We start from the raw sequence: 280,695 nt of genomic DNA, 5'->3' as shown, positions 1-280,695 counted from the left end.
CTGCCAAGGACATGGGGGAGGTGGCACTCGACCCCCAGCGAGGGCTCTGCTCAGGCAGAGACGAAGCAGCAGCCCCAGCCCGAGGATGCTCTGCAGGCTTCTCTTCCTGAAGGCTAACAGGGAAGAAGACACCTCAGCCCCAGAGGAGCTGGCGTCCTCTGGAGAGCGGCAGGACAACTGCTCTTTCCAGTGGTCCAGGGCAAAGACGTGCCCTCATGCTTCGCCTTTGCCATAAAGTGCCAGCTGCTCCACTGGGCTGTGAAGCAGAGGGGAGAAGCCCAAGGTGGAGCCGAAGCAGAACTTGAAAGCAATGCCTTCCTTCCCCTCTCCAGGGCCACGCTGCCGGAATAAATGACTTTTTCTGCCACCCACTGTCTGAGCAGCCTGCACTGCCTGGGGCTGACGTGGCCGAGCCCAGGGGCTACCAAGCCGCCGATGCTCTGGCTCCAGCAGCACAGGCCCCTCCATGTCCCCAGCAGGATGGGCAGCTCTGCCTCCTGCCCGTGCCGCTTGTCCCCACCTGCCCTGCAGCCACTGCTGCCCAGCGCGTCACGAGAGCAGCAGTAAGAGGGCACACTGCAAAACCAAGCCCTCTGTTGAGCCATCAACAAAGCCCAACAAACAAAGCCCAAGCCTTTGACCAGTCTCCAAAGGGGAGACCACCTGCGGGCAGCCAGCAGCCCCTCCACGATGCCCCGGGCATGCACGGCAACAGTCTTTGGCCACCTATGGCCGGGGCGGTGAGCCTGTGGCGGCACAGAGGCCGGCCGAACGGCGCTCCCGCTGCCCGCCGGGCTGCCCGCTCCCGGCTGTCCCGCACACCGGCCCCTCAGAGCCCACGCCACCGCCTTCCCGACCCCGCTGCCCCTGCGGCCCCACCGCCCCTCAGCACCGCGGGCCGGCCCCGCGCCTCCGCACAGAGCGGCAGAATCAGACTGGCCAGGGCTGGCAGGGACCTCTGGAGGCCATCCAGCCCAAGGCCCTGCGAAAGCAGCTCCCCCAGGAGCCGGCCGCTCAGGGTCACGGCCAGGCGGGGTTTGAGAGCCTCCAGAGACTGCCCAGCTCCGGGGCAGCCCACCCCAGGCCGTGACACCCCCACAGCAAAGCCCATCTCCTCCTGCTCGGAAGGGAAGGAGCTCCCTGTGTGGCCGTTTGTGCCCGTTGCCCCTTGTCCCGTTGATAAGATCCCGTCGGGCCGAGGCCCAGGTGCGGTGCCCAGAGCCCAGGCAGCGCCCTGAGGGAAGGTGCCGGAGGCAGTGACAGGCACGGGGGCTGGTGGCCCTTCCCCTGGCCGCCTGGCCTCAGCCACTCCTGCAGCTGGGGCGAGAGAAGGCTCCAGGAGCCCAGGGACTGGGGCTCCCAACTAGGCACACGTAGAAGCCTCTGGGACTCTTTGTCCAACAGCCCTGCTGGCAGCTCCGGCGCTGGATCCAGGAGTGGTGATCTCCCTCTCTCTCTAGCTGTCTTGCCCGATGGCGCGCCCCTGCCGCCTCAGCTTTTTCTCCTAAAGTAATACAAGGCCTACCCCAGCTTCTCCTAAAGCCACATAGCTTGGTTGGATATAATTGTGAAAGGGTCAATGTTTACTGGGTGTTTGTTCCATTAAAGTTGATGTTTAGGTACGGACCTTGGGTGTTACCTCAGCGCAACCCACACCAAGGGCATTTGCGAGTCTGAGTCGCTCTCTCCCTCCTCATAGCTGGGATGTGACAGATCCCCCCTGAGTCTTCTCTCCTGCAGGCTGAACAGGCCCAGCCCCCTCAGCCTGTCCTCCTAAGGGAGATGCTCCAGTCCCCTCACCATCTTTGTAGCCCTCTGCTGGCCCCTCTCCAGTACTTCCTTGTCTCTCTTGAACTGGCGAGTACCTTCTGGAGCCCTCACCCATGGCATTCCTCCAAGGAGGTCCTTGAAGAAGCCAGCGTTAGCTCTCCTGAAGGCCAGGGCGGCAATCCTACTTGTCGGCTCGCTTCCTCAGCACAGGACCCTGAACTCCGCCATCTCATGGTCATTGCGGCCAAGGCTGCCTTCAACTTTCACATCCCCAACCAGCCCTCTGCTTGCAAAGACAGGCTCTAAGAGCACACCTTGCCTCGTTGGCTCCTCCACCACCTGCGTCAAAAAGTTGCCGTCGGTGCTCTGCAGGAACCTCCTGGACTGTGTCAGCCTAGCTGGGTTGTCTTTCCAGCAGGTATCAGGGAGGCTGAAGTCCCCCGTGAGAACCAGGGCCTGGCATCGTGAGGCTGCCTGCCATTGTCTGTAGAAGGCCTCACTGGCTTCCCCTCCCTCATCAGGTGGCCCGTAGCAAACACCTACAACGGCATCCCGCGTGTTGGCGGGCCCCTTCATCTTTACCCGTAACCTCTTGACTCGTCCTGCACCCACCCCAAGGGAGAGCTCGAGACCTTCCCGTTGCTCCCTCACACAAAGAGCAACTCCACCACCTCTCCCTGCTGGCCTCTTTTCTAAAAAGTACACAGCCACCCACGACAGCATCCCAGCCGTGGAGGCTATCCCGCCATGTCTCCGTAACCGCAATGAGATCATGGCCCTGCGACCGCACACAGATCTTTCATTCTTCCTGGTGATTCCCTGTGCCGCGTGTGTGGGTGTATGGGCACTGCAGAGAGGCGATCGAGCACACAGGTTTCCCGGGAGGGGTGCAAGAGGATCCACCGCCGCCATGCACAGCCTGGAGGCGGTTGGCCTTCTGGGACTCATCTCGGGAGGCAGCTAAGGAACACACATCGCTGCTCTGCTTGGCCTGGCCTAGGCCCCAGGCGCAGGTGATGGCACCCTCTGCGGTGGCACAGTGGCCAGCTGAAGGGCACTCATGCTGTCCCTCTGGGTCTCCCCAGGTCCCCAGAAAAGGGACTGATGGCACAAAGTGACTTTCTGCCACAAGAGCAGGAATTAGCTCTTCAGAGTGTCCCCAGGCAGGTGCGTCTGCCTGTGGCCGCACTGGCAGCTGCGGCCCGCGCCCACCCTGCCATTCAGCCCCTGTCCCCTGCAGGGCCCAGGACGGGTTCCTGGGACCCCCAGGGGCCGTGGGCCTGGACCCGGGGTCATGCCCCACAGGCGGCTGGCGCTGGCCGAGGGTCCCCGCGGGGCTGGGTGGAGCTGGTTGGGGGGGCCTTCCCCTGCCCCGCTCCTGCACCCGGCCGCGCCGCGGGCCCGGTGGCTCCGCCAGCTGGGCGGTGTCTCCAGGGGGGACGCAGGGGGTCGGGGGTGCGGATCCCCGGCAAGGGGTGGCCGGGGAGCCCCCGCCCCACACCCCCGCAGGGTCCCAGCGCGGGCACTGGCTGGAATGACGGCCGGGGGTCGCAGGCGCCCCACTGACGCGGCGGGGGCGGTGCCCGCGCGGGCCGGCGCCGGCGCACAGTGACTGACGCCGCCGCCGGAGTGACAGCGCGGGCCGCCACTAGGAAGCGGGGCGAGACAGGAGCACGGTTCCGGGGAACGGTCGTCAGGGCGGCAGCGGGAGGCGGGACTCGTCTGCCTGTAGCCAATAGGGGCGGGGGGGCGTGGCCCGGCCGCCGGCTGCAGGAAGGGCGGGCAGCACGTGGGGTGGCAGCATGGCGGCGGCGGCGGCGGGCGGCCGGAGGGACAAGGCTCCGCGTGGGGCGGCGGGGCGGCGGCGGCTGCGGACGGTGGTGAGAGCCGGGCCGGGCGTGGAGGGAGGGGCGGGCTGCCCCGGTCGGGCGTCTTCGCGGAGGTGTCCCCGTCTCCGGTCCCGTCCCCGTCTCCGGTCCCGGTCCCCGTCTCGGTCCCGTACCCGGTCCCGCCCCGTCGATCACCCCGGTTTATCCCGCAGGCGCCGGCCGCCGAGAGGAAGCCGCGGGTACCGGCCCGGCGGCCCGGCGACGAGGAGGTGTCCAGCGACTCTGAGCCAGAGAGGTAAGCGGTGCGCCAAGGGGGTGCCGGTCCCGGTGCCGGTGGCGGCGCTCACGCGTGTCCCCACAGTCCGTCGGTGCCGCGGCGGCGCAGGGAGGTGGCGGAGGAGGAGGTGGAGGAGACGCCGCAGGAGAAGAAGCTGCGTCTGGCCAAGCTGTACCTGGAGCAGCTCCGTCAGTACGGTGAGTCCCACCCGGCCCCCGGCGGAGCAGCCCCGGGCGCTGAGCCTGTCCTTCACGCTCCGTGTCTGCCACAGAGGAGGAGCGGGCGGCAGAGGAGGAGGAGGAGGAGGAGGCGGCGCAGCCGGCAGATCTCATCGGCGACCGGCTGAAGGAGGACGTGGTGAGTGGGGGGACGGGCACGGCCCCTCGGTCCCGGTGTCGGCGGGCTCTGCCCCCCCACCGCGGGGCTGGGGCCGCCTCCACTGAGCCTCCCATTTCTCCCCCAGCTTGAGCAGAGGGGCCGGCTGCAGCGCCTGCTCGCCAAGGACGTAAGTGCCCGGTGCCGGGGGGTTGCTGGGCTCTAGGCACCAGTGCCGGCAGATGCTTCAACACAGGCAAAGTTGCAGTGCCAGCTGCGGGTCTTCTCCTGCCCTGGGTGCCGGTTGCTGACACCTGGAGAAGGGAGGGCACTGTGCTTGGGTATGCCTGTGCCTGGGGAAGGGGCCAGGGCAGCCCAGCTCACATCCTGCTCTCCCTGCAGGTGCAGCCTCCAGATCCAGCCAGCATCCGTGTGCTGCGGGGGCACCAGCCTGCCTGGTCATCTCTCCAGATGACAGGTTCATCTTTTCTGCTTCCAAGGATGGCTCCCTCATCAAATGCAAGTGTTCCCTTGGGGCTGTGACTGGCTGTTCCCTGAGCCTGAACCCTCTGGGGACTCTGCAGCAGCAGAATTGGAGATGCCCACGGAACTGGCTTGGCCCTTGGCCTCTCCAGGGATGCGCCCATGCATTGTTTTGGGATCTGTGGGAGGCTTGTTGGCACTTTCTGGAGTGATGGGAGGCTCCCAGTGGGTAACGGTCATGCCTTTCCTGCAGGGGAGGTCGAGAGTGGGAAAAGGCTGTGTGTGGTGCCCGGGGGGAAGAAGGGCACCGAGGAGCAGCACATGGGGCATGCATCCCACGTCCTCTGCATGGCCATCTCGTCGGATGGCAAGTACCTGGTATGGGGAGGGGACTGGCGCTGCTGCATGAGACAGAGAGGTGGTTGTGAGGAGTGCCTCTCCTCCCAGGGTCCTGCGGGGCAGCGTCTCATGCCCAGATATATCTTGCTGGATTAAGGCAGCCCCTACGCCCATTGGAATCAAGAATGGGTCCCTAGGATACCCCAGAGCACACGGGGTGGGAGTGGGGGCTGGGGTGGGCTGTGAGTCTCCTGAGGGGCAGGCTTTGGGCATCCTCTGCTGTCTGCCAGGCCACGGGAGACCGGAACAAGCTCATCATGATCTGGGATGCAGCCACCTGCAAGTGCCTGCACATCTACACTGGGCACCATGATGCCATCTCGGTGAGTCAGAGGCATTAGTTGCGACGCCTGCAAGGCCAGGCAGCTGCGTCCTCTTCAGTGACCCTCATTGTGGTGCCCATGTCTGTCCATTTCTCTGCAGGGTTTGTCCTTCCGGAAGGGCACCCACCAGCTTTACAGCGCCTCCCACGACCGCTGCGTCAAGGTCTGGGATGTGGCAGAGAATGCATACGTGGAGACACTGTAAGACCTGGGGGGGATCCCACTGACCCTGCCACCATGGGATGCGCTGGTGGCTCCGGGGGAGGCAAGGCAGCAGAAGGCCATGCTTGCAGCAGCTCTTTGCCATCTCCTCCTGCAGCTTCGGGCACCAGGATGTCATCACAGGGCTGGACAGCCTGAGCCGGGAGTGCTGTGTGACGGCAGGGGGACGGGACGGCACTGTGCGGCTCTGGAAGATCCCCGAGGAGTCGCAGCTCGTGTTTTATGGGCACCAGTAGGTCCAGGGTGGGAGAGGGGGCTGCAGGCAGGTGCATCCAGCTGGGGCAGTGGCGTGCATGTGCCAAGCCTCACCAGGGAGCCTGCCAGCACCCTGGGGATTACTGATGCTCCAGTGACCTTTTGTCTCCTAAGTAGAACCCCGAAGCACACTCGTAACTGAAGGCAGTTCCTCCTTCTCTTCACAGGGGCTCCATTGACTGTATCCAGCTCATCAATGAGGAGCACATGGTGTCCGGCGCCGATGACGGGTGAGCACAGGCTCAGGGTGATGCCCAGGGTGGCAGGTGGTGTCCCCTCAGCCCCCTCACCCCTTCCCTCCCTGGCAGCTCTGTAGCCCTCTGGGGCATGACGAAGAAGAAGCCACTGGCACTGGCCCAGCAGGCACACAGCATGCAGGATGCCCAGGGCTTGCAGCAGCCTTACTGGATCTCAGCAGCCCTGGTGGCTGCCCTGCGCAACAGTGACCTCCTGGCTACAGGTGTGTGGCAGCCACTTCGGAGCAGGGGGTTTGGGAGTGCAGGGGGCTGTATCCGGCTCCATTTCCTGGTTTGGGGTGCATGGCAGTCTCCTCTCTCTGCCCCAGGCTCCCACAGCGACAGTGTGAAGCTCTGGAAGTGTGGTGAAGGATTTCGGAAGCTGGAGCCCCTCTTGGACATCCCCTTGGTATGGATAGGGAAGTTGGGGATGCTGGAGCTGGGCTGGTGAGGGGTGTCTTGGCAGGGATTCCCCTCTCTGGGTCGCAGGAAGCGGCTACGGGAGCCCCTCACCCTGCCCCGTTCCCTCCAGGTGGGTTTTGTCAACAGCCTGAAGTTCTCGGCAGCTGGTGACTTCCTGGTGGCCGGCCAGACTCCCCTCGCCCGGGTTCCAGCCAAGGGATGATGGAACAGTGCCCTGCACTATGGCAACAGTGACCAGGGTAACCCGAGTGACCCCACCAGTGCCAGTCTGTGTGGCTGCGGCTGAGCGCACGGGAGGGCGTCTGTCGTCCCTGTGTGCCCACCAGCCTTGGAGCAAGGGGAGCCGCGCAGGCCTTGTCCCGAGCCCCAGGTGGAAGAGAGAAGAGCCTCGGCGTGCCTGACGGTGTGGGGGCTGAGCCCCAGCTCAGCCTGGCCACAAGCGGGTGCAGCCCCAGGAGCGAGGTGACAGAGGGGTCCCTACGACAAGTGGCATGCCCCCAGTCTAGATGAACCCCAGCCCCATAGAGGGAGAAGGAGGAAGAGGGAGTCAGTCCCAACCCCCTGGGGCAAGGAGCGGTCAGTGGGGCCCTGGGGCATCAGGAAGGGTCACAGTGGGGCACTTTGTGACGTGCCGTGTCACCCAGTGCTGCCCCCACAGTGTCTGGGAGGAAGGTGCTGGGGCAGGCTGGTGGCAAGGAGCCCCCTGAACAGAGCTACTTCTGCCCCACCGCCCCTGGCAGGGCAGCCCCGGGTGGTGCAGGCTTCCCTTCACCCCTTTCCTCTCTCCCTGCCGCAGGATGTCGAGGATACCCGCCAGCCACCCCAGGCAGTCCTGGCAGGAGAAGGACAGAGCTGCCCCAGCTCCCAGCTCGCGGCTGAAGCCCAACAATTGTAAGTTCCCGCTGCTGCATGCGTGTGAGTGTGAGGGCATCGTGGGCAGGGGGCTGCCCACGCTGCTCACCCTGCCCTGCCCTGCCCCAGACTCGCAGCCCCCGGCCAGGCTGGCAGCCAGGCTCCCATGGGGCAGCAGCCAAAGACCCGGCCCTGCCACAGCATCCCTGCGGCAGGGACCCTCCCTGCCCCTGGTACCAGTGCATCCTTCACCCAGGCACACCGGGCCCCCTCCTGGTGCTGCCCTCCAGCATCGCACCCTCACCCCTGGGGCGCGCAGGGGACACCAGTGTCCCAGCCTTGAGCTGGGGCTGGGGACATCCCCAGGAGCTGGGCGGAGGGCTCACGCTTTCCCCACGGCCTGACCCCAGCCCTGCCTGCTCTGTGCCCGCCAGATTCCTGCCACTCGGACTTGGCTGCGCCCATGGAGGAAGAGAATACCCTGGACATCATCCGAGGCTTCCTCAGGATCAGACCAAAGGTATGCGTGGCCACTTCTACGAGGCTGTGCCCCTACCTCCCGGCCAGTCTTTCTGCCCACATGCCCTGCTCACAAGGTGCCGGGGACTATGCCCCCTCCCAGCTATCTCTCCCCACTGACACTGTTATCCAAAAAGTGTGCGCCTTCGCCCGTTGGGCAAGAGCCAGCCGACGCACAGAGGCCAGGCATTTCTTTATTACAGATTCGCGCAAAGCTTGGGCTTAGGTGATGATGCTCTACGAAGCAAGCGCAAAGCTCAGAAGAACAAGATTAACATTTATGCAGTCTAGTTATACATACGTATTTTCCAAACTCTACCTAAAAGATGCTATTGGTAATTAGTACGCGCGGTAGCTTTCCGTTGGTCTATATATCTCTCGCTTTGATTTCAAGTTACAGTGTGTTTTTCATTTACTGCATGTCTGAGGGAGGGGTGAGGGTGAGTCCTTTAGTCCTGAATGGAGTCGGTGGTTGCGTGTGTGTCCCCCCCCCCCGCTGCCTTTACCTTGCCCCTAGTTAGAGTCTCGTTCCGCTGGCTTCTTGCCTTTGTTGCAAGTAACGGGCTGTTGGCACCTCCTGGGGTGAGGTGTTCCCCTTATCAGGCTTGGAGTTCTCCTTCAAGGGCACTTGTCATTAGGACAAAGTTACAGGCGTATGGCGACCCTAACTTCCCGAGCAGAAGTGAATCACTTCATGTTGACTACAATGTGATAATGGGGATCGAATGCATAGCTAGACATCAGCGCTGTCTGTCCCTCTGTCCCCTCCTCGGCTGGCAGCAAGCAGACCAGAAGCTGAAGTTTCTGGCCTCCATCTGCACCGTCTGCGACACCGCCAGCATGGACTCCAGCGTGTGGGACGAGCTTCACGACTTTCAGTGCGAGGTGGTGGACACCATCCAGGTGAGGGGACAAGCAGTCAGGCCTCAAGAGGCAGGCCCAGGGGCAGTGGGCAGTGGCACAGCCCTGGGGGCAGGAGAGGGCTTGGCCGGGTAGGGGGGTGCGAAGGAGCGCTGCTCCAGGTTTCTCTCCTTGGAGATGTTCTAAAGCCACTGGCGTGGCCCGACTGGAGCTGGGGGTTGGACCCAATGATGTTTGCAGGTCCCTTGGCCAGCCTGTGGCTCCGTGATGGGCACAGAACTTGCCACCACGGGGCCTGGGACCACTGAGTGCTGGGTTGGGAGGGGGTGCCAGGATGGGGGCAGCCGGGGCTCTGCCGGCCCCGCAGGCTCTTGCTGGGTGAAGGAGACTGCCCCATCCTGACGTGACTCACCCTGCTGTGCTCCCCAGGTGCTGCTGCAACAGGAGCCCACTGACGACCTGGGCACCACGGTGCGGCAGCAAGCCATGTTGGCCATCACCTCCATGAGGTACCTGCCCCGGCCCCCAGCTTGGCCTCCTCGGTGCCAGGTGGCCCCGACAGCACTCGTCCCATATGGGGGGCATCCCCAGTGCTGGGTCTGAGAGGGAGGGGCAGGGGGCGGTACAGGGTTTTCCCCCTCAACTTGAGTGTCAGTAGCGTGGGGCTTGACATGACCCCTGCGGCGTGGGAGCCGAGCCAGGTCTCCAGCCCCAGAGTCTGCCTCTCCCTGGCTGGGCCCCAAGAGCACCCCTTTGTCCCTGCAGCAGAGTGGGACTGCTTCTGGAGGAGAAGACAAGCAGCCTCCTCCAAGCCTGCTTCTGCAGCATCTTCTACCAGCACCCACAGGAGGACACCCAGGACCCCGAGGCTTCCCTCTACTCCAAGGTATGCCACAGGGTGAACCACGGGGAGATCCCCTGCCCCAGGGTCCCTTCCTGGGCACCGCAGGGCCATGGCCGTCCCTCCCTGGCTTCCAGGGCTGCCCCCAAGACTCTGTCTCCCTCGCAGACCATGGCCGTGATGGACAGCATGCTGCAGGCGCTGGTATGCAGTGCTGGCACGCTTGGCATCCTGGAGCTGCAGAACGTCTTGCAGGTCTGGCCTTGGCACAGGGTCCCTATGGGCAGTGACCCCCGGCTCCAGCGGTGACCCACCCAGCGCCTGGTGCAAGGAATGGGGCAGGCAATGCCCCTCCTTCCCCGCCATGCCCCTCCCACTAGCCCCTTGCCTCCTGGCTGCTGCCAGAGCCCCTTCTCCTGCCACAGCTCACCCCACCTCTGCAGCCGTGCTTGCTGCCCATCCTGCCCAACACTCCCGCCCAGACAGACCTGCCTGTCTGGCTTGGCAAGGGGAGCCCAGCCCTGGGGCTTTCCCCCTCCAGCTTTACCACGGCACATATCCCAGAGCCCCCACCACCCTTCCCCAGGGAGCTGGTCACCACAGAGCCTTGGGGTCCCTGGGTGGGGGGTGGAGGGACGTTGTTTGAGGGGGAAGGAGTGGAAGGCAGCAGAGGCAGCAGCAGGAGTGGGATGCGGCGACCTGCCTGGCCGCAGCAGGTTGCTGCGAGAGGCAAGAAGGACACATGCCCCATCCCAGGCATTGCCCCGGAGCAAGCCTGCCTCTGCCGTGCTGCGCCATGCCACCTCCCTGGCACACCAGCAGCTTTTCTCCTCCCAGGTCCTGCTGCCCTTCACCAAGTCCCAGAGGGAAGCAGTGCAGGAGAGGGCCATGGCGCGGATTGCCACGCTGATCCACTTCACCACCACCTGCTCCATGCCACAGGTACTGAGCTCCTGGTCTGGGCAGTCCCACTGCCCTGTCCCTGCAGCCCGGAGCCCTGGCACCTCCTGGGGAAGTTGGGCACCCAGTCAGCAGGAGGCTGGGAGCAGGAGTCTTTGCCCTGTCCCTGCCCTGTCCACGCTCTCTCCCAGGGCCTGGCAGGGCTGCCGCAGGCACAGGCAGGAACTTGGCTTCCCTGCTCCGGCCTGGTGCCCGGCTGCTCTGGGAGCAGCTGGGGCTCACCTTGTGACCGGCCTCACCTTGTGCCTGCACTGCCTCTCTTCCCCCAGGTCTGCTCCTGCTTTGCACAAACTATAGTCCTCAGACACCAGTGCTCCAAGAGTCATCAGTTTGCCATACTGGGGCTGCTGGTGGGGCACCTCATTCTCTGCTGCACCTGCAAGCATGAGAGGACCCGCCACGAGGCTGCAGTCGCTCTCCATCACCTGCACACCTTCATCCTGCAGCAGAGAAGTAAGAGAGGCCGTGTCGGGCTTGGTCCCCCCCAGCATGGGCAGCCAGTGGCCACCCTCCTTGGCCAGAGAAAGCCGCATACAACCTGCCTGCCTGCCTGCAGTCTGAAGAGCCATTTCCTCTCAGCCCTGCTCACAATAGCCCTGGACCCTCCCTGCGTATCTGCTCCACAGACCTGTCAGGGCGTCCCAGTCCTTTGCCAGTGCCTTTTCTGCCCAGCACTCAGACTGCACCTCCAGCTCTGCACCCTCTCTCTCAGCACCCCGGGTTTTCTCCTCCCCAGGCAGGCAGCGCTGGCCGCATGACAGAGGGCAGCTGGAGCACCAGGAGGTCTGGCAAGCGAGGCAGCCCCAGCAGCTTTTGCAAACCAGCAGTGCCAGAGAAATCTTCTTGGTAAGAAGGGCCTTCAGCTCCTGGCTGGCGGGATCAGCATGAGCGAAGGGACACCTGATGCATGGCGATAGCGGGGGCTTGTGCCGATCCTGAGCAGGGGCGAGGCAAAGGCCTCCAGTGAGCTCTGGTTCCCCATGGCACCCTGACCCCCACCGTCCATCTGCCCAGTGCAGCCTGGCTCTGCGTCCCACTCCCTGCACAGCCAAGATGCTCTGGGGGATGCTCTAGGTGACAAATCTCCCTTCCTCTCCTTCATGCCGCAGAAGTTCACAAAATACCTCCGTCCCTCTGACCGGGCAGACATCATCCTCCTAGCCATCAAGAACATGAGAGACCCAGGCACCTACAGCATCCGTGTGGCTGCCCACATGGTGGATGTCCTTGTGCTGGGCCCTGCCTTCCAGCCGGGGCAGGTGAGTCGCCCAGGGGTGGCACAGCTGATGCTCCAGCCCCCCGGGGCACCGTTCCTCCCCCGGCTCTGCACCTGGCCAGCGCTGACACCATCTCCAGCTGGCATACCACAACGGGAACAGAAGCAGCTCCCAGTGGGAGCTGGGGAAACAGCCGCGCTCACCCGACTGACATCCCTACTCCCTCCTGTGTCTCCTCTCCAGGTCTTGAAGATCGTGCACGCCATCTACACAAACCTGCCCTCCATCAGGACGCTGGTAGCCGTCAACAGCCTGGACAGGGCCCTGCGCGTGCTGGCAGACAAACACCCCAGCGAGGTGGTGGCCGGCCTGCTGCAGTGCTCCCCAACATGCACCTAGTAAGGGGCTCACCAGACTTTAGGGCTGCTCTCACACTGGCAGAGGGGCCCCAAGACCCTCCCAAGGGACTTCAGGCCGGCCTTACTCCTGGGTGTCCCCACTGACAGAGCCCTGGTTCTCCACAGTGTCGCCATGACCATGTGGACGGTGATGCTCTTTGAGCCCCAGGCTGCGAAGAAGGTGCTGCAGGAGCTCATCAACGTGATGATGAACCAGTCGCTGCACAAGACCTCCGCCTCTACCAAGGACAACCCGCGCATCCTCTCCCTGGCTGTGAGTTGCTGGATGAGGCCTCACTGACCTCCGGGGCTGCTCTCAGCTCTCTGGGGCCACCCCTTCCCTTCCATGCCCGCCCCAAGCCTTGGCCTCCCCAGGGGTCAGGGAGATATCCGTGTCTGGTGTCTTCTGCAGGCAGCCAGGACCATAAGCAAGATCCTCCTGCAGTCCAGCTGCCCACGGGACGCGGAAGCCATTTTCCCCCGGCTTTTCCTGGCACTGCTTTTCCAAGTGTCATTCACCACAGAGCTGGCGCCAAAGGAGGTGCAAATCTTCTGGAAGGGCCACCAACAGGGTCTGATTGCTCCTATCAGGTGCGCCATCCCTGTCCGCTCGTCCCTGCCAGCCACCTGGAGCCAAGCCAGGGGTCCCGGTGGGAGCTGAGCATTTCTCCTCGTGCAGGTCTGTGGTGCGGGCCATGACGGTGCTGCTCTGCAGGATGGGCCTTGAGAGCCACATGCTGGCCATCGAGGCGCAGGGTGGCTGGGACATGCTGCTCAGTGCCCAGACCCACCTCATGGGAGTGCGCATCGTGGCCAGGTGAGAGCCCCTTCTCCACACTCCTGGGGGACTGTGCACCCCACCCCACCCCCTCCCTTGGGGCTGATGGCAGGGGGTCCCCACTGCTTGCAGAAAGTGCTGCAGTCCAGTGATGACCACACTGGTGCGAACCCCAGAGATGTGCCCGCCTGGCTCAGGCCTGACAGTGCTTCCTTCCCCCTTCCAGGGAGATGATGAAGACCCCAAGATCCCTGCGCTCCACCATCTTCCGCCATCTGGCAGAGCTCCTCTATGTGGAGAACCCCTCCTGGGAGATGGTCGCCATGGTCTTCTTTGTTGAGGTGAGCCTGATGGCACTGCTCCAAGCTCCCTCCGATGCTCAGTTCTCCCATGCCCGCTGCTGCAGCGGCAGCTGGGGCAGCAGGTGGGCTCTGGCTGGTACCACGGAGGAGCAAGGCGAGCAACCAGTGTGGTGTGGGGCACGGGGGCTCTCCGCAGTCCCTGCTGCCTCCATTCAGGCTTGGCCTTGCCCTGCCTGAGCTGACGGCTGGAGCCAGCGCTGCACCTCTCCAGCTCCCGTTGCGTGTGTTTCAGATGGTGGGCTGCATTGGCCTCAGTGAAGAGCTGGACTGTGCCCTGGCAATCTTCCCCACGTATCTGCAGAGCCAGTGCCTGGGGATGCCCACCCTGGTGCTCAGGGCCATCCTCAGGCTCACCGAGAGGCCTGACACAGTGAGTAGGGGGCAGCTGGGGCAGCCAGGACAACAGCCCATGGCAGAGCTGTGGGTGGTAGGTAACGCGGCGGCTTGGGCTTTTCTGGGCATGGGGAGCTGAGCCAGCTGCAGCCAGCTCTCCCGCGTCCCTGGCCCACTGCCCCATGGCAAGGGGAGAGGCAGCAGTGCCGAGGGGAACAGCACGTCCCAGCAGGGATGATGGCAGCAGAGCCACGTGCCCGAGTGTGGGGTCTGCAGAGCGTGGCCATGGGGTGATGAGCCCCGGGATGAAACGCAGGGCCTGCTGGCAGCTTGCGCAGCTTTCCAAGCAGCGCTGGTCACCCACCAGGCTGCTCAGGGGGTCTGCTGCAAAAGGGGGCAGCCGAGGGTCTGGCAAGGAGCCAGAGCTTTCTGTCCTCCCCCTGCACACCCTGCTCTTCCCATGGCCGTGCCAGGGAGCCCTGTCTGCCAGGCGCTTGCCCTCCTAACCCATGCTGCCTGCTGAGAAGCCAGCGGGGAGGCCAGTGCTCACGGGGAGGGTTTTCAGCCCTGCGGTCACTTGCCGCTTTACAAAAATGAGGTGGCGTGTCTCACACAGGTATGGAAAACCCTTGCCCTGCTGCCGTACGTCATGGAGCGGCTGCAGGCTGATGACAGCGACGGCAGCGCCGTGGCCCTCTCCGTGCTTGACAACATGCTCCAGCTTCCGGCGGGGAAGTTGCCCAGCCTCATTGCCCCGGCGCTGGCTGACAAGCTCCAGCCACTCTTTGACAATGTAAGGCTGGCGGAGAGCCCCATGCTCCCCTCATTCAGCACCTCGCTCGCGTCTCCCACCGCAGCCCCCATGCTCTGCAGGAGGATGCTTTGCCCTGCAGCCCCCAGGCACTGTCGCTGCCCTCGGTGACTCCATGCTGCACCCCATACCCCCAGCGTGGACTCACCCTGGCTCGGCCTCCTTGCCGCAGGGCGGACGGGGGTGGCAGGACAGCAGCCGGTGTGCTGAGCAACACCAATGTGCACCCTGCCCTGGCAGCATCCCCCAGTCCTCCACAGGGTCTCCCTCTCCGGCCCCCAGCCCCTCTGCACAGACATTCTGCATGCCACGGCTCATGCACTCCCTTATGGAGCAGGGCTGCCTGCAGCCATCTGGGGGAAGTTCACCTCCACGTCAGCCCCTCGCTTGCCATGGGCTTGCGCTTGGGGCTGAGGTCCTCCTCCTCTCCTTCCCCAGCATTTGGACACTGTGCGGGAGCAATCCATCCACCTCTTCCAAAGCTTGATGTGGCTCGTGGTGGGCGCTGAAAAGAAGAAGATGAAGAAGAAGGTGTGGAGCAGCCTGCTGCCACTGCTATTGCACCTGCACGATCAGAACAGAAGTGTGGCCAAGGTGGGATTCTTAGCCTGACCGGTCCTTTGGGCCCGGCAATGCTGACACTGGACCCTTCAAATGTGTGCCACTGGGAGGTCTAGCTTGCTGAGTCCCTAGGGCCAGGCAGAGCCCCCCTCCCTGCCCACTGCTGCCCTTCTCCTGCTGCTGCCCAGGTGGACGGGGAGGTGGGTCCCTTTCCCACCCAGCTCCCTCTGCACAGCCCCTGGCATGGGTCCTGCAGCCCCAGAGACTGAGCTACAGCTCCACAACAGCCTGGGGCCCCCAGGGCCAAAGCACTGAAGCCCTGACGGCCTTCCAGTCAGAGAGGGTGATTGTCCTTCTCTTCCCCGGGGTGCTGAACATGGTGACAGCACCAATTCCCAGCTGGAGCGACTTCCTGGCATGGGGTAGAAGAGGTTCTGAGCCCCGCCAAGAGGGAGGACACAGGGTCCTGCGCCCTCGATGGTGGTGGTGGCATCTCTGTTGCTCACCAGGCCTCCCAGGAAGCCCTCCGCAGTGCTGGCCTGTTCCTGAAGTGGAGGCAGCTGGTGCACATGGCTGAGACCGGGCAGGCATGGAGGATCAGCGAGTGCCTGGTAAGCAGAGCCCCAACACCCCTGGGATCTTCCCCGGGCAAGCCCTGCCCTGTGCCCTGCGGGGGGTGGGGGTGGAAGGCTGTGCCCCCTTGGCTGCACACACCCTCCTGGAGCAGGCTCTGCTCCGCATTGCCTTTGCCCCTGGGGTCCCCAAGGGGACCCTGCCACTAGGATGGCACCCCTGCATCCCTGGGAGCCTGATGCTCCCTCTGAACCCCGGTGCCACACAGTGGGGAGCTGGGGATGTCCTGCTGGGGGGAAGGGGGATGGCCCTGGGTGGAGGGATGGCCAAATGCGGGGGCAGCTCTGCGCCGACCCTGCACCCTTCTCCTCTCTCCAGCTGGCCAAGAAGGGGAGCAGGGCCATGGCCTACCTGCGCCGGAGCCTGCATTACCTGCACAGCTCGCAGGAGCCCCTGCGATGGGAGGCTGTCAGGTTCATCGGTGAGCCATGACTCCCAGGGTCCCTGTGTCCCAGCACAGGACCTATGGGGCACCCCTTCACCCCCTCCTGCCCCTGCCTGCACAGGTGGGGCTGGCAGGAGGCTCATCCATCCCCTCCCTGATGCTGCACTCCGGGGTCAGCCCTCCCGGGGGGACCGTGCAGCCAGGTGGGCTGGCTGCAAGGGTCTCTGAGCGGCAGCAGCATCCTTGACACACTGTGTTGCTCCAGGGCTCGTTGGGCGGTGCGTGCGTGAGCAGTGGTACCTGGAGTACATCCGACATGGTGAGCGAGGGCAGTGGGGAGGAGGAAGGAGCTAGCACGGAGCTCCCCCCCGCAACCTGGGCAAGGGGGGATCTGCTCCCAGCGTGCCTAGGGGGGACGGGGTGTTTCTGCAGGGGGCTATTCCTGAGAAGCAGCTTCCAGCCGAGCCACCTGTCCCCTGGCTGCCTCCTGGCCCTGGCAATCACAGGGTGCAGTGTGCCCTGCCTGGAGGGGACACAGGGCTGTCACCTCACCTCTGCTGCTTTGTCCCCACAGTCCTTAAAGGCGCAATGAAAGACACCAGCCCCCTGGTCTCCTCCCTGGCAACTCAGACACTCCACATCCTTTGATGACGAAGGCTGTAAGGGGTGGTTTAACCTATGACTGCTGCGTTTATGGCTGCCAAGGACACGGGGGAGGTGGCACTCGACCCCCAGCGAGGGCTCTGCTCAGGCAGAGACGAAGCAGCAGCCCCAGCCCGAGGATGCTCTGCAGGCTTCTCTTCCTGAAGGCTAACAGGGAAGAAGACACCTCAGCCCCAGAGGAGCTGGCGTCCTCTGGAGAGCAGCAGGACAACTGCTCTTTCCAGTGGTCCAGGGCAAAGACGTGCCCTCATGCTTTGCCTTTGCCATAAAGTGCCAGCTGCTCCACTGGGCTGTGAAGCAGAGGGGAGAAGCCCAAGGTGGAGCCGAAGCAGAACTTGAAAGCAATGCCTTCCTTCCCCTCTCCAGGGCCACGCTGCCAGAATAAATGACTTTTTCTTCCACCCACTGTCTGAGCAGCCTGCACTGCCTGGGGCTGACGTGGCCGAGCCCAGGGGCTACCAAGCCGCCGATGCTCTGGCTCCAGCAGCACAGGCCCCTCCATGTCCCCAGCAGGATGGGCAGCTCTGCCTCCTGCCCGTGCCGCTTGTCCCCACCTGCCCTGCAGCCACTGCTGCCCAGCACGTCACGAGAGCAGCAGTAAGAGGGCACACTGCAAAACCAAGCCCTCTGTTGAGCCATCAACAAAGCCCAACAAACAAAGCCCAAGCCTTTGACCAGTCTCCAAAGGGGAGACCACCTGCGGGCAGCCAGCCGCCCCTCCACGATGCCCCGGGCATGCACGGCAACAGTCTTTGGCCACCTATGGCCGGGGCGGTGAGCCTGTGGCGGCACAGAGGCCGGCCGAAGGGCGCTCCCACTGCCCGCCGGGCTGCCCGCTCCCGGCTGTCCCGCACACCGGCCCCTCAGAGCCCACGCCACCGCCTTCCCGACCCCGCTGCCCCTGCGGCCCCACTGCCCCTCAGCACCGCGGGCCGGCCCCGCGCCTCCGCACAGAGCGGCAGAATCAGACTGGTCCAGGCTGGCAGGGACCTCTGGAGGCCATCCAGCCCAAGGCCCTGCGAAAGCAGCTCCCCCAGGAGCCGGCCGCTCAGGGTCACGGCCAGGCGGGGTTTGAGAGCCTCCAGAGACTGCCCAGCCCCGGGGCAGCCCACCCCAGGCCGTGACACCCCCACAGCAAAGCCCATCTCCTCCTGCTCGGAAGGGAAGGAGCTCCCTGTGTGGCCGTTTGTGCCCGTTGCCCCTTGTCCCGTTGATAAGATCCCGTCGGGCCGAGGCCCAGGTGCGGTGCCCAGAGCCCAGGCAGCGCCCTGAGGGAAGGTGCCGGAGGCAGTGACAGGCACGGGGGCTGGTGGCCCTTCCCCTGGCTGCCTGGCTGTAGCTTATTGATGGACAGACTCCAAGAGCAGATCAAAGACACCTTGAAGACACTCGAAGACACTTAATAAAATCAAGCAAACCTTTTATATCTTTACAGCGGGTTGACGTATCAGCGTATAACTGTGCTTTAGTAATTTTCCACTCTTAGCTCTTTTTTCTATTGCAAGCACAGCAACTTAGCAACTCCCTTTATCCACACGGCCACAAGCTTTGCAGCCTACTCCGTATTTTAAAGTTTCTCTCCTTGGTTCCATGGCTTCCTTCCAACAAGCATAACCGTGTCTCTCTCCCGAGGCTGGTTTTTGCTCACTGACACCGTCGAGCGAGCTTGAGAAATACCCACATCTCCGTCTTCTTTATATATAAAAAAGGCTTGCTTCAATGCTCTATCTATTAGAGTTTGCACACATTTTAACATACATGGAATACAGATCAGAATACATATCAAAATGAATAAGCATCTTATGCCTATTTGTAATAAACTTTTTATCCATGCAGTTAAACCTAATCTACTAAAAATATTTCCAAAAATGTTAAAAGCATCACTTTGTTGTAGTTTCTGTACTCCTTGCAAATTTTCTATACTTTCGTGAATAGATTCAGAATGATCAGACAGATCAAAGTCCATCAAAATCCTGACAATCATGACCTTGCGCTAACAAAAAATCTATTGCAGCTCTATTCTGTAGCGTAGCATGTCTTATTGCATCAATGTCTAACAATAGTCCACCCAGGGCTAATGAAGATGCATTAGTTTGTTTTGCAAGCCAACAGCCAAGCTTATTCAAGCTGGTTAGTGCTTGCACTGTTCCTACTCCTGGAGCAAATATAGATGCTGCTATAATATCACCAGGGCTCCAAAATTCCATATTACCTTTACAATCCGTTTTAAAGGCATGTGTAGCGCGTTTGTGGCAGTGTAACTTACGAGTCATAATCATGGATGTATTGGGTGTTAACAAAGTTAACCTTCCAATGCTCCATGGTCCTCCTTTCACATGGGAGGGAATGCCAGGCCATGCGCGATCTTCACAGATTAGAAATAATCCTGTGGACAGTTTAAGTGGACAATTGCTAGACTTTGATACTTTAGGAGAAGTATAATTACACCAAGTGCTAGCATTTCTATATGCAGGTATGGAAGCATTTAACAATTGAATTGTTTTTATATTAACTTTGCCTGTGTAGTTAAAGTATACACAATAATCCATTTTTACAGATCCTAGTAAGTCCAGTTCCTGTGGTCGATCCCACCATATGTTAAATATGGAACCCAACCATCCCAATTATTAACCACATCACCAAATCCCTGAATTATGATCCGTTTATCTGAGGGGACGGGCCAATCATCAACAGGTTGTCCAGCCAGACAGGTTGTAAAAGGGTTTTCCAAAGAAGCAGTTGACAGACATAGTGTGTCCTGTCCAGTGCAACTGGCCAAGGTTACCCAGATGTTGGGTTTGGGTTGAGGTGGGATCCATATTGATGCAGCTGACGTCATGGCACAGGTGATGGCAATGACTGAGATAATGATGGCTTGATCCATTGAGCTGGTACCCATCTTGGGCCAGAACCTGTGGAAACCTAAGCATACCCTCTACCCCAAGTTATTAATGGAAAAGGACCTTCCCATTGATTTGTCTGCAAATTTTTTACTATAACTTGTGCTTTCTCATTAGATTTTGAAGCATTGTGTAAGCCAAAATGGTGGTGTATAGGAGGTCCATCCTCCATCCAACGATTTAAAAAATTCAAAACATAACAAGCTTTAGTTATACGCTCTTGTGGGGTTAACCTTAGACTCCCCCTTTTATTTTTTTTTGCAACATAGTTTTAAGAGTGCTACGTGTGCATTCGATAATGGATTGGCCTGTGGGAGAATGTGGAATGCCTGTAATATGCTGAATTGTTGAAAAGATGTCTGTCTTATGCGCTATATAGCCTGGGCCATTATCTGTTTTTATAGGTTTCCGAACAGGGTGGCGAAGGCCATAATAAAATGTCTGCAAACATCTTTTGCTTTTTCACCTGAGCGTACTGATGCATAAATACAAGATGAAAAAGTGTCAATAGAGACATGTACATATTTGTACTTGCCAAACTGGGCTGTATGAGTAACGTCTGTCTGCCACATTTCAAGTGACGAAACACCTTGAGGATTAGTTTAGATCGACAGTGCAGGCAAAACTTGTTGACAATCGGGACACGACTGTATAATTTGCCTTGCTTGGTCCAGAGTCAGTTGAAACGTGCGTTGCAGTGCTTTTGCATTTTGATGATAAAACTCATGAGATAAATGGGCCTGTGCAAAACTGTCAGGTAAGACCTGCATGATACCTGCAAGCCTGTCTGCTTGTGTGTTCCCCTCACTTATGGGACTGGGTAAGGAGGTATGTGAGCGTATGTGTTGTATAAAATATGGATGTGCCCATCGATCTGGGAGCCGCTTGAGCTCCCAGAGAAGAGCAAATAAGGCTTCGTGTGAGATTTCCTTCAAAAAGGAGCGTTCTAGCCTAGAAACAAGGCCTGCCATGTGGGCAGAATCTGATAACATTTATTGGGGTAGTCCATAATTTGAAAACACGGACTACTGCAGCGAGTTCTACTATGTGAGGCAATCCTGTGACAATACGTATGTTGCTTTTCCAGTTTCCTTCACCATCTCTCCAAACTATCGCTGCTCGGCCTGTTTTGCCAGATCCATCAGTGAATACTGCAGGGGTATCAACTATTGGCGTGATAGCTAATTGTGAAGCAGGTAAAAGAGAAAAAGTGCAGGGATTGTATAATTTTGTGTCCTGGGAAATGAATACTTATCTGTCCTGTAAAATCTGCTAGAGCACACTGAAAAACAAAAGAATGGTGAGTTTAAAACGTTAGCTGTTTTGTATCAAGAGGCAAATAGATAATATTAGGTTCAACACCGTCTAAAGTTAATAAATGCTTTCTTCCTTTCTGAATTACCATAGGTATCACTTCAATAGCTGTGGTAACTGTTTTTCCAAAATCATGTGTTAAAAATATCCATTCCAGAATAATCAAAGAAATCTTGCGGAACCCACTGTGCTAAGAGACCATAGGGTTGAAAAGTTGAATCAAAAATGAAAAGGCTAATAGGATAGTCCATTTTTCGCCTGTGAGTGACTTGACCTGCTAATTTTACAACCGCTTTTATCAAGAGCAGTTTTTGCAGAAGGGGTAAATGTTCAAGGGGATGTCAAGTCTGGATCTCCTTCCAATAGTTTAAGGATATCCCTAAGATATCCTAAGATCCCTTCAGTAGATATCCCTAAGAGAGGATGAACCCAGTTTATGGTTCCTAACAGTTTTTGTAAATCATTCAGAGTCCTTATTTCTGTTTGCAAGGTGATATGTTGAGGTTGAATGTTTTGTTCTGATATTTTCCAACCTAAATACCAAGGTGCTGTTTCTTGTATTTTTTCTTCTGCAATTTTGAGTCCCCTGTCAAGACTGCTTGGACCACTTGCCATCTCACTTCTTGGGCTGTCTGTTTTGATTCTGCAGCTATCAAGATGTCATCCCTATACTGGTGCTGCCGCTTGTACTGGCGCACAGATTGCTGCAGCTCGGCGGGGGTGGGGGCAGCATTCGGAGGGGTAATTTGTTGTCTTAGTGCAACCCCTCATGGGGCTCTGCTTGGGGTTTCCTGGTAAGGTCAAAGACTGGCCGTCCCGGTCAAATTTGGATTGACATTGATTGGCATAATGGCGCCCTTTACAACAGCGTGGACACATTCCAGATGGACCCCCTTTATTACTTACTTTTGCTTTTGGACAGTTCTTTCGTAGATGGCCGTACTGACCAACGAAAAGCATTGCTCTGGCTTAACTGACAGTGCTGCAAATGCTTCTGCAATCAGAGACAAATCATGCTGTCTAGACCCAATATTCATACAAGCATTCAACATATCACCAATCCTAGGATTCTTTAAAGGTCGTAATACTTTCTGACAGTGAGGGTTGGCATTTTCAATAGCAAGTTGTTTAAAAATATATTCACATGCTTTCTCATTATCAATCTGCTTTTCCAAAGCCTCATTAAGTCTGTCCAAAAATTTCATAAATGGTTCATTTGCTTCTTGTTTAATTCTGACAAAAGGCTCCCTCTCTTTACCTGCTTCAGGAACAGTTTTCAAAGCATGGAGTGCCAGTTGTTTTACTTGCTGCAAACCTGCCTGGCAAATCCTAGCTTGCGCAGTGTTGGTGCTATGATCAGCTTGCCCTAATAATACATCTACATTAACCGCTCACAACGGATCATGCGCCCCCAACACTGAGTTCTCAGTAGCTTGGACGCCTGCAAGCTGCCTCATTTTTGACTCCCACATAGTGTATTGCATGTCCGTCATTATCAAGTGAAACAACGTTGTAAAACCATTAAGGGTAAACACATGAGTATCAGAGAGACACTCATTTAATAGAGTTCTATAAGGAGCCCCTAGTCCATGGTCCGTAACTGTTCTCCTGATATCTTTAATTAGAGCATACGAGAGAGCTTCCCGTTGTGGATCTTGATCTGGCACGTACACCAAAGGGAAAGCGCGCAGCACATCTGTATCCCACGCTCGCCTTGCTTCCCCTTTTACAGCTGCCCATTTATCGTGAGGGTCTGGAGGGTACAAATCAGGCTCTTTTTCCAGATCAGTAAGCTCTGGGTCAAAAGGATTATCTGTGTCATCATTGAGAGTATCAGGCGGCAGAGCCACAAGAGCAGTAGCGTCAGGTTTAGATTTTGGTCTTATGGCAAGGTCTGCTAAAGAGGGTGGAAGTGAAGGAGCCAAAGAAGCTGTTTCTGCTTCATATGATTGTGAGCAAACATGACCTTTTAAAGTCTAAAAAATAATTCACCAAGGGCTCAACAAAGTTGCTGCTACCTTATCATTTTTTGTAGCACAGTCCCATAGATGGACGCCTATTTTATCCCAAATCTCAGGAGTATAAATGTTAATGGTATTAACAGATGTGTTGGCTTTTGATGCCATAGAAGGATGCGTTTTAATTCTTCCTTATCTATTTTCTTCCCATACTTCTTAAGAATGCTAGTAAAAGCTTGTAAAACAGTTCTCTGTTCCTTTGTTAAAGCAGTCCTGCAGCTGGGGCGAGAGAAGTCTCCAGGAGCCCAGGGACTGGGGCTCCCAACTAGGCACACGTAGAAGCCTCTGGGACTCTTTGTCCAACAGCCCTGCTGGCAGCTCCGGCGCTGGATCCAGGAGTGGTGATCTCCCTCCCTCTCTAGCTGTCTTGCCCGATGGCGCGCCCCTGCCGCCTCAGCTTTTTCTCCTAAAGTAATACAAGGCCTACCCCAGCTTCTCCTAAAGCCACATAGCTTGGTTGGATATAATTGTGAAAGGGTCAATGTTTACTGGGTGTTTGTTCCATTAAAGTTGATGTTTAGGTACGGACCTTGGGTGTTACCTCAGCGCAACCCACACCAAGGGCATTTGCGAGTCTGAGTCGCTCTCTCCCTCCTCATAGCTGGGATGTGACAGATCCCCCCTGAGTCTTCTCTCCTGCAGGCTGAACAGGCCCAGCCCCCTCAGCCTGTCCTCCTAAGGGAGATGCTCCAGTCCCCTCACCATCTTTGTAGCCCTCTGCTGGCCCCTCTCCAGTACTTCCTTGTCTCTCTTGAACTGGGGAGTACCTTCTGGAGCCCTCACCCATGGCATTCCTCCAAGGAGGTCCTTGAAGAAGCCAGCGTTAGCTCTCCTGAAGGCCAGGGCGGCAATCCTACTTGTCGGCTCGCTTCCTCAGCACAGGACCCTGAACTCCGCCATCTCATGGTCATTGCGGCCAAGGCTGCCTTCAACTTTCACATCCCCAACCAGCCCTCTGCTTGCAAAGACAGGCTGTAAGAGCACACCTTGCCTCGTTGGCTCCTCCACCACCTGCGTCAAAAAGTTACCGTCGGTGCTCTGCAGGAACCTCCTGGACTGTGTGAGCCTAGCTGGGTTGTCTTTCCAGCAGGTATCAGGGAGGCTGAAGTCCCCCGTGAGAACCAGGGCCTGGCATCGTGAGGCTGCCTGCCATTGTCTGTAGAAGGCCTCACTGGCTTCCCCTCCCTCATCAGGTGGCCCGTAGCAAACACCTACAACGGCATCCCGCGTGTTGGCGGGCCCCTTCATCTTTACCCGTAACCTCTTGACTCGTCCTGCACCCACCCCAAGGGAGAGCTCGAGACCTTCCCGTTGCTCCCTCACACAAAGAGCAACTCCACCACCTCTCCCTGCTGGCCTCTTTTCTAAAAAGTACACAGCCACCCACGACAGCATCCCAGCCGTGGAGGCTATCCCGCCATGTCTCCGTAACCGCAATGAGATCATGGCCCTGCGACCGCACACAGATCTTTCATTCTTCCTGGTGATTCCCTGTGCCGCGTGTGTGGGTGTATGGGCACTGCAGAGAGGCGATCGAGCACACAGGTTTCCCGGGAGGGGTGCAAGAGGATCCACCGCCGCCATGCACAGCCTGGAGGCGGTTGGCCTTCTGGGACTCATCTCGGGAGGCAGCTAAGGAACACATATCGCTGCTCTGCTTGGCCTGGCCTAGGCCCCAGGCGCAGGTGATGGCACGAGCATTGCCGCACTGCAGCCCTCCCCCTGCATCCTTCGCTTTAAAGCTCGCCTCGCCAGGTTGGCCCAGCAGGCCTGGGCTGGGCCCAGTGGGGCTGGGGTGAGGAGCAGGGGGACTCCCCCCGCCCCCGCCCGGCTTCCAGCCAAGGGATGATGGAACAGTGCCCTGCACCATGGCAACAGTGACCAGGGTAACCCGAGTGACCCCACCAGTGCCAGTCTGTGCGGCTGCGGCTGAGCGCACGGGAGGGCGTCTGTCGTCCCTGTGTGCCCACCAGCCTTGGAGCAAGGGGAGCCGCGCAGGCCTTGTCCCGAGCCCCAGGTGGAAGAGAGAAGAGCCTCAGCGTGCCTGACGGTGTGGGGGCTGAGCCCCAGCTCAGCCTGGCCACAAGCGGGTGCAGCCCCAGGAGCGAGGTGACAGAGGGGTCCCTACGACAAGTGGCATGCCCCCAGTCTAGATGAACCCCAGCCCCATAGAGGGAGAAGGAGGAAGAGGGAGTCAGTCCCAACCCCCTGGGGCAAGGAGCGGTCAGTGGGGCCCTGGGGCATCAGGAAGGGTCACAGTGGGGCACTTTGTGACGTGACGTGTCACCCAGTGCTGCCCCCACAGTGTCTGGGAGGAAGGTGCTGGGGCAGGCTGGTGGCAAGGAGCCCCCTGAACAGAGCTACTTCTGCCCCACCGCCCCTGGCAGGGCAGCCCCGGGTGGTGCAGGCTTCCCTTCACCCCTTTCCTCTCTCCCTGCCGCAGGATGTCGAGGATACCCGCCAGCCACCCCAGGCAGTCCTGGCAGGAGAAGGACAGAGCTGCCCCAGCTCCCAGCTCGCGGCTGAAGCCCAACAATTGTAAGTTCCCGCTGCTGCATGCGTGTGAGTGTGAGGGCATCGTGGGAAGGGGGCTGCCCACGCTGCTCACCCTGCCCTGCCCTGCCCCAGACTCGCAGCCCCCGGCCAGGCTGGCAGCCAGGCTCCCATGGGGCAGCAGCCAAAGACCCGGCCCTGCCACAGCATCCCTGCGGCAGGGACCCTCCCTGCCCCTGGTACCAGTGCATCCTTCACCCAGGCACACCGGGCCCCCCTCCTGGTGCTGCCCTCCACCATCGCACCCTCACCCCTGGGGCGCGCAGGGGACACCAGTGTCCCAGCCTTGAGCTGGGGCTGGGGACACCCCCAGGAGCTGGGCGGAGGGCTCACGCTTTCCCCACGGCCTGACCCCAGCCCTGCCTGCTCTGTGCCCGCCAGATTCCTGCCACTCTGACTTGGCTGCGCCCATGGAGGAAGAGAATACCCTGGACATCATCCGAGGCTTCCTCAGGATCAGACCAAAGGTATGCGTGGCCACTTCTACGAGGCTGTGCCCCTACCTCCCGGCCAGTCTTTCTGCCCACATGCCCTGCTCACAAGGTGCCAGGGGCTATGCCCCCTCCCAGCTATCTCTCCCCACTGACACTGTTATCCAAATAGTGTGCGCCTTCGCCCGTTGGGCAAGAGCCAGGCGACGCACAGAGTCCAGGCATTTCTTTATTACAGATTCGCGCAAAGCTGGGGCTTAGGTGATGATGCTCTATGAAGCAAGCCCAAAGCTCAGAAGAACAAGATTAACATTTATGCAGTCTAGTTATACATACGTATTTTCCAAACTCTGCCTAAAAGATTCTATTGGTAATTAGTACGCGCGGTAGCTTTCCGTTGGTCTATATATCTCTCGCTTTGATTTCAAGTTACAGTGTGTTTTTCATTTACTGCATGTCTGAGGGAGGGGTGAGGGTGAGTCCTTTAGTCCTGAATGGAGTGGGTGGTTGCGATCCTCCCCCGCTGCCTTTACCTTGCCCCTAGTTAGAGTCTCGTTCCGCTGGCTTCTTGCCTTTGTTGCAAGTAACGGGCTGTTGGCACCTCCTGGGGTGAGGTGTTCCCCTTATCAGGCTTGGAGTTCTCCTTCAAGGGCACTTGTCATTAGGACAAAGTTACAGGCGTATGGCGACCCTAACTTCCCGAGCAGAAGTGAATCACTTCATGTTGACTACAATGTGATAATGGGGATCGAATGCATAGCTAGACATCAGCGCTGTCTGTCCCTCTGTCCCCTCCTCGGCTGGCAGCAAGCAGACCAGAAGCTGAAGTTTCTGGCCTCCATCTGCACCGTCTGCGGCACCGCCAGCATGGACTCCAGCGTGTGGGACGAGCTTAACGACTTTCAGTGCGAGGTGGTGGACATCATCCAGGTGAGGGGACAAGCAGTCAGGCCTCAAGAGGCAGGCCCAGGGGCAGTGGGCAGTGGCACAGCCCTGGGGGCAGGAGAGGGCTTGGCCGGGTAGGGGGGTGCGAAGGAGCGCTGCTCCAGGTTTCTCTCCTTGGAGATGTTCTAAAGCCACTGGCGTGGCCCGACTGGGGCTGGGGGTTGGACCCAATGATGTTTGCAGGTCCCTTGGCCAGCCTGTGGCTCCGTGATGGGCACAGAACTTGCCACCACGGGGCCTGGGACCACTGAGTGCTGGGTTGGGAGGGGGTGCCAGGATGGGGGCAGCCGGGGCTCTGCCAGCCCCGCAGGCTCTTGCTGGGTGAAGGAGACTGCCCCATCCTGACGTGACTCACCCTGCTGTGCTCCCCAGGTGCTGCTGCAACAGGAGCCCACTGACGACCTGGGCACCACGGTGTGGCAGCAAGCCATGTTGGCCATCACCTCCATGAGGTACCTGCCCCGGCCCCCAGCTTGGCCTCCTCGGTGCCAGGTGGCCCCGACAGCACTCGTCCCATATGGGGGGCATCCCCAGTGCTGGGTCTGAGAGGGAGGGGCAGGGGGCGGTACAGGGTTTTCCCCCTCAACTTGAGTGTCAGTAGCGTGGGGCTTGACATGACCCCTGCGGCGTGGGAGCCGAGCCAGGTCTCCAGCCCCAGAGTCTGCCTCTCCCTGGCTGGGCCCCAAGAGCACCCCTTTGTCCCTGCAGCAGAGTGGGACTGCTTCTGGAGGAGAAGACAAGCAGCCTCCTCCAAGCCTGCTTCTGCAGCATCTTCTACCAGCACCCACAGGAGGACACCCAGGACCCCGAGGCTTCCCTCTACTCCAAGGTATGCCACAGGGTGAACCACGGGGAGATCCCCTGCCCCAGGGTCCCTTCCTGGGCACCGCAGGGCCATGGCCGTCCCTCCCTGGCTTCCAGGGCTGCCCCCAAGACTCTGTCTCCCTCGCAGACCATGGCCGTGATGGACAGCATGCTGCAGGCGCTGGTATGCAGTGCTGGCACGCTTGGCATCCTGGAGCTGCAGAACATCTTGCAGGTCTGGCCTTGGCACAGGGTCCCTATGGGCAGTGACCCCCGGCTCCAGCGGTGACCCACCCAGCGCCTGGTGCAAGGAATGGGGCAGGCAATGTCCCTCCTTCCCCGCCATGCCCCTCCCACTAGCCCCTTGCCTCCTGGCTGCTGCCAGAGCCCCTTCTCCTGCCACAGCTCACCCCACCTCTGCAGCCGTGCTTGCTGCCCATCCTGCCCAACACTCCCGCCCAGACAGACCTGCCTGTCTGGCTTGGCAAGGGGAGCCCAGCCCTGGGGCTTTCCCCCTCCAGCTTTACCACGGCACATATCCCAGAGCCCCCACCACCCTTCCCCAGGGAGCTGGTCACCACAGAGCCTTGGGGTCCCTGGGTGGGGGGTGGAGGGACGTTGTTTGAGGGGGAAGGAGTGGAAGGCAGCAGAGGCAGCAGCAGGAGCAGGATGCGGCGACCTGCCTGGCCGCAGCAGGTTGCTGTGAGAGGCAAGAAGGACACATGCCCCATCCCAGGCATTGCCCCGGAGCAAGCCTGCCTCTGCCGTGCTGCGCCATGCCACCTCCCTGGCACACCAGCAGCTTTTCTCCTCCCAGGTCCTGCTGCCCTTCACCAAGTCCCAGAGGGAAGCAGTGCAGGAGAGGGCCATGGCGCGGATTGCCACGCTGATCGAATTCACCACCACCTGCTCCATGCCACAGGTACCGAGCTCCTGGTCTGGGCAGTCCCACTGCCCTGTCCCTGCAGCCCGGAGCCCTGGCACCTCCTGGGGAAGTTGGGCACCCAGTCAGCAGGAGGCTGGGAGCAGGAGTCTTTGCCCTGTCCCTGCCCTGTCCACGCTCTCTCCCAGGGCAGGGCCGGGCAGGGCTGCCGCAGGCACAGGCAGGAACTTGGCTTCCCTGCTCCGGCCTGGTGCCCGGCTGCTCTGGGAGCAGCTGGGGCTTACCTTGTGACCGGCCTCACCTTGTGCCTGCACTGCCTCTCTTCCCCCAGGTCTGCTCCTGCTTTGCACAAACTATAGTCCTCAGACACCAGTGCTCCAAGAGTCATCAGTTTGCCATACTGGGGCTGCTGGTGGGGCACCTCATTCTCTGCTGCACCTGCAAGCATGAGAGGACCCGCCACGAGGCTGCAGTCGCTCTCCATCACCTGCACACCTTCATCCTGCAGCAGAGAAGTAAGAGAGGCTGTGTCGGGCTTGGTCCCCCCCAGCATGGGCAGCCAGTGGCCACCCTCCTTGGCCAGAGAAAGCCGCATACAACCTGCCTGCCTGCCTGCAGTCTGAAGAGCCATTTCCTCTCAGCCCTGCTCACAATAGCCCTGGACCCTCCCTGCGTATCTGCTCCACAGACCTGTCAGGGCGTCCCAGTCCTTTGCCAGTGCCTTTTCTGCCCAGCACTCAGACTGCACCTCCAGCTCTGCACCCTCTCTCTCAGCACCCTGGTTTTTCTCCTCCCCAGGCAGGCAGCGCTGGCCGCATGACAGAGGGCAGCTGGAGCACCAGGAGGTCTGGCAAGCGAGGCAGCCCCAGCAGCTTTTGCAAACCAGCAGTACCAGAGAAATCTTCTTGGTAAGAAGGGCCTTCAGCTCCTGGCTGGCGGGATCAGCATGAGCGAAGGGACACCCGATGCATGGCGATAGCGGGGGCTTGCGCCGATCCTGAGCAGGGGCGAGGCAAAGGCCTCCAGTGAGCTCTGGTTCCCCATGGCACCCTGACCCCCACCGTCCATCTGCCCAGTGCAGCCTGGCTCTGCGTCCCACTCCCTGCACAGCCAAGATGCTCTGGGGGATGCTCTAGGTGACAAATCTCCCTTCCTCTCCTTCATGCCGCAGAAGTTCACGAAATACCTCCGTCCCTCTGACCGGGCAGACATCATCCTCCTAGCCATCAAGAACATGAGAGACCCAAGCACCTACAGCATCCGCGTGGCTGCCCACATGGTGGATGTCCTTGTGCTGGGCCCTGCCTTCCAGCCGGGGCAGGTGAGTCGCCCAGGGGTGGCACAGCTGATGCTCCAGCCCCTGGGGCACCGTTCCTCCCCCGGCTCTGCACCTGGCCAGCGCTGACACCATCTCCAGCTGGCATACCACAACGGGAACAGAAGCAGCTCCCAGTGGGAGCTGGGGAAACAGCCGCGCTCACCCGACTGACATCCCCACTCCCTCCTGTGTCTCCTCTCCAGGTCTTGAAGATCGTGCGCGCCATCTACACAAACCTGCCCTCCATCAGGACGCTGGTAGCCGTCAACAGCCTGGACAGGGCCCTGCGCGTGCTGGCAGACAAACACCCCAGCGAGGTGGTGGCCGGCCTGCTGCAGTGCTCCCCAACATGCACCTAGTACGGGGCTCACCAGACTTTAGGGCTGCTCTCACACTGGCAGAGGGGCCCCAATACCCTCCCAAGGGACTTCAGGCCGGCCTTACTCCTGGGTATCCCCACTGACAGAGCCCTGGTTCTCCACAGTGTCGCCATGACCATGTGGACGGTGATGCTCTTTGAGCCCCAGGCTGCGAAGAAGGTGCTGCAGGAGCTCATCAACGTGATGATGAACCAGTCGCTGCACAAGACCTCCGCCTCTACCAAGGACAACCCGCGCATCCTCTCCCTGGCTGTGAGTTGCTGGATGAGGCCTCACTGACCTCCGGGGCTGCTCTCAGCTCTCTGGGGCCACCCCTTCCCTTCCATGCCCGCCCCAAGCCTTGGCCTCCCCAGGGGTCAGGGAGATGTCCGTGTCTGGTGTCTTCTGCAGGCAGCCAGGACCATAAGCAAGATCCTCCTGCAGTCCAGCTGCCCACGGGACGCGGAAGCCATTTTCCCCCGGCTTTTCCTGGCACTGCTTTTCCAAGTGTCATTCACCACAGAGCTGACGCCAGAGGAGGTGCTAAGCTTCTGGAAGGGCCACCAACAGGGTCTGATTGCTCCTATCAGGTGCGCCATCCCTGTCCGCTCGTCCCTGCCAGCCACCTGGAGCCAAGCCAGGGGTCCCGGTGGGAGCTGAGCATTTCTCCTCGTGCAGGTCTGTGGTGCGGGCCATGACGGTGCTGCTCTGCAGGATGGGCCTTGAGAGCCACATGCTGGCCATCGAGGCGCAGGGTGGCTGGGACATGCTGCTCAGTGCCCAGACCCACCTCATGGGAGTGCGCATCGTGGCCAGGTGAGAGCCCCTTCTCCACACTCCTGGGGGACTGTGCACCCCACCCCACCCCCTCCCTTGGGGCTGATGGCAGGGGGTCCCCACTGCTTGCAGAAAGTGCTGCAGTCCAGTGATGACCACACTGGTGCGAACCCCAGAGATGTGCCCGCCTGGCTCAGGCCTGACAGTGCTTCCTTCCCCCTTCCAGGGAGATGATGAAGACCCCAAGATCCCTGCGCTCCACCATCTTCCGCCATCTGGCAGAGCTCCTCTATGTGGAGAACCCCTCCTGGGAGATGGTCGCCATGGTCTTCTTTGTTGAGGTGAGCCTGATGGCACTGCTCCAAGCTCCCTCCGATGCTCAGTTCTCCCATGCCCGCTGCTGCAGCGGCAGCTGGGGCAGCAGGTGGGCTCTGGCTGGTACCACGGAGGAGCAAGGCGAGCAACCAGTGTGGTGTGGGGCACGGGGGCTCTCCGCAGTCCCTGCTGCCTCCATTCAGGCTTGGCCTTGCCCTGCCTGAGCTGACGGCTGGAGCCAGCGCTGCACCTCTCCAGCTCCCGTTGCGTGTGTTTCAGATGGTGGGCTGCATTGGCCTCAGTGAAGAGCTGGACTGTGCCCTGGCAATCTTCCCCACGTATCTGCAGAGCCAGTGCCTGGGGATGCCCACCCTGGTGCTCAGGGCCATCCTCAGGCTCACCGAGAGGCCTGACACAGTGAGTAGGGGGCAGCTGGGGCAGCCAGGACAACAGCCCATGGCAGAGCTGTGGGTGGTAGGTAACGTGGCGGCTTGGGCTTTTCTGGGCATGGGGAGCTGAGCCAGCTGCAGCCAGCTCTCCCGCGTCCCTGGCCCACTGCCCCATGGCAAGGGGAGAGGCAGCAGTGCCGAGGGGAACAGCACGTCCCAGCAGGGATGATGGCAGCAGAGCCACCAGCCCGAGTGTGGGGTCTGCAGAGCGTGGCCGTGGGGTGATGAGCCCCGGGATGAAACGCAGGGCCTGCTGGCGGCTCGCGCAGCTTTCCAAGCAGCGCTGGTCACCCACCAGGCTGCTCAGGGGGTCTGCTGCAAAAGGGGGCAGCCGAGGGTCTGGCAAGGAGCCAGAGCTGTCTGTCCTCCCCCTGCACACCCTGCTCTTCCCATGGCCGTGCCAGGGAGCCCTGTCTGCCAGGCGCTTGCCCTCCTAACCCATGCTGCCTGCTGAGAAGCCAGCAGGGAGGCCAGTGCTCACGGGGAGGGTTTTCAGCCCTGCGGTCACTTGCTGCTTCACAAAAATGAGGTGGCGTGTCTCACACAGGCAAGGAAAACCCTTGCCCTGCTGCCGTACGTCATGGAGCGGCTGCAGGCTGATGACAGCGACGGCAGCGCCGTGGCCCTCTCCGTGCTTGACAACATGCTCCAGCTTCCGGCGGGGAAGAAGCCCAGCCTCATTGCCCCGGCGCTGGCTGACAAGCTCCAGCCACTCTTTGACAATGTAAGGCTGGCGGAGAGCCCCATGCTCCCCTCATTCAGCACCTCGCTCGCGTCTCCCACCGCAGCCCCCATGCTCTGCAGGAGGATGCTTTGCCCTGCAGCCCCCAGGCACTGTCGCTGCCCTCGGTGACTCCGTGCTGCACCCCAAACCCCCAGCGTGGACTCACCCTGGCTCGGCCTCCTTGCCGCAGGGCGGACGGGGGTGGCAGGACAGCAGCCAGTGTGCTGAGCAACACCAATGTGCACCCTGCCCTGGCAGCATCCCGCAGTCCTCCACAGGGTCTCCCTCTCCGGCCCCCAGCCCCTCTGCACAGACATTCTGCATGCCACGGCTCATGCACTCCCTTATGGAGCAGGGCTGCCTGCAGCCATCTGGGGGAAGTTCACCTCCACGTCAGCCCCTCGCTTGCCATGGGCTTGCACTTGGGGCTGAGGTCCTCCTCCCCTCCTTCCCCAGCATTTGGACACTGTGCGGGAGCAATCCATCCACCTCTTCCAAAGCGTGATGTGGCTCGTGGTGGGCGCTGAAAAGAAGAAGATGAAGAAGAAGGTGTGGAGCAGCCTGCTGCCACTGCTCTTGCACCTGCACGATCAGAACAAAAGTGTGGCCAAGGTGGGATTCTTAGCCTGACCGGTCCTTTGGGCCCGGCAATGCTGACACTGGACCCTTCAAATGTGTGCCACTGGGAGGTCTAGCTTGCTGAGTCCCTAGGGCCAGGCAGAGCCCCCCTCCCTGCCCACTGCTGCCCTTCTCCTGCTGCTGCCCAGGTGGACGGGGAGGTGGGTCCCTTTCCCACCCAGCTCCCTCCGCACAGCCCCTGGCATGGGTCCTGCAGCCCCAGAGACTGAGCTACAGCTCCACAACAGCCTGGGGCCCCCAGGGCCAAAGCACTGAAGCCCTGACGGCCTTCCAGTCAGAGAGGGTGATTGTCCTTCTCTTCCCCGGGGTGCTGAACATGGTGACAGCACCAATTCCCAGCTGGAGCGTCTTCCTGGCATGGGGTAGAAGAGGTTCTGAGCCCCGCCAAGAGGGAGGACACAGGGTCCTGCGCCCTCGATGGTGGTGCTGGCATCTCTGTTGCTCACCAGGCCTCCCAGGAAGCCCTCTGCAGTGCTGGCCTGTTCCTGAAGTGGAGGCAGCTGGTGCACATGGCTGAGACCGGGCAGGCATGGAGGATCAGCGAGTGCCTGGTAAGCAGAGCCCCAACAATCCTGGGATCTTCCCCGGGCCAGCCCTGCCCTGTGCCCTGCGGGGGGGGTGGAGGGCTGTGCCCCCTTGGCTGCACACACCCTCCTGGAGCAGGCTCTGCTCCGCATTGCCTTTGCCCCTGGGGTCCCCAAGGGGACCCTGCCACTAGGATGGCACCCCTGCATCCCTGGGAGCCTGATGCTCCCTCTGAACCCCGGTGCCACACAGTGGGGAGCTGGGGATGTCCTGCTGGGGGGAAGGGGGATGGCCCTGGGTGGAGGGATGGCCAAACGCGGGGGCAGCTCTGCGCCGACCCTGCACCCTTCTCCTCTCTCCAGCTGGCCAAGAAGAGGAGCAGGGCCATGGCCTACCTGCACCAGAGCCTGCATTACCTGCACAGCTCGCAGGAGCCCCTGCGATGGGAGGCTGTCAGGTTCATCGGTGAGCCATGACTCCCAGGGTCCCTGTGTCCCAGCACAGGACGTATGGGGCACCCCTTCACCCCCTCCTGCCCCTGCCTGCACAGGTGGGGCTGGCAGGAGGCTCATCCATCCCCTCCCTGATGCTGCACTCCGGGGTCAGCCCTCCCGGGGGGACCGTGCAGCCAGGTGGGCTGGCTGCAAGGGTCTCTGAGCGGCAGCAGCATCCTTGACACACTGTGTTGCTCCAGGGCTCGTTGGGCGGTGCGTGCGTGAGCAGTGGTACCTGGAGTACATCCGACATGGTGAGCGAGGGCAGTGGGGAGGAGGAAGGAGCTAGCACGGAGCTCCCCCCCGCAACCTGGGCAAGGGGGGATCTGCTCCCAGCGTGCCTAGGGGGGACGGGGTGTTTCTGCAGGGGGCTATTCCTGAGAAGCAGCTTCCAGCCGAGCCACCTGTCCCCTGGCTGCCTCCTGGCCCTGGCAATCACAGGGTGCAGTGTGCCCTGCCTGGAGGGGACACAGGGCTGTCACCTCACCTCTGCTGCTTTGTCCCCACAGTCCTTAAAGGCGCAATGAAAGACACCAGCCCCCTGGTCTCCTCCCTGGCAACTCAGACACTCCACATCCTTTGATGACGAAGGCTGTAAGGGGTGGTTTAACCTGTGATTACTGCGTTTATGGCTGCCAAGGACATGGGGGAGGTGGCACTCGACCCCCAGCGAGGGCTCTACTCAGGCAGAGACGAAGCAGCAGCCCCAGCCCGAGGATGCTCTGCAGGCTTCTCTTCCTGAAGGCTAACAGGGAAGAAGACACCTCAGCCCCAGAGGAGCTGGCGTCCTCTGGAGAGCGGCAGGACAACTGCTCTTTCCAGTGGTCCAGGGCAAAGACGTGCCCTCATGCTTCGCCTTTGCCATAAAGTGCCAGCTGCTCCACTGGGCTGTGAAGCAGAGGGGAGAAGCCCAAGGTGGAGCCGAAGCAGAACTTGAAAGCAATGCCTTCCTTCCCCTCTCCAGGGCCACGCTGCCGGAATAAATGACTTTTTCTGCCACCCACTGTCTGAGCAGCCTGCACTGCCTGGGGCTGACGTGGCCGAGCCCAGGGGCTACCAAGCCGCCGATGCTCTGGCTCCAGCAGCACAGGCCCCTCCATGTCCCCAGCAGGATGGGCAGCTCTGCCTCCTGCCCGTGCCGCTTGTCACCACCTGCCCTGCAGCCACTGCTGCCCAGCGCGTCACGAGAGCAGCAGTAAGAGGGCACACTGCAAAACCAAGCCCTCTGTTGAGCCATTAACAAAGCCCAACAAAGCCCAAGCCTTTGACCAGTCTCCAAAGGGGAGACCACCTGCGGGCAGCCAGCAGCCCCTCCACGATGCCCCGGGCATGCACGGCAACAGTCTTTGGCCACCTATGGCCGGGGCGGTGAGCCTGTGGCGGCACAGAGGCCGGCCGAAGGGCGCTCCCGCTGCCCGCCGGGCTGCCCGCTCCCGGCTGTCCCGCACACCGGCCCCTCAGAGCCCACGCCACCGCCTTCCCGACCCCGCTGCCCCTGCGGCCCCACCGCCCCTCAGCACCGCGGGCCGGCCCCGCGCCTCCGCACAGAGCGGCAGAATCAGACTGGTCCGGGCTGGCAGGGACCTCTGGAGGCCATCCAGCCCAAGGCCCTGCGAAAGCAGCTCCCCCAGGAGCCGGCCGCTCAGGGTCACGGCCAGGCGGGGTTTGAGAGCCTCCAGAGACTGCCCAGCCCCGGGGCAGCCCACCCCAGGCCGTGACACCCCCACAGCAAAGCCCATCTCCTCCTGCTCGGAAGGGAAGGAGCTCCCTGTGTGGCCGTTTGTGCCCGTTGCCCCTTGTCCCGTTGATAAGATCCCGTCGGGCCGAGGCCCAGGTGCGGTGCCCAGAGCCCAGGCAGCGCCCTGAGGGAAGGTGCCGGAGGCAGTGACAGGCACGGGGGCTGGTGGCCCTTCCCCTGGCTGCCTGGCTGTAGCTTATTGATGGACAGACTCCAAGAGCAGATCAAAGACACCTTGAAGACACTCGAAGACACTTAATAAAATCAAGCAAACCTTTTATATCTTTACAGCGGGTTGACGTATCAGCGTATAACTGTGCTTTAGTAATTTTCCACTCTTAGCTCTTTTTTCTATTGCAAGCACAGCAACTTAGCAACTCCCTTTATCCACACGGCCACAAGCTTTGCAGCCTACTCCGTATTTTAAAGTTTCTCTCCTTGGTTCCATGGCTTCCTTCCAACAAGCATAACCGTGTCTCTCTCCCAAGGCTGGTTTTTGCTCACTGACACCGTCGAGCGAGTTTGAGAAATACCCACATCTCCGTCTTCTTTATATATAAAAAAGGCTTGCTTCAATGCTCTATCTATTAGAGTTTGCACACATTTTAACATACATGGAATACAGATCAGAATACATATCAAAATGAATAAGCATCTTATGCCTATTTGTAATAAACTTTTTATCCATGCAGTTAAACCTAATCTACTAAAAATATTTCCAAAAATGTTAAAAGCATCACTTTGTTGTAGTTTCTGTACTCCTTGCAAATTTTCTATACTTTCGTGAATAGATTCAGAATGATCAGACAGATCAAAGTCCATCAAAATCCTGACAATCATGACCTTGCGCTAACAAAAAATCTATTGCAGCTCTATTCTGTAGCGTAGCATGTCTTATTGCATCAATGTCTAACAATAGTCCACCCAGGGCTAATGAAGTTGCATTAGTTTGTTTTGCAAGCCAACAGCCAAGCTTATTCAAGCTGGTTAGTGCTTGTGCTGTTCCTACTCCTGGAGCAAATATAGATGCTGCTATAATATCACCAGGGCTCCAAAATTCCATATTACCTTTACAATCCGTTTTAAAGGCATGTGTAGCGCGTTTGTGGCAGTGTAACTTATGAGTCATAATCATGGATGTATTGGGTGTTAACAAAGTTAACCTTCCAATGCTCCATGGTCCTCCTTTCACATGGGAGGGAATGCCAGGCCATGCGCGATCTTCACAGATTAGAAATAATCCTGTGGACAGTTTAAGTGGACAATTGCTAGACTTTGATACTTTAGGAGAAGTATAATTACACCAAGTGCTAGCATTTCTATATGCAGGTATGGAAGCATTTAACAATTGAATTGTTTTTATATTAACTTTGCCTGTGTAGTTAAAGTATACACAATAATCCATTTTTACAGATCCTAGTAAGTCCAGTTCCTGTGGTCGATCCCACCATATGTTAAATATGGAACCCAACCATCCCAATTATTAACCACATCACCAAATCCCTGAATTATGATCCGTTTATCTGAGGGGACGGGCCAATCATCAACAGGTTGTCCAGCCAGACAGGTTGTAAAAGGGTTTTCCAAAGAAGCAGTTGACAGACATAGTGTGTCCTGTCCAGTGCAACTGGCCAAGGTTACCCAGATGTTGGGTTTGGGTTGAGGTGGGATCCATATTGATGCAGCTGACGTCATGGCACAGGTGATGGCAATGACTGAGATAATGATGGCTTGATCCATTGAGCTGGTACCCATCTTGGGCCAGAACCTGTGGAAACCTAAGCATACCCTCTACCCCAAGTTATTAATGGAAAAGGACCTTCCCATTGATTTGTCTGCAAATTTTTTACTATAACTTGTGCTTTCTCATTAGATTTTGAAGCATTGTGTAAGCCAAAATGGTGGTGTATAGGAGGTCCATCCTCCATCCAACGATTTAAAAAATTCAAAACATAACAAGCTTTAGTTATACGCTCTTGTGGGGTTAACCTTAGACTCCCCCTTTTATTTTTTTTTGCAACATAGTTTTAAGAGTGCTACGTGTGCATTCGATAATGGATTGGCCTGTGGGAGAATGTGGAATGCCTGTAATATGCTGAATTGTTGAAAAGATGTCTGTCTTATGCGCTATATAGCCTGGGCCATTATCTGTTTTTATAGGTTTCCGAACAGGGTGGCGAAGGCCATAATAAAATGTCTGCAAACATCTTTTGCTTTTTCACCTGAGCGTACTGATGCATAAATACAAGATGAAAAAGTGTCAATAGAGACATGTACATATTTGTACTTGCCAAACTGGGCTGTATGAGTAACGTCTGTCTGCCACATTTCAAGTGACGAAACACCTTGAGGATTAGTTTAGATCGACAGTGCAGGCAAAACTTGTTGACAATCGGGACACGACTGTATAATTTGCCTTGCTTGGTCCAGAGTCAGTTGAAACGTGCGTTGCAGTGCTTTTGCATTTTGATGATAAAACTCATGAGATAAATGGGCCTGTGCAAAACTGTCAGGTAAGACCTGCATGATACCTGCAAGCCTGTCTGCTTGTGTGTTCCCCTCACTTATGGGACCGGGTAAGGAGGTATGTGAGCGTATGTGGTGTATAAAATATGGATGTGCCCATCGATCTGGGAGCCGCTTGAGCTCCCAGAGAAGAGCAAATAAGGCTTCGTGTGAGATTTCCTTCAAAAAGGAGCGTTCTAGCCTAGAAACAAGGCCTGCCATGTGGGCAGAATCTGATAACATTTATTGGGGTAGTCCATAATTTGAAAACACGGACTACTGCAGCGAGTTCTACTATGTGAGGCAATCCTGTGACAATACGTATGTTGCTTTTCCAGTTTCCTTCACCATCTCTCCAAACTATCGCTGCTCGGCCTGTTTTGCCAGATCCATCAGTGAATACTGCAGGGGTATCAACTATTGGCGTGATAGCTAATTGTGAAGCAGGTAAAAGAGAAAAAGTGCAGGGATTGTATAATTTTGTGTCCTGGGAAATGAATACTTATCTGTCCCGTAAAATCTGCTAGAGCACACTGAAAAACAAAAGAATGGTGAGTTAAAAAAGTTAGCTGTTTTGTATCAAGAGGCAAATAGATAATATTAGGTTCAACACCGTCTAAAGTTAATAAATGCTTTCTTCCTTTCTGAATTACCATAGGTATCACTTCAATAGCTGTGGTAACTGTTTTTCCAAAATTATGTGTTAAAAATATCCATTCCAGAATAATCAAAGAAATCTTGCGGAACCCACTGTGCTAAGAGACCATAGGGTTGAAAAGTTGAATCAAAAATGAAAAGGCTAATAGGATAGTCCATTTTTCGCCTGTGAGTGACTTGACCGCGGGCCGGCCCCGCGCCTCCGCACAGAGCGGCAGAATCAGACTGGCCAGGGCTGGCAGGGACCTCTGGAGGCCATCCAGCCCAAGGCCCTGCAAAAGCAGCTCCCCCAGGAGCCGGCCGCTCAGGGTCACGGCCAGGCGGGGTTTGAGAGCCTCCAGAGACTGCCCAGCCCCGGGGCAGCCCACCCCAGGCCGTGACACCCCCACAGCAAAGCCCATCTCCTCCTGCTCGGAATGGAAGGAGCTCCCTGTGTTACCGAAATCTCGGAATGAAGAACTTATCGACACCAATGTGATGTAGATAAGCAGACACTTCTTTATTGACGGCCGGGTGCGTGAGCGAGTCCTCTCACGATCAACGCACACCAAGTCTCAAAATTAGACGCCATATATAGAACTTATTCATACATATTCATTAAGTATTCATGCATAGCCATGATATTTCCCGTAAAGCGTTAACATATTCTCCTCCTATATCCGATTCTGCGCAGTAGAGCTTAGAAAGGTCTAGAAATGGCTCTGGGGTACGATTTGGGTAGGTGGTATATGAGTCGGTGGTCATGATCACCCCCTGCCGGAATTACCTTTTACTAAAGTTCACGGTTTCTTGGCAGGTAAGCACAAGCTGTTCCAGTCGACTCTCCCCCAGTTTCCATTCATCTCATATTCTGACACTTCAATACACCTTCTACCTACAGAAGACTGGTCAAATACAAAGAAACCTTTCAAACCCTGAAGTTATTACCAAAGTTTTAACAGTGGTTGTAGCCCATTCTTCTAGCCCTGGTACGGGATGTACAGAGGATCTCATAGCAGCTTTTGCTGTGCAACTATAAGTTTCATTAAAATAGATTTCTTATCCTTCTATCTTTCTATTCTATAAAATAATTTTATAAAATCAAATAATCAATCAAATAAAGTCAATCAATCTTAACTTATTAGCAAATCTATAACATTTCCCCCCTTTGAAAGTGTTGAAAATCATTTTTCAGTACTTTCACATTATTTACATATCATTTGTTTCAACATATTTTGGTGGTGGACTATGTCTTGATGGAATAGTTGGTACTTCTCTCATACGATTGACTGAAATTCTGTTGGTAAACTGTTTCTTCAAACTTGCATATACTAGCACGATCATCAGAATTACAATTAGTAACAGAAACAAAGTTTTGATTATGGATTGTATCCATGAGCTCAAATTCCATCCCAGTTTGTTAAAAATTTTCCCCAACCAGTCTTCTGACATATCTTCTTGAATTGATTCTGTTTCTTTTTCAATTTTATCTAATAAATCCAAATCATGCTCCACATCTTGTGTGACATTTGAAATGTGGATACAACAGTGGTCCAGCTTATCCTTGAGATATCCACATACTCTGTGTTCTTTAAGTAGGAGCATATCTAATGCCATTCTATTTTGTAAAGTCATTCTGGAGGTCGCCTGTAATTGTATATTCAATTCCTTAAACCCCTTTTTGGTAACGTTTGCTAATTTTTCCACTTGACCAGTTAACTGATAGAGCCATGCTCTGTTTCTATATGAAGCTATAGGATTTAAAAGTGATTCAAGTGCCCAGCCAATTTTCACTCCTGTAGATGGTTCATTCCAAATATCATCATTTATCTCAGATCTCTTTATTCGTTTCAATTCTAAATTCTCTAAAGATCCTCTAAAGGGTGATTTCTTGCAAACTGGACACAATGTTGGCATGCCTAAAGTAATTTCTTTCACCTTACCTTCTAATGGTAAATGTGATGTCCAGGTTCCATCACTTAATGCCCAAACCAAATGTCCTGGACTTCGAATAGTAGTTTTTCTGCAACTAAACAAAGTTCCTTTTCTAACTGTAAAAGTGCCGGTTAAATTGAAAATATTCTTAAGACCTCGACAGAAACAACCCTATTTCAAAGCAGCGGCCAACGGAGGAATTCTTTGGATTACTAAGTCTGCATTACTGCAATCATACACTTTTTCACATTTCCACCATGGCACTATTTTATTTTCCTTCTCCCGATGAAGTTGACCTATCATTGACCCAGGGTAATACTGAAAAAACTTTTCCATCCCAGGTCAAACACCAAGAAGTTCTTGCCATATACTGAAAATGGGAAAATATGGACATAGACCGTATAGAGTCCCATTGTTCTACTAAGTGGGCACCTTGGCCCGTTTTGTTACACTTCCATTTCATGACACTTCTGCTCACATTGGTTTCAAGTTGTTCATCATAAGAACACCATCCTAACTGGGGATTTGGACCCCCAGGAAAGAGAACTCAAGCTATGGCACTAGGTCGGGATCCTGTTATAAAATCATAATTCAATAGTTTTTTACAATCTGTTTCTTTCCCTGGCGACTTCCACTGTTTTCTGATAACCTTTACTTGTTCATACCATTGAGTTACTGGCCTTTGTTCACAATAGGTGGTCTCATTTTTACATTCCAGATTGGTCAGATTCATGGTTAACATTCCCCATGGAATAGATTCACCTACTGCCCTCGGTATTGGCAAACAGGCAGTGATCTGCGTGACATTTTGTAAATTGGCAAATTCTTTAGTCAATCCTACCATCAAATTTTCCTCAGCCATTTGTTTGGGAATTTCAATCACTTGTTCTGTTTCTACTTGTCTTTTGTTCCTGTCCACCAAGCCAGCCCATGATGCCACCAACACTACCGACCAAAATAAAATCCAATATAAAAATTAGACATGTTTCAGTGTCAATTTTCAAGTCTCTGGGTCACGACTGACAATCTTCCATGGAGTAGGTGCTTTCTTCACTCGAGTATAGTGTATCCAAGCATCTGATTCTGCTATCTTGATAGCTGTAAAAGTGGTTAACAGTATCTGGAAAGGTCCTCTCCAGCGCTCCTGCAAAGGTTCGGAGGTCCAGGTCTTCACATAGACATAGTCTCCTGGTTGGAAATCATGCACTGAATTTTCCAGGGGTAAAGGTCTATTCCAAATTACTGCACTCCAAATCGCAGCCAAAGTTTTCCTTAGAAAAAGCAAATAGTTATGGGCATCTTGTTTTCCTTTTACATGTATGTTTAGATTTGGCTCTAGAGACTCATATGGTTTTCCATATAATAATTCATAAAGACTGACCGAGGTTCCACTCTTTGGCTGTACCCTGACTCATAATAATGCAAATGAAAGTGCCTGAGGCCACTTTAGACTGGTTTCTTGACAAATTTTACTTATTTGTCGTTTCAAAGTTTGCTTCCTCCTCTCCACTTTTCCACTAGATTGTGGTCTCCAAGACGCATGCAAATCCCAATTACTACCCAATACTTTGCTAACACTTTGGACTACTTCAGCAACAAAGGGTGGACCTCTGTCAGAGGAAATTCCAATAGGAACTCCAAATCTCGGAATTATTTCTTGTAACAACCACTTCACAACCTCTTTTTGCTTGTGTGCTGCGACAGGGAAGGGCTTCTGGCCATCCTGTAAAAGTATCAACCCTTACCAGGATGTACCGGTACCCATTTTGTCTAGGTAACTCTGAAAAATCTACTTGCCAATAATCTCCAGGTTCTGTACCAGATTTCAGTCTACCCATTTGAACCTTTTTCTTAATCACTGGATTATTTTTCAAACATACTTCACACTTTGCAGTTACCATTTTAGCTATTCCCAACATCTTAACTGATCTTACCTGCTTTCGTAAAGGTGTTACTAAGGTTTCTGCCCCCCAGTGACATTCTTGATGCCTCGTTTGAATTATCTCTCTCATCACAAGAGGTGGAATTACTACCTGTCCATTAGGAGTTATCCACCACCCAGCTAAGTTTTTCTTAGCGTTTAATAACTGACCCAATTTGTCATCTTCCTCTGAATCTCTGTTTTTCCCTAGGAAGGGTTACTGTTTGAGAAGGAATTCTTGCCATTTGCAATGCTTGTTTCTTTGCTACCTTTTTTTTTCTTTTTTTTTTCTGTTTTATCAGCTAAATTATTCCCAGCTATTATTTTTGTATTCCCAATGTGATGTGCCTTACAGTGCATGATTGCTACTTGATCTGGCTTTTGAACTGCTTGCAATAATTGTATAATTTCCTTTTGATGCTTAATGTTTGATCCTTGAGAGGACAATAGCCCTCTTTCTTTCCACAAAGCCCCATGGACATGCACTACCCCAAAGGCATATTTTGAATCTGTCCAGATATTTACTTTCTTGTCTTTACTTAATTCTAGGGCTTGAATCAAGACAATACGTTCCGCTTTCTGGGCTGATGTAGTACTCGCCAATGCTCCTGCTTCTATAACTGTAGTCTCTGTTGTTACCGCATATCCAGCGTATCGGACTCCTTGTCCCATAAAGCTGCTTCCATCAGCATACAATTCCCAGTCTGATCGCTCCAATGGTACATCCTTCAAGTCTTCGCGACTGGAGTAAACATACTCGAGGGTAGCCAAGCAGTCATGTTCCAGTTGTCCTTCTTCCTGTATGGAACTTAAAAACACTGCAGGATTTACCAGGTTAGTTGTCTTTAAAATCACATCATCTTGTTCAGTCAGTACTACCTGGTACTTCATCATTTGGCTCGGAGACAGCCAGTGTCCCCCCTTTTGTTCTAAAACAGTTATCACCATGTGTGGGACATAGACTGTTATTGTTCTTCCCAAAGTCAATTTCCGAGCTTCTTGCATGAGCATCACTGTTGCTGTCACTGCTCGAAGGCAGTTTGGCCACCCTTTACTCACTGTGTCCAGTTGTTTAGAGAAATATCCGACTGGCCATTTCCAGCTTCCTATCTTCTGGGTTAACACTCCCAGTGCAAGGTGCTGCCTTTCGTGAACAAACAACTGAAAATCTTTGGTTAAATCCAAAAGTCCCAAAGCAGGTGCAGACATTAAGGCACGTTTTAACTCTACAAAAGCCTTTGCTGTGGTGGGCCCCATACAAAGGGAGAATTCTTTTGGGCCTCATGCAGCGGTTTAGCTATTAGCCCATAGTTCATAATCCAAAGATGACACCACCCAGTCATTCCCAAAAATGCTCTGAGTTCAGGAATATTTCTCGGCTCAGGTATACCACAAATAGCTTCTTTGCGATCTTTTCCTAATTGTCGCTGTCCTTTTGAAATCTCAAAGCCCAGATATATCACAGTCTGGTAGGCTGTTTGGGCTTTCTTCCTGGATACCTTGTACCCATTTAGTCCCAGGAAATTAAAGAGGTCAATAGTCACCTGTATACAAGTAAATCTTTCTTCTGTAGCAATCAGTATGTCACCCACATATGGTAAGAGTAAATGCCCAGGTCTTGATTTATCCTGTTTCCAGATTTCAAGTTCCTTTGCTAACTGATTTCCAAAAATAGTTGGACTGTTTTTAAATCCTTGGGGTAATCTAGTCCGTGTCAGCTGCATCCTTCGCCCGGTTTGAGGATTTTCCCATTCAAAAGCAAACAGTTTTCTACTTTCCTTTTCCAAAGGTATACAGTAGAAAGCATCTTTTAAATCAAGCACTGTAAACCACTGATAAGTCTCCCTTAATGCTGTTAACAGTGTATAAGGGTTTGCTACTACAGGATAAATATCCTGAACTATTTAGTTTACTGCTCTCAAGTCTTGCACCAGCCTATATTCACCCGAGGGTTTCTGACTGGTAAAATAGGAGTATTATACTCAGATTCACATTCTTCCAAAATTTTATACTCCAAAAATGTATCAATCAATTTCTTCAATTCCTGTCTCACTTCTGATTTGATTGGATCTTGTTTAATTCTCACTGTTCCTGCGCCTTCCTTCCAATCTATTTTAACAGGTTCTGCTAGTTTCGATTTACCAGGAATATTTGTTTCCCATACAGTAGGGATCGCTGCCAAATCCACCTCCGGTGGAATTTCTTGTTCCTTTACTTTTTCTTGTATCATCAGGATTTCTCCCGGTTTTGACTCAGGTATTTTCAAGAAAAGTTCTCCTTCGTCAAAAACACTTTGTGCATTTAATTTGGATAACAAGTCTCTTCCTAAGAAGGGTATCGGACATTCTGGCACATACAAAAATTCATGTGTAATTATCTTATTTCCAAATTTCAAATCCAGGGGTTGCAGGAATGGCCTGGTTTTGTTCCAATTTTTCCTTTACAGGTATTTAATAAAAAAAAATGTCGCTCCTGTATCCACTCCCAATCTCACAATTTGAACAGCATTTTTTTCCCCACTTTCTTATTATCAGAAGTTATAGCCATTACCAAATTATCTCTAATAGTTAGCTTACATTCATCCTGCCAATCCTTTCTTTGTCTTAAGTACAAGAACAAATCCACATTTGGCATTTGATTCCATTTCCCTTCTCTTTTACAATACAGCATTAACTGCAGAATAGCGTTATAATTCAGTGTCCCATTCATGGGCCACTTTTCCTGATCATCCAATATGTACAAAGGCCACCAATTATTACAATACTCAAATTATTACAATACTCAATCATCTGGCTCTTTTGCAGATCATCATGTAAATTTCCCCAATGTGCCAATAAACATCCCAACAAAGAATTTTTCGGGATTTTGTCATTTACAGCAAGATTACCCATGCTTTTACTTTTAAACAAGCGAGTTAACTTAGATGCCCTGGTATAATCACTCACAGTACAATACACAATTATTCAACTCTGTCACTCTGATCCGCGGATCCACTCTCCACACTCGCTTTTGTGCTCAATTGCACGTCTCACCCTTACAGCCACACTCACACTTTCCCACAGTTACTTTAAACAAAGACATAAAACACAATATTATACACTTCTTAATTTTCACCCCAATACACAAACACAAGAAAACATTCCGTATCAAAAAAAAAACCCACAAAACCCTTCTAACTTCTTGTTAGAGGCACTACTTTAGAGAACACTATAGCATATAGGTTCTCTTGTTTCCACTTTTGTCCAACCCTGCAATAGCTTTCGCTTATGTCTTACGGGCAGACTCCTAGTCCTACCCTGCGCAGCTTTCACCGCGTCTGACAGGCAGACTTACTCAGTGGGACTCAAACCCACCGGTGGGACTCTAACCCACTCCTTACCATACACTTATTATAGTGGGACTCCTACCCACTTCCTCTAGTGCACTTACTTTACTGGGACGCTAACCCACTAACTACAATTAGAAAAAGAAGTGTCTTACCAAAAATCCAGGGAACCTCGCAAAGAGCCTTATGGATCGGGGATCAATGGGTATCCCTGAGAAATCCTCGGTGCCGGCTGGAACCGATCAGGTCCCCGACTACTCCGGTCTCCTTCAGCGAGGTCCCATCTGGGTCGCCAAAACTGTTACCGAAATCTCGGAATGAAGAACTTATCGACACCAATGTGATGTAGATAAGCAGACACTTCTTTATTGACGGCCGGGTGCGTGAGCGAGTCCTCTCACGATCAACGCACACCAAGTCTCAAAATTAGACACCATATATAGAACTTATTCATACATATTCATTAAGTATTCATGCATAACCATGATATTTCCCGCAAAGCATTAACATATTCTCCTCCTATATCCGATTCTGCGCAGTAGAGCTTAGAAAGGTCTAGAAATGGCTCTGGGGTACGATTTGGGTAGGTGGTATATGAGTCGGTGGTCGTGATCTCCCCCTGCCGGAATTACCTTTTACTAAAGTTCACGGTTTCTTGGCAGGTAAGCACAAGCTGTTCCAGTCGACTCTCCTCGGTTTCCATTCATCTCATATTCTGACACTTCAATACACCTTCTACCTACAGAAGACTGGTCAAATACAAAGAAACCTTTCAAACCCTGAAGTTATTACCAAAGTTTTAACAGTGGTTGTAGCCCATTCTTCTAGCCCTGGTACGGGATGTACAGAGGATCTCATAGCAGCTTTTGCTGTGCAACTTTAAGTTTCATTAAAATAGATTTCTTATCCCTCTATCTTTCTATTCTATAAAATAATTTTATAAAATCAAATAATCAATCAAATAAAGTCAATCAATCTTCACTTATTAGCAAATCTATAACACCTGTGTGGCCGTTTGTGCCCGTTGCCCCTTGTCCCATTGATAAGATCCCGTCGGGCCGAGGCCCAGGTGCGGTGCCCAGAGCCCAGGCAGCGCCCTGAGGGAAGGTGCCGGAGGCAGTGACAGGCACGGGGGCTGGTGGCCCTTCCCCTGGCCGCCTGGCCTCAGCCACTCCTGCAGCTGGGGCGAGAGAAGGCTCCAGGAGCCCAGGGACTGGGGCTCCCAACTAGGCACACGTAGAAGCCTCTGGGACTCTTTGTCCAACAGCCCTGCTGGCAGCTCCGGCGCTGGATCCAGGAGTGGTGATCTCCCTCCCTCTCTAGCTGTCTTGCCCGATGGCGCGCCCCTGCCGCCTCAGCTTTTTCTCCTAAAGTAATACAAGGCCTACCCCAGCTTCTCCTAAAGCCACATAGCTTGGTTGGATATAATTGTGAAAGGGTCAATGTTTACTGGGTGTTTGTTCAATTAAAGTTGATGTTTAGGTACGGACCTTGGGTGTTACCTCAGCGCAACCCACACCAAGGGCATTTGCGAGTCTGAGTCGCTCTCTCCCTCCTCATAGCTGGGATGTGACAGATCCCCCCTGAGTCTTCTCTCCTGCAGGCTGAACAGGCCCAGCCCCCTCAGCCTGTCCTCCTAAGGGAGATGCTCCAGTCCCCTCACCATCTTTGTAGCCCTCTGCTGGCCCCTCTCCAGTACTTCCTTGTCTCTCTTGAACTGGCGAGTACCTTCTGGAGCCCTCACCCATGGCATTCCTCCAAGGAGGTCCTTGAAGAAGCCAGCGTTAGCTCTCCTGAAGGCCAGGGCGGCAATCCTACTTGTCGGCTCGCTTCCTCAGCACAGGACCCTGAACTCCGCCATCTCATGGTCATTGCGGCCAAGGCTGCCTTCAACTTTCACATCCCCAACCAGCCCTCTGCTTGCAAAGACAGGCTCTAAGAGCACACCTTGCCTCGTTGGCTCCTCCACCACCTGCGTCAAAAAGTTACCGTCGGTGCTCTGCAGGAACCTCCTGGACTGTGTCAGCCTAGCTGGGTTGTCTTTCCAGCAGGTATCAGGGAGGCTGAAGTCCCCCGTGAGAACCAGGGCCTGGCATCGTGAGGCTGCCTGCCATTGTCTGTAGAAGGCCTCACTGGCTTCCCCTCCCTCATCAGGTGGCCCGTAGCAAACACCTACAACGGCATCCCGCGTGTTGGCGGGCCCCTTCATCTTTACCCGTAACCTCTTGACTCGTCCTGCACCCACCCCAAGGGAGAGCTCGAGACCTTCCCGTTGCTCCCTCACACAAAGAGCAACTCCACCACCTCTCCCTGCTGGCCTCTTTTCTAAAAAGTACACAGCCACCCACGACAGCATCCCAGCCGTGGAGGCTATCCCGCCATGTCTCCGTAACCGCAATGAGATCATGGCCCTGCGACCGCACACAGATCTTTCATTCTTCCTGGTGATTCCCTGTGCCGCGTGTGTGGGTGTATGGGCACTGCAGAGAGGCGATCGAGCACACAGGTTTCCCGGGAGGGGTGCAAGAGGATCCACCGCCGCCATGCACAGCCTGGAGGCGGTTGGCCTTCTGGGACTCATCTCAGGAGGCAGCTAAGGAACACACATCGCTGCTCTGCTTGGCCTGGCCTAGGCCCCAGGCGCAGGTGATGGCACGAGCATTGCCGCACTGCAGCCCTCCCCCTGCATCCTTCGCTTTAAAGCTCGCCTCGCCAGGTTGGCCCAGCAGGCCTGGGCTGGGCCCAGTGGGGCTGGGGTGAGGAGCAGGGGGACTCCCCCCGCCCCCGCCCGGCTTCCAGCCAAGGGATGATGGAACAGTGCCCTGCACCATGGCAACAGTGACCAGGGTAACTCGAGTGACCCCACCAGTGCCAGTCTGTGCGGCTGCGGCTGAGCGCACGGGAGGGCGTCTGTCGTCCCTGTGTGCCCACCAGCCTTGGAGCAAGGGGAGCCGCGCAGGCCTTGTCCCGAGCCCCAGGTGGAAGAGAGAAGAGCCTCGGCGTGCCTGACGGTGTGGGGGCTGAGCCCCAGCTCAGCCTGGCCACAAGCGGGTGCAGCCCCAGGAGCGAGGTGACAGAGGGGTCCCTACGACAAGTGGCATGCCCCCAGTCTAGATGAACCCCAGCCCCATAGAGGGAGAAGGAGGAAGAGGGAGTCAGTCCCAACCCCCTGGGGCAAGGAGCGGTCAGTGGGGCCCTGGGGCATCAGGAAGGGTCACAGTGGGGCACTTTGTGACGTGACGTGTCACCCAGTGCTGCCCCCACAGTGTCTGGGAGGAAGGTGCTGGGGCAGGCTGGTGGCAAGGAGCCCCCTGAACAGAGCTACTTCTGCCCCACCGCCCCTGGCAGGGCAGCCCCGGGTGGTGCAGGCTTCCCTTCACCCCTTTCCTCTCTCCCTGCCGCAGGATGTCGAGGATACCCGCCAGCCACCCCAGGTAGTCCTGGAAGGAGAAGGACAGAGCTGCCCCAGCTCCCAGCTCGTGGCTGAAGCCCAACAATCTGTGCAAGTTCCCGCTGCTGCATGCGCGTGAGTGTGAGGGCATCGTGGGCAGGGGGCTGCCCACGCTGCTCACCCTGCCCTGCCCTGCCCCAGACTCGCAGCCCCCCGGCCAGGCTGGCAGCCAGGCTCCCATGGGGCAGCAGCCAAAGACCCGGCCCTGCCACAGCATCCCTGGGGCAGGGACCCTCCCTGCCCCTGGTACCAGTGCATCCTTCACCCAGGCACACCGGGCCCCCCCTCCTGGTGCTGCCCTCCACCATCGCACCCTCACCCCTGGGGCGCGCAGGGGACACCAGTGTCCCAGCCTTGAGCCTGGGCTGGGGACATCCCCAGGAGCTGGGCGGAGGGCTCGCGCTTTCCCCACGGCCTGACCCCAGCCCTGCCTGCTCTGTGCCCGCCAGATTCCTGCCACTCGGACTTGGCTGCGCCCATGGAGGAAGAGAATACCCTGGACATCATCCGAGGCTTCCTCAGGATCAGACCAAAGGTATGCGTGGCCACTTCTACGAGGCTGTGCCCCTACCTCCCGGCCAGTCTTTCTGCCCACATGCCCTGCTCACAAGGTGCCAGGGGCTATGCCCCCTCCCAGCTATCTCTCCCCACTGACACTGTTATCCAAAAAGTGTGTGCCTTCGCCCGTTGGGCAAGAGCCAACCAACGCACAGAGTCCAGGCATTTCTTTATTACAGATTCGCGCAAAGCTTGGGCTTAGGTGATGATGCTCTACGAAGCAAGCCCAAAGCTCAGAAGAACAAGATTAACATTTATGCAGTCTAGTTATACATACGTATTTTCCAAACTCTGCCTAAAAGATGCTATTGGTAATTAGTACGCGCGGTAGCTTTCCGTTGGTCTATATATCTCTCGCTTTGATTTCAAGTTACAGTGTGTTTTTCATTTACTGCATGTCTGAGGGAGGGGTGAGGGTGAGTCCTTTAGTCCTGAATGGAGTCGGTGGTTGCGTGTCCCCCCCCCCCCCGCTGCCTTTACCTTGCCCCTAGTTACAGTCTCGTTCCGCTGGCTTCTTGCCTTTGTTGCAAGTAACGGGCTGTTGGTACCTCCTGGGGTGAGGTGTTCCCCTTATCAGGCTTGGAGTTCTCCTTCAAGGGCACTTGTCATTAGGACAAAGTTACAGACGTATGGCGACCCTAACTTCCCGAGCAGAAGTGAATCACTTCATGTTGACTACAATGTGATAATGGGGATCGAATGCATAGCTAGACATCAGCGCTGTCTGTCCCTCTGTCCCCTCCTCGGCTGGCAGCAAGCAGACCAGAAGCTGAAGTTTCTGGCCTCCATCTGCACCGTCTGCGACACCGCCAGCATGGACTCCAGCATGTGGGACGAGCTTCACGACTTTCAGTGCGAGGTGGTGGACATCATCCAGGTGAGGGGACAAGCAGTCAGGCCTCAAGAGGCAGGCCCAGGGGCAGTGGGCAGTGGCACAGGGGCAGGAGAGGGCTTGGCCGGGTAGGGGGGTGCGAAGGAGCGCTGCTCCAGGGTTCTCTCCTTGGAGATGTTCTAAAGCCACTGGCGTGGCCCGACTGGAGCTGGGGGTTGGACCCAATGATGTTTGCAGGTCCCTTGGCCAGCCTGTGGCTCCGTGATGGGCACAGAACTTGCCACCACGGGGCCTGGGACCACTGAGTGCTGGGTTGGGAGGGGGGTGCCAGGATGGGGGCAGCCGGGGCTCTGCCAGCCCCGCAGGCTCTTGCTGGGTGAAGGAGACTGCCCCATCCTGACGTGACTCACCCTGCTGTGCTCCCCAGGTGCTGCTGCAACAGGAGCCCACTGACGACCTGGGCACCACGGTGCGGCAGCAAGCCATGTTGGCCATCACCTCCATGAGGTACCTGCCCCGGCCCCCAGCTTGGCCTCCTCGGTGCCAGGTGGCCCCGACAGCACTCGTCCCATATGGGGGGCATCCCCAGTGCTGGGTCTGAGAGGGAGGGGCAGGGGGCGGTACAGGGTTTTCCCCCTCAACTTGAGTGTCAGTAGCGTGGGGCTTGACATGACCCCTGCGGCGTGGGAGCCGAGCCAGGTCTCCAGCCCCAGAGTCTGCCTCTCCCTGGCTGGGCCCCAAGAGCACCCCTTTGTCCCTGCAGCAGAGTGGGACTGCTTCTGGAGGAGAAGACAAGCAGCCTCCTCCAAGCCTGCTTCTGCAGCATCTTCTACCAGCACCCACAGGAGGACACCCAGGACCCCGAGGCTTCCCTCTACTCCAAGGTATGCCACAGGGAGAACCACGGGGAGATCCCCTGCCCCAGGGTCCCTTCCTGGGCACCGCAGGGCCATGGCCGTCCCTCCCTGGCTTCCAGGGCTGCCCCCAAGACTCTGTCTCCCTCGCAGACCATGGCCGTGATGGACAGCATGCTGCAGGCGCTGGTATGCAGTGCTGGCACGCTTGGCATCCTGGAGCTGCAGAACATCTTGCAGGTCTGGCCTTGGCACAGGGTCCCTATGGGCAGTGACCCCCGGCTCCAGCGGTGACCCACCCAGCGCCTGGTGCAAGGAATGGGGCAGGCAATGCCCCTCCTTCCCCGCCATGCCCCTCCCACTAGCCCCTTGCCTCCTGGCTGCTGCCAGAGCCCCTTCTCCTGCCACAGCTCACCCCACCTCTGCAGCCGTGCTTGCTGCCCATCCTGCCCAACACTCCCGCCCAGACAGACCTGCCTGTCTGGCTTGGCAAGGGGAGCCCAGCCCTGGGGCTTTCCCCCTCCAGCTTTACCACGGCACATATCCCAGAGCCCCCACCACCCTTCCCCAGGGAGCTGGTCACCACAGAGCCTTGGGGTCCCTGGGTGGGGGGTGGAGGGACGTTGTTTGAGGGGGAAGGAGTGGAAGGCAGCAGAGGCAGCAGCAGGAGCGGGATGCGGCGACCTGCCTGGCCGCAGCAGGTTGCTGTGAGAGGCAAGAAGGACACATGCCCCATCCCAGGCATTGCCCCGGAGCAAGCCTGCCTCTGCCGTGCTGCGCCATGCCACCTCCCTGGCACACCAGCAGCTTTTCTCCTCCCAGGTCCTGCTGCCCTTCACCAGGTCCCAGAGGGAAGCAGTGCAGGAGAGGGCCGTGGCGCGGATTGCCACGCTGATCAAATTCACCACCACCTGCTCCATGCCACAGGTACCGAGCTCCTGGTCTGGGCAGTCCCACTGCCCTGTCCCTGCAGCCCGGAGCCCTGGCACCTCCTGGGGAAGTTGGGCACCCAGTCAGCAGGAGGCTGGGAGCAGGAGTCTTTGCCCTGTCCCTGCCCTGTCCACGCTCTCTCCCAGGGCAGGGCCGGGCAGGGCTGCCGCAGGCACAGGCAGGAACTTGGCTTCCCTGCTCCGGCCTGGTGCCCGGCTGCTCTGGGAGCAGCTGGGGCTCACCTTGTGACCGGCCTCACCTTGTGCCTGCACTGCCTCTCTTCCCCCAGGTCTGCTCCTGCTTTGCACAAACTATAGTCCTCAGACACCAGTGCTCCAAGAGTCATCAGTTTGCCATACTGGGGCTGCTGGTGGGGCACCTCATTCTCTGCTGCACCTGCAAGCATGAGAGGACCCGCCACGAGGCTGCAGTCGCTCTCCATCACCTGCACACCTTCATCCTGCAGCAGAGAAGTAAGAGAGGCCGTGTCGGGCTTGGTCCCCCCCAGCATGGGCAGCCAGTGGCCACCCTCCTTGGCCAGAGAAAGCCGCATACAACCTGCCTGCCTGCCTGCCTGCAGTCTGAAGAGCCATTTCCTCTCAGCCCTGCTCACAATAGCCCTGGACCCTCCCTGCGTATCTGCTCCACAGACCTGTCAGGGCGTCCCAGTCCTTTGCCAGTGCCTTTTCTGCCCAGCACTCAGACTGCACCTCCAGCTCTGCACCCTCTCTCTCAGCACCCTGGTTTTTCTCCTCCCCAGGCAGGCAGCGCTGGCCGCGTGACAGAGGGCAGCTGGAGCACCAGGAGGTCTGGCAAGCGAGGCAGCCCCAGCAGCTTTTGCAAACCAGCAGTACCAGAGAAATCTTCTTGGTAAGAAGGGCCTTCAGCTCCTGGCTGGCGGGATCAGCATGAGCGAAGGGACACCTGATGCATGGCGATAGCGGGGGCTTGCGCCGATCCTGAGCAGGGGCGAGGCAAAGGCCTCCAGTGAGCTCTGGTTCCCCATGGCACCCTGACCCCCACCGTCCATCTGCCCAGTGCAGCCTGGCTCTGCGTCCCACTCCCTGCACAGCCAAGATGCTCTGGGGGATGCTCTAGGTGACAAATCTCCCTTCCTCTCCTTCATGCCGCAGAAGTTCACGAAATACCTCCGTCCCTCTGACCGGGCAGACATCATCCTCCTAGCCATCAAGAACATGAGAGACCCAAGCACCTACAGCATCCGCGTGGCTGCCCACATGGTGGATGTCCTTGTGCTGGGCCCTGCCTTCCAGCCGGGGCAGGTGAGTCGCCCAGGGGTGGCACAGCTGATGCTCCAGCCCCTGGGGCACCGTTCCTCCCCCGGCTCTGCACCTGGCCAGCGCTGACACCATCTCCAGTTGGCATACCACAATGGGAACAGAAGCAGCTCCCAGTGGGAGCTGGGGAAACAGCCGCGCTCACCCGACTGACATCCCCACTCCCTCCTGTGTCTCCTCTCCAGGTCTTGAAGATCGTGCGCGCCATCTACACAAACCTGCCCTCCATCAGGACGCTGGTAGCCATCAACAGCCTGGACAGGGCCCTGCGCGTGCTGGCAGACAAACACCCCAGCGAGGTGGTGGCCGGCCTGCTGCAGTGCTCCCCAACATGCACCTAGTACGGGGCTCACCAGACTTTAGGGCTGCTCTCACACTGGCAGAGGGGCCCCAATACCCTCCCAAGGGACTTCAGGCCGGCCTTACTCCTGGGTGTCCCCACTGACAGAGCCCTGGTTCTCCACAGTGTCGCCATGACCATGTGGACGGTGATGCTCTTTGAGCCCCAGGCTGCGAAGAAGGTGCTGCAGGAGCTCATCAACGTGATGATGAACCAGTCGCTGCACAAGACCTCCGCCTCTACCAAGGACAACCCGCGCATCCTCTCCCTGGCTGTGAGTTGCTGGATGAGGCCTCACTGACCTCCGGGGCTGCTCTCAGCTCTCTGGGGCCACCCCTTCCCTTCCATGCCCGCCCCAAGCCTTGGCCTCCCCAGGGGTCAGGGAGATGTCCGTGTCTGGTGTCTTCTGCAGGCAGCCAGGACCATAAGCAAGATCCTCCTGCAGTCCAGCTGCCCACGGGACGCGGAAGCCATTTTCCCCCGGCTTTTCCTGGCACTGCTTTTCCAAGTGTCATTCACCACAGAGCTGGCGCCAAAGGAGGTGCAAATCTTCTGGAAGGGCCACCAACAGGGTCTGATTGCTCCTATCAGGTGCGCCATCCCTGTCCGCTCGTCCCTGCCAGCCACCTGGAGCCAAGCCAGGGGTCCCGGTGGGAGCTGAGCATTTCTCCTCGTGCAGGTCTGTGGTGCGGGCCATGACGGTGCTGCTCTGCAGGATGGGCCTTGAGAGCCACATGCTGGCCATCGAGGCGCAGGGTGGCTGGGACATGCTGCTCAGTGCCCAGACCCACCTCATGGGAGTGCGCATCGTGGCCAGGTGAGAGCCCCTTCTCCACACTCCTGGGGGACTGTGCACCCCACCCCACCCCCTCCCTTGGGGCTGATGGCAGGGGGTCCCCACTGCTTGCAGAAAGTGCTGCAGTCCAGTGATGACCACACTGGTGCGAACCCCAGAGATGTGCCCGCCTGGCTCAGGCCTGACAGTGCTTCCTTCCCCCTTCCAGGGAGATGATGAAGACCCCAAGATCCCTGCGCTCCACCATCTTCCGCCATCTGGCAGAGCTCCTCTATGTGGAGAACCCCTCCTGGGAGATGGTCGCCATGGTCTTCTTTGTTGAGGTGAGCCTGATGGCACTGCTCCAAGCTCCCTCCGATGCTCAGTTCTCCCATGCCCGCTGCTGCAGCGGCAGCTGGGGCAGCAGGTGGGCTCTGGCTGGTACCACGGAGGAGCAAGGCGAGCAACCAGTGTGGTGTGGGGCACGGGGGCTCTCCGCAGTCCCTGCTGCCTCCATTCAGGCTTGGCCTTGCCCTGCCTGAGCTGACGGCTGGAGCCAGCGCTGCACCTCTCCAGCTCCCGTTGCGTGTGTTTCAGATGGTGGGCTGCATTGGCCTCAGTGAAGAGCTGGACTGTGCCCTGGCAATCTTCCCCACGTATCTGCAGAGCCAGTGCCTGGGGATGCCCACCCTGGTGCTCAGGGCCATCCTCAGGCTCACCGAGAGGCCTGACACAGTGAGTAGGGGGCAGCTGGGGCAGCCAGGACAACAGCCCATGGCAGAGCTGTGGGTGGTAGGTAACGCGGCGGCTTGGGCTTTTCTGGGCATGGGGAGCTGAGCCAGCTGCAGCCAGCTCTCCCGCGTCCCTGGCCCACTGCCCCATGGCAAGGGGAGAGGCAGCAGTGCCGAGGGGAACAGCACGTCCCAGCAGGGATGATGGCAGCAGAGCCACCAGCCCGAGTGTGGGGTCTGCAGAGCGTGGCCGTGGGGTGATGAGCCCCGGGATGAAACGCAGGGCCTGCTGGCAGCTCGCGCAGCTTTCCAAGCAGCGCTGGTCACCCACCAGGCTGCTCAGGGGGTCTGCTGCAAAAGGGGGCAGCCGAGGGTCTGGCAAGGAGCCAGAGCTGTCTGTCCTCCCCCTGCACACCCTGCTCTTCCCATGGCCGTGCCAGGGAGCCCTGTCTGCCAGGCGCTTGCCCTCCTAACCCATGCTGCCTGCTGAGAAGCCAGCGGGGAGGCCAGTGCTCACGGGGAGGGTTTTCAGCCCTGCGGTCACTTGCCGCTTTACAAAAATGAGGTGGCGTGTCTCACACAGGTATGGAAAACCCTTGCCCTGCTGCCGTACGTCATGGAGCGGCTGCAGGCTGATGACAGCGACGGCAGCGCCGTGGCCCTCTCCGTGCTTGACAACATGCTCCAGCTTCCGGCGGGGAAGTTGCCCAGCCTCATTGCCCCGGCGCTGGCTGACAAGCTCCAGCCACTCTTTGACAATGTAAGGCTGGCGGAGAGCCCCATGCTCCCCTCATTGAGCGCCTCGCTCGCGTCTCCCACCGCAGCCCCCATGCTCTGCAGGAGGATGCTTTGCCCTGCAGCCCCCAGGCACTGTCGCTGCCCTCGGTGACTCCGTGCTGCACCCCAAACCCCCAGCGTGGACTCACCCTGGCTCGGCCTCCTTGCCGCAGGGCGGACGGGGGTGGCAGGACAGCAGCCGGTGTGCTGAGCAACACCAATGTGCACCCTGCCCTGGCAGCATCCCGCAGTCCTCCACAGGGTCTCCCTCTCCGGCCCCCAGCCCCTCTGCACAGACATTCTGCATGCCACGGCTCATGCACTCCCTTATGGAGCAGGGCTGCCTGCAGCCATCTGGGGGAAGTTCACCTCCACGTCAGCCCCTCGCCTGCCATGGGCTTGCGCTTGGGGCTGAGGTCCTCCTCCCCTCCTTCCCCAGCATTTGGACACTGTGCGGGAGCAATCCATCCACCTCTTCCAAAGCATGATGAGGCTCGTGGTGGGCGCTGAAAAGAAGAAGATGAAGAAGAAGGTGTGGAGCAGCCTGCTGCCACTGCTCTTGCACCTGCACGATCAGAACAAAAGTGTGGCCAAGGTGGGATTCTTAGCCTGACCGGTCCTTTGGGCCCGGCAATGCTGACACTGGACCCTTCAAATGTGTGCCACTGGGAGGTCTAGCTTGCTGAGTCCCTAGGGCCAGGCAGAGCCCCCCTCCCTGCCCACTGCTGCCCTTCTCCTGCTGCTGCCCAGGTGGACGGGGAGGTGGGTCCCTTTCCCACCCAGCTCCCTCCGCACAGCCCCTGGCATGGGTCCTGCAGCCCCAGAGACTGAGCTACAGCTCCACAACAGCCTGGGGCCCCCAGGGCCAAAGCACTGAAGCCCTGACGGCCTTCCAGTCAGAGAGGGTGATTGTCCTTCTCTTCCCCGGGGTGCTGAACATGGTGACAGCACCAATTCCCAGCTGGAGCGTCTTGCTGGCATGGGGTAGAAGAGGTTCTGAGCCCCGCCAAGAGGGAGGACACAGGGTCCTGCGCCCTCGATGGTGGTGCTGGCATCTCTGTTGCTCACCAGGCCTCCCAGGAAGCCCTCCGCAGTGCTGGCCTGTTCCTGAAGTGGAGGCAGCTGGTGCACATGGCTGCGACCGGGCAGGCATGGAGGATCAGCGAGTGCCTGGTAAGCAGAGCCCCAACACCCCTGGGATCTTCCCCGGGCAAGCCCTGCCCTGTGCCCTGCGGGGGGGATGGAGGGCTGTGCCCCCTTGGCTGCACACACCCTCCTGGAGCAGGCTCTGCTCCGCATTGCCTTTGCCCCTGGGGTCCCCAAGGGGACCCTGCCACTAGGATGGCACCCCTGCATCCCTGGGAGCCTGATGCTCCCTCTGAACCCCGGTGCCACACAGTGGGGAGCTGGGGATGTCCTGCTGGGGGGAAGGGGGATGGCCCTGGGTGGAGGGATGGCCAAACGCGGGGGCAGCTCTGCGCTGACCCTGCACCCTTCTCCTCTCTCCAGCTGGCCAAGAAGAGGAGCAGGGCCATGGCCTACCTGCACCAGAGCCTGCATTACCTGCACAGCTCGCAGGAGCCCCTGCGATGGGAGGCTGTCAGGTTCATCGGTGAGCCATGACTCCCAGGGTCCCTGTGTCCCAGCACAGGACGTATGGGGCACCCCTTCACCCCCTCCTGCCCCTGCCTGCACAGGTGGGGCTGGCAGGAGGCTCATCCATCCCCTCCCTGATGCTGCACTCCGGGGTCAGCCCTCCTGGGGGGACCGTGCAGCCAGGTGGGCTGGCTGCAAGGGTCTCTGAGCGGCAGCAGCATCCTTGACACACTGTGTTGCTCCAGGGCTCGTTGGGCGGTGCGTGCGTGAGCAGTGGTACCTGGAGTACATCCGACATGGTGAGCAAGGGCAGTGGGGAGGAGGAAGGAGCTAGCACGGAGCTCCCCCCCGCAACCTGGGCAAGGGGGGATCTGCTCCCAGCGTGCCTAGGGGGGATGGGGTGTTTCTGCAGGGGGCTATTCCTGAGAAGCAGCTTCCAGCCGAGCCACCTGTCCCCTGGCTGCCTCCTGGCCCTGGCAATCACAGGGTGCAGTGTGCCCTGCCTGGAGGGGACACAGGGCTGTCACCTCACCTCTGCTGCTTTGTCCCCACAGTCCTTAAAGGCGCAATGAAAGACACCAGCCCCCTGGTCTCCTCCCTGGCAACTCAGACATTCCTCATCCTTGGACGACGAAGGCTGTAAGGGGTGGTTTAACCTATGATTACTGCGCTTATGGCTGCCAAGGACATGGGGGAGGTGGCACTCGACCCCCAGCGAGGGCTCTGCTCAGGCAGAGACGAAGCAGCAGCCCCAGCCCGAGGATGCTCTGCAGGCTTCTCTTCCTGAAGGCTAACAGGGAAGAAGACACCTCAGCCCCAGAGGAGCTGGCGTCCTCTGGAGAGCGGCAGGACAACTGCTCTTTCCAGTGGTCCAGGGCAAAGACGTGCCCTCATGCTTCGCCTTTGCCATAAAGTGCCAGCTGCTCCACTGGGCTGTGAAGCAGAGGGGAGAAGCCCAAGGTGGAGCCGAAGCAGAACTTGAAAGCAATGCCTTCCTTCCCCTCTCCAGGGCCACGCTGCCGGAATAAATGACTTTTTCTGCCACCCACTGTCTGAGCAGCCTGCACTGCCTGGGGCTGACGTGGCCGAGCCCAGGGGTTACCAAGCCGCCGATGCTCTGGCTCCAGCAGCACAGGCCCCTCCATGTCCCCAGCAGGATGGGCAGCTCTGCCTCCTGCCCGTGCCGCTTGTCCCCACCTGCCCTGCAGCCACTGCTGCCCAGCACGTCACGAGAGCAGCAGTAAGAGGGCACACTGCAAAACCAAGCCCTCTGTTGAGCCATCAACAAAGCCCAACAAACAAAGCCCAAGCCTTTGACCAGTCTCCAAAGGGGAGACCACCTGCGGGCAGCCAGCAGCCCCTCCACGATGCCCCGGGCATGCACGGCAACAGTCTTTGGCCACCTATGGCCGGGGCGGTGAGCCTGTGGCGGCACAGAGGCCGGCCGAAGGGCGCTCCCACTGCCCGCCGGGCTGCCCGCTCCCAGCTGTCCCGCACACCGGCCCCTCAGAGCCCACGCCACCGCCTTCCCGACCCCGCTGCCCCTGCGGCCCCACCGCCCCTCAGCACCGCGGGTCGGCCCCGCGCCTCCGCACAGAGCGGCAGAATCAGACTGGTCCGGGCTGGCAGGGACCTCTGGAGGCCATCCAGCCCAAGGCCCTGCAAAAGCAGCTCCCCCAGGAGCCGGCCGCTCAGGGTCACGGCCAGGCGGGGTTTGAGAGCCTCCAGAGACTGCCCAGCCCCGGGGCAGCCCACCCCAGGCCGTGACACCCCCACAGCAAAGCCCATCTCCTCCTGCTCGGAAGGGAAGGAGCTCCCTGTGTGGCCGTTTGTGCCCGTTGCCCCTTGTCCCGTTGATAAGATCCCGTCGGGCCGAGGCCCAGGTGCGGTGCCCAGAGCCCAGGCAGCGCCCTGAGGGAAGGTGCCGGAGGCAGTGACAGGCACGGGGGCTGGTGGCCCTTCCCCTGGCTGCCTGGCTGTAGCTTATTGATGGACAGACTCCAAGAGCAGATCAAAGACACCTTGAAGACACTCGAAGACACTTAATAAAATCAAGCAAACCTTTTATATCTTTATAGCGGGTTGACGTATCAGCGTATAACTGTGCTTTAGTAATTTTCCACTCTTAGCTCTTTTTTCTATTGCAAGCACAGCAACTTAGCAACTCCCTTTATCCACACGGCCACAAGCTTTGCAGCCTACTCCGTATTTTAAAGTTTCTCTCCTTGGTTCCATGGCTTCCTTCCAACAAGCATAACCGTGTCTCTCTCCCAAGGCTGGTTTTTGCTCACTGACACCGTCGAGCGAGTTTGAGAAATACCCACATCTCCGTCTTCTTTATATATAAAAAAGGCTTGCTTCAATGCTCTATCTATTAGAGTTTGCACACATTTTAACATACATGGAATACAGATCAGAATACATATCAAAATGAATAAGCATCTTATGCCTATTTGTAATAAACTTTTTATCCATGCAGTTAAACCTAATCTACTAAAAATATTTCCAAAAATGTTAAAAGCATCACTTTGTTGTAGTTTCTGTACTCCTTGCAAATTTTCTATACTTTCGTGAATAGATTCAGAATGATCAGACAGATCAAAGTCCATCAAAATCCTGACAATCATGACCTTGCGCTAACAAAAAATCTATTGCAGCTCTATTCTGTAGCGTAGCATGTCTTATTGCATCAATGTCTAACAATAGTCCACCCAGGGCTAATGAAGATGCATTAGTTTGTTTTGCAAGCCAACAGCCAAGCTTATTCAAGCTGGTTAGTGCTTGCGCTGTTCCTACTCCTGGAGCAAATATAGATGCTGCTATAATATCACCAGGGCTCCAAAATTCCATATTACCTTTACAATCCGTTTTAAAGGCATGTGTAGCGCGTTTGTGGCAGTGTAACTTACGAGTCATAATCATGGATGTATTGGGTGTTAACAAAGTTAACCTTCCAATGCTCCATGGTCCTCCTTTCACATGGGAGGGAATGCCAGGCCATGCGCGATCTTCACAGATTAGAAATAATCCTGTGGACAGTTTAAGTGGACAATTGCTAGACTTTGATACTTTAGGAGAAGTATAATTACACCAAGTGCTAGCATTTCTATATGCAGGTATGGAAGCATTTAACAATTGAATTGTTTTTATATTAACTTTGCCTGTGTAGTTAAAGTATACACAATAATCCATTTTTACAGATCCTAGTAAGTCCAGTTCCTGTGGTCGATCCCACCATATGTTAAATATGGAACCCAACCATCCCAATTATTAACCACATCACCAAATCCCTGAATTATGATCCGTTTATCTGAGGGGATGGGCCAATCATCAACAGGTTGTCCAGCCAGACAGGTTGTAAAAGGGTTTTCCAAAGAAGCAGTTGACAGACATAGTGTGTCCTGTCCAGTGCAACTGGCCAAGGTTACCCAGATGTTGGGTTTGGGTTGAGGTGGGATCCATATTGATGCAGCTGACGTCATGGCACAGGTGATGGCAATGACTGAGATAATGATGGCTTGATCCATTGAGCTGGTACCCATCTTGGGCCAGAACCTGTGGAAACCTAAGCATACCCTCTACCCCAAGTTATTAATGGAAAAGGACCTTCCCATTGATTTGTCTGCAAATTTTTTACTATAACTTGTGCTTTCTCATTAGATTTTGAAGCATTGTGTAAGCCAAAATGGTGGTGTATAGGAGGTCCATCCTCCATCCAACGATTTAAAAAATTCAAAACATAACAAGCTTTAGTTATACGCTCTTGTGGGGTTAACCTTAGACTCCCCCTTTTATTTTTTTTTGCAACATAGTTTTAAGAGTGCTACGTGTGCATTCGATAATGGATTGGCCTGTGGGAGAATGTGGAATGCCTGTAATATGCTGAATTGTTGAAAAGATGTCTGTCTTATGCGCTATATAGCCTGGGCCATTATCTGTTTTTATAGGTTTCCGAACAGGGTGGCGAAGGCCATAATAAAATGTCTGCAAACATCTTTTGCTTTTTCACCTGAGCGTACTGATGCATAAATACAAGATGAAAAAGTGTCAATAGAGACATGTACATATTTGTACTTGCCAAACTGGGCTGTATGAGTAACGTCTGTCTGCCACATTTCAAGTGACGAAACACCTTGAGGATTAGTTTAGATCGACAGTGCAGGCAAAACTTGTTGACAATCGGGACACGACTGTATAATTTGCCTTGCTTGGTCCAGAGTCAGTTGAAACGTGCGTTGCAGTGCTTTTGCATTTTGATGATAAAACTCATGAGATAAATGGGCCTGTGCAAAACTGTCAGGTAAGACCTGCATGATACCTGCAAGCCTGTCTGCTTGTGTGTTCCCCTCACTTATGGGACCGGGTAAGGAGGTATGTGAGCGTATGTGGTGTATAAAATATGGATGTGCCCATCGATCTGGGAGCCGCTTGAGCTCCCAGAGAAGAGCAAATAAGGCTTCGTGTGAGATTTCCTTCAAAAAGGAGCGTTCTAGCCTAGAAACAAGGCCTGCCATGTGGGCAGAATCTGATAACATTTATTGGGGTAGTCCATAATTTGAAAACACGGACTACTGCAGCGAGTTCTACTATGTGAGGCAATCCTGTGACAATACGTATGTTGCTTTTCCAGTTTCCTTCACCATCTCTCCAAACTATCGCTGCTCGGCCTGTTTTGCCAGATCCATCAGTGAATACTGCAGGGGTATCAACTATTGGCGTGATAGCTAATTGTGAAGCAGGTAAAAGAGAAAAAGTGCAGGGATTGTATAATTTTGTGTCCTGGGAAATGAATACTTATCTGTCCTGTAAAATCTGCTAGAGCACACTGAAAAACAAAAGAATGGTGAGTTTAAAACGTTAGCTGTTTTGTATCAAGAGGCAAATAGATAATATTAGGTTCAACACCGTCTAAAGTTAATAAATGCTTTCTTCCTTTCTGAATTACCATAGGTATCACTTCAATAGCTGTGGTAACTGTTTTTCCAAAATCATGTGTTAAAAATATCCATTCCAGAATAATCAAAGAAATCTTGCGGAACCCACTGTGCTAAGAGACCATAGGGTTGAAAAGTTGAATCAAAAATGAAAAGGCTAATAGGATAGTCCATTTTTCGCCTGTGAGTGACTTGACCTGCTAATTTTACAACCGCTTTTATCAAGAGCAGTTTTTGCAGAAGGGGTAAATGTTCAAGGGGATGTCAAGTCTGGATCTCCTTCCAATAGTTTAAGGATATCCCTAAGATATCCTAAGATCCCTTCAGTAGATATCCCTAAGAGAGGATGAACCCAGTTTATGGTTCCTAACAGTTTTTGTAAATCATTCAGAGTCCTTATTTCTGTTTGCAAGGTGATATGTTGAGGTTGAATGTTTTGTTCTGATATTTTCCAACCTAAATACCAAGGTGCTGTTTCTTGTATTTTTTCTTCTGCAATTTTGAGTCCCCTGTCAAGACTGCTTGGACCACTTGCCATCTCACTTCTTGGGCTGTCTGTTTTGATTCTGCAGCTATCAAGATGTCATCCCTATACTGGTGCTGCCGCTTGTACTGGCGCACAGATTGCTGCAGCTCGGCGGGGGTGGGGGCAGCATTCGGAGGGGTAATTTGTTGTCTTAGTGCAACCCCTCATGGGGCTCTGCTTGGGGTTTCCTGGTAAGGTCAAAGACTGGCCGTCCCGGTCAAATTTGGATTGACATTGATTGGCATAATGGCGCCCTTTACAACAGCGTGGACACATTCCAGATGGACCCCCTTTATTACTTACTTTTGCTTTTGGACAGTTCTTTCGTAGATGGCCGTACTGACCAACGAAAAGCATTGCTCTGGCTTAACTGACAGTGCTGCAAATGCTTCTGCAATCAGAGACAAATCATGCTGTCTAGACCCAATATTCATACAAGCATTCAACATATCACCAATCCTAGGATTCTTTAAAGGTCGTAATACTTTCTGACAGTGAGGGTTGGCATTTTCAATAGCAAGTTGTTTAAAAATATATTCACATGCTTTCTCATTATCAATCTGCTTTTCCAAAGCCTCATTAAGTCTGTCCAAAAATTTCATAAATGGTTCATTTGCTTCTTGTTTAATTCTGACAAAAGGCTCCCTCTCTTTACCTGCTTCAGGAACAGTTTTCAAAGCATGGAGTGCCAGTTGTTTTACTTGCTGCAAACCTGCCTGGCAAATCCTAGCTTGCGCAGTGTTGGTGCTATGATCAGCTTGCCCTAATAATACATCTACATTAACCGCTCACAACGGATCATGCGCCCCCAACACTGAGTTCTCAGTAGCTTGGACGCCTGCAAGCTGCCTCATTTTTGACTCCCACATAGTGTATTGCATGTCCGTCATTATCAAGTGAAACAACGTTGTAAAACCATTAAGGGTAAACACATGAGTATCAGAGAGACACTCATTTAATAGAGTTCTATAAGGAGCCCCTAGTCCATGGTCCGTAACTGTTCTCCTGATATCTTTAATTAGAGCATACGAGAGAGCTTCCCGTTGTGGATCTTGATCTGGCACGTACACCAAAGGGAAAGCGCGCAGCACATCTGTATCCCACGCTCGCCTTGCTTCCCCTTTTACAGCTGCCCATTTATCGTGAGGGTCTGGAGGGTACAAATCAGGCTCTTTTTCCAGATCAGTAAGCTCTGGGTCAAAAGGATTATCTGTGTCATCATTGAGAGTATCAGGCGGCAGAGCCACAAGAGCAGTAGCGTCAGGTTTAGATTTTGGTCTTATGGCAAGGTCTGCTAAAGAGGGTGGAAGTGAAGGAGCCAAAGAAGCTGTTTCTGCTTCATATGATTGTGAGCAAACATGACCTTTTAAAGTCTAAAAAATAATTCACCAAGGGCTCAACAAAGTTGCTGCTACCTTATCATTTTTTGTAGCACAGTCCCATAGATGGACGCCTATTTTATCCCAAATCTCAGGAGTATAAATGTTAATGGTATTAACAGATGTGTTGGCTTTTGATGCCATAGAAGGATGCGTTTTAATTCTTCCTTATCTATTTTCTTCCCATACTTCTTAAGAATGCTAGTAAAAGCTTGTAAAACAGTTCTCTGTTCCTTTGTTAAAGCAGTCCTGCAGCTGGGGCGAGAGAAGTCTCCAGGAGCCCAGGGACTGGGGCTCCCAACTAGGCACACGTAGAAGCCTCTGGGACTCTTTGTCCAACAGCCCTGCTGGCAGCTCCGGCGCTGGATCCAGGAGTGGTGATCTCCCTCCCTCTCTAGCTGTCTTGCCCGATGGCGCGCCCCTGCCGCCTCAGCTTTTTCTCCTAAAGTAATACAAGGCCTACCCCAGCTTCTCCTAAAGCCACATAGCTTGGTTGGATATAATTGTGAAAGGGTCAATGTTTACTGGGTGTTTGTTCCATTAAAGTTGATGTTTAGGTACGGACCTTGGGTGTTACCTCAGCGCAACCCACACCAAGGGCATTTGCGAGTCTGAGTCGCTCTCTCCCTCCTCATAGCTGGGATGTGACAGATCCCCCCTGAGTCTTCTCTCCTGCAGGCTGAACAGGCCCAGCCCCCTCAGCCTGTCCTCCTAAGGGAGATGCTCCAGTCCCCTCACCATCTTTGTAGCCCTCTGCTGGCCCCTCTCCAGTACTTCCTTGTCTCTCTTGAACTGGGGAGTACCTTCTGGAGCCCTCACCCATGGCATTCCTCCAAGGAGGTCCTTGAAGAAGCCAGCGTTAGCTCTCCTGAAGGCCAGGGCGGCAATCCTACTTGTCGGCTCGCTTCCTCAGCACAGGACCCTGAACTCCGCCATCTCATGGTCATTGCGGCCAAGGCTGCCTTCAACTTTCACATCCCCAACCAGCCCTCTGCTTGCAAAGACAGGCTGTAAGAGCACACCTTGCCTCGTTGGCTCCTCCACCACCTGCGTCAAAAAGTTACCGTCGGTGCTCTGCAGGAACCTCCTGGACTGTGTGAGCCTAGCTGGGTTGTCTTTCCAGCAGGTATCAGGGAGGCTGAAGTCCCCCGTGAGAACCAGGGCCTGGCATCGTGAGGCTGCCTGCCATTGTCTGTAGAAGGCCTCACTGGCTTCCCCTCCCTCATCAGGTGGCCCGTAGCAAACACCTACAACGGCATCCCGCGTGTTGGCGGGCCCCTTCATCTTTACCCGTAACCTCTTGACTCGTCCTGCACCCACCCCAAGGGAGAGCTCGAGACCTTCCCGTTGCTCCCTCACACAAAGAGCAACTCCACCACCTCTCCCTGCTGGCCTCTTTTCTAAAAAGTACACAGCCACCCACGACAGCATCCCAGCCGTGGAGGCTATCCCGCCATGTCTCCGTAACCGCAATGAGATCATGGCCCTGCGACCGCACACAGATCTTTCATTCTTCCTGGTGATTCCCTGTGCCGCGTGTGTGGGTGTATGGGCACTGCAGAGAGGCGATCGAGCACACAGGTTTCCCGGGAGGGGTGCAAGAGGATCCACCGCCGCCATGCACAGCCTGGAGGCGGTTGGCCTTCTGGGACTCATCTCGGGAGGCAGCTAAGGAACACATATCGCTGCTCTGCTTGGCCTGGCCTAGGCCCCAGGCGCAGGTGATGGCACGAGCATTGCCGCACTGCAGCCCTCCCCCTGCATCCTTCGCTTTAAAGCTCGCCTCGCCAGGTTGGCCCAGCAGGCCTGGGCTGGGCCCAGTGGGGCTGGGGTGAGGAGCAGGGGGACTCCCCCCGCCCCCGCCCGGCTTCCAGCCAAGGGATGATGGAACAGTGCCCTGCACCATGGCAACAGTGACCAGGGTAACCCGAGTGACCCCACCAGTGCCAGTCTGTGCGGCTGCGGCTGAGCGCACGGGAGGGCGTCTGTCGTCCCTGTGTGCCCACCAGCCTTGGAGCAAGGGGAGCCGCGCAGGCCTTGTCCCGAGCCCCAGGTGGAAGAGAGAAGAGCCTCGGCGTGCCTGACGGTGTGGGGGCTGAGCCCCAGCTCAGCCTGGCCACAAGCGGGAGCAGCCCCAGGAGCGAGGTGACAGAGGGGTCCCTACAACAAGTGGCATGCCCCCAGTCTAGATGAACCCCAGCCCCATAGAGGGAGAAGGAGGAAGAGGGAGTCAGTCCCAACCCCCTGGGGCAAGGAGCGGTCAGTGGGGCCCTGGGGCATCAGGAAGGGTCACAGTGGGGCACTTTGTGACGTGCCGTGTCACCCAGTGCTGCCCCCACAGTGTCTGGGAGGAAGGTGCTGGGGCAGGCTGGTGGCAAGGAGCCCCCTGAACAGAGCTACTTCTGCCCCACCGCCCCTGGCAGGGCAGCCCCGGGTGGTGCAGGCTTCCCTTCACCCCTTTCCTCTCTCCCTGCCGCAGGATGTCGAGGATACCCGCCAGCCATCCCAGGTAGTCCTGGCAGGAGAAGGACAGAGCTGCCCCAGCTCCCAGATCGCGGCTGAAGCCCAACAATCTGTGTAAGTTCCCGCTGCTGCATGCGTGTGAGTGTGAGGGCATTGTGGGCAGGGGGCTGCCCACGCTGCTCACCCTGCCCTGCCCTGCCCCAGACTCGCAGCCCCCGGCCAGGCTGGCAGCCAGGCTCCCATGGGGCAGCAGCCAAAGACCCGGCCCTGCCACAGCATCCCTGCGGCAGGGACCCTCCCTGCCCCTGGTACCAGTGCATCCTTCACCCAGGCACACCGGGGCCCCCTCCTGGTGCTGCCCTCCAGCATCGCACCCTCACCCCTGGGGCGCGCAGGGGACACCAGTGTCCCAGCCTTGAGCTGGGGCTGGGGACATCCCCAGGAGCTGGGCAGAGGGCTCGCGCTTTCCCCACGGCCTGACCCCAGCCCTGCCTGCTCTGTGCCCGCCAGATTCCTGCCACTCTGACTTGGCTGCGCCCATGGAGGAAGAGAATACCCTGGACATCATCCGAGGCTTCCTCAGGATCAGACCAAAGGTATGCGTGGCCACTTCTACGAGGCTGTGCCCCTACCTCCCGGCCAGTCTTTCTGCCCACATGCCCTGCTCACAAGGTGCCAGGGGCTATGCCCCCTCCCAGCTATCTCTCCCCACTGACACTGTTATCCAAAAAGTGTGCGCCTTCGCCCGTTGGGCAAGAGCCAACCAACGCACAGAGTCCAGGCATTTCTTTATTACAGATTCGCGCAAAGCTGGGGCTTAGGTAATGATGCTCTACGAAGCAAGCCCAAAGCTCAGAAGAACAAGATTAACATTTATGCAGTCTAGTTATACATACGTATTTTCCAAACTCTGCCTAAAAGATGCTATTGGTAATTAGTACGCGCGGTAGCTTTCCGTTGGTCTATATATCTCTCGCTTTGATTTCAAGTTACAGTGTGTTTTTCATTTACTGCATGTCTGAGGGAGGGGTGAGGGTGAGTCCTTTAGTCCTGAATGGAGTCGGTGGTTGCGTGTCCCCCCCCCCCCCCCCCCCGGCTGCCTTTACCTTGCCCCTAGTTACAGTCTCGTTCCGCTGGCTTCTTGCCTTTGTTGCAAGTAACGGGCTGTTGGCACCTCCTGGGGTGAGGTGTTCCCCTTATCAGGCTTGGAGTTCTCCTTCAAGGGCACTTGTCATTAGGACAAAGTTACAGGCGTATGGCGACCCTAACTTCCCGAGCAGAAGTGAATCACTTCATGTTGACTACAATGTGATAATGGGGATCAAATGCATAGCTAGACATCAGCGCTGTCTGTCCCTCTGTCCCCTCCTCGGCTGGCAGCAAGCAGACCAGAAGCTGAAGTTTCTGGCCTCCATCTGCACCGTCTGCGACACCGCCAGCATGGACTCCAGCGTGTGGGACGAGCTTAACGACTTTCAGTGCGAGGTGGTGGACACCATCCAGGTGAGGGGACAAGCAGTCAGGCCTCAAGAGGCAGGCCCAGGGGCAGTGGGCAGTGGCACAGGGGCAGGAGAGGGCTTGGCCGGGTAGGGGGGTGCGAAGGAGCGCTGCTCCAGGTTTCTCTCCTTGGAGATGTTCTAAAGCCACTGGCGTGGCCCGACTGGAGCTGGGGGTTGGACCCAATGATGTTTGCAGGTCCCTTGGCCAGCCTGTGGCTCCGTGATGGGCACAGAACTTGCCACCACGGGGCCTGGGACCACTGAGTGCTGGGTTGGGAGGGGGTGCCAGGATGGGGGCAGCCGGGGCTCTGCCAGCCCCGCAGGCTCTTGCTGGGTGAAGGAGACTGCCCCATCCTGACGTGACTCACCCTGCTGTGCTCCCCAGGTGCTGCTGCAACAGGAGCCCACTGACGACCTGGGCACCACGGTGTGGCAGCAAGCCATGTTGGCCATCACCTCCATGAGGTACCTGCCCCGGCCCCCAGCTTGGCCTCCTCGGTGCCAGGTGGCCCCGACAGCACTCGTCCCATATGGGGGGCATCCCCAGTGCTGGGTCTGAGAGGGAGGGGCAGGGGGCGGTACAGGGTTTTCCCCCTCAACTTGAGTGTCAGTAGCGTGGGGCTTGACATGACCCCTGCGGCGTGGGAGCCGAGCCAGGTCTCCAGCCCCAGAGTCTGCCTCTCCCTGGCTGGGCCCCAAGAGCACCCCTTTGTCCCTGCAGCAGAGTGGGACTGCTTCTGGAGGAGAAGACAAGCAGCCTCCTCCAAGCCTGCTTCTGCAGCATCTTCTACCAGCACCCACAGGAGGACACCCAGGACCCCGAGGCTTCCCTCTACTCCAAGGTATGCCACAGGGTGAACCACGGGGAGATCCCCTGCCCCAGGGTCCCTTCCTGGGCACCGCAGGGCCATGGCCGTCCCTCCCTGGCTTCCAGGGCTGCCCCCAAGACTCTGTCTCCCTCGCAGACCATGGCCGTGATGGACAGCATGCTGCAGGCGCTGGTATGCAGTGCTGGCACGCTTGGCATCCTGGAGCTGCAGAACATCTTGCAGGTCTGGCCTTGGCACAGGGTCCCTATGGGCAGTGACCCCCGGCTCCAGCGGTGACCCACCCAGCGCCTGGTGCAAGGAATGGGGCAGGCAATGTCCCTCCTTCCCCGCCATGCCCCTCCCACTAGCCCCTTGCCTCCTGGCTGCTGCCAGAGCCCCTTCTCCTGCCACAGCTCACCCCACCTCTGCAGCCGTGCTTGCTGCCCATCCTGCCCAACACTCCCGCCCAGACAGACCTGCCTGTCTGGCTTGGCAAGGGGAGCCCAGCCCTGGGGCTTTCCCCCTCCAGCTTTACCACGGCACATATCCCAGAGCCCCCACCACCCTTCCCCAGGGAGCTGGTCACCACAGAGCCTTGGGGTCCCTGGGTGGGGGGTGGAGGGACGTTGTTTGAGGGGGAAGGAGTGGAAGGCAGCAGAGGCAGCAGCAGGAGCAGGATGCGGCGACCTGCCTGGCCGCAGCAGGTTGCTGTGAGAGGCAAGAAGGACACATGCCCCATCCCAGGCATTGCCCCGGAGCAAGCCTGCCTCTGCCGTGCTGCGCCATGCCACCTCCCTGGCACACCAGCAGCTTTTCTCCTCCCAGGTCCTGCTGCCCTTCACCAAGTCCCAGAGGGAAGCAGTGCAGGAGAGGGCCATGGCGCGGATTGCCACGCTGATCGAATTCACCACCACCTGCTCCATGCCACAGGTACCGAGCTCCTGGTCTGGGCAGTCCCACTGCCCTGTCCCTGCAGCCCGGAGCCCTGGCACCTCCTGGGGAAGTTGGGCACCCAGTCAGCAGGAGGCTGGGAGCAGGAGTCTTTGCCCTGTCCCTGCCCTGTCCACGCTCTCTCCCAGGGCAGGGCCGGGCAGGGCTGCCGCAGGCACAGGCAGGAACTTGGCTTCCCTGCTCCGGCCTGGTGCCCGGCTGCTCTGGGAGCAGCTGGGGCTTACCTTGTGACCGGCCTCACCTTGTGCCTGCACTGCCTCTCTTCCCCCAGGTCTGCTCCTGCTTTGCACAAACTATAGTCCTCAGACACCAGTGCTCCAAGAGTCATCAGTTTGCCATACTGGGGCTGCTGGTGGGGCACCTCATTCTCTGCTGCACCTGCAAGCATGAGAGGACCCGCCACGAGGCTGCAGTCGCTCTCCATCACCTGCACACCTTCATCCTGCAGCAGAGAAGTAAGAGAGGCTGTGTCGGGCTTGGTCCCCCCCAGCATGGGCAGCCAGTGGCCACCCTCCTTGGCCAGAGAAAGCCGCATACAACCTGCCTGCCTGCCTGCAGTCTGAAGAGCCATTTCCTCTCAGCCCTGCTCACAATAGCCCTGGACCCTCCCTGCGTATCTGCTCCACAGACCTGTCAGGGCGTCCCAGTCCTTTGCCAGTGCCTTTTCTGCCCAGCACTCAGACTGCACCTCCAGCTCTGCACCCTCTCTCTCAGCACCCCGGGTTTTCTCCTCCCCAGGCAGGCAGCGCTGGCCGCATGACAGAGGGCAGCTGGAGCACCAGGAGGTCTGGCAAGCGAGGCAGCCCCAGCAGCTTTTGCAAACCAGCAGTGCCAGAGAAATCTTCTTGGTAAGAAGGGCCTTCAGCTCCTGGCTGGCGGGATCAGCATGAGCGAAGGGACACCCGATGCATGGCGATAGCGGGGGCTTGCGCCGATCCTGAGCAGGGGCGAGGCAAAGGCCTCCAGTGAGCTCTGGTTCCCCATGGCACCCTGACCCCCACCGTCCATCTGCCCAGTGCAGCCTGGCTCTGCGTCCCACTCCCTGCACAGCCAAGATGCTCTGGGGGATGCTCTAGGTGACAAATCTCCCTTCCTCTCCTTCATGCCGCAGAAGTTCACGAAATACCTCCGTCCCTCTGACCGGGCAGACATCATCCTCCTAGCCATCAAGAACATGAGAGACCCAAGCACCTACAGCATCCGCGTGGCTGCCCACATAGTGGGCATCCTTGTGGTGGGCCCTGCCTTCCAGCCGGGGCAGGTGAGTCGCCCAGGGGTGGCACAGCTGATGCTCCAGCCCCTGGGGCACCGTTCCTCCCCCGGCTCTGCACCTGGCCAGCGCTGACACCATCTCCAGCTGGCATACCACAACGGGAACAGAAGCAGCTCCCAGTGGGAGCTGGGGAAACAGCCGCGCTCACCCGACTGACATCCCCACTCCCTCCTGTGTCTCCTCTCCAGGTCTTGAAGATCGTGCGCGCCATCTACACAAACCTGCCCTCCATCAGGATGCTGGTAGCCGTCAACAGCCTGGACAGGGCCCTGCGCGTGCTGGCAGACAAACACCCCAGCGAGGTGGTGGCCGGCCTGCTGCAGTGCTCCCCAACATGCACCTAGTACGGGGCTCACCAGACTTTAGGGCTGCTCTCACACTGGCAGAGGGGCCCCAATACCCTCCCAAGGGACTTCAGGCCGGCCTTACTCCTGGGTGTCCCCACTGACAGAGCCCTGGTTCTCCACAGTGTCGCCGTGACCATGTGGACGGTGATGCTCTCTGAGCCCCAGGCTGCGAAGAAGGTGCTGCAGGAGCTCATCAACGTGATGATGAACCAGTCGCTGCACAAGACCTCCGCCTCTACCAAGGACAACCCGCGCATCCTCTCCCTGGCTGTGAGTTGCTGGATGAGGCCTCACTGACCTCCGGGGCTGCTCTCAGCTCTCTGGGGCCACCCCTTCCCTTCCATGCCCGCCCCAAGCCTTGGCCTCCCCAGGGGTCAGGGAGATGTCCGTGTCTGGTGTCTTCTGCAGGCAGCCAGGACCATAAGCAAGATCCTCCTGCAGTCCAGCTGCCCACGGGACGTGGAAGCCATTTTCCCCCGGCTTTTCCTGGCACTGCTTTTCCAAGTGTCATTCACCACAGAGCTGGCGCCAAAGGAGGTGCAAATCTTCTGGAAGGGCCACCAACAGGGTCTGATTGCTCCTATCAGGTGCGCCATCCCTGTCCGCTCGTCCCTGCCAGCCACCTGGAGCCAAGCCAGGGGTCCCGGTGGGAGCTGAGCATTTCTCCTCGTGCAGGTCTGTGGTGCGGGCCATGACGGTGCTGCTCTGCAGGATGGGCCTTGAGAGCCACATGCTGGCCATCGAGGCGCAGGGTGGCTGGGACATGCTGCTCAGTGCCCAGACCCACCTCATGGGAGTGCGCATCGTGGCCAGGTGAGAGCCCCTTCTCCACACTCCTGGGGGACTGTGCACCCCACCCCACCCCCTCCCTTGGGGCTGATGGCAGGGGGTCCCCACTGCTTGCAGAAAGTGCTGCAGTCCAGTGATGACCACACTGGTGCGAACCCCAGAGATGTGCCCGCCTGGCTCAGGCCTGACAGTGCTTCCTTCCCCCTTCCAGGGAGATGATGAAGACCCCAAGATCCCTGCGCTCCACCATCTTCCGCCATCTGGCAGAGCTCCTCTGTTTTGCAAACCCCACCTGGGAGATGGTCGCCATGGTCTTCTTTGTTGAGGTGAGCCTGATGGCACTGCTCCAAGCTCCCTCCGATGCTCAGTTCTCCCATGCCCGCTGCTGCAGCGGCAGCTGGGGCAGCAGGTGGGCTCTGGCTGGTACCACGGAGGAGCAAGGCGAGCAACCAGTGTGGTGTGGGGCACGGGGGCTCTCCGCAGTCCCTGCTGCCTCCATTCAGGCTTGGCCTTGCCCTGCCTGAGCTGACGGCTGGAGCCAGCGCTGCACCTCTCCAGCTCCCGTTGCGTGTGTTTCAGATGGTGGGCTGCATTGGCCTCAGTGAAGAGCTGGACTGTGCCCTGGCAATCTTCCCCACGTATCTGCAGAGCCAGTGCCTGGGGATGCCCACCCTGGTGCTCAGGGCCATCCTCAGGCTCACCGAGAGGCCTGACGCAGTGAGTAGGGGGCAGCTGGGGCAGCCAGGACAACAGCCCATGGCAGAGCTGTGGGTGGTAGGTAACGCGGCGGCTTGGGCTTTTCTGGGCATGGGGAGCTGAGCCAGCTGCAGCCAGCTCTCCCGCGTCCCTGGCCCACTGCCCCATGGCAAGGGGAGAGGCAGCAGTGCCGAGGGGAACAGCACATCCCAGCAGGGATGATGGCAGCAGAGCCACGTGCCCGAGTGTGGGGTCTGCAGAGCGTGGCCGTGGGGTGATGAGCCCCGGGATGAAATGCAGGGCCTGCTGGCGGCTCGCGCAGCTTTCCAAGCAGCGCTGGTCACCCACCAGGCTGCTCAGGGGGTCTGCTGCAAAAGGGGGCAGCCGAGGGTCTGGCAAGGAGCCAGAGCTGTCTGTCCTCCCCCTGCGCACCCTGCTCTTCCCATGGCCGTGCCAGGGAGCCCTGTCTGCCAGGCGCTTGCCCTCCTAACCCATGCTGCCTGCTGAGAAGCCAGCGGGGAGGTCAGTGCTCACGGGGAGGGTTTTCAGCCCTGCGGTCACTTGCTGCTTCACAAAAATGAGGTGGCGTGTCTCACACAGGTATGGAAAACCCTTGCCCTGCTGCCGTACGTCATGGAGCGGCTGCAGGCTGATGACAGCGACGGCAGCGCCGTGGCCCTCTCCGTGCTTGACAACATGCTCCAGCTTCCGGCGGGAAAGTTGCCCAGCCTCATTGCCCCGGCGCTGGCTGACAAGCTCCAGCCACTCTTTGACAATGTAAGGCTGGCGGAGAGCCCCATGCTCCCCTCATTCAGCGCCTCGCTCGCGTCTCCCACCGCAGCCCCCATGCTCTGCAGGAGGATGCTTTGCCCTGCAGCCCCCAGGCACTGTCGCTGCCCTCGGTGACTCCGTGCTGCACCCCAAACCCCCAGCGTGGACTCACCCTGGCTCGGCCTCCTTGCCGCAGGGCGGACGGGGGTGGCAGGACAGCAGCCGGTGTGCTGAGCAACACCAATGTGCACCCTGCCCTGGCAGCATCCCCCAGTCCTCCACAGGGTCTCCCTCTCCGGCCCCCAGCCCCTCTGCACAGACATTCTGCATGCCACGGCTCATGCACTCCCTTATGGAGCAGGGCTGCCTGCAGCCATCTGGGGGAAGTTCACCTCCACGTCAGCCCCTCGCTTGCCATGGGCTTGCGCTTGGGGCTGAGGTCCTCCTCCCCTCCTTCCCCAGCATTTGGACACTGTGCGGGAGCAATCCATCCACCTCTTCCAAAGCGTGATGAGGCTCGTGGTGGGCGCTGAAAAGAAGAAGATGAAGAAGAAGGTGTGGAGCAGCCTGCTGCCACTGCTCTTGCACCTGCACGATCAGAACAAAAGTGTGGCCAAGGTGGGATTCTTAGCCTGACCGGTCCTTTGGGCCCGGCAATGCTGACACTGGACCCTTCAAATGTGTGCCACTGGGAGGTCTAGCTTGCTGAGTCCCTAGGGCCAGGCAGAGCCCCCCTCCCTGCCCACTGCTGCCCTTCTCCTGCTGCTGCCCAGGTGGACGGGGAGGTGGGTCCCTTTCCCACCCAGCTCCCTCCGCACAGCCCCTGGCATGGGTCCTGCAGCCCCAGAGACTGAGCTACAGCTCCACAACAGCCTGGGGCCCCCAGGGCCAAAGCACTGAAGCCCTGACGGCCTTCCAGTCAGAGAGGGTGATTGTCCTTCTCTTCCCCGGGGTGCTGAACATGGTGACAGCACCAATTCCCAGCTGGAGCGTCTTGCTGGCATGGGGTAGAAGAGGTTCTGAGCCCCGCCAAGAGGGAGGACACAGGGTCCTGCGCGCTCGATGGTGGTGGTGGCATCTCTGTTGCTCACCAGGCCTCCCAGGAAGCCCTCCGCAGTGCTGGCCTGTTCCTGAAGTGGAGGCAGCTGGTGCACATGGCTGCGACTGGGCAGGCATGGAGGATCAGCGAGTGCCTGGTAAGCAGAGCCCCAACACCCCAGGGATCTTCCCCGGGCCAGCCCTGCCCTGTGCCCTGCGGGGGGGGTGGAGGGCTGTGCCCCCTTGGCTGCACACACCCTCCTGGAGCAGGCTCTGCTCCGCATTGCCTTTGCCCCTGGGGTCCCCAAGGGGACCCTGCCACTAGGATGGCACCCCTGCATCCCCGGGAGCCTGATGCTCCCTCTGAACCCCGGTGCCACACAGTGGGGAGCTGGGGATGTCCTGCTGGGGGGAAGGGGGATGGCCCTGGGTGGAGGGATGGCCAAACGCGGGGGCAGCTCTGCGCTGACCCTGCACCCTTCTCCTCTCTCCAGCTGGCCAAGAAGAGGAGCAGGGCCATGGCCTACCTGCACCAGAGCCTGCATTACCTGCACAGCTCGCAGGAGCCCCTGCGATGGGAGGCTGTCAGGTTCATCGGTGAGCCATGACTCCCAGGGTCCCTGTGTCCCAGCACAGGACGTATGGGGCACCCCTTCACCCCCTCCTGCCCCTGCCTGCACAGGTGGGGCTGGCAGGAGGCTCATCCATCCCCTCCCTGATGCTGCACTCCGGGGTCAGCCCTCCCGGGGGGACCGTGCAGCCAGGTGGGCTGGCTGCAAGGGTCTCTGAGCGGCAGCAGCATCCTTGACACACTGTGTTGCTCCAGGGCTCGTTGGGCGGTGCGTGCGTGAGCAGTGGTACCTGGAGTACATCCGACATGGTGAGCGAGGGCAGTGGGGAGGAGGAAGGAGCTAGCACGGAGCTCCCCCCCGCAACCTGGGCAAGGGGGGATCTGCTCCCAGCGTGCCTAGGGGGGATGGGGTGTTTCTGCAGGGGGCTATTCCTGAGAAGCAGCTTCCAGCCGAGCCACCTGTCCCCTGGCTGCCTCCTGGCCCTGGCAATCACAGGGTGCAGTGTGCCCTGCCTGGAGGGGACACAGGGCTGTCACCTCACCTCTGCTGCTTTGTCCCCACAGTCCTTAAAGGCGCAATGAAAGACACCAGCCCCCTGGTCTCCTCCCTGGCAACTCAGACATTCCTCATCCTTGGACGACGAAGGCTGTAAGGGGTGGTTTAACCTGTGATTACTGCGCTTATGGCTGCCAAGGACATGGGGGAGGTGGCACTCGACCCCCAGCGAGGGCTCTGCTCAGGCAGAGACGAAGCAGCAGCCCCAGCCCGAGGATGCTCTGCAGGCTTCTCTTCCTGAAGGCTAACAGGGAAGAAGACACCTCAGCCCCAGAGGAGCTGGCGTCCTCTGGAGAGCGGCAGGACAACTGCTCTTTCCAGTGGTCCAGGGCAAAGACGTGCCCTCATGCTTCGCCTTTGCCATAAAGTGCCAGCTGCTCCACTGGGCTGTGAAGCAGAGGGGAGAAGCCCAAGGTGGAGCCGAAGCAGAACTTGAAAGCAATGCCTTCCTTCCCCTCTCCAGGGCCACGCTGCCGGAATAAATGACTTTTTCTGCCACCCACTGTCTGAGCAGCCTGCACTGCCTGGGGCTGACGTGGCCGAGCCCAGGGGCTACCAAGCCGCCGATGCTCTGGCTCCAGCAGCACAGGCCCCTCCATGTCCCCAGCAGGATGGGCAGCTCTGCCTCCTGCCCGTGCCGCTTGTCACCACCTGCCCTGCAGCCACTGCTGCCCAGCACGTCACGAGAGCAGCAGTAAGCGGGCACACTGCAAAACCAAGCCCTCTGTTGAGCCATCAACAAAGCCCAACAAACAAAGCCCAAGCCTTTGACCAGTCTCCAAAGGGGAGATCACCTGCGGGCAGCCAGCAGCCCCTCCACGATGCCCCGGGCATGCACGGCAACAGTCTTTGGCCACCTATGGCCGGGGCGGTGAGCCTGTGGCGGCACAGAGGCCGGCCGAAGGGCGCTCCCGCTGCCCGCCGGGCTGCCCGCTCCCGGCTGTCCCGCACACCGGCCCCTCAGAGCCCACGCCACCGCCTTCCCGACCCCGCTGCCCCTGCGGCCCCACCGCCCCTCAGCACCGCGGGTCGGCCCCGCGCCTCCGCACAGAGCGGCAGAATCAGACTGGTCCGGGCTGGCAGGGACCTCTGGAGGCCATCCAGCCCAAGGCCCTGCGAAAGCAGCTCCCCCAGGAGCCGGCCGCTCAGGGTCACGGCCAGGCGGGGTTTGAGAGCCTCCAGAGACTGCCCAGCCCCGGGGCAGCCCACCCCAGGCCGTGACACCCCCGCAGCAAAGCCCATCTCCTCCTGCTCGGAAGGGAAGGAGCTCCCTGTGTGGCCGTTTGTGCCCGTTGCCCCTTGTCCCGTTGATAAGATCCCGTCGGGCCGAGGCCCAGGTGCGGTGCCCAGAGCCCAGGCAGCGCCCTGAGGGAAGGTGCCGGAGGCAGTGACAGGCACGGGGGCTGGTGGCCCTTCCCCTGGCCGCCTGGCCTCAGCCACTCCTGCAGCTGGGGCGAGAGAAGGCTCCAGGAGCCCAGGGACTGGGGCTCCCAACTAGGCACACGTAGAAGCCTCTGGGACTCTTTGTCCAACAGCCCTGCTGGCAGCTCCGGCGCTGGATCCAGGAGTGGTGATCTCCCTCTCTCTCTAGCTGTCTTGCCCGATGGCGCGCCCCTGCCGCCTCAGCTTTTTCTCCTAAAGTAATACAAGGCCTACCCCAGCTTCTCCTAAAGCCACATAGCTTGGTTGGATATAATTGTGAAAGGGTCAATGTTTACTGGGTGTTTGTTCCATTAAAGTTGATGTTTAGGTACGGACCTTGGGTGTTACCTCAGCGCAACCCACACCAAGGGCATTTGCGAGTCTGAGTCGCTCTCTCCCTCCTCATAGCTGGGATGTGACAGATCCCCCCTGAGTCTTCTCTCCTGCAGGCTGAACAGGCCCAGCCCCCTCAGCCTGTCCTCCTAAGGGAGATGCTCCAGTCCCCTCACCATCTTTGTAGCCCTCTGCTGGCCCCTCTCCAGTACTTCCTTGTCTCTCTTGAACTGGCGAGTACCTTCTGGAGCCCTCACCCATGGCATTCCTCCAAGGAGGTCCTTGAAGAAGCCAGCGTTAGCTCTCCTGAAGGCCAGGGCGGCAATCCTACTTGTCGGCTCGCTTCCTCAGCACAGGACCCTGAACTCCGCCATCTCATGGTCATTGCGGCCAAGGCTGCCTTCAACTTTCACATCCCCAACCAGCCCTCTGCTTGCAAAGACAGGCTGTAAGAGCACACCTTGCCTCGTTGGCTCCTCCACCACCTGCGTCAAAAAGTTACCGTCGGTGCTCTGCAGGAACCTCCTGGACTGTGTGAGCCTAGCTGGGTTGTCTTTCCAGCAGGTATCAGGGAGGCTGAAGTCCCCCGTGAGAACCAGGGCCTGGCATCGTGAGGCTGCCTGCCATTGTCTGTAGAAGGCCTCACTGGCTTCCCCTCCCTCATCAGGTGGCCCGTAGCAAACACCTACAACGGCATCCCGCGTGTTGGCGGGCCCCTTCATCTTTACCCGTAACCTCTTGACTCGTCCTGCACCCACCCCAAGGGAGAGCTCGAGACCTTCCCGTTGCTCCCTCACACAAAGAGCAACTCCACCACCTCTCCCTGCTGGCCTCTTTTCTAAAAAGTACACAGCCACCCACGACAGCATCCCAGCCGTGGAGGCTATCCCGCCATGTCTCCGTAACCGCAATGAGATCATGGCCCTGCGACCGCACACAGATCTTTCATTCTTCCTGGTGATTCCCTGTGCCGCGTGTGTGGGTGTATGGGCACTGCAGAGAGGCGATCGAGCACACAGGTTTCCCGGGAGGGGTGCAAGAGGATCCACCGCCGCCATGCACAGCCTGGAGGCGGTTGGCCTTCTGGGACTCATCTCGGGAGGCAGCTAAGGAACACACATCGCTGCTCTGCTTGGCCTGGCCTAGGCCCCAGGCGCAGGTGATGGCACCCTCTGCGGTGGCACAGTGGCCAGCTGAAGGGCACTCATGCTGTCCCTCTGGGTCTCCCCAGGTCCCCAGAAAAGGGACTGATGGCACAAAGTGACTTTCTGCCACAAGAGCAGGAATTAGCTCTTCAGAGTGTCCCCAGGCAGGTGCGTCTGCCTGTGGCCGCACTGGCAGCTGCGGCCCGCGCCCACCCTGCCATTCAGCCCCTGTCCCCTGCAGGGCCCAGGACGGGTTCCTGGGACCCCCAGGGGCCGTGGGCCTGGACCCGGGGTCATGCCCCACAGGCGGCTGGCGCTGGCCGAGGGTCCCCGCGGGGCTGGGTGGAGCTGGTTGGGGGGGCCTTCCCCTGCCCCGCTCCTGCACCCGGCCGCGCCGCGGGCCCGGTGGCTCCGCCAGCTGGGCGGTGTCTCCAGGGGGGACGCAGGGGGTCGGGGGTGCGGATCCCCGGCAAGGGGTGGCCGGGGAGCCCCCGCCCCACACCCCCGCAGGGTCCCAGCGCGGGCACTGGCTGGAATGACGGCCGGGGGTCGCAGGCGCCCCACTGACGCGGCGGGGGCGGTGCCCGCGCGGGCCGGCGCCGGCGCACAGTGACTGACGCCGCCGCCGGAGTGACAGCGCGGGCCGCCACTAGGAAGCGGGGCGAGACAGGAGCACGGTTCCGGGGAACGGTCGTCAGGGCGGCAGCGGGAGGCGGGACTCGTCTGCCTGTAGCCAATAGGGGCGGGGGGGCGTGGCCCGGCCGCCGGCTGCAGGAAGGGCGGGCAGCACGTGGGGTGGCAGCATGGCGGCGGCGGCGGCGGGCGGCCGGAGGGGCAAGGCTCCGCGTGGGGCGGCGGGGCGGCGGCGGCTGCGGACGGTGGTGAGAGCCGGGCCGGGCGTGGAGGGAGGGGCGGGCTGCCCCGGTCGGGCGTCTTCGCGGAGGTGTCCCCGTCTCCGGTCCCGTCCCCGTCTCCGGTCCCGGTCCCCGTCTCGGTCCCGTACCCGGTCCCGCCCCGTCGATCACCCCGGTTTATCCCGCAGGCGCCGGCCGCCGAGAGGAAGCCGCGGGTACCGGCCCGGCGGCCCGGCGACGAGGAGGTGTCCAGCGACTCTGAGCCAGAGAGGTAAGCGGTGCGCCAAGGGGGTGCCGGTCCCGGTGCCGGTGGCGGCGCTCACGCGTGTCCCCACAGTCCGTCGGTGCCGCGGCGGCGCAGGGAGGTGGCGGAGGAGGAGGTGGAGGAGACGCCGCAGGAGAAGAAGCTGCGTCTGGCCAAGCTGTACCTGGAGCAGCTCCGTCAGTACGGTGAGTCCCACCCGGCCCCCGGCGGAGCAGCCCCGGGCGCTGAGCCTGTCCTTCACGCTCCGTGTCTGCCGCAGAGGAGGAGCGGGCGGCAGAGGAGGAGGAGGAGGAGGAGGCGGCGCAGCCGGCAGATCTCATCGGCGACCGGCTGAAGGAGGACGTGGTGAGTGGGGGGACGGGCACGGCCCCTCGGTCCCGGTGTCGGCGGGCTCTGCCCCCCCACCGCGGGGCTGGGGCCGCCTCCACTGAGCCTCCCATTTCTCCCCCAGCTTGAGCAGAGGGGCCGGCTGCAGCGCCTGCTCGCCAAGGACGTAAGTGCCCGGTGCCGGGGGGTTGCTGGGCTCTAGGCACCAGTGCCGGCAGATGCTTCAACACAGGCAAAGTTGCAGTGCCAGCTGCGGGTCTTCTCCTGCCCTGGGTGCCGGTTGCTGACACCTGGAGAAGGGAGGGCACTGTGCTTGGGTATGCCTGTGCCTGGGGAAGGGGCCAGGGCAGCCCAGCTCACATCCTGCTCTCCCTGCAGGTGCAGCCTCCAGATCCAGCCAGCATCCGTGTGCTGCGGGGGCACCAGCTGCCCGTCACCTGCCTGGTCATCTCTCCAGATGACAGGTTCATCTTTTCTGCTTCCAAGGATGGCTCCCTCATCAAATGCAAGTGTTCCCTTGGGGCTGTGACTGGCTGTTCCCTGAGCCTGAACCCTCTGGGGACTCTGCAGCAGCAGAATTGGAGATGCCCACGGAACTGGCTTGGCCCTTGGCCTCTCCAGGGATGCGCCCATGCATTGTTTTGGGATCTGTGGGAGGCTTGTTGGCACTTTCTGGAGTGATGGGAGGCTCCCAGTGGGTAACGGTCATGCCTTTCCTGCAGGGGAGGTCGAGAGTGGGAAAAGGCTGTGTGTGGTGCCCGGGGGGAAGAAGGGCACCGAGGAGCAGCACATGGGGCATGCATCCCACGTCCTCTGCATGGCCATCTCGTCGGATGGCAAGTACCTGGTATGGGGAGGGGACTGGCGCTGCTGCATGAGACAGAGAGGTGGTTGTGAGGAGTGCCTCTCCTCCCAGGGTCCTGCGGGGCAGCGTCTCATGCCCAGATATATCTTGCTGGATTAAGGCAGCCCCTACGCCCATTGGAATCAAGAATGGGTCCCTAGGATACCCCAGAGCACACGGGGTGGGAGTGGGGGCTGGGGTGGGCTGTGAGTCTCCTGAGGGGCAGGCTTTGGGCATCCTCTGCTGTCTGCCAGGCCACGGGAGACCGGAACAAGCTCATCATGATCTGGGATGCAGCCACCTGCAAGCGCCTGCACATCTACACTGGGCACCATGATGCCATCTCGGTGAGTCAGAGGCATTAGTTGCGACGCCTGCAAGGCCAGGCAGCTGCGTCCTCCTCAGTGACCCTCATTGTGGTGCCCATGTCTGTCCATTTCTCTGCAGGGTTTGTCCTTCCGGAAGGGCACCCACCAGCTTTACAGCGCCTCCCACGACCGCTGCGTCAAGGTCTGGGATGTGGCAGAGAATGCATACGTGGAGACACTGTAAGACCTGGGGGGGATCCCACTGACCCTGCCACCATGGGATGCGCTCCGGGGGAGGCAAGGCAGCAGAAGGCCATGCTTGCAGCAGCTCTTTGCCATCTCCTCCTGCAGCTTCGGGCACCAGGATGTCATCACAGGGCTGGACAGCCTGAGCCGGGAGTGCTGTGTGACGGCGGGGGGACGGGACGGCACTGTGCGGCTCTGGAAGATCCCCGAGGAGTCGCAGCTCGTGTTTTATGGGCACCAGTAGGTCCAGGGTGGGAGAGGGGGCTGCAGGCAGGTGCATCCAGCTGGGGCAGTGGCGTGCATGTGCCAAGCCTCACCAGGGAGCCTGCCAGCACCCTGGGGATTATTGATGCTCCAGTGACCTTTTGTCTCCTAAGTAGAACCCCGAAGCACACTCGTAACTGAAGGCAGTTCCTCCTTCTCTTCACAGGGGCTCCATTGACTGTATCCAGCTCATCAATGAGGAGCACATGGTGTCCGGCGCCGATGACGGGTGAGCACAGGCTCAGGGTGATGCCCAGGGTGGCAGGTGGTGTCCCCTCAGCCCCCTCACCCCTTCCCTCCCTGGCAGCTCTGTAGCCCTCTGGGGCATGACGAAGAAGAAGCCACTGGCACTGGCCCAGCAGGCACACGGCATGCAGGACGCCCAGGGCTTGCAGCAGCCTTACTGGATCTCAGCGGTGGCTGCCCTGCGCAACAGTGACCTCCTGGCTACAGGTGTGTGGCAGCCACTTCGGAGCAGGGGGTTTGGGAGTGCAGGGGGCTGTATCCGGCTCCATTTCCTGGTTTGGGGTGCATGGCAGTCTCCTCTCTCTGCCCCAGGCTCCCACAGCGACAGTGTGAAGCTCTGGAAGTGTGGTGAGGGATTTCGGAAGCTGGAGCCCCTCTTGGACATCCCCTTGGTATGGATAGGGAAGTTGGGGATGCTGGAGCTGGGCTGGTGAGGGGTGTCTTGGCAGGGATTCCCCTCTCTGGGTCGCAGGAAGTGGCTACGGGAGCCCCTCACCCTGCCCCGTTCCCTCCAGGTGGGTTTTGTCAACAGCCTGAAGTTCTCGGCAGCTGGTGACTTCCTGGTGGCCGGCCTCGGGCAGGAGCATCGGTACTGTACCCCCTCCCTGGTGCTGGCCAGGGGCACAGCCCCCTTCTTCCAGTGCTTGGCAGAGGGTGACCCCCATCTCTCTCATCTACAGGCTCGGCCGGTGGTGGAGAATCAAAGAAGCCAAAAACAGCATCTGCATCATCCCCCTGAAGCAGGGGGCTGCAGCCCCGCAGGCCCCACCAGCTCATGGCCCCCTGGCCTCGGAGGCAGGTCATTAAACTGTCCCTGAAGCTGTGCCCCTCGTCCTCCATGCAGCCACCCTCCTGGGGCCAGTAGGACGTGGGCAGGGGATGTTGCATGGCCCCCTGACCCTGCTGGCCTCTGCCCTCTGCGAGGGTCTGTCCCCTTCCCTCAGGTTTGGCTAGACCTGAGCTCTGGAAGAGTCAATTTTTTAAATTTTTTTTTTTTAAAAAAAACCACTTTATTTACATAAATTACAAAAAAAAATAATCACACTTGCTCACAGAAAAAAATCTACTCTTAAAAACTTGGTTGGGCTCAAATACCTGGATCCTGTTACTCGCCCCCTGCCCCTGCTGCACCCCCGGGCTCTGCAGGGCCAGGAGGGCAGTGAGCATTTGCCCCTGCCCTGTCTCCCACAAAGGGGCAAGGAGTGCTGAGCTCAGCCAGGGGAGGGACGGAGGGGCTTGGGTCCAGCCCGGCAGTGCTCAGCAGCTTTCCTGGGGCTGAAAACAAGGAAGAGATGAAACTGCAAAACGCCAGGGGAGAGGGTGCCACAGGGCATGGGTGGGGGGGGGGGGGGTCGTGCAGGGCTGGGGGGCAATGGGAAAGGCCCTGCACCAGGAAAGTGGGGTGGGCACTGGGGTGAGGGCAGCCTGTGCCAGCACGGTGGGAGCAGGAGGTGCAGCACAGCTCGCTGCAAGCAAAGCGTGAGTTGCAGATTGACTTGGCGAGAGGACAGTGGGTTGTGCACCAGGGACAAAGTGGGGGTCTTGCACTGTACAGTGCAGGGAATGGGGGACGTGGGATGTGCACTGCAGCTCAGTGCCAGTGACGGCGGCGGGGACGTTCAGCATGGTTTAGTGCAGGGGATGTGTGGGGTGCACTTAGAGGGACATGGACCATGACTCAGTGCAAGGGAAGGATGGCAGTGACACGTACCATGACCCAACGTATGGGATGCGTAGCTTGCGCTGGGGCAGAGTATGAGCCTCTTGGCTGCCTCTGGCACCCGAGCAGTCCATGCCATGGGCACTGCAATCCCCAGGGAGGGAGCTGGGATGCAGTGTGGCCATGGGCTGGAGCGGCAGCACCTTGGCCTGACCCACCCCTCCATCCTTCACAAGGATGATGTCGTGGAGTCCACCACCTCGCGGCCGTTGCACACCGTGGGCACATACTGTGAGGCTGAGCCTGGCCGGGAAGGCAGCAGTCAGGAGTAGGTTCTGGTCCAGCAGCAGCATCCCCCACCCAGAGCATCCCACTGTGATGGGCAATGAGTGCTCAGGGAGCTGCATCCCCCAGGGCTGGGGTGGAGCGTGTCCAGGGTGGCCACATGCCCCACAGAGTGATTGCAGGTGCCCAGGGTGACCACATCCCCCAGGGCAGGGGTGGCCGTGTTCCCCCAGGGCCATGACAGGCACCTGGAGCAGCTGAATCCCCCAGGGTTAGGGTGGAGAGTGCCCAGAGCAGCCATGTCCCCCTGGGGCTGGGGTGGAGAGCACTGGGGTTGGCTGCGTCCCCTGGGGGCAATGACAGGCCCCTGGGAGCAGCACCCCCCTGGCAGGCCATGCTGCAGCCTTGGGGCTTGTGGCCATGGGACATGAAGGATTGGGACCGAGATGAGCCATAGGGGACACAGCATCCTTGATCTCCCCCATTTCCAGCTATGCCCTACCCTGTACCCCCCTTTCCTTCAGGGGGCTGTACTGGGTTGCTCCCACCCAGCCCCCCACACACCAGGAAGGGGGTGCTGCCCCCAGCCTCACCGTGGGACTGGCTGGAGCCAGCAGCTGCCATGCTGAACCGTGCGGTGCCCACGCGGTGGCTGGCCACGTTCTTCTGCGGCTGGAAGAGTATGATGTGGAGCTTGGGGGTGAAGAGGCAGCCAAGGACCACAGTGCCGCTGAGGCTCACCGAGATGCACATTGTGGTGGTCTGGACCTGGAGACAGGGGTGGGCATCAGGCACTCCTGCCACCAGCCCTCTGCCTTCACTGTGGCACCAGCCAGCCCCACTAGGCAGAGATTGCTGCCTGCACCCCACAAGCACATCCCACCCACCCTAGCTCCCTCTGTCAGGGTGGACCCACTGGAGACCCAAGGGTGGAGCGTGGGCAACGTGGGTACACCCCAAGCAACACCCCCAGCCTTGCCAACTTGCTGCTTTGGGGCAGTGCCCAGTCCAGAGCCCCCCACCCCTGTGCCCATTCCCAGAGGATGCTGGTCCTCTCTGGAAGCCCCCAAGAACTCGTGCCCCCACCAAGTCCTCTAGGCCCAGCAAGAATGTGTCTGGGCACCCTTGCCAGGTTCAGGGGGGTTGAGGTATTGCAGGGTGCACCCCATGCTCCCCAGTCCCTGGCACTGCTTGGCTCCCCAGGGACCATGCTGGCCCTGGGGGTTGGCATTCATGGCCTGGTTGTGGCGGGTCAAGGTTGGAAGGGTCAAGGGCTGTCTCATGCCTTCACGTTCCGAGGCTGAAGGATGACAATCACTCCTCTGTGGTTGGGTCAGGGGGTCTCTGAAGGTGTCAGGGCTGTTTCCCGTCCTCACCCTAGCAAACAATCTGTCAAAGGGGGAGGGTCTTCTCACCAGGACTCATTTCCCCCTCAGCCACAGCCCTTCAGCCACCCTGCACCTTGTCCCAAATGCCCCAATGTGGAGGTGACCATCACCAGGTCCATTGGCCATGACCCTTTCCCAGGCCCATGCATTTCCTAGCCCCAAACCCTGCAGGGCCCAAATTTCCAGGACCAGCCCCCCCTTCCAAAATTCAGGCTCTTACACGGTAGTCACTGGAGGTCACATAGAAGATGGGCAGGAAGGCCAGCCAGATGATGCAGGTTGTGTACATGGTGAACCCGATGAACTTGGCCTCGTTGAAGTTTTCGGGGCATTTCCTTGTCTTGAAGGCATAGACCGTGCAGAGGACAATCAAGAGGACATTGTAGGTGAGTGAAATGAGCATGTTGGAGTCACGGTTGTTGCATTTGAGGGTGACGATGTACCTCTTGTCAGGCTCAGTCTCCTTGCCTGTGCCGGGGGTCTCCACTAGCAGCCAGATGATGACAATGATCAGCTGGCAAGAGATGAGGGCCATGCAGATGACCACCTGTGATGTGGGGCTTATAAACCGGGGGCGCTGGACCCCCTCTTTCACCCCGCTGAAGATCCTGGCGATGCGATTTGTCTTAGTCAAGAGGGCCGAATAGCAGACGGCGAAGGACGTGCCCAGCCCCAGGCGCCGAAGCGTGCACACCTCCGTGGAGGGCTTTGCGATGAAGATGAAGGTCATGCTGTAGCACATGAGGACTCCAGTCAGGAGAATGTAGCAGAGCTCCCGGCCAGAGGCCTTCACAATAGGAGTGTCATTATTCTTCATGAAGACTCCGAAAACGAAGAGGGTGGAGATAAAACCCAGGCAAGATATAGTGACAGGACCAATGGCCCAGACGTCTTTCCAGCGGATGTATTCCTGGGGCAGCTCATAGCAGCCATTCAGAGTCTCGTTGGGCCAGTAACCAAGACCACAGTCCATGCAGGTGAACTCATCCAGTAAGTACTCGTAGGGCTGGCAGGGAATGCAGATCCAACAGCATATGTCTCCGGGCTGCATGCTCTTTATCTCATTCTTCTTGCAGGGGTCGCTGCACTGGGACACAGGGATGGAGGTCTCAGCCCATGGAATGAGGCTGGTGTTGAGGATGAGCCCCTCAGCCCAGTAGCCCACCTTCTGATACCGATACCGCCCGTCCATGTGGTGATAATTGAAGATGTTGTAGCGCCCGATGCCATCGCCATAGCGGTCAAATCGAACAACGCTCTTGGTGTCTGCTGGCCTGAATGGAGCTGGAGGGAGAAGGGGAGATGGTCACTGCCATGGGGCAGAAGCACGCTTGCTCTGGGTGTGGAGGCGGAGCTCCTTCAAAAGGTCACATCCCACCATGGCCAACAGGGAAATGTCCAACCTGTTCCTTGCCTTCACTCTCACACTAGCTGCCTACACACACATTAAGAGTAGGAAAGCAAAGGTGGAGAACTACCTCCCCACGCGCCTAAGAGCTCGGCAGCCCCAGCCAGCTCTGCAGGGGCAAATCTGGGGGTTTTGCAGCCTCCATGGCTCCCAGTAACACCTGTGGAGCCAGGCTCCACCCAAGTCTCAGAGGACACGCTTCTAATTCACCCCAAACTACACAGGTCCCCTAATTAAGGGCATCCCTCCAGTTTAATCCCTGAAATGTGAATAAATCATGATGCTCGCAAGTGAGGTCTCCAAGGACCCATGTTCTTGGAAGGTCCTTGGGGGCTGGTCCCACCCAGCTGTAGCAGAATGGAGGTGGTCACCAGCTTCTCCACACTGGGGACAGAAGGCCTGGGTTGCCTCCCAAGGGTGATGGTGGGCTGTTAGCATCTTGGGACAACCGCAGCCTAAAGCACAGGGGTCCCCAGGTGCAGGCAGACCAGAGGAACTGGAAGGTGTTGGGTCAAATTTGGATGTCCTGCCTGTTTTCTGCCCCTCCACCCATCCTTTTCCAGTTAGGCAGCCAAACCCCATCTCCATCTCTGGACTCACCATCAAAATTAACATTGAGCATAAAGTCCTTGTAGAACCTCTTGCCATTGACAGGCTTCATGGCGTCGCAGAGCTTGGTGGCATTGGGGCACAGTGCCTGGTGCATGTTGTGGAGAGAGTGAGCCATGGCATAGACGGCATTGACCACAAACGTGATCTTGGACTCCGGCTCAAACTTGCCTGTCTTGAGGGAGTACCAGCTACAGTCCTGCGTATGGAAGCTGCACTTGAACTTCTGCTCCCAAAATTCCCGAAACCAGGGATTTCGGCTGTTATTGTAGGGGTTGAGGTTACGGAAGTAGGCAGCAAACTCCTTAATGGGGTAGGCTGCCAGCTCGATGGTGATGGCTCCCTCTGCCACTGCTTCGCTCCCAGCCACCACGCTCTCCAGGGCTCCCCAGCCATCACTGGCCACCCACGTGAAGGACACATTGGCTCTCTGGGCAGCTGCAAGTAGCTCCCGGGCATCCTCGCTTCGAGTGAACAGCACAACCACTCTGGCATTGGGCTTCTGCAGCAGAGCCCGGACCACCCCATCATAGGTCTTCTTGTTCATGGAGCGCCCCACCTTCTCCGAGGTCGCGATGCAGATGTTACGCATGCGGGCTTCTTGCTCAAAGGCCTCGATCCCTGTCTCCCCGTAGTCACCCTCCGAGGCCACGGTGGAGACATAGGTCCAGTTGAAAAAGCGGAGGATCTCTGCCATGGCTTTGGCTTGGTAGAAGTCTGGTGGGACGGTGCGAGCAAAGTAGTCATAGCGGGACTTGTCGCTAAGCTTGGCACTGGTGGAGGCATAGCTGATCTGTGGGATCTGGAAGAGCCGCAGCAGGTTGGCCACCTGCATGGAAGAGGAGTGGTGAGCACCTGGAAACGTGGCACAGCGAGGGACGTTCACACCAGAGGACCCCTGCCCAACACCCAGTGTTGCATGGTGCTCTCAAGCATGACCATGGGGCAGATAAGCAATCCCCCCCACCTGGAGGGTCCTGGTTGGCAGACGGATGGGTGGATGGATGGATGGCACGTTCACCAGGTTGTCTGAGCCCTCAGACATGCTCGTTTCTTTGGGGTTTTTAGTATTTCATGTACTGCCCTCTGAAATTCAGGGATAAATGGATTCGTGGCAAAAGCAGAAACTCCCCTGCAGGTGACCTGTGGGAGATGCCCATGGCAAGGAGAAAGCTGGGGCACCTGCCAGGCCCACAGCACAGGGGGAAAGGGCACTGGGGGCTGGGAGCTGGGGCAGAGCCCCCCACCCATCCCAGTGGGGCTGCAGAGCTGGGCCTGGGGACCAGCGCCTGTGCATCTCACACTGGGAGCCCCAGCAGGACTGGCACCTTCCAGCCGCTCAGCAGAAGCCCTCGTTAGCTTCAAAGGGGAAAAAAGCCCTGCTAATGAGGCTGTTAAAAACCCAGGCTCTTGGAGCAGCAAGCGGGGGGTTGGGGCTCGGGTATGCCAGCGGGGACGGTGAGGCTGCCCAGATCTTGCTGCATCCCCAGGCGAGAGACATAGCTTAATTAACGTGGACAAACGATCTCGATGACAATGTCCCCTAACGGCAAGAAGGCTCCTCCTGAGCGCAGCAATGCTGCTGCCTGGCCTCACTGCACGGCAGGAGCTGCAGCCCGCTGTGCCGCCCCAGCGCTGCTCATGCTGCCCGAGGTCAGGGTGGTGCCGCCGGCTGTGGGGACACATCAGGTCCTCCAGCGAGAGAAAGGACAAGCACCTGCCTGGGCTAGACTGGGGTGCTGCCTCCATCACCTGGCCCTGGCTTTCTCTGTCCCATGGCTGGGGGTATGTGGGGACCCTGGGGACCAGCAGACATGGCTTGACATGCCCTGGGGACTCATTAAATCTTAGCAAGTGCGTGGTCAGCTGCCTGCATCCTCAGGGGATGCTCTTCCCCCTGCTGATGCTGGCTGCTGGGTCCACAGAGCCACAGTTTTGGGGTCTGAGCTGCACCCCACAGAGGGTAACAGCTGGGTCCGTGGCTCGGGGGTCACTGGGGATACGGGAGTGGTGGCTTCCTGCACCCCGCCCCTGGCCCAGGCAGGCAGCCCCATAGCTGAAGCCCTCAGAGGCCAATGCCCTGGCTGCCCACCCATCCCATGAGGGACAGGACCCACAGGGCTGGAGGTGAGCTGAACCCTGCTCCCACCCCACAGCAGCCCCTGGGGACAGGCACCCACTGAGTGCCAGGGCACTGCAGCAGCCGCTCCCCCCAGCACTATGCCGGCCGGGGGGGCCAGGACAGCCATGGCACGGCCATGGACATCCAGGGCTGCTGGTGGGGACAGATGGAGGTGACCACCTGCAGCACCTGCTGCATCCACTCCTGGTGGCATTGCACTGTCACCCACTGGCAGCAGGAGCGGTGCCTGCAGGTGCTGGCAGCATATGTCAGGTGGGAGGGGGCCAGTGCCCTTTTCTGGGCCCATGCCATGACATGGCAGGCCAGGGACTGGGACTGGCGCTACTGGGAGACAGCTCACACCATCACACTCGCACTGGTGGCAGTGAGGGATGCAGCAGCATGGTGGCACCGAGGACAGTATGGATCTGAGCATTGAGGCTGTCCTGGGCTGAGGAGATGTGCTTGCTGCCATGACCCTAGGAGGGGAATAAGCCCCCCGTCCCCACGTGGGATGGATCCACTGACTTGGCTCCCATGGCTTATGGCAGGTGTGGGGGCTCCCCGCAGCCCCTGATGGGAGCCCAGCCACCATCAGGGCTGCAGCCTCCCCATGGTAGCGGAGAGATGGCTCTCTCAGGTGCCAGGACAGCATTCCAACCCCGCTGCAGAAAGTAGCACAGCATCACTGCAAGGGATGTGAGAGCTTCCCTGTGTGCACTGGCAGCAGCATCACTGAGCTGCTACTGGGGCTTTACCTCCCTCCCCACTGTTTCTGCTAATCCAAAGCCCCTTTTGTTTAGTGAGGGTACCTGGATGGAAACGTCGCTGTAGGAGCCCCCGATGACACCAGTGATGGCGGTGGGCACATCATCGTGGACAGCGTAGGAACCGTCAGGGCAGATGTGCTCAGAGCCATCCACCCTGGTGAGGGAGGCGCGGACAAAGTCGAGGGACTGCTCGAGGGCGTAGGTGTCCTTGGAGCAGGTGTCGAGGATGTGGGCACCCAGCCGCACCCCTGGCAGGATGCTCCCATCCTTGTTGATCTCGTCCAGGGCGAAGAGCATGGCCTCCAGGCGCTGGATGCCCCGGTGCTCGTTGATCTTGCCGCAGTCTTCACTCCCCACTCCTTTCTCATGGACAGGGAAAAGGCCCCCAATCACCAGGTCCCCATCCATGCTGATCTCCTTCTTGCCAGCCACGCCATGCCCGGCGGCCAGACAGGTAGCCAGGCGCATCAGCCACAGCCAGGCGGCCAAGGGGACAGCCATGGGGTGTGGTGGCGCCAGCTGGGGGACCTGCACCACCCCGAGTCACCCACTGCCACTCGTCAAGGCGAGGGCAGGCAGTCCCCAGGCATTGGGGGCGGGGGGATGGCGCAGCGTGGTGTCAGTGTAAGGGGGGTCGTGCCACCCTGGCAGAGCCCTTGGCACCTGCAAAAGCAAAAAGAAAAGCTGCTGGGTGGGTCTGTGAGCTACAAGGAGAGACAGTGAGTGTCCACAGGGGCAGTGCCAGTGCTGCACAGGAGAGCAAGGGCATGAGCCTGCCAGTGCCCCCTACCCCAGCACCCCCCCACCCGGGATGCCCTTAGGAAGGAGCCCTCCACACAAGGGCAGGCTGAGGGGATGCAACAGCTCCCACAGTGACCCAGGACCCCCACAAGTGGCACAGACCCCAGGGGAACAGGGACTGGTACCCCCACAGCACCTCCCAGGATGCACCAGCATGGGCAGGGTGGGCACAGAGCTGGCTCCTGTGGCAGCACCGGGCAGAGCAGCCTGCCCAGGAGCAGTTTGTCGGCCCCTAAAACATCGAGGGGGGGGGAGAAGGAGCCAGGGAGGTGACCCGGGGCAGGGATGTCCCCTGGGGCAGGGACCCCAGGCTGGGCAGGCAAAGCCACCACTGGCTCTGAGCCGAGACCCCAACCCATGCAGCAGCATCGGGGGCACTTACAGCTCCCAGCCTCCAGCCAAGAGCGCTGCCAGAAGCAGCGGGCTGTGAGCCCACTGTGCCTGCAGCACCCGGCCACCACTGTATTTTAATCCCCATCCCACACCCCCGGAGCCCACCCGCCCTGCCACTGCCCCCAGTGCTGCCCATGGCACCGGGGCCTGGAGCAGGGACACAACACTGGCTTCATCCTCCTGCAGTGATGCACGGGGTGGCTCCGGCAGCCGCGGTGCTTTAGAGTCTGTTCTCTCACCACCGCCCCTTCCTTCCCCATATACTAAATTCAGAGATTTCAGTAAAAGTAAGAGCCAGGTTTGCTGACTCCCTCTGCAGAAAGCACGGAGGCGCGGGGGAATCAAAGGCTTTTGCAGCAGGCAGGCCTTTTTTTGGCAGGAGATGCAGTCCCCTCAGAGATCAGTTGCCTTTTCCCAAACCACAGGAGAGATTTGTTTCCCATTTAAGCCGACTGCTGAAATCCCGCAGGGCGGGTGTTTTGGTGTCTGTGGGAGAAAGAGACCCCCTGACAGCCCAGAAACCTCAGGCTGCTCCAGCATGGGAAGCTGCCGGTGCTGCAGCAGGTCCCGGGGCTCACCCGCAGCCTCATAGGGTGCTTATAGGGGCACATGGGGTGGGAGAGTGATACTGGAGAGTGCTGCCCCCCCTGCAGCCCACCCCCCCCCAGCTGAAAGCAAGGCTGATCTCCCCAGGCAGGAGCAGGGCACCCCCAATGCCCCCACGGTGCTCCTGGACAGGTGATGTCTGTGGCCAGAGGAGTCCCCTGGCAAGCAGCCAGTGATGCCCAGGGGGATGCGGGCAGCAGTGTGGCACAGGGCGCACTCGCGTGGGGTGGTGAGATGTATGTGGACCTCCCCCATGCCCCAAAGTGCCTGTCCCCAGGTGCTGCCTGCCTGTGACAACCCCCCAGCCACCTCAGGGCATCTCCTACCTGGCTCCCCAATTTGAAGGAGTTTGAGGAAGAGGCTGAAGAAGGGTCCCTGCCTTATTTCAGGCACTCAATGCTTTAGAGGGACCCAGGTTTTCCTCAAGCAAGAAAGAGGACGCAGGCATATGGATTATTGATGGAGCCCATCGGTGACAGGCTGAGCCCAGCACAAGGGTCTGGCAGCACTGGGAGCCCTGCTCCTTGAGGTCCAGCTCTCCCAGGGCAGCTGGCAGGACCCGCCAGACAAAAGGCACCTTCAGGCAAAGCTCTCCTGAAAGGACAAACCATCACCCGCCCTGCAGTGAGCCCTGGGGGATGCTGTGAGCAGGGCTGCGGCCATTCCCACAGCTGCTCTGCTGGGTTGGCATGGTGCCGGGGGGAGAACAGCCCTGCAGGAACATCTGGAGAACATCTGGGGATGTGAAACACCTGGCAGAGCAGAGTCAAGTCCAGCCCGATGGCCACAGTGTGGTGGGAAGGCTCCTGCTGGCTGTTGGCAACATCCCTTCCTGAAAGCATCAGCGAGTAGGACTGGTGGGAAGGTGCCATTGCTCCTGTGAGCCCCCAGCACTTCCCACCCAGCCCCAGGACAACTGCACCCTCTGACACCAGCACCCTTAGGGGTGGCATGAAGCCTGTGGGAGAGCAGCGCTGCTGGGAGGGCACAGGGCGAGCCTGGCTCGCTCGAGCCACCATCGCCACCTCCCCCGGGGGTCCCTGGAGGTCCCACTGCCACTGAGCTCTGCCGGGACCCCCACACCTCCATTCTGCCCCATGGCCTGCGAGCCCCAGTGCCCTGTGGGGTCAAAGCGCCTTCCCTGGGGTGCTTGCCCAGTGCCCCCAGCCACTGTGGCCATTGGGCTGCTCTTGCCCAGCCCGGTGGGAGCGTGGGGGGGCCGGGGGGTCAAAGGGGAGAGGAGCTGGCGCAGCCTGGCCCGTGCGCCCCAGCAGTGAGGGGAGGGGGAGGCTGCCTGCCCCACCGCAGCCCCTGGGGGGCTGAGCTCACGGGCTCGGCTCATCCACCCCAGATCCCGTCCTGTCCCGTCCCGACCCGGGGTCCGGCTGCCCCAGCGGCTCCCCCCGCCCGAAGCCACTGCTCTCCTCGGCCGGGGGGCGGCGGCAGGGGCGAGGGGGGGCTGTCCCCGCCGTGGCGGGCGGTCACCCCCGCCTCGCGGCCCCGCGGACGGCGGGCAGCCCCTGCCCGGGGCCGGGGGCAGCGGCGGCGGGGTCTCGCAGGGTGCCCAGTGCGGGGGTCGGCGCTGCCGGGGTGCCGGGGGGATGGGGACCCCCCCCGAGCCGTTCTCCCGGAGCCCCGCGGCCCCGCGTTTCGTGCCGGGGGTAGCCGGTGGGACCGGCCCCGGTGCCCCCCCGCCCCGCCCGCACCCCCGGCCCAGCTGCTGCCGCTGCCGGTGCCCGGGCTCGGCTCCCCTTCCCGCAGCCCCGGCACCGGCTCCGCGCACCGGCCGCCGAGCCCCGCCGTGCCGCGGCCCCGACGGCTGCGGGGACCGCCGGTGGCCGTGCCACTCCGCCGCGGGGCAGCGGGGCTCTGGGGACGCCGGGGCACGCGGGCGGCAGCGCCGGGCGGGACCGCAGCCCTTACCTGGGCCCGGCGGCTGTGCCGGGAGCCGGTGCCGGTGCCGGTGCAGCCGCTGCCTCGGAGCTGCGGCTGCCGCCGCCTCCCGCCGCCGCCTCTGACACTCCGCCAGCCCCAGTCGAGCGGAGCCGCTCCGCCCCCAGCCCGGCCCGGCCCGGCCCGATCCCCGCCCCGGCACGGCCACGGCACGGCACGGCACGGCACGGCGGGCAGCGGCACCCCCGGGGCCGACCCGCCCGCCCCCCGCCGCGCCGGGTCGGGGCTGGCAGGGCACGGGCAAAGCCGGGGGGGCACGGCCGGGTCCGGGCAGGGCACCACCAAATCCAGGGAAGACACGGCCTGATCCAAGCGGGACACCACCAGATCCAGGCAGGACGCGGGCAGGACGCGGGCAGATCCAGGCAAGGCACGGTCAGACCGAGCCGGGGCACAGGCAGGACACAGCCAGGTCCAGGTAGGGGATGGCCAGATCCAGGCTGGGCAGAGGCAGGACCTGCTCAGCACCCTGGAGACCTGACAGGGCACAGCTCAGTGCCTGCTCCCCCAGCCCCACAGCCCCCAGCTCCATCCCAGTCCAAAAAGAGGGGTCCCAGCCCCAGCTCCACAGCCCCAACCTAGTGCCCCTGGGGCTGTTCCCCCCGTGCCCAGCACAGCCCCCCCACCCACCTGCCCCCTGCTCCCCAAGCCCTTGGAGCGGCCCAGGGGCCCAGCATCACCCCCTCTCTGTCCCCTTGCACTCCACACAGCCCCCGGCCCTCACCATCAGCCCAAGCACCAAGCTGGGGGAAAGCTCTGGACCATCCGAAGACCAGACAGTGGCTGGATTTAGCCTCCCACATCTCCACCACTTGCCCAAATCCTTTCTGGAGCCATTTGGCTGCCAAGGATCCTGCCATGCTCATCCCCATCACGCTGGCAGCTCAGCTGTCCTGGAGACCTCCATGACTCAGGGACAAGAACGGGACAGGGAATGACATAGGACCCACAGGGATGGGCAGGGGCCAGGGGTGTCTCTGGGATACCACCCTGAGTAACCACCTCACCGACGCGTGCCTCAGTTTCCCCGCTGCCAGCTGCTGTGCTTTCAGGCTGTGGGTTAGGGCAGTGCGGCAAGAGTCAGACCCTCTCTGACCCGCTCTGTGTGTCTCCCCCCACCCAGCACTCCTGATTTGGTGGAGGGATAACCCGGGACTTCCATGGCAAGGTCCACCCTGGGGTCCCATGACACCAGGACCTCAGACCCCAGCAGCCTATCTCCTTTCAAGACTGTTACCACACACAGAGCAGGGCACTGGGGAGAGGGGGGTGCTTGGGCTAGGGCACCTTGCCACTGCTGGCCAGGGCAGGGACAGTGAGCCGGAGAGGGCTGGAGACACGCTGTGCCGAAGGATGCTGGCAACACCACGGTCCCACTTCCTCCTCTGGCAGACAGGACCTGGCACAAAACTTGCACGCGCCCCGGCACCGGCTGCATCCTCCTGGCTTCTGCTTTGGTGCTATTGGCAGCAGCAGGACGATGGCAAAGCCTCCCCAGCCCCCATCTTTGGTGGGGTTAGGGGACAAGCAGCATTAGGATCCACTGCCTGGCTCCACCCCCACTGGAGCCTCAGCCAGGCATAAATATTTCAGGGGGCTTGGCAGTTTTGTAATAACCAGCAACAAAGATAAACACCAGGAAGAGCAATATTTTTCCATGTGGGCTGGAGGAGTTTAATATTTTATCACTCAGAGCACAAAATATTTATGAACAATCTCATGTCAATCACTGGCTGAGGACTAATCATGACCTTTCCTAGCCATGGAGGACATGTCCCCACCACAGAGGAACAGCCAGGCCTCCCCTGCCACTTGCACCTCCACCCCAAGCTCCAGTTCTGGGTCACCACGTCTGACTGCTGGGGAACAAGCCCTTGGCTGCTGGGGGCACCAGGGCATCGCAGGGGTTGAGAGCTGACAGCTGGGTGAGGTGCTCAGGCACCTGGCATTGCCCCAGGGCACCGTGGCGGTGATGTCCAGGCTGTCCCCTCATCCCCAGCTGCAGGATAAGGAACTGGGACCAGCACGGAGAGCCCTCCCTGCCTGCACCCCACAGCTGCAGGACCAGGCAGACGGGATGCCGGGGAGGCACTGTGCAGGCAGGCTGGTCCCCCCGACACAGGAGGAGCACAGCAGTACCAGGCCCACCAGTAGCCCAGGGACCTGGCTTTACTGGTTTTACTTCATGCAGGTTCCCAAGATGCCGGACGCCACCTCCCTCCAGCCCAGCCCAGCCCAGCCCAGCCCGGTGGCTGGGACCCTTCCCTGTGCCCTCGCAGCTGGCAGGAGCCAGGGACCGTCCCCATGGCCCTGCTGGGTTGCTCGGGCAGTGAGCAAGCATGAGCAGCGGGGATGCAGAGCCACTGAGCTCGGTCAGGGGGCACGGAGGGCACCCAGCAGCAGCCTCCACCCACAGCCCGTACCCCACCATGGGGCAGGACAGCACGATCGGCCCAGAGGCAGTCAGCAATGCCACCAGCCACCAGTGAGGAAAAGCATCCACTTTATTACAGACCCCAAAAGCACCTGTGGCAGTGCCAGGAGGACCAGGTTTACACGGGATCTTTCCATTTTTCAACAAGGGGAAGAGAAGAAGGGAACAAATCCAACACGGCTCTTTGGTGCTAGAAAACACGTGGTGGTGCGGTGGAGAGAAGCTGTGGGTCAGAGGGGCACTGGCAGAGCCGAGGGGGGACACCTCTGCTATCCACCACCACCCACCCCCCCGTTCCACGACGCCTGCGAGGAATTTGCGACGCATCTAGAGACACACAAACGTCAACTGCATTTCGCTGCTCCCCCCAGCCTGCACCTACCCCACACCGCTGAGCGCTGCAGGAGACCCTCCTGCCTCCCAGCATGCCCGAAATGGTCAAACACCCTTTCTGCAGAGAGGGAGAGTGGGTCCCGGGGGCATCAGCAACTCGTATCTCTTGGCTGGAGAGGAAGGAGGTGGGAAAGGCAGCTGGTTCCCAGTAACTCAAGCCCTGGGAGGAGGTGAGGCAGCCAGGTCTCTGCTTCACTCTTCTCCTCTCTCAGCAGCAATGGGCTCCTTGGTCCACTTGTCTGTGACCTCCGGGTTGGCCGCGTAGCCCATGTCATGCAGCAGGCCTGGGGCTCCCTCCCCATCCCCAGTGACCTCCAGGTCCAGCTCCTCGAAGGAGGAGCCGCTGGCTCCCGACTCACTGTAGCTGTGCTCGCTGCGGTTGTCTGCCTCCTCCCGGCCACGGCTGGCTGGGAAGGGCAGCAGAATGGAGGTGGCCACCGAGGTGTCTCTGCTGTCGGTTGTGGCCTCCATGCTGATGGAGCTCGTCTCACTCATGGTGTCGGCCCCTGAGATGGAGAGAGAAGGAGAGGGAGTGAATGCTGTGGGAAGGAAGGCAATGGGGATGAGGTCCCAAACCTCAGAGATGTCAGGCCACAGCGGAGACCAGCTCCTACCTCTTGTCACCTCCTGTGCCTTTGAGAAGTGACTCGGCCAAGACAAGCATGAGCTGGACTGAAGTAGCTCCCTGAAATCAGCGCACTCTAAGCTATCACAGCCAACCCCTGGCTTTCTAGCCATGCCCTTTCCTCCTGGCTGTGCCCCGGCCCCACGGCACTCTCTGTGCACACACCAAGGACATGGCAAGCTCTTCCTTAGGGAGAATGCCTAGCCTGGGAGCTGGGGGACAAACCTGCCCACAGCATGGCACCAGGAATGAGGCAAGGAGTGGGAGGCCGTGCTGCAAGGATGATGGGGAGCTGCAGCATTGCCTGAGCACCCAAGGGGACAGCGGCACACAGGCAGGTCCTTGGATGCGCTGCCGTCAGAAGCAGGTGTACATCCACCCTCATGCCAGGGCATCCTAACGCTGCCTTCAGCACCCCCGGCAACCTGCTCCCGCTCCCCGCATGGCTCCCCTGCAGCCAGCAGCAGCGCAAAGGCAAAGGAGGGCAGCGGCAGACGGGACTCGGGGTGCCAGAGGATGGTGGGAGCCTTCCCAGCTCATTCATCACTTCTCCAAGTGAGCTGGCTGCCAGCCCACATCCTCTCTCACAGCCAAGCCCCACCAGGGGCTGCCCCTTCCTGCCCAGGCAGACCCCTCGGCCCACCGCCCCCTCCCTGGATCCCTGCCTCATTAGCTCGGTCGACAACACAATTAAGAGTCAACAACGAGCTGAACGTGTCAGATTGAGACCAGCAGCTCGGTGCTGTTGCCGGAGCAACCAGCCAGGAGACTAAAACCCTCCCGTAAAACATTAATCATTATTAATTATGACATCACAGATCCACAAGGTTAATTATGACATCACAGATCCACATCACCAATTATGACATCGCAGATCCACATTGTTAATTACAACCCCAGCGGCCAACACTGAGCACGCTTCTCCATCACAGCCCTCCCCACTCCAGCCCCTTCCCACCTGCCTCGCACAGTGGGAAGCGCGTGCCAGCTTGGCCAACTCCCAGCACCTCCGCTCCCCTGCAGGCTCCATCCATGCCGGGCTGGATGCCCCTGCCAAGGATCATGCCCTGCACCAGGAGGGAGACCAAGAGGAGCCCTGCTTGGCAGCACCACGGGTGGAGGACCACAGCTCGCCCCCAGCGGGGCTGGGAAGCGGCAGAGAGAATGGTGGTGACCACAGAGGGGCTCCCAGGCAGGCGAGGAGAGCCCTCTCCTCCATGCTGGCTCCTGCTGGTGCAGCTCCATGCCCAGCGCGCAGCACAGGGCTGCCCCGGGCTCCTGCAGACATCTCCAGCCTATCTGGGCTCCTGCAGCCCAGGGTGCCCGGGGCTGGGCTGCTCACCCTGCTCCTGCTGCATGGCAGCCACTGAGCTCCTGGAGGAGATCTGCCAGGGAAGGAACTTTCCTTCCCAACACACTTAAAATCCCTTTTTTTTGTTGTTTTTCTTCCTGGCCTGGGCAGCTGCCAGCAGAACTGCTTGTAAATGGCAGTCCTCTGCCTTTGAGTGGCACCATCCCACGGTCCTGCCGGCTGAGTGACGGCTGTTCAATGAGGACCGAGCAGCAGCAGCAGGATGAGGAGCAGCCGGGAAAGACCCACAGATACAGCATACTCACCGCTTCATCCCACCTGGATAGTGCATTGGCTTCATCCTGCCCAGCAGGCGCCTGGGGAGGAGCCTGAGCCTCCACCCTCCTGCCTCAGCCATAGCATGTAAACCCTTTGGCTGGCACTAGCCAAGCCCTGGGCCACCACCCAAGCAATGCCTGGTGACCCACCCATGAAAAGGAGAAAAGAACCATCGCCTGCTGACACGCATTGCCTTTGCCGTAGCATCAGAGAGCACCTCGACATGGAAACTACATTTACTCTAAGTTAAAAAGGATGTTCTGCACACTGCCAGCAAGGCACTTGCTGAAGGGGACAGCAGCCACTGAGCGGGTGGCAGAAAAATGGGAGATACTGTCCTACCTGGGAGGACCTTGGCAGGGCAGTGGGTCAGCAGGGAGCCTCTGGGAAGATGGAGAACTGCGGGGGATGGAAGGGAGTGCACGGCCCCCAACCCCTGAAACCAGCTAAGGGTTTGCAAGGTCTCTAGTAAACATCTAAAAAAAAAAATAAAAATTCAATTTGGCCAAATTGTTAGCCTGAGGTGACATGACACGTTCCCACCATGGCTTCACGACAGCTCATATCATTCATGGTCACTCATGTCCCTCTGAAACCAAGACAAGAGTGGTGCTGACCCCCAACCCATGCCCTGCCCTGCAGCACCCCTCCTGTGTCACCCCAGGAGCCATCACATAACCCCACGCCACAAAGCAAAGTGGCTCCTGAGGAGAGGAGCAGCAGCAGCTCAGGAAGGGAAGACAGGGATGAAGTTGACCTACACGCTGTTCTGAGCTGCCACAGTGGGAAAGCACCGCTGTCTCACCCCTGCAGCCACCCCCACCCCACCCCCTTGCTCCAAGGGCCACAATAGAGGCCCGTTTCCTTTCGGTCAGGCACTTTTTCACTGCTCTGTCACTTCTGATCGTGTTTGAGCAGCCACAGCTGGCAAATGTGCCCATTTCAGCAGCCTCACTCTCCTCCGCACAGGACAAGGCTGGCTCTGGTGTGGCCACCCAGCCAGACCAGGAAGGGACGAAGGTGGCTGCTGCTGGGGACAGTGCGGGGCCAGCTCTGGCAGGGTATGTGGCTGGAACCCCCAGCTGTCCCAGTACAGCCTGGAGAGGCCAGGCAGGGAGTGTGGCAGGAGTCCAAGAGGGTAACCAAAGCCTCATCGGAAGGTGCCCTGTGGGAGAGCAGGGGTTCAGCTCTCACCTTGTGGGCACAGAGGTTTCCAGCAGCCCTCACACCCACCTCTCCATCCTGCCCCAGGCACCTTGCTTGGTCCCCCAGCAAGCCGCTACCCATCCCCTGCATCCCACTTCCCTGCACCAGGAGCCAGCCCGGCACCTGGATCCAGCACGGCTTTTCTTCTGGCATGCAGCGAGGTGCCAGCCATCCTGTGGAGCCCCACCTCCCCCTCTGCTCCCCCAAGGATTGTGTAGCCATCCCACCGCACCTTCACTCAGCAGGAACACGGAACCCAGGAAGTTTTAATGGGAAAAAGAGGCACAGCTTGGGATGAAGCCCCACCAGGGTGTCGAGGTGCCCCCCAAAGGCCAGGGCCACCTAGGAAGAAGGGAAGCCAAGCAGCCAACACCAAGAGAGCAGCCGGGGATGGGTGCGACGGGAACCACTCGCCCCACACTGCTAATGAGCCTGGTGGGGAGCCAGCCCCCCCAGGGCAGCTCAGCCCTGTGCCACCCTGGGTGCTGGCACTCAGGCAGACCAGCAGGAAGGCATAGAGGATTCTCGGGATGTACAGACATGGCTCTTCAGAGGATGGAAACAAGTGGGGATGTGGCAGAGCACATCAGGGAAAGTGCACTGTGGCACTGGGGCTCAGCAGGGGATGCCATCAGTCGCACCCAGACGCTGCTGGACAGACTCAGCTCCAGGAAAATGAACACCTGAGACTCCAGGCAGGGCCACGTGCTTAGAAACCATCTGTGTTCATGCCAGTAAGCCCATGTCAAGAGGCTGCTTTTGTTTGCTTTCACCTTCCATGCGCCACAGCAGGGTCATGCTGGAGAGCACGCCGCTGAGCGCAAGCCGGGAGCAAGGGCCTGCTGAGCACCGTGCTGATGCCAAAGCCCCGGAAAATAATTAAGTACAAAACAACTAATCGTGATTGACATTGGCCCCCTGGAGACCTGTCAGCTGCCTTCCAAAAATGTTTCCCGTCTTTCTGATGACCCTGATGATGGCGAAGAAAGGACAGAATTGGTGCGGAGGCAGCTGCAGCCCCCGGCCCCTTCCTTGCGTGCCAAGTGTGTCCGTCCTCAGCAGAGCTGCCAGTACCCTGCTCTGTGCAGAGCAGCAGCAGCAAGTAGAGACCCTGGACCATGTCCTGCAGCCTTTGTGGCCGCTGGCTTCGTTTTGAGCTGCAGGCACCCAGCACCTTGCAGGGTGAGCTCAGGAGTAAGGACAGCAGATGACAGCCTAAATGGAGAGATGCACTCCAAGGTCAGGAGGCTCAAGAAAACAAATCCAGTCTTTTCTTACACATGCAAGTTGCTTGGCACTGCCTGGCACCAGCCACAACAACAGGCAAGGAGAAACGGCAGTGCCTTCCGCTGGGAACTCCTGAAGTCTTTAATTTGAGGAAAGCGTAATACAGCTGCTGGCAGGGAGTTTTGTGAGCTGTGACTGAAATGTTCTGCATCCACACAGAGCATTACTAAATATGATGCTCGCTCTGAAATCGCACGCTCAGTGCTGTTATTTCAGTATTTTGTGACGAGGGGGAAGAGCGGGCTTCATCTGCTGCCACATCAGGACTGACAGCCCAAGGCTGCCATGCGTACAACATCCTCAGCTGCCTCAGGGAGAGGAAATGTGGCTCAGCACCTCCCCAGTCCCCTGCTCACCTGGTGAGGCAGCAGCTCAGGCACAGCCAGAGGAGCCGAGCGCCACTGGCAAGGACCACCACCTTCCCAGGAGCATCCCAGCACTACCTGAGCCTCCATCGAGGCAGGACCACTTGAAGCACTGGCAGAGCTGAGGTGGATCAAGAAACAACCCAAGAGGAGACTGCGCTTAAAAGCAAACGGGGACATTGTTGTGCCCACCCTCCAGCCAGCAGAGGAAAGCCTGAAAGTTGTCACAGAGACCCTGGGATCTGCTGGGTCATGAAGACCTTTTGGCCATCATGCTTGTTGAAGGGCCTGTGGCTAAGCTGAACTTGGTCTTTGAGTGGCTCCCCCAGGAATAAAGGAGTAAAAAAGATGGGAAAAGAGACTGGGGCTTTCTCATCCTCCAACTCAGAGGTGGTTGCACAGATCCCACGACAGAAAACACTTGGGAAGGGAGGACCAGTCTGAATCGATTAAGGTGTCTCTTTCAAGGCACCTCCAGTGAGCAGCTGGGCAGAGGCGAGATCTGCCAGCTGCCCCCACCCCAGTGGGATCTCCTCTCACACCAGCTCAGAAAAGCCACGCAGGACTTCAGCAAATGAGACCAGCTGCCCCCTCCCACCTTGCCTCCTGACTTTGACCCCACTGCTGAACGAGGGGCAGCCTGATGGCCACCCGGTGGCTGGGGCAGCACCACTGCCAACAAACAGCCCCCGAGTCCCTGGTGTCAGCAGGCCATCGGTGGTGTGACCAGGATGCTCACTGGGCACTGTTTTCCTCTGCAGAAGCCCAGGACCTCGTCACGCGGTACCACTCTCCCCAGCTGACACAGCAGGTGTGCCAGCCCAAGACACTGCAACATCACAGGGACACAGGAGATCACAGGGACCTCCAAGACCCTCAGGCAGGAGCAGCACAAGGAACCTGAAGGCTCGCCACATTCTTGGTCCTCTCTGACAGCTGAAGCAAGAGTGCGACACCCCAGCAGACCTGGTTCTGCTCCTGTGCCCAGCAGTGACAGCGATCACAGCGCAACATCCAAACTCAACTCTCCAGTCTCCAAGGCAAGGCCAACCTCTTACAGCTATTATTATTTTAAGATGTGTTGTGCAGACTCAGCAGATGACACCACATCAGATTGTGCCAACAAAAGCTCATCTGTGTGACTGGGTGGGGAAGGATGGTGGAGGAGCTGGCCCAGAGCTGCTGCCAGGGAGCCAGGCCTGGGGTCTCCCACAAGAGAAAGTCTGAGTGCTGTTTAAAACTGGGAAGCCCTTCTTCCAGCAGGGCAGGGGACTTCCCCAGCTGGCAGTGGCATCGCAGGAAGACGCTGAGACAGCCGGGGCACAGGGCAGCGGCTGCACTGAGCATCCCCTGGCTGTGCTATGGGACTGTGCACCCCCTGAGCGGTGCAGAAAGGAGCACACACAGCTGCTGAAGCCACTGACCTGAAGCAGCTTTCACTCACAGGGGTCCTGCTGTCCCTTTCTGAAACCAAGCAGCAACCACAGGAAGGTGCCAGAGCAAGAGGGCTGTGGGGTGCCTCTGGCCACCCTGGGCCAGTGCCCAAAGCAGCCACCCCACCACAAGGCAGACAAAAAGGCAAAAAGCTGAGTGAGCACTGTGAAGACACGGGACCTCAAAGCACTGGGAAACTGCCCCAATTAGACTCTTCATTGCAGCGCTAAATGGACAGAGCTCCCAGAAAGCAATTCCCAGGCTTGTTTTTACGCCACACACGATTAAGAATTAAAGCAACCCAAACCTGAAGACGTGTTAAAACAAATGACCAAGAACCCCAGGAGGTGAGGAGAGCCGTCATGGTTTTTTCATGCCCGTTACACAAGCATGGGCAACCCACAGGGCAGGAGAAGGCAGCTGCCCCGGCCAGCAGCTGCCTCGGGCACACCATCCAGTGCCCGGGAATGCTTGGCTAGCCGGCTCCCACATCTCACAGACATGTGAGCACGTGGGCCGGTGACAGCAACTAGCATTTTGGGTTACTATAGCACTGCTGTTCTGCGCCTACAGCCATTGTGGTCCTTTCCTGTATGAATACATCCAGGCTCCAACAGATCTTGCTGAGCAGATGCTATTGGGCAACTCCACCACCAGCTACTGCAACCTGGTATTTAAGCTCTTTGCAATCCCAATATGTAACAGATGAAGATGAGATCAAGAAAGATGTATATGACAAGGAGAAAAACAAGCCCAGATGCAACCAAAAGCTGTGAGATTCAGCTCTGCTTTGACAACAGTGGACCAGTGACTCAGTGGCAGCTTGGCCCTTGCCCCGATGACACAGAGGTGTCCTGGTTCTCCCCAAGATGCAGCGTGACACCCCAGGGACAAGATTCTATCTTAGCCTGACATGAGAGGAAGAGGTGTGCTGATACTCAGTGGCTGAGCACCAGGTGGGCGCAGGTCAGCCCCCCTCTGCCTGCCCGGGTGGCAGCACTGGGGACACCAGGACCCCCACCTTTGGGAGGGCTGATGACAATCAAAGATGGAGCCCATGTGCAAGCCACGGATACCTGTGATGTCTGTCTGGGCATCCTCAGCCTCAGCTGCAGCAGCCCTGCTCTTCCTCTCCAATTCTTTCATTTCAGGCACGTAGAAGTCCCCTTGGCGGGCGAGAGGACACACAAAGTAGATGCGATCCTCCTTGTAGATCTCGATCCGGGGATGGGCACACAGCTTCCTTTCCTGAAAAGCAGTAGACGACCACAGGTCAGGGATATATGGCCTATAAGCCCCTGCCTCCCGCCCTGGCAGCGCACCCCGCCTCCACCCATGGACCTGCCAGCCTGACAGCATCACAGACCGACCCACTTTGCCCACAGACACAGTGGAGCGGGGGGTCCCATCCCGAAACCACCGTGCTGCTTCCCCTGTCACAACAGCCCCCACATGCCAGGGCTGGCGGTTGCGGCCTCGGGGATCACAGCTGGCGGGGCTCAAGGAGAAGGTCCCGAAGTCCCAGGGAGGCTCAGCTACCCCAGCTCAGCCTTAGTTTTGGTGAGCTCATTTTGGGCTGGAGCAAGGGGTTGCAGGGAGCCCAGCAGCTGCTTTGAACACACTTGCCAAGTCGCCAGTCCCTCCTGGCAGCATGGCCCCACAAGCAGGCGTAGCACTTCTCTGCTAATTAATATAATCCAGAGCTGACAGCTCAAGCAGCTCCTTTCAGAATGGCAAGGGCAGGGGGAGTGGGAGATGAATCCCTGGCATTTCAGGCAACTCCTCCTCCTCCTCTTCCTCGCCTCACCTCCCCCCAGCAGCACACTTCAGGACCTCAGCCCTCAGCTGCCATGGGCCCATGATGGGGGTATGTCCCCCCCAAGCTGCATGGTCCACGCCAAGCCAGGGCTGCAGGGATCCTCGGGGTGTCAGGGGCCAGGCCGAGGAGCAGCTGGACCCCTCTTGCCACCCCCTCCTCGCCTGCCCACCAGCTGCTTGCTGGCAGAGGGGGCGGCTGATTACAATCTGGGTGAGAAGGGAGAGCGTCTCTTTAGCAGATTTTCTTTTTCTTTCTTTCCCCTTTTCAAATCACTGTCAGCTTTTATTTAATTCCACAACCACCCCAGTTATCCTCCTCCTCCTCCTTGCCCTGACTATTCTCCTCTTCCTCCCTGACCCACTGATCCTCCTTTTCCTCCCTGCCTCAACTATCCTCATCCTCCTCCCTGCCACATTGCTCTTGGCATGGCTTGCCTGGACATCCTCTGACAGGGTCCGTATTCCTCCAGGGCTCTCCAAAGCCAGGGCTGGCCCCTCTCCAAGGACAAGCTCTATGGACACATCAATTCTGACCTTACAAAATTCATTCCTGACCCCCTTCACCCCTGAGGATGGACCAAGCTGATTTCATATCATTTATTTCCCAGCGAAATGCCAGCACTGGGCAGAATCCACAACCGACAGGAGATAACACTGACCCTCTCCCTGGCGCTGGCAGCAAGGCCACCTGGAGAGCCACCTCCGTGCTGTCAGGATGCTGCGCAAGCAAGACAGAGAGAAAACCTCACGTAAGCTGTTTCCAGGTCTGTTTTCCTGGGGAAGCCTGCAGGAGCTGGTTCTGAGAGCCTCAATTTACCCAGTGGCACCACAGTGGCAGAAACACAAACCCCAGCTTTACCTGTCCCATCCCAACACCTTCAAGCCTGAATTTTGGCAGAGTCCCTCCTCCAGCTGAGAAGGAGCCACATTCATGAGCCCAGTGTCACATGGACATGCAGGGACGCAGGCGGGCTTCTAAGGCGCTTGGAGCCCGGAGTTCCCACTCACAGGCAGGTGAAACACTAACACACGCAGATCAAAACCGTATTAAATAAAAACAAGCCAGGCTGTTTTTAGCTGCAGAGCAGAGGCGGCTCATATCACTCCTGCTTTTTCAGCAACAGCACAGACAAGAACCCTCCCCACTGCTCTGCCCCTTGCTCTACCAACCACAAGCCTATCAGCCAATCTTCAGCTTGGTTTGTTATTTTAGGTTACTGCAACACATACCAGAGACGGGTATCTCCAAAATTCACAGGTTTTTTGGATGCATCCAGCTGGCCCTCCACCACTTAATGCAGATGGGGACAACTCAGAGGATCTTAAATCAAAGAGACCTTCACTAAATTTATACAAGGCATCTAAACAGTCTTAAAACATCAGGGCTCTGATCCGGTCTCCAAGACCTTCCAAGCTGACTTCCCAAAACTGACTCTGGGATTCATAAAGAGTGGATCGGAGATGTACCCTCTCCCTACAATTTATCTAGGTTGCTACAACTCCCCTTCCAGCTACACAGACATCATAGTGACTCCCCCAAAGTACAAACAACACCCCCTGCACGCACACAAAAAGGGTGAATTATGGCTTTTTAAGGAATAAACCCACACATTTGTATGAAGAACAAGGTCCAGGACTGTCTCATGAGCCACATGCTGCTTCAGACTCAAGGATCATCCTATAAGAGAGAGGAGGATGTTGCACCCTGCCAGGGTGGGAGGCAGTTTTGTCTCCCTGAAGCCAGGAGCACCCAGGTGCCCTGCAGTCAAAGCCCATGGCTGTGGACCAGGTTGGTGGGTCAGTGCTGAAGTGGCTGGACACTCACTGCCAACACCTGCCTCGCTATGGACAGCTACAAGGATGCTTAATACTTCCTTCCAATTCTTCCAGGGTTTTCCCCAAAAGCCAATGGAGGGAAACAGAGCCTGGTGGTCCTAATTTATGCCTGTACAAATCAAGGTGGGAGCTAGGCCTCTGCTTCTGTGCTTCTTCCTGGAGCAACCCAGCTCCTGGCAGGGCTGCTGCAGAGCTCAGCACCAGCAGCCAGGCTCAGGAGAGGACAACATCCCCAAGAAGGTGCAGGGAGGTGGCAGCTGGAAATTCTGTCCTATCCAGGCTGGGACCAAAGGGATGAGGCTGCATAGAGACTTGAGGAAAGGGCAGAGGCAATGAGGTGGGAAGCCACAACAACAGAAATGGATGAGGGGATCATCCAAAAAAAATGGATAAGGGGATCATCCAAAGGGATGCAAAGGAGATCGCCCTCGTAATCATCCCAAAGAAGATCAGGAGCCTGGCAGATGCCAGGCAAGCACAAGCAGAGGTGCAGCAAAGTGCAACCAAGAGGTGGGTTTCAGCACAGGACAGAGTGGCTTAGGATTATCACAGCAAAGAGGAAGGTTGTAACGCTGCTGCAAGGGAAAGAACCCGGAGAGATTGGAGAGCAGAGTCCAAATGCAAAGGCATAAGCAGAGAGCAGATTAGCAAAAGCTCAACAACATGGCAAAACAACAGAGACACTCAACAGGCAATAATACACTCTGCAGCTGAGGAGGAAGCCCCTTGCTAACTGCAGCTAAGCCAACAGATGGAGCAGCAAGGCGGACGTGGAGCTTGCAAGGCAGAGCCCTCCAGTCAAATCAAATGCAGTCTCACATGGGCGGAGGAGCTCAGCAAGAGGTGAACAGTGGGACGCTGACAGTGTCAGGGCCAGGCTTCTGGCTAGGACAGCAGGACCCAGTAACTAGGGCAGGGAAAGGGATTCATCCCTTCACAAGGTCATGCTGTGCCACCTCCCTTCTCAGCCTCTGCCAGGAGCTCGCCCTTCCTACAACCAGCAAAGATGGAGGCAGTAGCACAGCGTGCAAGGCTCTACTGGGCACCTGAAGTATGGGATCCATACAGCCAAGCTGCATATACACAGCAAAGACCGATGCATCCAGAGCCTTCCAGTTCAGTCCCGACATGCAAGGCAGCTCTGGCATGCTCCTCCTATGTCAAGACCCACTGCTTCCCATGAAGCCAACTCATCTGAGGGCCATGGTGGGGTGTTGCTCACCATCCTCCTGGGAACAAAGTTTTTTGTAGGGGAAGACTCTTGCACTCCTTTTTCCCAGGTGAAATAGCACCTCACCCAATCTTTACCCCTGGGCTGCTTCCAAATGACCCACCACCCTCTGACTCCCTGTAGGACCTTCTCCAGGTTGGCCTTGTCCCTCTAGGAATGGAGCATCCCCCAGCCTCATGCATCAGAAAAGACAGACAAGGATTATGCACCAAACCACATTCCAACCAGAGCATCAACACCACCCTCACTGCCATCAGCTTCCCCTCACCCATGCTGCTGGTGACTGGGCCGCTCCAGTTAGTGCCAGTAGGTCAGCTAGCACCTGGCAGAGCGCAGGGGACCCCCAGGGGACCCACCAGCCCTGTCCCTGCATGCCAGCACCTCCTGCCTGCTCAGGCAACACAAGTCCCTCCCCCCATGTCTTGCTTCCATCCAGAGGCATCCATCTTCTCCTCCTGGTGAAGCGATCGGACGCTTCGGTCCCAGGGATTTTAAAGAAACAACAAACAAAACCAAATGGAGCCAAAGGGCCCTAAAATCAGTTGCTAAAATTAAGAGCTGAAACTGAGCCACCAGCTAGGACTGAAGGGAGCGCACTGTGTGCCACATCCTCCTCACTTCCACACACGCTCCACACTCAGTGTGTCATCCCCGCTTATCTTAGACACCATGGGCACTAGGTAGTGCAGAAAGGCTTTGCAATTCAGTTTGCACAGCACCCAGCACCCTTTGGCACTCTCCCAGTTCAGTCAGGGGGGACAGATTCCTTGCTGGGCCATGCCACTGTCCCAGACCCAGACTGGGAATATCCCTTGTTTCTGTTTCTCCTTGCCCAGACAGCAGCTTGAAGTTAAACACCACTTCAGTTCCAAGTCTAAGCTGACGAGAGCAAAAAAAACCCCAAAAGCACCCCTTCCTCCCTGGGCTTCAAACTTGACTTCAATGTACCGTTGCAGCCCAGAAAGCCAAGCATCTTCTGGACTGCACTACAAGCAGCGTGGCCACCAGGTTGTAGGAGGGGACACTGCACCTCTGCTCTGCTCTTGTGAGACCCCATCTGGAGCATTGCCTCCAGCTCTGGGGTCCCCAGCACAAGACAGTCATGGACCTGTCAGAGCGGGTCCAGAAAAGGCCATGGAAGCAGTGTAAGGGCTGGAACACCTCTGCTATGGAGAAAGGGTGAGAGATGGGGCTGTTCAGCCTGGAGAAGAAAAGGATCCAGGGAGACCTTATCACAGCCTCAATGTATAAAGGGGGCTTGTAAGAAAGATGGAGAAAGACTTTTTACCAGGGCCTGTAGTGACAGGACAAGGGACAATGGTTTTAAATTGAAAGCAGGCAGGTTTAGGTCAGGCATAAGGAAGAAACACCTTGTGATGAGGGTGGTGAGACACTGGCACAGGGTGCTCAGAGCAGCTGTGGATGCCCCATCCCCGGTCAGTCTGGATGGGGCTGGGAGTGACCTGGTCTAGGGGAAGGTGTCAGACTGTACGACCTTTGAAGCTCCCTTCCAACCCAAACCCTTCCATGATTCTGGTCCTCCCTACCAAGCTGCAGTCTGACCACAAGAGACGGGGATGAAGCCTGGGTGCCTGGGGCTGCCTGCTGAGGGGCAGGCGTCAGGCAGGGGACTGGGGAGGAACCATTGGCCCAAGAGATGGTTTGGGCAGAAGGGAGGACAAGTTGCTGGAGGAAGAGGCAGCCAGACATACTTCACATCAGTAATACCTCAAGCATCAAGGAAACCCCAACATCTCGGCTTGCAGCTCCAGCAGGGTGCACATGGAGCCGGCAGGTCCTGCCTCCCAGCATGGCCAGCACCCAGAGCCAGCTCCAGCACACGGCACAGCTGCGAACACCAGGCTGCTGGGCTGCGAACCAGCTGCTGCTTCCCAGCCTGGAGAAACTCACATTTCAGAGGTGGTGAGACTGCTCCCACACACGTGCACTTTACTTTCAAATCCTCCGGGCTGCGAGGTGTTTCAGAAACAGAAGGTGATATTACTGCAATCAAGAAAAGGCCGTTTCCATCAGCCAGCAGGAAAAAAAAGAGCGGCATCAGCAGCGCTACAGTGGTGGAAAACAAAGTCTCACCAAAGGATGGCAAATCCTCCAGCTAGCAAAATACAGTACCTGGCAATCAGCACCTGCCGTGCCCACCAGCACCCCTCCCTGCCCTCCACACCAGCACGCTTCCCCCCACTTCCCACAGCAAGCCCCAGTCCTGCCCACCACCGGGATATGGCCCTGCCGGTACAGGCAGCGCACGGCTTCGGGACGGGTGGGTGAAAACCAGCCCCCGAGATCCTCTCCGCAGCAGCAAGAGGGAGAGCATTTGGACTGTGGGAGCTGCAAAACGCCAGGCTCGATAACTGGGAGAGTTTTTCATTTTCACCTTGCTGAAGGCAGCCCGCCATGCAATTTACACCTTGCCTGCCTGCCTGCGCTTCCCAGGGCCGAATCACCCGGCTGCTCCCACCTCAGCGGAGCCGCGGGAGCTGCAAAGCGGCAGCTGTCAGGCACAGCCAAACTGAGAGGCGGGGGAACGAGCCTGGGTGGGTTGATGGGTACGGGAAGTCCCAGCACCCTGAGGGGGGCTGATGGGGACCAGGCACAGGCTCCTAGGTCACTGCAGGAGGCTGCTGCAAGTCACAAACGTGATTCTCCTCTCTGGGATGGAGATTCCCTCCCATCCCTCAGCAAAAGGGAGTAAGCTCCAGCCCTGCCTTGCTGCAAGTACAGGCACACTCCGGACCTCCTCCCCTTCCAGCACCCATTTGAGCTGCAAGAGAAATCCTGCAGCACATCCAGGCGCATCCCCCATCCTCAGAGATGAGCCGAGCAGCAAGTCCCAGTGAGATTTACTTTCAGAAAGCAGCCACTGGCAGCCAGAACCCCCAGTGTGGGGGAATAACAAGCCCTGGACACGGCTGCCAGCCTGGAGACACTCAGGTATGTTAATCCATGTGTTTCCAGGGACTTACTTTACTGCCCCAGCTACAGGAACGTCACCTGCAAAATAAGGAGCAGATGGTGCAAACACACAATTCACGGGGCTTGGGTCCCCCCTGGTGTCACGGTTATTTGGTAGTAATTAGTCCTTGAGCAAAGAGTTTCAGAAGTGAAGCAAACTTTTGCATTAAAAAAAATTAATCTTCCTGAAAACTCAGTGCTTTCCAAGTTCCCAGGTTCTGCCTTGCTCCCGTACTCGCCATGGGTAAGAGAAGCCAGCTGGGGACACTGTTCTCACCAGCTTCCTAGAACTCCACTATATGTTATCACATCTTCCTCCTACCTGACCCCAACTGCACCCCTTCCTCTGCTCCTCCTTCCCCAACACCGCCCCACACAAGCTCTCTGAAGCAGACTTTGGCTTTAGCCACTCTGAAAGCTCAAACCCTGGATTTCCATTATAAGACAAGAAATCCACATAAATCCACATAATCTCTCCTCCCCTGAGGAACCAGTCACGGGTTCTTACTCCTGTCCCTAGGAACTCCATCACTATGGGAATATGTGGGTCAACAGCCACACACAAAAGGAGGAAGACGAGACTGCGGGAGAGGAGGACCACAGCTGGAGAGGGCTGCCTCTGCTTCAGAGTGTGGGTCTCTGGGGACCAACGCTTTCCTTCCAGCCCTCAGAGGATGCTTCTTCAGCATTAATCACAAAGCTGAAGAGGTTGATGCAATGATCTCTGCCATCACGGATGACTGGAGTGATGCTAAATTGCTTTGCCTGCTCTGTTGCCTCGGCAAGGCTGCCAGGAGCAGCAGCTGTGGCAATTTCTCTGCCTCTTGTTAAGGTAGGGCCTTTCTTCTCCTGCCCATCCCGCCTTGGCCAGGCGGCCCACCACACTGCAGCCTCCCACCCTGCTTGGGGCATCGTGCAGGTAAAAAGAGCCTTTTTGAAACACGGATATTTTTTAGGCTGCTCACAGGGAGAGTAAGCTCTAACCTATGGTACAACCCCCCTGCCCTGAGATACCCAACAACAGGTTGTTCCTTGTGGTGAGAGATCATCTTCCATGGCAAACTCATAGCTGAGAGACTGGAGGGCTCCTCATCCAGGTGGACATTCCCAACACACCTTGATGACTTTTATCTCCTGGGCCACCACTCGCTTCTGTACTTGCCCTTCTGCAACAGGGATGTCCAGTGGAGGCTTGTCATTCCCGGCCTTCCCACACATGTCCTCACCTGTAATAGGTCCCGTGATGAAAACCTTGCACAGCAAAACCAAAGCAACAGAGACGGAGCAGGAGTGCCTGGTGCCCACAGCACATGGGAGCTCTCGGTCTCCTAAGAACACACCACCACCACCAAGTCTGAGTCCTTTCCTCTTGTTCCTTGGCTCCCCAAGCCATCTTCCTGGGATCACAGGCACCTCCAGCTGCTCTTCCACAGCTTGTTTTACCAGGACAAACTCAGGACATGTGTCACAGTAATGCCCCCAGGAAGAAAGTGGCGCAGTGGAATAAATGCCCCCCCATCACTTCCTACCTCCTTGAACAACCTTGTCTTTCTGCAACGCCCCCGGCTCCCAGGCTTCATGGAATGTATTTCATGATGAGCTAAGCTCAGCCTCACACCATCCCTTCACAGCTGAAAGCTGAAAAGGGAAGCTGAAGAACCTAACCTTGCTGAACTTGCACAGATAAAGCCACCAGCAGCCTGAAGCAAAATCCGGATGCAACCACCTGATTCCCCAGCAAAATAGTCCTTCCCTCCCCACTAACAGGGACTTAATGTCAGGCTCATCGGCCTCACATAGAAGGCAAGGAAGGCCACCAAAGTGGAAGATCGAGTGGGTTTCAGCCTGGTTCACTGATGAGGAATGGGTAAGATGATCACAACATCCATCAGCGTATCACCAGTACAGCACATTGGCAAATCTGATGGCAGAAAGTCAGTTTGCAGGACACTATGATCTTCCAAGCTATCAGCTAAGTGCAATCAACAGTGGAGAAATACTGTCTGACCTGCTCAGGGAGGCCCAGGCTTGCCTCCAGTGACAGAGATCCCTCTCGGGCTCTCCACTGCAGGACACTCACCCATGGGCCACAGCTCCCTGTTGGTTCACTGCTCCTCCTGTTCCTGCTTCTCCTTCCCTTGCACTGGGGAAAGACATCCCCATGTTTTAAAAGCCAGTCGGAGTCCAGGACAAGCGCCTTTCTGATTTTTTAGAAGTGAACAAGAAACATTTCCCTGCAGGCTTCAAGGAAAGCCACCTTCAAACCTCCACGTCCAAGAGCTTGCACCTCTACCCCATAAAGCTGGCAATCCTGCGAGGCAAAGGGCAAAGAGCCAGCAATGCTGGCGAGCCCCAGTGTGATGACAGCTCCCACCAGTGAGCTCAGCTAACGAAGCCCCCAGAGCCTCCAGCCACCACACGCTGCCAGCGGTAACGATTCGCCTGAGGAAATCCCCAGTGCAAACAAACAGCGCTGGCGGGCAGAAAGCAAAAGGCAAAAAGCCGGCAGGCTGCCTGCAATGCAGGAGGAGGTAGAAACGCAGGCAGAGGCAAGGAGGGGGTAAGGGAGGCAAACAAGCGGCACCAGGCATATTCATCAGGGCCCTTAGGACAGCTCCCGACATCCTCGAGCCAGGACACGACGTTTTGGCAGCTGCATGTGCTGACCGACCTCTCCAGCTGCCCTGCTCAGAGTGGGCATGGGGAGGCCAGGTGGGTCTGGGTCCCTGCCTTTTCTCTGCAACTCTCACCTCCTCCTCGGCCCACCCCAGACCCTGGTGCAGGGTCCCAGGAGACTCATTACCTCAGTCTAGAGAGGAAAGCGCCTGCTGAGCACACTGCCGCAGTGTGCTGGGGTGTGCGGGGAGGCAATGGCTGGAAGTGCCAGCAGGGATGCAAGCTGAGCACCTCCAAAGCCAGGTTCTTCTGCTGGTAACAGAGGCAGCAGGAAAAGGGAGCAGCTGCTTTCAGTGACCTTTGCAGTCTGGCAACTGCTCCTCCACCAGCACAGGATTGTGAGTTTGACCACGCAGATCAATCACAAGATAAAATTGAAGCAAGTTAGGCGAGGACAGAGCCCAGCCTGCCTCTGCCCTTCCACGAGCCTGCAGCTTTCCAGGTCCTATACACTACCAGAAGTGCTGCATGAGCCAGGAACGCTCCAGATATGCGCCATGCCACTCAGCTTTCCAGGTCTTTCCCTGCCAGGGAGCCACCTCTCTGTCTTCACCACTGCTCTGCTCCCCTGGGTACCCCAAATCACAAACAGCCCTGCATAATGTTATCAACAGCAGCATATCAGCCAACACTGCAGCCACCAGAGCTGCCCCAGTGCCCCCTGAGACCCAGAGGACACTCTGCTTCTTCCCAGCACCGTGGTGTTCCTCCCTCAAGCTCTGGGTATGTGGAGGATGGGGAGGATTTCAGGGAAGCACCTCTGCACCTCCAACCCCACCTGCCCTTCCCAGGCAGCTGCAGCTCATCACGGGCAGGGAGCAGACTGCTCTGCACCGCTGCAGCCCTGTCCCAGGAAGGCTGTTAGGCCTCGGTTAGCAAGAGAAGAGGGGCTGGGATGCTGGTCCTGTGCCCCATGGCACAGCATAAAGCCCGAGCTGAGCCGATGCTACGGGTGCCATAGTAGCTCCTGCCAGGAGACACAGGTTTGCAGGGGAACTGGTGGGAGAGGCAGGCAAGGGCCTCTCGGGAAGGCAGGAACTGAGCAAGGGAGGGACAAGTGAACACGGCACCTAGAGATGCATGTGAGAGGAGGAGGATGCAAGAACAGGAGCCGATGGCTGTGCTCCTCCACTGTGAGCCCACTGCATCAGGCAGCTCCTGCAGCCATAGCAGCAGCTTCTGCTTTGCTCATCCCCTGAACTGCTCAGCAGAGAAGTACCAGAGCAAGTCGTTCTCTGACACTGACCTCTCGATAAGCTTTTGCCAACTCATGGTCTGGTTGCTGTACCGCTGGGCAGACGTTACCCCAAGCTGTGAATCCGCACAGCGTGAAAAGAAAAGCAGCTGGCCACAGCAGATGATAGATATCTACCTTTCTGCATGTCAAGGAGCTGCCATCAGCTCCCGGCAGAAATAAAACTCAGAGGAGCATCTGAGATTACTGGCCATCCAGTAGCAGTGAGAAGACACCAGTGTACACAGTGGGAACGAGGCCACAGTTTCCCTCCCTCCAGCCTTCCTGGGCTGCCTTACAACCCCACGGAGCGGGAACAGAGCCTGTCAGCAAAAGCATGAAGCTGGCAGGCAGCTGCGGACAGGCCCACTCTGTGAACAGCCACAGTGCATCCTCTCTGTCCCCACTGAGCCAGGACAACCCTTCAGGTTTCATCTGAAAGGCAACAGCCCTGAGCCGTGCTGGGACAGGGACTCCCAGACTGACTGCTCTCCCTGCTGCCTTAAAGGTCTGTCCTTGACCTTCAAACAGCACTCCTGCCTCAGAATCCACCCTGCAGAGCTGCAAAGGTAAGGGAAACGGACACTGTAACAGCTTTAAATACACCAGGAGATATTCTGGTTGGTAGTATGTGGAAGGGGGGAACAGCAGCAAAAGTTTCCAGGGGTCCTGCAACACAAACATGAGCGCATGCACAAGCTACCACTGTGAGAAGCAGCCAGAGTCACGGATGCAGAGCCGTTACTAACCTGCTCTCCCTGCTGCACTTAGTTCCCTCACCCCCCTTCATCCCTGCAGGGTTGTTATAATTCCTCATATTAGCAGAAGATGAACAGGTAAAGCAATCCATCTGTGGAGTGAACACCCAGCAGTCATCGGACAAGCAGCCAAAAAAAAAACCCAAAAAAACACCCCAATTATTCCATAGTGCCAGAAACTCCCAGGCATCCTTCCACTCCCTCAGACACTTTGAAATGTAAAGCTGCACCACTCTATCATTTAATTTAGAGCTCAGCCTCAGACAGACAGAGCCTCGCTGAGCTTTAGGAGGAACGCAGCCATGCAAAATGCAGATGTGCAAAATCCAGATGTCAGTGGTCTGGAAGACAAGCACACTCCAAGCCCCACCAGTGACTCCATTTCGTGGCCCCAGCCTCTCCGTTTTGCCATCCCAGTGCCAGAGGTGGCTGGCTGCGAGTCCTTCCCCTCTCAGCGCTGGCTCAGGACTCCTGGCTCTCAGAGCAGCTAGCAGCCAGCACTCCTCACACGCTGCCTTGGTGCAAGCTGGAGTAGAGCTCAGGCTCTCTGCTGCAGCTGAGCTGCTTTCACAATCCTGAAAGCCTCTGAAAGCATTCCACAGTTCCCTCTCTGCACACAGGCTATGGGATCCATATTTTGAACCTCCCTACTAGGTAAGCTTTAGAGAAAGTGGACATGGTGGCCACAGGAATTTGATCCTGTCCCAAAAGCTGCACCTAGGCTCTGCTCCAAGTCAGCACAGAAACCTCTTCCTAGTTTCTCTCTGCTACCCAGGAGGAGAGGTGACTCTCCATCATCACCTCCCCTCTTAGGCAGGTTTGTTCCTCTCCTCTGTGCTGGAAGCACATCCTTTTTTGCATTACAGCCCCAGCCCTCCTACCAGCCCTGGCAGGGCAGAGGCACCCTATCTACGGGAGAAAAGATCTCAAACGCACGCAGCAGAAATGCATCAGCTCAAGGCAAGCATAAGCCTCCACCTCCTCACACTCACCAGGACATCAAAGATGCCAGGAAAGACAAATGTCGGGTGGACTGGGGACAAGGAAAGGGGATGCTGCCTCAGCACACCCACTGGTCCACCAGGCCCCGACCCACTCCTGATGGTAACAGGCACCTTCGGTCACTTACCAATGCCAGGCACTGCACCAGATCCTGGCAGAAGTCAGCTCAAGGGTGGCAGAGGACAAGTACCGACTCACCCTTGAGCCAGTCCCCAGGGAGCCGCTGCCTCCTCTGCCTGCTGTGGTCTGACAGCAGGGCAACGAACGCTTTTTCTTGCTCCTATGTGACTGGACAAAGAGGAGAGGTGCCAGATGAATACCCACTCAGCCCGCTGGCCACAAAGGTGAAGAGGCTCACCACAGCTTGCTGCTAGCCCAGGATGGAGCTGGAGGAAGCGGCGCAGGAAGCCTGGACATCCCTGCCAGGCTGCAAACCTCCATCAGCTGCCTTGGGGCAGTTTTAACCCGGAGTCATCCCTGCCAGCTCCAGGCACAGCTGCTGGAGTTACAAACTACCAATATTTCTATTGAAGGCTCCAATTTTCTCCCATTTGGCTGAAGCAGAGAGGCTCAAATAAGCTGCCACATGCTGGAAAAGGAATGAGACAAAAGGAACCCTGGAGCTGAGGGCTCCCAGATACTCTCAAAAGCCTGCAAGCCAAGAGTTAAGCACAGTTTGACCTTCCTCTTTCAAGGAGCTCACAGACCAGGCTGCAAGCTGCTCCGGAGCCCTGCCATGGCAGAGGCAGCTGGAGACCACAAAGATGAACTTGGTCCTTGCAAATCTGGAGGAGTTCAAAAGGGCCAGGATTTGGCAGCATGATTTTCCGCAGCCTTGTCAGGACAACCAGAATTCAGCACTGTGTGTTTGCTCATCAAAGCAGGACAGGATGTACTGGTCGTACATAGGTCTGCAACAAATCATTGCATCTCTCTGTACCCTGCACCCACCCCGCAAAGGCTGTGGGTCCCTGTGGATGCAGGCAGAGTGATGGCCACCAGGCAACAGCATAAACAGAGGAAAAGCACTTGATGAGCCTGTGAAAGACTCCCCAAGATGTGAGGGGCTCCGTAGACATCCATACCTACCATGGTCATGAGGACTAGCAGCTCAGGACACCCCCAGCCTGCTGCCTCTGCCCAAGGCCACCAGCGCTCAGCAGCATCAACTCAAATAGCATTTGAAGGGCAGTGGCTGCTGCAAGCAGGGACAACAGGGGGTTTGTGTACATATATCTCTCTATCTCTGTGTGTGTGTATATATATATCTCCCTGTCAAAAGACAAGACCCCAAGAGACTTTCAGCGTGACTCTCTGCTTTGGAGCAAACAGCTGGGTTTGGCTGCCTCGCCAGTGCTCCAGCCACAGATGCAGCCCCAAAGCCCATCCCTCGCCTATGGCACATAAGCTCTCAGCACAGGAAGGAGCAAGAACTGATTTTGTTGTTTCATCCCTGTGATCTGATCACCACCCAACCTTGCAACTCATCCATCCATGTTTTGATTCAGTGCACAAGAGAAATGTTTTCATTCTCCTGCCCTCCCCAAAGCAGCACCTTTCCTACCATTTTATACCTAACTAGAATCAGAAAAGTGCAAGTTAGTCATAGCACAATGGTCCCTTTTCTGAAGGTAAAAATGCCACTGCTTTCAAATGTATTATCTCCCTGCTCTACAGGTTTCAAAGCGGGAGCTTCACAGCCAGGGAAACTGGGCCAACAGCGTTTGCTGGAAAAGAGCCGCATTTTTAAGAAGCTGTTTCGCATTTGATCAGGTTCATTTTCCCATTTCTCAAGCCTGGCACAGCTGGCAAGGTCTGGCTCGAAGGGCTACAGGGAAGAACAAGCCCGGAAAAAAAATCATTAGGACCCTGCTAAAATAACTGCAGAAAGGCAGATCAATCTTATCCTCAAATTAATTGACTAGCTGGCAAGGAGGGAAGACCCTAAGGTTTGGGACTGTGTCGCTGCTTGAGAGCTGGACCCATCTCCAATGCCTGACAAAGAAAACCTTTTGAACCAACTGCATCCTCTGGGATTCTCTATAAATATATCTGGGGAGAGCACATGTACAGATTGAGCCGATAAAGAGATGTGACAGAAAAGCACTGTAGTATTTAACTCTCCCTCCTTGCCCAAGGCAAACCATTTCAGTTCCTCTCTCCCTTGGACAGCCATATGAAATATCCCCGGCTTCCTCCATGATCATTAGTCGTTGCTGCAAAGGCAAGGGGGGAAGCAAATCTTTGTCTGAGCAGATGCATCCCTGTGACAATTTTGCAAGGCTGGGTAAATAGTTACGAGGCTGCGAGCCCCAGCTTTCCCAAGCAGTGCTGGCAGAGCAAGGTGACTTCCCGCTCCCCCCCAGGATGAAAATGCCCCCCAGCAGGACCACCAGCTGACAGGCAGCACTGGGCCAGGCTTTTGGCTGTCAGATAATCAGGGATGTCCACACAGTTTAGCATGCATGGCAAGGCAGGCACTTGAAGTTTGCTCTCCTCCCAGGAGCTGCCTTTAGAAATGCTCCTGGGAGAGGAGCTGGGACGGTAATAGGATCAAAATGCTGGATGTCACAGGAAAGCACCCATGGTGGCAGAGACCTGGAGCTGAGCTGTCAGCTGGAACAGTTTCCCTAGGGATGTGGTAGAGTCCCCGTTGGCAGAATCTTTCAAGATGCTATCAGGTGCTATATAACTCATCCAGGCTCCCTTTTCCATAAAAGACTGGATCAGACCACCTTTCCAGGACCCTTCCAAACTGGGCCGTTCCCATTCTGTAATCTATCAGAACTGGGAAGGCCACAGTGGCCAGGAGCCTGTGTCCCACGCCAGCTGCTTCCCTGAGACCAGGACTCCTCTGCCTGCTGCTGGGGCAGAAGCTTGTACAAAGTCAACAAGCAGCTGAGGAAAAACCAGGTGATTCCACACATGAGACAAGCTGCAGAGGCAGGGAAGGAGCCTTTGTAACTACTGAAGCTCAAAGCTGGTCAGAAAACCTCTTTTCTGCTCAAAGGAGTGGTGCTGCCAGAGCTGTGGTTTTACACCTGCCCCCATGCAACTGAAGAGCAGAGCTGAAATAGAAGCCAGGCACTTGCAAGAAGAATGGCACTTGCGAGCACAAAGCAGCAAAGCAGCAGGTATGGCATGAGCACGCGCTGAGCAATCAGCACACGCACCAACCGGCACACACTGGCATGCCTGGCACAAGTTGGCACTGAACATGAAGCACGGCCAGTGCTAAGTCACTGCTCGCCTGCCTGCAAGGACCAGGGAAAAACTGACAGCAGATGAGTAGAGGCCTGGGGCTGCCAAATTCCTCTGGAGAAGTGGGAAAGCAGGGATGCCTGCTGCGAGTGGCAGGAGACGTGACGCAGAGCCCCGGATCCCCATATGTTCCATTATCGACACAGGAGGAGCACGTTTCCCTGCAGACACAGGTTAAACGAACCAGCTCCACTGCATGAGCTGACCCCAGTCCAAAGGTTCCTACAGTGTTAAATGACATTGCCCACCAAATATCCCTGCCACCTGGCTCAGCTCCCAGCCTGACCTCGTGGGCATCCCGCCCTCCCCTACCTGCTCCCCCACACAGAGCTGAAGGTTAGGTCACTTGCACTTGCAAGACTAAAACTTTTTTGGAGGGTTTTGTCACAAAAAATATTTAATAAAAAGTCACAGCGAACGCACAAACTGATGTGATGTGACATGCAGCTGGGGGTTGCCAACCAGCAACGAGCAGGCAGCCTTGCTGGAGAGAGACCACTGAAAACCAGCTGTCAGTGCAAGTCAGTGGGAGATGAATGTGCCCGTGCAGGCACCAAGCCTGTGCAGAGTCACCTCGGGGTCCCTCTCTGGTGCCTGCAGTTGCATGTGACTGCAGAATTGCAGTGCCCACCCCTCACCTGCTCCGCTTGCCCAGTCCAAGATCAAGAGCTTCACTGGCTCCTGGCACAGAGCACATATCAGCCAAGGGTGTCCTCCAGCACTCCTGGCCCAGCTGCTCCGGCACTCATCCTCAGCATCAGCTAGGCTGGTGGGGAACCAGGGATGGGTAGGGAGAGACTTGCAGCTCACCAGGACTCCCATCCTTAAACTGTCATCACCTAAAATAAGGCAAATATCTCATCTATACATCACCTCTTTTGCCAGCAGCAAACAGGGTGCATAATGCCTAGGTGAGAGGAGGGAACGTGATGGACTCATTGTGCACCACCACACGCCCCAACACCCAGCAGTCCCCAGGTAACCAGAAACACTCACCCAAAGCCATCTCTGACATTGCCCTCTTCTGCTTTCCCTTCTCCTCCTGTGGCCATGAGCAGTGGCAGAAGACCTTAGCAGCACGTGGTAGGTTGGATGCAACATCCCCCGTGTCTCTGTTTCCCTGGCTGCAGGGAGATGCTGCCAGCATCAGGCTGTGTTCCACTGCCCTTTGCGGGAGCAGACTGCAAACACCCAACACATCCCCAAGCCTAATGGGGTTCCTAAAGGAGAAGAGAGACTCAATCCACTATGTAGCACTTGTGGATATGAGTGACAGGCAATGAAGATAACACCATTGAGGGCTTCCTTAGTAATAGGATAAACCAAGCCAGAACAGCATTTGAGTTGGAGTTTGTTTCTAAGAGGGGAAAGTAAGTAGGATGGGTAGTTTCTTCCCCTCGTTTCCAAACCCCACTGCTGGCTGGCTATCATCAGTGGGGCAAAACCAGGGAGGTGGCTTGTCAACAATCCCCCACTCTGAATCAGATCATTACACTGAGGTTAAAGAACAACAAAAGCAAAAAAAATCTGGAAAGGAAAAAAACTCCTACCTTCCACAGGAGCTTGTCTGCACCATCCACCCTGAGCATCCACACTTCCCTGGGGTTTCCCATCATGAGCCATCCCCCCACCCTAACCATGTACCACCCACTGGAGATGCACTGGTCTGCGGCTACACTCACACTGGAGGTATCTGAGCGACAACTGCTGGGGACAGCCCCAACCTGCTGCTGCGGCCCCGAGGTACACAACTGGTGGGCAGTGGTTGCTAGCGACATCTGTCTGCAGTGCACAAGCCACGTGTGACCTGACCTACAGCCCAGCCTGGGACTGATGCAGACACACGCAAGGGCTCCCAAAACACTTCCCCCAGACTCTGTATCCTTACTCCAAGCCTCTGCCAGCCCAGGGCCCAGCAGCCTGTCACACTGTCAGCTCTGGCCTCATCTCTGCCATCAATATGAGTATGACACGTCAAATCCTGTATGACTCTCAAGGATTTCTTTCCCCCCCTCACTTTTATTTGATGTGTGAGGATCGCTTAACAGCAGCATCAAATAACCTCCTGTCTTCCTGGGAACTCTACAGACCTATATTCAAGTGCATGTGGGCTTAAACTGAAGGTCATCCCACCTAGCCAGACGGCTGAGGCACCACCTCTCTCCCCAGCACCCCAAACCTCGCTCAAGGTATCTGCAAACTGATACCCACAGTCACCCTGGGCATGGGAAAAGGGAAGGAGGAGGATGGAGAGCTCCACCTCCCAGAAAGCCACAGGCATATTCTGCAGGGTGACCCACTGATGCAGGGATGCAGAAGGTTATCTGGAAGAGCCCTTCCAGACCCACATCATGAGACAGTGAGGGCAGCAAAGTCCTAGGTTGGTAGTGGTAAGTTCTGGATTAAAGGTATCCCACTCCTCATCCTCTTTGGGGAGATGGATATGCAACTTTGAGTGGCCTTGGCTCAGTAAGGGCTCCACCTTGGGCAGTGGTCTTCAGCCCATGGTCCCCAGAGCTCGCAGAAGACCAAAGGAGTTCATGAGGATAAGCAAAGCTATAGTTGAGGAACAGCACCGGCTGGGCACCTGCACTACTTCCTAGAGCCCCGGAGGAAAACCTTGGGTGGGAGCTGACCGACTGGAGCTGCTGCTGAGATCAGGTCTCATGTACACACAGACTGCAGCCCAGACCACTTGCACATAGCAAGCTGGTATTTAAAAAGGCTTCATTCACAGAGCCCAAACTAAACTAAATCAGCCAGGATCAGCCAACACCGCAATAATTAAGCCCCCTTTGCAAACATTTTACCAGCTGCCAACCCCTGACCCCAGGCCCCCGATACAGCCAAGCAAAAAGGTCACTCCATGGTTTCACCTTTAAAACACAAACCATCTGGGATGAGAAGACAGCTCCACAGACCTTCATTTATGACAACCGGGAGAAAACCAACATCAACAGATCTGAGTAAAGCCAGCAGCTATGGCAGTGTGGTCAGAGGAGCAGGAAAGGCAAGACAAGGTGCAGCCATACTCACAAGGGCAGTGGGTACCAAGACTTAGTTGCCACAAATGACCACGCGTAGGTTCCCAGTCCCGTACAGACAGAAAGCCACTCACATTAAGAAGCCATTTGGGGTGCTGTGTAGGGGAGAGGAGTCTGAAGGATAGCACGGATCCTGGACACGTCAGCTGGGGGAAACCTCAGTGGTGCCACAGAGAAGGGAGGAGCATTCAGCAAGTACTTCTGCAATGCATTTAGGACAAAGCCAAACAACATGGGCAGAGGATGAAGGTGAAATTACTTGCTCTTCCATGCAAAGATATAACACACAGCTCGCAGGTACAGATAACATACATCTAAACCCAGATAACATACATTTAAACGATGCTGAAGTCTCAGCTGGCAAGCTGTCCACATGTCAAAGGGTTATCTCTAGCCACCTGGACATGCTAGAAAGTCCCAGGAGAGACAACAGCCTGCACCTGCCAATATTCCAATGGGTAAATAGCCGACTCAGGCAAGCACAGGCTGGTCAGGCAAAGACTGAGCCAAGGCAAAAGAAAAAAAAAAAAAAGTATGGCTGCAACTGGACCAGATCACCAGAAAGCAAAGGAAACCAGCATAATTAATGTCAACCAACACACATTCACAGCTGCTAGATCCTGTTGGCAAATGCGATTTATTTTTGTGGGGATTGTGGGCCTGACTGATAAATAAACCAGCACTCGTGCCATTCATTCAAACTCTGAGAAGACGCAGGATTTGGTACCATTTCCCGTTTTTAATCAAGAAACTACAACTACATCAAAGGACAGTGGCACATGTTTGAAGTCACTGTTAGCTGGCTCAGAATAAACCCATGACCGGGGGGTCTGTGGCAGGGGACAAGATCTCCACCAGAGATCTGTGCACCACAGCGATAAGACCATTGCTGAAATAAAGCATCCATTTGTGCTACTGGCAAGTCAGAGAACTTTCTAAGCTGAAAACAGGTCCAAAAAAACACCCCAAAAAGCACGCAGGAATCAAGATTGCAAAATACAGACACTATTGGAAAATATGCCAGTGGAAGACTTTACAAGCTCTGTATATTTAGCTTATCAAAAAGGAGCAAGAGGTGACTAAGGTACCATAGCCGAAACAAGGAGCAAAGCTCACTCCAAGCTACCAGCCAAAGGAATACTACGTTTCCTGGGCTGTAAACGGGAGCAAGCCATGTCTTTCTAGCACCTTATCAAGCACCCTGCCTCAGCTCCCTGTAGACATGCCAGGCGGGAGCCAACCTGATATCCTCCCAAATCCTTCCTGGTATCACAGAGCCCATGCCAGCCACTGCTGCTTGAGATGCACACTATAAAGCAGTGATTCACAAGCTCACGGAGGTGGGGAACATCCTAGTACAGAGCCCAGGGGAGGTGAAAGAGCTGGGTTTTTGCTGAAAGTTGGAGGATGCCTTTTCAAGACCAGCTAAAGGGATTAAATTCCAGTTTTCCAAGTTAGGCAGAGTCAGAATTTGGAGCCAGCCAGCCTGTGCTCAGGTTCAGAGCAGGGTGCAAGGCAGCCAGGACGATGCCAGCATCACTCTCCTCCTTCATCCCTCCACTTGCACATCATCCTTGGCTGAAGAGAGCACAAAACTGACCCAAAACCCCGTGGAAAGAGACCAAGTTGAGTCAATTGCTTCTAGGGCTGCAGTGGGAGACACCTGCCAGCTCTGCCTTGGATATATCTGCCAGAAGAGCCCAGGGGTTGGGAGATCCAAGCCCACCTGCCTGGCAGTGCCTGCTAGACACCAGCACGGATGCCAAGAGACGCAGGCACATGCAGCCCACTGTGGAAAGCTTGTTACACCCAAGCCAGAATAAATCCTCCTTGAAATGGCAGGAGGTTACAGGGGAATGACCTGCTCCCAGAGCTGTCAGAAAGGGTCTCCACCAGTGAAGAGCTTAGCAGAAGCTCTCCTTTGCACCCAGGAGTCAGGGCTGCTGCGTCTGGCCAGCAGCTGTGCCATGGGGCAGGAGCGTATGCCCCAGGAAAGTGGGACATACCTGCCTAGCAGCAGGGAGAGGCATTGGCAGGAGCTATTAGGGAAGAAACGCTTTTGAGGGACACTAAATAACTGCAGCCTATGCCTTAAATAACCTGTGCTCAGAGCAACAAGCCAGCAGGCTCTCCTGGGCTTCTCCAAAGGCGATTCTAGCCAGCAAGTCACTGCTGCTGCCAGCCTACCATCCCAGGGGAACGATGTCCTCTTACCTGCCAGGGACGGCTGAAGCCATTTCTCCACAGTTCCCAAAAGCCATGGGCTACATCCAAAGAGTTACAGAAATTCCACATCCTGAGCCCCATGAGAGCCAGGGGGGTGAGAATAAATTCTGCGAAAGCAGCCTGACCGCAGCACCTCCTGCTCCATGCCAGCTCATCTCCCTTCTCTCCCTAACAAAAGGAGACTCTGCCATCCTTCTTTTTAATTATTATTATTATTTTAAATTTAAATTTTACTTTTAATATTCCCTGTCGCTCTGAAGGGGCAACAGGCTGGGATAGATGAAGCCCAAGCTGCTAAAAGCTGGCACCACTGCACTCACACTGCTCGAGAAACCTGAGCCATGAGCATCCCTGGTAACTTCAGTGTGGCACCATCGAATCCAGAGGGAGTCATGCTCCCTCCCCATGTCCACCAGCCTTCAGCCTCAAGGGCCTGATGTCCCCAACAGTCAACCTCAGGGAATGACGGGGGAAAGGGTACTGGAGGGCCAGCTCTGGTGGGTCTTCCTCCAGCTCTGTCCAAGACTTCCCCACCACCTCTTGCAGTCCCCCTCCCTCAGCCAGTCCCCAAGCCCTCTGGCTTCTTTGCCCTACACACCCCCTCCAGTCCCCTTCTCCTCCCATTCCCTTCCCCTATTTTTCAGGGCCTCCAAAGCCTTCTCCACCCTCCCTCCCCACCTTCCACGCTTCTCCCTGCCTCCTTCACCTCTTTCTACATCCCCTGCTCCCCCACACCTCCCTCCTATGACTAGGCGGCTATGCCACCCTCTCTCCACTTCAGCCAATTCCCTCTCTCCATGGGAGCCGGTGTTTCATCTCCACCACTGAGCCCCCTTTCAAGCCTCCTGGCTTTTATTATCCCACCCCCTTCCTCCCCGCTGCTGCTGAGACAGGAGGGCAGTGGGGGATCCACGTGCTCAGCAGGCCTGACCCCCAGCTCTCATTAACAACACCCTTCTCAAAGCAGGCACACCATGAGATAAATAAATAAATAAAGCAAATCTCTGTCTCACTGCTGTCTCGGGTTGCTTAAGGGAGCTGGGCGCCGCCGGGGGTGGGATGAAGGATGCTATTTGGAGAAGCTGTCGCCATGGCAACCCCCATTCCCACCACCAAACGGGCACAGGTCACCTGTTTCCATGAAAGTTTCCCCCCCTCCCTCCCCATCCCTCCACCCTGGGAAGTGCCAGCGCGGCCCCAGGGGCACAGGCAGTCCAGCTGGAGGAAGAAGCGGCAGAGATGCTGCTGGCATGGCTGCAAACAGCCTCCAAAGTCCCCCCACGCCATGTCGGAGGAAGCTGGGGCATCCCCACAGTGCAGCATGCAGGGACCAGCAGCACCCTCTGCCCCACACCAGCAAGGCAACCCCACCACCACCCTGCCTGCTTCCCCACAGTCACTCTAACACAGGCCGGGGGGCGTAATGCTCTGCCATGGGACTTGGGAATGGACGCAGGCATGCACCCTGACACACATGCTGTTGGAACTGGGGCAGAGATCAAAATCTGTCCCCTCCCTCTACACGTGGCCCTGGGTGCTGTGCTTCCGTAAGATTTCAGTTATTTATTTTAATTCAAAATGGGCCACTCCCATAGAACGCTGCCAGGTGCTCCCAGAACAACCCATGATTCCCTTTTTAGCTCTAACAACTCCCCCTCTCATGCGACAGATGCGCTTGCCAGGACCTTTCCTCAAGTAAGGCAGCATCAGCCCCATGTCGCCGAGTACTCCTGCAGCCAACCTGATGCTCCCACACACATCAGCCCCCTCCCCGCACACCACACGTCCACCACAGGGCTGGCAGCAGTGCCCAATACCCCCTGCAACAAAACAGCTGGCAGAGCTCCAGGAAGAGACATAGAGGATGAAGCGAGAAGAGGAGATGGGGTTCTACTCTTTACCAGTTCTCCAGCAAAGGCCAGGGGACAGATATGAGCAGTGGCAGTCTCACCCACTGCCAGCATCAACACATCTTCTGCCGGTACCACCAGGCAGCTCCCTAAGGCCGGGGCAGACAAGCGGGTCTGCAAAGAGTCCCCGGCTGAAGTTCTGGGGTTGCCATTCAGGCAGCCATCCTGCGGCACAGCGCAGGCTGGAGGGATTTGCATGGTTCCCCCACAGGGCTGGGAGTTTCGCCAGGAAAAGCAAGTTTATAAATAGTGCGTTTCAACACGAACAAACGAAAGTGGCAGAACTTGACAGTCAGATAAGCCAGGGGCTGAGCGCCGGCCTCTCCCCAGCATCCTCCCCCGCCATGAAGAACGGTCCCTTCCTTCCATCGCCCAGCTGGCCAGGACCATCCTCACTCTCCAGAAAGCCTGAATCTGGAGATGTCTGCGTCAAATGTGCTGCTTGGGAACACCCTTGCCACAGCTGGTCTGTCTGCCAGAGCCAGGCAGCAGAGCTGGCTTAAAAAAAGACCAGAAGCAGGGGGGATGGCCACCTGCTCTGCTCGGGGGCAAGGGTGAACACCCTACAGCAGCCAGCTGCCCAGCCAGGGCCAAGGGCCACAAATTTCAAATTAAGTTTTCATAAGCTCAGAGGTCAGAAAGTTTCTAACTTCTCCTCCCACCCCTGCAGAAGACAGTTACCCCACCGGTAAGGCTGGCACTTGAAAGAGAAGTTTCATGGCATGATGCGTTACACCAAAGGGGCACATATCCGCCAGATCCTAACAACAAGCAAGGCACTCAAGGGGAAAACCAGCTTTTATCTCTGTGTTAAGGAGAAAAGCAGTAAGTCATCAGATGAGAACTTGCTTCTTATAAACACAGAACAGCAGAAAAGACACCCCTGCGCCTACGGAGCGAATGGGAGGACATCCCTACTGGGAAACTACCTGTCAGATTGCAAAAGGAGGAGATCTTGATGGCAGTGCCCAAGGGAAGACATCAAGAGGTTACCCGTCAGAGCAGCCCCATCAGCTGTCAGCCAGATATGTCTCTGACAGTCCACTGAACACATGCGACACTTCATGACACACTTGCTTACCTTGATGTAGACGTCAAGGGCTGGGTGGACACGGTTCACTGCTAGATGGATGGACAATGGCGTAGTGAACGGGAAGGTTGCCATGACCACATGGCTGGGAGCAGGGAAGGAGAAGATCTTGAAGCCATACTTCTGGAACCGCTTGATCTGCTCTTCCGATGGCTTTGCATCTCCCTCACTCAAGATTCTGCCTATGGCAAAACGGCACTTCTCTGGAGACACCTGATCGAGGGGGACAAACAGACGGCATCAAAAGAAGAGAGAGGCTTAAGAACGGCCAAAACCTCAATCTGAAGTGCATGGAGGCAGGAGGCCACCATGAACCAGGGTAAACACAATGGCCCAGCATGTTCGGGCACAGCAAACCAGGTGCCTGCTCCTAACCAGGGCCGATCGTGGCCCACACTGTCCATGCTCCTCCCAGCCCAAGCTCACAGTCCAGTGTGGAACGTACTGCTCCCCTCCTTGGAGGGCAGAGGGACTTGCAGCAGAGAAGAACCAAACCCCACCAGGCTGTTCGCCCAAACCTACTCCAGGTAACAGCTACTGCAGAAAATGTCTCTCCTGCCCCCCCCAACAGAGACCCAACTATCGAGACGTGCTCACTGCTGTCCCCCACTGCAGAACATCCCTGTGACTCCACAGGGGGTGAGGCAGGGCTAAAAAAAGATGTGACCACAACCTGCCCAGCTTGCATCCATCCCACACCCAAGGAGGCTGCCCTCAAGGGGCACCTGCCCCCAGCAGCCACCTGGACACATGACCCACCAGCAGTAAGCCAGAGAGAAATCCAGAGGCTGTTGGGTCCCTCCTAAGCAGGCACATTCAGCCTGGCACAGTTTTAAGGGTGGGGAAACTGAGGCATGCAAGACTTGCATGCAATCACCAAGCTGTGTGTAGTAACACAAAAAGAAACACATCCCCTTCCATCCTGGACCCAAACAACATGCAGAACATAAAACATTCTTTTTCCAGATTTGGGGTTGCCTCCCATTAAGACAGAGGCTGCAGGGCTCCCAGCCCAACAAGGGGGGCTCAAGGCTCTGCTCCTGGAGAGTGATGGCCTACAGGACTCTGGCTATCTCCATGCCAAAGGTGACCCAAGGCCACAGCTTTCATTTCCATTTTTTTAACAAAGTCACACCACTTAAGCTCACATTTAACCATGGCACTAAGCAGGAATGTGGCAGTGGGCAGGAAAGCCCTCAAACTCCTGATACCACCTAAGGCCACAACGTGCCCTCCTACCGCTGAGATCCGAGCCCAGCTCCCTCCCTGAGCCCCAGCCTTTGCCTCCAGCAGCTCTGCTGTCCTTTCCACCCCAAAAGTAATGCCTGAAGAAGGAGCCAGCAGGCAGAGACAAGACTCCTTCCCCCAGGGCACATTACCCCACACTGCACCCCTTGGCACCCCCTTTCCCTTAAACACCCTTTCATGTTGCATGGCAGGACCATCCCAGAGGGGAAACACAAGCAGATGTGAACAGGAAGGAAGAAAAGACTGTCAGAAGCAGCAGCAGCCATCGGGCTGGGGACAGGCATGCCTGACGGCTCGCTCTTGCCCTCCTGTGCTGCAAGAGGGAGCTGCAGACAGAGCTGTGCCGAGCCTCGCTGCTTTGGGGCAGGGAAGAAGTAGATCCACCCCAAAGATAGCAAGAGGCAGCAGTAAAAGGCACCCATGGGGAAAGGCCCAGATGAAGCAAGGAGATAAGGGAAATTAAATAAAGTTCCTTTAAACATTCAATTTCCATTTACAGCCTGAGCAAAGACAGTTCACCCCTGGCCCCAGAGCAACTGACAGGACCCAAGCTGCTGGAGCAGGCAGCACCACTTGGGCCAGCTGTGTTTGCTTCCTCCCTTCCAACTTTCCTTTTCCACAGCGTGCAGCCTTGCAGGCACTTTCTCAAGGGCAGCAGCAAGGCAGATTTTGCCTGGCAAAGCCCATCGCAAGGAAAGGAAAGAAATACTCCAGTTAAAACCAGCCTTTCCCTAACAAATTTGTCCTTTTGGGTGGGCAGGTGCTGATCAAAGCTTCTGGCTCCCCAAAGTGCCCTGACAGAGAAGTTTTGGAAATTACTGCTTAACCTATTCAGCAGCTTTGCTGATGGGAACAAATCCCATTCCTGCATTCAGAGAATGTTTTGGCCTCATCCATCCAACGCTTGGGCACAGGCTGGTTGCTGAGCATGTGAACATGTGGACTGCAGGCAAAAGCCCCTAGCATGGGCCAACAGCTAAATGTGAGCAGAAGCACTTGGTTGGAGCTGAGCACAAACCCACCCGCCACATGCAGGCATTGCTGCGGAGTTATTTTTGCTCCTGCCAGAGGTGGAAGAAGGAGGGAGAAGTCCTCTGGGCTGCTAAATATTAAATAAAAAGAGAAAAAAAAAAGGTGTGAATTAATATTAATCTCGTCCATTAAAACACATAAAACATTGCTGGCAGGGGTTCGGCAGCACTCAGGGAGCATCCTTGTGTGAATGTCAGAGAGCCAGGAGCCTGCAGGGAGCCCCAGGGATGTCGGTGACAGCGGCTGCCCTGAGGCCTGGCATGACCCCGAGGCAGCCCACACGCTGCAGGCCATGGGGCTCCCCCTGGCCCCACTCCCAGCCACAGCCAGCACACAGCCACTGCTCTCCAGCTCTAGCATCGCCATCCTCTCTGCTAGTAATAGCTTCCTTTGCCCACAAGTCCACCAGCACAGCAAACACTGCTTGGACACCTGCTGGTCATCAACCTCTTCCTGCCACAGTGCCAGAGGCACCAAACCCCCAGGAGCCAGGCTCGAGGTGGCTGGCTGGCCAGAGCCCGACAGCACTCAGCCAGGGATGCTGACGGACACAATGGGCAGCAAGCATGTTTTGCTGCCTGATGACAAAAGGTCTATTTTTGGTGACAAGTCAACATCCGCAGTGGGTGGCCAGCTCTGGGTGGACCAAGCTTTACCAGAGGGTGATTCACCGAGGAGAGCACTGAGAATGAGGAGGTCATCTCTTCCTCCCAGGGGAAAGGCAGCCTGGGTGGCCAACCCCACCCCGCTGGACCCCCAGGAACAAGATCATCATGTCCCATGCCATCATGGCTACAGTGGGTACGAGCACACAGGGACACCCCACAGGACACCCGAGTGCTCAACACCTGAGCCAGCACCTCAGGCACGTGCGCTGCAGCCCCCAGCCAAGTGACCCACCCAAAACCAGCCCCTTCCTGCCCAAGGACATCCTCATACTCAGCACCCTGCCTGGCCTGCACTGCCCATCAGTGAGATGCAGATGTCTGTGGGAACCAATTTAAGAGCCACAGATCAGCCCATGGAAGATGTCACTGGCACCCTGGCTGCTCCAGCAGACCCAGGTCTGATGTGTGCTCATGATGTCAGGCGAGAGGAGGCTCCTGCCCCGTGCACAGCTGCAGGCACCAGAGCTATGTCCTGCACAGCCCCGCTGTGCCCCAGACACCATAGTACCTACAGAGGCAGCAGGCTCGCGCTGATGTCACCTGCCCAATGCCATGAGCAAAGGCAGCTCTTCTGGAGAAGGGCAAGGGCTGCAGGGCTGCCTGCCAAGCCTTTGAGGGCAGGTTAGGCTCCCATCGCAAGAGCCAACAGCATGGCCACCAGAGCTTGAGACGCCTGGTCGCAGAGATGCATTATAGGCTTTGCTGGTCCCCCAGAGCTTCCAGCAACCTCCAGGCTCACTCCACATGTGTGGCACCCAGAGCCTTTGTTGTGCCATCCTGAGCACCACCTGTCCAGCAGGCTTCAAGAGGAAGGCAATTCCCCTGCCCAGCGTCATCACCAGTCTCCCAGCCTGACCCATGGACTTGGTCCATGTACCCTCTAAAACATCTAGAGACCCACACAAACTCACTACCGTCCTTCGCAAAAGTTGCACCGTGGACTATAGCTCCCCACAGTATCCTGCCCTGTGCAAGGAGCTCCTCTCAGCTTGCACACCAGCTGAAGGCACTCACAACCCATGCCAGATCAGTGGCCAGTCCACGAGCAAGCAAATACAGAACCCTCAGTGGGTGGGAAAGAAGGCCTTCAGATCTAGTAGCATGCTCCAGTACAGACTGGGCACTGGCTGGGCCACCAGCAGAGGTCCTGGTGTGCCCTGACCAAAGCAGGCCAAGTGCTTTCTCCACTGGCTGACCCCTGAATCCAGAGAAACCTCCAGTCATTGACACCATGATGGGCCTCCTTGGCTACCAGATGCCATTCAGCCATGCTGGCAGAGAACATCTTCCCCTCCTGAGACCCCCCAGCTACAAAAGTAGAAACAGCTGGCTTTCAAAACCTTGGGCGGCTACCAGAGACAAGTTCTGCAGGCCCACTGCCTGCTCCAACCACAGGGTGAGTAAAGATGCAGGAAGAGGAAAAAAAAAAAAAAAAAAAAGGAGAGACGAGACAGGGCTAGAAATGGGAGGAAGCTTCATCCTGCACAGACGGCCCAACTTTCCAGGGTCATGCAAGAGTCATTCCCTCCCATCCTCACCTGGTGCTGCCAGGGAAAGCATTCCCCGTGCCAGATGTGGCAGGAGTCACCACAAATATCTTTATCAGTATCTGTGGGCCTCAGCAATACAAGCTTTCATTAGCCCACGCTTCGGCAAACAGAGGGGGAAGGCACAGGGCCCAAGCACAAGGTCTGCAGGGCAACCACAGGCATGTCTGCATCATGTCCCTGGAGCAGGGCAGCACCAGGCACGGATGTTGAGCCCTTCCAACATCAACTGGCCCACTCCACTCCCAGAGATGCGGGGGAAGCAGCAGCAGCACCAGGGTTCTCAACTCCAGACAAGGCCCCTGACACAAAGACAAGGCCACATATTAGTGCTGGGGAAACTGGCCACTCTGATCACGTGGGCCCTAGCGCCCCAGGCACTCCCCAAGGCTCCCATCCCTCACCTGCTCCAAACATGACATTTCTTGCGCACAGAAGTGTCCAAGCACATCTAGTTGCACCTTGCCTCTGCCCGGCTCATCCTGGGGGTTGGGCGCAAGTTCCCCTCACCATCCTCCTTTCCAGGCCAGGAAAAGACACTGCAGAGTGTCTCTTTTCTGCCTCCCACGATCCAGAAGCAAAAACTGGGTAAGTCAGCTCATCACAGGATACAAAGTGGCTGAGCACACCAGGCTCCACCAAGCACAGTCAAGCTCAATGCTTTCTTGCCTCTGGTATCTTCCTGTCACAGTCCACTCAGAATCATGTTTTCATGGACAAGATCCCTCTAAGCAGGTCCAACCTTTGGGAGCACCCTCTTGCAAGCAATGAAATAGGGTTCCTAAAACATGACAGGCACCAGGCAAGAAGCAGAAGCACAGGCAAAAGCACTGGGCAAGAACTATCAGCTCATGTGCTGTGCCCCACGCCAGCCCACAGCACACACGCACAGCTGCTGGCCACTCTGCCATCCCTCCCCCCCCCAGCATTCCTCCACGGTCACACTAGCTACTGCAGAATTACTGAGGAGCCAAGCTGTCTGCCACAGACAAGTGCCCACATGCTGTTATTTGGAGACCCCAGTGCCACCTAGCATCAGCTGCCAGACTCTTCACCCCCCAGCAAGCTCTGATGCATTTTTGTTTGCTCCTTGTCCTGGACCGTACCCACTAGAGTAGCTAGCTCAGCCACCAGGCAGTACACTTTCTGCTCACCTCTCAGCTGAAGAGCATCATGGAGTAACTATTTCATCAGACAGGAGCCCTTAGTACACATCACCTGAGGTTTCAGTAGGAACTCTCAGGGGATGAAAGGGAAGCTCAGAAACACATGAGAGCACTAGAAACAAGAGAAGGAGTATGGGTGAGGACAGAGCAAGCTGAGCAGACCATCTGCTTTCAACCACATTGCTGCAAGCCCAGAAAGAGCCCCCTGCAGCCAGGGGATCTTCCAAGGAATGCTTCACCTCAGGGTCATGAAAATTGGCCTCTGCTCCATAACCAGATCCATTATCCTGCTGATAGCTCCTGCTGAACAAGTTATCAGAAGACAGCAAACTTCCCTCACCCAATGCTTTCTAATTAGGGTTATCCAAGAAACTATCTTCTTTCAGGTGCCCTTCCCCACAGAGCATCCTCTGCAGATCTGGGAGACCCTGTGAATCCCAGTGCTCATCTACGGAGCATAAGCTGCAAGTGCCTGAACCACAGTCAAAGAGCACCCTGAGCCAGAAACCTGGGTGCTGACCACGAGAGCTTGCTGGCCCCATCTTACCGTGTGAGGGTTGTCGTAGTAAACACCGATGGAGCAGAGCTTCGACGAGATGCTGCAGCCGTCTGTGAAGAGCTGCCCGGATTCACCATATGGGCCTACCCTGAACTTGTAGGCCAGCGTGATGTTGCCGACAGGTGGGGAGCCAGCACTCACAACAACCTCCGTGAAGAGCCCCGAGTAGACAACAAAACCAAAGATGGTCAGCAGCAGCAGTGCAACCACCACTGCAATCAGCCCAAGGAGCATCCAGTCGGATGTGATGGACACTTGGTGCTCCATGCTTCCTGATGCACTAGCAGCAAGAGGAGAGAAGAAAAAGGAGGGGAGTTATACTAGCACTCCGACAAGCAATCGCTCTCTAAAGCTATTTATTTGCAGCGGAACACATCCACTTCCAATTCCACTTACGTGTGAAGCTTAAAGACAGTGGAACCCCCCCAGAAGCCTCCTGTATATTAGTCCCGTGTTGCATCAGCCTGTTTCAATTGGTCACCAGGTACAAATTATACTGCTTCAGTGCCTCCTGGGAATGAGGTGGTTATGGAGAGGTACTTTCACCATCTCCCTAGAACCAGCCACATCACTCGCATCCAGACTTGTATCCAGGAAAGACCGAAAACCAGCCAGGAGCCCACATCACCCAACAGATTAACAGATACACAGCTCTGGACTAAGGATCAGGGCACCATAATCAAATAATGTATCATGTATAGATACCAGATCTGACATTGTGACCAGGACAGGCCCTTTATCAAAAAGTCTAGAAGCCCAGGCCTTAAACGACCCAAATGAGGACCATGCCAGTTCAGAGCTGAGCCCTGCATTCAGATCCAAGCACCCAGAGAGGCTCAGAAGAAGCTGAAGACCCTGCTAGAAAAAGCATCCCCAACACACTGAGGTGCAATGAATTACCAGTACTCCTTTCAGATGTTTTTTTTCCTCTTTTTACCCTAAAAGTTTTTATAACCCCAACCAAATCTTCCTGTTTTGTTTGGCATCTTTTCTCTCTTGCACTGACTGCGGGACACAGCAGCCTGGTGAACGCCTCCTGCTTGTTTTCACCCACTGAGCATAACTGCTCTGGGGAGTTGCAACCCAAATTGTAGAGAGTTGTTTGTGTTTTATTCTCCCTTGAAACACAGCTCTGGTCACAAGGACCGGCTGCAAGGCTCCCCTAGGAATTTCACAAGACCTAGGTTTGAAACGGAAGGTTGAAGTAAACAATTCACCTTTACCTCCATGTTATAAACACACTTTGTCCAAAAAGAGTCGTTCACAGTGGCTGCTGCTTGCTCAGCTTTATGGCAAGAGAAAAGCCACATCCTAGTAGGAACCGCAGGTGGCTCTGCTCTGCTCGACCCGGGTGAGTTGTGGTACAGCAAAACCAAGCCCTGCAGAGCCGGCACTGCCGGTTGCGCTCTCTGTGCCGTGCCAGTGCCAGGCTGGGCACTGTCTCACACCATGGCCCTGCTCACCTGAAAAACCAGCTCAGCCCAGAAACGGTTCAAGGCATCTGATGCACAGGGGTGTGGGATCGGTGCGCTGCAGCAGGAAAAAATAAGTATCATTGCTTCCTTTCAAAATGAAAAAAAAAAAAACCACCAAGGCCAAAAGCAAAACAGTCACAGCAGAGCAGCTGCAAGGCGCCTGCTCCCCAAAGGAAGGGTGTCCTGGGGAGCGCCTTGTCCTGCAGGACCCTGCAGGCCGAGATTTCTTCCCAAAAGTCTGCGGCTGGACACACAGGCACCAAGAAACACGGAATCTGGAAAGGAGCGGCGAGGGAGGACGATGTCCTGCAACCGCCTCCGCTGGCGTGTCCCAGCGCGGGCCGTGCCCCTGCTCCCCGGGCCGCAGCCGGTGCCGCTCCCGGGCAACCCGGCAGCAGAGCTCTGGCAGCGGCACCCGTTGGCCCGGCCATAGGGTATACATCCTATACATCCGTGCCGCCAGCCAGCAGCACCGCGCCCCTACAGCCAGCACAGCTTTATTAGTTCAGATCACGGCTCTGGGGGCCCCCCGTGAGCTGCCAGTCCAACACCCTGCCCCAGGGCCCTGCCGACGGCTGGCCCTGGAGGAGAGGAGGGCATTTTTGGCTGTTTTACCGGTTCCCGGGGCTCGCTCCCCACCGGCGGCAGGCACGTGCGGTTCCCCAGGGCGGTGGGAGCCGGCCCTGCCGTGCCCAAGGCCGTGACCCCCCCCGGGTGCCCGTGCCGGGGCGAGGGGGCCGAGCCCGGCGGCCCCACTAAGCGCCCGCGGCGGGCGGCCCCCGGCCCTGGCCGGCCGCAGGCAGCGCTCACACCGGCGCGGGCTGCGACCGCCGCCGCCGCAGCGCTGAGGGACCCGCCGCCGCGCCCGGCCGGCGCCCCCCAGCTGCAAGCAGGCCGCGGCCCGGGGGGCCGGAGCGAAGCGGGGCGTGGGACTGGCCCGCCCGGCCCCGCCGCTCACCCCCCGTCCCGCAGAGACACCCCCAGCCCCGGTGACGGCCGGAGGGCTCCAGCGCCCCGCCGCTCTCCTCACCCGGGGCTCGCCGGTGACGGCCGGCCCGGAGCGATCCCGGCGCCTCGCTCGCCCCGCCCCGCTCGCGCGGGGCCGCGGGGCCCGCCCCGGCTCCGACAGGCGGCTGCGCGCGGGAGGAAGTGCGGGGCGCGCGCCCAAGAGGGGCGGGGCCGGCGGGCGGGGCGGGACGCGGGCCCGTGCCACAGACGGGGCGGGGGCGGAGCTTTCGGCGAGGACAGCCCCACCCCCCCAACCCCCGCGGCTCACTGTGCCGGCTGGGGCAGCGGGAGCGCCCTGCCGAGGGAAGCGCCCCCTGGCGGACGGGCAGCGGGGCCCATCCGCCCCGAGCCGAGCCGGGCCGGGCCCTGACGGTGCGGTGGGGCCCGGCCCCTCCTGGGGTCTCCCTGCCGCGCGGCACCCCCAGCCCTGCGCCCCTCAGCTCGGGAGCTCCTCACCGTGCCGCAGGCAGGGCCGCGGGGCCAGGGCCGGCAGGCCCCCGTGGCAGGCCCGGCTCTCCCCTCACAGACCGCCGAGATGCTGCTGGCCAGGAACGACGGCGGATGGCGTTGTGTCCTCCAGCTTGCCCGGTCCTGGGGCTGCGGCCGCTCGGTGCCTGTCCCAGCTGCACGATCCCCGAGTTTCAGGCTCCGTAACAGCCGGAGCCTCCCATTACTGGGCTCCTGCCCTCAGGTGCTGGATGAGCAGGCACCACCGTGCTAGAGGACGCACTGGCCGTGCGTCAGGGCCCACACCACAGGGCCTGGCCGGTCGGGGCAGTGGGCAGGGCTGGCCACCTCCTCAGCCCCGGTGCCCGTCACACCGAGCCCAGAGGGGGGTTGAGTGGCCGCTGACACGTTCCTGCAGGCCCATCGCTGGGGCTGTTGCAGCCCGGCTGCTGCCCGTGTTTGGGCTTTCCTGCTGCCCAGCGGGAAGGGAGACCAGCCAGACAGCTCGGACAGCACTAGCCAACAAGGGGCAGCACCAGGAAAGTTAGAGTTAGGCGTTTGTTTCATTCAAGGGTTCTGGGACATTGGCCAAATATTATCGGTTCATTTGTCCTTCCCTCAGCCTGGGGAAAGCATAGGGCACTACCCGCCAGCAGCCAGGAGGCCGGTTGCTTTCTCTTCCATCAGCCTGGCTTTATCAACCACAGGGAAACCACGCTAATGAGTTGCGGAAGACCCACAAAGCTTCAGCCAGCACAGGAGCTGGTCAGGAGCACCATCATCTTGCGTGCCCCTCACCACCCCAAGCTCTGATGTGCCCCAACAACTTCTGTCACAAGGCAGCTTCACAGCCTGCTGCCACCTCATGATGCCTTTGGGAGCATGCCTCAGCCTGCAGCTCCCCACAGAGCACCAGTGCTCAGCCCTCTGCTGCTTCACAGACAACTCAGGTCCCTGTTTCTTTTCAAGGAATGGGACCAAGTACAGTACCTGAGAGAAGCAAGCAGTCTTCCCCACCTCCTGCTCCTCTGTCAGGAGAGACATGCTGGAAGGGCCCAGACATAATCTCCATCCTCTTTTTCTTCTCGCTATATAAAACCAACCCTCACACCTCTTTCATTCCACCAAGCTCTCTCCAGCCTCTTCAACCCTCTTAGCAGGGAAAGTTCGCTCTCCACTGGCACACACAACAACCCGCCCACCCAAGCCACCTCGAGATGCAGCAAGAAGCAGCAGTGGAGTCAACCGCCATCTCTCCTGCTGTGGTTTCACATCCATTTCCCATACGTCCCAACTCCCTCTGTCAGGGCTGTTTGCAGAGGGAGTTCCAGGCACTGTTTTTCACCAATGTGAAGCCAAAGAGCTCATTTATGAACAGTCATTTGAAATCCTGTAATACTTGCCTTTCTCCAGCACCTTCATAGTGAGGATCTCAAGGTTTTCTGTTAAACGGTAATTAGTTAAACCTCAGAGGCCCTCCTTCTATTTGGCATTACAGCTTTTTTTGCAGCTGGAAGAAAATATTTCAGCTTGGTTACGTGTCTTGCCTGAAGCCATGTAATGAATCACTGGCAGGAAGAGGAACAGAACTCAAAAGCCCTTTAACTGCCAGCTCTGGCCATCAGACACTTCTCTTTCTTCCAGTCTTGGAGTTATTTAACTCAGCACACATTTAATACTTAACACATATGTTTTCCCATTACAACAGCAAATGCTAAAATTCGGGTCTAATTTAACAGCATCATTCCTTCACTTTGAAACAGCACATCAAGAAGAGCCGAGGCAGAAGGATGTAAAACATGTGCTCTTTGGTGGGCTCCCTGGTTGTCCTCACCTGCTCCACCACATGGCACCCCATCGCTGGCCTCTGGCAGTGTCAGCCAGGCCCACGCTCCAGAGGGGGTCCGGGGTCCTGGGTGGCTGGTTATGGCAGACACTTGGTTTCAGCAGACTTGTTTGGGCTGTGCTGGGCCCCACACCTCTGATGGGATATGCAGATCAGCCTATTCTCATTTAAATTCTCTCTTAGTTGCAGACAGGAAGAGGTGGGCTGTGAGCAGTAGCAGATGTGGGCAAGCTGGCAACAATTCTCCACCCACCCGAGTCACTCTCTAGAGTGGCACTGGCTTCATCCCAGCAGTAGCAGTCAGCAATGATGCTCAGCAGGTCAGTCACCGCACCCCACTCCCCCAGTGCTCCACATCGTCTCGGCAGAGCATGTGGTACCTGTGCCAGGGCACTCAGCTCAGCCTGTGGCCCAGACCCTGGCTTCCCAGTTCTGCTCTCATCTGCTGGACCCTCCATCTCCTGCTCCCACAACCCAGCAAGATATGCCATTGTCCTTCCTCTCCCAGCTGCCCCGGGTGCCTTCATCTGCTGGAGAAGGTGAGCTGAGCTTCATGAAATTCACTTTGTATGCCCAGTAAGCAAATAGATGTGGTAAGGATGCTTATCACCTTGGGAACGTGGCAAAACATAAATAAGTCTGACTAACTCAGCATGGAAATACCCTCCCTAGAGGGGCAGGCAAGAGGCCAGAACAGAGTGTGCAGCTGTGGGGAATTTCCATCAGCATCACACAGATGTGCTGAGCTCTAAAGTCCTTCCTGGCTGCCCGTAACACGGTAGCTTCACATTGCCGTTGATGAACCAAGACCGGCACTTGGTCCCCTACAGACAAGGGAGACCAGCAGCTGTTGGAATAACTGGAAGGAAGGCAGCACAGGCACGTGGAAAATGATCAGCTGGTAGGCAGGAGGCTGCCTGCAGAGGCAGAGCCGGAGGCCAGGGGCTGTTTCTCAAAGAATCCCAAAGCTACTTTCCTCAGAGCAAGATGGATGACCAAATAGCACAGTGGTCCCATCCATCATGGTGTTCAGTTTGGCCACGTCTCAGGACCTGCGTGTCCCCGCTCCAGCTATCCCACTGCTGAAGGATCTCCTCCCACCACCTTGCCACCTGCCCACGCTGCTGGGACCCACTCCAAAACCTTCCCTGTTTTTATCGCCTGCCCAATCCACCCCACACTGGGAACTGGAGAAGTTCTCTCCAGAGGAAAGACACTGCGAAGGGCAGGGGCTGCCCCGGCAGAGCTCAGCAGGGCAGCAGGCAGCACTGGGCTCTGCGGTCAGGCATGAAGGGCTGTTTGGGGCTGTTGGGGTCCAGTGAGCAGGAGCAGGCTGTGGCTCAGCATTTACACCAGGAAGGTTTCAGCCGCTGGCCTCCTGAAGCGCAGGGTTAGTGTCACTGGTGGCATTAGTCAGGGTGCTGGGTGCAGGGTGCAGGAGGTTCTCTGGAAATCATCCCCAAAGGCTACACAGGACAGCACAGCCTTACCCCTCTGTATAACGGCTTCTGCTTCCTCGTCACCCACCAGCGGCAACATAAACTTAATATTTACCACTGTGGAGCTTCTTGTACCAATTGATCAATTTTCTAAAATACTGAAACCACAAAATTTCAACAAAATACTGTTGAAATGAAACTGCTTTTGATGGGAAAACTGTGGTAGAAGACTAGGAAAGGCTCACACCTGCACACGTGCCCCTGCGAGAGCCAGGCATGTGAAAGGCAAACTGTGCGGAGCCTGGCAGCACTTCAGCCCTTCACCTTTCGGTGCCTCCACTAACGCAAAAGAGGAGATACACTGGAGGATAAAGTATGGATCCATTGTTTCGCCTTCAGATTTAAATTCATTTCCCACTGCATTCTTCTGTATTTCTTTCTTGTGACAGGAATTCAAAATTCACAGTGTTGCAGAGTAAAAGAAAATGCATTTATGTCTTTTCAGACAAACTTAAAAGTGTTAAGAAATATGCAAATTAGTCTTATGGTTTACTGTCTATTTAGGCCACAAATTCTGAACAGCAAACTGTTTTCCTCTTGGATCTATTAGCAAGAATGGTCTTGTAATTAAATGCAAAGTTTTTAAGTTATGGAATGGACTTTTCAGGCAGGCATGGTAGCTTCCCTGCCTCCTGCCTTCTGAAACCACAAGGGTCAAGTTCAGAATCTCGTCATGTTCAGGTCCCAGCCCTGAGCCATACAAACCTGGATGGGGTAGGATCCACTCACTAAATCACAACTGAAGCTGCCAAACCAAACAGAACGGACTGCAGTGATGGACAAAACACTCAATAATGCCTGTACAGTGTCTTGAGCAGCAAAGACTTAGAGCAGTAAGAGAAGGAGGAATTTCCAGTTTGGAGACAAGTCCTTTCCAGTCTGACACATGGCATCCTATGATTTCTCGATAAATTTACCATGTGCTACCTTTAAGACAACCAGGCTCCTTGCTCCTGTAAACAGCTTTTTCAAACACTTCCTTTGGAGAGGTGGGAGTCACTAGAAGGTTCCAATCCACATCTATTTAGAACTTGTGTGTACCCATCTTTTCATGTGTGTGTGGATTGACTTCAGTCTTTGGTGAGTTTTATTTTTTAATTTTTTAGGGCGAAAACTTTTGGGGGAAACATCTCATTATGGCTTTCATTTTGCTGGGGTAAATAAATTTTTAAAAAGTTGTGTTCTTACAGATCACTCTCTGTTCCCTTTTTCTACGTCTATTTTAGAATAGGAATGCATAGAATTAGACAGATTACTCCAGGTATTTTGCCAGGCCCTTTGTCTTACTCCTGATTTCTGTCATGGGGAATTTTCATGGATACTACAAGCAAACTTTCATGAAGTTATAGAAGAAAAACTTTTGTACGTTGTAGCCTATGAGCTCCTCCTTTTGCTATCAAAGCACTGAACAGCAGTTTAGAATTCTGCACCTCTGATGATCAGCTATTTAGATCAGCAAGATACTAAGGTGGGGTTTATTTAACATATTGTGTTGGAGCTTTCATCTTTTCCTTTCAGATGTCACATCACCGCTGGTAGCTCCTGTGAATGACAAGCAGTCATTCAGACTCCCCTCCCCAAGGCCAGCAATCGCATTTGTACATCGCTTTGATTTTCTGTGAATAAAAGATCACTTACGAGTCTGAAGGGATGCATCATTCATCTTTGAACTCCCCTGAAAATAATTTTAAACCATTTATAGCTCCAGTTGTTTGGAACTAGGGTGTACAACTTTGACTCATGACCAAACAGGTCTGGCCAAATTCCTCTCATGATGCCGGGCACGGGCCAGTGCTCAGGCGGGATCTCTTCTCTGCACCCATGTTCTATTCTCCTCAACCAGTAGTGATGCTTCTCACTGGGGTTTGTGTTCCATCCAGAGAGGAGTATCTCTGCCTGCACTGTGAATATCGGTACCTCCTACTGCAGTGTATCACATGCACATGAGGAACCAGGAACATACAAATCTTTTCCTGGGGGAAAGTATTTTCTAGGGACATTTGCATTGAGATATTGTCTCAATTTCTCCTCCTGTGGCATGCCTTCAACTTTCATTGTCTTAGCGGCAATTGTGTACTTCCTCCTTCATCCCGAGGATGATATTGTATTGTCTTTGGGCTACAGAAGAATATACATCTATAAACCACGCTTTTCTGTCTCATTTTTTTCCAACCTCCTCTCTCGTACGTGAAGTCTAGATTAAGTTTAGATTTTTTTCTTGTCAAAAACATGAGATAGTTTACCCAGAGTATTCTTCTGGTTTCCATCCAGGCAGAAACAAGAAGGAAAGCATGAACACACCATGCTCTGTGCCTCTGGATTTGCAAACGATGCTTGCAAAAAGTGCTGGTTTTGATGTGGTCTCATCAACAAGCTCATTTTCTACAGCAAGTGACACTTTAGACTGTCATCCAGCATTTTTAATGAGGGATCCCTTAACAGGCTTCAGGGATTTCAACAGGATTTTAAGAGCCTTACACAACTGCACGCTGGTAACCAGAGAGGAGTTGACGTTCCACAAAGCAAAGCAGCTCAGTGGTAATGATACCAACAGAGCTTTCATGCCAATGGTTCTCCTGTAGTTTTATAAGAGTGACTGCAGAAGCAACAACAAACATGAACATTTGTCCCAACCTTGATTGCTAGCTTCAAAACCAGAAAGCTAATTTGTTATAGCCATGTTGTGCTCCTGTTTTTAATGCACATGTGTAACTAGCACTTTTAAAAACCCCTCTGGCAGCTGTGTAAAGAATTACACTACAATGACAACTCCACATTTAAAGTTGAAAGATATTTTTGTTTTGAGATTTTCATCTCCTTCCTGGCAAAAAACTGTCTTGAAAAAATACTTCACAAGCCTCTTCCAAATAAAGCACAACTGTGGGGAGCTGCTGTAAATCTGAGGAGGTGGAGATCTTCCAAAAAGGACTTTCAGAAGCCCTGATTGTTTATACTCATATTTCCCTCACTTTTCCTACTACCTCATGTTGTAGTGGACACACCATTCATAATAAAAGCTATTAAACACAGATGATTTCTGACATTATTCCAGCTCAGCACGTCACTCCTTGCCTCCTACAAGCATCTCTGCCTAGGGGTGCACTGCCACCCACCAGGAGTGCATTTCCCCAAGATTACTGACTTGCAGAGGTGGTGGAAATGTTTCCCGCTGTACTGAAACTTCCAAGTTTTAAGCCCTGGCTGGTTCTCTCAGTTTACAACCAGGTCAGGTGAGGCCACCTGCAAACCAGAGTGGGGTGCAGCACTCCCACTGCACCGATGGCTTCGGTTCAAACTGGACTGCATCTAAGCCCACCACTGCAGCTTTGCTAGACAAGCATGTTTATGAGTGCCCCCATAGAAGAGCTTGTTTCAGCTGATCTGATTTCTTCAGGAGGCCTGAACTGTCTCCTGTGGCTGCTCTTCTCCTTCCCTTGACTACACAGCTTGAACTGCTAATGCTGACATAGGCTTAACTTCACAGCAACAGAGCACAGAAGCGTGAATCCCATCCCCTGTGACACCAAGTATGACATAGTGAGAAGAGAAACCATTTAAAGGGAGATCCAGGAATATTTTTAATCCTATATTTTATTCAGCTGTAATGCCAAATATGATCTGCATCTGAATTTTGAGTGCACAGTCCTACCACCAGCACGGGGGAGAAGACAGTAGAGAGTGTCACAACTAAGCATTGCAGTGTTCTTGTCTTTTTATTGCTGCTGTGGAAAAGAGGATAATGTGTGAGAAACCCTTGCACTGAACCAGAACAGCAATGGCCAGTAGAAATCGCATTGCCCTCCTCTGCATAATACAGCTTCACCTTCCTTCCCTCCTTGGCTCGGTCAGGGTCAGTGCCTTCATTTCCAAGTGGGTAAAAACAGATGCACACAGTTTCTCTGGCTTAAGCAACAGCCTGAGCCCCTCCAGATGCAGCTGATGTGGGTCCCAACTCTGCATTACCAGTGGGTCAAGGGAGGCAACGCTTCCCCTTGACTCAGCACTGGTAAGGCCACACCTGGACTGCTGGGTCCAGTCCTGGGCTCCCCATTACAGGAGAGACGTGGACATACTGGAGAGAGTCCAGCGAAGGGCCATGAAGGTCGTTAAGGTACTGGAGCATCTCTCCTATGAGGAGAGGCTGAGGGAGCTAGGGCTGTTCAGACTGGAGAAGGCTCAGGGAGATCTTACCAATGTATATAAATACGTGAAGGGAGGGTACAAAGAGGATGGAGCCAGGTTCTTTTCAGTGGTACTCAGCGACAGGACAAGGGGCAACGGGCACAAACTGAAACACAGGAGGTTCCCTCTGAACATCACGAAACACTTTTTTACTGTGAGGGTGACCAAGCACTGGCACAGATTGCCCAGGGAGATCGCGGAGTCTTCATCCTTGGAGATACTCAAAAACTGTCTGGACGTAGTCCTGGAAAATCAGCTCTGGGTGACCTTGTTGGAGCAGAGGGGTTGGAGAAGATGATCTCCAGAGGTCCCCTCCCACCTCAACCAGTCTGCAATTCTGGACTGGAGACCCCCATGCAAAAATACCTGCACTCTTCGGGGATGAAACTAGTAACAGCAGCGAGACTCAGACAAGCTACTTCCCATCTAGCTGCATGAGCTGGGACTGGCATCAACTCAATCAGTTGTAGGTAGACCATGGATGTTGGTTATGGAGCAGCTGCACTGGTTCCAGTTCAGTCACAAAGGCCCCTCCAGGCCAAAATCCTCCACAGGCACCTATTCCCGTTGTAGGCTAAGGTAAACCATGCCTGTTTCATCTCTGCCTTTCTACACTAGGGATCTAGACAACTAACCCAGGCACAGGTATCTAAGGAACATGGAGAAAAATCCACCTATTTTGGTGACTGCTGGAAAAAATCTACCTGGTTTGCAGATCACAGCTGAGAATTGCTGGGGTTTGTTGCAGTCTCAATAGACAAAGCCAGAAGAGGGTAAGGACTGAGATGCAGCACAGAGGAAACTGAGAGGAGCAATGGTGGACAAATGTGTCACAGGTTGTCACAAGTATTTTGTGACCCAAGTGCAAAAAAGCCCAAGCATAAGAGACCGGTCGAGCAGAAAGCACGTAAACTGCTAAAGCACATTTTCTGCTGAAAGTTGGCAGCTTTTCTGACCAAGCTACTTTTCAGAAACTGCTGCTCTCATCTGTGAAGTGAGAAATCGAGCCAAGGTGAATCTCCAAACAAAATGATATTTTGGCTCAACATTGCATATTTTATCTTAGCTTTTGCAGATAAATCATTTTCCTGAGATTTTAGAAGTTTATGAGGCAGTTCTGAGATTTAACTGGATCTTGCAGCCATTTAGGGGCCAGTCCAGCCACACCTGAGCTAACCTTATGGAGTCCCTCTGAAGTTTTGAGAGCAGGAGGGTCTCCAGCCCTGGGACACAGTCTTACTAAGCATATTGAAATGACAGAGGTACACAGTGGTAGCAGTTAACTCTAAGCCATTCACCACACACAACATCCAGTTTGCTCCCTCCCGCCCTGAGCACATCCCCTCTGTTTTTCTCTCTCTGCTCCCGAACCAGCAAAGGTTCTATTTTTGTGAAGAAATACAACACTGTGCAGAGGCTGGGGAGGCCACTGACACATGTCCCACAGGGACTTGTGCCAAAACTCAGAAGCCTAAAAGCAAACCTTTTTCCCATGCAACTCTGAAACCTTTGCTCCTCCCATACGAGAAGGAAAGTCTGATGCCTCTGCAGTATTTCCTCCCGCACCTTTTTTGCGTTCAGTCCATCACTGGGAAAAGACATTTTTTCCCAGATAGATACAGCTTTCCCTGAGCCACTGAAGCTAAAATATTCTTTAAAAAAAAAGACCCTCAGCATGAAATGGAGAGATTAAGACCCAGGTTTATGTCTCCATTTTTCTTAGGGAGGTTTTTGTGCAACTCTATGTTAGTGTGAGCTGAGCTGCCTAGAACAAATTGGTCCAAGTGATCAATTTTAAACTCTTCCCAAACTGAAGAGTCTATCAAGGCTCTTTGTACAATCCCCATGTTTCAACATGAACAATTTCAGACAAAAATGTCCAGAAATTGCCATTTGGAGTTGCAAAACCTTTGAATTCACAAATATCTCAGTGTGTCAGGGACAGTTCTCTAGCAAATTGGAGTGTTTTTTTTGCCGGAATAAGTGATCAAGTGAGCTGATGTGAGTCAGTCACCACTGTACAAGACACACAAGATTTACCATTAATTCAGACCAGCTCAGAACCATTAGCACTAAGCTGATGCCAGTGCATCAACTGAGGTGGAGGAAAGGCTGCTGATTTCTAGCACTAGTACTTTGAGGAAAGATGAACAGGATTTGGAGGACTGACTGGGGCCGAAAAGAGATTCTGTTTCATATAGCTTTTGGTATTACCTTCTCATATAGCCTCCATCAAGTAATAATCCATCTTTATTGTGCACAAAGCAACAAAGCAAAATCAGAACCACCACACAGTACATGCTCCTAAATCATCAGGGTCTCACCACGATTTAAAATTAAGTCATCTGACATAGGGATTATCTCCATGGCTGGAGAACTAAAGCGTAACATCCTGGGTAGGAAGACAGGCAGCCTTGACTTTCAATCTTTGTCACCGAGCTGCTGTCAGAAGACAAGTGTGGTGGAAACCAGTCCACAAACATGTAATACGGCCACCACTTTTTCTTACTCGCCTTTTTCCAACAGCTAACGAATGAATGCGTGTGACTCGCAAGAACTGGGTCTGAGCCATGTTTCTGAGGGCAGAAAGACTGCATTAAGACAGCTCCAGTATAAAGTAGAAAAAGACCTTTGTGGCAAATTGAATTTAGCAACGTCACCAGGAGCTTCTGACTCAGAGCCCCATTCTGCCCAGCTGCGCACACAAACCACCACCCCATCACATACCTGCCAAACCAGCACGATTCAGCCCCCTTGGAGCTCTGCCATGAGCAGCTGGACAGAAGATGACTGATGCAGCTGTAAAGCAACATGTAATGAAGAAACTTTTTATTTCAGGGTTGTAATTAAAACCATACTTTGTTACACTGCTACTGGCTGAGGCAGAAAGGCTACTGATGAGTTGTGCCAGGAGAAACAGCAGATGGGACCAGGTTGTTATTTCACTCCAGACCAGTCCACGTTGTCTTGAGTCAACCTCAGACCAGTTTAACCTAGCTTTTTCCTTGCCTGTTTTGCTGCCTGGTAGGTATCCCAGATAAAAGGGCTGCTTGCATTGCACAGACAGAGGAGGGTGCTCTGTCTCTAGCCATCAGCCAGGAGGTGTTGCACAGGCTGCAGTGTTCTGGTGGCTCTTGGTGCAACGGGACTGGGTGGGAAGCATTGCCACAGCAATAAAAACTGCACGACCCCACTGCCAAACATTCCACCTCCAGCCAGCTTCTCAGGCCTGCCGCTCCCACTGTCCCTGCAGACTAATTATTGCGGTTTTCATTGTACAGGGACACAAAACACCCCATCCGTGCACTTAAAGCAAAAGATTTCAGCACTTTCAGGCCCACCTCCTGCAAGTCAGGCTTAATATCTTCCTTCGGTGGGCCACTCGGATAGCTTAACCAGCTCCCAGGTGGGCATCTCTGCTTGCAGAGCAGTTCAGTGGTGAGCTGACAGCTCCCTCCTCTGTCAGAAAGCACTAAAAGCAGCCTACAAATCTCTCCCAGTGTCGCCTGGAGCAGGGGGCTTGAATAATGGAGGCTACTACACATTTTCTCTCATTTTTTGCATGTAGGTACGGTGAGTCTCCAGAGCAGTTTCCTGGCGGTACAGGACTCTCCCCTCAGCCAAATGCACCGAGTGCTACTAACGCTTCGGTTCTCATCCTGCCCTGTGGCAGCTGATCTGGATGAACCTGACAGCCAGCAGCAGACTACGGCCAGGATTTCCTTCCCCTCACAGCTGTATAAGCATATACCAGGTGCCCAGCTCTGGCCCTTCATGATTTGGCTTCTCCAGAGGAGCAGATGGCAGGAAGGGAGCGGAGCAGAGGCACTGTCCTGCTCAGGCAACGCTGGACGTTCTCGTAGGCCACTGGCAGGTCTGTCCTTGCTGCTCAGCTGCAGCGTATTTCACACTGAGGGAATATCCATTACTTCTGCCCTTCTGCATGTAAGAAAAACAGTGGATTTACTCAGCAGTTAATGGCATGCTGAAATCACATATGAAAATTTAGTCCCAGTAGGATGCTATCCCTGATGCGTTCCCTCTGCTGCAAAGCCAGTCTGGGATACAAGCGGATTGCTGCATGTGCTATATGTTTGTGCCTCATGCAGTTTAAGTCTCAGGGATTCTTTTGCTGGTTCTTGAACTAAAACCAGAATTTGGGCGAGAGGCAGAGGGGCACTTAACAGAAAAACAGATTTGGAAATACTAGTAAAACTGTGGGGAAAATTAATTATTTCAGGATCAAGTTGCATCAATATATTCGGTTCAGTTTACCCTCTAAAACTAAGAAGGGAAACTGGTTTTATTTTAACTGTCTCACAGCATAATTCACTAGAGCTCTTCCAAATATCTCTGAATTCAGAAAACAGAAAAAGAATAACCAGATTATCTCAAACTACATAAAACATTAGTATAAAAAAATACAACTAAAACTGGACAATTGAAATCTTCTGTTCCCTCTCTATTTTACAATAGAGTTTGTAAAACATTTACAAAAATGTTTTACAAAGCATTAAAATTTCTGTATAGTAGAGTTATTGCTGGGTCCTACTAAACAACTCTGAATTTTGTCTGTTCTGCTTCATATAAAAACTCAAAGTGCTGGATAAATTTGGTCTTTTTTTGAGCATAAACTGAACTTCGCTGGTCCTGCTTGCTCTCTGCTAGTCAAACCGTAGATTTTTCTGATAGGGTTTTTAATTCAATTATGTCTCTCCACAGATACCACAAGGTAAACTTACTTTCATTGCATTTTCTTGCAATAGCAGCTACTGTGCACTTAAAGCCAGCAGAATGCCACCTACGAGCTTAGAGCAAAGGTGCTACATTGGTGTGGAAGAAACCAAATTGTGAACTGAAATTCAAAATAGCTTTCAACTGAGATAAAAGTTAAAATAATTGCGCAGAAAAATAAATGACTTGTAACAAAAATAAAATTATAGTGAAATATAGGTAAAGGTTTTCAGAACTGCATGAAAGGCTGCTTGTGCCCTATTTGTGGGGGGAAAGGAAGGTGGGTCACACTTGGACTAAGGGATGATCATGTAAAAGTCGCTGCTGCCCGGAGCTGCCATGGCCAAGAGCCAGCCAGGGTCTCTGAGACATAGACTTCTGGATACACATTTCCAGGTAGGGATGAGAGGTAAACTTTTGGCTTAGGTAATAAACCACCTTCACATGAGGAAACCAGGAGGATTCTGCAACTGGACAAGAAACACAAACCACAAAGATTTCTGGTTGCTTCGCTGTGGGATTTCAAGGAGTGCTTGTTGCATCTGGGGAGTCAGGGGATAAGCTTTGAGACCCAAACCGTTCTTGGAAGGTCTGTGTTCCTCTGAACTTGATGGTATCTCTACTAGGGTTTCTCTCTGTGGGAATAGAGAGCTGATTTCTCCTCCAGCAGTCCTGCAACAGAACTTGCTGCTCCTTGGGCCAGGGAAGCCTGACCAATGCCATCCAGGAAGTGCCTATGCCATAAGCAAACCTGTGTCAGTGTCATACACACCACCTGCATTGAGCTGGAGGTCACAGGCTTCATTCCTCCAGCTATGGCTAACAGCCCGTGTTTGACTAGAGGCCAGCAACTTTTTTGAGCTTCTGCTCCCCCTCTGCAAATCAGGCTTTGGGTTTCCCTCTCCCTGAGGAAGGGCAGTTCCCCGTTCTGTGAAAATCCCGTCCAGAACACTGGAGTTCTCCTTGTTAGGGCTACCATGACAGCAACACTGATCAACACAGTGCCCACCGGTCTATCTGCAAGCTGATGCGTGTGGAGAGACACAAGTGAGTTCATGGCTACAGCAACAGGGAAGGAGCATGCTAAAGGACTGGCTTTCGAGATGGCCTTTAGGACTTCAGACAGGCAACTTGCCCTTCAGGCTTCTTTATCTGAGAGACAGATGGCAATGTAAATAGATCTCCTTGCAATGCTGTCTGGGGTGTCAACCACACACTCACCCTGAATGGCAACTGCCTTCCTGTATGTCCCCTACTGTCCCTGCCAGCCCTGGCACCTCATGTAGCTCTGTGAGCCTGGATATGAACATGAAATTGAGTAATACCCTTAACTCTGTAGTCATTGTGGGGCTGACCACAACGCAAATGGCAACATAATGGAGATCTAGCACATACAGCAGAAGGAGGAGAGAGACTGAGCTCTCCCTTTGGCACCTGACAAATCATTCAGATATTCATTCAGACCTCTGGAGGCCACCCTGAACAGAAAGAGGGACAGGTTCAGTTACCCTTATGTTCGGCATCAGCTGTCATTTCAATTGGCCAAGGGAAATTCCCAACAGCCTCAAAGAGGATGCCCGCAGATGTGGCCCGGTCTCTGTGGACTGCTCCAGGGGAGTTTGCAGCTGCCTTCACATATCTTAGGCCACCTCTGGCATCTCACATGCCACTAGACATTTGCATCTGAACACCTCAGTCCTGGCCTCTGTCTCCATTAATTAGCATGGGAGCTTAGAAAAGGAGCTCACATGCAGGTGTCCATTTAATGCACACCTGAAGTGAGACAAGACGAATCCCACCTCCTGGGGGTTTGTGGCAGATGGGGGTGGGGGTGTGTGTGGAGGTGAGTGAGTGGATGGAGCTGAATCCCCTTTGAGCCCCAGAAATACAAACGCAGGATGAGATGTCTCAATTGACTCAGATGAATTCCTTCCCTCAGCAGGGGTAAAGGAGATCCCTGCCTGTCCTGGTCTTCATCAAGGCCCGCACTTGGCCTAAATCCCACATAGACTGGGGAGAGAGGAAAAACAATGTCCTGAATGGAAGAAACAGATCTCCTTTAGGTTTGGACTCTGCTGGTTTTACTTTTTTATACATATACTGGCACCATTGGGAGAGTTCCCATTTGCTTAATTAGGCCACATACAAGGAACCTGGAAAGACACTCAACATGTCTGGAGTGGCTTGACCTGCTAATTTTCATCCTTTATGAATCTGAGAAGCCTGGGTTCAGATAAAAGTTACTGACTTTAAGAGGAACTATATAGCCAAATCAGCTTGGAAAGGTAAGTTGTTGAGGATTTTTGTTTTGTTTTTAAACACCACACACACACCCCATCATCATACAAACACATTTTTACTGGGGTAGACAGATGCTTCACACTGCTCAACTTGCAGTTCTAAAGCAAAGACAACACTGACATACCATCATATTATGTTGGTAAGCATGTTTGGGAACTAGGAATGCCATCTAAACTTTCAAAGCAAATTATGATACAATTAACCAACAGAAAACATTTGAGCTAGGCAAGTTATGGAAGGACTTTCACTAAATAATGCCATGCTGTAGTGCTCAAAGCTCTAAGTTTTCTGGCACAGAAACCACATTTACTCTTCAATCAAGTGTATACCTCGACTGAAAATGTAACTGATGTTACATTCCCTAAGGAAAAAAAAATATCTTTTCAGCTACTGCTTCCTATTATTTCCTCTCAGTTTTTGTTTTTTCTGATAGCTGTAAACACTTGAGAAACTGCCTGACTTAAGTGGAATTGATTGCAAAAGGTACTTCTGCAATGAAAATATCTGCAAAAGATATTCTGGGATGTTTCAGTGGTTCCTGGCTATCAGTTAAGAAACCTTTTTTCCCCCTGTATGGACTCTTATCTTGGCAAAAAATAAATTGGGGAGGAATGGGGAAGACTTAAATTTATGACCTAATTGTTTCATTAACTCATAAACAAAGTCTCCATATGTCAGGTAAGAAGAGCTGCCTTTCTCTACTACCTTCTCATCCTTGAAGCTGATACCTAGTAGGGTCCTGGCCATAACATGAAAGTCAGGGTGAAGATTTTGTTTTGAACAACACACACAAGACAGAGAACATGGCAAGTTAAAACTATTGACACCTTCAAAAGCTGTGGTTTACAGAGAGTTAGACTGAGGATCCTCACAGCTGGTAATAGAGCTCGTTAGCTACCATCTTCATTAAAAATCAAAGCTCTTGATCCATTAAAAGCTATTTACCAAGCTGGAAAAAAGCAGCTCTGAAGCACTTCGATTAACATGATGCCCACTTGAACAGTGCTCACCTGAGAGAGCAGAACCTGGGGCCACAGACCCATCCAAATCCAAAGAGCTCTCTATATTGGGCAAAGAGGTACTGCTCTAGGAAAAGAACACACACATACTGTGATCAAAACACCCAGTGTTATTTTGTAAACAAAGACCAAACCTCCCAACGGACCATGAAAAAAGTAGTAGGCCAAAGATCTCTATCAGATAGTAAGAAAAAAAGTTATGAAAAGAACCTATGACTTACACCTACATAACTGATTTGCAGTTAAGAGTCCCACCAAGCTGGCGTCCAAACCACATACGTAATTTCACTACTGACTCCAGATAAGCGACCTTCTGTCTCAATAATCCTATAATACCAGAGGTGAAGGCACATCTGTCACCCTACAGAACAAATTATCACGGGACCTCATGACCACCCACGCTGTTGACAGTCCATCAAGAATCAGTACCAAGCTGTATGCATTAAAGCCATTTATCAGTTTGTATAAAATCTTTGCTTGATTAAAGAGTCATCTTGAAACACTTCACAGAGCAAGCTAGTCCCAGGGACATGCTTACTGACATGAGTTAAGCAGCTCCTTCCTCCACAGACACCAGAGAGTAGTCCATAAAAAGGTCAGTCTAAAGTTAGCTGGCCATGCAAATGCTGTCAAATGAGGAGGGAACTGGGATGGGAAAAGGCACCTATTAACAGGATCACATACAGGATTGGCACAGCACCCAGTTTCCCTTAGGGGAACTTGGGATTAAATAGGCTATCTATCCCAAACGCCAGCTAAAGACTACTGTGCCTGTTGCACAAGGGACCCTTGAGACACACGCAGAGGCTGACTATCACCAATCCTGTCCATACACGCAAATTCTATTTTCAGCAGCCTGAGACCCCCTAAGACCAGCTCCACCTGTTGAACCTTCTCAAGTGGGTAAGGAGGGAAACAGGGCAACAGATGAAGCAGTACCCTTCCTCCAGGACACAAAGGGTGTACTGCATCAACCACAGGAACTCTGCATCCCGAGGTAAGGGCAATCCTTGACATCAGGCAAACCAAAAACACAATCAGAAGATCCCGGCAGCAAGATGTGGCACAGTAAGACCCTTCTACCTCCCTCCTGCACTACCAGCCAGCTCCTCAGCTTCTGCAAGCTCTGCTCTGTTTCTGTGAGCAGTAGAGCCCACCTGCTCGACTGCAAGAAACAGGGAACCAACTCCCTGGTCCAATAGACTCAGCTGACAGGCCTGCAGGCAAATAGGGCGCCCCAATACCACAACTGCCCCCGCAGCTGCCTTCCCCCAACCCAGCGATGCCTGGGTGCCCCGGGGCCGGCTGGGGAGCCGTGCCCAGCAGCAAGGTTTCCAACACCGGTGGCTCCCCCAGATGACACACACACCTTCCACCGCTCCCCCTCCACTAGGTAAGGCCTCAAGGTGAGCGCCGAGGCCTCCGTCAGCCACGGAGCGCAGGCGGTGAGCCCCCAGCCGGCAGGGCGCACCACCGGACCGACCGAACCCGACGCAGACGCAAACCCGCAACCCGCGCGGCGTAAATAGCACCCGTGCTTTTATAGCGCCCCTTCCCGGCAGCCCCCGCGCCCGGCCGCGCCGATTGGCTGTCTGGCGAGCGGGGGCGCGCGCGCGGGCGCGCGGGCCGAAGGCGGGCGGGGCCGGGCGGGGCCGGGCTGAGGGAGCGCAGCGCCGCGCCGCGTCGCGCCGGGCCGGTGAGCGCGCACGCCCCCGCCCCGCCCGTTTCCGTTCGCCGCTGCTCGAGCTCGGGCCTGTGGAGCAGGAAGCGGCGGGAGCCAGACCCAGCGCAGGCCGCAGGTACCGGGGAGGGGGCTTTCCGCCGCCCGGGGTAGGGGGTGGCTCGTCGGCTTCTCTCCTCCTTTCGCCGCGGCGCCGCCGCCGCCGCCGCCGGGTGGGGCCCACCCGCCCCCGCCGGGAGCCCGCGCCGCGAGCCCGCGCCGCGGCCTGCGGGCGGGGGCGGCCGGGCCCGGCCGAGCCTCTCGCCGCCGCGTCCGGACGGCATCGCGCGCACAAAAGGGGAGGGTGTGTGCGGCAGCCCGGCCGCCCCCCTGCGAGCCCCCGAGTTTCCGGGGCCGGTAACGGGCCCTTTTCCGGGCGGCGGCAGCGGGGGAGGGGCGGCGGGCTGGGGCGCGGCCCCGGGGGCTCCCCCGCTGGAGACGCCCGCGCCTCGCCCGGCCCTCGGCGCCTGGGCCGCGGCGGGGACCCTGCTCCCGCCAGCTCCGCCGTGGGCGGCGCGGAGGCGGCGCTCGCCGGCCGTCCCCCTCCCCCAGTCCCCCCCCCCGCTGTGGGGTGTGACACGAGTGGGCACCGGGCGGTGGGGGTGACCCGGCTGACTGGCAGCTTGTTGTGGTGACGTCACCCGGGCGCGCGGGAGGCGCCGCCACGCCGGAGCGCGGAGCCGGGTCCGGGCGCCCCCGGGGCCCCCCCGACCCCCCGCCGGCGGCAGCCTCTGCGGGGATACTGCCCCGGGTCTCGGCGGCGGTTAGACTTTCAGTTGGGGAAGAACCCGCCTTTCGGGGGGGTCGCTGCAAACTTTTAATTTTGGTGGGGTGTTTTTTTTTTTTGCCGTAGCTGAAGCCGGTGCCGCCTCAGCAGGCCCAGGGCGCGGACAAGTGTGTAGCCAGGAGCTCGGGTTTGGTTTAGAACAAACGGCTGGCGTGATGGGCTTCGTGTCGCTCAGCAGCCTTGCTTTAGACTGAAAATTACCCAGCTTCAAGTTATCCACTACCTAAACCTTCTTTGCTAGGAAACCCGTTTGTTCCTTCAGGGCTGAGGGGAACCTTGTGACTGCTTCAGTTGTGCTTGGGTCAAAAAAACCTCAACAAAACACGAAAATGTATTGTAGATGTTTACAGAGTTGAAGTTACTGCAGTGGCTCAGGACGAAATCTTGTCCCCAGTCAAATGGTGCCTTAACTACTTTGATATCCCTTTAAGTCTGTCTGTGAGGTGTCTGGAACTGGAGTTTGTTTGTTTTTAGTTGCTGCCTCATATCCAGCTTTTGTTTCTCTCCTGGTATGGTTCACCTGTTTGTTGCAGGGAACCCTTCATGAGCAGTGCATCCCACTCACTCGGGATATGGTGCGGGATTCAGAGAAAACTAAATCCTGAGACCTACCTAGGGAAAGTTAGGTTGGTTTGTTGCTTCCCTCCCTGCCTCCAGAGCTTAGACTAGGTAACAACTCCTGTCTGTGTTTTTAAAACAGTGCACTTCTAAAAGCCAACTTCTACAACCTTGTTGTTGTTTCTTTTTTTAATCTCAGAGATCTCAAAAATTAGTTTTTTACTTGTCCTAAATGTTGTTTGTGACTCAAAGTATTAGATTCTCTAATGACTTTATTTTGGTATTTCTTTTCAGTAAGGAAATACAAAGTCTCTCCCACCCTGAAAAGATTGTTTGTGAAAATACTTTCTTTCGAAGGCTCTTCTAATGCATCTGTGTGCCTTCCTCTTGCCCTGATCTGGCCTTACCTAGATTTCCAGCCATGCAGCACTAGCATTTCAGTTTCAGATCTCCAGACTAATTCTGGCTCTGGTTTGGACCAAGGTTGCGTGTTTAAAAAAAGAAAAACTGCCATTAGCCTTATTTCATTTTAATTAGTTCACCGGAATGCTTAACAGCATATTCAGCATAAATGCTTGACATAAATTAATTTTAATTGGTGATTTGTATCATTTAACACTAGTATACATGGGGGTTTTTTAAATGCATAAATTAAACATAAATGCACCTTCACACGAGTGGCAAAAGAAATTCAGTTACAGAGCTAATCTGAGCAACTCTTATGTTATCCCTCCTAGTTCACCAAAATCATGCTCTGGCGGAGTGCCATGGCAATTGAGCACCAGGGGCGGGGAGTTCTCTGAGCCAGGAATTGACAATAAAAACATCCTAAATGATCTTAACTGCCACCAGGATGTAGGACTAGTGTTGGCTATTCAGATAAGCAGATTCCAAATAAAAACTATTTGATATTTTGGAGAGGCTTGGAAATATTGTCTTTCCTCAATTTTTTTAATGGTAACTCTTTTTTTTCCTACATTTTCCAGTTCATCTTTTTCTTTCAATGTGTTTACGCTGCCCCAAACCCTTCTGGCTCTTTACATGGTTTCTGTGGTCCGCTCTGCCCTAGAAATTTCTGAAGTCTGCACTCAAACACTTATCTTTTACCTTTTATACTAAACTCTAATCTGGCTCACCTGTTACTCCACATACATTTAAACTCTCATGTACTGCTCTGTTGTCTTAACAATTTGTATTCAAATGCAGTTTACTAATGTGGAGGGAAAGTTTAATCAGTGAGTTTGAGGAAGTTAGCATGTTGATAGAAGGCTAGGTAGCATGCCCTTTAAATCTTCAATTGATCTGTGATTTATCTGTCCTAGTAAACAAGTAATAAGGATGAAACCCTGTAACACAGAACAGTGCTGTACAAAATAAGTGCATCAAATGACAGTTTACCATCATTCCCAGGGATACAGCTATGCAAATGGACACACCTGAATGCACGATGAAAATCCTCTGCTCCTTACCTATTGGTGTGATTCCTCTCCTGCAACGTTGGATGCCGTATAAATAGCTAGGTAGCTAAGTAGAAAAAGGTAGTTGTTTATTACTTTTGGGATCATCTCAGAAATTAGCACAAATATTCCAAAAGACTGCCTCTGGTACACTGGTTAAGTTAATCTTGCTTTAAGCCATTTTACACCACTGTTGGGTGTCCAGGTGCCTTCTGGCCTTGATGTAGTCTCTGTTCTCACCTCATTCTGAACTGTGAATAAAAACTACCAAAAGCATAATTGGAGTCAATAGAGCAATTCTGATCTGTCCATCCTGTCTTCTGTCCGTTTCCTTTTGTTGTGTTTTCAATTGAGAAGGGCATTTGAAACAGTAAAAGAACTAAGATAGCCATAAACCACTGTTTAATTAAGACACTTCCTATCCACTGTTGTGTACACACAACTAACAGCCAGTCCTTCCTAAGTGAATCATCTAATTAAACTAATCAGAACGAGGTTCACTGTCTTTCTCTGACCAGCCTTCATGACCAAGGTCCCTAGTAGAAGGAACAGATGGACAGTCACTAGTATACAGAGTAAAATGGGGGCAGTACACCTACAATGAGTATGAGGTCTTTATTTCCTCAAGCTCTGACAGTTATGAGTTTCTTGTTTGCCTTTTTTAATTGTTGTTTTCAATCAGAAATGGGGCTGGAATTCAGTCTCTTTGCTCACTTAATTAGCAGTGCTTTGCAATAATAAATAATTCTGTCTCATCTGACCATGTACTGACTTACTGAACTGTCACATTTGGAGCAGATCCCTAGTATATACAAAGTGATTGCTCCTCTTCTTCACAGTTTTAAGAAAGGTTGTCTTTGCATGTGTCAGTGTTTTGAAAGAAGTAGCAGCTCTCCAAGTACCAGTTATCTCTGTTTGCATTCTTTGCTAAGATTTCATTTTTCTTGTATTTTACACCTGGAGGTTCTTTATTCTTCACCTTCTCTCTGCTCTGTTGAAATTATGTGAGATGAGAAGGCCGTCTTACAGTAGGATCTTGACTTGGTACTGACAAAGTGAATTGGCTCATTTTTTGAACCTCAGTCCAAAAGCTGTTTGGAAAGGCTGGGTTCCATGTAAACCACAGCAGAGCTAGGCTTCACCGCTTAAGATTGGAAATGTTGGGAAGATTTTAAATTATACTGTGGAATGTTGACAGATGAGAATGAGCATGCAGTTTGGGATAAAGAAAGTATTAGAAATAAGAATACAGCCTTTAGAAAGTTCAAGTCATGAAGTTGACCAGAAAAGTAAATAAGAATGTGAACTCTGGCAAGTCAAATGAAAAATATAAGGACCTGCCAGAAAGACTCTGAGCAGCATCATATTAATAGCAAAAAAAAATATTTTTTTTTTAAAGAAATCTTTTCCAAGTACATCAGAAGCGAGAAAGGTGCTAGAGTCTGGAAGGCCAATAGATGATGATGAAGTGAAAGAAATACTTGGTGATGAAGTCATCAGTAGAAAGTTAAATGACTTATGTGCATTCCTGTTTACTGTGGAGGAATCCAAAGAGGTTCCTCCGTCAGAAATTCTCTTTACGGGGAACAGGACTCACTGGAACATCTATCTCTGCTTGAAGTGTTGGCAAAGAAGTTTTTTAGAGCAAAGTGATGTAGTTACAAAATGCCAAGACCAGATGGTGCTTGCCCAAGGGTTCCAAAGAAAACTTGGGCCTGAAATGATTTAATTATTAATTATGCTATGTAACTTCTCACTTAATACCTTGAAGCCAGAGAAATAGAAGATGACTTACATGGTAGCAGTTCTTAAAGATAGTTCAGCAGGATATCACAGAGTTCAATGCCTTTTAAAAAGTAAATTATAAAATAAAGTAAGCAGATGGACTAACAACTTACAGTGGAAGAAAGTTGAGGTGGCTTTTGCAGAGGAGACAGTGCTGCTTAAATTTACTGGAGTTTTTGAATGACTCAACAAGCACAGAGAAAGGAAGTTTGGGACAAGAGAAGAACAGGGATCCGTGTTACACCTGTGCTGTACACCTGTGTTACATCCGTGTTACACCTGTATGCTCATAAATACCTGGTGAGAAAGGTGTTGAGTAGTAAGGGAAGAAAAGACAAGAGCTGACTAGGAAGAATTGCAGCTCATCCTTCTGACACTGAATGCCAGTAAAATGTCAAATGATATTTGTTCCAGATAATTACAGTGTTGGGGGGGAGAATCTTTGTTTATGCACCATTGGGGTGAAAATTAATTATTGCCACTTAGGAGAAAGAGCTTGTCATAATTCTGTGAAAATGCAAGTTTAATGTTCAACAGTGGTCACATGAGTACATGTGAGGGGCTTTGGGGAATGGAATAAAGAAAACACAGGATAGCATCATGGTTCCCAGTTCTTAGCACACTGATCACTGTGGTTTTGCATGAAGGAAAGAGGACTTTGAGATACAGTGCAACTGGAAAAGCAAAGAAGAGGCTGAGAATGATCAGGGATAAGGATTCTGTACAAGGGATGCTTAAAAAAAATTGAACTTTTCAGCTTGGCAAAGGCATCACTGAGCACAGTCTGGTCTAGATCAAAACCTGTGGTGCCTCTCCCACAGCCTGTACTGAGACCACAAAGTGCTTTGAATTGCAATGATTTACGTGGCTTCGGAATCAAACAGATCAAATCGCAGAAGAAAATGCTGTCAAATAGGTTGTTGAGCACAAAGATTAAAAAACCCAAGAATACCTCCAAGCTGGAAACTACTTGCAGAGGTATCAATGTGTTTGCTCCTTCTTTTACTCTTAGTCATCTGAGGTACCTGCGTTTGCAGGCAGGGTGCTGGGCTTGGTGGGTGTTTGATCTGAACCAGTGCAATCTCAACGGACATCTTGTGGTGGGAGAAGAGGAGGAACCCAGGTGAGAGTGTCAGTCATGGGTACAAAAAGATGGTTGTCTGGAAAGGGTTAGTGTTAGTTTCTCTTGCCCGCATGTTTCTGCTGCCAGCTATGGGACAGGGGTGGGTGCCTAAAGACAGAGCCACCTTGCCCAAGCAGAACCTGCCTTGTTCAGCATGCAGGTGCCCCACATCCCATTTGACATGCTGGAGGTGTGAAGAGAGGATACCAAGAAAAAAACTGGCACAAACACAAAGTGTTCTACATATTGCATGTGAGCGGGATCCACAGATCTACTATAATTACCTCAATATTAAGCCCTAATCTCATTCTGTGCAAAGTAATCGTGAGACTTGGTATTGCATAAGAGAAGTGCTCTCCTAAGTTGTCGTACCTACAGATAACACGGATCTAGTCAGTAGGGGCAAAGGAACAAGAATGCTGAGAGGGTGGAAGGACAGCAATGGCAGCCACTGATCCCGAGGACAAAATGTGCTGCTTTCTGCCCCCATAGTCCCAGCTTTGCCTTCAGCCTTTGAGACAGGCTTGTCCTGGTATAGAGTAAGGCAGGGCAGAAATGCTGGAATTTGTCTTCTTCCCTGAGTTCTGAAATGGTGTTGATTCACTAATTACATACAAATAGGGAGGTGAACAGCATAGGGGTGAACTTTGCAGGTAGTCGAGAGCAAAGAAAACTTTTAGTAGACCAGGAGGACCTTGCTAGGTTTGGTGTTTGTCACCATGCATCCTGTTTTGCAATGTTAAGACAGAGTGGCTTATACATATTGCTGTTTTAGTTCCTAACAATTTTGGCTTAAATGGGCTTAAAAAAGATGTTTCAGGAACCCTCTTTTGCGATATTTTTCCCCAGTCAAGTGTTGAAAGCAAATTAAATAACCTGACTTGGAAAGGAATGAAGGCGTCTGTTTTGTTTGCACTTTAAAAACAATGCAAGAAAGCTCTACAGATTAAATAGGAGAAAAGTAGAAACTGAAAGTAGAAAATAAAAGAAGTGCAAAAGCATGAGAAGTAACGGGGAGAAAAAGGGAGCTCAAAGAGAAACATACGACTAAGAAATGATAGATCTAAAAAAGTTGAAATGTGGTAGAAACAGTAAAGCCTTGCTGTGTGCTCTGGTAGGAGGCCTGCGTGCCTTTGCTTTGAACCTGGCTCATCCCATGTGTCCTTGTCCTTGTTTTGAAGACCGAATGCTCAGGCTCCAGCTCTTCTCAGCACTGCTTAGGATCTTAGAGAAGTGTCTGTAGTAATTTTCTTCCTTGGCTGGGTCTCTTCCAGATTGTCCTTTTTTCAGTTTTGCCATAGTTGTTCTTCATATGGACACTGTTCTGTAGTTTAATCATCTGTGTTGCTCTGCTCTGAGTCATTTCCAGTTCCTCTTGCCATGGGGAGGATCACAACTGCACACAGAGTCAAAAGATGCAGGTGTGCTTGTGTTCCTAAATCAGCTTAATGATTTCTGGTTTGTTCATTTTTTCTTAGTTCTTAATATTGGAGCTTGTAAATATATTTTATTTTTAGCTCTCCAGGGTGTTGAGCTTGTATTTTAAGGGAATTAACTATATAACCCTGAAATATTGCTCCTGAGTAGCAGTGGTCAGCCCCCACTCCATCATATAGGAAGTTGAATCTGGTTTTTACCTTGTGTATCACTTCACATTTATCTATTTCAAGTTTTATTGCTTAGGCACAGCGTCTGTTAAGGTTCTGAAATTCATCACAGTAAGCTCTTGCCTTTGTAACCTGAGCATCTTGGAATCATCAGTAAACTTTGCTGTATTTCCTCACTTTTTCAGGTCATTTAGGAGTGTCGAGCTGTGCAGGTTCCACTGGTGGTCTTCTGTGAGAGCTGAGCATATCTTTCTGTTTGGTTTCCTGTCTTTCGCGAGTTATTTATCTGTGCACAGGGAACTTCCCTGTAATCAGGTATTTTGATTATCTCTTTAAATAACATTTTAAAAAAGGGTGAATGGTATCGCATACCTAATCTGGCCAGACTTGGTAATTGACACCTATGTTTTGACATATATCTCAGCTCTGAAGATCTCTGGCCTGAGAATAGAGGGGGTTTATATTTTTTTTCTTCCAGAAAGCTCTTTACATACTGCAGTAGTTTAAGGAGTTTGAAAGAATGCTAATACACAGTAATAATAAGGAGAAGTAGGACAACCTTAATGATTATAATCCCATCAGACTTAAGACATCAGTCCCAGGTACAATAATGGACTAAGTAACAAAGCATTCAGGAAAGAATTAAGGCAATGTCACTCAACCTGGACTGGGGGAAACAGAAACAATTAGTGTTAATTGTTTCAGTTTGGTTCTTAAGTACAGGTGTTCATCTTAGCCTTCAGTTAGCACTTGACGGTAATTGCACATCATTTTCAGTGAGAGACTAAGCCAGTACAAAATCAATATGGTTCATAATAAATTTAGTAGAAAGAGGACAGCTTTAAAAGGCAAGTAGAGAATCAAGTGAATCTGTGCCTAGTGAGAACACGAAGGAGTTTGCTCTTGGGCTGGATGTCTTACCAATCACCTGGAAGAAACAAAATACCAGTATGAAGAAATTTGCAGAGGTCAAATAAATGAAAAAGTGAAAAATAAAACCTCATCACTAATGCAGAAAATTTAACTAATGCTGGAGCATGAAGTGCGGTAGGGGATTCTCTGTTATTGCCTATTTTAAAGTCAGGATTAACTTGATTAACTTAAGTTAATGCAAGGAGTGAAACATGTACCCAGGAATGACCAAGCTGCAGCTTGTTTGCACTTGAAACACAGCTGAGGGTGTGGTTCTGTGATATGATGTGAATGGATGTAACAGCGCACCTGTGTCACAACAGGGGTGTCCCTATGGGCTCCAGCTCCTTGGGCCTGTGTTGCAGCAGCCCTGATGCATTCGGGGCTATGATGGGTGACGGATGGGAGGGTACACGGTGTTGTGCTGCTGGGCTTCCAAGGGGCCTCCTGGCTGAAGCACTTCACTGATGCCTCTACTGGTTTGTTACTCGTTATGCTTGGAGCAGCCAGCTGATAGATCAGCCAGTCACTATTGTCAAAGGTGTAAAGGTATTTAAAAAAAACAAACCAACCAACCCACAACTGTATGCTAGGATGCTTCAGTCTGGAAAGTCTGTTACGTGAGCAGCAGAAAGAGGGTGAACGAGGTGAACTTTTCACTCTTTCCATTTCAGAGTTAGGAGGCAGTAAAAGAAACTAATAGGGACAATCTTGAATTCGAAGGAAGTGGCTTTACACACAATGTGTAATTAAGCTGTGGGAACTCCCTCCAACAGGATGTTGTGAGTGCTGGAAGTTTACATGGGTTCAAAGGGAGTCTGGACAAGCTCATGGAAGAGAAGTCTGTTTGAGGTTACCAAATTCATGGGAACCACATCTGACCCAAGAAAGCTGATTCTGAGTGCCAGGCGCTAGGATGGAGAGACCTAAGTCCCAAGCCAATGTACCCATTTTTATATATGTGTAGACCTGTAGTAAATGGCAGTCTGTGAGTCTCGATGTAGGAAGTGTAAGTTTAGCAGGGACAAGTTGGTCCCCTGGTCGGTGTCTGTGCTGGAGCTGCTTGTGGGACAGTGCTGGGTGTAGAGGGTTGCGCAGGTCATGGCTTGGGTGTTTTAACAAAAGATAGTTTGTGTGTTCCTGGGAGTGTTTGATCGTGCTGAGGCATTGTTCGTGTAAAGAACAGGAGGGTGGGCTGTACAGGGAAGGAGAGCAGAGTAAAATGTTTTCCTCTGTCCTGTAGTTGTTAGAAATCAAGAAAATTTATCAGAATCCAAAGCAATTTTTGTCTCTGAGAGTCAGATGTATGTTGTCGTACAGGATTTATCCTGAAGAGGAAAGCAAGGGCAAAGGCTGTAATTTGATAGGATGAATCCAGCTTTGAGACTTCACATGATATCTCAGATTAGACGTACTATGTCCGCATGACACACAACACAGATCTAGTACTGACTGCCGATTCAGGTTTCCTCAAAAACTTTGCACTGGCAGGCTTTATGCTGGATGCGGTATCTCCTGCCCTATTGCAGCCATTGTAGAAGCAGCATAAGCAACGCACTGTGTGCTGAACTGAAATGCATTGTATGCTCATGCCTATTAAACAACAATTTTGTAATTTTGGATAACTTAGTGACTGTATAAAATTCATCAGTCATTAAGGGTTCACCAGGGCTGGCACTGAACCAATGTTGTTAAGACCTAATGCAGTTAAGCTGACCCTGCTCCCAGTTCTGGTGATGTGGTCTAAAGAGGCTTGAGCTGGTTATTTGTGGAGTTAGCTGAGACCTGATGAGGTTTGTTCGCTGGGGTTGTAACACGGCTGTACTGCTCCCAGTTTAAAGCTGGCTCTGGAAATGTATATCTATGTTTGCAAAGCATTTTTCCCAAAACTAGTAAAACTTGCCAGACTTGAGCGTGGTTAACACACAGCCTGAATAAACTCCTAGCAGAAAGCTGAACACTCAGCTCACCATGTCCAAGGACCTTCCTGAAGGACTCATGACCGGTATCTTAATCCCATAGGATACTACACTGACCTTCTGGGTCGGTGTTTCAATTGTACTTCAGTCTTATAACAGAAAATTCCTGTTTCTCTGGATTGCATTTAATGTGCAACATCAGTAGCCTGCCCTGTGCTTTGCCAGCTTTGGGACTTTTTTTTAAGTGTTAAATTTCATCTGTAACCCTCAAAAAAAACCCTCAGCAGATATCTTTTTCTTACCAACTGCTCCCACATAGCACCATAGTTAGAAATAGGTCTATTCTGCAGTACTGTCAAGCTGCTTTATGTGTTGGATGCTGTAAGGAATATAAATATAGTTGTTTCCCAAAGGCCTTGTTAGCACCGCTTTAAATAACGTGGCTTATCAGTTTATGAATGCAAGTGTCCACAGGCAAATTTGCACAGAATTAAGTACATTTCAATTATTGAAATAAGCTGTGTTGACTATTTCCTTTATAGCAGTGACTGCATTCGTGTTTTTAGTGTTTGTATTGCAGTGGCTTGTAATGGAACTATATTTCTACCACAGTAATACTTGATTTCAGGTTGTACATGGTACCAAACGAGCATGATCATGCTGAGCATGGAGTTTGGCTTTACTTTCAGTGCAGCTGTCCATATGAGTTCTATTCTGAGACAATAAATAAATGGTCACTTGCAGCTGGTTTTGGTGTATGTAGTTCTTCCAGAATCTTTTAGGAATCCTGTAGCAGAAGCATGGGTTGTATCTAACTCCTTTATGTGATTGAATCACCTTTTTTTCTCTTCTTTTTTCTTTTTTTTTTTTTTTAATTCTTCCCCTTACTCTTACTGCAGTCCCAAGGCTGTTTGCTACCCATTTTGCAACTTCTGTAAGAGGTGAATTGGGGTCATGGTGTCCCTTACTTCATAACTATTTCTGTTTAAGTGCATGGCCATCCTGTATGGATTATGTGGAAAAAATAGCATGATAGCACACATAGGCTTATGTATGCTCAAAGGAGCTGATTTAAGGTAGCATGAATAGCATTTCAACAGCAAACTGCAATGTGTCTGACATTTGTTTATACATACTTTCACTAATGAAAGGCGTAGTGGAGAAAAAAATCAGAAAATATACAGTTGCTGACATTTTCCATTGGGACTTCAGCAGGGGAGAAGGTTGAGCTGCTTGGCTTCTGCTGGCAGTCAAACAGCTGAGGGATGTGGGAATCCTAGATTCTGCTCTAGAGGGCGGATTTGAGTGCTTACATCCTTCTGCCATCCTCCTCCTGGCCTGTTTGCCTGCCCCCCCTATTCCTTTGCTCATGGTCTTTGGACCATTTCCCCTACCCAGATGCTCTGTATTCAGTCACAGTTTCTTCACTGTCTGTACACAGCTGTCCTGAAGGCAGACCTGTTTGCTTTTGGGCTGCTTTCTGCTCCAGACTGCTTTGGTAGTTCTCAGTTTTGATGCCAGACCTTGCTAAACAGCCAGATGAGAACTGTGGGGAAAGCCCATCCATGTTCTCTTCATCACTGGAGTCTTTGGGGAAACACATTCCTCCTCCCCCTCAAACTTGGAACAGCAGTGAGTATATTTGAAGAGTAAATCCCGGTCTCGGTGCAGAGGCAGTTCTACCCTGCGGTAGGTAGAGGGCAGGGCTTGACTGGTTGGGGTGGGAGGACACTTGAGTAGGGTTTAGTCTTCTGGTCCCTCAGGCTTGCTCTTGTTCCTCCTGCTGGCCCGGGACAGGGCTGACTGAATGACAGGGGAAATGGAGCAAGTGAGAAGAGTGCCAGGCTGTAATTTGCTCAATAGCAAACTGTTTCAGTGCTGAGTGTGGAGGAGTCGGCAGCAAAGCAGTCTTTACACGATTTCAAAACCTTTACTTTCCAACATTTTGGTTTTAAGGACTTCAGCAAGTTTAGGTGGGAAAGAATTTAGAGGATCTTTCCCCCTCAGCATCAGAAACATCACTAATGGTCCTGCTGAACTGCTTCTGCTGAGTTCTTGCTAACATATGCAGTAATACAGATCTCTTAACAAAACTGAGGGATCTGCCCATATGGTGTAGCAGGCAATATAAAGTTGATAGCAGTTGATTGGTCATTGAAATTAAATCTAGTCAGGATACCTATGTGATGATAAAGGGCTGTTTCTTCCACCTTATTACTTTCTCCAGGATGAAATCCAGAGCGAGACAGGCAAACCTGGCACGTTTGTTACCAGGTTATCCAACTTCAGAATGTCAACAGTGTTTCCACAGCCCTTACTCGTGCTGTGTGGCCTTGGGATTTGCAGGAGAGGAGGCACTGGAAATGTTGTTCCTTGGAAAAATAAATAGCGTGCTGAAGAGAAGAGGCAAATTCCACTGCAGTAAACAATAATACTTGGGGGGAGTACATTTAAAACATGGGAAAAAATATTTTCCCCATTTCTCATTCTTCTGGAGTATTTGCTAGTTTCTCTTAACAAGCAGGGCTTTATGCTGCATGAGTCTCGGAGCGTCACTGCACTTAGAAATAGCAGCCTCATGTAACAAGGCTATTGGTGTGGTAACGCAGCAAACAGGAGCTCCTTGTGTTGTAACCTCCTGTGATGTTAGTGGGATTGAGTAAACGATGTCTAAAGCTCTTGTAATACCTGTGAAAGGCCTGGGTTGAGGAAATGTCATAATTGAATCTCTTCCATTCAGATGAGTCATTTGAGTCATATTGTGAGAGTTTCCACTTTGAATCCAGCAGACTAGCTAGAATTTACAGGTTTTAAGAATCCTATAAATGCAAAGGTGGGAAGAGTGGGTCATTTAAGAGTAGGAAAAATTGCAGATCTGCTGCAGAAGACAGCAAAGATTCCCCTAGATCACTGCAGCCATTCTGCTACACTAATTGGGATAGACTATTTATTGCTCAGTGTTCTGTGTGCATCAGCAGTGATGCTGTTCCAGCAGCTTTCTGAATTTATTGGTCTCTTTCGCTCTATGCATTGCATAAAAGGATGTATGTATAGTACTTGTGTTCAGTTACAGTGACTTAGTAGTAGCTTAGATTTGGTCTGTCTGTAATACCCTCTTAGGTAGTTCATATACTTTTTTTACCATTAAGTGTAGACACATACTCACTGGTGACAGGCTGTGCTACAGCAAATACTAGCTTGCATGTAACGTAAGTACTGTACATCTTAAGTTAAACTTTTTAGGCTAGCATAGTGCTTTTTGATTCCCACATACTGCTGGTCCAAATTTTATGTGTTTCCAGGATTCAGAATACTTAAGAAAAGCAGAGCATGTCAAAATGCAGGAGAAAGACCCAACTGTTGCAAATGCTATTAGTGTTGTCCTTGTGATATGCACCACTAAGATGTAGCACCTTTCTAAGCAACCAATTTTTTCCTCCATTGTACTACAGAGATGCTGCTTTTCTGAGTATTTGCCAGAACTGACAATCCCTTAAAGGCTACACACTGGGTAGGAATGTATTTCTTTTATCTAGAAATGATTAGCTGAAAGATACTGATCTGTACATTGAATCCTCTAAACTAGGAAATGATTATTGTAAGTATACTAATGCATAGATCAGGAGATGCTGTTACTGTGTCCAGATATCTGCTAAAATTTGAAGACCAAATATGGGGGTTTGAGACATTGTAGCACCATTAGAGTGATTTCCATACACATGGATACCTTCAGCCCTACAGACAAGATGAATCTGTCATAAGAAGAAAGCTGGGTGCAGGCTCAGCAGCAGTGTTCCCTCCTTAAAAATCCACAGGTTGAACAAAATGAAGTCTGTTGTTCTGGCAGCAAGTAAGGGTCCAACCTCACCAGTAGAGAAGAAACTTCAAGTACCATAAAGCTGTAAAGTTTGTAACCAGTAATGTCAGGAAGAAACAAGTGGTTGTGATGGTTGGTGACTTCCTTCGGAGGTGCATGGAGAGGGGTCTGTCCAGTGATCAGACCTGACATCTGATCTGAGAAGTCTGTTGTCTACCCAGCATTTATAATCTGAGCTGTTCCTGAAAATTTGTTGAGGTCTGTAAACAAACTGGCCTCAGCCTGTGCTGCATGCCCAGGGGAACACTTGAGGTAAACAAATCAAAAGCAACTCCAAGGGCTTTGGAGGCAAGTGAAAGCTTCAAGGATGTAAGTGGTGATCTTTGCATCCTGAAATGAATTTTATACATAACACATTTGTTCAGAGGACATCATGCAGAAGGAATTCTGCTGTGGTAATGCTCTGGAAGGTGAAACTAAAAAAGATGAGGGTGCCGCAGGTCACCAAGAAAAGATAAGGGGGTTGAGGCTTTTTGTCAGTGTCTGGCAGGATCCTCTGGAAATTGGTGGTGAAGGAATTTTAATTACCTAGATAGCCAATGTACTAGACAGAAGGGACTGTTCAGCAGGTTTGAGGTGTCCTGGTGACCATCCTGCTCATAAAAGATTGTGAGCAGGGGAGAGTCTCTATGGGGTGGATCTTAAGTAGTGGGGAGGAAGTGGTTGAGCACGCACGCACTGCTGAAGGGCACCTGGATTGAGAGCGGACTTCCACATGGGGTCCAAAAAGTGTCAACAGATCTCAGGAAAGATTCAGGCAGGGAGAGTTTTGTGACAGGCTTTTCTCAGGAAAAAGTTACTGAGGAGATAAAGTAAAGCTCCTGAAATAATTTTTAATACGTGTGTGTGTATTTTTTTCAAGCTGTTTTTTTCTAGGGTTTATAGAAGCCACTACATTAAATGATGATTTATTAATTTTTTTACAGAATTGTAGTTTTCTTGGAGACCTTAGGCATAAATATGTAGAAGGGGCAAATCATAAAATGAGATTCAACTGGCAAGGAATGTTTAAAAAAACCAAACAAACAAACAACTAGAGTGATGGCAGTATTTAGAGGAAGATAAAGGAAGAGTTGATCTGGTAACCCACAGAAAAAGACAACTGTCTTTTTCTCTGTCGGTGACGCTGTAAAGGTCGCCTACCCTAGGTGCTCTTGCAGGTAACACAAGTGATCAAGGGCCAGAGCCTCAGCTGGTAGCACAGAAGGGCAAAAGAGGGAGGACACTGAGGAAGGACAGGTTATCCCATTCTGTCATCCACCTACTTTGTCTCCAGTGTGCTTTCATCAATGACCTAGATAGTTGTCTGGGATTCATGATTATTAAACTTGCATCTGAGAAAGACTATGATTAAGCTGGAGGGCAGAACTAGAACCTGAAGGTGAAATAAAACACCAGTCAGAGGAAGGATAAATAGAAGTGTGACAGAAGAATATTCAGCGGTGTGAATAGAAAGCAACTGGCTATGTAGCTGTCTGATGAAAAAAGATCTGGGACTTACCATGAGTTAAAAGCTGAATGTATGTAACACTGTTGTCTTCTGGAGGCGGGAGGACACACACTTCCAGTGTGGTTTAAGCAACAGTATATCCTGGAAGATCAATAAAATAATCCTTCAGCTCTAGTTAATGTTTGTAAAGCCCTAGGTGAAGTACTGGATTCAGCGTTTGGGTTGAATCCGTGCTTCAGTAAATTTGTGCCAATTGGACTGTGCCCAGAAGGGAGTGAAAGGAAAGTCTAGGAAATACGATTTACAGAGAAGGCTTGAATAAACTGGGATTGTTTTGCCCAAAGAGAAGACTCAATGAAGGCGTATATTCTCAACTGCACTAGGGAAAGGCAATAATCTATTCTCCTATGCCCATGACAAATAGGATAAACAATAACGGACTTACATTACATCAGAGAACGTTGAGGATACACACTGGGGGAAATTTTCTCATAGTAAATATTGTGGAGTGCAGGAGTAGATGGCTTCAGAGGTTTTGTGTAGGACTCAGCGTTACGGTTTTGAAGGGCAGATTAGACAAAGCTGACACTAGGTAGAACTTGTAAGTAGATGGCATTGACTCAGTACAGAGGACAGATGATTTGCAGTTCTGCAAAAATCAAATAGTACCATTGCTAGGAATTATTCAAAACCATCTAAAAACACTGAAAGAAAACGTTTTTAGAGCTTGGATCATTTTAAACTCTCCAGAAATGTAAAAATAACCCCAGATCCCTAAGGTAAATAACTTGAATATGTGTATATATATCCACAAGGTGAAAGAAGCTACTTTAGAGATGGATTTGGATTACTTGAGCAGTTATGTCTGACAAAGCTGCACGCTACAAGTCCTTGAGCCCTTGCTGCTTGATGGGCTGAAATGGTCCTTCTCTGTTTGTACCTGGAGCAGAAATACATAATCTCTGAAATATCCACCACTTCTTCACCACCTAATAGTACTAAAGCTGCTTTTAGATGGTTCATTTTACCTTTTTACTTAATTTCATGAGGCAAGAGAAGAGATGGAAAGGAGAAAATGGTTTTGCTATGTCTTTTAACTCCCTTCTGTGCTTCTTCAAGCCCTTCTCCCCTTGCCAGCAGCACTAGTCATCCTCATAGAGCTTTGTACTGGGACTGTCATAGCAAAATTAAACTCACAAGGGTCAGTTTAATACCCTTTGTGGTATTTTAGTCATCCATTGGTAGGTATTGTGGTGGCTTTGCTGTTTGCTCCATTTCCAGGAAGCTTCATGGGATGACTAAGCAGTTTCCCCTGGAGTCCTTTACGTTATGGAGAAGAAAGTAGTTATGATTCTGTCCTCATTCCAATCCCTTGTAGCTAGGACACTCCCTAAATCTCTGGCTTGTTCCTGCAGTGGTCACAGATAAATGCCTAGGAAAAAGAAAGAAGAGAGCAGGCACATATATAGTGTTTCTTAAAGTATTCTCAGCCTTTAAGTACTTTTAATACGGAGGTTTTCTAAGGCAGATGTGGTTTCTGCATTCTTCAACTCACATAGGAAGCTTCTTCCATGTACTTGCCCCGTCCTCTTGAGGCCTGTATAAATTTCTTGTGTCCAAAACATCTTCGTGTTCAAGTTGCCAAGGCGCATTGCCTTCTGGTGGGCTTGACCCGTTTTCTACTATCTTTGTATTGCCCCCCTTGTATTTGTTTGTAAGAAGTGATGATGAACATCAATCCCTATCCATACTATGGGCTGCTTGTGACTTCGTAGAAATTTGCTAAATCCAACACGATCATCTCCTTGAGGCTTTTGTTAAACCTTTCAAGCTTTCATGCTGTCTCTTAGAGGCCAGAGTTGCGTGTGAGCAAGCCATAGATTCGTAGGGTCCTGTACAAACCAGTACGCTGAACAGCAGAGATTTGCGTGGAGCACCATGGTGGTGTCTCCCTCTGTGTTCCCTCTTACTTAATGTAAACCGATAGCAGGCTATGTTAGCCTGGTAGTAGTGATGCCCAGGAAAGCAGACTGAGCAGTGGGATGTGGCCTTCCAAAATCCTTTGCAGTGTGGTGGTTGTAATTTAAGGAGCAGGCTGGTTGCCTTGAGATCCTTCTGTTGGTGCTCTGACACAACAGCAGATGCCCCTCGGTCCAGCTGACTGGCTCATTGTGGTTAAGACAACTCAGCACATGACAAAAAAAGTTACTGTCCTTGAATTGAAGCATGTGTTACTTGATTACCTAGAAGATACTTTTCAGAAGGTGCTCATGGACAGTGCTGCTTGCTCACTTGCTATCTCTGGATGTTCCTATCTTAGTCTTTAGAATAGGTTAAGAAATGCTAAACCAGGCTGGTCTTGTCTCCTTTCTATTATTTTTACACCCAGTGGCTCACCAGTGTGTTGACGAGCGCTGGGGAGTGTTTTTCTCAAAAGGATGGGAATCTGAACGCATGTGATTGCAGATGCCTGTCTGTCTCTAATGGGCGTGCAGACCCAATTTAAAAGTTCTCACTAATTGAAAACTTAGTGGTTTTTAATTATTAGCATCTCAGTTAAAAGCTGTACCAGAAGAATTGATAAGTTGTCGTTTTGTTTTTCAGCTATGGCAGCCATTCGAAAAAAGCTGGTTATAGTGGGTGATGGTGCCTGTGGAAAGACCTGTCTGCTGATTGTATTTAGCAAAGACCAGTTCCCTGAAGTGTATGTTCCCACCGTCTTTGAAAATTATGTAGCAGATATCGAAGTGGATGGAAAGCAGGTATGTATATACTTCTGTAACAGTCAAAACGAACTTGAAGTTATTCAGAATACCATGGAGATCTCTACACTTCTTTACTAAGTGGTTAGTACACATCCTTAGTGCTTATATTGTAAATATATTTTTAAATATTAAGCGTGTTCCTGTGGAAAAAATATTGGCCTTGCTAGGACCTGCTCATATCCAATGTCTAACAACCTATTTCTAACCTTATACAAGTTGAGATTCTAAAAAACATAGTTATTCCAATTAAAATGTTGCAGTAGGTGGAAGGGGTTGGAGCAATTCAAAGACATGCCTACATGCTGAGGACACAGGGCTGCTAGCCTTTGGAAATGCATAACGGGCTCCCTGTTTTGATAGGGACCTGGTATTGTGATTAATAAAGACTAGTTCCTGGAGAGAGTCGCTTTTTTCATACCTACTCCTGGCAATGTGCAGGATCCTCTTCAGAACAGATGACTGACAGGCTTCAAAGGGATTTGATTTTTGTAGTGTATATCAGCATCATCTGTCCTACTTGTCTGAAGGAACATAATTCTTAGCAGAAAAGCATACCCACAGCTCACTGAGCTTCATTTTTAATTTGTACTTCAGTAAATTAATCATTAAAACATTTAATTTTATTTTTCAATCTTCTGAAAATCTGTTTTCAATCTGTGTGACCTCTTGAGTCCTTTTGTTTACCAAACAAGCAAACATGCCAGACACCTGCTCCAAGAGGCCGTTTTCAGGAGGCTGCTCTCTGGACGCTGACTAGGTTCCCTTCTGCACTTGTGTCACACAAGGTGGTGTGTGATATTTGAAATTGTTACTTTCCAGGATACTCTGGAAACACACGAAGCAGAAACTTTGCACCTTGAAAGCTCAAGTATTTTCAACCCCTTTTCGGCAGTCATGGCACGTGGCTGTTTTATTACTGTAACTGCACAGAGCTGACCTCAGTGCCATAGTTCCTCATGTCAGGCATGCGGCAGGTTTTGGTGCTGGCAGTGCTGAGCTTCCCTGTTTTGCCTCTTGCTGCAACCTGTGTCTTTGCTCTGGGTCCAGGTACAGCCAGAACATCTCCCAGTCAGTTCTAGTTCGTATGCAGTGGCAGATTGATCGAAACTGCTCAGTTTGGATCCTGGTTTGAGAAGAAACTTTTTGAGCTACTTTTGGGCTTTATGTTAAATTTGATTTCCTACTGTTACAGGCATAGATTATTTGTGGGTTTAGTCATAATAGTTCATGCTATTGAAGTCTAAAGAAAGCTTTTATCTCCCATTATATGAATGGGTAAAAAAAATAGTTTACTTTTAGACTAATATTAGAACATGTTTTCCCTGCCAAGTGATGGTTTCTGCAGTTTCTATATTGTATCTTAGACTCTAAGGACAATGTTTAAAATATGTACAATATGTATTTCTCTCTTGTTATCACCTAGTCAAACTTGCTCATTCCCTTCTGCCTGAATCTGCATCTCTAAATGGGTGAACAGGGAGCCATGCCCCATCACCTACATGCAGCCAGTATCTAAATAAAAATTGCATGAGCAGCTTGAGCAATGCTGATTTTTTATTTTTTTTTTTTGGTAAGTAGAGGACATATTTTATCCAAGCAATTTGTCTTCAGAAAACGTGATTACAGAAGTTTGTAAGGGAGCACTACTTAAGACTGTTCTGTTTGACAGCACTTACTTCTGTTTTCCTGGAAAAGCATTACCAGCAATGTTCAGAAGCTATGTGAAGACAAAACGGTGATGGTACAAGGTGCATTTTTTTAGGGGTAGAGCAAAGGAGCTGATTCCAGTCATGTGAGGGAACCTTCAACAGACATCTCTGTAAAAAATAGGAATATTTGCCACAGAATTCATGTTTGCAAATGCAGGGGTGACTTTGAGAGGAGGAGTATTTCTTACTGAAATACAGAAGAATTTTTTTGTGTATGCATGCAACTAAGGTTTGTATCTTCACAATTTAACCAAACAGTTGCATTGCACATTCAGGCTCACATTTGGGTTCCAGTTCCGGCAATCTGTCTTTATCTGAGCTGCTGTGGACTACTACTATTGGAGTCTTTGAACGTAAGAGTTTAAACAGGAAGGAAAACGATCCTATTGGAGTGTTCTCCCCTAGCTTTACCATAAGTAGAAATATTGAGAACATTAGTTACTTTATTCAGTTCTTAGTTACAAGAAGCTTTACACACAAATCGGGTTTATTTCAAAGCAAATTACAAGTGTAAATTTTGGCTGTGATGGAGTTTTAATGAATTTGTGCACAAATAAGTACAATCTTGATGTTTCTTAGTTGCTGCACGTTCCAGTTGTAAACCAAATGAAAATATACATAATCATAAAAAAAAATACTTTTAGAGAGTCCACTTTCACTGAAAACTGATATTTCTGGAATGCTTATCAGAGAAGATTCCCAGCCCTTTGGAGCTGATTCTCTTTGATTCTTCTCTCTTGCTTTTCTACTGGTAGCTTTTATGTCCTTTCAGAGAATTGACACTGGTCATGGATATAGAGAAAAGTCTCATAAGCTGCATAAGTTGATTTTTGAAGTTATGGAACAAAAAATTTCTAACAGTTCTCTTGTCAAAGTGGTTTGTCTTGTAGTCTCCTCCTTTTGAGAGGAGTTGACTGAAGTATTTTATCTACTTCTTTTCGATTACTGGCTTCTGAATCAAAACTCCCCTGGTGATCTGGCTAACTAACTGCCTTGCCTTTCTTCTGCAGGTGGAGTTGGCTTTGTGGGATACAGCAGGACAAGAAGACTATGATCGACTTAGACCGCTTTCTTATCCAGATACTGATGTTATACTTATGTGTTTTTCAATTGATAGTCCTGATAGTTTAGGTAAGTAGATCACTAACTGAACTGAACTAGTTCTCTGTGTTGCAGTATTCCCCTTGGAAATCATGCTGTAAAATATATTTTCATGTGCTGTAATGGTTGAGAGCATTCCTAGTTTCAAAATTCATACTGGTTTGAATGCATAGTTTTTAGACGTTAAGATCTTAAAGGAATCTGTATTCTTCTTCTACAATGCTGAGTGGCATTTTGAAAGCCTCAGCAGCGTACTGTGTTTATCCGGGGCTCTGCTGCATAATTTGAGCAACACTAGCAGGAAGGCAGCTCCTGGCCTAGATCGGCACCCCCAGCCTGGCCACTTGCCTGGGGGGCCGAGGCGGCGTGCTCACCCTTTGGGAGGTGCTGCCTCGGTGACCCCAGGCGAACAGGAAGGCTGTAGTTGCACTCTGCTGTGGCCAGGAGCCCTGTGAGTACATAAGGTGTTCACTGAGTGGCATGGCCCACCGAAGTTTTGACTTTATTTTACTTTTTTTTGTTTCTTCTTGGAAACTGCAGGTTCTTATACACTTAAGATCACACGATATCCAGGAAAAGAAATTATTTTCTACATAAATGGGAAAGCTAGTTTTGTGATCTCATCCCTTTTCCCTTCTCCCCATTTATTCAAGAGAGATGAGCTTGAAACACTGAGTTACTGGTCCCAAATAACCTGGGTTTTTTTGCTCTGCTTGGGGAGTTAAAAACAGGGATTGGAACTACACTGGAATGCAGCACTCTGACTGCGGGGAATGATCAGAGGCTGGAGATTTATACTGTCCTAGTGTGCTTTCTGGTGACTGACATCTGCTTGTGATGGAGGAAAGAGAAGAGTTGCCAATGTATGATTTCTGAGCTCCAAAAACATATATTTCAAAAATATGGGCACCTCTTCTGTATGCAGTCTGAGACTGAAGTCTTCACTAATTGACATCAATATCTACACGTTAGATTTATATATATTTGATCTTATAAAGATGTTTTTGAAGAGACAAAGGAGCAGGAGATAGAGCTACTCTTATTTCTAAGAGTCGGCATCTCTGGAACTTTTGATTTCTATTTGAAATGGTAATTACTCCATCCAATGTAGTCTCCTAAACAAATACATTGTGGTAGTACTTTCTTAAACAAGTGGATGTCTGTAAAAAACTCCCTTATCTGCTTCTCACCAGTGGGATTTGTTCACTAGTGACTGTGAGGTTTCTTATTAGAATGCAGATAACGTTAAGGTAGGTGTTTAGACACGCCAATTCTGTGTGTACAACCAGCTGTGCTCTGATAAAAACCTTCTGTGCAGTGACTGACTGGTACTTGTTTGTAACTGGTCAAAATTATGTCCATGCATTGAGCATCTCCTAGCCAGAAAAAGTGAGACCCCTCTGCTTTGTCTATTAATGACAGGTGTTAAATTATTTTAACTGGTGCTCATATATGGGATACCAGTTCTGTCTTAAATGTATTAAACCACTGAACCCTTTGGAGCTTTTTGCCACCAGGGCAATCATGGTCACTGCAAGCTGTCCTTAGAGGGGCTTTTTTACTACACCTCTGATCTGTCTTATGGATGAACTCTGCTTCTCAGAGTTGTGTCTTAGGAAGAAACAAGAATGAAACAAAAAGAATCCAGGAAGCACAGAAATGCAGTTAGTGGAAGGATTAGTCCTGAATGCAGCTGCCACAATGGTTGAAAAATACCATTCCTGCCAAAATTCGTAGGTTTGAGTAAATGAGCAAATAAAATATTCCTTAAGCCATTACAGTGTCATTACAGCCTGACTGGGTTAAAGTTTGGTAGCTGCTCAGTCTCGTTTCTTGCCTTGCCTCTAAGGGGTAGCAGCTGTTGAACGGGCAGTTGAAAGTATCTTTTTAGAAAAACCAGTGCCAGCTTGGTATCTGGGAAATCCTTATCTCCATCACTTCCACCTGATCCTGTGTTTAGAGACACCTTGCATTGTCTTTATCTCTCTCCAAAACAGTTTGAGGTTTAGTTGGCAGCAGCGCTGAGGCCATGTCTGGTGTAGCTGTGAACAGCGACATGCAGGGTCTGAGCTGCACTTGTTTCTCCTGCATGTGCTGCTCCCCGGGCAGCTGGAGAGCTCACAGACTGCCCGCCCTGGAAACAAGATGGGTCACTGAACCCTGCAGGCAGGGGGAGAGACGTTCACTTGAGTCCAATCTGATCTTGGCTATTTTTTCCTCGCTCTCCTCCCTTCCTCCTCACTAGTATCGGAGCGCCTGTGTCCCTGGGAGCAGTGGAGGGAGCAGGGAACTGCCAGACAGCTCTTCAGGTGTGCAGCATCTGGAGGCCGGCACCCTCTGAGCACTCCAGGTGCAGCTGTAGAATTGCTGTTTTGGCTGTAGTGCAAAAACTGTCTTAAATGCTTGTCTTAAGTTGTTCTTTCAAGCAAGAAAACAATACCCTAATAGTGAATGTCTCTTCAAAAGCTGAATGGAATTTTGTGAAGATAAAAAGGGGTTATGTAGTCTGCAGGTACATCCACCGGGGAATCTCACATGTCTAAGAGCTTCTGAAAGCAAAGCCTAATATTTTGGGCCATTCAGCACTTCCTGCTATATATCATTTATCAAGGTTTTGCTTTCAAAAGCTGTCAAATCTTCCATTTGCAGCTCCATTTAAAAAAAAGTCAGGTAAGGAAGTTACATTAGGAGGACGAAGCTCCTTGTAGATGAGTGCAAATTCATTTGCTGCAGATAGGGAGAAATGGCAAATCTGCAAATGACTTACACAAAGTCTTTGTTTCTGTGCGTCTGTAATTAGCATATAGAACAACATTTCAGCTACAGTTAATGGGAGACTTCGGAGTGGTTGTTTGATGTTGCTTTATAAAAGGAAGAAGTGATGTAAAAACTTAGCTTCAGGGTTGCGCCCATCTTTAGCTTCTGGAGATAAATAAAATGTTTCTCTTGAAGCAGAATACTCCGTAACTTTCTGCTTCAGAATTCTGCATGCTGTTCTTTGAAGTACCTTATGCTAACCCTTGTCAGGCAGCTACTGAGAGACGTAGAGAAGCCAAGAGGTTAGGTGTCCCTCAGCCTTAAAATTACCATAGACAGGCCTGTCTTTTTTGCTTATACCAGAACAGGTCTATTTGCTTCCCAAAGTAAAAGTAGAAGAAGGGGCATCAGTGTGGATTAGCAAGCTAAAACCACTCAGACAGCAGGTAAAAGTTTCAAAATAAAACTGTCCTCAGAAGTGAGTTTTAGTACAGTCATATTTTTTTTTTCCTCCCTAGAAAACATCCCAGAGAAGTGGACCCCGGAGGTGAAGCATTTCTGCCCCAACGTGCCTATCATCTTGGTAGGAAACAAGAAGGACCTGAGGAATGACGAGCACACAAGACGAGAGCTGGCCAAAATGAAGCAGGTGGGTTCCTTTCTGATAGTCTTAAATAAACGAAGAAAGTGTATAGTGGTTGTACCAGAGCATTAAATAGGCATCCACAGCTTGCTGCCAGCTTCCTATGGGCTGCATAATGAACACTTATCCATGACAGAAACCAGAAAGTATCTATTACCTTTAATTGAGTGTTTCTTTGTTCATATTTGGAGATTTAGCTTGTAGGAAAAGGCATTCTCAGCAATGAAAATGGCTATATTGGGTTACTAACAGCCAGCTGATCTCCGTGCTGGAGAGCTGGATCCCTGCGGTAGAAAGGAATTAATTAGGAGACATCAACACATCAAGTGCACGCACACTTGAGTTGTTCTTTATTTGGTATGTTCAGGACGTGAAAGGAAACAGTTGTATTGGTAGGTGTTTTGAGGTGATAACCACCAGTGCTGTAGCTCACTCCTGAGCCTCATCGCTAGGTTTCTCTTTCAAATTGAGTCTGAAACCCCTGGCTTGGGTATGGGACTACAGATAATTCTGCTCTGTCCTGGAATTTTTGCTCCTGTTGCATAATATTTGCTTTTAGACAAAAGCTGAGGCATTAATTTGGGGATTTGTTCACAGGCTTTTGTTACAATTGGGGCAAAGAGTTGCATAAATGTTTCTTCAGAAATTAGCAATTGCTCAAGTTTCAAAGGATCTTGCAGCCTTCATGCTCAGAGGTGTTAGAAAACGGATCATGTCTTCAAGCATTGGTGCAGTATGCAAACATACACCCCATCTTTGTAATCCAGGCTGAGGTGCATGCCGCTTCTTGAGAAAATAAGCGAATTTTATTTTATATCTGCCTTTATTATTTACAGGACCATTCTCAGGGGAACAATTATTAACTAACCAATTGATTATGTGCATTTAATCCAGAAATTCCTTTGCCTTTGTTGGGAAGCTGGGTGGGAAAGGGAAGGCGGGTGCGTGTTGGTGGTTCTAACGTGTTGCTTTTGTGCTGTTATAGGAGCCTGTCAAACCTGAAGAAGGAAGAGATATGGCAAACCGCATTGGTGCATTTGGGTATATGGAGTGTTCGGCAAAGACCAAAGACGGTGTGAGGGAGGTTTTTGAAATGGCCACTAGAGCTGCTTTGCAAGCCCGGCGTGGCAAGAAAAAGTCCGGGTGCCTTCTCTTATAAAGTGTGGCCAGAGGAAGATGGCCAAAGCAGCACCCTGCACTTGAGTAATTTTGAAGTGCTGTTTATTAATCTTAGTGTATGATTACTGGCCTTTTTCATTATCTATAATTTACTTAAGAGATTTAAAAATCGAGTCATCTTGCTACCAGTATTTAGAAGCCAACCATGATTTTTATAACAATCTGCATCAAATTCATCTGTGCACCCAAGGTTAACCTCAACATTCCTCTAACAAACCTTTTCTGCACTCACAGGATATGCCAGGCGCTAATTGAAGACAATTCTCTATCTTCTTTCTTCTCTCTAGAAAGAGAAAAAGCTGTCAACACAGAGGATTGGTCTGTAACTACTTTCTAACTAACGTCCTATTCTAACTGAGTACAACAGTTACATGGCTGTATGTGGAATCAAGTGTGGCTTCAGTGCTATCACATTTAGGAAGATCTGATTTTCATGGCTCAGTGGTGTAAAACATTAGTTTGAAAATGTGATCACTCTGAAATGACCAAGTCCCATTCAGCTAAGGAAAAGTGAGGGTTCTGTGGTTTCATGTTAGTTACCTTTTAGTTACTGTGTAATTAGTGCCAGTTTAAATGTATGTTACCAAAAATAAATCTATTTACCCCAGCTTAGATGTAGTATTTTTTGTATAATTGGATTTCCTAATACTGTTACTTGTAACCTCTGCGTTAAGGTGTTCTGGGTTTTTTAAGAAACTGTATTTGAAAATAAAGTCCGATGGAAAGCAGCTGGTCCTCTTCCCCTGTTCATTTGTAAGAGTCTGACCCATTTGAATGATTTGAGTGGTCTGCACACCCAGGAGGAGCTTTTTCCATGACGTGCCGTAGGGATGAGAAAAGACAGCCTGCTCACACTCAAAGCTTCTGAACTGTTCAGTTGCCTTAAGTTCATTGCTGGACCCAGTTTCAAAACTAAAAGGAAAAAAAAGAAACTTTTTGTGTAAGTTTGGTTACCATGTAGTGATCAGACTCCTAACCTGTGAACTTCTTGCTGTTCTGCAGCTAACTAAACTCTTTCTGTATTTTCATTTTTCCAACAACTAATAGAATAAAGGCAGTTTTCTAAGCTCCCTGTATCCTGGTGTCTGTATTCCTCACTCTGGGGTTTTGGGCCAGCATATTGACAGCCTGAATCAGAAACACCATTTTTTGATACAGCTGTGGTAGGATTTGCTGAACAGTTGCAAGTGCTTTAATACTTATTTTTGTTCCCCAGCAAGTGATACCCATCTGCTGCTCGCAGCAGTGGTGAGTAGCAAAGCTTCCCAGGAGCTGCTTTTGATACTCAAACCAGACGAGAGGGCATCAGTTGAGTTGGATTTGTTGGTCTTGACTGTGGGAATAGACGAGCAGGAGGCGGTACGTAGGAGGGGAGCGCAGGAAGAAGGGAGGAGATGGCAGCAGTGTTGCTGTAGAAGCATGCAGTGATGCGCAGCATGCCGGTCTACTGTCGTGTGTGTGCTGCTCGCAGTGGTATTTGCGGCAGCTGCTGTTGAGCTGAGAGCCTCTGCCTGCAGGGCTGGGCAGGAGGGAGGTCCAGTTGCTGATGAGAGTCCATGGAAGTGAGCACCTAGCTGTATCCATGTCCTAAAACAATGCCAATGTCACTTTTTTTTTTTTTTTTTTTTTTAAATGGTCCCGATTCCTTTTCCTGCAACAAAGGAGAAAGAGCTCCAGCTGTGGGAGTGCCCTGTACCTCTGGTCCTTGTCCTCCCTCTACAGCCATAAGACTCCCCAGAATGAAGCACCTGGCCAGCCCGGTGGTGGCACCCACCCCACCCTTCCCTCCTTCCTCCCCGGGTGCCTGTTCTCCACCTGCGTGGGGTGACGATGTGGAGCAGAGCAGGACGTTCCTAGCTGCAGCTGCACAGGATTTCATTCTCTGCCCCGCTGACACGCTTACTCACTCCTGCAGTTCCCTTTTTGAGGGTTCTGTTGGGTGGTTTAGGGTGATGGTGCCATTGAGCAAAACCGGGGGTGTTCATTCTGGCAGAGCGCCTGGGTTGCAGTTCTTCATGGTGACGGTTACAGAGCAGCTTTGCAGCTGCTCTTCAGGGGTTTTGAGTAAGGTCTACATGTTCCTGAGACACAGCTTGTGACAACCCACAGCTGTTGATGCACCTCCACCCAGAAGTCAGTAATTTAGCATCCCGGTTTTAATTTAAGCTCTTGTTAAGCTGCAGCACCACCTCCCCACCTCTTCCGTCTTCTCCACCAGCTGGCGTTATGTTTCCGCGCCTGGCCTGCCTTTCTCCAAGTTCAGACACATTAAGTTAGTGTCTCCCATTTACAACCAGAAGCTCCAGCTCCCTCTCCTTGCCCCTCGCACCGCTGGCGTCAGAGCAGAAGCCTGCTCAGGAGCACGTGGTTGTGAAGTTATCAGTTCTTTCCTCAGCCTTCCTGCCTTCAGAGGCTGGCAGCCTGGCTCCCTTTGGGTTCCTGTCACATCTGTCACCTCTGGAAGCCACCTTTGTTGTGGATGAAACGGCTGAGGACACAGATGGCCAGGCCAGACCTGGGAAATGGGCGCTCAGCGCTGACGGAAAGTGACCAGCCAGGCAAGGAGGTGTGAAGGAGCAGGAGAAAAGCCGGGAGCCAAGCGCCAGCCCCCCGTCCAGGGGAGGGAGTTTGGTTCCAGGAGCGCAGAGAAGATGTAAGCAGGAGGCTGGATGGTATGGCCTCGTGGCCTTTGTGATTACTCACTGCTGTTGCTGTTAAACAGCAATCTGACTTTGCAGGACAACTGTCACTTGTCACACAACTTAAAAGGGGTCCCTTGAGCCCATCTAGTCCCTCAGGAGCTCCTGGCGCTCCTCCGGATCCACGTTCAGCAGAACGTGTCCAGGCACGGGGCGTAGCTCTGAGCCAGCGAAGTTGTTCGGCTCACTCGGTTTCCTGAGAACTCGCTCACTGTGGAAGGGAAAGCTCAAACCTGCGCTTGTCTGAGGAGGTCGGGGCCCCAGAACCAAACTCCCTGCTTCAGATGAAATCCCCAGGTCCAGCCAGAGGACTGAAGATGCCAGTCTGGGCAAGCGTCAAAAGCGGCAGCAGAGCAATGCCTCTGCGGCACTGCCACAGGGGTCACCCTGAGGAGAAATTCCTCTTCTTCAAGCCACCGTGGCTCACTGTGCCCAAGGGGCGGGTGAGGAGTCTGCGTGAACTGTAACCACCGATTTACTCAAGAGCAAAGACATGTCACGTGCCTCTGCTCCTCCCCACAGCTGTTTCCCTGCCGCTCTGATCTCTCCCGGGACACTTGTCATGGCTCCTGCTATCAGTCCTGCAACATGGTGCAAAAACTGTCAGCCCCCCAAGATGCAGGCTAATCAGGTGAGTCCCCAGAACTCACCACAGCCAGGAACTATTCCGGTTCCCAGTTGTGGGGACAGGTGCCAAGAGTGGCCCAAAGCAAAATCCCTGGATCCCGCGGTCACCTGGGCAGCCAGGCCAGAGATGCAGCATTTCGCAGTGCCCTGTTAGTGACGGCTGGCACTTGGGGATGTCCCCACTGCCAAGCATCAAGGAGAACGCAGAGCATCCCCCTGCGCTCAGGGGCCCAGGCTGCCTTGGCCGGGGGCCAGGGCTGATAAGCAGCTGTCTGACCTTGGGGCTGTCAGGAATGGAGCTCACTTGGTGCAAATGCTGGCTGGAGCCTTGGCAGGGGCTCCCTGCTTCCCTGTGGGAGCCGTGCTGGAGCCGAGGCCCTTGCTCTCGGTCCCTGAGCTGTGCTGCCCCGCGGTCCCTGCGGACATCACCCTGGACTTAAGTGCCTCTCCCATGCTCCGGAGGAGGGCCATGTCCCAGCACAAGGACCCGGGGGGGAGCAGCTGGGCCAGCTTGCGTGGCGTGGGCGCGGGCAACAGTCAGCGTAGTTCACTGGGGGCTGCCTCGAATCCACCAGAAAACAGGCAGTTGTGTGGTGTGCATTGAGAACTTCCAGAGCAGAAGCAGTAAGGCAAGAACTGGAAAAGCCAGGGATGGGGAAAAGCAACCGCTGAAGTAAAGGGGAGGCTTTGCCTGCCTCGAAGGGGTGGGAGAATGATGAAAGGGGGTTGAAGAAGGGAATTTCTGGCCCCTCTCAGACCCCTCGTGCTCCTCCTGCTGGCACACAGCCCGAGGGTGTTTCTCCCCCAAGCTGCTCGCCTTGGCAGCCCTGCCCCGGGAAGCTGCTGCGGCCCCCGGTGCTGCGGCCCCGTCCTCGGGGGCTCCCGCTCCCGTGAGGGTTTGAACTCCGGGGACCACCTTGCGTCGTGCTGATTCCCCGCAGCGTTCCGGGCCGTGGCCGGCGCTCCCGTGCGCGTTACCCGCGGAGCTGCAAACCCCCCGGCTCCGAGCCTTCGACTCACCAGAAAAGGCCCAGCCCCCCGGGGAGCTGCGGGGCAGCGGGGGCGCAGCGGGGGACCGGCCGGGGAGCTGCGGGCTCGTAGGTCTGCGCGCACCGCCGGGCGGGGCGGGGCCGGGCGGGAGCGGGCGGGGCGGGGCGGGGCGGGGCCGGGCGGGAGCGGGCGGGGCCGGGCGGGGCGGGAGCGGGCGGGGCCGGGCGGGGCCGGGCGGGAGCGGGCGGGGCCGGGCGGCAGCGGGCGGGGCGGGGCCGGGCGGCAGCGGGCGGGGCGGGGCCGGGCGCGAGCGGGCCCCGCGCGGCACTGTTGGCCATGGCGGCGGCGGCAGCGGCGGCGGCGGCGGGGCTGGCGGGGCTGGCGGCGCGGCCGCTGGGCGCGGCGGAGCCGCTGGCGCTGGGCTCGCTGCGGGGCAAGGTGCTGCTGGTGGCCAATGTGGCGTCGCTCTGAGGCACCACCACCCGCGACTTCCTGCAGCTCAACGAGCTGCAGCGGCGCTACGGGCCACGCGGGCTGCAGGTCCTCGGCTTCCCCTGCAACCAGTTCGGACACCAGGTAGGGGCCGGGGGCGGGGGGCGGGGCGGGGGGAGCCCCCGGCGGGCTTGGGGGAGCCCCCTGGCCCGGCTGGGCTCTGACGGCCTCGCCGGGGGCGGTGTCGTGTTTGTTTCTCCAGGAGAATGCTAAGAACGAGGAGATCCTGCTCTCGCTGGAGCACGTACGTCCCGGCAACGGCTACAAGCCCAATTTCATCATGTTCGAGAAGTGCGAGGTGAACGGGAAGGACGCGCACCCCCTCTTCACCTTCCTGAAAGAGGCGCTGCCCTTCCCGCACGATGACCCCTCCTCGCTGATGACCAACCCGCAGTACATCATCTGGTCCCCCGTCTGCCGCAACGACATCTCCTGGAACTTCGAGAAGTTCCTCATCGGCCCCGACGGCGTGCCCTTCAAACGCTACAGCCGGCATTTCGAAACCATCAAGATCCAGGATGATATTGAATTGCTTCTGCAGAAGGTTCCCAAGAATGTTCTGGAATAAAGCAGAGTGCCACAGCGTTCGCCAGCTGGCCCCCTTGCTTCCTACCTTGTGCGCCCGCCTGTTCCCCTCGCAGGGGGCTGCTGCTCAGGCAGAAATCCCGATGTCTTGTGCAGGTTTTGCTTGTGATGGTGCGTCTTCCAAATTCTCGAAGTGTACTTGATGTTTTCAAAAGCTGCACGAGAATGTTTGGGAAACTATGCCGAGGAAAGCAGCCATGAGTCTCAGTAGCTTCCTGTGATTTTCTGAACAAAAATAAATGCTACTTTCTTTAAGGCTGTGGCTTGATAAATCTGGGCGACTTGGGTCAGCTCACGTGGGTGCTCACAGGGTGAACTCAAACCACTCGAGTGTGATGTCACGGTCAGGCTGAAATCTGAGTGCAAACCTAGGGCAGCGTGATGGGCGAGCAGCGCTCGCAAGCCCTGCAAACTGAGCCAGGGCCACATCTCACCTCGCACCTAACAAGCTTGGCCGGGTGGGAGGGTGGCACGCAGGGAGCACCTTGCCAAACTGCCCACTGGACCTTGCTCGGGGCTCGCCCGCAGAGGAAGGACACAGCACGCAGCCAAGGGGTGATTTTGCATGGGCTGCTGAACCCGCAGCTAGGCTACCCCCAGCACGCTGTGACAGGGTAACGGGTGTCTCAGGCAGGTGGATGCGGCTGTGCTGGCAGAGGGCTTGGGGAAGAAGAGCCCACCGGCCAAGGCCCACCTTGTTACCTGGCCTCCCTCAGTAGATGCCCAGGGGAGGCTGAGAACCAGAGCAGCACCCACCGTCCCTCCCCTTGTCCCAGAACCACTGCCCCCTTGCTGGCTTAGCTGTCTCCTGGCTCTATCCCGTCTCGCATCGGTGGTAGCCACAGATCTCTACATACTTGCCCAGTCCTACGTGAAGCCCGTATTGCCTTCATGCACCCCCAACACCTTGCAGCACAGGGAATCGCAACAAGAACCAGTTCTTTCACTTTCCTGGTCAACCTATTTGACCGCTTCTCCCACTGGAACCGTGCCCTGCCTCACAGCATCCTTGTTGCCCTTTGGGCACAGGAATCGCATGTGGCGCTCCAGGTGCGGGTGTGCCAGGATTCAGGCAATATTTTCTTTCTACTCCTTCCCTATCACTTTTTTGACTCCTGCCAACCATAAAGCTGACAGGTATTTCATGGAATTGTTAGAATAATCCTGATGCATTGTTCCTGTGTGGCAACGCTGGGTTTACAGCCTGCTGCTGAACAGCTGGAATTAGGATAGGTTTCCCCTGAGAAACTGTGAGCCTGTGCCAAATTTCATATGCCCTCCTTTTGCCCAGTGGCTCAGGTCCTTCTGCAGGTAAATTTTCACCCCCTGAATAGCTCTGTGAGCACGTTTTCATGACCAGCCACTGTGCACAAGGCCTTGTAGCACTGAGCATAAACTTGGTGCTGGACTGAGGAGCACTAACAGAAACCTGGGCTTTCAAAGAGAAGGCATAACACTTTCAAGCACTAGTGCGCCGTTTTCATCATTACAAACACTTGGGATTTGAGGGTTTGGGGTTTTTTTCCTGTTCACAGCTTCTCACCTCACCGGTTCGCTGGTTGCTTTGTCACTGTACCTAGACTCAAGGCCTCCTCCGGGCTGAGGAGAGACACGGGGGCAAAACCTACCGCCAGCTCTACCTTGCTTGCTGCTGACCTTGAGTCATCCGGCTTTGAACTCAGATTGCACAATCCTCACCGGGCTATTTCTTAACTTCCATAACAGCTTTGTGGAAAAACCAGGATGTTTTCAGTAGCTATTTTGGCTCTGGAGCAGAAGCTGCTTGATTTGGGGGGTTATTTTTTCAGTTAAATCTACTTCCCTCATTGATGCAGGACATATTTTGAAGTATGTGGAGAAGACCGAGGATCATGGGCAGCAGGAACTCCCTGCATTGAAAAATCTTTCTCGACAATGAGCCTGCAGCACTTCCTCAATCCTGACTCACCAAACTCGAGCCGTATGAGCTCCCAGGACCTCCTTTGCTTTGCCGGTTCCTTATCAGCCTGTGGCCCCTGCTGAGCCCCACTGCTCCCCTAACACCTGCTGCTGTTCCAACAGCAGCCCTGCCAACAAGGGTCTCTCGCCGAGCCTGCCCGTCACAGAGGCGTCTTACACCCGGCTTATTCAGCGCTAATGGCCGAGGGATTTATTTACCTTCCGGCTGCTGGGACTGCGCTAGCAGAAAAACAAAACAGCAGCTCTAGAACAGATACAGCCACGCCAGCAGAAGTACAGTGACGTGATTCCTGGACGAAGATTAGCCATGTCAGCAGGAAAATGAATGATCCCAGTGTAAGCATACCTGCAGGAACTCTGCAGTGTAGATAAAAGCCTCCCAGCCTTGTTATTCCCAGTCTTGTTTCAGCGTTCCCCAGAGCAGCTGGCTTCTGGGGCAAAGCAGGCTGTGGTGCGAAGGGCAGCCTGTGGGCTGGAAACCTCCGGCAGCAACACCTGTGGAAGAGCACAGCCCCCCCCCCCCCCCCCCCCCAGGCTCTGGCACCCAAATGTTTTTTGGTTGTGACCAGTGGGGATGAAGATGTTTCACTTCTGTAATGTAGTAGCTCTATGGGGAGGGTAGACTCGAAGAATCCCAGGCGATTCCTCAGGGATTATAAAATGGCCCAGTTCTGTTTCTGTAATTTCAGAGAGAAACAGACTGATTCAGTAGGAAACCTTTTAATAAATACGATTACTTCAGCAGACTTGGATATTTCCGTGGCTTGAGGATGCTGTCCTTTCAACGTCTCGTGTCTGTCACATCTACACTCCCACACTTATTTTTTTCTACATGTACACTTCTATTGCAAACAGCTTGTCCCTCTGTTAGCATTCACCCTGCTTTTCTGTTCTACGTATCAGAGTCCCATAGACCCCTCGCTTTCCAGGGAACGTTTGTTCCTCCCCTTCTCCCCTCCCAGTGATATTCTCCCCACCTTAGCTGCTGATAGTTGCCATCAACTTCTTAAATCTTTAAACAAGTCCAGGTATATGAAGCTGCAAAGAAAAGTATCCTTCCCACTGTCTCCCTCTCCCAGGTTTCCCTAGCGTTCTGCCCACCAAATCCCAGCGCATCTCCTAAAATCATGGTAGGTGAGATGGGGTGTTCAGTAGCGTCTAGTCAGTGGAAATGTCATAAACTCTTTTGTACTCAGCCTGTTAAACGTTCTTTCAGCTATTTCAAATCCCTTTCTCCTCCTACTGAGCTTTCTTGCACCCACTAAATTTTGAGATAGCTTTTAGCCACCAGGTTTGATCTTTGCCATCGTAAGGCAGGTAGGAAACACCTGCCTTCAACTGGGTGGCACTGGAAAGGGCTTCATTCCTGTTGGTGCCGCTCTCTCAGCGAGCAGCCATCAGGTTCAGTTAAGAGACAAGGGCAGGAAGCTGAACGGCAGAACGCGTTTGAAGAGACAGGAGAAGATAGACACCCCTACCTTACGGTGAAACTGTAATGCCATTTCCTAGTACTGAATCAGAAAGCTTTCAATGAGACCATTTTGATTGTTTACCACACTATTAGGAAGAGGCAATTCATTAGCAGAGCAAAGTCAGCTACGTAAGCATTATCACATAATAGCTGACTCATTTTAAACACACACCCAGTCTTGCCAAAACAGGGTGTGTTAGTTTCTTGAAGCCTGAAGGCGCCCTGCCTTTTGAAAAAGGAGCAGGTAACAGGCCTCAACTCCTGCTGGAAGGAAAAAACGGTCTTCTTTTTCAGCATTAACTGGATGGACTTGCCCTGCTGTCAAGAAAAAAAAAAAAAAAGCCTTTAGCGTTTTACCCTGGATTACTGCAGCACTGCCAGGCCTGGCTGGCAAGAGGTAGGCCCCATCTACCCACCACACTGCTGCAAAGGGGCTGCCGAGAGAGTGCTCCCCTGCAGTCATGGCCCTAGCACATCACCCCCTGCCTTTTTTCCATGAGGTAAATGCATTTTTTGGTGTTATCAGTTTAAAGCAGGTTAAGTTTCTGAATCCTTCCCAATTTTCCTATTTCTCAAGGGCACGCTCCCTAAACAGCACGGGATACGCTTGCTACTCGAGACAAACGCCTGAACTACTTCTTGAGAGGCTCTTTCCAGACACACTCTCAAAACTGCGTGCTCCCCAGCGGGTCACTCAGCCCCATTTCCCTGTCTATTCCCACAACGATTTGGAGCCCCCCTCCCTAGCCAAAGCCAAGCAGAGGGCTCCACACATCCGCTACGCGAGAAAACAGCCTGGGGCGCTGGAACCACACAGCCCACAGGAAGCATTTCTGCCCCCTGCTGTGAAAGCCGCCCCCCTCGGAAACGGAGCCACCTCGGGGACGAGGCCTCCCGCACCCCCCGGCCTCCAGCTGTGCGCCGAGGCCGCCCCGCACCCCCTCACGCTCCCAGCCCCGGCTGCTCTCCACGCTGGAGGCCCAAGGGAGGGGGGTGCCCACACTGCCCGCCCCCCAGCGCGGCAGATACCGCCTGCCCCGGCAGCTGTAGGGCCGGGCCGGGGCTGCGCGGCCCCGTGGGACGCGCCCACACAAGATGGCGGACGCCACCACAGCGCGCGCGCCGCCCGCCTCACCCCTGCGCGCGGCCCCGCCCATGCCGTCAGAGGGCGCGCGGGCGGGGCGGGGCGAGCGCGGCGGGGCAGCCAGCGCGCATGCGCACGCGGGCCGACATCCGCCCGCGACGGGGCTCGCGCACCGACATGGCGGCGGCGGCGGCGGGCGGCGGCGACGGCTGCGACTGCGCGTGGCCGGACCTGACGGTGCAGCGGGCCGAGCTGCGGCCGCTGCTGGCTACGGCCCTCCGGCCGGGGGAATCCTGGTGAGCCCGGCCGCACGGCCCTCCCTCCCCTCCCCGCCCCTTCCCCCCCCCCCCGCCTTCCCCCGCGGGCGGCAGGGCCTGCCGGAGCGGGCTGGGCCGCGCCACCGCTGAGGGGGCCGGGCCGCCTGGTGTCGTGTGTTGCAGGTACCTGGTGGACAGCCGGTGGTTCAGGCGGTGGAAGAAGTACGTGGGCTTCGACAGCTGGGACATGTCCGGTGTGGGCGATCCCAGATTCTTCCCCGGGCCTATCGACAATTCGGGTCTCTTCAGCGGTGAGTGCTGCCCGGCGGCGCTGGGCCGCGGGGGAGCAGGGCCTGGGCCCTGGGCCCCGGGGTCTGGGAGCTCGGCCGCAGGCCAGGCTTGGGCAGGTAACTCCCATGTGCAGTCGCCTCATCGTGCAGCTTTCGCTTTTGAAGCCGTGTCTTCTGGGAAGCTGCAAGCAGCCATCCCGGCTTTGTGAGTGAGGAGACTGGTGCGGTTTCTGCCTGCCCGTGGGAGTGTTGGCAGTTCTTAGCGTCATGGCACTGTGCGTATAGCCCTTGAGAAGAAAGGGTTCTGTTTGATGCCGCGCTTTCTTACATCTGTCTCCCTTTTAGATCCAGAAACGCAGAGTTTAAGAGAACACCTCATTGATGAGCTAGATTACGTATTGGTTCCTACTGAAGCCTGGAATAAACTAGTAGCATGGTATGGTTGCGTAGATGGACAGCAGCCTATTGTGAGGAAAGTAAGTATGGGTGAACCAGCTTCTCATCACCTTGGTTTCATTATCTGATCTCTACCAAACTTAGACAAAATTTATTTTGCTGCATGTCAGTTAAGACAGGATCCTCAGAAGATCCTTGGAGATAATAACGTGAGGTCTTTCTGCCTTGTTGTCTGAAGGAATGACCTTCCAGTATTAGAGTAAAAATGCCCGAATCTTCAGTGATGCTCAGCTGATGGGCTCTATAGGGTGAGAACCATGAACTTTGTTAACTTTTTGCATTATGATTATGCTCTTGTGTTGCATGGAATAGCTAGTGTGTTGGCTTAGGGATGCCTACAGATGGCATCTGGTTGAGGGACTTCAGATGGCTTAGGGGCTTCCTCTGGAGTTTAAGGTTGTTCTTGTTTTGTTCTTCAAAATTCTGGGATTCTAAAATCGTTACAAGAGGCATATGTATGGTTTTGTTCTGTAAGTCTGACTTTTGTTTGGTTAAATGCTGTCATGAATGCATTCTGAGTATATAACCTTTTGAGAAGGTGACATCTGCGAGTTGCTTTTTTGGAAATCTATCAGGCACTTGTTTATGGGTAAAAGTTTTTTTGTTTTTATTTTAGTCTTAGGTTTTTGCACTGACTAAATTGAGAAGTGCCGGTCTGTAGTGTTCATAAAGACTAATCGCTACCCCAAGCAGATAGCGTTCATAGAATTTGCATAATTAATACTGATTAAGTAGCATTATGTTACAGTAAGGGTTACTTAAAGGTGTGCAAGGCTCAAGAAAGTGTGGCATCAGAGTAATAAAAGGAAGTCGGAACCTTCTCTTGCAGGCCCGCTTGTGCTGATCAGTGGTACTGAAATGTTGTCATTGTCTGGCTAGGAATTCTATGTAATGAGAAATGATGATATCTTCAGAAAATGTAAATGATCCCAGGTTCACCCTGTGTCCCCACGTTTGCTCTGCTGAGTAGGCAGAACTTCCGTGTAAACCAGAAGTGGGGGGGGAAATGGAAAAGAGTTACAGCTATAAAGGAGACGTGGTTTTAGTAGGAACAGATGATTTCTTGAGCAACAGAAAATCTATACTGAGAAGGAAAACTAGAACTATTACTAAGCAGTGCCCTTGTGAGTGAGGAAGGCTTTATTCGTGAACTGGCTAACCACTTTCGCAAAGCCTGGCATGTTATTAGACACTGCCTTTTCTGAAAGATTTGGGAGTGGGACAAGAAGTTTGGAAGCTATAGGGGAAACACTTGAGTGGAAGGCTTACTTGTATGAGCCTCCTTTCATTGGCATATCAGATACCACTGTTCAACACTGTAATTATTGAGGGCTAGAGCTTAGAGCTAGTGTTGCATTATGGATGTAAGATGTCAGGTTATTGTGGTGCAGTTAAGAGTAAAGTTTTAAGGTTTTGAATTGCTATGAGTGTTCAGTCTCTGTTTATTGCTTGTTTATTATTTGAAGTGGATTTTTATATTAAGAAAAATGTTCAAATACAGCAGAATAGTACGTTTGTGGGATGCTACAGCTTCTTGCAAAAAATATAAAGTGAAAGGTCAGTGGGACACACAAAGCTGCAGTATTTCACCTGAGTAGAATGTGTTCAGTATCTGGTTACATACTCTTCAGATAGCTCTGGAAGTAAAGCACTTAAAGCATTCGAGGACCAGAAGTTTTAATCCCTTTCCTAAAGCTGGATCAACTGTAATCCATACATCAAAATATCCATAAAAGCTGGATTTGGGAAGTAATTTTCAAGCATCTTTGTAATTTTACAAGCTGGGGTTTCTTCCATTTCTATATGCCTGATGATCAGAGGCAAGTATAGGAAGATTAACTTAGATTTATTTGTAGGTCAGGTTTCTTTCCATAATCTCAAACCATGTTTTTGGACAGTCTTCTATGGAGTCCTGTTGAAAAGTGTATTAATGTGCAAAATACAGAACAGTGTGCTTCCTCGGTGGTTGACAGCGTGTTGTGCTCAAATTGCTATCCATCCAACAGGATGACCTGAGTTTTACTTCGACAGAACAAGCTAGCTGATCAGACACTGTTTCAAAGACCTCTGCGGGCAATTAGACTCTTCTTGACATTCATCCGTCCTAATGGACTCGGTGGTATGGTCAGAAACTTCTTGGAAAAGTTCTTCTGTTTCTGCATATGGTTCTTTATTTGTTTCTACCTATAGAATACTGGAGAACAGGAAGTCCCATTGAATGAAATTCCTTCTGAAAGAGAAATGAAGAACTTGTGAATTGGTTTCTTTGCATTCTTTAAAAAAAAAGTCTAATTTGCCTGTCAAGAAGCTGTTTGAACAGGGAGTTTTACTTTCACTTTCTGTTGCAACAGCAAAATAGTGAACATCTTTCCAACTGTATTTGTTAATTATTTATTTTTAAAGCACCTTGCATATCTAATACAACCCTATAAAAGCTCAGAAGAGGGAAGCATAGTTTAGCCAAATTCTCACGGTAAGTCTTAAGTCTTAATTCTTTGTTTCTTTCCGCAGTTGGGTGGAGGATTTGTAAAATGATCTACTTCTGTATCATTTTACAGAAGTAGATCATAGCAAGTCTGGTGTCACGCGAGTGATACAGAATATTTCAGTTGGAAGTGAGCTACAACAATCATCTAGTTTCAACTGCTTGACCACTTCAGGGCTGACTGAAAGTTAAAGCAAGTTATTAAGGGCACTGTCCAAATGCTTCTTAAACACTGTTACTTGTAAAAATTGGACCTGCTGGTTCAATGAAATACAATCTCAGTTTCATAGGCTTTATAGCTACAGAGAACTGTGGAGAGAATTGAGGTGTATTTTGGTGGGTTGGTTGGTTTTGGTTTGGTTTTTTCCTCCAGTTATATCAGAGTTGTCTTATAATTGGCCTCTGAAGTGTGCTTTTCTTACTGGTATAATGTGTTTTATGATATGTAGGTGAAGAGGGGTGCCTAGTCTTACAGAATACATTTCTGAAAATATGCTGAAAGCTAGTGGGATGGGTAATGTACCTATTCGATTTTCTCTCAAATGTGAAATTGATGTAAAAATGACTCTGAAATAAAGCAATGTCATCAAAACTAGTTCTGACATAAATTTACCTGGTTTTTTGCAAGGAGACAGTAATAAGGCAGATTGTGTATACCACGCAGAAAAGTAATTAATGCTTTGTCTTACTCCCTTCTAATAGAAAGGATTCTGTTCCAGTGTTCTAGGCTTGTTTTTTTAATGTAAACCTTAGCCAAAGGCTAGAAGCAAAAGGTATTTTTTTTCTAGAATGCTTTGACTGTGTGATCAAATATTTTTCATGGGTAATTAGCTGGCACTATCAACTCAGCTGTGATGATGGACCTTTGGAACTGTGCAGTGTGGAAGGAAAGCATGAGGATTTCTTATGTTTTAAAAACAAAAAACCCCAAAACAAGCTCACAGAGGTTGTGACTGATTTTGGACTTCAGAGCGAGTCGGTGTTCAGTTTACGGGTTGACTTGCAAGACATGTAAAGACTTAGAGTATTTAGGCAGGGGTACCTTACAGAGGATTGCCCAGTGGTTTAGCTTTGTGTTCGTTTCATTTATCGCATCTGCCTTCTGTTTGCAGGTAGTGGACTTTGGTGTGTTTGCGAAGCGCTATAAGGTTGAAGTTTATCTTCTTGAGCTGAAGCTGTGTGAGCGCAGCAATCCTGACAACGTAATTAGCTGCCACTTCAGTAAAGCAGACACTGTTGGTAAGTAGATCTCTCATACCTGAAGCTGTGCAATGGTGCTACCTCAAGAGATACTTTGTGCCCCCCTGAACAACAACAGTGTTGGTAAACTGGAGCAAGTCTAGTGGGTACCAACAGGATAGCTGGGAGTTGGAGCATGTGATGTGTGAGAAGAGGCTGGGGGAGCTAGCTGTGCCTGGGGAAGAAAAGGCTTTGGCAGGACATTGTAACACCTATGAGGAGGTTACTGAGGATGTGAATCAGGCTACTTACCGAGTCATGAACAGCAGACATAGTCATAAACTGAAGCGGGACAAATTCCAACTGAATAGAATGAAAATGTTTTCCCTGTTGGGACAGCTGGACATTTGAACAGGGCCCAGAGGGGTGGGGGAATCTCCTGCCTTGTAAGTTTCGAAGACCTGACTGGATAAGCCCCAAGCAGCCTAGTCTGAATTCAGTGTTGACCCCACTTTGAGCGATTGGACTAGGAACCTCCTGAGTTTCTTCCAGCCGCAGTTGTGGTTAAGAGCTTCGAGGAGCGTGTTGCTTACTAAGTAGTGTCCTTGAGAAACAGCCACATCACTCACGTAAAGCAGTTCCATCTCTGGTTTTCCTGTGATTCCTTCCTGGTGTGTGAATATTTATAGAGATCTTAATGGTTCTTCCTGAGGTTTGGCCCATCTCCCTCTCTGTATCATCGCTATATTTTCCCATGTAAAAATGCTGAATGTCATCTGTCCTATATGTCCATAAAGATGCTTTTTTTCAGTTTGCTGATGTATGGCCTGGCAGTAGTAAGTGGAAAGACTTCCTTCTTGAGCCTATTGTTTTCAAACGACGACTGTTTCACAGAAGCTGGCTTTTGGGCAGAAACCTGTCAGTGTGTTCTGAATGTTATTGGTTTGAGGGCTTGACAGGCAAATACATGACTGAAAATCCAAGCTTTTCATTTTTTCAGACTAAATATTAGTCAAGTTATATGGGAAATTATAACTTCCATGATACTTTTCGTACCCGAAAGGATCTTGAAGGATCAAGGATGTACTTCCTTGCTAAATATCTGGCTTGTCGTTTTGTTTTTTTTTCCAAATCACCCAAGTTTTAGGAATTTTGGTGGGTTTTTTTTTTCCTCCTGAACAGCTACCATCGAGAAAGAAATGAGAAAACTATTTAATATCCCAGCTGAGAAAGAAACTAGATTATGGAACAGGTATATGAGTAACATGTATGTGCAGCTCAGCAGGCTGGATAGCACAGTGCAAGATGCGGGGCTCTATCAAGGTCAGGTAACGGGCTTTTTTTTTAAGATTGTTATGTACTGCTTTCTCTGATACGTAGTTCTTTTCACTTGCCTTTTATGTACTTTGAGCAAACCTTGAAAATGTCATTTTGTAAATGTTTTTAGTGATTTTGAAAAGTGTGTAGCAGACTTGCAGTTATCTATCTTTATTACCTGAACTTTCTTTCAGGTTGTTCTAATAGAAGTGAAAAATGAAGATGGCACGTGTCCTGGACAGCATTTCCTGGCAAAGTAAGCATGTTTAAAAGGCTTCTGCTGTTTTGTCCAGCTTGTTCACTAGGCTTTAGTGACCACACGTTCTCTGTGAATACCTAGTTATCAGTGGCTATCGTGGCTTATTTTGGATATTTTGAAGAAGGAGGTGAAAATTTTGAATATGAATATTCTTCAGTGGTTTTGCTGTTGGTTTATTGTCTTAGCAATGGTCTTCTGTTTTAAAGCCCATTTCAAATAGGCTATGTAAGGATTAAATATCTTAGATTTCTATAGTGTTAGGAGACAAAAGTGCTCTTTACATTGAGCTAGTTTACTTTAAAAGCTACCTCTACACACTGCACAGTCTTCTACCATTGTAGAACAAAAAGGATCTTGGAGTAAAAGCTGCCAGTCATGAATGCTCAGAGTTCTGGTAGTTCCTTCTTAAAAAGGGTATAGAAACAGCTGAACAGCCCCCCCCTGCCACCAAAGGCAATTGTAGAAGCCTGTAAATATTACACAGATATCCTCTCACTGCTATCTCTTTTAGAGTAGAGATGAGTAAGAGAGGGACTTCATGAAATACTGTATAGAGTGAACGGTATAGAATGGGCACTGCTTGTAATAGTAAGGAACTGTTCAAGTCCTACTACAGAGAAGTAAAATTCTGTGATTTTACTAGTCTGATGGCCTACTTGCTTTCCTGTGAGTAGGCCACCAGACTTGATACGGAAAGGAAATATTTTTCTGTACAGTATGGTTAACTTCTAGAACTTGCTGCCAAGTGATCTCATTTGAGATCAAGATCTTACTGGTGTTAATTTGAACAGATCAAATAGGTCAGTGAAACCTATTTTGAAACAGTTCTCTCCTACTGAAATATAATACTGGGTAAATGGATCAGGAGAATGCTGGTGTTAAGAGAGGCAGCTGTGCAAGACCAGATTATAACATTTTATTTCTACACAAAGCAAAGCTGAAATGGAGCCCTGTAGCATTCCCAGGCCTCAGGTTTTTTCTCTTTTCACCAGCTAGTCTGATACGTAAAGACTTTTAATTAACCTCTAGTGATAATTAAATGAAAATGGCTATTGGTATGCAGATTAATATTTTCTAATGACACAGAAAGAAACATTTGCTAATTGTAATGTAAAACTTTGTAAACTTTGTAAAAAAAGTGACATTGTTTGACTTGATGCTGATAATGGTGACTGAAGGAATTCTATTTAAAACATACGTGTAGGAAGGAGTGTCTATTCCTTTGTACTTTGCCTTCTACTTAATCCTATCTCAGGCAAACATTTTGCTCCGATATTCTACTTCTCAGCTAGAGAAAATACTGCTTAGCCAGGACCGTAGGGAATTTCATATTGGAGTTCTTCCTTCAGGTTGCATCATACTGGGATTCATCATGGGCTCTTTTAATGCTAAAAGCTTACAGGAGAGTTTTTCTGTATTTAGAATTTTGATGACATAAACCAAACGGGATGTGGAGCGCTGTGCTGTTGGTAGAGGAATGATGAGCATCTGCATCGCTGTCCAGGGCCAAAAGAGGCCTTGGACAGCTGAAAGTTCATGTCATTCGCTACTTGCAGAATATGGGTGTGCAAGGTGATTGTGGCGTGGGTGGGTTACGTGTCGTGAGGATTTTCCCCCACCATTTACTGCATGTCAGAGGCACTGGCTCCTACTAGGGCGAAACATTTTCCACATGTTGGGCACCCTTCCCGAGTGTTTGTTTCCCCAGCCATCAAACTGGCTGACATATTACAGAAGAAATGCTCTTAAACTCCACAGCAGTTCTTGGGTGGTACGTTCAGCGTACGGTTGGCCATTACTGTTTGTTAGTTTGCTGCTTCCTGAGGTTCAAAATACTTTCTTCTTGTTGTAGTTAGAAACTGCTTTTACTGCCAGGCAAGGTTTCAGAAGAGGGAATGGATTATACTAGGAATTTCAGAATTGGAGGCATACTTTCTTTATGAAGGGAGATTATGTCAATGACTCTGTGAAACTTAGTCCTCTTTAATTGTTACTTAGAAGGCTCCCAAAATAAAACCCTGAGATGGGGGCGTTCCAGCCGAGTCCTAGCACACACTGTTTTTATCCTGGGTATAAATTTCTTAGCACAAACAAACAAGGAGTTGTCAGATTTATAAAAATGGCACCTTTTCCATCAAGTGTTGCATTTGAAAACAGGAGTAAAGTTGTATTTAGCATCTGCCTGGTAGCTGTCTGCCTCCCTTTGCAGTGTGCAGCAGTAAAATACCTTTCAGTCTTTTGCTTGCTGCTAGAATTTTACTGCAGTTTCCTCTTCCTGCTCTTCTATTTACTGATGGCACGGTATACTCGGTGGACTTTCTTTGCCCCACCTGGTACTCTCCTCCGTAAAAATGTCGAGGGGCTGTTGCTTAGTTCACGCATCCTGTAATGCGTGTGTCTCTCCTCAACTACTCTGTCTTGACTTAGGCATCTGTTCAACCTGGTATACAGCATGCAATGATATTACATGCCAGAAATTATTGTACAATTTTAAGACCTTGGTGGTTGATACATATTTTGTAGGTACATAATGCCATAATTAAATGCCCTTTCATATTTAAAACTCATGTCCTTCTCCCAGTTCCTTGTATGCTGATGATTTTAGAAGACCTCTTCAGCAACTAGGCTAAATATTTTGTGGGCAGATCTTTATTATGTGACTTTCACGTGCTTGAGTTTGCAGCAGATGCCATGCTTTCAGAGTAGCATTGAGTGTGTAAGAGAAGTTAAGGATGCTTTTGCATGTCAGAGCTTTCTAAATGAAAAATCCCTTACGGCCTCTGCTCTGCCAGTGAGATCTAAGTCAGCTTTTCTTGCTTCGACAAAAACTTCTTGTCACAATATTCTTGATGTGGAGGCTTTTTTTTATATTGGTGGCTTAAAGGAGGACTAATTCTACTGTATGCTCTGAAGGTAGCCTCAACTGAATTGAAATATTTTTCCTGTCTCAGTCTTGCAACCTTTTACAGTATTTCTTCAAGCTGTTCAGCTTAGCAGTTTTTCTACTTATCAACCATATGGCCTCACAGTTTTCTGCACTAGATTAATTTAACTTTGTCCCCTTTATGCTGCAAGTCTCCGGATTTCTCCTCAGTTGCCATTTGTGTGGGTTTTTGACAGGTTGCATAGCAAGATATGAAACAGCTGTCTTTTAATTGGCATATGGGGGGCAATGTGCATCAGTATTGTGAAACGAAGTTGTGTACGTGAGGACGAAGGATGTGAGCCCCAAATGCACGCTGGATTCTGTAGGAATGTGATTCCAGTCCTGGCTCAGTCTCTTGAATGTGAGCTCCTGTAGCAGCCTTGAGGCAAACCCAGCCAACCAAGTCAGTGGTCAGTAGGGAGGTGCTGAGTGCGTCAGAAGACTTTCTGATAACTGACACACTGATCAAACTGCATGTGGAATGGTCGTGTCCTGTGAGGTTGTCAACAAATTTGAAAAGTAGACTAATGAGAGGTTTCAGAAGGAGCCAAGTGAATTGTTGAAAAATTAGCAAATAATTTTTGTACTAGAAGACTTAAAGTATTATATCAGTGAGAAATGTAAAAGGTGATTTTAACACTGTAGTGGGTTTGCATGGCGAAGTTTTAGTAGCAGGGGGGCTACAGGGGTGGCTTCTGCGAGAAGCTGCTTGAAGTTTCCCTTGTGTCTGATGGAATGACTGCCAGCCGGCTCCGAGACGGACCTGCTGGCCAAGGCCGAGCCAGTTGGCAACAATGGTAGCACCTCTGTGATAACATGTTTAAGAAGCAGGAAAAAACAAACACCCCGGAACAAATTGCAGTGTAAGAGAATGAGACTGTGTGAGAGCAACAGCTCTGCAGACATTGAGGTCAGTGCGGAAGGAGGGAGGAGGTGCTCCAGGTGCCGGAGCAGAGATTCCCCTGCAGCCTGTGGTGAAGACCATGGTGAGGCAGGCTGTCCTCCTCAGCCCATGGAGGTCCATGGTGGAGCAGATCCCCACCTGCAGCCTGTGGAGGGCTGTGGAGGCGTATGTCTGAAGGAGGCCGTGGCCTGTGGGAAGCCCACACTGGAGCTGGCTCCTGGCAGGACCAGTGGAGAGAGGGGCCCACGCTGAAACAGTTTGCTGGCAGGATTTGTGACCCCGTGGGGGACGCGCAGTGGAGCAGTCTGTTCCTGATGGACTGAAGGCCATGGGAGGAACCCACACTGGAGCAGTTTGTGAAAATCCTGCAGCCTGTGGGAAGGGCTTGCACTAGAGAAGTTCATGGAGCACCGTCTCCCGTGGGACAGACCTCACACTGGAGCAGGGGAAGAATGTGAGGAGTTAGAAGTGGCAAAGGCAGCGTGTGATGAACTGACTGCAGCCCTCATTCCCTGTACTGCTCAGTGGGAGGACGTAGAGAATTTGGGAACGAAGCTGAGCCCGGGAAGAAGGGAGGGGTAGGTGTTTTTAAGTTTTAGTTTTAGTTCTCGTTGCCCTACTCTGATTTGAATTAATAAATTAAACTAATTTTGCCAAGTCGCAGCTGTTTTGCCTGTGACAGTAATTGCCGAGTGATCTCCCTGTCCTAATCTCAGCCTGTGAGCTTTTTGTTATATTTGCTCTGCTCTGTGCAGCTGAGGAGGGGAGTGATAGAGTGGCTTTGGTGGGCACCAGGTGTCCAACCAAGGGCAAACCACTACAAGCACAAAATCTTCTGTGGGATATGAGAAATGGAAGTTGAAGAAGGAACTCCACAGGCAGCAGGTGGAGACGAGCACAAACCAATGTTCAGGTGATGAAGCCGGATACTCGTGCTGCAAATGAAATCAAGGTTTCTGCTGACTGTAAGGGGTGTTGATCATTGGAACAGTTTAGCTATGGTCTACTGGGTTAGCTGTTGCTGGCCACTGTGAAACCATGATGGCAGATTTTTCTGGAAGATGTATTTTAGCTCAGACAAGAGTTACCTTGAGAGACTGAAATTGTCCTTAAGCAGGAGGACTGATTGAGCAGTAATACCACGCAGTGTCATCCTCAGAGCTGTGAAGTTATTTTATCAAATCCCTGAACTGTTGCATGGTTACATGGAGTCTTTCTTTGCTATAGTTTACTCCTGTATAGGTTTTGTTGATGAAATGTAGCTGAATGTGTTTATTCCTGTCAGAAGAATTGCAGTGGTTCTCAAGGGAAGCTGCAGGAGTTTGGCACCTTCCAGTCCAGTGTCTGTTGTGCGTACAAAGAGCAAACTAGGCCAACTGAGAGTAGTTTCAGTGGTAACCCACTGAGTAGCCCAGAATGTTTTGGAAGGTTCTAAGTCACAAACTTCAAAGAAGAAATAATGTTTCTCTCTTACTTCAGTGAGGTGTTGGAGCCTCCATTTCCAAGGGAGCAGAAATCCATTGCTGTGAGAGGTGGCAGTGGAGAGAGAAGGTGGGTTTGACCAGTCAGTGTCTGCGTATTCCACAGAAACCCCTTTTGGGGCATTGGGGATAAAAGCTTGGCGTCCAGGACTTCTATTGTCAGCTCTGTGTGCAAATGAGACAGTCTCCTGAGGAGCCTGCAGTACTGTGGAGTCATGAACAGTAGCTTCCCGGTCTTAAAATGGGAAGCTTTCAGAGAAAAAGATTTTCCTTTGTTACTCTCTGTGCCTTCAACCTGGAATCGTAGCTGCTATTGTGACTACCTTGTGAAATGAGGGGGAACAGCTGTGCTTAGTAAATTGTCAATCTTTCTTCTGTTATTACAGACAGATGAGTAACTTGTGAAATGTAAGAGTGCTTAGAATTTTTATCTTCTCAAGTGAATTTGATTTTTATGGGTTTTTTCCCTGCCTGCTTGGAAAGCTGTTGGCCTCTCTTTTGTTGTTTTACTTTCATGATCCTTCCCAATTTTCTAACAGGAATTTGCTCCGTATCCTTGATGCCTTTGTAGGTGGGCCTTTCCCTGCTCTGACTTGTCTTTTATCTTTGTTTTCTGATCCATTTTTTAATCTTCCTCCTTAGATCTTAGCGTATTTTTTTGTGTGTGCATGGGGTACTGTTGAAATACTTCTTGGAACTCTTCAGTTGCCATCTGACTCTTTGATTATGCACTGCCTCTATGCTTCTGTTGGAAATTTTGAAATCCTTACGGTGTTGTCCTCCTTTTCTTGTCTCCCTATCAGATTTTCTTCATATTATTTTCCAAGCATCTTGCTCTGTTCTGTCACTGGGAACAAACATGAAGCAGAGATGCTGCATTTTCAAGTCTGGCATTTTTTAAATTGCCCTTCTTTGCTTCTATTTGAAGCTTTTGAAAATGTGTTTGTAGTGCTTTTACATGCTGTTGTTAGCTTAATTGCTTTATTCTTGACCCTTGAAACTCCCCCAGGTGGACCACCAGTGTGACCCTCTTGTTCTGTTATTGATCTTATCTTTGTGTCCAGGTAGTCTTGAGAAGTTCCACCCTCAACCTTGCAATGACCAGAAGGTTGCGTATTGTCCCAGAAACGGTTGTCACGGTTATTTCGGTAATTGTTCATTCTCTCTAGTATACTTTCCAGTACACTTCTTGGTTGTGCTGTCTGGTTGAGGGTTTTTTTTTTTAGCATGCTTCAGGCTTAGACTATGTTTGGGGTTTGTGTTTTCATCTGGGAGCTCTCATCATAACTTGCTTCCTTCTGTATTTACTTTACTTCTACTTATTTCCGAACGGGTAAATTTGTCCAGCTCTTCTGCCTCCTCTTGGCCATTATGGCTTGTTCTTTGTCTTGTAGTTTTTGCTCTGCAGAGGTTTTCCAGGACTGTTTTCTTAGTAGCATGGGAGCGATGAATATTCATTTTTAGTTTGTGTCATTTGAGAATCAAGGCCTCATTAAGAGAGATACAGGAACAGGCTGTAGCTTGAGGGCACTGTCCTGTGCTGGTGCTCTGCTGTGCTGTGGGTGCAATTAGCTACTGTTGCGTGGCTGTTGGTGTCCTGCACCTTTTTGCATTCGGTTTTGCTTGTTGACTTGGGCAAAGATGGGGAGAATGGGTAATTTCCCAGTTGGGTCTTGCTGAGGAGAAATTAATTAGTATCAAAATAGTTTCTTTAAGCTTATGTATGTAGTACTGGCGTGTGGTTTTGCCTTTTTTATTGAACAAAAGCTGTCTATGACAGAATGCTGTGGGATTTTAGTGCCTTGCTGGCCTTTTGTAACATTGTGTTCTGGTTCTTTCCCGGCCGAGGAGAGTAGTGGTGTAGAACAGCCTGGGATTCACGAAGGGATACCCTTGGGGCTTGTGAACTTTTTTGATCTGTTTTAGTATCTCCAGTCTCAAAATGCTGAGGATTGCTATGCACACCCCATGTACCTAGCAGTGTGTTTTGCCTGCAAGTTGTAGTTGTATCAGCTAGGCTCAGTAACAAACTATTTTGTGCCCACCCACAAGAAGATAGATGCCACAGTATCTTCTTACTAATTAATGTTCTGTTTGAGTGATGGTTTGGGTTTCAGATAGGCAAGGACTGACTTTGTTGCTTTGGGTAAGTGTTTCAGGATTTTTTTGCTTGCTTGTTTCAAGGTGGTTTACTCATAAACTTAAAGCTTGCTTCCCTGTCACTCATGCCATCCAAATTGCCTACTTACTTTGGTCTGGGACCCAGATTTTGCTTTAAGCAAAAACTGTTACTCCTGCTTCTGATACTTCTGTCTGATGTTTGTGTTCCAGACAAGTGTTTGGAAGTGTGATCACACAGATCAAAGCAGTAAATTCTGTGTGTGGGAACTAACTGTAATGTGGCAAGTCCTTGGAGTTTTGCGGGAGGTGGGGCTGGGGGTGAAAAAAGCAGTAGCCCTGTTCCTACTTCTTTCTCCTTTCTCCCAGATCAAGCACTGCAACTAGCGGAAACTTTACTGCCTCTTCAAAATCATCAGCAAGTTCTTATTCCTCAGTGTCTGCCACCTCTGTCATTACTAACGGTGATAACAGTAACTCCTATGGACTGAACAGCTCCCACCTGGGCAGGGGGTAAGAGCAGGAATGTTCTTTTTGTTTCTTCATCCTTCATGTGAATAATCCTGTGCATCCTTGCCTGTACAGAAAAGGACTGTGATGGTGCTCCGTGAGGAGGTCTACTACTCTTGTGTACTTGTTTATCACACTTTGCTTTTGAAACCGCTGTGTTCTGCTGTTCCTTGCTCACTTGCAAAAGTAGCGTGTGTTCCTGAGCTTACTAACTACCAGGGCATTGCCTGATTTTGGGTGGACTGGGGGTATGAGGGAAGGGATTGTATTCTTTTCTCCATCTGTCATTAATGTAGAAACCTTTCCAGGCAGAGATCATAATTTTCTTATTAGCTCGTACAGTATGTTGTATAGATTCTTGCTGCATTCGGATAGTGTGCTGTGTACTTAGAGAAAATTAATGTGTTATGAGCCATAGATTAATAATATGCTGTGTAACAATTAACACTTCCAAAGTTATCACATACGCTTCACGTTCCTGGTATTTAGTATTGGCGGCTATGAAGCAGCAGAAACCTGTAGGCTGGTTAAACTGTTTAATTAAACAGTTTTTCGACTTGTATTTGATGTGGCTTTTAAACAGTATTGAGACTCAATAGACTCATTGTGGAGTTCACTGTGTTGTCTTTCAGAGGTTCTGGATTTGTCTGTAACTCTTACAGCTGCAGGGACAGCGCTTCCCTGACACAGCCTGGACTCTGCGGACTCAGTAACCTTGGAAATACCTGCTTCATGAATTCTGCATTACAGGTAAGAATTGGAAAGAACCCTTCTTAGAATTTGTTTCAAAGAACGTCTTCAGAATTTCTTAGTGATTAAGTATTCTTTATTGTCGGCGCCGGGTGTACGGGGGATCCTTCCACCAATCGTACCCACCCAGAGGGGCAGATTATCTTATATTTATATAATGAAACAATGAATATTCCATTAACGCCTATACATATTCATCACCTGAACCCGCCTACCCTCGCTTCGTATGTTAATTAGCTTATCAGTCCTTCACGCTTGCGCAGATTCTTCCAAAAATTGTGGGCCGGGGTCTTTAGAATGTGGGCAGTGGTCTATGGGAGGAAGGCCGTAGGTCTTCCTCACGGTGTACTTTTCACCTTAGGTCTCAAAAGTGATGAGTTGGCAGACTTGTAGAAATCTTTCCCGGGGTTTTTACAATACTCCTTGTTAATTTGACTCAAGGCCATCCTGCTGTCCCGTTATCTCCTTGGTAGGGCAGCTTGCTTTGCAGATAGGGAGGACAGCTCCCCTTTCAGAGATTTGCAACTTTCTTGCCAGAACAGTCTATATGATCTTTCAGACATTTTAACCCCTTTGTTGCTATACAATTACAAGCTTATTTATGCATTAAAATGAATATTGATTTATGAGTACAAACTTGACCATATTATTTACAACTTATTCACATCATTCCCCCCTTTTTCTCGATACAAGCAAATTCTTTTGCATTATATATATTTTCTCATGTTTATGCACCAGAACATGCACCTAAACACTACGCATGCATATACACCAAACACTGTAAAAACTACTAACATAGTAAAAATCTGTTTTATCCATCGTAGGTCAGGCAGCCAGGAGGTTAACTTGTTCCATATTCCCTCAAAGCTCCAAGAGAGATCATCCTTTGTAATCTCATGTAATATTCTGGTTTGTTCCCAAATCTTTTCTAAATCCAAAGTTACTCTCTTGTCATTGTTTATGTATGTGCAACAACTTGTATTTATTAGTGTGCACACTCCTCCTTCTTTGCTAAGTAGCATATCAAGTGCCAGTCTATTTTGTAAGGTCATTCTTGAAATGCTTTTAATTTCCTCTTGTTGTGCCTGTATGGCATCAGTAGTAAAGTTCATGGCAATTTCCATAGTAGCAGAGAGGTTTACTAAAGCTTTTTCTAATTCACTTACTCCCAACCATGGAAAAAACCAACGAGCAAAACTATGAAAGGCAGTAGGTCTCTGTATAAGAGGATTTGTACTTTCTCGTCTAATCCTTTTAATATATGATCTAATTAGTCCTTGTGTCAGATTATGAACTATGAAGATGTGCGGAACAACAGGCCCTACAGCACATTCACCCTGCCAGCCCAAGGGTAAAACCTTTCGGGCTTTGTCTCCGCATATCCAATACCATCCAGTCCCTGAGGGAGTGGGCCATCCCTTAGGAGTAGTATTGTTTTTCCTCCTGGTCTGGTTTTTATTCCAAAGATTTGCCCCTCCATATTTCCAATAGGATGTACAATTGGGGTACCTGCCTATGAAGACTGTTTTCCCGCATCTTTTATCGGTCGAATTCCCTCCTGTTTCAGGTTCGGTCTTATTCAAGGAGCACCTTTGGACACACGGGACACCTCTACTAGAGTTCAAAGGAGCATTGATATCCAGTGACCAAGACAATTCCTTAACTTCTAATTGGGTGTACTCTGAAATAGTCATTTTTGAAAAAGCCGCATGTATTTCGGAATCATTCGGAAATGCACTACCTATCAGGGGAAATCCCCGACCTGCATTTTCAGGCATTTGAGTACAAATCCAGCAAGAGGTTAGGTTGAAATTCTGAACAATATTCCTTAGTAATTGTAAATACATATTCTGGTCCCATGCATTGACATTCCCTATCCACAACCCGGATATCAAGGTAATTATTGTCCATCCTTTCGACACAACCGTAACTTTAGAGGTTCCATTTGCGTAGCTTCCCATCGTGAACCTGGAGCTTTTTTTACTCTCGAGTAGTGGATCCAAGCGACTTGTTCCTTAATCTTGATAGCAGTATGAGTTGTCAACAGTACTTGATGCGGTCCACTCCATTTTTCCTCCAAAGGTTGCCCTGAAAAAGTCTTTATATATACATAGTCACCTGGTTTGAAAGAATGAACTGGTTGATCTAATCCTCTGGCCCTGGTTCCTAGAACGTGCTTTTGTACCTTACTCAGTTGTTTCTGTAGTTCAGATACATAATTATATAAGTATTCTGATCCTAGCTGTGTTAAGTTTTCTCCGCTAAACAAAAATTGATAAGGCCTTCCATACAAAATCTCAAAGGGGCTTAAATTTTCTCTCACTCTTGGTTTAACTCTGATTCTTAATAATGCTAACGGGAGAGATTGTGGCCATGTCAGATTAGCTTCTTGTCCTATTTTAGCTATTTGTTGTTTAATTAAATGATTCATTTTTTCTACCTGTCCACTTGCCTGTGGCCTATAAGGAGTATGTAATTGCCAGTCTATCCTGAGAATTCTGCTTATTTGCCGTACTATTTGTGCACAGAAATGAGAACCCCTGTCAGAAGACATTGCGGCTGGGATCCCAAAACGTGGGATTATCTCGTTTGTCAGAACCTTAACCACCTCTCTTGCTTTATTCGTTCGACAGGGAAAGGCCTCGGGCCATCCTGAGAAGGTATCAGTTAATACTAATAAATACCGATACCCCCCTTTTCTAGGAAGTTCTGAGAAATCAATTTGCCATTGTTCTCCGGGATAGTTTCCTTTACCAATTATCCCAAACCTCACTTTATTTTGAGTATTGGGGTTATTGTGTAGACAAACGCTGCATTGTTGAGTTACCTGTTTTACGGTAGTATACAAATTTCGCCCTACCATTATCCGACTCAAACTCTGATATAGAGTATCAGCACCCCAGTGCGTCCTATTGTGTTCTGTAAAAACTATAGACCAAATTAAGTTGGAGGGTATTATTACACGGTTGTCTTTCAGATATACCCATCCATTTACCCCTTTTTTACCTTTCAGATCCTCAATTAATTTTAAATCTTCCTTCGTATAACTCGGCTTTTGACTTACATCTATAGTTTGGATTTTACTGTCTGGTATTAAGGACAACGCTTTTGTGTCAGCTGAGTCAGCCACTCGTTTGGCCTCTTGGTCTGCTAATCGGTTTCCTATTTCAAATTCAGCATTCCCTCTCTGGTGTCCCCGACAATGCATAATAGCCACTTTTTCTGGTTGCTTTACAGCTTCTAATAATTGTAAAATTTCTTCTGCATGCTTTATCTGTCTTCCTTGAGCAGTTAACAGTCCTCGTTCCTTCCAGATTGCTCCATGAGCATGCACCACACCGAATGCATATTTGGAATCTGTCCAAATATTTATCTTCTTTCCCGCCGCTAGCTCTAATGCTCGTGTCAGAGCAATTATCTCTGCTTTCTGGGCAGACGTCCCAGGGGGCAATGGTTTAGACTCAATTACCTGTTTGGTGGTGGTAACGGCATACCCTGCTTTACGTTGTCCTTGCTTCACGAAGCTGCTTCCATCAGTGTACCAAGATTCGTCGGCATCCTCTAAAGGTTCTTCTTTAAGATCTGGTCGGCTCGAATACACAGTTTCCATTGTCTCTATACAGTCATGGACCACCGGTTCATCCAGAGTTCCGCTGAGAAAAGAAGCTGGATTCACAACATTAGTGACAACAATCTCCACGTCATCTTGTTCCACTAATATTGCCTGGTACTTTAAGAATCTCTGCGGTGAAAGCCAGTGGTTTCCTTTCTGTTCCAAAACTGCTGAGACTGTATGGGAGACTAGCACTGTCATCTTCTGTCCCATCGTAAACTTTCGGGCCTCCTGTATGTTAATAACTACTGCAGCAACAGCCCGTAGACATCCAGGCCATCCTTTGCTTACTTCATCTAATTGTTTGGAGAAGTAAGCTACTGCCCGCTTATAGGGACCCAATTTCTGTGCTAGTACTCCTAAGGCTATCCCTTGTCTTTCATAGGAAAACAGGAAAAAAGGTTTCGAAAGATCCGGTAACCCCAAGGCTGGAGCTTTCATTAATTCCTGCTTTAACTGCCTAAAAGCCTTCTGTGCTTCTCCAGTCCAAACCAATTTGGATTGATCCTTCTTAACCATCTCATACAAAGGCTTCACTATCAGTCCATAATTATAGATCCAAAGACGACACCAACCTGTCATTCCCAGAAAAGTCCGCAGTTCCTTTACCGTTCGCGGTTCCGGTGTCCGACAAATGGTTTCTTTACGTTCTGTTCCCAGCTCTCGTTGTCCTCCCGAGACCTCGAATCCCAGATAAATCACTCGTTGCTGGACCAGTTGGGCTTTCTGTTGAGAAACTCGATATCCATTTAGTCCCAGAAAATTAAGCAGGCTTATCGTCCATTGGACACAGCCCTCTCTTGTCTCAGTAGCTATTAAGAGATCGTCTACGTATTGTAATAAGGTTCCTTCAGAGTCTGGGGTCGACCAGGACTCAAGCTCCTTAGCTAATTGATTCCCAAAGATAGTCGGGCTATTTTTAAATCCCTGGGGTAAAACTGTCCAGGTAAGCTGCGTTTTTCTCCCCGAATCAGGGTTTTCCCATTCAAAGGCAAATAACTTCTGACTTTCCTTGGCTAGGGCCAGACAGAAAAAGGCGTCCTTCAAATCCAGTACAGTAAACCAAACTTGACTGCTTTTTAGTTTAGTCAATAGAGTGTATGGATTGGCCACTACTGGATGTATATCCTCAGTGATTTTATTTATGGCCCTTAAATCCTGAACTAGCCTATAACTCTTTCCATCTGCCTTTTTGATTGGTAATATGGGCGTGTTATATTCTGATTCACACTCAATTAGTAGCCCATATTGTAAAAATCTGTCAATTATTTCTTTAATTCCCCTCCTATCCTCTATCCTTAGAGGATATTGTTTAACCTTCACAGGCTCTTTCCCCAATTTCAACCTTACAGTTATTGGAGTCACATTCTTGGCTTTTCCAGGAATTTCGGTAGCCCAAACTCCTGGGTACACTTGATCTGCAATTTCCGGAGGCACTTCACTTCTAAGATTAGTTTGTATCAATGCTAAGCTTAGTACATTTATTAACTGTTCTTCCCTTATTCTTAGCCTCATTTTTCCTTTCTCAAAAACTATTTCTGCTTCTAATTGTTCTAATAAATCCCGACCCAATAGTGATTTTGGTGACCCCGGTAAGTACAAGAACTTATGTATTCCCACCTGTTTCCCTAATTTATACTTTAGCGGTTTTAGGAAAAAGGCTTTTTGTTGTTGGCCCGTAGCCCCCACTACAGTCACAAAGTCTTTATCTTCTGGCATTAGCTTTTGATTTAACACCGAATAGGAAGCACCTGTGTCTATTAAAAATTCCATTTCTTGTCCCGAGTTCCCTAGCTCTATTTTAACCAGAGGATCTGCTAGGGTAGATTCTCCTGGTCGACTTCATTGATCCGATGAAACATTTGCTATCATGTTTCGAGCTCCCCCTCGCTTTGGACACTCCCCTTTCCAATGGCCTACCTCTTTACAATAGGCACACTGATCTGATCTTAGAGGTGGTTGCTGGGTCCTTATTCGTTTCCCATCTCCCCTATTTTTAACTCGAAAAGTTGGTCCCTGATTATTTAATGCAGCTACTGTTGCTGCTGCAATAGTCTGTCCCAGTTTCTGTCTTTCCTCCCCTTCCCGGTTTCTAAACACTCTCCATGCTTCCTCTACCAGTTTTTCTAAGTCTCTCATGTCTGCCCCTTGTAATTTTTGGAGTTTTTTCCTTATGTCTTCTGTTGATTGTCCCAGAAACAATGAAATCAATTGTAATTTACCCCCTTCTGAGGACGGATCTATCGTTGTAAATTTTTGCATAGCTGTTCTTAAACGTTCCAAAAATTCTGTGGGGGTTTCAGACGGTCCTTGTTTTATAGTGTACAACCTGGACCAATTTACAGATTTGGGAATAGCATTTTCCAGGGCAATTCTTATCCATTCCTGATACCTTTTTAGTAATCTATAATCGTTACCATCATTATAGTCCCAATCGGGGTCTGCTCTCGGGACATGTACTTCCACAGTTCCGGGCAGAACCCCTGAAGCTATTTGCACTTGCACATGCGTCCGGGCTGTTTTTATTACCAATTGCTTCTCTGTTTCCGGCAGAGCTGCTAACATTATTTCTATGTCTTTCCAATCCGGATCTAAATTTTTCATAATTAATTCGAACCTGTTAGCCACCTCCTCCGGGTCATCCCTATAACCTTTTACAGCTTCCTTCCACGAATCTAATTCACTAGTGGTAAAAGGAATTTTAATTCTAACCGGTCCATTAGTCCCCACAGCTTGTCGCAGAGGGGCTTGCATCACCGGTCCCGACTGGTTACTTATTCCTGCCTTACTCCTTGTACGTGCAGTAATCGGGGTAAACCCTTTTGAATTCTTACAGTCCTCGCCCCCCTCATCCACAGACTTCTCCGTCCGGATACTTTCCATATTCGATAGGGGTGGAACATAATCCTCCATCCTACTTTCTCCCTCCTCTGGCTCCCCTAACTTTAGACATCTCTGACCGATACTACATGCAGAGCAACACCTCTTCAACTTTCCTTTCCCATCTTTTCTCATGTCCCTTTCCATTGCTAATATTAAGGGATCCTGTGGAGCTAGATTAATTCCACACCCTTTTTGCCACTCTGGATGATTTCTCAGGGTAAAAAACATATCTGCATACATTACTTCATCCCATTTTCCTTCTCTTCGCAAAAATAGCATTAACTGCAACAAGGTATTATAATTTATAGTTCCGTTAAGTGGCCATTTCTCACCATCTTCCAGCTTATACAACGGCCACCACTGATTGCAGTACTTTATCAATGTTTTCTTATTCACACTTCCACCAGCAGACCCTCCAATAACCCTCCAGTGACTCAGAACACATCCTAACGGGCTTTTCTTTAAAATCCCACCACTCTGCTTTCCTCCCATTTTTCCAGCTTACACTCACAGAACACACTTATCACTTACAGAATTACTACTTACAAAATGCAACACGCAGGTATCTTTCTACAGCAACACCAAGAGCTCACTATTATTATCAAAATATAGCCGAAATCACAGTAACAATTATCAAAGTCAAATTCCACATTCCATAAATCCGGTAACCAAAATAAGCAACACTGCAGCAAATAAGCTTTATAAGCAAACTTGCCAGATTCCAGATGGCAATTAAATGTTGATAAAACCCAAACAAAACCAGAAGTATACTTAGGGTGCCAGCCACAGAAGTATACCTGAGTTTTCCAGACCAGATGTATACCCGAGAAACTAGTTCCCAAGCATACCCAGATGTATACCCGAGAAACTAGTTCCCAAGCATACCCAGATGTATACCTGAGAAACTAGTTCCCAAGCATACCCAGATGTATACCTGAGAAACTAGTTCCCAAGCATACCCAGATGTATACCTGAGAAACTAGTTCCCAAGCATACCCAGATGTATACCTGAGAAACTAGTTCCCAAGCATACCCAGATGTATACCTGAGAAACTAGTTCCCAAGCATACCCAGCAGTTACCCTGCGGAAATCAATTTTCTCGTCTTACGGGTAACCCCAGATTACCGGTAATACCAGAATACAGCAATAAAGAATATTATCACTTACAGAAGATGGGATTCTTGTCTGCCTCCGCAGTGATCCGATGAGTTGGGGAGTCCCTCCGGGAAAATCCCCGGGGGTACCCAAGGGAGTCCACTTCCCAGCGGGTCCTACGGTCAGGCAGAGAGCCGTCCCATCTGGGGTGCCAGATTGTTTCAAAGAACGTCTTCAGAATTTCTTAGTGATTAAGTATTCTTTATTGTCGGCGCCGGGTGTACGGGGGATCCTTCCACCAATCGTACCCACCCAGAGGGGCAGATTATCTTATATTTATATAATGAAACAATGAATATTCCATTAACGCCTATACATATTCATCACCTGAACCCGCCTACCCTCGCTTCGTATGTTAATTAGCTTATCAGTCCTTCACGCTTGCGCAGATTCTTCCAAAAATTGTGGGCCGGGGTCTTTAGAATGTGGGCAGTGGTCTATGGGAGGAAGGCCGTAGGTCTTCCTCACGGTGTACTTTTCACCTTAGGTCTCAAAAGTGATGAGTTGGCAGACTTGTAGAAATCTTTCCCGGGGTTTTTACAATACTCCTTGTTAATTTGACTCAAGGCCATCCTGCTGTCCCGTTATCTCCTTGGTAGGGCAGCTTGCTTTGCAGATAGGGAGGACAGCTCCCCTTTCAGAGATTTGCAACTTTCTTGCCAGAACAGTCTATATGATCTTTCAGACATTTTAACCCCTTTGTTGCTATACAATTACAAGCTTATTTATGCATTAAAATGAATATTGATTTATGAGTACAAACTTGACCATATTATTTACAACTTATTCACATCAAATTAAATAAAAGATCAGTCTCACAGAGATTATAGATTAAAATCTCTGCAAGGGGAATGTGATTCAATGAGGAGACTGTGCCTGGAATGGAAAAAAACCCCACCAAACCAACAACCAGCCAACTCCAAACCGAAAAATTGGTTCATATTTACTTTTGCTTATGCATAGCATGTTAGTACTATAAAACATAGTACAGTATGAAGGACTGGATCTCAAATACATGACTTCTGAAAAGGCTGTGGGCTAACTGTAACGTAAGGTCCTAGTGCGGTGCTATGACAAAAATGGGCTGATGTGGAGGATGTTTTGACTTGTGTGGGCTACATAAGTGACATAAGCAGGTCACTGCATGCAGTTCTGGGGTCTGTGTTTAAAGATTCTTGAAAAATTAGGAGTATGAAAAGCCCCAGGAAGGGTTCAGGGTCATTGTGTGGGCTGTTAAGGTTGTGACAGTTAGGCAAAGCTAATAATAATTGGTATACTTATTTAATTCAGTCTCTTAGGTTTATGTGGTTTATTTTAAAAAATGCAGAAACATATTAGGGAAAGTTGTTTGCTAAGAAATTGAAAAAATTTTGAGCCGATTTTTATGAACTTTGCCTATTGCTTACATCAGACTTGTAGTGCGGTACTGTATTGGGTCTGGCTGAGCCCACAGCAGCCCTCACAGCGCTGTGCTTTGTACTGGGAGCCAGAAGGGTGGTGATAACGCACCAGTGTTTTGACTGCTGCTGAGCAGCGCTCACACAGCATCAGCCCCAGTAGCCTGAGGCCTGGGAGTGGGCGAGACCTTGGGAGGGGACACAGCCAGGAGGGCTGACCCAGAGTGACCAACGGGATATTCCATACCATATGACGTCTGCTCTGATACAAAAGCTAAGAGATAGGAGGAGGAAGGTGGGGCATGCGCTGTTTATGACATTTCTCTTCTGGACTAACGGCTACGCGTACTGAAGCCCTGCTTCCTGGGAAGTGACCGAACATCATCTGCTGATGGGAAGTAGAGAGTAACTGCTTTTTTTTTTTTTTTTTTTTTTTTCCCCTCTTCTCCTTTGCTTCCATGCGTATGACTTTTGCTATTGCTTCATTAAACTGCCTTTATCTTGACCCACAAGTTTGGGGTATTTTTCCATCTTATTTTCTCCCCCTCCCCGTTCTACTGAGGAGGAGAGTGATAGAGTGGCTTGGTGGGCATGTGGCATCCAGCCAATGTCAACCCACCACAGGTACAAGTGCTGTATAATGACTTCTGTCGCTCTGTGGTAGCTTTGAAAGCTAGAACAGGTCTTAAAATAACTGTAATGCATTATGCATGTGGTATTCAGGATACACAATAAACTTGGAATGCCTTGCTTTGTTTGACATGACTTTATTTTCAGTTGTATCATGGTAACCTTAAACCAAATCGTTTTCTTGAACTTTATAGCTAAGACACAACTTCAACAATTAATTTTTATTGTCAAAGTAACTTAATCCAAACATTCTTCAACCTCAATTTTGCATGCAAACTAGTCGTGTTAAGGACCAATTGCTTTCCTCTATCAACCGTAGGCTTTAATTTTCTAGACATCAGTCTTTCAAATGCAAATTTCTGCCTTTAGATTTTGGAGGTTCTTGAAATTTTGTCAGCAGCACTCTCCCAGTGAGAGGCTGGTGTCAAACGTAGCAGTTCTATAAGCACTTTCATGTCACTTGCCTGGAGAAAGATACTAACACCTGGGCATTGGAACTGGAACAATTTGATAGGAAATAAATTCCACAAGGTACACATCAAGGCAGTGAAAGTGGAGTTGGCTGAAGGGCAGGACTACACTTTCCTGGCTCTCCAGGTTGCCAGGTGTAACTGTGCTGTTCCATCTGTGTAGCTACACCTAGTGCGTGAAGCGCTGTACGGGCATCTGGTGCAGGTCCTGACATTTTAGGCATTCAGAAGGAGCCCAGTTTAGGTTTTCTTGATACTGCAGTGCGTCAAAGCCCTTAATAATTTTGATCATATCTTAGACTTGGTTCTCTTTTTGTTCACACATCCAAGTCTTGCCTTACTTATCCGAGTGTTGCTTCTTGCTATGAGCTTTGAGTCTGTGAATTACTGAATTAGGGAATCTACTATTTGTGCTAATTTTACTTGTGTGCTGAGGTTTATGGTGATTTCCCAGAATGCAGTAAATCATTACCGTGGTACACTGATGATAAGTATATAAATGGGAGAGCAGATAGAGTGGTATCCTTCCTGCCTTTAAAACTCACTAAGTTTTTGATGGGGATTCTTTTTAATGGCATTTGGTTCTTTGTAGGACAAAGTGTAGCTTGTGTTTCACCTTTAGGAGAAGCCCTTGTTCCTCCTTTTGTCACTGTTACGTATATTAGGATTTTAAGATGAGAGAGTGAATGAGGGGTGTAGACTTGAGAACATTAATGTGACATGTCTAGAGACCTTCCTGACCCGTTCTGTGCAGCTTTCCCTATAATGCATCGGTAAGGTAGCCTACCCTGCCACCTCAGTCCTGTGTGGAAAACCAGGTCGGCATCCATTAATTACAGGAACTGGTGAGTGTTGGCAGGACTGTGATTGCAATCTTGTACTCTTCTGGCACTTGCAGGCTTGGATTTTTTTCAGACTTCAGCATTACACCAGGAGACATTACACAAATTGAAGTGTTAGTGGGAGTTACAGAACGAATTAACAAAATGTGGAGGGACATAATAAGAAAAGCAGATACCTTCCTTCCAAAAGTCTGTAGGTTGGTTTTTTTTTCTGAAGGTTGTTTGCTGTTTGCTTTCCTGAACTCTTAAATGCAGTAACTTTAAGTGAATGCTTAAAATTATTCTGCACCAAAGAATGTGATGCCGGTTTTAAAGAAATTCCTGAAGGAGAACCAAGGAGCTGCAGAGCAGTGAGCCTTATGCCTTAAGCTAGATCAACCAGTAGAAACCGTTCCAGAGGGAAAGCTGACAATCTGGGGGCAAATACACTCTACAGGAGAGCAGTCAGTGTGGCACCTGCAAAAGAAAACTTGTTTCCGAAAAGAGCTGTTAGTCTTTTGAACACTGATACTTGGGGGTGTGTTTTTTTTAGTTCAGCCATGCTCTGATGCAATGGTTATAGTATCCCACCCTCCCAATAGGTTTTTTTCTTTGTTTTTTTCCTGAGTGTGTACTCAAAAATTCAGCCTCACCGGTTTTGTTAATAACTTAGTACATATTTTGATGTGAAAATTGGGTTTATTTTGTTGGTACACAGATTTATTGTCCTGTGCAGTAAATTAATCTTCTTAATGCTTTTTCAGTGTCTAAGCAATACGCCTCCTCTGACTGATTATTTCCTGGAAGATAAATATGAAGCTGAAATAAATCAGAACAATCCACTGGGGATGAGAGGAGAAACTGCAGAGGCCTATGCAGAGCTCATTAAACAGATTTGGTCTGGGAGACAGTCTTATGTGGCCCCTCGGATGTTTAAAGTAAGTACTCTGTGTTCTTGTAGCATAGCTCTTTGACAAAAGAAACAGTGAAAGCTAATACACCTTCCGCATATTTTGATGTTATGAAAGCAGTAATGACAGAACTGCTTCGGAGTTGTTTCACATTTTATATAAATGCTTTTCAAGGAATTTGGCCAGCCAGTAGTGTCATACCCTGGGGTTGGTTACTGCTCCCTAATGTTAAATGTCTTAATAAATGACCTTCCAGCCTGAGAACTGCTTAAGCTGCATCGGCACGATCCTTGCTACAAAACTAGGCAAGGTCATGTGAATTGCCAGCTGTGAACTTTAATCAGTGGGAAGAGGTATTCAGGTTATGAAGTGGAGAGCAAAATGCATCTCCTTGTCTACAATGTTGTTTATTGATGTAATGCTCCCGGTGCTTCAGTTGAAAGAACTGCTTTGCGCTGAATACTGCAACGTAGCAGCTGTGTATGAACCCCTAGAAAAAAATGTAACTATGTCTTTTGTTTTAAATAAAATGCAGGGATGCTCCACTGCAGAGCAATGTAAATAAAATATCAAGGAACACTAAGAATTTGCTTCAGTTTGAAATGTCAGTATGTTGTGGATGAATAACATCCCTAATGCATGAAATAAGCATGACCTGGTATTAATGTAAATGTGCATCTTGTTATGTTTAGGCTTTGCATGGTACAGTTTTGAAGTTGAGGGTATATGCCTTTGAGACCTTGGAGCAAAAGTCTTATGGACCACAGAAATCTGTCCTCTGTAGAGTGATATGTAGTTCTGAAACAGCAAGATATTGTTTGATTTCTGTCACTTTGAGTTGCTGGCACATCATTCACTGCTGTTGAAGTTTTCTGTAAACTTCTGTTCAGAGGAAGTATGTGAATCTGTAGTGGACATCAATAAAAGTGTCTTAATGTGGGCTGTTGTTGTTTTAAGACTGGAACAGGGATTACTCTTTATTTCCTAGTGCAGGTCACTTGTGACTTTTCTAACAATTCTTGCTGATACAGTGAGTGTTAACTATCTCCGTAATACAAACAACCCTTCAGTTTGGGTTCCATTACAGTTGTCATCTTTGACTGGTTAAAATGTACTAAGCATAATTCTGCAAGTCTGTTGGACTGTGTATTTATGAGAAAGCTAGCGATGGTCACTAGGGCTGACTACTCCTTCAGCTAATTGTTGGTTTTCCTGTGGGACCCCTTTCTATTGTTGTTTTTTTTTTAGAAGCAGGAACACTTAAGTGGCAGTGTTGTGACGTAGCACTTAGGAAATAAGAGGCTGCATATGGGTGTGTTGTTTCTGCTGCTTGCTAACTAAGGCTGTTAAGTTTCTTAGGTTCATATCACGATTCTTAGAATAGCTAGAGATTACTGTGGCGAGATTTGCAATCTTAGTTTTAAGCCAGTTTTGTTAGTTTATAAGTATCTTCTGCAAGCATTTTCAATCTTGCGGTCTACCTGCTTCAAGGTGCTATCCTACAGCAGGTCTGTACTATGGCAGCTGTAGGTTTCTGAAACAGAAATTGAATTACAAAATGCATCAGGCAGCTAGGTTTGTACTTGCATGTGGATTTGAAGGGGACTGGGAGCATTTTCACGTGGAGGTGCCAGGGGTGTCCCTCAGACAAGGGTCTTGAACACACGCCCTGGGCATGGGGTTGTAAGCAGTCATTTTGTCCCACTGGTAGACAGCAGAGTATTAGAGGAAATGAACTGTTAGGCCAGATTTCCTATGTGTGCTCCCTCATGGCCTCTAGACAAACGTCATGCCTGAGCTAGATTTAAACCCAGGCTGAATAGGGTGCACGGAAGCACTGGTCAAGACGAGGGAGAACCAAGGTGTAAGTGATTTGGTACAGCCGTGGATCTCGATGAATTCCTGGTGTTTGGTGCATCTCCTTAAGAGGTTTAACTGGAGGTTTTTTACCTTTCTGGTGCCATGGAAATGGGTACACTGATCTTAAAGCAACTTTACGTTTTATTTAATTTATATCTGAATTCAAACAGCCTTGGGCTCCAGTTACCCCCTTTACCTAGTAATTCTGTTATGCCATTTTCCTGACAGAGGCCAGAAAAATCTCTTCTGTTTGTTTTTTTCTTCCTGTCTTTTTTGTCCTGTTTCCCAGTCAACGCTGATATTTGAGCCCCTTGCAGACACTTCTCTGTTGCTCTGAAGTTGGCAAACATCGTGCTCCCATTAAAATGAGGCACGTAATAGTGAAGTGTCTTTCCCTAAGTGAACTCACGCTCCCCTGATTAGGCTTTTACCTGTTGTCATGGTACAACCAGCTGCAGCATACTGACAAATGCAGAGTCCAGAGTAACTACATTGGGTAGAACAATGCTTTAGGAGCCTCTAAAAGCCAGATACAATAATGATTTTTTGGAAGTTTATGTGACTAGTTGTTATTTCTCTTAATGGGCAATAATTTCATGTCTCTTGCCTTTTCTTGCTTAATACAGTACATGTGGCAACACCACAAGAAGGAGTACATTTGATCTTTTTTTCTCTCGAAGAAATGCTGGTAATTGTGGGATTGAAAAGATGCCCACCATGCCTTCATTTTATGTGGGTACTTCCTTTCGTGCAGTGTAGGAGATGCACGCGTGTTTCTGCCTTGCATCCCTATCACTGCACTTGTTGGAGTTTATGACTCTGTTCCCATCTCAGCATCCTGGTTAGCAACTGTGTGTGTATCTATGCACTTATTTAACTTGAGATATAATATATCAAAATACATGGTATTGTACCATAAATGAAGTCTCATGCTAGGAAGAGCCTTTGATTGCATTGAATAGACAAATGCCCGTGATCAGATGCCCTTAAGTAAAGAGTTTGTAAGTTGTATTGTGAAAGCCTTCAAGGGATTGTAAGTTGTCTCCTTTTATACTTTTTGTAAGACATGGACCTTCATTTTTCTACTTTTTTTTTTTTTCCTGGAAGCTGTAACTGCAGTTGTCTGTGAGAAGCAGGAGGCAGCAGTCTGTTCCTCGTGGAGGAGAGTGGAGCATATCTCGTTAGCAGCTTGCTGTCCTGAATAGCAGCGTGTAACCGTCACTGTCTCCTTGGCTCCATTCATGCTTTTGGCATTGTGTGCGCCAAGGAATACCTGATCAAGTGACTCGGCCAAAATAGATACATTACGTTTGACTTGATGCAGGGTCTTAGTTTCACTGAGAAGAAATCTTGGTGTGTTATGCTGGATGCACTGGTAGACACTCCCTTTCTGTGAAACTTACCCGTCAGTATCAATTTTCTCAGTTTTTTCTCAGTTTTCTTTGATCCCTGTGCTTAGTCTTAAATAAACGAAGAAAGTGTATAGTGGTTGTACCAGAGCATTAAATAGGCATCCACAGCTTGCTGCCAGCTTCCTATGGGCTGCATAATGAACACTTATCCATGACAGAAACCAGAAAGTATCTATTACCTTTAATTGAGTGTTTCTTTGTTCATATTTGGAGATTTAGCTTGTAGGAAAAGGCATTCTCAGCAATGAAAATGGCTATATTGGGTTACTAACAGTCAGCTGATCTCCGTGCTGGAGAGCTGGATCCCTGCGGTAGAAAGGAATTAATTAGGAGACATCAACACATCAAGTGCACGCACACTTGAGTTGTTCTTTATTTGGTATGTTCAGGACGTGAAAGGAAACAGTTGTATTGGTAGGTGTTTTGAGGTGATAACCACCAGTGCTGTAGCTCACTCCTGAGCCTCATCGCTAGGTTTCTCTTTCAAATTGAGTCTGAAACCCCTGGCTTGGGTATGGGACTACAGATAATTCTGCTCTGTCCTGGAATTTTTGCTCCTGTTGCATAATATTTGCTTTTAGACAAAAGCTGAGGCATTAATTTGGGGATTTGTTCACAGGCTTTTGTTACAATTGGGGCAAAGAGTTGCATAAATGTTTCTTCAGAAATTAGCAATTGCTCAAGTTCCAAAGGATCTTGCAGCCTTCATGCTCAGAGGTGTTAGAAAACGGATCATGTCTTCAAGCATTGGTGCAGTATGCAAACATACACCCCATCTTTGTAATCCAGGCTGAGGTGCATGCCGCTTCTTGAGAAAATAAGCGAATTTTATTTTATATCTGCCTTTATTATTTACAGGACCATTCTCAGGGGAACAATTATTAACTAACCAATTGATTATGTGCATTTAATCCAGAAATTCCTTTGCCTTTGTTGGGAAGCTGGGTGGGAAAGGGAAGGCGGGTGCGTGTTGGTGGTTCTAACGTGTTGCTTTTGTGCTGTTATAGGAGCCTGTCAGACCTGAAGAAGGAAGAGATATGGCAAACCACATTGGTGCATGTGGGTGTATGGAGTGTTTGGCAAAGACCAAAGACTGTGTGAGGGAGGTTTTTGAAATGGCCACTAGAGCTGCTTTGCAAGCCTGGCGTGACAGGAAAAAGTGCGAGTGCCTTCTCTTATAAAGTGTGGCCAGAGGAAGATGGCCAAAGCAGCACCCTGCACTTGAGTAATTTTGAAGTGCTGTTTATTAATCTTAGTGTATGATTACTGGCCTTTTTCATTATCTATAATTTACTTAAGAGATTTAAAAATAGAGTCATCTTGCTACCAGTATTTAGAAGCCAACCATGATTGTTATAACAATCTGCATCAAATTCATCTGTGCACCCAAGGTTAACCTCAACATTCCTCTAACAAACCTTTTCTGCACTCACAGGATATGCCAGGCGCTAATTGAAGACAATTCTCTATCTTCTTTCTTCTCTCTAGAAAGAGAAAAAGCTGTCAACACAGAGGATTGGTCTGTAACTACTTTCTAACTAACGTCCTGTTCTAACTGAGTACAACAGTTACATGGCTGTATGTGGAATCAAGTGTGGCTTCAGTGCTATCACATTTAGGAAGATCTGATTTTCATGGCTCAGTGGTGTAAAACATTAGTTTGAAAATGTGATCGCTCTGAAATGACCAAGTCCCATTCAGCTAAGGAAAAGTGAGGGTTCTGTGGTTTCATGTTAGTTACCTTTTAGTTACTGTGTAATTAGTGCCAGTTTAAATGTTTGTTACCAAAAAAAAATCTGTTTACCCCAGCTTAGATGTAGTATTTTTTGTGTAATTGGTTTTCCTAATACTGTTACTTGTAACCTCTGCGTTAAGGTGTTCTGGGTTTTTTAAGAAACTGTGTTTGAAAATAAAGTCCGATGGAAAGCAGCTGGTCCTCTTTCCCCTGTTCGTTTGTAAGAGTCTGACCCATTTGAATGATTTGAGTGGTCTGCACACCCAGGAGGAGCTTTTTCCATGACGTGCCGTAGGGATGAGAAAAGACAGCCTGCTCACACTCAAAGCTTCTGAACTGTTCAGTTGCCTTAAGTTCATTGCTGGACCCAGTTTCAAAACTAAAAGGAAAAAAAAGAAACTTTTTGTGTAAGTTTGGTTACCATGTAGTGATCAGACTCCTAACCTGTGAACTTCTTGCTGTTCTGCAGCTAACTAAACTCTTTCTGTATTTTCATTTTTCCAACAACTAATAGAATAAAGGCAGTTTTCTAAGCTCCCTGTATCCTGGTGTCTGTATTCCTCACTCTGGGGTTTTGGGCCAGCATATTGACAGCCTGAATCAGAAACACCATTTTTTGATACAGCTGTGGTAGGATTTGCTGAACAGTTGCAAGTGCTTTAATACTTATTTTTGTTCCCCAGCAAGTGATACCCATCTGCTGCTCGCAGCAGTGGTGAGTAGCAAAGCTTCCCAGGAGCTGCTTTTGATACTCAAACCAGACGAGAGGGCATCAGTTGAGTTGGATTTGTTGGTCTTGACTGTGGGAATAGACGAGCAGGAGGCGGTACGTAGGAGGGGAGCGCAGGAAGAAGGGAGGAGATGGCAGCAGTGTTGCTGTAGAAGCATGCAGTGATGCGCAGCATGCCGGTCTACTGTCGTGTGTGTGCTGCTCGCAGTGGTATTTGCGGCAGCTGCTGTTGAGCTGAGAGCCTCTGCCTGCAGGGCTGGGCAGGAGGGAGGTCCAGTTGCTGATGAGAGTCCATGGAAGTGAGCACCTAGCTGTATCCATGTCCTAAAACAATGCCAATGTCACTTTTTTTTTTTTTTTTTTTAAATGGTCCCGATTCCTTTTCCTGCAACAAAGGAGAAAGAGCTCCAGCTGTGGGAGTGCCCTGTACCTCTGGTCCTTGTCCTCCCTCTACAGCCGTAAGACTCCCCAGAATGAAGCACCTGGCCAGCCCGGTGGTGGCACCCACCCCACCCTTCCCTCCTTCCTCCCCGGGTGCCTGTTCTCCACCTGCGTGGGGTGACGATGTGGAGCAGAGCAGGACGTTCCTAGCTGCAGCTGCACAGGATTTCATTCTCTGCCCCGCTGACACGCTTACTCACTCCTGCAGTTCCCTTTTTGAGGGTTCTGTTGGGTGGTTTAGGGTGATGGTGCCATTGAGCAAAACCGGGGGTGTTCATTCTGGCAGAGCGCCTGGGTTGCAGTTCTTCATGGTGACGGTTACAGAGCAGCTTTGCAGCTGCTCTTCAGGGGTTTTGAGTAAGGTCTACATGTTCCTGAGACACAGCTTGTGACAACCCACAGCTGTTGATGCACCTCCACCCAGAAGTCAGTAGTTTAGCATCCCGGTTTTAATTTAAGCTCTTGTTAAGCTGCAGCACCACCTCCCCACCTCTTCCGTCTTCTCCACCAGCTGGCGTTACGTTTCCGCGCCTGGCCTGCCTTTCTCCAAGTTCAGACACATTAAGTTAGTGTCTCCCATTTACAACCAGAAGCTCCAGCTCCCTCTCCTTGTCCCTCGCACCGCTGGCGTCAGAGCAGAAGCCTGCTCAGGAGCACGTGGTTGTGAAGTTATCAGTTCTTTCCTCAGCCTTCCTGCCTTCAGAGGCTGGCAGCCTGGCTCCCTTTGGGTTCCTGTCACATCTGTCACCTCTGGAAGCCACCTTTGTTGTGGATGAAACGGCTGAGGCCACAGATGGCCAGGCCAGACCTGGGAAGTGGGCGCTCAGCACTGACGGAGAGTGACCAGCCAGGCAAGGAGGTGTGAAGGAGCAGGAGAAAAGCCGGGAGCCAAGCGCCAGCCCCCCGTCCAGGGGAGGGAGTTTGGTTCCAGGAGCGCAGAGAAGACGTAAGCAGGAGGCTGGATGGTATGGCCTCGTGGCCTTTGTGATTACTCACTGCTGTTGCTGTTAAACAGCAATCTGACTTTGCAGGACAACTGTCACTTGTCACACAACTTAAAAGGGGTCCCTTGAGCCCATCTAGTCCCTCAGGAGCTCCTGGCGCTCCTCCGGATCCACGTTCAGCAGAACGTGTCCAGGCACGGGGCGTAGCTCTGAGCCAGCGAAGTTGTTCAGCTCACTCGGTTTCCTGAGAACTCGCTCACTGTGGAAGGGAAAGCTCAAACCTGCGCTTGTCTGAGGAGGTCGGGGCCCCAGAACCAAACTCCCTGCTTCAGATGAAATCCCCAGGTCCAGCCAGAGGACTGAAGATGCCAGTCTGGGCAAGCGTCAAAAGCGGCAGCAGAGCAATGCCTCTGCGGCACTGCCACAGGGGTCACCCTGAGGAGAAATTCCTCTTCTTCAAGCCACCGTGGCTCACTGTGCCCAAGGGGCGGGTGAGGAGTCTGCGTGAACTGTAACCACCGATTTACTCAAGAGCAAAGACATGTCACGTGCCTCTGCTCCTCCCCACAGCTGTTTCCCTGCCGCTCTGATCTCTCCCGGGACACTTGTCATGGCTCCTGCTGTCAGTCCTGCAACATGGTGCAAAAACTGTCAGCCCCCCAAGATGCAGGCTAATCAGGCGAGTCCCCAGAACTCACCACAGCCAGGAACTATTCCGGTTCCCAGTTGTGGGGACAGGTGCCAAGAGTGGCCCAAAGCAAAATCCCTGGATCCCGCGGTCACCTGGGCAGCCAGGCCAGAGATGCAGCATTTCGCAGTGCCCTGTTAGTGACGGCTGGCACTTGGGGATGTCCCCACTGCCAAGCATCAAGGAGAACGCAGAGCATCCCCCTGCGCTCAGGGGCCCAGGCTGCCTTGGCCGGGGGCCAGGGCTGATAAGCAGCTGTCTGACCTTGGGGCTGTCAGGAATGGAGCTCACTTGGTGCAAATGCTGGCTGGAGCCTTGGCAGGGGCTCCCTGCTTCCCTGTGGGAGCCGTGCTGGAGCCGAGGCCCTTGCTCTCGGTCCCTGAGCTGTGCTGCCCCGCGGTCCCTGCGGACATCACCCTGGACTTAAGTGCCTCTCCCATGCTCCGGAGGAGGGCCATGTCCCAGCACAAGGACCCGGGGGGGAGCAGCTGGGCCAGCTTGCGTGGCGTGGGCGCGGGCAACAGTCAGCGTAGTTCACTGGGGGCTGCCTCGAATCCACCAGAAAACAGGCAGTTGTGTGGTGTGCATTGAGAACTTCCAGAGCAGAAGCAGTAAGGCAAGAACTGGAAAAGCCAGGGATGGGGAAAAGCAACCGCTGAAGTAAAGGGGAGGCTTTGCCTGCCTCGAAGGGGTGGGAGAATGATGAAAGGGGGTTGAAGAAGGGAATTTCTGGCCCCTCTCAGACCCCTCGTGCTCCTCCTGCTGGCACACAGCCCGAGGGTGTTTCTCCCCCAAGCTGCTCGCCTTGGCAGCCCTGCCCCGGGAAGCTGCTGCGGCCCCCGGTGCTGCGGCCCCGTCCTCGGGGGCTCCCGCTCCCGTGAGGGTTTGAACTCCGGGGACCACCTTGCGTCGTGCTGATTCCCCGCAGCGTTCCGGGCCGTGGCCGGCGCTCCCCTGCGCGTTACCCGCGGAGCTGCAAACCCCCCGGCTCCGAGCCTTCGACTCACCAGAAAAGGCCCAGCCCCCCGGGGAGCTGGGGGGCAGCGGGGGCGCAGCGGGGGACCGGCCGGGGAGCTGCGGGCTCGTAGGTCTGCGCGCACCGCCGGGCGGGGCGGGGCCGGGCGGGAGCGGGCGGGGCCGGGCGGGGCCGGGCGGGGCCGGGCGGGGCGGGGCGAGAGCGGGCGGGGCGGGGCCGGGCGGGAGAGGGCGGGGCCGGGCGGGAGCGGGCGGGGCCGGGCGGGAGCGGGCGGGGCGGGGCCGGGCGGGAGAGGGCGGGGCGGGGCGCGAGCGGGCGGGGCGGGGCCGGGCGGGAGCGGGCGGGGCCGGGCGGGAGCGGGCGGGGCGGGGCCGGGCGCGAGCGGGCCCCGCGCGGCAGTGTTGGCCATGGCGGCGGCGGCAGCGGCGGCGGCGGCGGGGCTGGCGGGGCTGGCGGCGCGGCCGCTGGGCGCGGCGGAGCCGCTGGCGCTGGGCTCGCTGCGGGGGAAGGTGCTGCTGGTGGCCAATGTGGCGTCGCTCTGAGGCACCACCACCCGCGACTTCCTGCAGCTCAACGAGCTGCAGCGGCGCTACGGGCCACGCGGGCTGCAGGTCCTCGGCTTCCCCTGCAACCAGTTCGGACACCAGGTAGGGGCCGGGGGCGGGGGGCGGGGCGGGGGGAGCCCCCGGCGGGCTTGGGGGAGCCCCCTGGCCCGGCTGGGCTCTGACGGCCTCGCCGGGGGCGGTGTCGTGTTTGTTTCTCCAGGAGAATGCTAAGAACGAGGAGATCCTGCTCTCGCTGGAGCACGTACGTCCCGGCAACGGCTACAAGCCCAATTTCATCATGTTCGAGAAGTGCGAGGTGAACGGGAAGGACGCGCACCCCCTCTTCACCTTCCTGAAAGAGGCGCTGCCCTTCCCGCACGATGACCCCTCCTCGCTGATGACCAACCCGCAGTACATCATCTGGTCCCCCGTCTGCCGCAACGACATCTCCTGGAACTTCGAGAAGTTCCTCATCGGCCCCGACGGCGTGCCCTTCAAACGCTACAGCCGGCATTTCGAAACCATCAAGATCCAGGATGATATTGAATTGCTTCTGCAGAAGGTTCCCAAGAATGTTCTGGAATAAAGCAGAGTGCCACAGCGTTCGCCAGCTGGCCCCCTTGCTTCCTACCTTGTGCGCCCGCCTGTTCCCCTCGCAGGGGGCTGCTGCTCAGGCAGAAATCCCCATGTCTTGTGCAGGTTTTGCTTGTGATGGTGCGTCTTCCAAATTCTCGAAGTGTACTTGATGTTTTCAAAAGCTGCACGAGAATGTTTGGGAAACTATGCCGAGGAAAGCAGCCATGAGTCTCAGTAGCTTCCTGTGATTTTCTGAACAAAAATAAATGCTACTTTCTTTAAGGCTGTGGCTTGATAAATCTGGGCGACTTGGGTCAGCTCACGTGGGTGCTCACAGGGTGAACTCAAACCACTCGAGTGTGATGTCACGGTCAGGCTGAAATCTGAGTGCAAACCTAGGGCAGCGTGATGGGCGAGCAGCGCTCGCAAGCCCTGCAAACTGAGCCAGGGCCACATCTCACCTCGCACCTAACAAGCTTGGCCGGGTGGGAGGGTGGCACGCAGGGAGCACCTTGCCAAACTGCCCACTGGACCTTGCTCGGGGCTCGCCCGCAGAGGAAGGACACAGCACGCAGCCAAGGGGTGATTTTGCATGGGCTGCTGAACCCGCAGCTAGGCTACCCCCAGCACGCTGTGACAGGGTAACGGGTGTCTCAGGCAGGTGGATGCGGCTGTGCTGGCAGAGGGCTTGGGGAAGAAGAGCCCACCGGCCAAGGCCCACCTTGTTACCTGGCCTCCCTCAGTAGATGCCCAGGGGAGGCTGAGAACCAGAGCAGCACCCACCGTCCCTCCCCTTGTCCCAGAACCACTGCCCCCTTGCTGGCTTAGCTGTCTCCTGGCTCTATCCCGTCTCGCATCGGTGGTAGCCACAGATCTCTACATACTTGCCCAGTCCTACGTGAAGCCCGTATTGCCTTCATGCACCCCCAACACCTTGCAGCACAGGGAATCGCAACAAGAACCAGTTCTTTCACTTTCCTGGTCAACCTATTTGACCACTTCTCCCACTGGAACCGTGCCCTGCCTCACAGCATCCTTGTTGCCCTTTGGGCACAGGAATCGCATGTGGCGCTCCAGGTGCGGGTGTGCCAGGATTCAGGCAATATTTTCTTTCTACTCCTTCCCTATCACTTTTTTGACTCCTGCCAACCATAAAGCTGACAGGTATTTCATGGAATTGTTAGAATAATCCTGATGCATTGTTCCTGTGTGGCAACGCTGGGTTTACAGCCTGCTGCTGAACAGCTGGAATTAGGATAGGTTTCCCCTGAGAAACTGTGAGCCTGTGCCAAATTTCATATGCCCTCCTTTTGCCCAGTGGCTCAGGTCCTTCTGCAGGTAAATTTTCACCCCCTGAATAGCTCTGTGAGCACGTTTTCATGACCAGCCACTGTGCACAAGGCCTTGTAGCACTGAGCATAAACTTGGTGCTGGACTGAGGAGCACTAACAGAAACCTGGGCTTTCAAAGAGAAGGCATAACACTTTCAAGCACTAGTGCGCCGTTTTCATCATTACAAACACTTGGGATTTGAGGGTTTGGGGTTTTTTTCCTGTTCACAGCTTCTCACCTCACCGGTTCGCTGGTTGCTTTGTCACTGTACCTAGACTCAAGGCCTCCTCCGGGCTGAGGAGAGACACGGGGGCAAAACCTACCGCCAGCTCTACCTTGCTTGCTGCTGACCTTGAGTCATCCGGCTTTGAACTCAGATTGCACAATCCTCACCGGGCTATTTCTTAACTTCCATAACAGCTTTGTGGAAAAACCAGGATGTTTTCAGTAGCTATTTTGGCTCTGGAGCAGAAGCTGCTTGATTTGGGGGGTTATTTTTTCCGTTAAATCTACTTCCCTCATTGATGCAGGACATATTTTGAAGTATGTGGAGAAGACCGAGGATCATGGGCAGCAGGAACTCCCTGCATTGAAAAATCTTTCTCGACAATGAGCCTGCAGCACTTCCTCAATCCTGACTCACCAAACTCGAGCCGTATGAGCTCCCAGGACCTCCTTTGCTTTGCCGGTTCCTTATCAGCCTGTGGCCCCTGCTGAGCCCCACTGCTCCCCTAACACCTGCTGCTGTTCCAACAGCAGCCCTGCCAACAAGGGTCTCTCGCCGAGCCTGCCCGTCACAGAGGCGTCTTACACCCGGCTTATTCAGTGCTAATGGCCGAGGGATTTATTTACCTTCCGGCTGCTGGGACTGCGCTAGCAGAAAAACAAAGCAGCAGCTCTAGAACAGATACAGCCACGCCAGCAGAAGTACAGTGACGTGATTCCTGGACGAAGATTAGCCATGTCAGCAGGAAAATGAATGATCCCAGTGTAAGCATACCTGCAGGAACTCTGCAGTGTAGATAAAAGCCTCCCAGCCTTGTTATTCCCAGTCTTGTTTCAGCGTTCCCCAGAGCAGCTGGCTTCTGGGGCAAAGCAGGCTGTGGTGCGAAGGGCAGCCTGTGGGCTGGAAACCTCCGGCAGCAACACCTGTGGAAGAGCACAGCCCGCCCGCCCCCCCCCCCCCCCCCCCCCCCCAGGCTCTGGCACCCAAATGTTTTTTGGTTGTGACCAGTGGGGATGAAGATGTTTCACTTCTGTAATGTAGTAGCTCTATGGGGAGGGTAGACTCGAAGAATCCCAGGCGATTCCTCAGGGATTATAAAATGGCCCAGTTCTGTTTCTGTAATTTCAGAGAGAAACAGACTGATTCAGTAGGAAACCTTTTAATAAATACGATTACTTCAGCAGACTTGGATATTTCCGTGGCTTGAGGATGCTGTCCTTTCAACGTCTCGTGTCTGTCACATCTACACTCCCACACTCTTATTTTTTTCTACATGTACACTTCTATTGCAAACAGCTTGTCCCTCTGTTAGCATTCACCCTGCTTTTCTGTTCTACGTATCAGAGTCCCATAGACCCCTCGCTTTCCAGAGAACGTTTGTTCCTCCCCTTCTCCCCTCCCAGTGATATTCTCCCCACCTTAGCTGCTGATAGTTGCCATCAACTTCTTAAATCTTTAAACAAGTCCAGGTATATGAAGCTGCAAAGAAAAGTATCCTTCCCACTGTCTCCCTCTCCCAGGTTTCCCTAGCGTTCTGCCCACCAAATCCCAGCGCATCTCCTAAAATCATGGTAGGTGAGATGGGGTGTTCAGTAGCGTCTAGTCAGTGGAAATGTCATAAACTCTTTTGTACTCAGCCTGTTAAACGTTCTTTCAGCTATTTCAAATCCCTTTCTCCTCCTACTGAGCTTTCTTGCACCCACTAAATTTTGAGATAGCTTTTAGCCACCAGGTTTGATCTTTGCCATCGTAAGGCAGGTAGGAAACACCTGCCTTCAACTGGGTGGCACTGGAAAGGGCTTCATTCCTGTTGGTGCCGCTCTCTCAGCGAGCAGCCATCAGGTTCAGTTAAGAGACAAGGGCAGGAAGCTGAACGGCAGAACGCGTTTGAAGAGACAGGAGAAGATAGACACCCCTACCTTACGGTGAAACTGTAATGCCAATTCCTAGTACTGAATCAGAAAGCTTTCAATGAGACCATTTTGATTGTTTACCACACTATTAGGAAGAGGCAATTCATTAGCAGAGCAAAGTCAGCTACGTAAGCATTATCACATAATAGCTGACTCATTTTAAACACACACCCAGTCTTGCCAAAACAGGGTGTGTTAGTTTCTTGAAGCCTGAAGGCGCCCTGCCTTTTGAAAAAGGAGCAGGTAACAGGCCTCAACTCCTGCTGGAAGGAAAAAACGGTCTTCTTTTTCAGCATTAACTGGATGGACTTGCCCTGCTGTCAAGAAAAAAAAAAAAAAAAAAGCCTTTAGCGTTTTACCCTGGATTACTGCAGCACTGCCAGGCCTGGCTGGCAAGAGGTAGGCCCCATCTACCCACCACACTGCTGCAAAGGGGCTGCCGAGAGAGTGCTCCCCTGCAGTCATGGCCCTAGCACATCACCCCCTGCCTTTTTTCCATGAGGTAAATGCATTTTTTGGTGTTATCAGTTTAAAGCAGGTTAAGTTTCTGAATCCTTCCCAATTTTCCTATTTCTCAAGGGCACGCTCCCTAAACAGCACGGGATACGCTTGCTACTCGAGACAAACGCCTGAACTACTTCTTGAGAGGCTCTTTCCAGACACACTCTCAAAACTGCGTGCTCCCCAGCGGGTCACTCAGCCCCATTTCCCTGTCTATTCCCACAACGATTTGGAGCCCCCCTCCCTAGCCAAAGCCAAGCAGAGGGCTCCACACATCCGCTACGCGAGAAAACAGCCTGGGGCGCTGGAACCACACAGCCCACAGGAAGCATTTCTGCCCCCTGCTGTGAAAGCCGCCCCCCTCGGAAACGGAGCCACCTCGGGGACGAGGCCTCCCGCACCCCCCGGCCTCCAGCTGTGCGCCGAGGCCGCCCCGCACCCCCTCACGCTCCCAGCCCCGGCTGCTCTCCACGCTGGAGGCCCAAGGGAGGGGGGTGCCCACCCTGCCCGCCCCCCAGCGCGGCAGATACCGCCTGCCCCGGCAGCCGCAGGGCCGGGCCGGGGCTGCGCGGCCCCGTGGGACGCGCCCACACAAGATGGCGGACGCCACCACAGCGCGCGCGCCGCCCGCCTCACCCCTGCGCGCGGCCCCGCCCATGCCGTCAGAGGGCGCGCGGGCGGGGCGGGGCGAGCGCGGCGGGGCAGCCAGCGCGCATGCGCACGCGGGCCGACATCCGCCCGCGACGGGGCTCGCGCACCGACATGGCGGCGGCGGAGGGTGGCAGCGGCGGCGCCGGCGGGGCGCGGCCGGACCCGACGGTGCAGCGGGCCGAGCTGGGGCCGCTGCTGGCTATGGCCCTCCGGCCGGGGGAATCCTGGTGAGCCCGGCCGCACGGCCCTCCCTCCCCTCCCCGCCCCTTCCCCCCCCCCCCCCCTTCCCCCGCGGGCGGCAGGGCCTGCGGGAGCGGGCTGGGCCGCGCCACCGCTGAGGGGGCCGGGCCGCCTGGTGTCGTGTGTTGCAGGTACCTGGTGGACAGCCGGTGGTTCAAGCAGTGGAAGAAGTACGTGGGCTTCGACAGCTGGGACATGTTCGGTGTGGGCGATCCCGGATTCTTCCCCGGGCCTATCGACAATTCGGGTCTCTTCAGCGGTGAGTGCTGCCCGGCGGCGCTGGGCCGCGGGGGAGCAGGGCCTGGGCCCTGGGCCCCGGGGTCTGGGAGCTCGGCCGCAGGCCAGGCTTGGGCAGGTAACTCCCATGTGCAGTCGCCTCATCGTGCAGCTTTCGCTTTTGAAGCCGTGTCTTCTGGGAAGCTGCAAGCAGCCATCCCAGCCTTGTGAGTGAGGAGACTGGTGCGGTTTCTGCCTGCCCGTGGGAGTGTTGGCAGTTCTTAGCGTCATGGCACTGTGCGTATAGCCCTTGAGAAGAAAGGGTTCTGTTTGATGCCGCGCTTTCTTACATCTGTCTCCCTTTTAGATCCAGAAACGCAGAGTTTAAAAGAACACCTCATTGATGAGCTAGATTACGTATTGGTTCCTACTGAAGCCTGGAATAAACTAGTAGCATGGTATGGTTGCGTAGATGGACAGCAGCCTATTGTGAGGAAAGTAAGTATGGGTGAACCAGCTTCTCATCACCTTGGTTTCATTATCTGATCTCTACCAGACTTAGACAAAATTTATTTTGCTGCATGTCAGTTAAGACAGGATCCTCAGAAGATCCTTGGAGATAATAACGTGAGGTCTTTCTGCCTTGTTGTCTGAAGGAATGACCTTCCAGTATTAGAGTAAAAATGCCCGAATCTTCAGTGATGCTCAGCTGATGGGCTCTATAGGGTGAGAACCATGAACTTTGTTAACTTTTTGCATTATGATTATGCTCTTGTGTTGCATGGAATAGCTAGTGTGTTGGCTTAGGGATGCCTACAGATGGCATCTGGTTGAGGGACTTCAGATGGCTTGGGGGCTTCCTCTGGAGTTTAAGGTTGTTCTTGTTTTGTTCTTCAAAATTCTGGGATTCTAAAATCGCTACAAGAGACATATGTATGGTTTTGTTCTGTAAGTCTGACTTTTGTTTGGTTAAATGCTGTCATGAATGCATTCTGAGTATATAACCTTTTGAGAAGGTGACATCTGCGAGTTGCTTTTTTGGAAATCTATCAGGCACTTGTTTATGGGTAAAAGTTTTTTTGTTTTTATTTTAGTCTTAGGTTTTTGCACTGACTAAATTGAGAAGTGCCGGTCTGTAGTGTTCATAAAGACTAATCACTACCCCAAGCAGATAGCGTTCATAGAATTTGCATAATTAATACTGATTAAGTAGCATTATGTTACAGTAAGGGTTACTTAAAGGTGTGCAAGGCTCAAGAAAGTGTGGCATCAGAGTAATAAAAGGAAGTCGGAACCTTCTCTTGCAGGCCCGCTTGTGCTGATCAGTGGTACTGAAATGTTGTCATTGTCTGGCTAGGAATTCTATGTAATGAGAAATGATGATATCTTCAGAAAATGTAAATGATCCCAGGTTCACCCTGTGTCCCCACGTTTGCTCTGCTGAGTAGGCAGAACTTCCGTGTAAACCAGAAGTGGGGGGGGAAATGGAAAAGAGTTACAGCTATAAAGGAGACATGGTTTTAGTAGGAACAGATGATTTCTTGAGCAACAGAAAATCTATACTGAGAAGGAAAACTAGAACTATTACTAAGCAGTGCCCTTGTGAGTGAGGAAGGCTTTATTCGTGAACTGGCTAACCACTTTCGCAAAGCCTGGCATGTTATTAGACACTGCCTTTTCTGAAAGATTTGGGAGTGGGACAAGAAGTTTGGAAGCTATAGGGGAAACACTTGAGTGGAAGGCTTACTTGTATGAGCCTCCTTTCATTGGCATATCAGATACCACTGTTCAACACTGTAATTATTGAGGGCTAGAGCTTAGAGCTAGTGTTGCATTATGGATGTAAGATGTCAGGTTATTGTGGTGCAGTTAAGAGTAAATTTTTAAGGTTTTGAATTGCTATGAGTGTTCAGTCTCTGTTTATTGCTTGTTTATTATTTGAAGTGGATTTTTATATTAAGAAAAATGTTCAAATATAGCAGAATAGTACGTTTGTGGGATGCTACAGCTTCTTGCAAAAAATATAAAGTGAAAGGTCAGTGGGACACACAAAGCTGCAGTATTTCACCTGAGTAGAATGTGTTCAGTATCTGGTTACATACTCTTCAGATAGCTCTGGAAGTAAAGCACTTAAAGCATTCAAGGACCAGAAGTTTTAATCCCTTTCCTAAAGCTGGATCAACTGTAATCCATACATCAAAATATCCATAAAAGCTGGATTTGGGAAGTAATTTTCAAGCATTTTTGTAATTTTACAAGCTGGGGTTTCTTCCATTTCTATATGCCTGATGATCAGAGGCAAGTATAGGAAGATTAACTTAGATTTATTTGTAGGTCAGGTTTCTTTCCATAATCTCAAACCATGTTTTTGGACAGTCTTCTATGGAGTCCTGTTGAAAAGTGTATTAATATGCAAAATACAGAACAGTGTGCTTCCTCGGTGGTTGACAGCGTGTTGTGCTCAAATTGCTATCCATCCAACAGGATGACCTGAGTTTTACTTCGACAGAACAAGCTAGCTGATCAGACACTGTTTCAAAGACCTCTGCAGGCAATTAGACTCTTCTTGACATTCATCGGTCCTAATGGACTCGGTGGTATGGTCAGAAACTTCTTGGAAAAGTTCTTCTGTTTCTGCATATGGTTCTTTATTTGTTTCTACCTATAGAATACTGGAGAACAGGAAGTCCCATTGAATGAAATTCCTTCTGAAAGAGAAATGAAGAACTTGTGAATTGGTTTCTTTGCATTCTTTAAAAAAAAAGTCTAATTTGCCTGTCAAGAAGCTGTTTGAACAGGGAGTTTTACTTTCACTTTCTGTTGCAACAGCAAAATAGTGAACATCTTTCCAACTGTATTTGTTAATTATTTATTTTTAAAGCACCTTGCATATCTAATACAACCCTATAAAAGCTCAGAAGAGGGAAGCATAGTTTAGCCAAATTCTCACGGTAAGTCTTAGTCTTAATTCTTTGTTTCTTTCCGCAGTTGGGTGGAGGATTTGTAAAATGATCTACTTCTGTATCATTTTACAGAAGTAGATCATAGCAAGTCTGGTGTCACGCGAGTGATACAGAATATTTCAGTTGGAAGTGAGCTACAACAATCATCTAGTTCAACTGCTTGACCACTTCAGGGCTGACTGAAAGTTAAAGCAAGTTATTAAGGGCACTGTCCAAATGCTTCTTAAACACTGTTACTTGTAAAAATTGGACCTGCTGGTTCAATGAAATACGATCTCAGTTTCATAGGCTTTATAGCTACAGAGAACTGTGGAGAGAATTGAGGTGTATTTTGGTGGGTTGGTTGGTTTTGGTTTGGTTTTTTCCTCCAGTTATATCAGAGTTGTCTTATAATTGGCCTCTGAAGTGTGCTTTTCTTACTGGTATAATGTGTTTTATGATATGTAGGTGAAGAGGGGTGCCTAGTCTTACAGAATACATTTCTGAAAATATGCTGAAAGCTAGTGGGATGGGTAATGTACCTATTCGATTTTCTCTCAAATGTGAAATTGATGTAAAAATGACTGAAATAAAGCAATGTCATCAAAACTAGTTCTGACATAAATTTACCTGGTTTTTTGCAAGGAGACAGTAATAAGGCAGATTGTGTATACCACGCAGAAAAGTAATTAATGCTTTGTCTTACTCCCTTCTAATAGAAAGGATTCTGTTCCAGTGTTCTAGGCTTGTTTTTTTAATGTAAACCTTAGCCAAAGGCTAGAAGCAAAAGGTATTTTTTTTCTAGAATGCTTTGACTGTGTGATCAAATATTTTTCATGGGTAATTAGCTGGCACTATCAACTCAGCTGTGATGATGGACCTTTGGAACTGTGCAGTGTGGAAGGAAAGCATGGGGATTTCTTATGTTTTAAAAACAAAAAACCCCAAAACAAGCTCACAGAGGTTGTGACTGATTTTGGACTTCAGAGCGAGTCGGTGTTCAGTTTACGGGTTGACTTGCAAGACATGTAAAGACTTAGAGTATTTAGGCAGGGGTACCTTACAGAGGATTGCCCAGTGGTTTAGCTTTGTGTTCGTTTCATTTATCGCATCTGCCTTCTGTTTGCAGGTAGTGGAGTATGGTCTGTTTGTGAAGCACTATAAGGTTGAAGTTTATCTTCTTGAGCTGAAGCTGTGTGAGAGCAGCAATCCTGACAATGTAATTAGCTGCCACTTCAGTAAAGCAGACACTGTTGGTAAGTAGTTCTCTCATACCTGAAGCTGTGCAATGGTGCTACCTCAAGAGATACTTTGTGCCCCCCTGAACAACAACAGTGTTGGTAAACTGGAGCAAGTCTAGTGGGTACCAACAGGATAGCTGGGAGTTGGAGCATGTGATGTGTGAGAAGAGGCTGGGGGAGCTAGCTGTGCCTGGGGAAGAAAAGGCTTTGGCAGGACATTGTAACACCTATGAGGAGGTTACTGAGGATGTGAATCAGGCTACTTACCGAGTCATGAACAGCAGACATAGTCATAAACTGAAGCGGGACAAATTCCAACTGAATAGAATGAAAATGTTTTCCCTGTTGGGACAGCTGGACATTTGAACAGGGCCCAGAGGGGTGGGGGAATCTCCTGCCTTGTAAGTTTCGAAGACCTGACTGGATAAGCCCCAAGCAGCCTAGTCTGAATTCAGTGTTGACCCCACTTTGAGCGATTGGACTAGGAACCTCCTGAGTTTCTTGCAGCCGCAGTTGTGGTTAAGAGCTTCGAGGAGCGTGTTGCTTACTAAGTAGTGTCCTTGAGAAACAGCCACATCACTCACGTAAAGCAGTTCCATTTCTGGTTTTCCTGTGATTCCTTCCTGGTGTGTGAATATTTATAGAGATCTTAATGGTTCTTCCTGCACTTCTGTTCTTCCTGAGGTTTGGCCCATCTCCCTCTCTGTATCATCGCTATATTTTCCCATGTAAAAATGCTGAATGTCATCTGTCCTATATGTCCATAAAGATGCTTTTTTTCAGTTTGCTGATGTATGGCCTGGCAGTAGTAAGTGGAAAGACTTCCTTCTTGAGCCTATTGTTTTCAAACGATGACTGTTTCACAGAAGCTGGCTTTTGGGCAGAAACCTGTCAGTGTGTTCTGATTGTTATTGGTTTGAGGGCTTGACAGGCAAATACATGACTGAAAATCCAAGCTTTTCATTTTTTCAGACTAAATATTAGTCAAGTTATATGGGAAATTATAACTTCCATGATACGTTTCGTACCCGAAAGGATCTTGAAGGATCAAGGATGTACTTCCTTGCTAAATATCTGGCTTGTCTTTTTTTTTTTTTCCCAAATCACCCAAGTTTTAGGAATTTTGGTGTTTTTTTTTTTTTCCTCCTGAACAGCTACCATCGAGAAAGAAATGAGAAAACTATTTAATATCCCAGCTGAGAAAGAAACTAGATTATGGAACAGGTATATGAGTAACATGTATGAGCAGCTCAGCAAGCTGGATAGCACAGTGCAAGATGCGGGGCTCTATCAAGGTCAGGTAAGGGGCTTTTTTTTTAAGATTGTTATGTACTGCTTTCTCTGATAACGTAGTTCTTTTCACTTGCCTTTTATGTACTTTGAGCAAACCTTGAAAATGTCATTTTGTAAATGTTTTTAGTGATTTTGAAAAGTGTGTAGCAGACTTGCAGTTATCTATCTTTATTACCTGAACTTTCTTTCAGGTTGTTCTAATAGAAGTGAAAAATGAAGATGGCACGTGTCCTGGACAGCATTTCCTGGCAAAGTAAGCATGTTTAAAAGGCTTCTGCTGTTTTGTCCAGCTTGTTCACTAGGCTTTAGTGACCACACGTTCTCTGTGAATACCTAGTTATCAGTGGCTATTGTGGCTTATTTTGGATATTTTGAAGAAGGAGGTGAAAATTTTGAATATGAATATTCTTCAGTGGTTTTGCTGTTGGTTTATTGTCTTAGCAATGGTCTTCTGTTTTAAAGCCCATTTCAAATAGGCTATGTAAGGATTAAATATCTTAGATTTCTATAGTGTTAGGAGACAAAAGTGCTCTTTACATTGAGCTAGTTTACTTTAAAAGCTACCTCTACACACTGCACAGTCTTCTACCATTGTAGAACAAAAAGGATCTTGGAGTAAAAGCTGCCAGTCATGAATGCTCAGAGTTCTGGTAGTTCCTTCTTAAAAAGGGTATAGAAACAGCTGAACAGCCCCCCCCTGCCACCAAAGGCAATTGTAGAAGCCTGTAAATATTACACAGATATCCTCTCACTGCTATCTCTTTTAGAGTAGAGATGAGTAAGAGAGGGACTTCATGAAATACTGTATAGAGTGAACGGTATAGAATGGGCACTGCTTGTAATAGTAAGGAACTGTTCAAGTCCTACTACAGAGAAGTAAAATTCTGTGATTTTACTAGTCTGATGGCCTACTTGCTTTCCTGTGAGTAGGCCACCAGACTTGATATGGAAAGGAAATATTTTTCTGTACAGTATGGTTAACTTCTAGAACTTGCTGCCAAGTGATCTCATTTGAGATCAAGATCTTACTGGTGTTAATTTGAACAGATCAAATAGGTCAGTGAAACCTATTTTGAAACAGTTCTCTCCTACTGAAATATAATACTGGGTAAATGGATCAGGAGAATGCTGGTGTTAAGAGAGGCAGCTGTGCAAGACCAGATTATAACATTTTATTTCTACACAAAGCAAAGCTGAAATGGAGCCCTGTAGCATTCCCAGGCCTCAGGTTTTTTCTCTTTTCACCAGCTAGTCTGATATGTAAAGACTTTTAATTAACCTCTAGTGATAATTAAATGAAAATAGCTATTGGTATGCAGATTAATATTTTCTAATGACACAGAAAGAAACATTTGCTAATTGTAATGTAAAACTTTGTAAACTTTGTAAAAAAACGTGACATTGTTTGACTTGATGCTGATAATGGTGACTGAAGGAATTCTATTAAAACATACGTGTAGGAAGGAGTGTCTATTCCTTTGTACTTTGCCTTCTACTTAATCCTATCTCAGGCAAACATTTTGCTCCGATATTCTACTTCTCAGCTAGAGAAAATACTGCTTAGCCAGGACCGTAGGGAATTTCATATTGGAGTTCTTCCTTCAGGTTGCATCATACTGGGATTCATCATGGGCTCTTTTAATGCTAAAAGCTTACAGGAGAGTTTTTCTGTATTTAGAATTTTGATGACATAAACCAAACGGGATGTGGAGCGCTGTGCTGTTGGTAGAGGAATGATGAGCATCTGCATCGCTGTCCAGGGCCAAAAGAGGCCTTGGACAGCTGAAAGTTCATGTCATTCGCTACTTGCAGAATATGGGTGTGCAAGGTGATTGTGGCGTGGGTGGGTTACCTGTCGTGAGGATTTTTCCCCACCATTTACTGCATGTCAGAGGCACTGGCTCCTACTAGGGCGAAACATTTTCCACATGTTGGGCACCCTTCCCGAGTGTTTGTTTCCCCAGCCGTCAAACTGGCTGACATACTACAGAAGAAATGCTCTTAAACTCCACAGCAGTTCTTGGGTGGTACGTTCAGCGTACGGTTGGCCATTACTGTTTGTTAGTTTGCTGCTTCCTGAGGTTCAAAATACTTTCTTCTTGTTGTAGTTAGAAACTGCTTTTACTGCCAGGCAAGGTTTCAGAAGAGGGAATGGATTATACTAGGAATTTCAGAATTGGAGGCATACTTTGTTTATGAAGGGAGATTATGTCAATGACTCTGTGAAACTTAGTCCTCTTTAATTGTTACTTAGAAGGCTCCCAAAATAAAACCCTGAGATGGGGGCGTTCCAGCCGAGTCCTAGCACACACTGTTTTTATCCTGGGTATAAATTTCTTAGCACAAACAAACAAGGAGTTGTCAGATTTATAAAAATGGCACCTTTTCCATCAAGTGTTGCATTTGAAAACAGGAGTAAAGTTGTATTTAGCATCTGCCTGGTAGCTGTCTGCCTCCCTTTGCAGTGTGCAGCAGTAAAATACCTTTCAGTCTTTTGCTTGCTGCTAGAATTTTACTGCAGTTTCCTCTTCCTGCTCTTCTATTTACTGATGGCACGGTATACTCGGTGGACTTTCTTTGCCCCACCTGGTACTCTCCTCCGTAAAAATGTCGAGGGGCTGTTGCTTAGTTCACGCATCCTGTAATGCGTGTGTCTCTCCTCAACTACTCTGTCTTGACTTAGGCATCTGTTCAACCTGGTATACAGCATGCAATGATATTACATGCCAGAAATTATTGTACAATTTTAAGACCTTGGTGGTTGATACATATTTTGTAGGTACATAATGCCATAATTAAATGCCCTTTCATATTTAAAACTCATGTCCTTCTCCCAGTTCCTTGTATGCTGATGATTTTAGAAGACCTCTTCAGCAACTAGGCTAAATATTTTGTGGGCAGATCTTTATTATGTGACTTTCACGTGCTTGAGTTTGCAGCAGATGCCATGCTTTCAGAGTAGCATTGAGTGTGTAAGAGAAGTTAAGGATGCTTTTGCATGTCAGAGCTTTCTAAATGAAAAATCCCTTACGGCCTCTGCTCTGCCAGTGAGATCTAAGTCAGCTTTTCTTGCTTCGACAAAAACTTCTTGTCACAATATTCTTGATGTGGAGGCTTTTTTTTATATTGGTGGCTTAAAGGAGGACTAATTCTACTGTATGCTCTGAAGGTAGCCTCAACTGAATTGAAATATTTTTCCTGTCTCAGTCTTGCAACCTTTTACAGTATTTCTTCAAGCTGTTCAGCTTAGCAGTTTTTCTACTTATCAACCATATGGCCTCACAGTTTTCTGCACTAGATTAATTTAACTTTGTCCCCTTTATGCTGCAAGTCTCCGGATTTCTCCTCGGTTGCCATTTGTGTGGGTTTTTGACAGGTTGCATAGCAAGATATGAAACAGCTGTCTTTTAATTGGCATATGGGGGGCAATGTGCATCAGTATTGTGAAACGAAGTTGTGTACGTGAGGACGAAGGATGTGAGCCCCAAATGCACGCTGGATTCTGTAGGAATGTGGTTCCAGTCCTGGCTCAGTCTCTTGAATGTGAGCTCCTGTAGCAGCCTTGAGGCAAACCCAACCAACCAAGTCAGTGGTCAGTAGGGAGGTGCTGAGTGCGTCAGAAGACTTTCTGATAACTGACACACTGATCAAACTGCATGTGGAATGGTCGTGTCCTGTGAGGTTGTCAACAAATTTGAAAAGTAGACTAATGAGAGGTTTCAGAAGGAGCCAAGTGAATTGTTGAAAAATTAGCAAATAATTTTTGTACTAGAAGACTTAAAGTATTATATCAGTGAGAAATGTAAAAGGTGATTTTAACACTGTAGTGGGTTTGCATGGCGAAGTTTTAGTAGCAGGGGGGCTACAGGGGTGGCTTCTGCGAGAAGCTGCTTGAAGTTTCCCTTGTGTCTGATGGAATGACTGCCAGCCGGCTCCGAGACGGACCTGCTGGCCAAGGCCGAGCCAGCTGGCAACAATGGTAGCACCTCTGTGATAACATGTTTAAGAAGCAGGAAAAAACAAACACCCCGCAACAAATTGCAGTGTAAGAGAATGAGACTGTGTGAGAGCAACAGCTCTGCAGACATTGAGGTCAGTGCGGAAGGAGGGAGGAGGTGCTCCAGGTGCCGGAGCAGAGATTCCCCTGCAGCCTGTGGTGAAGACCATGGTGAGGCAGGCTGTCCTCCTCAGCCCATGGAGGTCCATGGTGGAGCAGATCCCCACCTGCAGCCTGTGGAGGGCTGTGGAGGCGTATGTCTGAAGGAGGCCGTGGCCTGTGGGAAGCCCACACTGGAGCTGGCTCCTGGCAGGACCAGTGGAGAGAGGGGCCCACGCTGAAACAGTTTGCTGGCAGGATTTGTGACCCCGTGGGGGACGCGCAGTGGAGCAGTCTGTTCCTGATGGACTGAAGGCCATGGGAGGAACCCACACTGGAGCAGTTTGTGAAAATCCTGCAGCCTGTGGGAAGGGCTTGCACTAGAGAAGTTCATGGAGCACCGTCTCCCGTGGGACAGACCTCACACTGGAGCAGGGGAAGAATGTGAGGAGTTAGAAGTGGCAAAGGCAGCGTGTGATGAACTGACTGCAGCCCTCATTCCCTGTACTGCTCAGTGGGAGGACGTAGAGAATTTGGGAACGAAGCTGAGCCCGGGAAGAAGGGAGGGGTAGGTGTTTTTAAGTTTTAGTTTTAGTTCTCGTTGCCCTACTCTGATTTGAATTAATAAATTAAACTAATTTTGCCAAGTCGCAGCTGTTTTGCCTGTGACAGTAATTGCCGAGTGATCTCCCTGTCCTAATCTCAACCTGTGAGCTTTTTGTTATATTTGCTCTGCTCTGTGCAGCTGAGGAGGGGAGTGATAGAGTGGCTTTGGTGGGCACCAGGTGTCCAACCAAGGGCAAACCACTACAAGCACAAAATCTTCTGTGGGATATGAGAAATGGAAGTTGAAGAAGGAACTCCACAGGCAGCAGGTGGAGACGAGCACAAAGCAACGTTCAGGTGATGAAGCCGGATACTCGTGCTGCAAATGAAATCAAGGTTTCTGCTGACTGTAAGGGGTGTTGATCATTGGAACAGTTTAGCTGTGGTCTACTGGGTTAGCTGTTGCTGGCCACTGTGAAACCATGATGGCAGATTTTTCTGGAAGATGTATTTTAGCTCAGACAAGAGTTACCTTGAGAGACTGAAATTGTCCTTAAGCAGGAGGACTGATTGAGCAGTAATACCACGCAGTGTCATCCTCAGAGCTGTGAAGTTATTTTATCAAATCCCTGAACTGTTGCATGGTTACATGGAGTCTTTCTTTGCTATAGTTTACTCCTGTATAGGTTTTGTTGATGAAATGTAGCTGAATGTGTTTATTCCTGTCAGAAGAATTGCAGTGGTTCTCAAGGGAAGCTGCAGGAGTTTGGCACCTTCCAGTCCAGTGTCTGTTGTGCGTACAAAGAGCAAACTAGGCCAACTGAGAGTAGTTTCAGTGGTAACCCACTGAGTAGCCCAGAATGTTTTGGAAGGTTCTAAGTCACAAACTTCAAAGAAGAAATAATGTTTCTCTCTTACTTCAGTGAGGTGTTGGAGCCTCCATTTCCAAGGGAGCAGAAATCCATTGCTGTGAGAGGTGGCAGTGGAGAGAGAAGGTGGGTTTGACCAGTCAGTGTCTGCGTATTCCACAGAAACCCCTTTTGGGGCATTGGGGATAAAAGCTTGGCGTCCAGGACTTCTATTGTCAGCTCTGTGTGCAAATGAGACAGTCTCCTGAGGAGCCTGCAGTACTGTGGAGTCATGAACAGTAGCTTCCCGGTCTTAAAATGGGAAGCTTTCAGAGAAAAAGATTTTCCTTTGTTACTCTCTGTGCCTTCAACCTGGAATCGTAGCTGCTATTGTGACTACCTTGTGAAATGAGGGGGAACAGCTGTGCTTAGTAAATTGTCAATCTTTCTTCTGTTATTACAGACAGATGAGTAACTTGTGAAATGTAAGAGTGCTTAGAATTTTTATCTTCTCAAGTGAATTTGATTTTTATGGGTTTTTTCCCTGCCTGCTTGGAAAGCTGTTGGCCTCTCTTTTGTTGTTTTACTTCATGATCCTTCCCAATTTTCTAACAGGAATTTGCTCGGTATCCTTGATGCCTTTGTAGGTGGGCCTTTCCCTGCTCTGACTTGTCTTTTATCTTTGTTTTCTGATCCATTTTTTAATCTTCCTCCTTAGATCTTAGCGTATTTTTTTGTGTGTGCGTGGGGTACTGTTGAAATACTTCTTGGAACTCTTCAGTTGCCATCTGACTCTTTGATTATGCACTGCCTCTATGCTTCTGTTGGAAATTTTGAAATCCTTACGGTGTTGTCCTCCTTTTCTTGTCTCCCCTATCAGATTTTCTTCATATTATTTTCCAAGCATCTTGCTCTGTTCTCTCACTGGGAACAAACATGAAGCAGAGATGCTGCATTTTCAAGTCTGGCATTTTTTAAATTGCCCTTCTTTGCTTCTATTTGAAGCTTTTGAAAATGTGTTTGTAGTGCATTTACATGCTGTTGTTAGCTTAATTGCTTTATTCTTGACCCTTGAAACTCCCCCAGGTGGACCACCAGTGTGACCCTCTTGTTCTGTTATTGATCTTATCTTTGTGTCCAGGTAGTCTTGAGAAGTTCCACCCTCAACCTTGCAATGACCAGAAGGTTGCGTATTGTCCCAGAAACGGTTGTCACGGTTATTTCGGTAATTGTTCATTCTCTCTAGTATACTTTCCAGTACACTTCTTGGTTGTGCTGTCTGGTTGAGGTTTTTTTTTTTTAGCATGCTTCAGGCTTAGACTATGTTTGGGGTTTGTGTTTTCATCTGGGAGCTCTCATCATAACTTGCTTCCTTCTGTATTTACTTTACTTCTACTTATTTCCGAACGGGTAAATTTGTCCAGCTCTTCTGCCTCCTCTTGGCCATTATGGCTTGTTCTTTGTCTTGTAGTTTTTGCTCTGCAGAGGTTTTCCAGGACTGTTTTCTTAGTAGCATGGGAGCGATGAATATTCATTTTTAGTTTGTGTCATTTGAGAATCAAGGCCTCATTAAGAGAGATACAGGAACAGGCTGTAGCTTGAGGGCACTGTCCTGTGCTGGTGCTCTGCTGTGCTGTGGGTGCAATTAGCTACTGTTGCGTGGCTGTTGGTGTCCTGCACCTTTTTGCATTCGGTTTTGCTTGTTGACTTGGGCAAAGATGGGGAGAATGGGTAATTTCCCAGTTGGGTCTTGCTGAGGAGAAATTAATCAGTATCAAAATAGTTTCTTTAAGCTTATGTATGTAGTACTGGCGTGTGGTTTTGCCTTTTTTATTGAACAAAAGCTGTCTATGACAGAATGCCGTGGGATTTTAGTGCCTTGCTGGCCTTTTGTAACATTGTGTTCTGGTTCTTTCCCGGCCGAGGAGAGTAGTGGTGTAGAACAGCCTGGGATTCACGAAGGGATACCCTTGGGGCTTGTGAACTTTTTTGATCTGTTTTAGTATCTCCAGTCTCAAAATGCTGAGGATTGCTATGCACACCCCATGTACCTAGCAGTGTGTTTTGCCTGCAAGTTGTAGTTGTATCAGCTAGGCTCAGTAACAAACTATTTTGTGCCCACCCACAAGAAGATAGATGCCACAGTATCTTCTTACTAATTAATGTTCTGTTTGAGTGATGGTTTGGGTTTCAGATAGGCAAGGACTGACTTTGTTGCTTTGGGTAAGTGTTTCAGGATTTTTTTGCTTGCTTGTTTCAAGGTGGTTTACTCATAAACTTAAAGCTTGCTTCCCTGTCACTCATGCCATCCAAATTGCCTACTTACTTTGGTCTGGGACCCAGATTTTGCTTTAAGCAAAAACTGTTACTCCTGCTTCTGATACTTCTGTCTGATGTTTGTGTTCCAGACAAGTGTTTGGAAGTGTGATCACACAGATCAAAGCAGTAAATTCTGTGTGTGGGAACTAACTGTAATGTGGCAAGTCCTTGGAGTTTTGCGGGAGGTGGGGCTGGGGGTGAAAAAAGCAGTAGCCCTGTTCCTACTTCTTTCTCCTTTCTCCCAGATCAAGCACTGCAACTAGCAGAAACTTTACTACCTCTTCAAAATCATCAGCAAGTTCTTATTCCTCAGTGTCTGCCACCTCTGTCATTACTAACGGTGATAACAGTAACTCCTATGGACTGAACAGCTCCCACCTGGGCAGGGGGTAAGAGCAGGAATGTTCTTTTTGTTTCTTCATCCTTCCATGTGAATAATCCTGTGCATCCTTGCCTGTACAGAAAAGGACTGTGATGGTGCTCCGTGAGGAGGTCTACTACTCTTGTGTACTTGTTTATCACACTTTGCTTTTGAAACCGCTGTGTTCTGCTGTTCCTTGCTCACTTGCAAAAGTAGCGTGTGTTCCTGAGCTTACTAACTACCAGGGCATTGCCTGATTTTGGGTGGACTGGGGGTATGAGGGAAGGGATTGTATTCTTTTCTCCATCTGTCATTAATGTAGAAACCTTTCCAGGCAGAGATCATAATTTTCTTATTAGCTCGTACAGTATGTTGTATAGATTCTTGCTGCATTCGGATAGTGTGCTGTGTACTTATAGACAGAGAAAATTAATGTGTTATGAGCCATAGATTAATAATATGCTGTGTAACAATTAACACTTCCAAAGTTATCACATACGCTTCACGTTCCTGGTATTTAGTATTGGCGGCTATGAAGCAGCAGAAACCTGTAGGCTGGTTAAACTGTTTAATTAAACAGTTTTTCGACTTGTATTTGATGTGGCTTTTAAACAGTATTGAGACTCAATAGACTCATTGTGGAGTTCACTGTGTTGTCTTTCAGAGGTTCTGGATTTGTCTGTAACTCTTACAGCTGCAGGGACAGCGCTTCCCTGACACAGCCTGGACTCTGCGGACTCAGTAACCTTGGAAATACCTGCTTCATGAATTCTGCATTACAGGTAAGAATTGGAAAGAACCCTTCTTAGAATTAAATAAAAGATCAGTCTCACAGAGATTACAGATTAAAATCTCTGCAAGGGGAATGTGATTCAATGAGGAGACTGTGCCTGGAATGGAAAAAAACCCCACCAAACCAACAACCAGCCAACTCCAAACCGAAAAATTGGTTCATATTTACTTTTGCTTATGCATAGCATGTTAGTACTATAAAACATAGTACAGTATGAAGGACTGGATCTCAAATACATGACTTCTGAAAAGGCTGTGGGCTAACTGTAACGTAAGGTCCTAGTGCGGTGCTATGACAAAAATGGGCTGATGTGGAGGATGTTTTGACTTGTGTGGGCTACATAAGTGACATAAGCAGGTCACTGCATGCAGTTCTGGGGTCTGTGTTTAAAGATTCTTGAAAAATTAGGAGTATGAAAAGCCCCAGGAAGGGTTCAGGGTCATTGTGTGGGCTGTTAAGGTTGTGACAGTTAGGCAAAGCTAATAATAATTGGTATACTTATTTAATTCAGTCTCTTAGGTTTATGTGGTTCATTTTAAAAAATGCAGAAACATATTAGGGAAAGTTGTTTGCTAAGAAATTGAAAAAATTTTGAGCCGATTTTTATGAACTTTGCCTATTGCTTACATCAGACTTGTAGTGCGGTACTGTATTGGGTCTGGCTGAGCCCACAGCAGCCCTCACAGCGCTGTGCTTTGTACTGGGAGCCAGAAGGGTGGTGATAACGCACCAGTGTTTTGACTGCTGCTGAGCAGCGCTCACACAGCATCAGCCCCAGTAGCCTGAGGCCTGGGAGTGGGCGAGACCTTGGGAGGGGACACAGCCAGGAGGGCTGACCCAGAGTGACCAACGGGATATTCCATACCATATGACGTCTGCTCTGATACAAAAGCTAAGAGATAGGAGGAGGAAGGTGGGGCATGCGCTGTTTATGACATTTCTCTTCTGGACTAACCGCTACGCGTACTGAAGCCCTGCTTCCTGGGAAGTGACCGAACATCATCTGCTGATGGGAAGTAGAGAGTAACTGCTTGCGCTTTTTTTTTTTTTTTTTTTTTTTTCCCTCTTCTCCTTTGCTTCCATGCGTATGACTTTTGCTATTGCTTCATTAAACTGCCTTTATCTTGACCCACAAGTTTGGGGTATTTTTCCATCTTATTTTCTCCCCCTCCCCGTTCTACTGAGGAGGAGAGTGATAGAGTGGCTTGGTGGGCATGTGGCATCCAGCCAATGTCAACCCACCACAGGTACAAGTGCTGTATAATGACTTCTGTCACTCTGTGGTAGCTTTGAAAGCTAGAACAGGTCTTAAAATAACTGTAATGCATTATGCATGTGGTATTCAGGATACACAATAAACTTGGAATGCCTTGCTTTGTTTGACATGACTTTATTTTCAGTTGTATCAGGGTAACCTTAAACCAAATCGTTTTCTTGAACTTTATAGCTAAGACACAACTTCAACAATTAATTTTTATTGTCAAAGTAACTTAATCCAAACATTCTTCAACCTCAATTTTGCATGCAAACTAGTCGTGTTAAGGACCAATTGCTTTCCTCTATCAACCGTAGGCTTTAATTTTCTAGACATCAGTCTTTCAAATGCAAATTTCTGCCTTTAGATTTTGGAGGTTCTTGAAATTTTGTCAGCAGCACTCTCCCAGTGAGAGGCTGGTGTCAAACGTAGCAGTTCTATAAGCACTTTCATGTCACTTGCCTGGAGAAAGATACTAACACCTGGGCATTGGAACTGGAACAATTTGATAGGAAATAAATTCCACAAGGTACACATCAAGGCAGTGAAAGTGGAGTTGGCTGAAGGGCAGGACTACACTTTCCTGGCTCTCCAGGTTGCCAGGTGTAACTGTGCTGTTCCATCTGTGTAGCTACACCTAGTGCGTGAAGCGCTGTACGGGCATCTGGTGCAGGTCCTGACATTTTAGGCATTCAGAAGGAGCCCAGTTTAGGTTTTCTTGATACGGCAGTGCGTCAAAGCCCTAATAATTTTGATCATATCTTAGACTTGGTTCTCTTTTTGTTCACACATCCAAGTCTTGCCTTACTTATCCAAGTGTTGCTTCTTGCTATGAGCTTTGAGTCTGTGAATTACTGAATTAGGGAATCTACTATTTGTGCTAATTTTACTTGTGTGCTGAGGTTTATGGTGATTTCCCAGAATGCAGTAAATCATTACCGTGGTACACTGATGATAAGTATATAAATGGGAGAGCAGATAGAGTGGTATCCTTCCTGCCTTTAAAACTCACTAAGTTTTTGATGGGGATTCTTTTTAATGGCATTTGGTTCTTTGTAGGACAAAGTGTAGCTTGTGTTTCACCTTTAGGAGAAGCCCTTGTTCCTCCTTTTGTCACTGTTACGTATATTAGGATTTTAAGATGAGAGAGTGAATGAGGGGTGTAGACTTGAGAACATTAATGTGACATGTCTAGAGACCTTCCTGACCCGTTCTGTGCAGCTTTCCCTATAATGCATCGGTAAGGTAGCCTACCCTGCCACCTCAGTCATGTGTGGAAAACCAGGTCGGCATCCATTAATTACAGGAACTGGTGAGTGTTGGCAGGACTGTGATTGTAATCTCGTACTCTTCTGGCACTTGCAGGCTTGGATTTTTTTCAGACTTCAGCATTACACCAGGAGACATTACACAAATTGAAGTGTTAGTGGGAGTTACAGAACGAATTAACAAAATGTGGAGGGACATAATAAGAAAAGCAGATACCTTCCTTCCAAAAGTCTGTAGGTTGTTTTTTTTTTTCTGAAGGTTGTTTGCTGTTTGCTTTCCTGAACTCTTAAATGCAGTAACTTTAAGTGAATGCTTAAAATTATTCTGCACCAAAGAATGTGATGCCGGTTTTAAAGAAATTCCTGAAGGAGAACCAAGGAGCTGCAGAGCAGCGAGCCTTATGCCTTAAGCTAGATCAACCAGTAGAAACCGTTCCAGAGGGAAAGCTGACAATCTGGGGGCAAATACACTCTACAGGAGAGCAGTCAGTGTGGCACCTGCAAAAGAAAACTTGTTTCGGAAAAGAGCTGTTAGTCTTTTGAACACTGATACTTGGGGGTGTGTTTTTTTTAGTTCAGCCATGCTCTGATGCAATGGTTATAGTATCCCACCCTCCCAATAGGTTTTTTTCTTTGTTTTTTTCCTGAGTGTGTACTCAAAAATTCAGCCTCACCGGTTTTGTTAATAACTTAGTACATATTTTGATGTGAAAATTGGGTTTATTTTGTTGGTACACAGATTTATTGTCCTGTGCAGTAAATTAATCTTCTTAATGCTTTTTCAGTGTCTAAGCAATACGCCTCCTCTGACTGATTATTTCCTGGAAGATAAATATGAAGCTGAAATAAATCAGAACAATCCACTGGGGATGAGAGGAGAAATTGCAGAGGCCTATGCAGAGCTCATTAAACAGATTTGGTCTGGGAGACAGTCTTATGTGGCCCCTCGGATGTTTAAAGTAAGTACTCTGTGTTCTTGTAGCATAGCTCTTTGACAAAAGAAACAGTGAAAGCTAATACACCTTCCGCATATTTTGATGTTATGAAAGCAGTAATGACAGAACTGCTTCGGAGTTGTTTCACATTTTATATAAATGCTTTTCAAGGAATTTGGCCAGCCAGTAGTGTCATACCCTGGGGTTGGTTACTGCTCCCTAATGTTAAATGTCTTAATAAATGACCTTCCAGCCTGAGAACTGCTTAAGCTGCATCGGCACGATCCTTGCTACAAAACTAGGCAAGGTCATGTGAATTGCCAGCTGTGAACTTTAATCAGTGGGAAGAGGTATTCAGGTTATGAAGTGGAGAGCAAAATGCATCTCCTTGTCTACAATGTTGTTTATTGATGTAATGCTCCCGGTGCTTCAGTTGAAAGAACTGCTTTGCGCTGAATACTGCAACGTAGCAGCTGTGTATGAACCCCTAGAAAAAAATGTAACTATGTCTTTTGTTTTAAATAAAATGCAGGGATGCTCCACTGCAGAGCAATGTAAATAAAATATCAAGGAACACTAAGAATTTGCTTCAGTTTGAAATGTCAGTATGTTGTGGATGAATAACATCCCTAATGCATGAAATAAGCATGACCTGGTATTAATGTAAATGTGCATCTTGTTATGTTTAGGCTTTGCATGGTACAGTTTTGAAGTTGAGGGTATATGCCTTTGAGACCTTGGAGCAAAAGTCTTATGGACCACAGAAATCTGTCCTCTGTAGAGTGATATGTAGTTCTGAAACAACAAGATATTGTTTGATTTCTGTCACTTTGAGTTGCTGGCACATCATTCACTGCTGTTGAAGCTTTCTGTAAACTTCTGTTCAGAGGAAGTATGTGAATCTGTAGTGGACATCAATAAAAGTGTCTTAATGTGGGCTGTTGTTGTTTTAAGACTGGAACAGGGATTACTCTTTATTTCCTAGTGCAGGTCACTTGTGACTTTTCTAACAATTCTTGCTGATACAGTGAGTGTTAACTATCTCCGTAATACAAACAACCCTTCAGTTTGGGTTCCATTACAGTTGTCATCTTTGACTGGTTAAAATGTACTAAGCATAATTCTGCAAGTCTGTTGGACTGTGTATTTATGAGAAAGCTAGCGATGGTCACTAGGGCTGACTACTCCTTCAGCTAATTGTTGGTTTTCCTGTGGGACCCCTTTCTATTGTTGTTTTTTTTTTTTAGAAGCAGGAACACTTAAGTGGCAGTGTTGTGACGTAGCACTTAGGAAATAAGAGGCTGCATATGGGTGTGTTGTTTCTGCTGCATGCTAACTAAGGCTGTTAAGTTTCTTAGGTTCATATCACGATTCTTAGAATAGCTAGAGATTACTGTGGCGAGATTTTCAATCTTAGTTTTAAGCCAGTTTTGTTAGTTTATAAGTATCTTCTGCAAGCATTTTCAATCTTGCGGTCTACCTGCTTCAAGGTGCTATCCTACAGCAGGTCTGTACTATGGCAGCTGTAGGTTTCTGAAACAGAAATTGAATTACAAAATGCATCAGGCAGCTAGGTTTTCTGTAGTGGTTGTTTGCAGGTTCCTAAACTAATAATGATAACTTAGATTTCTAGTGTCACAGCACTAAACGCATTCTTCCTTCTCAACACTAGGGGGGAAAACAAAAAACAATTGGGAAAAATATTCTGGCACCCTTAACTGTGTTAACATCCAGTTCGCTGTGGTGTACTGCTAACATAAGGTAGCATAGAGCTGATCTCTGCAAAAGCCAGGACATGAGTGTTTTTATTTCTGTCTTTTACACGTAGATAATGCTAACTCCTCTCTGACTTGCCTTTGTGTTTCAGACACAGGTTGGCCAGTTTGCTCCTCAGTTTTCAGGATACCAGCAGCAGGATTCCCAGGAGCTTTTGGCTTTTCTTCTAGATGGCTTGCACGAGGATTTGAACAGAGTGAAGAAGAAGCCCTACTTGGAGCTGAAGGATGCTAATGGCAGACCTGATTCGGTATGGTGCCCTTTACTTGAGGATAGGACAGGTGGTGCTTCACAGGGAGTTTAATTGTGTTTTGTGACACTTCATGGCCTTCTTGCTTACAGGCCACACAAATGCTTTGCCTACAAAGCAGTGTACCTGGGAGCGGAGAACCCTGTCGTGAGTTATGGCCCAGCTGACTCTTCATGACACCTTGTGGCACATTGCTGTTGCTCTGCCTTACAGCAGAGTGTCTGTTCTTGTACTGGTGCGCAGGAAGATGTGCTTATGGCACAACGCTGCCGTGGTTCTGCAGTGGAAAGGAAGGAAGTTTATCTTGTGGCATAACAGCTGCCTGAAAGTAGGCTGTAGTTACTACCATAACTTTTCCTCCTGACTAGTCAGGTCTGCCTTCTTCCAGGTACACTGAGCAGCAGCTTTTAGCATAAGTTGAGGAGAGTGGTTACTGTGCAGGCCTCTGTACTTGCATGTGGATTTGAAGGGGACTGGGAGCATTTTCACGTGGAGGTGCCAGGGGTGTCCCTCAGACAAGGGTCTTGAACACACGCCCTGGGCATGGGGTTGTAAGCAGTCATTTTGTCCCCCTGGTAGACAGCAGAGTATTAGACGAAATGAACTGTTAGGCCAGATTTCCTATGTGTGCTCCCTCATGGCCTCTAGACAAACGTCATGCCTGAGCTAGATTTAAACCCAGGCTGAATAGGGTGCACGGAAGCACTGGTCAAGACGAGGGAGAACCAAGGTGTAAGTGATTTGGTACAGCCGTGGATCTCGATGAATTCCTGGTGTTTGGTGCATCTCCTTAAGAGGTTTAACTTGAGGTTTTTTACCTTTCTGGTGCCATGGAAATGGGTACACTGATCTTAAAGCAACTTTACATTTTATTCAATTTATATCTGAATTCAAACAGCCTTGGGCTCCAGTTACCCCCTTTACCTAGTAATTCTGTTATGCCATTTTCCTGACAGAGGCCAGAAAAATCTCTTCTGTTTGTTTTTTTTCTTCCTGTCTTTTTTGTCCTGTTTCCCAGTCAACGCTGATATTTGAGCCCCTTGCAGACACTTCTTTGTTGCTCTGAAGTTGGCAAACATCGTGCTCCCATTAAAATGAGGCACGTAATAGTGAAGTGTCTTTCCCTAAGTGAACTCACGCTCCCCTGATTAGGCTTTTACCTGTTGTCATGGTACAACCAGCTGCAGCATACTGACAAATGCAGAGTCCAGAGTAACTACATTGGGTAGAACAATGCTTTAGGAGCCTCTAAAAGCCAGATACAATAATGATTTTTAGGAAGTTTATGTGACTAGTTGTTATTTCTCTTAATGGGCAATAATTTCATGTCTCTTGCCTTTTCTTGCTTAATACAGTACATGTGGCAACACCACAAGAAGGAGTACATTTGATCTTTTTTTCTCTCGAAGAAATGCTGGTAATTGTGGGATTGAAAAGATGCCCACCATGCCTTCATTTTATGTGGGTACTTCCTTTCGTGCAGTGTAGGAGATGCACGCGTGTTTCTGCCTTGCATCCCTATCACTGCACTTGTTGGAGTTTATGACTCTGTTCCCATCTCAGCATCCTGGTTAGCAACTGTGTGTGTATCTATGCACTTATTTAACTTGAGATATAATATATCAAAATACATGGTATTGTACCATAAATGAAGTCTCATGCTAGGAAGAGCCTTTGATTGCATTGAATAGACAAATGCCCGTGATCAGATGCCCTTAAGTAAAGAGTTTGTAAGTTGTATTGTGAAAGCCTTCAAGGGATTGTAAGTTGTCTCCTTTTATACTTTTTGTAAGACATGGACCTTCATTTTTCTACTTTTTTTTTTTTTTTTTCCTGGAAGCTGTAACTGCAGTTGTCTGTGAGAAGCAGGAGGCAGCAGTCTGTTCCTCGTGGAGGAGAGTGGAGCATATCTCGTTAGCAGCTTGCTGTCCTGAATAGCAGCGTGTAACCGTCACTGTCTCCTTGGCTCCATTCATGCTTTTGGCATTGTGTGCGCCAAGGAATACCTGATCAAGTGACTCGGCCAAAATAGATACATTACGTTTGACTTGATGCAGGGTCTTAGTTTCACTGAGAAGAAATCTTGGTGTGTTATGCTGGATGCACTGGTAGACACTCCCTTTCTGTGAAACTTACCCGTCAGTATCAATTTTCTCAGTTTTTTCTCAGTTTCCTTTGATCCCTGTGCTTGCCATGCTATGGAAGTCTTTGTGAGAAATAACTTTTAATTGTTTTACTCTTTTTCTCTCTTTTTTTTTTTTTTTTTTTTTTAATAGGAGGTGGCAAAAGAGGCTTGGGAGAATCATAGGCTGAGGAATGATTCTATCATTGTGGATATTTTTCATGGTCTCTTCAAATCTACCCTTGTTTGTCCTAAATGCTCCAAAGTTTCTGTGACCTTTGATCCCTTCTGTTACTTAACCCTTCCACTGCCCTTGAGGAGAGATCGTCCCATGGAAGTTACCTTGGTATATGCAGCCCCACAGCGTAGACCTGTCCAGGTGAGGCAAGCTGAAGGCAAAAGTTTAAGTCATCTGAATCTTTCTATTGTGTTTTAAAGTTGAGATTTTTCAAGTAGTCTAAAGGACATTGATGTCCACCTTTGAGTGAGGTGGGTTGGGTTTTTTAATGTAAAAACTGGTAATTGAACATGTGAAATCAAGTGGCTTTGTAAAAAAATCTCCGTTTGTGAGATGAGGATCATGGGTCAGCTGGAAGTGGCTTACGTGTTCCTGTGATGAGATTACCTGTGTGATGCATTGCTCCCTGAAAGCAGTAATGGGTTTGCATTATCAGGTTTGCCTCTCGTTACCTTGGAAAACATAAAGGTAAAACTTCTCTAAATAATAAGGCCTCTGAATTTCAAACAAATGAGAAGCAATCCCTCTTGAAAAAACTGAAAAAATCCTTGGTTGCTTTTAAAGCCTGCTGGATTCTAAGATTGATTTTTAATTCCCGCATGCCCCCCTTCCCCCCACCCCTTCCCATTTTATTTTCAAATGGGTCTGTGAGTAGGCACATGTACCCAAAGTAACCTTGTGCTTGCCATGCATGTCAAGAAAAGCACAAGATGCAGGAGGCCCAAGCAGAGTGACTAGATGCTCTGATGCAGTTTTGGAGGCACTGATGGGCAATATTTACATGTGCTGTGGATTAGAACTGCAGATGATGAAACTTGTGCTTTGCATATACACTGTTAGTTTGAGGGGGGCGGTAGGTACAGTGGAGAAGGATGTTTGCTGAATTCTTCAGAATTTTTCATCCTGCTTTTTTGTACAACTGTGAAGCCAAGGACAGCTGTGCTTGCTCTTGTCACCAAGACTTTATAAAGGGCAAGAACAGAGAAGGGATTCATTGAGGAAACAAGCAAGATTACCAAGAGCCTATAGACTGAGGATAAATTCTACTTTAAAGAATCAATATTAACATAACTTCTGCTACCTGGAGCTCTTTTAGATGAGTTGTCCGTGTGCATGTTCTACATCCCACCTTCAGTCTCCCTGTGAGCAGTTCTTTGTATTTTGTGATGTCCCAGTTGGGAAGCCAGAGGTGTGCACCTCTACTCACCTGTGGTGTGTGATACAAGGAGGAATTGTCTCTCTGCCATGTGGGTTGTGCTAAGAGAAAGTGAAGTGTAAGCCTCTGATGGCCACAGGGGAATATGCAGATGAGTAGTATAACTGAGAAGATCCTGGTGAATATTGATACAGAACTCCTTTTAGGCAAGGCAGGTACGTTCTGAATAATTCTCCCTGAGTGTGTGCCTATCTATAACCTGCAGTGCCTTTGAATCCTCTAAAACACGTGGTGGTGTTTATTGATGGAGGAGGGACGCTAGGTTAAACAAAACTGGATGCATGTGGTCTGGTGCACCTGCATTGTTGCATCCATACTCGTTCCTGGTTGCAGAATGTCACTCAGCCATGTTAAAAACTCATAGATCTGTCTTCAGGGAAGTGTTCAGAGCACTAGAAGTGTAACCAGTGGATTGTCATATGTTTATCATCTGAGGTAGAGCATTCCCATGACTTACAAGATACTTCTGCTTAGGAGTGTGAAAGGTTTCTTGTGTCCCTCATACCTTTTGTAGCTTAATGTAAGTGGTGCATTGACTCAGGCCAGCAGCCAGGCACCCACTTAGGCTCTTGATCACTCCCCCTGCCCTCTTCCCAGCAGGAACGAGGAGAGGCTAGAAAGAACAAAAGCAAGAAAACCCATGGGTTGAGGTAAAGATGGCTTAATAGGGGAAGGAAAATAAGAGGGTGGGGACAATGGCACAGATGACACAAAGGAAATCACTTGCCACTTCCCACAAGCACACTGGTGCCCAGCCAGTGTCTGAGCAATAACCTTGGAAGCCAAACCCACCCTTTCTTTCTCTACCACAATTTTTATTGCTGAGCATCAGATTATATAGTATGGATTAGTCCTTTGGGTAGTCTAGCACAGCTGTCCTGGCTGGATCCCATTCCAACTTATTGCCTGCCCCTAGCCTACCTGCTAGGGGGGCACAGTGGGGACAAAGAGAAAGCCTTGATGCTGCACAAGCACTGGTCAGCAGTGACTGGATCATCAGTGTGGTATCCACACTGTTGTAGCCACAAATCCAAAATATGGCACCTTACAGGGTGCTCCATGAGGAAAGTGTCTCCCTCCCAGCCAGCCCTAGTGCAGTATAACGCATGGTATGTCCTGTTCTGGGTGAGCTCTGGGGATTTGTTTCCATTTGAGAGCATGTCCAGAACAGAACTCCTAAAAAAGTAACGTCCAGCCTGCATTGATGACATTGCCCGTCAAATGAAGACTGAAGTGGTCTGATCTGTGCAGTAGGGTCCATCCTCGTATGCAGTCCATGCACACCTTTCCCTTCCTGCCTGTCATGACTTCTGACTTGACCTCCAGAGACACTGGGGAGAATGGCTCCAGGATGTTTTTTATGAGATGAAGAAACAGACACAGCAGGTTGCTCAGGACATTAAAACTGCTGACTTTTTGGTTTTGGTGTTTTGGTTTTTTTTTTTTTTAATGGGTTTTACTACTGCTGAGCCTGATCAAAGCAGAACGCCGACTGTTTAAGGCTTTTTCATTCCCTCCATAATCCCTGTTTTATAAGGTGGAGCTGAGATCAAGAAGATCTTGAAGTGTGTGGCTATGACTTTAACTTCAGCAGAGCTTCTATAAATTAAAGGTTTTATTTCCATTTTCTTGCTCTCTGCCTTGCATGGGTTTATTTTGCCTGGTGTAAGCACGATGTTATCTTTGTTTCTAGTACCGGGTTGTGGTGCCGATGATGGGGGCCATCTCGGATCTGTGTGACTCACTCTCCAAACTCTCTGGTGTTCCTGCAGAAAATGTAAGGATAAATGCAGGCAGTAATTCTCATAAATATTTGTTCTTGAAACATTTTGGTGGCTTAGCTTTTAGATGGGTGATAAGCTGAACTTCATGAGATAGTGACAAAACCTTAACAAGTTTGAATGCTGTTCTTTGATTGTAAAATAAAAGGATGCATGAAGCGATCTGTGTTAATCTGATTACTACCATTGCAGTAGAGAGGCTTCAGAGAAGGGGCAAAAAGCCAACCCCTGCCCCCCAACATTTCTGATAGTGTAGCCTCTTAATATTGAGATAATGTTCAGTGTCTGTTTTGGGTCCACCTCTTCTTGGACATATTTTTAATAACAAAGGTGTCAGGTGAGCTTTTCCAGAGGGAATGGTTTTGTAGTTGGTGGGGTATTTTGAGGATTCCAATGTAGCACTTGAATTTACTTCAGTTAATTACAGATGTGAGTGATCCATGCCTGAAATCCTAGCCTGTTGCCACTTTGTTGGGATCTGTGCTGTTGTTTGCACCAGGCTGACTTGCAGCTGGTGGAATTGCACCTCCTCAGTACCTCTGTAAAATCAGTCTGTTATTTGCTTTGTTTTTCTGATCCATCTTAACAAATGCAGCTGACTAGCTCCTGGGTACTATTGTAGAAAACAGTGCTGTTGTTGGTGTGCTGACAATTCTGATGAAGAAAGAATAGGAATAAACTGTTGCTTGAATTTGAAGTTAGTTTGCCTAAATTTATATAAGCTTTTATTATAATCTCTTTGCAAATATCACTTGCTGTTCTAGATGGTGGTGACAGACGTGTATAATCATCGATTCCACAAAATCTTCCAAATGGATGAAGGTTTAAATCATATCATGCCAAAAGACGACATCTTTGTGTGAGTAAAGTGGGAAGATGCCGTGGTGCAAAGAATACTACAAAACATTTATTTTGATTTCAGGATATAAAACGGAATTCCGCTCCCCCCGCCCGCCCCCTTCCCATCCCCTGCCCCTGCCTTGCAACCTAAGCCTTCCTGTAGACCTTTTGCATGACTTGGTAGTAATGCAGCACTTCTTCTAGCAGCAGATCAGCATGTGCAGTGTTTAGTAGGTGTTAGGAAAACAGAAAAGAAGTCATGGCCCTGAGTAAGAATTAACTTTTTGTTTGGTATGTGTTCTGCAGTTTGGAACTTTCTACAAGCCTATTCCAGATATGATAATCTGTCGGGATTACAGTTATGCTTTCACTGGCATTTTTAAGGAAACTCAATCTTACTGTCTGTTCTTATGCATCAAATAAGCCAAAAGCCTTGGAGCTGTTAATAGGATAGCATGAAATCTAAGCTGTTGTATTCTGCCTTTTCAAAACCATCATAGTTGTTTTAGTGGCCAGCTAACCATGACTGGAGGTTGATAGTCTCTTGACTGGTGCTTACACTGTTGGTGTCTTAACTGTGGTTGTGAGGGACTTCAGTGCAGCTGAGGATTTGGTTGTGCTTGACATGCTATATATGTGTGTGGTAGGTGAGATGTCTCCAGTCTTCTGTAAAATCTGGTGAGGAGAGCAAAAGTCATGTTCCTTTATTGCTGCTGGAAAATGAAAAATACTGCACGTGCAGTGCAAAATGGACTTTGAGCCCCATATGAACCTGGGGCTTGTGAGGTCAAATCCAGTCCTTCATCACAAGTCCAGTCTTCCTCGTGTAAATATTCCAGTGCAAGGATGTTGCTTCTGTAAAATTGTTGTGCCGGTGTGAAATCCTGTACTAACATACTCTGGTGCGGTGTGTACCTTTCACTGAGTGGGGTGCTGTGACATACTGCTTGGTGCTAGTCTTGTCATGCCATCTGTCATGACCTCATGGCTGAGGTGCAATGTCTGAGTTTTGCTGAAAGTTCTTGTTGTCATGTTTTCTTCAGTTGCAGCTAAAGGTGTGGCCAGTTAAGATGCCTAGGAAGGACATTTGGCTTCTGTGAAATCTCTGTTGTGGGGGTATTGTAAAGTGTTAGATAGTAAGTAAGTCTGTCTCCAAAGCTAGTAAAACATTGGAAAAAACGAGAAGCATGCTATTATAACGGTAATTACAACCCCCCCTACTTTCCTACAGGCATATCCCTCCACAGCAAACAGCGATGTCTGAATTAAGGCTGCTCTGGGGTGGGGGTTGGTGTTAGCTGAACTGCAGCTCCACCTGTATTTTCCTTTGCAGTCACCACTTCCTTTCATGTGCAGGCACAACTGTGAATGAGGTGATGCTGTGACTCATAGTGAGTGAACTGACCTGGGTTAAAAATAACCCTCCAAGGACGAGGAGAGGTAGCAGGAGGAAGTTTTGCTAATCCTGTTCTTCCATGTGCCCTCTTAAGTTGTCTTCAGCACTGTGGGGTGAGAGCAAGCAGCTAGGCACCAGGGTGAGAATTAGAAGAAAGTTGCTCGTAGGAACTCCCTTTAGTGGGTGATGCTGCCAGGAAAAAGATATGTATAGTAATATTCTAACCTACAGCTAAACCCAGCGTTCTTTTATTGAAAGGGAAACTTGTCTCAAAAACGCAACAGAGAAACACTTGTTCATAAAGAGCAAAAATTAAACTTCTTAGTTAAGGGCAAATGCATTATTTTATTGTGAACATTCTGCTTACCTTGTCTGGTTATAAAAAGCCTGCTCTTAGGTGTGCTAAGATTTAATTGAATCATTCAAGAAATGGTAATAGTAGGGTGAAGGTTATTGCATTCCACACTTAAACTCTTTAATTTAATTTAAACTTTTAAATAGGTTTCCATCTATTTAAGGTCTTGTACTGTCAGTCCCTCCTTTCACATCCACTTCAGCAAATACATCAGCTTTCTGTTAAGATAGATACAAGGTGGGAACAGTCAGGGTGGGTCTTCAACTTGTGATTTCTGACCTGCAAGTTTGAGTGATTGTTATTTTTACCCTTTTGGTGTTACTTGCTTGTAGAGCCTGAGGTGAGCAGGCTGTGAGAGTATAGTGGCACTAGGAGAAACTTTGAAAATTGTCACAGAAAGGACTTGGTTGAATTTAAAATTAGCAGTGTTAGGTTTCTGGTTCATTGGGCCCTTGCAAACTGACGATGTAAAGGATATGCTGAAGGGTTTATGTGTTTGGGGTTTTTTTTGTTACTGCATGTGTTATGTGTTTTTTGGTATCTTTCCAAGAAATTATGATTTTTCTTTAGTTTTCCTTGCAGGAAATGTTTTCAATTTTTATTTAGCCTGTGGTCTGAGGAACCCTTGGAGATCTCTGTGAGTTAAAACTCTTATGTTGAAACTGGCTTGTATAAGTTTTTTTTCAGGCTTTCTAAATCTTAGTCTAAGATGGTGAGGATTGTCTGAGTTGCTTTTGGAGGAGTAATATTGTCTGTTTGGACTTGGTACATAGTTGCTAAAAAAGTGCATAACTTTAAAATTAGTGCAAATGTTTGTGTCCTGCTGGCTTCAAAACTTGTTTCCCACTGGGGAATGTACTTGCAGCCATGGAGGTGCATCCTCTGCCTTTTGCTTCTTGCAGAAAGGGTTTTTAACCCTGCTAGAGAGGGCTCCTGCACAGAACCCCACTCCAGAAGTTTTAGCTGTTGCACTGGCCCTTGTATGTTTTCCTTCAGTGGTGGGACACTTCTTGGGTTGCCTGCTTGCTTTTTTTGTCAAAAGCAAACGCTGCTCTGACTTGCATCTGCCACCACTACCCACCTTGGGGCTGCACCCAGGCACTGCCATGTGTGCTTTCTTTGCGGGCCTCTTCTCCAAAACCAGAGCAGGAACAGTCCTGTTCGCTCCTCGTGTTCTCTGGTTAACTTGTTCCTTCTAGCTTAACTGGAGTAGATAATGTTCCTGAAATTTCTTGCTTTTTGTTTTAGCATGAAAACATAGTTTGCGCTTATTCTCAGTGCTGGGCTGGCTGAGTAACACTCGGCATTCATTCTTGCGCCTTAGCTGGGTTGATGTAACTGGAATCAGAAGGTAACCTGGGCCAGGATATAGGATAGTGTTAAAATAACTGTTCTCTTGTCTGGCGTGGAGTGCCATGTTGCTCTGCACACAGCTGTCCTGGGGTACCTGTGGAAGCCTCTCAGGAGTAGGGCAGGGGTGGGTTAAACAGAAATTTCTCATATGTTCCTCAAGCTGTTACATTTCTAGTAGAAGTTACCAACTGTAAGGTGTCGGATCAGGCCTTGCTGCCTTCCTGAAGACGTTGCGTGATGTGTGGCTGAAGAATGTGGCATATGGTGGTTGTATGTTCAGATTGCTGCTGCTGGTAACCTCAGGAGTTTTTGATATCCCAGCAACTTGCTTATTTTCTTAGATTACAGGCAGATATCTCACTGTTTGTTAAATGGAGGAATAAAAAAACATCGGAAAAAATATCTTATGTCTTCCAAAATCTTCCACCTTTAAAGTACAAACTTGTTTCCACTTGAGACTAAAAATATGTAATTGAAATGATGTATAGTTGAGAAACGTTTTATTTCCCCAAAGACAGTGAAGGCTTGAGTGCCCACTGAAAAGCATTTTGTTCTTTTGATTTTAAATTAAGGTCAATTCTTTATTAAGTGACAGGAAAAGACTTGCTGTTTATGATTTGAGGGATGGCTCTGTATGGCTGCATAGTCCACAAAATGTTCAGTTTGGAAAAGATCCTCTTGTGCTGACTGGTGACGTAGTTGTGGCGTGTATCACTAGTTACACTGAGTAATGTGTATCTCTTCTGTTCCTGAAAGAAAACTGTCTTTGTATTGATTAATGAAGGGGAACAGCTGCCTTTTTATTAGAAAGTATAGCTGTGTAATGTTTTACAGTGACAGTATTTTCACCCCAAAATCACAATTTAAATAAATAACAACCTAAAAGAGATTAAATAAATCAGTGTGAACCCATCAGAATTTTATTTGCACACTAAGATGGGCTGATGATGTATCGATTTATTAGCAAGGAAGAAACCTTCTGGAAGCTGTTTGCCTACTATGTTTTGAAAACAGATTTTTTTTCTAAGGTTTGAATCATTTAATTGCCATATGTAGTAAGGCTAAAACATATCAGCTTCTATTCTAGGAGAACAAATTGCAGAAAATATTAAGTTTTTAGTAGCATTACTGATGTTACAAATCAAGTATTTTGTTGTTGTTTTTTTTTTAATTGAAATTGAAAACTGCAGCATTTCAGGTTATTGTGCTCACAGTGCAGCAAAGTTACGTGAGAGGCATGTCAGGTGGGAAAAACAGACTGGAGAGGGGTAAGGTAATCATGGCATTAACATGTAGGCGGGCTTGTTACCTGGTACACAGCACCCATTCTCACAATGAGTCAAGGTATTTCTATACCTTTATTCCAGTTTGTACAAGGTAGTGAGCTAGGTGCTGAGCCACAAATGCCTAACTCACTGATGGTCAAAACTTTGTACTATTTATACAGTTCAGAAAGCAAAGTTATCAGCCTTCATTGCTTACAAGTTACAGAATTCCTTCAATATGTAATACTGAATTTCCTGTTTATCAAGTAATTCTCTTGCTTCTGGTGTTAATTAGTTTGCATGCTCTGTCTCAACTTCTTTTTGGGTCTGGAAGGGTTTCTTGAGTCGGTAGTTGTGGTCTTCCCCTGCTGGCATTGCCTTTCCCCTGGTTGGTGCTGCTTGTGGTAGACTTCCAGTCAGCTCATTCATCTTGTGACGTACTTTACTCCTTTAAACAAAGAACTTGCTGGTGCTTAACGAAGCACTTAGCAGGACATGCAAAAGTGCTTATATCTTGAACTGACTATTAACAATTAATTTGCTCTAATTGTTTTAATGTTAACCTACTAATAGTACATTCAATTATTAATCATTTGCTATCAATGGTACCTTTTGCAGGGTGTGTTCTTAGGTACTAAATGTTAACCTAGATGGGTTTGAAGCTGACATATACTATGCAACTTGGGATATGACTGAGGACCATTATGTTAATAATTTGTATTTAAGTAAACATGTTATTCACTGTCTCATGTACTTGAACCATCCTAATTAATGTTTTATTGATCTCATCACTTTTACATACTGATCATCTGTTCCTGTTTTTCAGTAATGTCCAGTGGCAATACTTCCCCGTTGGCAAACTGTAATGTGTACATCTCATCACTTGTTTTAAGCAATTGAAGTTAGATGCAAAGTTTCTTTCACTGATGAGAAAATGAAATACAAAGAAGTAAGCAATTCAAAATAGAATTAAATTAGTACAGCATATTCAGAAATAGGTTTCTCAAGTGTATATTTCCCAAACTTGTATTTTAAAATTGCAGGCTGCTCAGTGGGTCCTGTTGATTTTTGAGGCATTTTCCTGAAGGAATTTGCTGCTTAATCTTTGAATTTGGGTGTGCTCACAGATCTTTTCTTTTGTTCCTTCCTGATAGCCACACACAGAATTGCAAGAGAAGCTGTGCTAAACCGAAGACAGTGCCCTTCCATGCCTCAAGCTAGTGTTAAATCATCTTTTTTAATGGTGTAGCAGTTTCCTCACCTGAAGAGTACTTCTCCCTTCCACTGACAGAAACAAACCAAAGTTGTGTTAGTAATCATCTGTGGTCCCTTGCTGGAGTCTGAGAATGCAAGGAATGAGTGTGTAATGATAGGGAAAGCTACAAAGTCTTCAGGCTCTGGTTTAGTGAGCAGCTGCCATCGAATTTTTCCTTTGTTTCTTGCTCTCCTTGTCCCCTTCTCAACAGGACTTTGCTCAGAGTCCAGCAGATCTTCGACCCGTGATCACCTGGGTGTCAGTCTTCTGTAACAGAAATCAGTTGTTTCAATGGTTCTGAAGCTTTAGGGTCTTGTAGTAATCTAAACTGGCAGTTCTTGCCTTTGTAGCATCACCTTAAGTTGCCTCAGGACTGAAAAACTGAAAATGGCCAGTCTCTTGCAATATTTCTCCATGTTTGCTTTGCTGAAAGTGGTAGCCAGGCCTGGGTCTGCATATGACAATACCCTGTTGGTTCAACAGGCTTCTGATTTTAGAATATTGTGCACTAGCCAGCTAGCAACAGGTCTCAATTCAGAATTCAAGGAAGAGCCTAATCTAATACTGTAGAAGATCTGGGCCACAGCAGGGACGTGATTTTAAAACAAACAAAAAAAGTCACTACTCTTGTACTGGTGTCTTGCTTTTGACACCAATGTCTGTTAAATCTCTGCTTTTAATTTAGGCCTCTATATTGGTTGGTTACTGAGTAGAATATAGATTTCCATGAAATGCTTCACTTGTAAATGTCACTGAGCAGGAACTCACGCTATGTTGCAGTAGGAGTAGCACAGCTGGAATGCGCTTTGTTGTTTTTTGTATTTGCTTGACAGAGGAGGCATGGTCTGCAAGCATTGTAGTCCCGGCTAGTATTGATGAATATTTGTGAAATATGTGATAGATGGGATGTATAGAATAATGAGCTTGCACGTTTTTTTAGGAGCTTTCAGTGGTCAGACAAGCTGTATTTTTTCCGGTTTTCGCCATAGGGATGTGAGGGAAGAGTCGTTCAGCCTTCTGTGGTTTTTGCAGGGCACTTTTGACACCTTGAGACGTGCACTGTGAATTTTCACATCCCACTAAAACGGTGGGAAGTGCTGAATCTTGCGGGGAGGGGAAGAATTGGACTCCATTTGGAATTTAAGCTGAATGGACAGTGATTTTTTTTTTGGGGAAAAAAAAATTAAAAATCTGGCCTGGATGGCTAAGATAGATTTGCCCTTTCAGCTGTTCAGTTTCTGGCTCATCAGTTCTTGTGGTGATTATTAAGATATTGAGGTATTAACGTTACTTGTTGTGCTCTCTGATAGTCAAACTTCAAAAAGAAGAAATGCAAATGTTACTGGGCTTCTTGATATTTAAGTGACTTTAACTGTCAGATGCATCCCAAAATGAACCTGGCACAAAAGGACAAAACTATGCATTTTCTTTTTCAGGTCAGCTGAAAGGGAAGGAGAATTTGGGGCTAGAATTGTCCAAGCCTATTCTGTCACAAGGCTTTGCACTCATCTCTTTCTCATCGTGACAGGCTTGGAAACGTAGGGTAGTTCTGATGCAAGATGCATTAGTATTTAGCCTCAGAGAAAAAGGTGAGACTCTTGCAGAAATAAAGGGGTTTGTTACAAGACCTGAAGCAAGATCACTGGCACAGTGTGTAGGGGCAGTGCAGCCAAAGAATGGTGGGAGTAACCTGCCTCTCACCACATTGTAAATGTTTCCTGGAGGCATGTTGTTCCTGCCAGAGGTCAGGGAGATCTGTGGCAAATGATCAGAACGTCAGTAATGTAAAGGTGGTCTGCAAATCAATTTGACAGTGGTTGTTCAGTGTTTGCTGAATGCTCTCATTCTCCAGGCTAAGCAGAGAACAGCATTCAGCACATAACCGAAACGCTTACTATTTCTTTTTCTTAGGTTCTGTGAAGTCCAGCCCCACTAGGACCTCCGGCTCCCGCTCCAATGTAACACCCACACATGCACCATGCTGGTGATATCACATCACCCAGGGATCCTGCTGGAGCTTGGGGCCGGCCTACAAGGGGTCAGGTAAGTACCACTTGAAAACAACCTCCGCAGCCCATTTCAAGGGTATCACTCTTAGTATTTCTTCTTAGTTCTTAAGGCCTAAGAAGAAAAATGTTTTAATGGATAAACTAGATACCCCTGTTCTCTTAGCCTGGCTAATGGGGCATATATTATAATAAGTATCATTTACATTGATAAAAGTTTCACAAATTGATTTGCAGGTCACCTTTAACCTATGAAAGTGTGCATATTTGAATAATTTAGTTTGCCATACATACCATGTTTGCTGCCTTCTCTTACAACATGCTGTGTGTTACTAGATGAGTTTGTGGTCTTGAAAAACCACGAGTGGCTGCAGAAATGTTAGGTTTGTTCACGTGATGGAGGCTACAAAAATTATTACAGTGAATTAGGTCAGCAAACCTGCTAGTCTAGTAGCTTTATGTGAAATGTTTGACATGTGTGAGATATTGTAGCAGACTGATCTAGGAAGTTTGTTCTCACTTGCTCAAATTATAGTTTTCTTATTGGAAATAAGGATTTTTATCCTTTCCAGAATGAGTTTCTGTGTTTCAGGGGTTTTTTTAGGCTTAGTAAAAAATACTGCTCGTTGATTTCCCTCATCCTTTTTAATCTTACTCCTCTGTAAGACTGGCAAAATCCTGTGACCAACTTGAACAGGGCAAACTACCTGTTGTGTGAAAGTTTATTTGCAGCTTCTTATCTCCTAGTTTACTTGTTTATATATGTTCTGGCATTATGGAAGAAAGAACAGATTAGGAGTATTTCCACTTCTTAGAAGAGATCAGAGTATGTGCAGCATTTTCACCCAGGTTTTTTCCAGTTCTCTGTTCATTCTTATTGTCAGCCTTTGAACCTATTGTAATCTCTCAGCGGTATCTCTGCGTTGGTGTGCAGTAGTAATCCTGTTCAGACAGATGTGTTTGTCAGCTTCTTCAGTGACATTTTTTTTTCTATCCTTCTCTGTTCTTTTACAAAATATACTTCTTTTCTTGGTTGTTGCTATAGGCTGACTTGTGATCCACATAGTGTTTTCCAGCTGGACTTTATATAGCGGCACTTGGGAGGGAATGTTTCAGTAATATACAACATGTATATTAGACTGGTGCTTAGCTCAGTATTTTTTGCTTTCAATGCCCTTTCACATCGCTTTGCCTTGTCTTCCTGTAGTTTTTCGTGCTCCTTGTGCTCCTTGTGTGCTTGCTTGACTTCAGTTTGCAAGGGAATGAAAGTTACCTACTTCACTGCTCGCTGCCTCCTTTCTGAATTATAACCACAGCTCTGAAGACTTCATAATGCTGATGAAGACTAGTCAAATCCTGCCCTATTGCTTAGTAGTTTTCAGATGCTTTTCAGAGTTGTTATGAATTATAGAGGCAACCAGGCAATATACAGTGTGGTAGCAGCTGAGCTAATGACTCTGACTTCTAAAACCATGTCGTATAGTGTGGTGTAGCGTCATCTTTATGTTCTACTATTTCAATTAAGTTGTAAGATACAGAATTACAGTGTATTTCTAGTAATTCCCAGTATCAGCTCTACAGCCTTCCTTAAATTATAGATAAAGTATTATATCTTAGATTATTTTTTTTTTAGAAAGGATGTCTGTTGCTCAAGAGATTCAGAAAATGACAGATCCTGATTCTGATAAGTCTGCCTCTAATAAGAGTATGTGGAAGCTGTTCTGAGGTGGAGTGGGTAGAAGGACACTTGAGTAACCAAACTTGTTACGTTGCAGTGAGATGGTCTTTTGCAAAGTGTTACAGGGGTACAGCATGCTGGCTGTTTGTGATGGGTGACATCTGTATATGGGTAATACTTAAGTGGGTTTTTTCTGTTCCGTCACATGGGTTGGGCTTCATTCAGGTGCATGAGGGTGAGTATAAATGGGGCCTGCATTAACTGCTGCTTGCAGAGCACAGTGTAGGCAGTGTGAGAGGCAGTCATGAGAATGTTGAGGAACATGTGTATGTTGTGTACTGATCTGTTTTATAGAGTTGAGCTTAAGGACTGGAGACAAGCATAGGACCTGGAGTTAGTTGTAGATGATATTCTGGGACGGAGTATGTTTTTTTGTTACTGAAACAGTGCTAAGTAAAATAATTCACCTTTTGGTGGCGCTCTTTCTCAGGAAATATTAGGTGTGAACTGTATCCGGTGCTGGTGTCCAGCTGAATGGCATTGACAGCCTAGAAAACCTCAACTGCCACTTGCATTGGACTGTCCTATGCTGATGCTGATCTCTAATGCGCTTGGTGGTCTGGGCTGGGACTCTGGAAGGATATTTTTCTTTATGTACTTTTCTGACTTGGTGCAAGCCCCAAGCTGGGATTCCTTTTTGTTTAAGTAGGATGGAGCAGAACTACTGAAATTTGTTCTCCTCCCTGCTCTACAAGAGCATTTTGAACACAGGAATAGAAAAATCTTTCTTGACCCTTAAGAGAAGGGAAGCGTCTTGTCTAATGTAAGAGAGCTGTGAAGAGTTGGTACATTCAGATATGTGATTGTGTTCTTGGTCATTTTGCATAGCGACATCATTCATGAAATCTTTCTTTCTTTTTCAGTTTTAAGATCAGTCTGGACAGGTGACTCACCAAATTTAAGAACAGTGTGGCTTGGCATTCCTGAAAATGAATCTTTTGTAATGAATAGTCCTGAAGTGAACAGTGTGATAGTGTTGGACCACGTGGTTTCTTGTGACTGTGATATCTGCAAATACCTCATTTGCTGTTTCACCCAGTAGCACAAGCTGTTTCTTGGTCTCCTCACTGTTCTCCAGAGCTGTTTGTTTTCTTTCAGAATGTTTTTCTCCTGTGTGTTTACTGTCCTTAGATTTTTCTGTGAAATTTCCTGTGTTGTTTCCAAACTCCTGGTTTTCTGAAATGTTGGCAGCTCAGTGATGTGAGCTCAGGCCATTATCTGTACGAGAGGCTGTGAGAATGCACAACCCAAGGTATCAAGAGGGTTTCTTTCTCCAGAGGAAACAAATTCTGTCCAAGGGATTTAAAATTGCATTTAGTATTTCTCACTGATGCCATGATCTGGTTGAAGCAGCATGTTGTTGTCAGGGTAATGTCTTGAGAGGTGAGTGGCAGTAGGGATGTGAATTAGGAATAAAGACAGAGGGAAGGTGGCAGTTGAGTTGTTGGTGGTTATGTATACTGTGTCATTGTAAGCCATGGGAAAAGTTCAGGAAAACTGCTCTGTAGCATGAAGACAGAGTACAACCCTTTCTGTCCTTCTCAGGAGGACCTGGTGGAGAGACTTGTTGGACTGAGTTCATATTGGTTCTACCTGTTGTGCTTCTTGGCAGTGGAAATAACCCATAGAAATACCTGTCTCTCAAACAGGTATGAAGTTTGCAAGCCAAGTGAGGATGGCTCGGAGTGTGTTACTCTCTCTGTTTACTTTCGGGAAAAGACAATGAGGCAATCCAGCAATACTTCAGGGACCGTACTCTTTGGTCAGCCACTATTAATATCTGTGCTGAAACACAAACTCACTGTGGACCACTTGTACAGTGTGGTTTTGGAGCAGATCAGGTAAGTCATGTCTTTTGAATCCCATGTAAAGTTCTAGTGGTTGCCTGTCCAATTACACTGTAATAGGATTACTGCATCTTTGTTAACAGGAAGAATTTTCCTTGATTTTTAAATTTGTATGTGGCTTGTAAACCAGGATTTGCATTGCGTTAGTGTCTGGAGGCCCCAGGGACATTTCAAGGCCCTGGGTTTTTTCGGCTCTCTGAAAGCAGGCTGTGAGATAATACTGGTGGTAGTCACAAGGGAAACTACCTACTTTGTGTGGCAAAATGGGTCAGGAGCAGAACTCAGGCCATGGGCTTTCAGAAGGGACCACTGTAACTTATATTTGCCTTTTCCATCTACCGCCAGTAAAACTTGGAACAAGCAGCGAGAACAGAGACTTACTGAATTGTTTTGGTTTGACTCATTCTGAGAGTTCTTGGCCTGTAAATGGTACGATGGAGGATGGGTCCAGTTTGCTGAGGGGGATTGGACAGCAAAAACTGATGATGGAGAGGGGTGCTGTTATTCTGATGTACAGCTTCAGTATGATTGTGTGATAAACATATTCACTCTCTTTAGCCGCTACGTGAAACCCCCTTTGGCAGAAGAATACTCTACAACCTGCCCGGACAAAGGAACCTGCAATGGCTCCAATGGTGTGGTTGAAGGTACGGTTGTTTCAAAATTGCCTGGAAGCTTTCTAGCTCTTAAAGCTTTTTATTAGCATTTGGCTTAAGCTCTAGCAGGTTGGGTTTTTTCACAGTGATTAAACCATGCTGTTGCGTAATTTCTGCATGGTGTGGTGAGGACTCTAGACCATTTTCCTTCCAAGGGAGATCAGATGTGCGTAAGCAGCAGTGGGAGAACAAGGTGTGGTGTGCATTCATCTTGACCAATGTTAGGGAAGTCCCTATTAGGTGTTCCTCCTTCCTCCCCAGGCAACTCCTTTACTAATACACTTCTTGGTGATGAAAACTGGCCTGTTAGGTGACAAAGACAGGTTCTGGAGAAATAAAGTGGAAATGGACATATTCATGGACCTAGAATCATGAGGTCTCATTCCTAGGGTAGATGCTTACAAGGAAGGTTTTAACACTGATGGCAAATGCAGTTTCTCTTTCCTCTTTGAAAGCACTCAGTTGTGCTGCTGTGAGAGTAACAACTGGAACAAGTTAAATAGGACATTTTAAATGGGCGAAAAAGTCCACCCATTTTTGCCAAAGAATGGAAATAACTTTCCTGGAGACTTACATACTCTGTTCTGTAAGAGACCCAGCGGCAACCGTGCTGATTCTTTCTTGGGCTGTTTATTAGGGTGTGCTAGCAGAAGGTATGATCATTAACCTATTGTGAACCGAGCACTCTCAATCATGTCTGATACTAAGATAACTCGGCACATCACCTGGCATCTGATAAAGGAAAAAATACAACTTCAGATGCAGTTGTTAGCAAGCACAGATTTCTTTTTCTGTGTGTCTTTTAATTGCTTTCTGAGTAATTAGTGTGTGTCGTAACAGGCTCATGCAAACAGCTGTCTGTGTGAGGTGTCAGTCTAAAGTTTCAGTGAAGCTCTTCAATGTTGTGCTTGTTTTAAATTTTGCCAGGTGACATTGAAGAGATGGAACATCAGGACAGTGGACAGGAAGGCAAGGAAAAGCTGGCAGAAGTTGATCCCTGCCACTGTGAGGGCTATATGCAGGTGGACTCAGCAAGAGACCTGCAGCCTTGCAAGAAGCAGCATTTCACTTTTAGCCTCGTGAATTCCTCTGGGACCTCCGAGATAAATTCAATTGTAGAAGGAAAAATCTTAAAATTGAATGGTAATTACTGTTTTTCTGTCTTCTTTTTTCTTCCTTCTCCTTACACCTTTGCAATAAATGTTTCTTCTTTCTTGTAGCTTTTTCTGCCCTTGCTATTGACTGGGATTCTGATACACGGAGGCTACTTTTTGATGAACAGGAGGCACAGGTTGTAGTATGCTCTTTTCATAAATAGTCTTTATGTAGGCTTGCATAGTGCTTAAAAGATGACAGTAAATGGTGAAATGTAGCAGAGCTCCCTTGATAAAAATTGAGTCACCAGCATGAGATATGTTTACTTAAAATCTTGTAGTGATAAGGTCTATAGATCTGGAATTTCTGTTGTTTCCAGTGTGTTCTGAAAAGCAGACATTTTAATTTCAGGGCTAAGTACTCTAGTTCTAAGTCCACTCAACAAGCAAAGCAAACAAATCCCCAAAACTTGGAAGAAACCTGAAAGCAAATTTATAGAGCATAATAGAAAGCTCAGTATACTTTTTGTGAGTTCTGCTGGATCAGGTATTGTAACAGAATAACCTGTTGTTACTCTTGGAAAAAAAACTCAAACCCCACAAACTTTGAAGTAAGGACATACGCTTTCTCTTACGGACTGTTCATAACACAAGGAAGGAGTGGCTGGAAACTTCGTTGTGTGGGTCAGAAACAGGCAGCATTGTGAAGGTGACCATCTTCCTTTTTGCGATGTTAAGGATTAAAGATTATGTGGAATTGAATAAAGCACACATCTCTTTCACTAGGCATTTGAAAAGCATGGAAGTATGCTACAGCCACAGAAGAAGAAGGCTGTGGTAGCCCTCAGAGACTGCATAGAGCTCTTCACTACTATGGAAACGCTTGGTGAACACGACCCGTGGTAAGAGCCTCTGTCTGCCTCCTATGTTGATTGTGAAATGCTAATAACTATTTGAGTTCACACTGTTTGTCGTGGGATTCTGATAATTTCCTGGGACTATCCTTTTGTCTTTATCTGTGAGAAGTCTCATCAGTTCTGTGTCAAGTCATTGACTCAATAGGCTGCGCATGTAGGTTAAAAAAAACGTATTAGTTTCCTGCCTTTATTTTAAAAATAGCCTGATCTTTGGAAGCTACATGCCCACTGGCACTATTTTTGATTCTCCAGCATACATCTGTCAGAGGAAGCAGTTGCAGTAGTAAAAGAGCAAAAGCATGTGGCTACCTTAGGGTTTAATCCTGTATTATTTCTAGCTCGAACTGGTCCTAACCCACTGCTAACTCTACCAAAAATCCCTAGTCCAGAGAGGCTAGGTACGGCAGATACTAAGTGACCAAGGTGTGATTGCTGTGTGTGCAGAAGATTTTTGGAGGTTGTTTGCTCGCTGTGTAAGAAAATAACTTACAGTGTAGTAGGTGATTGTTGGTTATTAATTTCCAGTTACATGCTATAGATGTATTTGCAACTGTTACCTGTTTGAGCTGCATTAGGAGATAATAAAGAAGTAATGGGCCCTTCAAATCTTTTTTTTTTTAATTTACAAAAGAAAAAATAATCTTTGTACAATGCTCAGTTAACACACTTGCCATAGGACATTTTGCCTATGAGTAAAAGCAAGTTGCAGTTTGGAAACCTCTGAGGAAGTGTGTTCACCTACGTATTCCACAGCCAAAAAAGCCTTCTGTAAGGCAGGGACTATACTGCACTATTGAGGCACCTTTTAATGGAAGGCCAAAAGCTTCTCTTTTTAACATAATCATTCATTTCCTTGTTTGTTACTCTTTTCCCAGGTACTGCCCTAACTGTAAGAAACATCAACAGGCCACAAAGAAGTTTGACTTGTGGTCTTTGCCAAGGATTTTGGTAGTACATTTAAAACGATTCTCATACAGCAGATACTGGAGGGATAAACTTGACACTGTTGTGGAATTCCCCATCAGGTAGGATTCTTCCCTCACACTAGGAGGAGCTTGAAGAAGCTGGTCAAGAGAAATCTACTTCTGATGTTACTGTTGGGTGGGCTTGTTATTAAAACTGTAACTGGAACACCTCTGTCTTCTGGATTTGAACTGCAAGACAACAGGCATGAGTTGGCGTTTGTTGGGGTTTTTTTGGGGTTTTTTTTGCTAATCTTAGTAAACTCTACACATCTCAAAGAACACTAGTTACTAGGAGGTACTGTGTCTTGTGAAATTAGGTTAAAGCCATGTGATTCTGCTGAACCAAAAGAATCCTCTAGAGAGGATTAAGCAAATTTGTTGGGCAGAACTGCACTTATGTAGTACTGAGGATTGCACAAGTACAGGATGAAAGCCTGTCGCATTCCTCTGCTTCTGCTTGTCAGCATCCTGTTGCAGGATGAAGCATATTCCTTACTACTCCTGTTTCACTTTTCATGCCTACACAGGGACGCTCTGAACTGTCTTTTATTCACCACCTCCCTCTAAATCTTTTGGCAGGGCCTGATGTGTTTACCAGGACCTACCCGGTGTGGGAGGGGTAACATGTCGGGCCATTGAGCAGCAGAGTGCAGCACTTCTGCATGCAGGCAGCACTGGTGCAGAACTTCACTGGTGTCATGCATCACTTTTTAGAAAGTACTGGTTACTGGTGTACTGATACTTTTGGTTTTCCTTCCAGGGGTTTAAACATGTCTGAGTTTGTCTGCGACCCAAGAGCAGGCTCATATGTTTATGACCTCATTGCAGTTTCCAATCACTATGGTGCCATGGGAGTAGGCCACTGTGAGTAACTGCTTCCATGTCCTTTGTGTGCAAGGAAATACAGGCGGAGGGGTCATGGGAGGGCTTTGTGTGTTGGAGACCTGCAGCAGCCCTCACCAAGCGTGTCTAGTCCAAAACTTACCTGTGCTCTGTGTGCAGGTGAATATAATCTTGGAAGGTAAAGTCCTTCCTAATTAGGATTTGCAGAGCAGCTAGCCAGTCTGTGTAGTTTGCAGCTGCCCGAGGTCTGTGGGACCTTGATTATTAGTTATTAGAGTGTGTGGTGGTGTTCCATAGTTTGAGTGGAGTCAAGATTTTTCAATGACAAACATGAAATTGTGGAAAGGAGCTTCTTACTGAAGAGTGTCTTCAGCGTAAGCTGTCAGTTTAACTCCAAGACTCAGCTTCTTGCCCTGCCCCGTGCCAGAGGGCAGCTGGTTGGTGTGGGTGTAACATCACAGCTGCAGAGCAGGGATTGCCAGCGGTTGAGCCAGCCAAGCAGGAGCTTGCTGAGTTCCCTCAGTGTTGGTGAGACAAGGTCTGAGCAGCAGTCACCCATTGGCCAGGAAGGCAGAGCAGAGGGCATAGCTTGTCATGAAGCTGGGTCTGATGCCTTTCTGCCTTTCCTACCCTGAATTCTGTTTGCTGCAACACCAATTTAAAGCACTTTTTTTTTTTCTCTTTCATTTTCCTGTGTTCCATCTTTTTCTAAAACAAGCCACAAACAAACATGTAGTTCTTGGGATCTCTTTGTTGCACAGCTGGTACTAGCTTGCAGTAGAATGTCTCCATTCTATGTTTCCATTGGCAAAGGTTCACGTGGCAGGGAAAATGTCATGCCATCAGGAGAAAAAAAAAACCTCCTTTGTTATTTATGACAAGTCTGAATTTTCTGTCACTGATCTTGTTGCGGCATAGATGAAATGCATCTGTAGTGGAGTTCCCTGTATCAGGTGTCTGTGCAGGTCCATGCTGTAGGTGACACTTTTAAAACCACCTGGAAGTGGTTTACTACATGGATGAACTCCCATTTGGCAATATATGTGCTTAACTCGTAGTGTATGTCACCATAGGGTAGCAGTGGCTGAAGGGGGGTATATTTTGAGATTGGAGATCATAGTCAAACAGATGTCTTGGTTGGAAGGGACTTTGCAGGACTCTAGTCCAACTTCCTTTTTGAGCAAGGACTCTTGCAAGCACTAGATCAGATCTGTCATCATCAGAAAACTTCTTTCATGTGAAAATGCAGAGTCTTAAACTGTGCGTTTGGGAAAGCTCTGGCTCAAGGGAGGTGAACAAAACACTGTAATCTTTCTCCCAAGGTTCTTTGCCCTACATCTCAGCTATCAGGGGTGAGTCTGGTATGTGTTCTAGACTAGCTGGACCCAGCTAGTGTGTTCTAGAAGATGAGTATGTTGGTGAAGCAGGTTTGGGGTAGTTAAGACTAGCTCTTGGCCTCCCGTGCACGCTCAGTTTGCATTTGGAGTGTCGCTAGTGCAGCACAGCTGGAGTGGCATTACCTGCTGTTCTTCCCTGGAGTACTGAGCTGCAGTTTCTTCTCCTGACAGACACCGCCTACGCAAAGAACAAAGTGGATGGCAAGTGGTACTACTTTGATGACAGCAGTGTATTGTTGGCTTCAGAAGACCAAATAGTGGTGAGTATTTGGCCTGAGGCTAATCTAAGTTTGTGGTAAAAGTGTGGTTCCCTGCTTTGGGCATTACATTCCCAGCCAAGCTGTGTGGATTGTTTCAGATGGTTTTCTTCTTTGTTTGGTAGACAAAAGCTGCGTATGTGCTGTTTTATCAGCGCCGGAATAGTGAGGAACACACTGCCCCATCTCCTCCCCAAGAAGAGTGTGACGGCATGGATACCAACTAAACATCACCTCCAGCACTTGGCCACCATGTTAGCGGTTGCTCTTCTAAAGCCATGCCTGAGGCGTCTGAAAATTTTTCTTCCTTCTGTAGGAGTCAAGCAGAAAATCTAGCACTGAAAGTTTCAGTGCTGGGGGTTGCAGAATAGCACTGGAGAGCCAGGAGTAGGTGCTGACACCTGGGTATTTAGAGGCCAAAAATAATATATATTGGAGCTTCAATAAAGTTCTTTATAAAATCTGGCTGAGCTGTGTGGCTAGAGGCAGGGGTCGGGGCTGAGCTGGGCTGGGGCTGTTGTTCTTGGGCTGAGGGTTGTAGCTGGGGTCAGGAGAGCGTACAGCCTGAGCTGGAGGCCACGTCACAGCTGAGCCTTGCAGGGACCTGTGGAGGAATATGGTGGGTACAGTTCTGTGAATCGGTGTGGGGGCCTCCTGCCAGCTCTCTGGTGTTGCTGCCTGTGTCAGGGAGGCTTGTTGCACATTTCTGGAAGCTCAGTTCAAATCTCTGTGTGTCTAGCCTGGCTGTTGCAGTCTCTGCCATCATACCTTGGTCCCCTTGCTAAGCAGCAAACATTTCTCATGTCCTTTCACTAAATGCATTTGAGGCTCTTCTGGGTGGTTTTGACTCCGCCTTTTTCATGTGAGCACTGAATCCTGTAATGTAGGAAGCTTTGCTGGAAGTGAACCGTACCCGTCTACAGTATGGCGTATGTGCAGGCTGATCTGCGCAGCGATGCAGGATACAGCTGTTCTGGCTCTGGCTCCCGTTCTTCCACAGAGAAAATACCATCCATAAAGTATTATGGAAAATATGGAAAATACCATCCCTAAGGTGATTTCTTGTCCTCTCCATCCATCTCCTACACCCTCACTTCCAGGCTGCTCTGTAAGCACTTTTCTGCCTCCACCATTTATCCTATGGTTTGTACAGTGGCAGCATTTTTATTTCTTTTTGCTCATTTATGTGACTCCTTAGAGCTTTTTCTCCAGTGAAGCTCAGCGCTGTGTCCCCATTGCTGTCACCTCTAAGGATGACAGCCCAATGCAATGGATTGTGTGAATTTTCATCCTTTTCTCTTACAACTTTTGGGTTTTTTGGACATGTTCTTGCAGCCTTTCTCCTCCTCCCTTGAGCACTGCCCTGTAGATCCCCCACCCCATCAATCTTCTGTGAGGCTGCAGGTGTGACGGTCCTGTTTGAGGTCTCTTCGCCTTAGCTGTTCAATAGTTCTGCTTCCTCCTTTTGGTGCAACTGACAAATGCTCTTCCCTCTGTCCTCTTTTACTGTCTGTGTAAGCTGGACTTTAGTCCTCCAATTTTCTTGAGTGAGGACTCCTGTGGGCACTAGATCAGGTCAGCCCTCAGTGGAAAACCGGTCTTCCGTGTGAAAAATAAGAAAAAATCTAGAGCCTTAGTCTATGCTTTTTAGGGAAAGATCTAGCTCAAGGTGGTGAACCAAACAGGAGGGGTTTTCAGACCAAAAAGCTAAGACAAGCTACTGCGTTTTTTTCCCCCCAAAATGCGTGCTTGCAGCCCCTTGGTCTTCTGTGCACAGTCCCTGTGGCTTCATTGCTGGCCAGTCATCCACTGACCTCCAAATATGCCAGTTCAGCTCCTCCGCAGCTCTTGGCCACAAGCCCCAGAGGAAACTGTTGTGTGCCCGTCCCTGCACTTCTGCTGTGCTGCAGCTGAGCAAAAGCCCGGCCAGCGACTTGATCGCTTCTGCTCTGGGCAGTGGGAAGGGAGGATGGCACCGTGCAGCCCCTTAGCCAGGGCATGGGAAAGGCGATAGAGAGGATTAGAGAGGGCTGCCTCTAGCTGGCACAGTAGTGCTGTGATCCTCTGCTGCAGAGTTTTGCTTTTAAAGCATTGAAATTTGAATTTTGAGGTCAGAATTGCTTATTTGCTTCTGCTGTGCTGGTTTTGGGGCTGTTTGGGATTTTTACAACTCTTAATACTGTATTTCTGTTTTTTCCCTCATTACTGAGGGGAGCATCCAAAAAGCATTTTTTAAGCTGTAGCACTGCACTGAATTACTCTGATCAGCATTTTTATTTTTTTTGTTCATTTTTACCTTGAAAGAAAATCATGTGGGCATTCCAAAATAGGGACAAGAGGAAGGAGAGGGGAGCAAAAGACCTTTTAAAAAGAAAATCAATCTGAAATACCCTTTGTTCTCCTCCTCGCCTCCCCACCCGTGCTGACACTGAGAAACACATCAGTGGGGCTAAATCTCCGATGCTCAGATGCTGAACAGACTGTTGTACTGCAGAAAAAGTGGCCCAGCTCTTACTTTCTCTGCCTCTGAGCTGATGGGCTTCGGCTGGTGTGTGTGTGCTGTAATACAGAGCTGTTTTTTAGACTAGCACTTTGTAAGTGGCTGGCTCTATTGTACAAACAGGAAAATTAAAGTGTGGTTTGCACTGAAACTGGGTTTTGTTGTGTTTTCGGCTTTTGTTTTATGACCTGAGGCTGCTGATGGCGGGATACCTGGTGCTCCAGGAGTCTCTCCCTGCTCTGCCAGTGGGGATTTGGGAGAAAAGCAGCTGTTGCCTGCACCATGCTCTGCTTCGGAGAGTTTGTGCTCCCTCCAGGGTTGCCTTTTCTCACCTGGGGCACTGGTACCTGGTGCTGTAGCAAAGCCTGTCCTTGCCTTTCTGTGGCACTGGGCAGAGACAGCTGTGGCTTCCTCATTCCTCTTCCCCAGTGGATCAGGGGTGGTCCTGGCTGCCTTCTGTCAGTTTTTTCCAGGGGTATCCGGGCTGCCTGTGGCTGTACCACTGAGATAGTTGTCCTGTGGTCACTGCAATTTCCTCCTCAAGGCAACCTGAGCACATATACGAGACCAGGCTGGAAAAGTTAAGGCTGAGGCAGTTAAGCGCAAGAGGCTTGTGTGCATTTGGCGTTGGTGTGTGCACAGGGAGTCTGGGGGATTGTCAAAATCTTGCAGGTCAAGGCGGGCTGTGAAGCCCCAGTAAGAAGGTTTGAAGCCTTCATGTTGCAATAATAGCAGAGGGGCCTGATCTTAGCTGGAGCCTCAGAGAGGGTTAGAGGAGCCTTAATGTAGATCAGCAGGGGGTGAGCTTCGCTATGAAATGCTGACCTCCAAAGCCTGGCATGAAACATCGCAGGCAGAAGGGAAAGCAAAGTGGCAGCTTTCTTATGGGGAGGTGTTTGGGTATTCCCATCAGCGTGTGGGCTTGCAGGAAGGGCTTATGCAAGAACTCCAAGGGTAAGAAGCGAAACTCCCCACTGCACAAGGCAGGGGAAAATGACCTGAAACACAAGCTGTGTCAGTGAAGCACCGTTAATAGCCTTCAGGAAAGAGGTCTCTGAGGCAGACAAGAACATCTCTGAGCTAAGGCTCCTGTTCAGAGGGGAGATGATTTTGGTAAGAACAGAAAACAGGCTGCGTCTCAGTCCTGGCTCAGCTCCTGCTTTGAAGAGGGTGTGCAATTTCACCCCAAGAAAAAGGGTCCAGAATAAAGAAAACAACAGCCACAAAGTGTGGAAGAGCTTCTGTTTAAGAAGCGTTTCCCCAGGTTAGGACTCTGCTCCCTGGGGAAGACATCTGAGGAGCTCC

The 280,695-nt window shown here is 51.3% G+C and overlaps 9 protein-coding genes and 2 long non-coding RNA genes across 27 annotated transcripts; 7 read left to right on the top strand and 4 right to left on the bottom strand.

Annotated features, from left to right (window-relative positions):
• Positions 1-3,572: 3,572 nt before the first annotated feature.
• LOC130147665 (U3 small nucleolar RNA-interacting protein 2-like) lies at positions 3,573-6,788 on the top strand. The gene is given in 15 exon segments (XM_056335105.1): positions 3,573-3,650; positions 3,812-3,894; positions 3,961-4,073; positions 4,148-4,233; positions 4,340-4,381; positions 4,594-4,639; positions 4,642-4,710; positions 4,928-5,052; positions 5,304-5,396; positions 5,497-5,597; positions 5,716-5,850; positions 6,041-6,103; positions 6,182-6,333; positions 6,439-6,518; positions 6,642-6,788. Coding segments are annotated over 15 exon segments (1,359 nt in total). The 3' UTR covers positions 6,735-6,788.
• A 73,833-nt stretch (positions 6,789-80,621) lies between these two features.
• LOC130149010 (U3 small nucleolar RNA-interacting protein 2-like) lies at positions 80,622-84,292 on the top strand. Its single transcript, XM_056338230.1, has 15 exons — positions 80,622-80,739; positions 80,901-80,983; positions 81,050-81,162; positions 81,237-81,322; positions 81,429-81,470; positions 81,683-81,809; positions 82,027-82,151; positions 82,403-82,495; positions 82,596-82,696; positions 82,808-82,942; positions 83,133-83,195; positions 83,274-83,419; positions 83,525-83,604; positions 83,728-83,801; positions 83,893-84,292. The coding sequence occupies exons 1-15, from the start codon at positions 80,662-80,664 to the stop codon at positions 84,017-84,019; spliced, it is 1,473 nt and encodes a 490-aa protein (XP_056194205.1). The 5' UTR covers positions 80,622-80,661; the 3' UTR covers positions 84,020-84,292.
• Positions 84,293-84,568: 276 nt separating this feature from the next.
• On the bottom strand, positions 84,569-91,976 carry GRM2 (glutamate metabotropic receptor 2). Its single transcript, XM_056336348.1, has 5 exons — positions 91,497-91,976; positions 88,554-89,391; positions 86,766-87,829; positions 85,751-85,925; positions 84,569-85,175 (listed from the first exon to the last, which is right to left on the bottom strand). The coding sequence occupies exons 1-5, from the start codon at positions 91,953-91,955 to the stop codon at positions 85,102-85,104; spliced, it is 2,610 nt and encodes an 869-aa protein (XP_056192323.1). The 5' UTR covers positions 91,956-91,976; the 3' UTR covers positions 84,569-85,101.
• Positions 91,977-97,693: 5,717 nt separating this feature from the next.
• TEX264 (testis expressed 264, ER-phagy receptor) lies at positions 97,694-138,506 on the bottom strand. 2 transcript variants are annotated; one of them, XM_056334554.1, is made up of 6 exons: positions 138,366-138,506; positions 137,324-137,390; positions 135,849-136,140; positions 129,632-129,853; positions 105,658-105,829; positions 97,694-98,540 (listed from the first exon to the last, which is right to left on the bottom strand). In XM_056334554.1, exons 3-6 carry the CDS (start codon positions 136,125-136,127, stop codon positions 98,227-98,229), a joined length of 987 nt encoding a protein of 328 aa, XP_056190529.1. In that variant the 5' UTR covers positions 136,128-136,140; positions 137,324-137,390; positions 138,366-138,506; the 3' UTR covers positions 97,694-98,226. The 2 variants fall into 2 exon arrangements, with proteins under 2 accessions (XP_056190529.1, XP_056190530.1); XM_056334555.1 differs by lacking the exon at positions 137,324-137,390 and having other exon boundaries at positions 138,366-138,489.
• A 17,500-nt stretch (positions 138,507-156,006) lies between these two features.
• On the top strand, positions 156,007-182,796 carry RHOA (ras homolog family member A). 2 transcript variants are annotated; one of them, XM_056334557.1, is made up of 6 exons: positions 156,024-156,170; positions 163,594-163,723; positions 174,171-174,328; positions 177,051-177,171; positions 180,417-180,547; positions 181,527-182,796. In XM_056334557.1, the coding sequence occupies exons 3-6, from the start codon at positions 174,173-174,175 to the stop codon at positions 181,698-181,700; spliced, it is 582 nt and encodes a 193-aa protein (XP_056190532.1). In that variant the 5' UTR covers positions 156,024-156,170; positions 163,594-163,723; positions 174,171-174,172; the 3' UTR covers positions 181,701-182,796. The 2 variants fall into 2 exon arrangements, with proteins under 2 accessions (XP_056190531.1, XP_056190532.1); XM_056334556.1 differs by lacking the exon at positions 163,594-163,723 and having other exon boundaries at positions 156,007-156,170.
• Positions 170,538-174,164, bottom strand: LOC130147449 (uncharacterized). The gene is made up of 2 exons (XR_008821246.1): positions 172,595-174,164; positions 170,538-172,215 (listed from the first exon to the last, which is right to left on the bottom strand). It is a non-coding gene; the product is annotated as an uncharacterized LOC130147449 (long non-coding RNA).
• Positions 182,797-186,357: 3,561 nt separating the features above from the next.
• LOC130149061 (glutathione peroxidase 1-like) lies at positions 186,358-187,368 on the top strand. The gene is made up of 2 exons (XM_056338308.1): positions 186,358-186,612; positions 186,731-187,368. The coding sequence occupies exons 1-2, from the start codon at positions 186,373-186,375 to the stop codon at positions 187,094-187,096; spliced, it is 606 nt and encodes a 201-aa protein (XP_056194283.1). The 5' UTR covers positions 186,358-186,372; the 3' UTR covers positions 187,097-187,368.
• Positions 187,369-191,797: 4,429 nt separating this feature from the next.
• Positions 191,798-223,990, top strand: LOC130148210 (ubiquitin carboxyl-terminal hydrolase 4-like). Of its 3 annotated transcripts, none has more exons than XM_056336539.1 (10): positions 191,798-191,923; positions 192,068-192,195; positions 192,520-192,650; positions 196,228-196,354; positions 197,477-197,622; positions 197,806-197,867; positions 205,669-205,812; positions 206,442-206,559; positions 218,294-218,467; positions 222,720-223,990. In XM_056336539.1, exons 1-10 carry the CDS (start codon positions 191,805-191,807, stop codon positions 222,891-222,893), a joined length of 1,323 nt encoding a protein of 440 aa, XP_056192514.1. In that variant the 5' UTR covers positions 191,798-191,804; the 3' UTR covers positions 222,894-223,990. The 3 variants fall into 3 exon arrangements, with proteins under 3 accessions (XP_056192514.1, XP_056192516.1, XP_056192515.1); XM_056336541.1 differs by having other exon boundaries at positions 221,408-222,860; XM_056336540.1 differs by lacking the exon at positions 205,669-205,812.
• Positions 223,810-227,355, bottom strand: LOC130148211 (uncharacterized). The gene is made up of 2 exons (XR_008821494.1): positions 227,258-227,355; positions 223,810-224,501 (listed from the first exon to the last, which is right to left on the bottom strand). It is a non-coding gene; the product is annotated as an uncharacterized LOC130148211 (long non-coding RNA).
• Positions 227,356-227,607: 252 nt separating this feature from the next.
• On the top strand, positions 227,608-228,629 carry LOC130149063 (glutathione peroxidase 1-like). Its single transcript, XM_056338309.1, has 2 exons — positions 227,608-227,873; positions 227,992-228,629. The coding sequence occupies exons 1-2, from the start codon at positions 227,634-227,636 to the stop codon at positions 228,355-228,357; spliced, it is 606 nt and encodes a 201-aa protein (XP_056194284.1). The 5' UTR covers positions 227,608-227,633; the 3' UTR covers positions 228,358-228,629.
• Positions 228,630-233,009: 4,380 nt separating this feature from the next.
• Positions 233,010-277,355, top strand: USP4 (ubiquitin specific peptidase 4). 13 transcript variants are annotated; one of them, XM_056334978.1, is made up of 22 exons: positions 233,010-233,197; positions 233,342-233,469; positions 233,794-233,924; positions 237,498-237,624; positions 238,764-238,909; positions 239,094-239,155; positions 246,957-247,100; positions 247,737-247,854; positions 251,174-251,347; positions 253,191-253,349; positions 255,626-255,850; positions 258,619-258,702; positions 259,471-259,565; positions 270,564-270,755; positions 271,320-271,408; positions 272,345-272,560; positions 272,638-272,708; positions 273,298-273,413; positions 274,304-274,453; positions 275,154-275,257; positions 276,805-276,893; positions 277,016-277,355. In XM_056334978.1, the coding sequence occupies exons 1-22, from the start codon at positions 233,034-233,036 to the stop codon at positions 277,115-277,117; spliced, it is 2,886 nt and encodes a 961-aa protein (XP_056190953.1). In that variant the 5' UTR covers positions 233,010-233,033; the 3' UTR covers positions 277,118-277,355. The 13 variants fall into 13 exon arrangements, 11 of the variants coding, with proteins under 11 accessions (XP_056190953.1, XP_056190954.1, XP_056190955.1 ...); XM_056334979.1 differs by lacking the exon at positions 246,957-247,100; XM_056334980.1 differs by lacking the exon at positions 251,174-251,347.
• Positions 277,356-280,695: the final 3,340 nt, after the last annotated feature.

The sequence above is a fragment of the Falco biarmicus genome, chromosome 4 (assembly GCF_023638135.1).
Source record: "Falco biarmicus isolate bFalBia1 chromosome 4, bFalBia1.pri, whole genome shotgun sequence".
Taxonomy (NCBI): domain Eukaryota; kingdom Metazoa; phylum Chordata; class Aves; order Falconiformes; family Falconidae; genus Falco; species Falco biarmicus.
Note: the sequence above shows the minus strand (reverse complement) of the source record. Positions and strands in the feature narration are given on the sequence as shown.

Excerpts from the sequence above, each read along its gene's own strand:
- LOC130149010 (XM_056338230.1), top strand. The coding sequence starts at position 80,662 with ATGGCGGCGGCGGCGGCGGGCGGCCGGAGGGGCAAGGCTCCGCGTGGG. Across the intron at positions 82,496-82,595 it reads GGCACCATGATGCCATCTCG|GGTTTGTCCTTCCGGAAGGG; the intron begins GTGAGTCAGAGG and ends ATTTCTCTGCAG. Across the intron at positions 83,802-83,892 it reads GGCCTCGGGCAGGAGCATCG|GCTCGGCCGGTGGTGGAGAA; the intron begins GTACTGTACCCC and ends TCTCATCTACAG.
- GRM2 (XM_056336348.1), bottom strand. The coding sequence starts at position 91,955 with ATGGCTGTCCCCTTGGCCGCCTGGCTGTGGCTGATGCGCCTGGCTACC. Across the intron at positions 85,926-86,765 it reads TGACCTCCAGTGACTACCGT|GTCCAGACCACCACAATGTG; the intron begins GTAAGAGCCTGA and ends CCCTGTCTCCAG. Across the intron at positions 85,176-85,750 it reads TGGCTCCAGCCAGTCCCACG|GCTCAGCCTCACAGTATGTG; the intron begins GTGAGGCTGGGG and ends CTTCCCGGCCAG.
- TEX264 (XM_056334554.1), bottom strand. The coding sequence starts at position 136,127 with ATGGAGCACCAAGTGTCCATCACATCCGACTGGATGCTCCTTGGGCTG. Across the intron at positions 105,830-129,631 it reads CCCTTGACGTCTACATCAAG|GAAAGGAAGCTGTGTGCCCA; the intron begins GTAAGCAAGTGT and ends ACTGCTTTTCAG. Across the intron at positions 98,541-105,657 it reads TGCCCAGACAGACATCACAG|GGGCCGACACCATGAGTGAG; the intron begins GTATCCGTGGCT and ends TCTCCATCTCAG.
- RHOA (XM_056334556.1), top strand. The coding sequence starts at position 174,173 with ATGGCAGCCATTCGAAAAAAGCTGGTTATAGTGGGTGATGGTGCCTGT. Across the intron at positions 177,172-180,416 it reads TGATAGTCCTGATAGTTTAG|AAAACATCCCAGAGAAGTGG; the intron begins GTAAGTAGATCA and ends TTTCCTCCCTAG. Across the intron at positions 180,548-181,526 it reads AGCTGGCCAAAATGAAGCAG|GAGCCTGTCAAACCTGAAGA; the intron begins GTGGGTTCCTTT and ends GTGCTGTTATAG.
- LOC130148210 (XM_056336539.1), top strand. The coding sequence starts at position 191,805 with ATGGCGGCGGCGGCGGCGGGCGGCGGCGACGGCTGCGACTGCGCGTGG. Across the intron at positions 196,355-197,476 it reads CAGTAAAGCAGACACTGTTG|CTACCATCGAGAAAGAAATG; the intron begins GTAAGTAGATCT and ends CCTCCTGAACAG. Across the intron at positions 197,623-197,805 it reads CGGGGCTCTATCAAGGTCAG|GTTGTTCTAATAGAAGTGAA; the intron begins GTAACGGGCTTT and ends ACTTTCTTTCAG.
- USP4 (XM_056334978.1), top strand. The coding sequence starts at position 233,034 with ATGCGCACGCGGGCCGACATCCGCCCGCGACGGGGCTCGCGCACCGAC. Across the intron at positions 253,350-255,625 it reads CTAATGGCAGACCTGATTCG|GAGGTGGCAAAAGAGGCTTG; the intron begins GTATGGTGCCCT and ends TTTTTTTAATAG. Across the intron at positions 271,409-272,344 it reads CTCCAATGGTGTGGTTGAAG|GTGACATTGAAGAGATGGAA; the intron begins GTACGGTTGTTT and ends AAATTTTGCCAG.